The sequence below is a fragment of the Rhinolophus ferrumequinum genome, chromosome 10, assembly GCF_004115265.2.
Source record: "Rhinolophus ferrumequinum isolate MPI-CBG mRhiFer1 chromosome 10, mRhiFer1_v1.p, whole genome shotgun sequence".
Classification (NCBI taxonomy): Eukaryota; Metazoa; Chordata; class Mammalia; order Chiroptera; family Rhinolophidae; genus Rhinolophus; species Rhinolophus ferrumequinum.
In genome coordinates this window covers 9,156,955-9,413,579 of record NC_046293.1, presented here as the reverse complement: position 1 = coordinate 9,413,579, position 256,625 = coordinate 9,156,955, and the positions used below count along the sequence as shown (strand labels likewise).

General features: G+C 53.4%; 12 protein-coding genes and 1 long non-coding RNA gene across 26 annotated transcripts; 9 read left to right on the top strand and 4 right to left on the bottom strand.

Annotated features, from left to right (window-relative positions):
• Positions 1–30,402: 30,402 nt before the first annotated feature.
• Positions 30,403–43,853, bottom strand: MFNG (MFNG O-fucosylpeptide 3-beta-N-acetylglucosaminyltransferase). The gene is made up of 8 exons (XM_033118570.1): positions 43,373–43,853; positions 38,976–39,024; positions 38,520–38,622; positions 37,933–38,086; positions 35,002–35,087; positions 34,595–34,760; positions 32,722–32,807; positions 30,403–31,352 (listed from the first exon to the last, which is right to left on the bottom strand). Exons 1-8 carry the CDS (start codon positions 43,625–43,627, stop codon positions 31,286–31,288), a joined length of 966 nt encoding a protein of 321 aa, XP_032974461.1. The 5' UTR covers positions 43,628–43,853; the 3' UTR covers positions 30,403–31,285.
• Positions 43,854–46,488: 2,635 nt separating this feature from the next.
• On the bottom strand, positions 46,489–92,633 carry CARD10 (caspase recruitment domain family member 10). Of its 5 annotated transcripts, none has more exons than XM_033118280.1 (21): positions 92,553–92,633; positions 71,155–71,397; positions 70,213–70,350; positions 68,403–68,728; positions 64,295–64,486; positions 63,228–63,383; positions 62,507–62,632; positions 61,184–61,375; positions 59,750–59,884; positions 59,262–59,416; positions 58,419–58,447; positions 57,896–58,019; positions 52,587–52,746; positions 52,050–52,161; positions 51,318–51,561; positions 51,067–51,136; positions 49,913–50,015; positions 48,452–48,610; positions 48,252–48,367; positions 47,679–47,791; positions 46,489–47,444 (listed from the first exon to the last, which is right to left on the bottom strand). In XM_033118280.1, exons 1-21 carry the CDS (start codon positions 92,575–92,577, stop codon positions 47,207–47,209), a joined length of 3,156 nt encoding a protein of 1,051 aa, XP_032974171.1. In that variant the 5' UTR covers positions 92,578–92,633; the 3' UTR covers positions 46,489–47,206. The 5 variants fall into 5 exon arrangements, with proteins under 5 accessions (XP_032974171.1, XP_032974169.1, XP_032974172.1 ...); XM_033118278.1 differs by having other exon boundaries at positions 63,228–63,431; positions 92,553–92,632; XM_033118281.1 differs by having other exon boundaries at positions 59,301–59,416; positions 92,553–92,631.
• Positions 92,634–103,301: 10,668 nt separating this feature from the next.
• Positions 103,302–110,784, top strand: CDC42EP1 (CDC42 effector protein 1). 4 transcript variants are annotated; one of them, XM_033118131.1, is made up of 4 exons: positions 103,302–103,435; positions 107,583–108,149; positions 108,258–108,348; positions 109,558–110,784. In XM_033118131.1, the coding sequence occupies exons 2-4, from the start codon at positions 107,886–107,888 to the stop codon at positions 110,187–110,189; spliced, it is 987 nt and encodes a 328-aa protein (XP_032974022.1). In that variant the 5' UTR covers positions 103,302–103,435; positions 107,583–107,885; the 3' UTR covers positions 110,190–110,784. The 4 variants fall into 4 exon arrangements, with proteins under 4 accessions (XP_032974022.1, XP_032974019.1, XP_032974020.1 ...); XM_033118129.1 differs by adding an exon at positions 103,910–104,220 and having other exon boundaries at positions 103,319–103,435; positions 107,583–108,348; XM_033118128.1 differs by having other exon boundaries at positions 107,583–108,348.
• A 430-nt stretch (positions 110,785–111,214) lies between these two features.
• LGALS2 (galectin 2) lies at positions 111,215–115,281 on the bottom strand. The gene is made up of 4 exons (XM_033117814.1): positions 115,139–115,281; positions 112,990–113,072; positions 111,718–111,877; positions 111,215–111,550 (listed from the first exon to the last, which is right to left on the bottom strand). Exons 1-4 carry the CDS (start codon positions 115,142–115,144, stop codon positions 111,404–111,406), a joined length of 396 nt encoding a protein of 131 aa, XP_032973705.1. The 5' UTR covers positions 115,145–115,281; the 3' UTR covers positions 111,215–111,403.
• Positions 115,282–131,856: 16,575 nt separating this feature from the next.
• On the top strand, positions 131,857–151,428 carry GGA1 (golgi associated, gamma adaptin ear containing, ARF binding protein 1). 2 transcript variants are annotated; one of them, XM_033116507.1, is made up of 17 exons: positions 131,857–132,292; positions 135,889–135,973; positions 137,112–137,187; positions 138,444–138,542; positions 139,572–139,695; positions 140,107–140,207; positions 140,873–140,953; positions 142,333–142,473; positions 142,551–142,632; positions 143,727–143,834; positions 144,567–144,719; positions 147,523–147,587; positions 148,082–148,248; positions 148,754–148,947; positions 149,824–149,993; positions 150,210–150,320; positions 150,416–151,428. In XM_033116507.1, exons 1-17 carry the CDS (start codon positions 132,250–132,252, stop codon positions 150,524–150,526), a joined length of 1,911 nt encoding a protein of 636 aa, XP_032972398.1. In that variant the 5' UTR covers positions 131,857–132,249; the 3' UTR covers positions 150,527–151,428. The 2 variants fall into 2 exon arrangements, with proteins under 2 accessions (XP_032972398.1, XP_032972399.1); XM_033116508.1 differs by lacking the exon at positions 137,112–137,187 and having other exon boundaries at positions 132,253–132,292.
• Positions 151,429–153,034: 1,606 nt separating this feature from the next.
• On the top strand, positions 153,035–154,965 carry LOC117028202 (uncharacterized). The gene is made up of 2 exons (XM_033116509.1): positions 153,035–153,226; positions 153,386–154,965. The coding sequence occupies exons 1-2, from the start codon at positions 153,215–153,217 to the stop codon at positions 154,154–154,156; spliced, it is 783 nt and encodes a 260-aa protein (XP_032972400.1). The 5' UTR covers positions 153,035–153,214; the 3' UTR covers positions 154,157–154,965.
• A 2,028-nt stretch (positions 154,966–156,993) lies between these two features.
• SH3BP1 (SH3 domain binding protein 1) lies at positions 156,994–170,103 on the top strand. 5 transcript variants are annotated; one of them, XM_033116502.1, is made up of 18 exons: positions 156,995–157,341; positions 158,499–158,541; positions 158,779–158,883; positions 160,640–160,716; positions 161,023–161,134; positions 161,225–161,301; positions 161,804–161,948; positions 162,500–162,568; positions 162,718–162,820; positions 163,246–163,391; positions 164,105–164,216; positions 164,525–164,606; positions 164,695–164,775; positions 165,284–165,400; positions 166,107–166,204; positions 166,538–166,697; positions 167,720–167,814; positions 169,248–170,102. In XM_033116502.1, exons 1-18 carry the CDS (start codon positions 157,283–157,285, stop codon positions 169,658–169,660), a joined length of 2,094 nt encoding a protein of 697 aa, XP_032972393.1. In that variant the 5' UTR covers positions 156,995–157,282; the 3' UTR covers positions 169,661–170,102. The 5 variants fall into 5 exon arrangements, with proteins under 5 accessions (XP_032972395.1, XP_032972393.1, XP_032972397.1 ...); XM_033116506.1 differs by having other exon boundaries at positions 156,996–157,341; positions 162,718–162,808; positions 167,720–167,822; positions 169,913–170,101; XM_033116503.1 differs by having other exon boundaries at positions 156,996–157,341; positions 162,718–162,808; positions 169,248–169,660.
• A 1,381-nt stretch (positions 170,104–171,484) lies between these two features.
• Positions 171,485–177,470, top strand: PDXP (pyridoxal phosphatase). Its single transcript, XM_033118352.1, has 2 exons — positions 171,485–172,243; positions 176,063–177,470. Exons 1-2 carry the CDS (start codon positions 171,670–171,672, stop codon positions 176,377–176,379), a joined length of 891 nt encoding a protein of 296 aa, XP_032974243.1. The 5' UTR covers positions 171,485–171,669; the 3' UTR covers positions 176,380–177,470.
• A 6,458-nt stretch (positions 177,471–183,928) lies between these two features.
• Positions 183,929–186,390, bottom strand: LOC117028040 (uncharacterized). The gene is made up of 3 exons (XR_004424057.1): positions 186,286–186,390; positions 185,006–185,192; positions 183,929–184,203 (listed from the first exon to the last, which is right to left on the bottom strand). It is a non-coding gene; the product is annotated as an uncharacterized LOC117028040 (long non-coding RNA).
• LGALS1 (galectin 1) lies at positions 185,013–188,261 on the top strand. Its single transcript, XM_033116168.1, has 4 exons — positions 185,013–185,142; positions 186,372–186,451; positions 187,592–187,763; positions 188,062–188,261. The coding sequence occupies exons 1-4, from the start codon at positions 185,134–185,136 to the stop codon at positions 188,206–188,208; spliced, it is 408 nt and encodes a 135-aa protein (XP_032972059.1). The 5' UTR covers positions 185,013–185,133; the 3' UTR covers positions 188,209–188,261.
• Positions 188,262–191,699: 3,438 nt separating this feature from the next.
• NOL12 (nucleolar protein 12) lies at positions 191,700–197,236 on the top strand. The gene is made up of 6 exons (XM_033116216.1): positions 191,700–192,893; positions 194,297–194,402; positions 194,664–194,712; positions 195,242–195,384; positions 196,274–196,371; positions 196,815–197,236. Exons 1-6 carry the CDS (start codon positions 192,703–192,705, stop codon positions 196,978–196,980), a joined length of 753 nt encoding a protein of 250 aa, XP_032972107.1. The 5' UTR covers positions 191,700–192,702; the 3' UTR covers positions 196,981–197,236.
• Positions 197,237–200,512: 3,276 nt separating this feature from the next.
• LOC117028316 (TRIO and F-actin-binding protein) lies at positions 200,513–231,432 on the top strand. Its single transcript, XM_033116711.1, has 14 exons — positions 200,513–200,525; positions 201,808–201,937; positions 206,763–206,809; positions 206,924–207,063; positions 207,895–208,034; positions 209,364–209,559; positions 210,608–210,776; positions 214,376–216,599; positions 220,676–220,790; positions 221,483–222,574; positions 225,248–225,325; positions 227,495–227,632; positions 228,034–228,146; positions 231,174–231,432. The coding sequence occupies exons 1-14, from the start codon at positions 200,513–200,515 to the stop codon at positions 231,430–231,432; spliced, it is 4,854 nt and encodes a 1,617-aa protein (XP_032972602.1).
• A 16-nt stretch (positions 231,433–231,448) lies between these two features.
• TRIOBP (TRIO and F-actin binding protein) lies at positions 231,449–253,539 on the top strand. Of its 2 annotated transcripts, none has more exons than XM_033116214.1 (14): positions 231,449–231,622; positions 236,068–236,124; positions 238,517–238,624; positions 238,745–238,834; positions 239,233–239,342; positions 240,861–241,386; positions 241,970–242,080; positions 247,244–247,391; positions 249,120–249,222; positions 249,769–249,928; positions 250,004–250,114; positions 251,042–251,128; positions 251,917–252,080; positions 252,820–253,539. In XM_033116214.1, the coding sequence occupies exons 1-13, from the start codon at positions 231,449–231,451 to the stop codon at positions 252,076–252,078; spliced, it is 1,947 nt and encodes a 648-aa protein (XP_032972105.1). In that variant the 3' UTR covers positions 252,079–252,080; positions 252,820–253,539. The 2 variants fall into 2 exon arrangements, with proteins under 2 accessions (XP_032972105.1, XP_032972106.1); XM_033116215.1 differs by having other exon boundaries at positions 238,556–238,624; positions 252,820–253,538.
• Positions 253,540–256,625: the final 3,086 nt, after the last annotated feature.

The following is a 256,625-nucleotide window of genomic DNA, read 5'->3' as shown; positions in this document are numbered from 1 at the left end:
TACAGAAGAGAGCATGCAGAGTGAGAGAAACACATGCTAAAAACTGCATGCACCGTTCAAGGGGAATAACAAGATCAACCCTTTGAACTTAGGTGAATTTTTTTTCACTTGGTCTACATGGTGTTTCACGTTGATGCTAAGAAAATTAGGTTAAGTGACTCTTTTAGAGAAACACACACACACACCACACAGGAGAGTGTATGGGGTGTCACATTCCTGTTTTGGACGCAGACTATAAATGAGATTTTCTGCTGTGCCACCCCAATGCCAGAACTGAGGGCTATGGTCCCTGGGGGCAGGAACAAGTGATGACACACAGAACCCAGAAGGAAAAGAAAAAAAATGAAGATTTACCCCCAAAACCTCTGTCCCTTGCCTGCCATGGAACCATCCCAGATGGAATATGAAAACACAGAATATGAAAACTCAGGAAGGTGGGTCCTTTATCTAGGGGTGTTTTGTTTATCTGAGCGCTGTGACAGGTCAGCGTAAGCAGGGTTGAAGGTGAGGGTTAGAGAATGAAAATCCCTCGGCCTCATAAGGATGAGAGGAGTTGGAGCTGGAGAGTTGAGGAAAAGTGGGTGGGAGGCAGGAGTGGAGACTATAGGTCATCAGGAAGGTGAGAGGAAGGGAAGCCCCCAGAGGAGGCCTGGTTGTAAGGGGAGTTTGGAGAGCACACACATTTCGAAGAGGGATTTTTAAATTGTTTTTCTGTGGAGTGTGCAATAGCCCCTCCTCCACTTTAGCCTCTCCGACCACTTTCCCTCCCCCACTCCCTTCAGAAAAGTCTGCACGCTTATTATATTGGTCATCTGTTACTGTGTAACAAATTACCTCAAAACTCAGTGGCTTAGGTCCGATATACATAAATATAAATGTAAATATAATTATATATATATATATATATATATATATATATATATATATATAAAATTTCACAGTTCCTGTGGTCAGAAATTCAGGAGTGGGTGATTCTGGCTTAAAATCTCTCATAAGATTGAGTCAAGGTGTTTGTCTGGGGCTCCACCCATCTGAAGGCTTGACTGGGGCTCGAGGATCTGCTTCCAAGATGGTTCAGTTTTGTGGCTGGCAAGTTAGTTGGTGCTGGCTCGTGGCAGGAGGCCTCAGTTCCTTGTCACATGGACCTCTCAACAGGACTGCTTGAGTGTCCTCAAGGCATGGCAGCTACTTCCCCCAGAGCAAGAACAGGGAGGACACCACAATGTCTCGTGTGACTTATCCTCAGAAGTTATACCCTGTCATTTTTGCAAATTCCTATTGTTTACACAAGTCTACCCTGTTCACTGTAGGAGCAGAAGACACAGGGTGTGAATTCCAGGAGGAAGGTATCATCAGGAGCCATCCTGGGAGCCAGTGGGCTTGAGATGAATTAATTATATTTGGGGGAAGTTGAGGACGTTCTCTGTTCTACATGCAGACTAGCAAAGGTGAAAACAGAACTAGGGGTGTGGATACCAGAGCTGGAGGATCTGAGTCCATAGGATTCTATGATTCTGAGAGTATCTAGTCCTATAGTCCATGAATCAAGGGCAGCTCAAGGCTAATGGAGCATGAAGAATGTACATACATTTCCTAATGAGGAACTTAGACAAGAGTAAAGGGTGGCTGGGAGTGTGGCCCTCATGAGAGGGTGCCTATGAGGGCCAGAGGTTAAGGTCACACTCTGGGGGATATTTTGAAGTGTCCAGTTATGGGAGGAAATCTCGTCAGGGATGCTGAGGTACCCTGCTTGCCTGGCGTAGAGCAGAGATTCTTGAGTGGTGAGGTCAGCCAGTCTGCCTGTCCACCAGACTCAGCAGAGCAGGCCTGGAGTGTGCCCTGGACAGGAAAGGAACGGGAGTCCCCCAGTTGATTCTCCTGGTGTGTCCACTAGAATGTGAGCAACTTCCAAACCCGGCCATGTCTGACCCAGTCTGTGCCCTAGGTGCCCAGCGTCTCGCCAGGCACTACAGGGGTGCTTTTGGAGGGTTCTCGTGAGCTGTCCCACCCAATGGTGCAAGGGTTAGATTGAGTGTCCTCCTCATCCTTCAGAGGCCTGCTCCAACACAGGTGAGGTCTGCAGGCATGTACAGCCCTGTGACAGACCACTACCCCAGCCTTCTGATCCAGGGGTCTCCTGAGACACCCCCAGGAAGAGCTGGAAGAAGATGGGGAAGTCTCACCCGACTTATGCTGCCCACTAGCCAGAGACCGCTAAGCCCCGCACTGAGGAGTGGTGTGCTATTTGGGCCTAAAGGCCCTGAAATGAGGCTCCAGAATTCTGCGGTCCAGGGATCCTGATGGAACCTCAGGCCCGGGCCCTGCAGCTACAGCAGGGGGGTGGCGTGAATCTCAGCTGGCTCAGCGACCATGAGGCCAACCAAGCAGCCTGTGTTATTAACCCATCTATCTGGCTATGCCCAGAGGGATGCTGGGAGTGGGGGCAGACTTGCTTCCACTGCCTGGGTCCAGAACTGGGGCAGCTAGAGGCCCCTGGGAGCTGGAGGTCACTGGCCTCATGGCCAAGCTTGTCACTGCCGACCTCATGACGGCTCCAAGTCTCCAGATGCTACAGGGACCGGAGAGGTGCTGACTGGCCGGTTTCCTTGTGTTCTTTCTCTGCTCAAAAACTTCTAAGCTCTGACTCCACGGGGTAAACCACCAACTCCTTACACCAACATCTGGAGTTCTCTGCAACCTGGCCTCATTCTACCTAGAATCATAATAATAGCTTCAAATGGGGGCGTTTACTCTCTTTCAGGCTCGATGCCAAGTGTTCCCCATGAATTAAATTCTCAGTGAATGATGACAACAATCCTACGAGGACTTAGAGTTGTTATTCCCATTTTATTGACGAGGCTCAGAGATGCTAAGATTGCACAGAGAGAAAGAAGTTGGGGGAGCCATGCTGCAGCTGCAGAATTCTTGGGGGGGTTTTAGGCTGGGAATCCCATCCTTAGTTCCCACATAGCTCGTCATTCCCAGAATCTTCCCTTACCTAATGTTCTCTCAATCTGAAACCCCAGTATCTGAAGGTCCACGTGGGTGGGCCAATAGGTGTATGTTCCCAAAGCTCTGTGGGGAGTGACAGATGTGTGTATCCTCTACCAAGTTACTCAGGCCCAAAACCCAGATGCCACCTTCATGCCACCTGGGCTTCCTGCGAGTCAGACCCATCAACAACACCTGTCAGCTCTGCCTTCAAAATGTACCCTAACCCAGCCCCAACCCTCTCTGTCACTGCCAAAAGGCAAGGGCAGGGTCTGTCCTATGCATCTGTGCTCCGAATCTGGCATGCAGTAGGCACTCGAAAAATATTTGTTGAATAAAATGATCAAGTTCATGCCTGAGGGAAGGAAGGACGGACGGACGGACGGACGGAAGGAAGGAAGGAAAGGGTAGAGAGGGAGGAAGGAAGGGATGAAGGGAGGGAGGGTAACTACCTGAGGAAGGAAAATGTATGGGAGAGCAGAAAGGCAAGTTCTGCCCTGGGAGCCAGGGGTAGGCTGAACAAAAGGAAACCTTCACACCAGAAGAGATGTGGGAGTCACCTGTCAGTCTGACAGGTAGGGAGGGGCAGATAGGCAGTGCCCCTGGAAAGCACAGGTACGGAGACATGAAATGGCCAGGACAGCGCGGCAACTGAGACCCAGGAAGGCAACCCCAGACCCGGCCTCATCCCTCCTTGGACTCCGCAAGGTCCTTCCCAGCGCCAGTCCAGGTGCCCCTTCACCTCCCCTCAGGCGAGGTGGCTACGTGCCCTCCTTACAGGCCCTGGATTTCCCTGGTGGTGTCTCTCTCTCCTTGGCCCACAACCCAGTCCTGAGATAAAAGAGCAACTTCTGCCTTTTCTCACTAAAATCCTTCTGACGTTCTGCCTGTGTATCTTGGAAACCTCTCCTCACGTGTCCTGCTCCCCCCCCACCTCACACTTGGGGTCTGTGGCACTCGGTCTCCACAGCCCCAATATTTCATTCTCAGAACAAGCATCCCAAACACCAGCTGCACCTTGATTTCGCTGGGTCTGGCCAGACCAGTGTCCGGGTTTCCCCCACTTCTGAGGAAGGAATTTTCTGCCAGAGGCTGAGTTCCCTTTTCTCCTCCCCGATGCCTTTCCCAGAGCAGAGGCCAACCATGGCTGCAGAGTCAGCTCCCAGCACCAAGAGGTGGAGGCCTGGAGCAGGGCCTGGAGGTGGGAGAGTCGTCTGAAGCCAGGTGGGCTCGTTTGATGCAAGATGCCCACCACAGCTGCATGCGAACCAGAGGGGAGCGAGGCAGGTGTCAGGGCCGCTGCCCAGTGGGCTGGAGTTCAGGGCAGGGCCCAGATGCCTTGGAGAAGATAACAACTTCCCCCAGCACTTACAGGTAGCTGCCGTGTGCCAGGTTATATACAAATGCCGTTGAAACCTCACAACTTGAGAAGAAGTCATCCATCAGGACTTGTGGTTGCAAGTGACAGAAACCCAACTTGAGCCCAGTTTGAACTGGCTTAAACTCAAAAGAGGAAATATTGGCTCCCATAACAGGGCAGGGTGGGGAAGGTCTGCCTGAAGAAGATGGTAAGGAGGAGGAGGCCGTCTTGAATGCCATCAGCAGCATTCTCTCTTTCTCTCTCTCTCTCTCTGGCTTAGTTCTCTCTGGCCGCTGTCCTCACAGCAGTGGAGCCAGGAGCTCCCACAGACCCCGGCTTACGACCTTACAGATTCATGGCGAGACTGGGAAGAGCTTTTCTTCCACTTCCAATCTGAACATTTCTAGGGAAGGACTCTGATTGGCCCAGCATGGATCACATGCCTATCCCTTAGACCAATCACTGTGGCCAGAGTGATAAGGGCAGATGAATGGCCCAGCCTGAGTCAAGTTACCCCCACCCTGTAGCTGGAAGAAGGCCTGTCAGCAGGATGGGGGAGAGACCCTGGGCAGCCAGAAACAATAGCAGCAGTACAGGTTTTGTTAATTTAGTTCATTTGTTCTTTTTAATAAACATCTTACTTTGGAATAAATTTAGATTTATTAAAAAATGCAAAAATAGCACAGAGTTGCTGTATATCCTTTGCCCAGCTTCCCCTGATGTTAACATCTTATATAACCAAGGTAAATTTGTCAAAATTAAGAAATTAGTACTGGTACATTCTTATTAACTAAACTGCAGACTTCATCCGAATTCACCCATTTTTCACACTTACGTCCTTTTTCTGTTCCAGGATCCCATCCAGGACACCACATGGCATTTAGTCATCATATCTCCTTAGTCTCCTTGGGTCTGTGACAGTCTCTCATTCTTTCCTTCCTTTTCATGACCTTGGCAGTTTTGAAGGCTACTGGTCAGGTATTTTGTAGCATGTCCTGCATTTTGGGTTTATTTGATGTTTTCTAATGATTGGCCTGGGTCGTGGGTGGGGGAGAAGAGCACAGAGGTGTGGTGCCCTTGACATTGCTGCGTATCAGGTGCATGATATCTACATGACTAGTGATGTTAACCTTGACCACTTGGTTAAGGTGAGGCCTTCCCCCACTTAACAGATTGGGAAACTGAGGTTTGGAGAGGCTAAGCTGCTTGTGCTAGAGTGAGCTGTGGGACAGAATGTGAACCAGGCCTGTCTGACTCCCATTATGCCACAGTTCTTTGGATTTTTAGGCAGGGAAACTGAGGCAGGAGCCCACTCTAGGGCTGGGAAGGTGGGAAAGGCTGCACCATAGAATCTGCAAGAAGACGTAGCCCAAGACTTCTTCGTGGGAGGCAAGGTTCTGTCAGGATTCGCCTGAGGGCTTGAAAGCCACAGTTGGCTCAGACCAGGAGGAGAAGGAGACAGGGGGGCACAAAGACCATGGCTCAACCAGGTAGGAAGGATAAAGGAAGGAGGGAAGGAGAAGCATGACTGGGCCAGAACAATCCAGGAAGTCTCCCTGAAATAGAAGGCTGCAGTTATAGGAACAGTCAGGAGGCCGGCTCAGGTGTGAGGTCCATCTCAAGAGACAGGAGAGCAAAGTGTTTAAGACCATGAGCCTTGGAGTTCAACAAGACTGGGTTCAGTTCCTTGTACTACCACATCCTGACCAGGTGGTCTTGGGCAAGTGACTGCTTCCCAAGCTGATTTGGGGCTTGCTAGCCCCCAGGCTTTGCCTGACCTGCTCACCTGCCTGAACTACTCATTCCTGAGCCAGCTCTCAGACCTCCCCAGCCTGGACATATTTGGTGGGACCCAGAGCAAAATTGAAAATGGGAGACCCTTTGTTCAAAAGTGATTAAGAATTTCAAGATGGCAAAGGAGAACATTCAACTAAGTGTGGGGTCCTTCCAGGCGGGGGCCCTGAGTGACTGCACAAGTCACGTGCCCTCAGAGTTGACCCAATCCCCATCCCACAGTGATCACCCTCACCCTGTGACATGATTGTCACATTTTCTCGACAGTTTCTTGGCCATTAATCATAAGCTGCCTACCGATATTGTATCCAGTGGTCGCTTTGCTCTCATGTGGGTTTTCCTTGTCTTGCCCTGGGTAGAAGGTTGGATGAGATGAACTCCACGGTGCTTCCAACAGTTACATTTGATGTTCTTTAATTTTATGGCTCTGATTTTTTTTGCCAGGAAGCTTCTGAGTTCCTGTGTTTCAGATGCTAAGAGGCCAGGGGTCAGGACTTCCCTCGTGTGCTTTCAAAACCTTGACATCCCTGGGCAGTTTTGAGGTTTTTAGATGAAATAAGAAGGGTTGGGAGAATTTCATTCACTTACATTTTGCCAATTTAAAATGTGAAATTAACTGTGATTTTTGCAGTCATTGTGCCATTCTTAAAGGTGCTATGTGCTCCAAAAGCCATGAACCTGTCACCAATGATGGGTTCAAAGGCATTAAGCTTCCCTCAACAGGGTGCTGTTAGCCAGGCTGGAACATTTTTACATTTTGTGCATTACTGCTTGTTTGTTAACTTTGCTCTTTTCCCCCTTATTGTCAAGAGGCAGAATATTACAGCCAGCCTGCCTGCACTCATCTCTTATCTCTGGATGAAAATATGCGCAAGTTGCTTAATATCTCTGGGGCTCAATTTCTTCACCTGCAAAACGGAGACCAAATGAGTTCTAGGTCTGCTGGTTCCTATTGCTGCTTAAAAATTCCAGTGGTGCAAACAACGTAAAACAAAACACACACGACTATTTTAGTGCTCACAATTGTGTGGATCAGGAATTCTGGAAGGGCTCAGCTGAGCACTTCTTGCTTGGGGTTCTCATGCAGGTAGAGTCAGAATGCTCAGCTGGGCTGCGCTGGACAGCCAAGATGGCTCACTTACATGGCTGGCACCTGGTACCTACTGTAGGTTGGTGGCTCTGCGGGAGTTTGTGCATGAAGTACCTACTTCCAACATGGCAGAATCAGGGGAGTTGGGCTTTTTACGTGGTGGCTGGCCTCCCCCAGAATGAGTGTCGCAAGAGAAACCGGCAGAAATTACATGGCATTTTTTTACCTGGCCTTGGAAATCACAAAATATCACTTCTACTGCCTTCTACTGGTGATGAGCGATGCACTAAGTCCAACCCAGATTAAAGTTGAAGAAACATAGATGCCGCCTCTTAACCGGGGGAGTGCCAAAACATTGGCAGCATGTTCTAAAACTGCCACAATATATACCAAGCATTTAGAATAGTGTCTGGCATATAGTAAGCCCTCAGATGTGTTTGCTGTTGTGTTATAGCCCCAAATAATAGAAATGGATTGATAATGCAAAATAGTTTGTTGAAATATTAAATTTGGGATGGAAATATTAACCAAAATTCTATAATTCAGAATAAGGCATAACTATAAATAGTGAACAGGATTTGATTTGCCTGTGGAATGTGCTGGTTTGGAGAAGCATGATTTCACAGAAGGATAAAAGCAAAAATAGAAAGTACAACCCTAAATACCTGAAAATGGAGTTGCGTCATCCCTATGACCAGTGTGGGGTCTCTCATGTCAGGTTGTCCAGTTCTGGCGAGGAGGCTTTGAAGTCTCCACATCTTTTACCCCACAAAACAATCAAGACATCGCTCTGGGAAACCAATGGACTGTTTCTAGAACAGCACAAAATAAAGCTTTCCAGCACAAAATTGATGACTTCCATCACTGAAAGCAGAGAAGAGACCAAAAGCACAGAAGTGTTATTCAAGGTGGCTGGCCTCATAGGAAAACAGGTATAAACCATTCTATTGCCAGGACACTTATAAAACCAGCCACACAGTGTGTGACAAGTCAGAGAAAACAGATTAAGCTATTTTTTTAAATCAAATAACACTAGTGGGAATGGGAGCAGGTGTCCATGAAATTAATGAACAACAACATGCAAGATCAGGAATTATCACACAGGCAACCTTTTATAGAAGCACAAAAACGCTGATGGGCAGGGCATCTCAGCCTTTGGCACATGTACGGGAGGGTGTGGCAGGCAAGCCCCTTATTTCTCTTAGCTGAACCTTGGCTGCATTTGATGAGGTGAGGTGCCCTGCTCTCAGCCAATCTTGAGAATCCTGTTCCTGATTTCCCAGCTTCCCTTGCAGCTAGCAGTAGCCATGTGACCCAGTTCTGACCAATGGGATCTAAGCAGAAAGCAGCTCGTGGGTTTCCAAGAAAGCTTTGTCTTTTCTTTTAAAAGAAGTCAGACACAACTGGCGAGGTCCCACCTTTCTTTTCCCTTCTTCCCACCTGGAATGCTCGCATAATGCTCAGGACAACTGTCGCAGCCATTTTGCCCCTCAAGACTTCTTGTCACATGAGGAAAGCAGCCCTGGGGTGGCAGGCACATACCTTCTCCTCTGTCCCCAAACCTCCCATCTCTCCTCCCCGTTTTCACCCAAACCATCATTGACCTTGCTTTCCAAGTCACTGAGGAAGCAGAAATCATAAGAGGCTCCACCGATGCCCACATTCCTCGAAGGCCAAGACTCCATTATTCCATCCCTCTCCCCTCTTCAAGAATGCTCCTCCTGCCTTTCCCATTTCTCCTGCATCTTCATTTTCATTTTTCTCTCTCCAGGATCATTCCCAGCACTACACGTTTACTACTATTTCCCCATCTTTAAAGATCTGTTGAATTTACATCTCCATTTCTCTCCTTTCTTTTATACCCGAAGACCTGTCTCTATTCACTCACCCCAATTTCTCTCCATCAGGCAATCTTTGCTTCTCCCCACACTCCTTGGCAAAGTTACCAGGCTCTCAGCTCACTTCTGACTTGTCCCATCAGTTACATTAGACACAGCCGACCACCCCCTCCCCTGCTCCTTGAAACCCTCTCCTGCCACCTAAGTGTAAGTTCCATGAGAAACAGATGTTTCTTGTCTTATTCACCAGTCCATCTTCACCACAGTCGAGGAGGTGAGGGAGCATAACACCACTCATTGAATTAGTGAAGAGACTGCTGATTGTCCCCTAATATCTACTCTCCCCTTCTTTTACACAAATAGAAGCTTTGCTGAATACTACATGGCTGCCCAGGTAAAGACTACATTTCCCAGCTTACCACGTAGATAGGTATGGCCATAGGACTACATTCTAGCCAATGAAATGATAGCAGGGATGAGTTGTGCAACTTCCTATTCATTCCCTCATAAGGAAAGGCATGTACCTCTCCTTTGTTTTTCTGACCTTCCCATAGGCTGGAATGGGAATGCAATGGCAGGAGCTGGAGCAGCCATCTTAAACCAGACAGTGGAGCCACCTACTGGTTAAGGAAGGCAGGTAATAAAATAAAAAGCAGCAACCTATCAGTACTGGCCACATTATGCTCATACTGTTAGGAGAGGGGTGGGGAAAGACACGGGAGAGGCAGAAGGGCAGGGGGTGGGGGGGGGCGGGGGAGAGGGAGAGGGAGAGAGAGAGGGAGAGGAAAACTTCTATCTTATTTAAATCACTGTTATTTTGGCTTTTGTTGTAGTAGGCCGACCTATATACTCAGGAGTGCACCTTTATTTATTAAAGCATGTGTAGTGGGATTTTTCCCATCACCTGCAGCCTGACCTGTACATATACAAGGGAAATGTGCACCACAATTCAATTTATTTGGGTCCTGCTCATCATGCAACATTGATGCTGCAGGGGAGGACATTTTTGGTTAAGCTGACGATTATTTTGTGAGCCCTGATGTAGACCAGAAAGGGACACTGAGATCAGGACTGACTCTCGGTCACCATGTGGGCTGCGAGGAAGGGCACAACTACAGCTCTGTGGGTGGAGGCACTCGCTCAGGAATGCGAGCACTCCGTGCTATTCACAGAGAGCAGCTGGCAGGCAACAATGTGCCTCTCGATCTTCATTCAATACTGAGATAAATTGACCAAATTGATGCAATCAAACCAAAGCCACCGAGTGGACGTCTTTGGAGCAGCTGTCAGAAGAGATGGGCCAAACAAAAATCTGCTTTTCCAACCTGAGCCACTCTCGCTGTTGAATAAAGGTGCACATCAACTTTTTTTACATGAGGGACAAGATTAAAAGTCTTTATCTACAACACAGTAACACCGGGGGAAACATTAGCTTTGATTTGTTAAGAAACATGACTTGGCTATGCAGTCAGCAACTTAAATAATCTGATTCTGTCGCCTCAGGGCTATCTTACAATTTTCACAGTTGATGAAAAGATACGAGGGTTTTGTAAGACCAAACCATGGGGCAAATTTCTTGATCCCCAAGAGCCTGACTCTGTCCCAGCACTTGATGATTTTCTCCACTGCTCGGGGGAAGAAATCAATGACACAGCACTGAGCATATTAAAGCCACATCCAAGAGCCACTGCCACCAAGAAGGAATCCTAATCCTCTCCAGTGTGAAATGCAACCAAAGCGGAGTGTGGCTGTTTGTCTTGACAACTCTCCAGTCCTTCCGTGCCATATACATGGCATCTTTTCTTCTGAAGGGTGCTAAAAAGAGGCTTCCGTGAGAAATGTCTTCTTTGTCACCTCAGGGGCCGTGTCCAATCCTTAAAGCCCAGACCAGGCACTTGTCCCCAGCCCAACAACCTGTGGCTGAGTGATGGGTTGTCTGTTTTGGTGAAACCAACAGTAAAAAAAAAAGCGGCTGCCTGGATGGGAACCATGAGCTTCTGGTCAGGCTAGCGTGGGAATGCCTGGCCCATTCATCCGCTCGGCAAGCAATGGCTGTGGGCCTACTATGTGCCAGGAACACAGGGCCCTGGAGAATCAGTGGTGAACATTAAAAAATATAAATAAAAAAGGCAGAGGATTACAAACAAAAGCATCTCTCTCAACTAAATGAAGCCTTTTTTATTGTGGTAAAACAGACATAACAAAATTTACCAGTTTTAAGTGTACAGCTCAGCGGCATTAACATATTCACACTGTTGTGCTGTCATCACCACCACCCATCTCTAGAAACTTTTTCGTCTTCCCGAACTGAAACTCTCTGCCTATGACACACTAACCCCCGACCCAACTCTCCCAGCCCCCGGGAACCTCTATTCTACTTTCTGTCTCTATGAATCTGACTACTCTACTTCATGTAAGTGGAATTATACAGGATTTGTCATTTGGTGTTTGGTTTCTTTCATTTAGCATAATGTCCTCAAGGTTCATCCAGGCGGTAGAATGTATCAGAGTTGTATTCCTTTTATAAGGCTGAGTGACATTCCATGGCATGTACTTCTTGACTGTGCCATTCTATAGTCTAAGAGGTCACAGGTCGGAGCAAGGTTGCTCTAGGGGTTTTCAGTTCTGAGGTTCTTGGGTGAGAGGACTGAGATGCTGGAACTAAGATGTGTGGCACTGTGGACAGGGTCTGAGTGCACTTCCAGGCCACAATGGTGGATGTGGGCTCAGTCAGCTGTGCCTTCCCCAAACTGCTTCGGAGGAAGGCTGGCCGCAGGGGAGGCAGCTGGGGAGGGGCAGCAATTCCTGCTGAGCTGTAGAGCCAAGCTGTGGGAAGGGAGAGGAAAAGGCAGAGAAGGGACAGATGGAGGAAAAGAGGGCAAGGCCTAGGGTCCCACCTGAGAGAAGCCATGTGTCCCAGGCACCCTGCCTAAACTGGCTGCGGGCTGGCTGGGCCTGGCACTGTGTTTGGGAAGAGCTGAGAGAAGAGACTATCATTCATTCATTCAACAAACATCCTTTGAGCACCGTCCCCACTAGGAGCTGGCCGATGGAGATAGGAAGACCCAGCCATGCTGTGTGTCTCTGTTTTCACCAAGTCTGTGCAGCCTGCTGAAGATCTCTCCAAAACAGCCGCTCCCACACAATAATAGCCACCATTCGTGAGGGGTTCACCAGGTGCTGGCTGCATTCTAAGGACTTTACACGGATTAACAATCCTCACAACAACTCCCGTTTTGCAGGGGAAAAGGTAACTGTAGATCAGAGAGGTTAAGTATCTTTCCCAAGATCATACAGCTGGGAAATGGAGAAGCCCGTGCTCATCACCCCAAACGGCCTCTCTAAATGCGAGAGCCCTTTCTGAGGACACCGAAAGCAACACAGGCAAGGTGTCAACATCACACATTCTACAGGATCCAATATTTTCTGGTCCCTCTTGGTGGCTAGGACACCACTGAGGATTTCTCCTTTCAGCCCTCTCTGGCTGTCCCTAGATCCTCCCTCCTTCTGCCCAGATTCCTGCAATGCCCACCCCCACCTCAGCCCTCTGCAGGGACAAAGTCCTCTGTAAAGCAGTGACTGACATACCCAAACCACCCTGGTGTGCACTCCCCACAGAAAGCCTGGCCCTCTGAAAGCAGCCCCACCTCCCTGAGAGCAGGCAGAACGGCTGAGAGCAAATATTTTTCCCCTTTGTCACATAGAGTAATAGACTCTTGAAAAATCACATACTCGGAGGATCACAGCGGAATCTTATAATCTGAGACTCTCCATCAAAGAACCTTAGAACCATCAACTAATAGAATCTCAGAGTCAGTGACTCGAGACTCCCAGAACACTACAATTTCTACATAATGGTCATGGAGCAGCCGGTGTGGGTGGGCTGACACCGGGCAGGCCAGAAGGGGTCAGGGAAGTAAGGAAGCTTTGGGGTACAGAGGACAGGGTGTTGGGGGAGGGAGGCTCAGCCTGTTGACACGCTAGAGGAAGCAGTTGGCAGGTGAGGCCTAGCTCTGTTACTGATGGTTTTTAATTATGTAAATCAGCCCAGGGCCTGGGCCTGGCCCAGGCTTGGCATCCATCAGCTGGCAGCAGAATTAATCAATAAATAACCAGCTGGATGGGGCCTGGGCATGATCACCCAGCCACACCCCTCCACCACCCCAGAGAGGGCCTCCCAAGCTGGCAGGGGTGGAGGGATTACATGAGAGCTGCCGCTCAAGCTGTCAGGGCACTTGCACAGACGCGTACACACACATGCCTGCACATGCGTACACACACATGTATATATGAACCACACATGCAGCTGCAGCTTTGGACTCACTGTGTATGTCCCCAGGTGGAAACACCTGCACACACAGACCCTCCGTCACAGCAGTCCCTGTGCCCGGCACCCATCTCCCCACCCAGAGCCCAGGACATGCCCAGAAATACAGCAGCAGGAGGCAAGTCCCTCATTCCAACCTTACACTTGTCGCCTCTTGGGTGGCACAGAGCTTTGCAGCTCACAGTCATACCACTTTACCTCCATGCAGGGACGAGCCAGGAGTGCAGTTTCCAGGCTCTCGGCCTCACGTGGAAAGGTGCTCACTCGGGTAGTAAATGGCCATCAGCTGTGATTGGATGGCCATCAGCTGTGGCTAGTTGGCCGTCAGCTGTAACCAGTGAGCCATTGGCCACTAATATAACTGCCGTGGCTACGCTAGCAGCAAATGGGGGCTAGCAAGAAGATGGTGGCTGAGCTGGCAAGCGCGGATTTCAGTTAGAAGGGTGGGTTGCAGACAGTGTGGATCCAGCTTCCAGTGAGACTATAGTGCCGCCAGCGAGAATATAGTGGTGTGACTCCCCCATCTATGGCTCCGTGGGTGTTCCTTTTTGGCTTCACCATATCCTGTGTTCTTATGTGGGGAGCGGGAGCTGAGACCCCGCAGGCCGCCCCACACGACACTCCACAAACAGCCTGTGAGGCTGACCCTGCAGGGCTGAGGCCTTTGTTTCACAGATGGGGAAACTGAGGCTCAGAGAGGGGACTTGCCTAGGATTATACCCAGGAGTTCTTCATCTACACCCCCACCCCCACCCAAAGATTCAAAGAGGCTGCAGACACAAGAGAAGTGGCGGGGAGGGGGATTGCTGGGGCCCTGAAGCTACCTGGGCATGCCCTCTACCCGTGAGAGCAGGGTCCTTGGTGGTCTGGCAGAGAGCAGGGCAGGCGGCGCGGCCCAGTGGGAGCCAGGCCCCCAGGGCCCAGGCAGTGGAGCTGGGTGCTGGCCCTCTCTGCTCTCCTAGGGAGCTGTGATGAATTGCTCTCTCCCGCCACTGGCGCATTGACACCCACTCCCCAGCCCTGCCCCATAAATCAGCTTCCTCCGTTCAGCCTTGGCTATTCCTTGATCACTTTCCAATATTGGGGTTGGGGTTTTTCGCCTTCCCTAGTGGCAGGAGGGGGCTGGCAGGGAGAATCGTAAAATTAATGGACAAGTTTCTTCTTACCCTCTCTTCCTTCTCTCTGCCTCCGGCTTTCTGCTGGCCTTTATTTCTGTCTGGTTGGGATCACTAAATACTGAATGAGGAAATGAACCAAGACATGAATAAATTTCTGAGACATGGAGCACTGTGGGTCTCTGTCTCTGGGTCTGGCTGAATGTGCAGCTGGGGTCAGCTCTCAGCATCCCCTTCCCTCAGCCTCAGCCTCAGCCAGAGGCTTCCCAACAGCCACCACCCCAGGAGGCAGGAAGAGGAAGGTGCCCCGTGGATTCAGAGCAGACTATGTGGGCACTAGGGGAGGCCATGAAAGAACCCTGAGAGCCAGGGGCCCCCGGGACTGTCAGCCTTTTGGAGCCACCACCCCTTGGAGTCGCTGATAAAAGCCGTGGTCCAGTGCACGCTGCAAAGGTCCAGTGCGCTCAGCACTGGGAACTCAAAACAGTATGAAGCAGTGGTCAGTGGCTCAGCCTCTGGAGCCAGCCTCCCCACGTCCAAATCCACGCTTGGCCACTTAGTAGCTGTGTGACCCTGGGCAAGCTGCTCTGTGCCTTCATTTCCTTCTGTGGAGAGTGGACCGAGCAATCAGACTTGCATCACAAGTGAGTGGGTACCTACTCTTTAGAAGAGTCATTGGTAAGCACAGTTAAATGCTTTAAAGATCAGTAATTGTTAGCATAATTAAAAGCACTGGTGCACAGACCTTGGTATAGAGCTGAATCCTCTAAAGGGCTTTAAAACCCGGATCACTGCCTGCCCCCCCACCTTGCAGTTCTGCCTCAGTAGGCCTGGTGAGCGACCTGAAGTTGGCATTTCTAACACGTGCTGCCAGCTGCTGCTGAGCCTGCTGGTCCAGCGGCCACACTCCAAGACCCCAGTGCTGCCCAGGCTGGCGCTCCCTCTCCAGCTTAGCTCCCCTACCCACTCTATCACTTGGGAACTGAGGCCCAGAGGGTGAGCAAGTGCCCAAGGCCACACACAGTGAGGGTGCCCCGGCCTGAGGATCTTGGCAGGAAGAAGAGAGCCCTGGAGGTGGAGGTGGCTCCATCACTACCACCTCTGCCCTCCTCACCATCCCCCATGGCTCCAGGAGCAAAGAGGCAGAATTTGCCTTCCCAGCCAAAGGTAATCTTTTAATCTCTTTGGCTTTAATCTTGCAGCCCAGCATGAACCCAAATCCACATGGGGAAGTAAGGAGGTGGGGAATACAGATCTGGTGTCCCGGGGAGCCTAGGAACCTAGGCTGTGACCCCGCACTTCACCACCATCTCCCATCCTATTTCTGCCCTCCTCACCTCTCCTCCAGGTGGGACTTCTACTAGGAGATGAGGCAGAGAGAGGCAGGTGGGGTGAGGCCAGGTGGAGGCATGTGTTAAAAAGACTGCTTTGGGAGGCAAAACTTTCTTAAACAGGACACAAAAACACAATAACCATAAAAGAAAACATGATAAATTCAGTTCCGTTCAAATTAAGAGCTTATGTTCAGCAAGATACCATTAAGAAAAAGAAAAGCCAATCCACAGGTGCAGAAAAGATATTTCAATACATACATCTGACAGAGGACTAATATCCAGCATATATAAAGAAATCCTAGAAATCAATAAGAAAAAAAAGAAACAACACAATTTTTTTTAAGTAGGCAGAAGGTATGAACTAGCACTTCACCAAAGAGAACATCAAAATGGCCTCCGTGCACAGGAAAAGACAGTCAACATCAGCGCCTGTCAGGGATAAGCAGATTGAAATCTATCAGCTACCATTCACACCCACAGAAATGGCCAAGATTTAAAAGACTGACAATATCCAATACTGGAAACATGAGGATCAACTCTCCTATACAGCTAGTGGGAGTGTCAGTAGTTCAACCTGTTTGAAGAACAGTTTGGCCGTTTCTTATAAAGTCAAACATTCTACCCTTTTCTACGACCCAGCCATTCCACCTTAGGCATTTACTCAGAAGTGAAAACATATGTCTGTACAGAAACTTGGCCATGAATGCTCATTGCAGCTTTACTCATGATAGCTCCAGACAGAAAACCACCCAAATGCTATCAGCAGGTGAACGAATAAACAAAGAGGGAGTGGTCTATTACTCAGCAATGAAAAAGAAGCAACTGCTATATACAGGCCAGGAGCTGGGGGACTCTCACAGGCATCAGGCTAAGTCCAAGAAGCCAAAAGCGAGAGAACATGCTGTATAACTCTGTTTGTGTGAAGGGTAAGAACAGGCAAAACTAATGTCTAGTGACAGAGGTCAGGAGAAGGTTGCCTCTTGGCTGGGGGAGGAGAGATAGCCACTGGGAAGGCACAAGAGGGGGCCCTCTCAGGGCCTGACAGATGTGGAGGCGGAGGGGCATGGATTACCTCACTGGGCCTGGTCACCTGGGGCTGGGCCTGCAGGAGAGTGTCAGGAAGTCTTCCCAGATGGGCCACCATCTGCTGGCCGCCCGCATCCTCAAGACTGCAGCCTACCCCTGTCCTGCCCTCCCAACTCCGTGCCTAGTGGTACTATCACTGCTAGCATCACAATTCCTTCTGGAATATACCTGCGGGCACGTAGCCCATGCTCTCTCCCCCTAGCCCCTCCATGGTTGTCCCGCAAAACCTGTTTCCCCAAGGCTGAAACTGCTCCAGGATACTAAGGGGGGAATTAAACCCCAAACTAGCAAGGCCCTGAAGGGCCTGGGTCCTGGCGCTCACTGCTGGAGCTCCTTCCCTCACTCTCTGGCTGTTGGGTCTGAAACAGTCACGGCACCTGGAAAAGACAGGCGTCCCCTTAGGGCGCATGGGACTGTACTGTATATACTCTGTGGCCGAGACCGCAGGCTTCCCTTAAAGTATCCTGTCTCCCATTTACCTTAGTAACAAACACTCATATGGCAAAGGGCCCAGCCAGGATTCCAGTTTTCAGCCTCCTGTGCAGCTAGGAGAGACCAATGAGGGGCGAGTATAAGTTGCTAGGTGGGTGGGGTAAAGGGGGACCATTCGGCTGGTCAGCTCCCACCACCTACCCCTACCCCCAGGAAGTAGCTGTGATTATGGAAATCCAGCAGCTACCTTGGAGCATGAGGTGACCTTGGGGATGGAAGCCCTACCCAAAGGTTGGTGGGACTAAAAGAGAGAAGGAGGCTGGGTCCCTTATGACACCGTTGAGCCCCCCACCCGCCGTGGATGCATACCTCCTGACATCCATTATGTAAAAGAAAGAGAAGCCTCAATCTGCTCTAAGCTACTGTTATCTGTCTGTGCGATGGGAAGCCATCCCTAACTGATACACAGCAGTCTGTAAGGTAGTATTACTGTGCAGCCCCACCTCTGGCAGCCCCATTTTACAGATGCACCCCCAGCCTCCCTGCCTCCCTCTCAGATATCCGGATGCCCGACAGATCAGCATTCAAATCCCAGCTCCCAGCAGCTGTGCACCGGCCTTGGCCTGGCCTGCAGTGGGGCCGCAGCCCAGTGTCAACGGTGCTCCATATGGATCTGCGGCGAGAGCTGTTGACACAAGTGCTGTTGAGACAGCAGAGCGCTGGCCTAGATGGCACGCCTGTTGGAGAGATAAAGGGGGAGCCAGATAATAGTTACAAAGGGCAAACAAATAAGCAAACCGAATGCTAGTTGGGCGGGGTAAAACCGTCTCCTTTAAACTCCTCTGCCTTTGCCACATAAAACTAAGTCACTGGCAAGAAGCTCTCAGGTGGGACTGAGGTTTGTGGTTCTCCTGTAACGGGGGCACCATTAAACCCACTCCATGACCATCCTACAGTGCTGTCCTACAACGCACGACACAGTGGCTGAGAAGTCGACAAGGGCACCAGACGGCCAGGGTTCAAATCGCGCTCCATGAACTGTGTCATACCAGGGCAAATTACTTACCCCCCTTCGTGCCTTAGTTTCTTTATCTGTAAAATGGACGCCTTACCTAGGGTGGCTGTGAGGATTAGGGAGCTGACCTGGGAAGAGCTTGGAGCAATGCCAGGTACTCAGGAGGGGCTGTGAAGGATTAGCTGCCATTGTCCTGTTCGAGGTGAGAACTTCATTTCTTCATTGTCTGTTTGTTAGAGGAAACTGAATTTACTCACCAGTTTTGGCACATTTCATCCGCTGACTTCACACTAACTGCTCTTATTATAATTAACCCTGTGTAGAGTCTCCTGGTGCCCGAAGGAGCAACCCAGAGCTTTTCCTCTCGCTTAGGCTGCTGCAAGTAAAAATAAGTGGTGATTATAAGCGATCCATTTGTCAAGCACAAGGTCAAGAATCCCAATTTGTCCGTGTCATAAGGCAGCACAAGGAAGCTCCCTGCATCCCAGACTATCTCCCCTCTGACACTGAGTGAAATTCCACCCTTAGAGCCAGAGAACCCCTCAAAGGAGAAGCGATGCAGGAGCACGTATCCAGGTCAGCCAGGGGGAAGGACGGGGAGGGTAACGCCATAGGCAAATTTTGGACCTTCTCAGTGTAGCTGAGGATTCCGTAGCTGTTAGCTCAGTCTCACCCACCTACACACACACACACCCCCCATAATCGCTTTACCCCTGCCGTAGGGACTTAAGCTGCTATCTAGGCTAGCCCCATCCCCCTCCCCAGCTGCACCAGCCACCTCTGTCCCAAGGTGGGCGGTGGGGGCGCAGTTCCCAGAGGCTCAGCAAGGAAACCCTGCAGGGCTAGAAGCTGAATCTAACAGATCTAGCAGCCACCAGTGGTAACACACAACCCTCTCCCTGTTACTCAACACACGTTCACTGATACAGTCGTGCAGAGATACACAGTCGGAGACAATACACTAGGCACAGACACACACTGAAGTGTCCTCCCAAGGGCATGACAAATCCAGAGAAACTATAAAGAACTGTCCTGTCATGGAGAAAGCCACAGCTGTGCACGCCCACAAACAAGGGAGACACGTGCAGAGAAGAACATTATACACAGATCAATTTTCCCCTGAGGGTGCTCTACCCCTGTGCCCCTGTTCCTGGCCCTAGCTAGGCATTCTGTCCCCGGAGGCTCTCAGCTCCCCTCCTCCATAGGAGCCACAGGAACCAAACCCCATTAGGATTCCTCTTCCTCCCCCACCCCCTTCCCAGTACTCAGCCTCCTCTCCCCACAGGAGTCTTTTCACTCCCCATCTTTCCTCCATTAACTCCCCTCCTGGCCCTGGAAACTGTGAGAACCCAGGAACGTTTTTTCTGCCATTTTTCTGCAGTCTCCCCAGCCCCCCTCACAGGGGCTGCATACAGTGGGTGGAGGGCCCCCAACCTCCCCCACTCCTTGCCGGGCTCACTCCTCAGTCCATGAAGCTATCGGCGCTTCTAATTTTCCAGCAAGTGCGTGAAAATACAGATTAGAGCAATTAGAGAAAAGTCATCGCAGGGCAGGGCAGGAGCCACAGCCGCACCTAATTACCAGCTCCAGCAAGGCATGGTGAAGCACAGACCCACTCGCACAGATTTCAGATCTGCACAGATTCTAGAGCAGGAAGGGGCAGGGAGAAGGGTAGCCAGGCTCCATATTAGATCCTCTTGTTTTTGTTTAAATCTGCTCCTGCTGTTTGCAGCAGCTTCCATATCCATACTGCCAAGAGAGACAGGCAGGGTGAACATGATTTCAGTCCCATTTTACAGAAGGGGAAACTGAGCCCCCAGGAACGGGGGAAGGACAGCTGCAGAAGGCCCAGTCCACCTGGACTGGTCCTCCTGGCTGAAGAGTGACCCCAGACCCCAGCAGAGGCCCCCACTGGGCTTTGATCCTGTTCTCTGCCCCTCTCCTCTCTGCCTCATTCTCCTCTCAGGGAATGAATCAGCAAAGGGTTGAGGTACAGGGCAGATCCAGGATGAGGCCACAGGCATGCTGTCTGGTGCTTGTGGTGGGCTTGGCATCTGCATGTGGGCAACCTTGCCCTACACCAAATGGCAGGATTGGTGTACCATTTAACTGATGGCTGCTGTCTCCAACGGGTCATGTTTTATTGAACCTGGTAAGGAAATGTGCTGTGTGCTTTTTTGCCCTGGCAGGAGGGAGGGAAGATTTTCTTAGAATCTAAGTGCAGAGGGTCAGTTTTCACGCCCTCTTATCTCATAAAGCCCTTCTAAGCCTGGCCTGGTCTCCCCAGCAGCACCCCAGGTGTCCTAACCTTCTATCCAAGCTCACCTTGCCCTGGCCCTGGCCTGGGCATGAAGCCAGTGATGAAGCAGCAGTGCTCCCTGGTGGTGATGGCCTGCACTGCCCACCGAGACTGCAACCATAGGTCTAGGTAGCAGCACACCTTCAGAACTGCCTGACTAGGCAAAGGAGCATGAAACCCTGAGCAAGAGCTCATCGGGTCCTGGAAAAGTTCCTGTTCCAGCAGCAGGGAGCATAAGAGGCTTCTGGGTGGCAAGTGGACACCGGGCATGGTCAAGTAAGAGGGCAGGGGAGGATGCCCAGTACCCAGCCTGACGCATCAGAGGAGCTCAGGAAATGTGGGTGGATGACGGAAGGAAGGAGTGAATGAATGAAGAAATCAATCCATAATTTCCTGAAAGGTGATGTGAATATCACTAGTAACATACAAGGTAATCTTTAGATAATAGTGATGAACTTGGTTAAGAATCATGTACTTATTTTGATGTGTGTTTGATATATCTGGCCCATCAGATCCATGATATAAAGTTTATTTTTAAAATAAATATCTTTAGGGAAAAAGAAGCTGTGTAAAGAAAAACATTAGGCAAATAACATGTGGGTATCTCAGAACCGAGCATAGAAGGTGTTCAATAAATGCTAGTGTAATAAATGAATGAATGAAGAGATGGTTATGAATGGTCTTTGTAGAGCAGTAGTTTTCAAACGTGGCTGTACATTGGAATCACCTGGGGAACTTTAAAAAAAATATCATTCTGTTCACTGTGTATCTCTAAATCTGGGGTGGCTGAGGAGGAAGCTGGTGTATCCTGGATAGCTCCCAGAGAGGAATGTCACAAGCACCCAATCTGGGCGCCATATAGGAGGAGCCTAGCATCCCTCACATTTGAGATAATGAAACTGCCCTCATTGGAGGAAACAAGCTGTTCCTGGGTGGCCTGGGATTCCTATGCTGAGTGAGCCGTTGGGCTACATGAATTAGAGGGTATCATGCAAGGAAAGCAAAGTGAGCTGACATTTGTGTAAACTAGCTTCTAAATTGACACATAGTATAAAATTAATAAGTATTTACTATGGTTTTAACATACTGATTGTTTTTCATTTATTCACCCTGCACATCTTGCTTTACTTGGCATGTGTCTTTATTATCAGTTAATATAACTATGATGTTACTTTCTGTGAAGGACATAGAGAATGTGCTGTCTTGAGTTTATTTACAAGTTAGTGTTTCATTTATGTGAATGTTCTCCCCTAAAACACAAATCCCCTTCTTGAAATCGGTGACAAGTTCATTGTGAACATGCATATAATGTCATTAAAGTAGTTTGCTTTAACGGGATTCTGATTTGCTCATAACAATTTTTGGTTCCTTTCTTGATTTTTTAGTTGAAAGAGCGAGTGTTTGGTGTGGGCTTTGTAAGGGGAGCTGTCTGCTTCTAAATCCACATATAGTCTAGAACGTGGAGGTTGAGTTAATATTTGATGTGTGAGTTGTTCCATTCTCTCATTAAATAGTATCGATAAAAGAAAAAAAAATTCCAGTCATGATTTTTCATGGCTATACCTCTGGGAAAAAATTGATAAAAATAAATTTTGTATTATTTGGAAAGGTTAGCGTACAAATCAAGATTGAGCCGGATTTTTGGTATCAGTTGAATGATGTTCAAGTAGCACTTTTTTTTTTAACTGTAAATGGATTTTTAAAACATAAAACATGAATAGCACAGGGTCAAAATTAGTTCTGTTGATGGCAAGTTATTCAATATTAATTCCATCTTATGAACAAATGCAATTAAGTGGCAAGTCCCTTAACAGTATTAGGCCAGTGTTTAAATCAGTATTAGGAAATGTCAGATTAGCATCCCCAAGGAAGAAGAAATCTTTGGCACAATGTGGGAAAATATATGTGTTAGTTTTAAAGCAGTGCCTTGCTCTCTTACATGGCTACAGGGAATATAAATTGGTACATCCACTCGCAAGAGCAATTGGACAGTATCTGCTTAAGAGATGGAAGGACCATCTCTTCCATTCACCAATCCTACCGCTACAAATTTATCCTCCAATATACTCACATGTGCACACAATACCATGTGCACAAGAAAATTTGTTGTAACATTGTCTGAATAGCATGTTTGGAAACAACCTGAATATCCATCAGTAGATGACTGGTTAATAAATAATTGTGTAACTATTCTTTGAAATACTACATGGCTGTTAAAAAAGAATCAGAACTCATCAATAAACAAAAAAACAACCCAATTAAAAACTGAGCAAAGGACTTGAATAGACATTTCTCCAAATGGCCAATAAGCACATGAAAAGGTACTCAATGTCACTTGAAATCAAATGCAAATTTGCAAATCAAAACCACAATGAGATGTCTCCCCATACCCATTGAGTATTATTAAAGAAAAAAAAAACAGAACATAACAAGTGTTGGCGAAGACGTGGGGAAATTGGAACCCTTGTGCATTACTGGTGGGCATGTAAAATAGTGCAGCTGCTATGGAAAACGGTATGGCAGTTCTTTAAAAAAATTAAACATAAAATTACCATATGATCTAACAATTCCACTCCTAGGTATATTCCCAAAAGAACTGAAAGCAGGGATACAAACAGATACTTGGTACACTGGTTCATAGCAGCATTATTCACAATAGCCAAAAGATGGAAGCGATCCAAGTATCCATGGGTGGATAAATGAATAAACAAAATGCGACACACACATACAATGGAATAACACGCCGCCCATAACAAGAAATGGACTTCTGACACATGCTACAACATGGATGGACCTTGAAAACATTATGCTTAAACATTATGAAAAAGTTTTGGTGGTGTTTGTACAACATCATGAATGTGATTAATTCCACTAAATGTTATACTTTTTTTAAGTGGTTAAAATGGAAAATGTAACGTAATATACTTTAATATAACGTATTGTATTTAATACAATTTATAACATAATTTTTAAAGGAGAGGGCTTGTGGGGAGTCTAAATCCCCTCTCCTTGAATATGGGCTGGCCTTGGTTACTGGCTTTTAATAAAGTGACACTACCAGACTCTTAGGCCAGGTCCTAAGAGGCCATCCAGCGTGTACCTAGCTCTCCTGGCTAGGAGTTCTGAACCAATATGTAGGAGGTCCAGTGACCCTGCAGTGTCAACCATGGAGACCTCATAGAGACAGAGAATGAGGTCGGACACATGAGAGAGCCTGCAGGTGATCCTAGCCCCGGCCTAGAGCCACCCCAGCTGACACCAAGGGGAAGAGACGAGCTGTCCTGAGAGCCCAGCCCAAATTGCAGATTTGTGAGCAAATGAGTGGTGTTGCTGTTTTAAGCCACTAAGTTTTTAGGGTAGTTTGTTATGCAGCAATGGACAAATGGAACACTAAGCATATTATTTATGTATTGGAATTTATTTCAATTTAATTTAAAAATAATCAGATACAAATAAAACAGCTTTGGACTACATAAACGTCTCTTGCAAACCAACTGGCAAATTGGGTGTTTTCACTCTCATGGTCTGTATCCTGCCTCTCTAAAGTCATTAAAGGTGCAAAGATGCTTTCACCTGAATACTGAATGAAGCTGGGGGGTCAGTGGGCTGGAGAAACAGGAGCATAGGTCCATCTGGAGGGCCTCTTTACCCAGAAGACGAAGATACGAGTGAAAAAAACAAGAGAGGTCAGTAGGGCTACATCGCATGGTTTCAACCCAGCAGGGCCAAATTAAAGACAAACCTGGTCAGTAGGTCCTTGAAATAAAATCCAGAAGGTGGAGGAGTTCTGTGAGGGATTTGTATATCAGGCAAGAGAGGGTTTCAAGAGGCTTAAGAAGGAAGTTATGGGACCTAAGTAAGAGAATTTCAGAGCAGGACCACTAAAGGGCTGAAAGTTTATGAGTCACTTTTAGAAGAATTTAAGAACAAACCCAGTGTGTCCTCCCCCAAAGATCTCCACTGTGGTCATCTTGTGTATTTCCCTCATCACTCTGTCACTCACTGGAACTCCCGCTTATTTGTTTCCCTGTGTGTGTGTGTGCCTTCTTGTATGAGTCAGGGTTGGCTAAGCCCTGTAACAAACACCCCCAAAACCCAGGGGCTCAGCTCAACACAAGTTCTTTTCTGAGTCTTCTAACCGGTCCTTGCAGCTGTCTGGTACACAGACGGCCACCAAAGGAAGAGATAGGGAGGAGACTGTGGGACCTCCTCCAGGCTTCACCCTCCTCTAATCCAGAGTCTCTCCATCCAGCCATTGATGAGGACAGAGAGAGATCATCTCACGTCGGAGGGTTTTCTGAGCCAGGCCTACACATGGAGCGCCTCCATCAGCCAGAACTTCAACACTTGGCCACCCTCACTGCAAGGGAATGTAGTCTATTACAGCTGGGGGCCAGGAGGAAGAGGAAGAGCCACCTCTGCCCTACTCTCCCAGAATAAAATCCCTGGGTGCCAGCCCTCATCTATCTTGTGCACAGTGCTTGGCACCATGCTTGGCACAGATGTGGAGTCTATGAGTGAATGAATGGCGCTCACGCTGGATCCTGGGCACTAGGCTGAGACAGCACTTTCCCGACATATATCCAGGGTGGGGGCAGGAAGAGAGATGTCGCTCCCATTTCTCAGATTAGGAAACTGAGGCTCAGAGCTAAACAGCATTCACAAGGCCACACAGCTAGTCAGTGCCAAGGCCAGGTCTCAAATGCAGGAAGCCCCTGCCACCAAATGTCTGTTCTCTTCACTCCCCTGGCTGCCTCTCCAGTATGCACACTCTCTGACTCGAGTCTCATTATCTTCAGAGCCACCCTCCTTTCTAACAATCAATAAACCATGTTTGACATGCTTCGGGTTCCTTGGGGATGGCAGCTACATCTCACTTATCCCTGTGTGCCCCTTGGCTACCGGCACAGTTTTTGAACACAGTAGGTGCTCAAACCATATTTGGGGGATTAATTTGTTCACACTGGCTCAGGCTTCATGCTTTGCTACTTGCACAGTATGGGGGTCACTTACAACTTATAAAAGAAATGGAGGGAATATTTATTATACATCCTCTCCCTGTGCAGAGTTAGAACTGTCTGTCACAGCAGGACAAGGGCCTACCCTGAAACACGCTCCTGAAGCACAGACGAGGGCTCTATGACATGGGGGCCAAGGCCACAGGTGTCACCGGGCCCTCATCAGGTTAGACCATGAACCCTGGCCACATAGGCACATAGAATGCGCTTGTGCCAGTTAGTCCTCGCAAGGAGAGTAGATACTAGAAGCCGCGGTTGGGGTTCTGTCCATGGTGCTGAAACTCCCCTCAGCCCCCACCTCGTTCTCTAACCTAGCAGCAACTTAGAGCCTCTTGGGGAGCAAGGTAAACATACCAATTGCCTGGCCCCTTCTTTGGAGACTTGGCCTCTGAAGATCTAAGTTGGGGCCCTGGAATATGTTTTTACCAAGCATTATTGATTATTGATTATTGATTATTGGTACTGGCCTGAGGCTGACTCACCTAAGGAGTCAGTTAGTCTTTGTCAAATGCCTGCTATGTGCCCAGCGCTCTGCCAGATACTACAAGGTACAGAGATGCTTTGAGTAGGGTCTCTGCTCTGGGGAGAATTTCCCAAGTCATTCTGGAAGAGGAGATGTAGGGAGGAAAGAAGGGAGAACACTCCCTCTGTTTTGTGGGGACCCTGTGCCAGGTACACACTTCACCTCTATCCTGCAAGATGAGATCAGTAGGCACGTGTAAACAGTAGTAGTCGTAGCCATAACCCTTGTGGCTTTCCTTAGGGTCTCCACACGCTCTCTTCCAGGCAAGATATGATGATTCTACTCCTTCTGACTTCCTCATAGCGCAAGACCAGATCCAACACCACCTCACACACCAACTCTTGATTCCGGCTGCTCCAGAGACTCCCAGATTTTAGTCCTCTCTCCTTGGTCCCCCTGGTTGTGTATCATCACTGATTACATGAGATGCCGTGTACTCAATATTGCCCCGCCTGGGATTTGAGCTCCCTATTGAGGGGAGGGCTTGCACCTGATTCCCCAGTGTAGCCTCTAACACAGGGACCCCCACCCCCACCCCAGGGGGTTAGCAGTACATTCTTATTGATTGGCTGCTGGGGAGATGGTGAGTGGGCAGAGGAATGTGTCTCCTGAATGTGCCCAAGGAAAGTGCTCCTGGGTTACAAAACAGCTGGGACAAGTGCTCAGAACCAAAAGAAATCAGCGTGGGCCTCAGGGAGACCAGGTAACGGGCCAAACGCAAAACAGACAGAGGCCAGCGTCCATCAGACAGGGGCCAGTTTCTGCTCAGGTCTGCCTCTCCTTTCTCTGGGTGTTTGGAGAGAACAGAAAGTGGAGTCAGGGCAGCGGTGTCTGATTGAAACAGATGTTCTCTGAGCCTGAATGTGGGGCTTGGAGGCAGGGAAGGGGAAAGAGAAAGGGAAGGGGGAGGGCCAGAGCCAGCAAAATGGCATATGCACAGGCCCTCTTTATTTAATTTTACTTTTTATGATGGAAATTTTCAAACACACATCAAAGTAAAGGGAATAGCATAAAGAACCTCCACACGTCTATCACCCAGCTTCAACCGCCATCCCCATTTTGTCGTTCTTATTTCATTCTTCCCTTGAGCACCTTTTTAAAGAAAATTCCAGACATTTTATCATTTCACCCATAAATATTTCAGAATGTCTCTCACATGTTAGAACATCCAAAAAACCTCCATATTGTGATCACATTTAATAAAATTAACAATTTCCTAATACCATCTAATACAAAGCCTATGTTCGAATTTCTTCATTTTTCTCAAAAATGTCTTTTTAGGATCCATGTATTTGAACCAGGATCTAAACAAGGTCTATACATTATATTTTGTTGCTGTGACCCTTAAACCTCTTTTAATCTCTACCAGTCCTTTCTCCTTTCCTTATTTCTGCCATTTTACTTGAAGAATCCACGTCCTTTGTCCTCATCGTTCATTTGGTGGCTTGAACTCTCGACTGCCCTCCCCCCCATTTCCAGGAAACTGGTATTCAGATCCAGAAGATGGGTCTGTGTAGGGTCAATTATTTTGATAATTATTTCCAGATGGTGCCGTGTCCTTCCTATTGAATTTATCAGGCGCACCCTACGTCAGATTTTCCCTGTCTGGGTGATATTAAAAATGATCACTGTCGCCAACCTGCTCTCTGCATTATAAAGCTCCCCCTAACCTTGTCCCCAGTGGTTTTAGCACCTTTCACAGAATCTTAAAGCACCGACAGAGCTGGAAGAGATCTCAGAACCCCATTCACTCATTTTTCTACTCATCCCACAAATATTTATTGAGCATCTACTATGTGCCAGGCAGTAAGCGGCAGTGAACAGAACCAACACGATCGTGGAGCCAACAGTGAGATGGGAGGAGACAACAAACAAATACGAGTCAGCAGATGCACCGACGAGAGATGTGTCTCTGCCGGTTAGAGCGATGCAGATCGCTACCATAGAGTGAGGTGACTGACAGTGATGGGTGACCAGGGAGAGCCTCCCGAGGAGAGGACATTGGAGCTCCGACCCAGACCCAGCTATGCAGAGATGGGATTGCACTCCAGGGAGAGGGAAGAGCTGGTGCAGACAGAGAACCTGAGCCCTCAGCAGGGAAAACAAGGGGGCCAGTGTGCCAGGAGCTGTGAGCAGCGGGGGAGGTCAGTGGGAGGCTGCTGAGGCAATGCAGGCAGGACTGCCAATGGCTCAGACTTGAACGGTGAAGTGGAGGCGATGGCTAGTCCAGCATCCCTTCTACCCCCTTTTATAGCTGAGAACATGAGCTCAGAGAGGGCAGGGAGGTAGTGTTTACTGAGCAGCTACCTGCACCAGGAGCTTTCTGTACAGTCTCTTGAGACCACATGGCACACTACATAGAAATCATTGCGCCTGTTTGACAGGTGAGGCCAGTGAGTGGTGAAGCCACCTGCCCAAGGCTGTCGAGCCAGAGGTGGAAATGAGTGTGGAACCCAGGCCTGCTGAGGCTCTCTGACCTTCCAAAGACGCCCACACTGATGAGCACTGCAGGGCCAGGTTGCCTCAAATCTTGGCTCTGGCTCCAATGAGCCCTGTGGCCTAGACTAAGGGCCTTCTCCCTCTCTGTGCCTCAGTTTCCTAATCTATAAAATGGGATTGATATTTGCCCAAGGGGAAGAGCAAGGCCAAGACAGGATGGTCCAACCTTGCCCCCCTACTCTCAGCCCTGCCTGTGGGGTCCACATGAATCACCTTAGCACAGAGTGCAGGCAGCTCCATAGTCTCCCATACGGACACACAAAGGGTTAAACCCAGACTCCTTCCTCCATCCCAATTCTGATCCTTGCTGACTCTGCTCCCCCTCCTTCCCACAGCTATTTTGGGACAATGGAGGCAGCAGATGTCCTATTCCCTCCACCCGACCCTCAGAATCTGGGAACAACCCGCAAATCTGCTGTTGCTTATAAAAGCAGGCCAGCAGTCATCCTTCCATATGCAGGGTGGAGAGGATCGCAGCTCTGAAGCACACCATTCCATCCCCACGGGGCTGCAGGTCCAGGGGCCACCCCTGCTCGGCTCACATCCCACAAACCCAGCCTTAGGTCAGCCCAGAAAGAAAGGAGGCTTTGGAAGAGCCCAAACACTGGCTAGGCACCTGACGGCATGTGACCACAAGCACATGGCCGGGCCCTCCCTGGGCCTCAGGCTTCTCCCTGAGAAACAAGGGCTGAGACTCTGGTGCTCAGAGGCTCCAGACGTCCCAGAGAGAATTGCAGGGACAAGGTCCCTCAAGGACTGGTGGGTGTGCTCCAAGGAAGCCCCCAGCCCTGGACGCTTGCGTCAGAGCTGCCCCATCCCTTAGGATTCCTCCTCCCTCCTCCCCAGCCCGGAGCTGCCCCGCTGTGACCCCAACTTCCCACATCACTGGTATAATGCTGGTGGAGAGACGAGACCTCCCAGCCCTAACCCTCCCCCACCATGCATCACCGGGCCTGAGATTTCCCCACGACCGACCGCTTCATTCATTCATCCAACCCTTTGAGATGTGAGATGCTAAGCGTACTTGGCATTTATGCAGATCCTACCTTGGTTGTCAAATCTCCCCTTTATCCAACACCAGAGGCTGAATCCCTCAGCTCCAAGTCTCCGTCCTGCCTTCCCTGATTCTCTAGCCACCCCGAACCCAGGCCCTGAGAGCAGAGAAAAGGAAGAATAGCTCCCACATACCTGTACCTCATGGCACACACATATTCACACACTATACATTATACACACGCATGTGACAGGGGCACAAATGCATCCATACACCACATGAGTCTCCTGCACAGATACGTGTAGAAGGGTACACGACACACACACACCCACGCACACCCTCATACACCCTGGCACACCATGACTCACACACACTAATTAATAACAGTCACCGTTCACTGAGCCAGGCTTCTTTCTCCATGCCAGGCTCCGGGCTGTGCCCTTTACAAACACTGTATCATTTTACCCAGATATCAACCCATGAAGAAGGTATTCCTTTTCTCATCAATAAAATGGCAAACAGGCCAGAGAGATCAAGTGGATTCCCCAAGGTTAAACAGCCAGCGAGGGCAGAGCAAGGATGTACAGCTCAGTACCCAAATCAACACCACCATCACCACCATGACAGATCAAACACCCTGCCCCAGTCAGGAACACTTTGGTTGGGTAACAAAAAACTGGACCAGGAGAGGCTTAAACAAATAAGGGTTTAATTCTCTTACAGAACCAGATGCAGGAAAGGACAGGTGTAGATAGATGATTGTCTTGACCTTTCCTTCATGGCAGCAAGGTGGCTGCCCCAGATCCAGACATCACACCCTCATTCACAGCAGGGAGACAGTATGGAGCTGCAAACTTTCCCAGAATCCTCTCTATTGGCTTTGCTTAGTTTACACTAACAGACTGAGCTCTGGCTCCTGCCAGAGCTGGGACACATAGTAGATCCTAACAGCAAGGGAGGCTGGGAAAGTGAACAAAACGATCGTCCATGTTGGCTGGGGCCCATTATTAGCCATCATCTGGTCTGGCCAGGCTGATACCCCAACCAAAATCGGGCTCTGTTAGCAAGGAGTGGGGAGCAAGGAACTGGCAACTGGTCAGCAACAACAATATCTGTGTTCTGAGACCTTTCCACCTGGGTCCCTCAGTGGTTGGAGACCCAGTCAAGGGATCCAGGAGTAGGTGGCCCAGTGCTTGACCCCAGGGGGGGTGACTGAGAGACCAGAGGTCGGGGTAGGGGCAGACGCCACCCAGGGGCCTAACCTCTTCCGGGTTAGGACCCCTGAGCTTCAGCCCAGCTTAATGTCCCCCACCCTTTTTCATTTAGCCACTCAGGGCCCATGGGAACCCAACCCCTGGGACCTCTCTGGCCCTCACCTGTCCCTGGGCTGTCCAGCCCACCTCTCAGGGGCCTGGGATGCCTTCACCACCAGCCGCCATCCAATCTTGGGCTTGCCCACCACTCAGAGGTCCTGCCAGGGACTGCCCACCCCAGAGCACTTGCCACAGGCCCTCAGGGCTGCCTTGGGAGGCGAGGAACAACCAGAGGCCGTTGCCAAGCAGTTCAGGGTTCATCGGGCCACCAGCTGTGGGCACCAGGGAGTGTCTGGGTAGAGGAGACAATGTAGGGAGCGAAACCTATGGAGAGACCAGAAATGGACAAGACGGTCAGCCCCACTCCTACCCTCACCCCCATGGGCTCCTAGCGGAGCGCACATCACAAAGATGGTTTGGAGCAGGGTCTGTCCACCTCAGTACGTTGACATTTGGGGCCAGATAATTCTTTGTCGTGGGGGCTGTCCTGTCCATTGTAGGATGTTTAGCAGCATCCCTGGACTCTACCTGCTAGATGCCAGGAGCCTCTCCTCAAGTCGTAACAATCAAAAATGTCTCCAGGCATTTCCAAATGTCCCCAGGGGACAAAATGGCCCCTGATTGGGAACCTCTGGTTTAGAGAGACTTCAAAGGCCTGAGAAACCATGAAGACACCTCAGCTGAGACCAGACCACCGAACCACACCTATCTCAGTCCCCAGTTGGCAGAAACCTGTGGATTCCAGGATCTTCAGGCTTAGAGAGAACTGAACATGAATCCTTAAACCTCTTGGCAGTACAGCACAGTTGGCACACCTCCACTGACGGGGAGCTCATCCCATCAGAAGGCAGCTCCCTGGCCCCAGGGCCCTCGGGATGGTTGTGAGCCTTCTGTCCCCAGACAGACAGCTCTGCAGAACTTCAGAGCCACGAATCCTGGTTCCCTCAATGGTGACATACATCAGATAAATCCAAAGTCCAGACACAAAGCCTTTGGGAGGGAAAGGTCCCCTGCCACCTCCCCAACTGAATTTGACACCACCCTCCTCCTTTCACATTCCAGTCACAGTGGCTTCCTTCACTTCCTTGGGCTGATCTTGTTCCCTCCTGCCACAGGATGTCACAGGCTGTGCTCTAAGCTGCTCTACAGTAATGTAGGGCTGAGCTGAACAGCCCTCATCTCCGAGGCCAGTTTTGGGGGCAGAACCAGAAGCTGCCCAGGTGGCATCTTGCCCCCATTCCAACCCTCTACCCACCAGAAAAAAAAAAAAAAACAAACTCTGAAGAGTATCAAAGAAACAAAGAGCCTACAAAAGATCAAATTAAAATTCCCCATCAGTGCTTGAAGGTCCACCATTAGAGTATCTCCTCGGTCAGGGAAGACATTTCAGTCTTCCAGGGGCTTCTGAAGAATCCCAGATGATCAGGGCTGGGAGAGCCCTTCAGATCCACAACACCCAGCCTCCTTGTGTTACAAAATGGGGCGACTAAGGCCCAGAGAGAGCAAGGCACTTGCCCGAGATCACGCAGCAAGCCAGTGATGGAGCAGGGACTGAAAACCATGCTCTCTGCTCCCAGCTCTGTGCTACCAGCCTCAGGGCCTCTTTCTCTTCCTCTCTCCTGGTCCCCCAACTTTGGCTGCCTGGGCTCAGCCCCCGCTCTTCCCATTCTACAGTTTCAGCCCCCAGACCCACCTGGAGGGGTCCTCTTCAGGAGAGAAGGGACCCTGTAGTTTAATGACGTTGAGCTTCCCCTCAAAGACGCCATAGCTGAGGGTGACCTGGGCAGGGAGAAGCAGAAAAGAGATGGGAGGTTGGGGATGTTCCACTGGGGATCCCACAAAGGGGCAGAATTTGGGGAGAAGCAGGGAAGGCACAGGCATTTTGAGGGCACAGAAAGCATGCCTCTGAGCCTGAAATGCCATTGGCAGTGGGTGCTTTGCTGAGGTGCCCACTTCACTCCCCAAGTTCTTCAAGCTTGTAGAGCACTTTTGGGCCCCAATCCCATTTGTACCCCCAACCGTCCAGCTTACTGGGAGGCTGAAACAATTCCATCATCTACAGATTTGGAAACCGAGGCTCATGAGGGGAAGGCACCTTTCCAGAAAGTTCCGTGCCTGGACGAAACTCACTGTGGGGCCCTGGTAAATCCCTCTCCACTCAAGAACTCAGGTTGCTTCAAAAGCAACGAGGATGCAGGATAATGACCCCAGTCGAGAGGCTGTCGAGCGCAGTGGTTATAGACTGTGGGCTTAGGGGCCACCCAACCAGGGCTCAAATCCCCCTCTGCAATGTGCAATGGTTATGTCCACTCTCTGTGTGCCATGGTTAGTTCCACTGTTTTGGCCTCAGTTTATCTATCTGTAGAATGGGAATAATGTTAGCACTGATCTGATGTGAATGTTGTGAGGAACCAGAGGGTTAAAGAAGATATAAAGCCCCCAGTGTGGTGCCTGACACAGTGCTCTGGAAACCCCATTAGGGCGCCTGGGTTTTGGTTGCCCAAAATCTGATCCCCTTTCCTGGCTTCAGTCTCTGTGGTCCTAATGAGACCAACCCCGCCCCCCAGTTCCAGGTCTAGCCTCTATACTAACTCTAGGTGCTGGTAGGAGACAGCTCATGTGACACAAGCGGGGCCACCTGACCAATGCCTTGGGTCTTGAGTGCGAGCCTTGGGATCTGGCGGAAGGAGGCACCCTCCTTCCATGGATGAGAGAAACTTGGGGCTGCCATTGGGCCAGCACAAGGGGCAAACCTGCCTGAGAATGAGGCAACCATGGGGGAGGGCAGATGAAAGAGGGAAAAGAGTGAGTGTCCACACCCAGCCCGATCTAGCAAGTCAAGCCAAACCCTCAGCTTCTCAGGTCCACGGGCCTATAAGTGTCCGGTTTTGTTTAACCAGTCTGTTGCTTTTCTATCACTTGCAGCCGAAAGGGTTCTGACTCGCACTGTGGGGCCCCAGATGCCAGGGGCCTTCCCCGCCAGGACGATCTACAGGATTGGACACCCAGGAGTTAGAGAGGGGCAGCTCCAAGGCAGTGCCAGTTGGACCTCAGCAGTCATTACCCGCCAGGTGGTGGGGTGATGGGATCCCACCCTTCCCAGAGCCTGACGTTATGCTTGAGTGTCCTCACTGGAGACCTGGTCCTTCCCAGGAACATCTGGGTTAGGAGGCAAAGCAGAGAGCAGTGGACAGGTGAGATTTGATGAATGAAGGGGCTACTGACGGGCAAGTTGGAAAGAGCAGACCTGACCCCTTCGGAGGGATGTGGGGAGGATGGAAGATTAAAGGAAAGAGAGGGACCGGAGGTAGCAGGTGGGGAGCTGGGTTGTCGGAACCTGAAGACAAGTTTCATCTCATCTCTGCAGGTCCTTCCAGCTGGCATCTGGGGACCAGATCAAAGATTTTTAGCATCACAAATGCTAACCCTTCAGGGTTGGAGGTGGAGAGTCACTGTATGCCCTTAAGGGGGTCCTGTGCCACCCTGGGCCTCAGTTTCCCCATCAGTAGGAACTAGCCCAAACCCAAACACCTCCCCCACTGCCTCCTGCCCGGAGGCCAGCTTACCTGCGTCAGGAGCTGAGCAGGCCCCAGCAGCTGCAGGGTCTCCAGGTGGGAGTGGAAGAGGGGACTGGACTGCAGGTGGCCGCCCAGCTTACACTCAATGATGTAACCCACGGTACAGTCATCGGGCAGCCGGATGAGGGCAGATGTATCCACGAAGCGGGAGCCACTGAGGGACAGAGCGCTTCTATGGCCACTGGCCTGGGCCCTCTACACCTCCCAGAAGGCCCTCCACTGGGACCCACTGGCAGGGCAGAGTCTGGCTCTAGCATCTGCCTCCTGCATACCACGTGACCTCCTGCACTCTCTCTCTCAAGCCTTTCCTGCTGCAAAGTCCTCACACACACCCCAGGTACCACCCCCGTCAACACCCCTCACTCTCCCCCACCTACCCAGAGCTCTCTGCTTACCTGGCCCACGGGGCCATCTTCAAAGCCAGTTTGCGGTTGATGCAAAAGCCGGCACCCCCAGTGGCGAACCAGAATTGTACCAGCCTCTGGAAGGAGAGGAGGAGAGAGCCAAGGTGAGGATCGAGTGAGCCTGGGGGTGGGCGTGGGTGGGGGCAACAGCCAGGCCACCCCTCACCCCCAGCCAGCATGGCTCAGTAGCTTTTTATTTCATGTCTCGCTAGTCTTGCTACAGCCTGACATTACTATGCCCATATTATACGTAAGGAAACCGAGGCCCAAAGTCACACAGCTGATTGAGAGTGATGGTGACACCAACTAGACCCCAATCTGGCTGGATTATGGTTACAGAGGACATGTGTCCTATTTGTCCCCCCGCTTTTCCCCAGAGAAATGTTTCTACCTCACCCCACGTGGTTTCAGAGGGGCTAACAAACACAGCACCAGCTCCCCTCGGCCACTAGGTCCCCCAGGAAGGATCACAGGACCATTCTCCTTGACCCAGTGATTGGCTCAGTGACTTAGGCTTAGCCAATCAGAGTCCTCTCCTTAGCTCTCTATGCTAACTGAGGAAGAGATGCTTTTACAGGGTCACCAGGCTCAGAAGCTGTCATCCTAATGTTACCGACACCGGGCCACGTACACCCGCCTCGCCATTCCCAAGTCTTGGGACTGAGAAAGCTTTTCCACAAAAGGAAAAAATAAGGCCTCTCACAGAGTAAAGAGAGAAGAACAAACAGGCCTGTGAGCCCCGGAGGCCAGCAAACCCCTTGACGTCTCAGTCTCAGGAGCCAATAACATCCCTTTGGGACTTAAACCGCTTTCTACCTCTGCCCATCACGGTCTCTTCTCCCTCCTCTGTGAGGACCTGCAAATTCACCTATGAATTTCTCTAAGGCTTGTGAGCAACACTGTACGCTTTCAGCTGTACCATCTCTTGGTCAAACAAGTTCCCTAGGGTTTCCTTCTCCCAGGTACACAGCTGGTGCTTCACTGATGAATGCTATTGGGTTGGGTTACCTCCCATGATGCAGCAGTGAAAAGAACCCTGGCCAGAGAGTCGGGAAGCCTGCCTCCTCCACAGCACGATTGAAAGAATAAGTTTGAGAAAGTCACTGCCCCTCTCTGGGCCTCTGATTTGTCAGCTGTGAGTGCAACATCGGCTCTAAGTCTTCAATCTCATGGTTGTCCTGGCCTGGAGGCAGCCTCTTCCGAAAACCTGTATGAGCTTATTTCTGGAAATGCTGCCCTCTTAGAGAGATGTCAGGGCTCAACAAGGCAGAATGAATGGCTTCTTGAGGACCTGACCCACAGGAGGAGCCCAGTAAATGCTTGTTTAATGAATTAACGAGTGCATGGCTTCCACTGGCGCGTAATTACAGTAACAACAGCAGTGACACTACAGCTGCCTAACCCTGAGCGCTGACTGCCGAGCCCTTTGAGAAGGACTGTGCTGCAGATGAGGGGAATCAGGGGCACAGAAGTGAAGTCACTTGCCTGGGGTCCCAGAGCTGTTGGACCTTGAGTTAGAGCTCTTGCTGTCCCACCCTGGGGCACCTCAGGATCTGAACAGGCCAGGACACTTTGGGGCAGAGTCTTGGCATCCCACTGGTGGGGTGTGTGCCAAGGAGGGCATGTGTGCATGTTGCAGGGCACAGAGCCTGGGTGTGCCCAGCTGCGTGTGGAACATGCACAGGAAAAACACGGCCTGGAGACGAAGGTTGAGCTGAGTCAGGTGCTGGTCACTTGCTAGTGTCCATTTCATGCCAGGTGCCGTTCTAAACATTTGGATAGATGACACTTGATTGCTTCTTGTTTTGCTCACAACCACCCCATGAGTCAGGGGCTATCAGCACTGATTTCACAGATGAGGAAACTGAGGCACAGAGAGGTAAGGTGACTTCCATCAAGGTCACGAAGCCAGGAGATGGCAAGGCTGGCATGTGAACCCAGGGAGTCTGGCTCCAGAGCAGAGCTGTCAACCTCTAAGGTCAGGGGTGAGGTGGTGTTAGAGCCCAGGGGACCCCTCAGCTCACCTGGAATCTATTCACATACACACACCCTGGGGCTCAGGAGGATTTAATTAGTACTGAGAGGCTGATTAGCAGCTGATAATTAAGGTTTTGTATTTCCAGTTCTTGGTTTCCCTCATGAAGCAGATGGTGACCTAGGGAGGAAGACAGTCCCACCGCAGGCCCAGCTCCTGCTGCAGGCACTGTCTCTAGAGAAGGGACCCCCCGACTCGCCTTTTTCCTGGAGCCAAGGAAGCCCTAGAGGCCTGGGCCTCTCCAGTACCGAAAGCCCGGTGGCATCCTGGGGACAGGGGAAACCATGCAACCTACTTATACTAAAAAAGTCTTCTTTGTTTCTCTGAAAGTCAAATTTAACGGGTACCCTAGTTTACGTTTGTTTTCTAAATCTGGCAACTTTCATCAGCGTCTATCCAGGTCTGGAGCTGAATGAAGCTGGTGTTGGGACCCTGTCATGCCAGGTGTCAACTCTTTTGTTGGTGGTTAATGAAGTCTGGACGGAGAGGTGGTGCCTAGGGAAAGGGAGTGTTCTGGGCCTGGACGCAGTGGCAATTTACCACCTGGCCCAGCAGTAGTCAGCATTGGAACAACCTGTGCAACTCCATGACACCAGGTGGCGAGGGGCTCTGCTGACCACTCCTCAATGACCAAGGCCCTACTACGTGACAGTCTCTCTGCCTAACGAGCTTTATCTCCATCTCCCCATTTCACAGAGGAGGAGATTGATGATCAGAGGCAAAGCTACCCTTCCAAACACACAGCGATGAGGCCCAATCTGGAACCCAGACAACCCACCCAAATCCTCCACAACCCCACCCCCAACATGGCCCCGCCCCAAACCTGGCCTGGCCCAGGCTGGCCCTGGCCGGTGGCCAATGCACCAAGGAATCAGGGAGGGACAGACCGTGCGGTTGTGCGGCCGTGGCTCAGAAGCGTGGATAGGCCGGTTCAGGCTGGGCCGGCCTATGTAGACATCAAGGGTCTGGGGGAAGGCTTTCAGCAGCTTCAGCAGCGCCCTTGGGTTCACGTAGTTGTCATCATCCACATGGCAGAACCACCTGTGGGCATGGAAGGGGCCAATGAGCTTGGAGGGGGTTGCCAAGGGCTGCCAGCCAGCCAGACGCCCCTGTGCCCCCTTCATCAGTCAATGAACAGTTACAAGGTGGGGGTGGCTCACATGTAAGCCCCCTGTCCTGTACCAGACTGCATCTTGTGTAAGCTCTTGAGGAAGGTCTGCCCATTGAACAGATGAGGACTAAGACTCAGAAAGGTTAAGACATTTGTCCAGGGTCACACAGCCAGTGAATGGCAGGATTTGAAACCAGACGGTCTGCCCAAAGACAGACCACAGGAGGCCCTACGTGATGGAATTCACAGGAACCAGACAACTTCACTTTTTCAACAAACTTCACTTTTTCGATACAATACCCCATTCAGGAACTGAGCTGAGGCAAAGATCACACCTGCCTCCGGAGACCCAGGTGCACTCACCGCAGCCCACTGGCCAAAAAGGCATCAAACTCAGCAGCCATCTTGCAGGACAGGGCAGGGTGGCTATGCTCCGCAGAGCAGTTGGTGACCACGAGGTGGGGCCCTGGAGAAGTGAGAACTAGTCAGGGCCTGCTGCCCAGCTCCTCCCCCCAGCTCTGCACACTCTGACAATGCAGAACAAGGCCTCAGAGGGCCTGGAGTGGCCCACACACTCCCATTTCACACCTGGGGAAAATGAGGTCAGGGAGGGCTGACCTGCCCAGAACCCAGAGCTGATGGACAGTAAACTGGGCTGGGACCCAGGTAGCCAGGGTCTTGAACGGCACAGTCCCTCTCCATTTACAGGGAAAAGCCTGCTCCCCTCCTGGGCAAAGGGGAAGCCCCACATGCCAAGGGTGGGCAGCCCTGTTTCCTAGGCCAGGCAACAGCCACCCCACGCAGGCCAGGCAGAGTTACCCAGTCTCTCTTGGAGGCCTTCATCCGGGCTGTCAGTAAAGATGAACGTCTGGGAAGGAGAAAGAACAGTGAGAACTGGGCTCGGTCAAGGGCAGACTGGGAGTTAGCCCACAGCCCAGCCCCCGATGAACCCCCGTCCAGGTGACTCCACACACAGCAGACCTCTGTCCCCCTTCAGTGACAGACACAAACCCCTCTCACCGTCGCACACTGCTTTAGGACAGCATGAGTTTCTCAGTGACCCAAGCATACAACACATACCCACACAACCCAGCTTCAGTAGACACACAGCTTCCCAGAACACACCGGCCCATCAGGCTCTCTCACACTCAGCCTCCTTAGAGACCAGCGCCCCCAGGGACCCTACCGTCATACGCTCTCGGCAGAATCACACCCACACACAATCCCACTTGTCTCCTCCACAATCACATAGACACAGCCCTCAACACGTTGTCAGAAAACAGACTCTATGTGGAAAAATCGACATGCTGGGACACTGCACCACTTAGAGAGGCAGTCACAACTTTCACGGCCACACAAACTCCCTGATGCAACTCAGAAATCTTACGTCGTGACCCAATCCGGCTCTTCCAGAAGGGACAGGCAGCCCTCCGGGAGCTTTCACTCTCCTGATCCCTGACAACTTCCCTAAACATTGAGACAGGTGTTGTAATCTGTCCCCCTCACAGATGGCAAAACTGAGGCTAAGTGGACGAGGTGTGTACAGTTGGCAAGTTGGATTCGAACCCACAGGTCTTGGACCTCTCCCCTACTCTTAAACCCCACCGCAGCCAAAACTCACCCCTGGGGGCCTAGCAGTCGCCTTGGACTCAGCAAGCACAAGACTGAGCACTGAGCTCCCCCAGACCCGTACTCCTTTTGGTCTTCCCATCTTGCTGGGACCGAATACATCAGGGTCACCATGCCACCTTTCTTTCTCTCACAACCCCCATCCAGTCTGTCAGCAAATTCTGTCCACCCAACCTTTAAATTACCCAGATGCAATGTCTCCCCACCAGCCTCCATCCCATGGTCCAGCCGACCCTCGTCATCACCTCCAGCCTGCTTTGCTGCAGTCACCTTTTCCCTGGGCTCCCTGCTCCGTCCTGCCCCCAACCCCAAGTCTGTTTTCAACACAGCCCCCAAGGGAGTCAGTAAAACAAATCAGGCCTTTCTCCCCCTGCTCCCTGGTAAACTTTTGCCACCAAACAGCCACCAGATAGTGGAACTCTCTCAGTTTGGAGCATGAGCCAAATGGGCCAGGGAATGTTTGTTGATGGGTCAGAAAGCCCCAATGAATCAGTGGGGGAGGGGGAAAGGAGGGGTCCCACAGCAGGGCCTGGGGGCTGGCTGGGCAGAGCACAAGGGAATGTGAAGCTGGCACTGAGTGGTGGGCAGTTTCCTCTGAGGGAAGGTTGCATTTGATTTGTTTAAAGAGGGGACCCTGACAATGGCTAAAACCTTGCAGGAAAACAAAGGGACAGGCAGCCTGCTGGGGTGAGGGGAGGGGGTAGCCGGGGGCCATCTGCTACAGAAGAGGGGAGATGTGGGGCTGTCAGTGCTCCTCCCACCCCCACCCCCACCCTCGAGGGAACTGTGGGGAAGAGAAAGCCTCCTCTTGGATCACAAAAAACGTGCCTTCCCCAGCCCACCCCCTGTGCCTGGGACAAAGGGCGGCACACGAGCCCCAGCCCTCTGCCACAAAGGCCCACCTGCCACCAGGCCGCCCTTAACCAGCTGGGGTGTACACCCAGCCCTGGAGTTAACCAGCTCAGGCCCGCTCCTGTTGGCAGAGCTCAGAGACTCCAAGACTCTGCTATCCTGTGCAGATGGGGAAACTGAGGGCTAAAAGGGGGAGGGTCTTGGCCAAGGTCACAGAGATAGAGCCAAAGGGTGGAGATGAAGGGCGGCCCAGATGCAGTGAGAGACAGGGTCTCTCCCTGTTTCCCTTCCTCTTCCTCTGTTTGAGCATCCCTCCTTTTTTCAACTCTGCTTTAAACGACAAAACTCGAGACTGCCCCATGCACGGAGGGCACTGGGGTGAGGGCAGGTGTCCAGCTGAGTGAATTCATCTCCTAACTCTATTTAACTGTGCTCAGTTTTCTCTCCTGTAAGATGGGAATATTAATAGTGTCAGCCGGGGAAATTTTTCCCTTACCCCTTTAGTTCTTCTGGCTGGTCGAATAATTCGAATGACATACAGCAGATTAACGGGAGAAAATCAAATTGTAATACTGCGCATAGGGAATTCACATAAGCATGAAAATTCTAAAAGACAGTGAGGCTTCTGGACAAGGAGGGGAGGCAGTCACTTCACAGGTTGATGAGAAAAAGCAAACATTTCGTAAACAAATTCTTGCAGGGCCACCCAGAAATAATGGGACACAAAGGGGAATGGAGCCAACAGATTTTTGCTTGAATTGAATCCTCCCTGTCTGCCACACTTAATTCAAATATGCTAAGGTTCCCTTCCTGAAGCAGGTTTTTCTATTTGAATCTCTTTAGGCAGGGAAAGCAGAAGTACAAAAAAAAATTTTAAAAATAAAAAAAACCTCTTCCTGAGTTTGTTGGGCTTTGTTTTCAGCTTGAAATGCCTGAGTGGCACATTCTTGGGAAACTCTGTGGCACCCCCACAATAGCTACCACTCAGTTATTGTGAGGTTTAAACAGTGATGCATCTGACACATGGCTCCTTAGATGCTGAGCAGCTGGCAGGTACTCTCTCTGGCTGCCTGGTTGGCATCTGGGATTGAGTTTGGGACACAGAGGGGTTGGCCATTTGCCTCTTCTCTGCCGGCCTGGTCCTGCCAGGCCCAGCCACTCAGGTTGGAGGCCCAAGGACCCTTTCATGTAGCCCAGTGACCAAGCAGCTCTGGTATCCCAGGTCTCAATAGAGAAGGCAAGGCTCCAGACAGGAGGTAGGGGCTGGGTCCCCCGGGCTCTTTCCCCTCAGGGCTTTGGGGTAACGCTGGCAAGCACCTCCTCCTCTCTGGCCTCAGTTTCCTCATTCGGGGCAAGAGCACCACCGTGGTGATCAAGACAAGACAGGAAAGGGCCTTGGAACTCATGAGGCCACACTTCCGGGTACACACAGACACAACACCATAAACAGGAAGGTCTGCAGGGAGGGCCAGACTCAGCGGCTTCCCTGAGTAGAACCAGAAGCTCCCCAAGACGAGAAGCTGTGGGGAGGCCCCAGGGAAGCGCCTGGAGTGCTAGGGGCCCAGCGAGGAAAGGGTTAATCCAGGGTGCTAGGACATCAGGGAATGGGGATGGGGGAGGTGCCCTCTCCCCAGGGGGCCCTGGCCTCTTCCAGGCCTCCCCTCCCCACTTCCTAGGTCTCTCAGGAGTCCCCGACCCCTCCTGAAGGCTCGGTCACTTCCTCCCAGTGAGCCAGCTGCCAAAGTGGGACAGCATGTACGCACGTGCGCGAGCATGTGTGTATGTGTCTGTCTGTCTGTCTGCCCCTCTACCTCCCCCAGATATGGTTCCCAATACCCCAAATCACTGATTTTGCTTGAGGAGGTCACTGGCTGTGGAGAGGGGAAGAGCCACAAGGTACTCAGCTTCTCAGAGCTGCCTCTAAGGAAAGACATACGCTATGAGCCCTGTCACCGACATGCCTCTTGTCATAGTATGTCTAACACACACTCTGGCTCCATGCATGTGAGCACACTAACACACACACACACACACACACACACACACAATTCCAGTTACTGGGGGGGGGGGCCTTACCCCAACCTCCTGCCCACCACTTCCTCAGCCACCACCATCACAGCACATATCCGCCCTCCCTCGAAGACCGCCCCACAGGAAATGAGCACAGGAGATGAGGTGCCGCTCCCCTTGGCACACCCTGGGCACCAGAGGCATGGGGGGAGGGGCTGCCAGGAATTCTGAAAGGATGCCCCCCACTCTGTCCCTTTCCCTAACAGGCCCTACCTAGATGGTCCCCTCCTCAGCAGCTCGGCCTCTGTTCTACCAGCCAGGGCAGCAGAACATCTCCCAGGGCCTGGACTGGTGGCAGCCTGGCCTGGGCACATGCCAGCCAGGACCTCTGAAGCCTCTGCCCCCAATGCAGGGCTGAGTCCGGGTGGGCAGGAGGGAAGCCTGCACCGCAATGGCCAGGGAATAAAGGGACCTTCAGAAGGGACCCAGAGGCCTGGGGCAGGAGACCACCCTGGCCCCTGAAAAAGACAGAGCAGTGGACCTGAGGAGCAGGGAGCTCCAGGGCCAGAGAGGGGCACCGCCAGGGCCCGAGGAGCCCCCCAATGCTGGGAGGTGGGCAGGCAGCTTCTCCCTCGAGGCTGCCAGGGACAGCAGCCTGGTAGAAAGGCCTCCGTTAATCCCACAGGCCAGGGGCCACTCCGGGGGCCCAGGTGCCAGTTTGTCACCTGTTCCCTGGTCCTGGAGACCCACGTGTCAAGCAGCAGCTCCAAGCGGGAGTGGTGGAAGGTCCGAGTCGTCTTGACTGCGATGAACACATCCTTCAGCTGCAGCTCAGGAGGCCAAGGGGACGCTGGGCTCAGCCCAGGGCTGTCCTGCACGCGCTTCGGGGACAGCCTCAAGTGGTACCGAAGGGAGAGGAGCCCCATGCATAGAAGCATGAAGAGGACCCCGGCCAGGCCCCGGAGGAGCCGGCACTGCATTGGCCCTGGGACCCCAGACAGCTCAGCCCCCAAATCCCAACTGGACGGGGAGGGGAGACTGGTCAGGCGGGGGGCCCGGCAAAGGCTGAAGCCTGGCAGGCATCCAGGGCAGGCAAGGAGGGGAGAGGTGAGAGTTGGTGCTCTGGCCCCCGAGGCAGAGCCATGGCAGCCCCTCCGCCACCAGCCCTCCACCTGCTCTGGCTGCCCTCCCGCCGCTGGCTCTGGGCGCCTGGCCCCGCCCTTGCCTCCATCGCAGCCCGAGGGGCGGGGCCAGCCCAAAGGAGCCCCAGAGGTGGCGGAAAGAGGCAGCTGAAGAGACAGCCCTGTCCCTGCCAGCAGCTGCAGTGGGGGTGGGCGCAACAACAAACCGTCCATGCCCGGATGGAAGGAAGGGGCCCTCCAGCCTTCCCACTCCCCAGAGACTGTCAGCTTAGCTCATTCAATACCCATTATTTTATGGGTGTCCTGGTATCCAGCCTCCCAACTTCCTTTTGCTCATACTATTCCTCCTCCTGGATGCTCTCCCCATCCCCTGCCATCCTCATCCATATTCCCTCCACCAGGCTTAATTCTATTTGGACTTTAAGGCTCAGCTCAAGGGTTCCCTCCTCCAGGAAGCCTTCTCTGATGCCCCCCACCTCCCAACTTCTGGAACTGTCACAGTAGTTTGCTCACTTCCTTTGGTCTTCACAATAGCAGTGGGATTGTTACTCCAAGTTTATAGCTGAGCACATAAAGCACAGAATGATCTAAAATGATCCAGCAGTTCAACCACAGAGCCACGTGGAACCCAGGTCTCTGGTCCACAGGAGGCCCCCTAAGAGTGCCTGCCCTGCTGTGGTCCACAGTACCCCACCTCACGCAGCAGTCTTTATTGCTGCCTCTCTCCCAGCCAGGACAGTGGACAGAGGGCCTTCTCCAGCCACCACCTCCATCTAGTTTTGCACAAGGTCACTTACATTTCGTCCTTCCTCTGCTAGAACCCCGCACTGGCTCCCATCTCCCTTTTTAAACAATTGCCAAAGATCATAGACCAGCCTACAGGCCCTGTGTGAGCTGGCCCCTCGTTACCTCCAATCCCACTTCCTACTACTTTTCCCTAGCTCCCTCCACTCCAGACCCACTGGGCTTCTGGCCATTCCAGGCACTCGCCCACCTCAGGACCTTTGCACATGCTGTTTCTGCCTGGACCTCTTCCTAGAGACACACATCTCACTCCCTTAGGTCTTTACACAAATGTCATCTTTTCCAGAAGGCCTTCCTCGACCACTTTAAATTGCAATCCCTCCTCCACATCCGCTACTTCCCAGCCCCCTTTTCTTGTCTTTCCCAGGCCCCCTTTTCCGTTGTGTTCTCTCCATAGCACGTTTCACCTTTCAGCATCCTGCATATTTTACTTATCGTCTGTCTTCCTCATGAAAATATCAGGACAGGGATTTTTTTCTTTTTTATTCACTGAATTCCCCCTGTGCCTAGAACACTGCCTGGTAAATAGTAGGAGCTCAGCAAATATTTGTTAAACACAAGAAAGTACCAGATGGCTGGTGAATTGAACTGGGCCTGCTGTGGCCCAACCCTGCATTAGGTGGAGGGACTGTGGAGGGAGAAGAAAGAAAAACTAACCCTTTTGAATCACCCTCCTATGGGCCAGCCTCCTGCCACGCCCATCTTCTCAGAACCACATCACCAGATGAGCCCAGGCTTCACGCCACACAGACCAAGGTTGAAATCCTAATTGCCCCCCCCCCCCCGAGCTGCGTGACTCTGGGCAAGTTACTTTACCTTCATCATTTGTAAAATGTGGATGAAAACAAGGCTTGGTGAGAATTAAAGGATTAGTGGGCTCCTCCACCCCATGGAAAGGTCACCTAACATAGGACCAGACAAAGGCAGCTGAGCCACTAGGTTCCCCCATCTTCACCCAGACTCAGATCCTTGGACCAAGGATGGGGCCAGGCACACAGCAAGGAGGGGAAGAGGTTCATTTACCCAAATGAGCATGACCCGGCCTCCTCACCCAAGGAGCCTTCAGCCATCCACAGAAACCCACCATCCTGCCACAACACGGGGCATGGCATGGCCAAGAAGTGCCAAGAGCTGAGAGAATCAAGCAGGCTTCGTGGAGATGGTATCTGAGCCAGACCTCAAAGGACACTAAAATTTAGGCAGCCCCTACCCCTGACTTCCCAGCCTCAGTGGCCAAACTCAAACCATTTTCTGCCTCTGAGCTTTTGCTCTTGAGGTTTCCTCTACCTACTAACCCACTTCCCCAAAACCTCCCAGAGGCTTGCCCAAGTTCGTTACTGTTACCGAAGACAGTCACAGGAGTACCTAAGACAGCACATAAACATGTAGGTCCAAGAAATGCTTCTTGAAGAAAGGAATCCCAAATCCCAAGCTCAAGTGGTACCTCCTCCAGTAAGTCTGCCTAGATTTCTCCCTCTGGAGGTGACCATCCTCTCTCTGGACGAGCAGTCTCAGGGACCTGTTTGCACACTGAAGGTTTGCTCTTGGTCTGCTGGACTCAGGAGCCAGGCCCCTTAAACCTAAGACCAAACCCTGCTGGCCTTAGTGTCCCCGCCACCCCCAGGGGACACTCTTTTGATGATCACACACAGGCAGAGCTGAGCATGGATGGGGGTGGCCCATCTGTGGGGCCCTCCTCCGGTCATTCAGGGGCAGGTAAGGTGACGCCAGCACAGATGGCGGGCGGCTCTGGTGAGTCAGGAGCGAAATCTGACCCTCCCCATGGGCGAGCGGGGACCTGAAAGGTGGTATCAGCCTGAACTGGGGGTGGGGACAGTGCGGAGAGGAGGGGGGGGGCCCAGGACAGGGAGACAAGCAAGCAAAAGGCCACCAACTTCTATAACAAACTGTTTAATGTTCCATAATGTGCAGCTTCTGAGTGAAAAAGGTCCATTAAAAATCCAGGGGCAGTACATTCTGGTGATGGAGCAGCCAGCCCCCTCCCCACCTGTCCCTCTGAGAGGGGGCAGGGCAGGGAGCGGGCGCTGTGAGAACATGGTCCAAGGTGTGCTCACCGGGCACACACATGTATTAGTGCTCAAGTGTCATGAGGCCGGGGGACATGACATTTACACAGGAGAGAACCACAAACACGTGTATGACTAGTAGACACAGGGGTACAGGTGACAGTGGACCAGGGCAGCCACAATGCCCACGAGTGGAGGAGGTATACACAAGAAATGTGAGCTGGACGGGTGGGAGTCACACAGGGCGGGCTCGAGGCTCCTGTAAGCAGAATAGGCTGAGAGCCTAGGAGACCTCGTGTGCCCACGGGGGAGGGACAGACAGGAGACTGCCCCGTGAGAACTTGGGTGTAAACCTGTACACGAGAGTGAGAACTTAGACGCTCTGGGATGAGCAATGGTGGAGGGACACGGAGACATGGGGGCACACAGGGAAGCCTAGAGCAGCAAGAACGGGACAGGTGGCAGCTCTGCCCGGGGATCTGGGAAGGCTCAGCACAGGGACGATCCGGCTCCACCGCAGACGCCAGGGTCCCCACTGGTGGCTTCTGAAGTGTGTGAGGAAGCCACAGGCATCAGAAGGGGCTCCTCAGGCGTCGCTGCTGCTGCTGCTGCCGCCTCTGCCAGGGCCACGCTCCACCCACACAAGACGGGCCTGCTCCTGCAGGATGCGGCCACGCACCATCTTGGCCAGCTCCTCCGAGTGGCCCCACGTGTTGGCGGGCACCTGCACCCAGGAGCAGGGCAGCCCCCAGAGCACCTGCTCTGAGCCACGGCACTGCCGCAGCAGCTCTGAGTCCCGCCAGCCCGGCCGGCCCAGCAGACCCCTGCCAAGAGAAGAGAGTGGGCAGTGGGCAGAGTGCCAGATAGAGACAGACAGAGACGGAGAGAGAGACAAAGATATGGAGGGTCAGAGAGCACGGACAGATGGAGGGAAACAAAAAGAGACATGGCAAAGAAAGAGACGGAGAAGCGAGAGCCAGACAGAGAGACAGAGAGAGAGAGACATCCACAGAGAGGAGGGGGCTCTGGGGTCCTGCCTACCCCCGCCCCCGCCTCACCTGACTTCCCGGACATTCTTCTCGGTCACCTCCACGTGGATGACGATGGGGTAGATTTCATTCTGGACCAGTTCCCGCACGCCCCTTGCACCCAGCTCCAACAGGCAGTGCTTCTTCTCGGAGGTCAAGATACAGTTTACTCCTGGCCCAGAAGACACTAACCTCCCTGCCCCTTCCCTCCCCCGGGGCCCCATAGCACTGTCCCCATCCAAAGGGACCTTGACAATGAGGGAAGAACCGGAAGGGAAGGCCAGACATCTGGGGAAATAAGTCACTTCACCCCTCTGGACCTCCGCCTCCCCATCTGTAGGATGGAGACTATCCACCCCTCACCCAAATCAGCTCCCAGGGTAGGGGAGAGTCAAAGGAAAAGGAGGCAGATAGGTGAGATGTAGCCGCCAAACACCTCAAGGGTGACCCACATAAGGTCCACTGCCCTAGCCCATCCACTCACAGGTGAGCCAACAGAAGGGAAAGGACTTGCCCAGAGTCACTGTGCAACAGAGCAGCACGGGCCTCCACTCACACTCTGGCCCTTGGGCCCAGAAGGGCAGCCCCCAGACCAGCACCTACCTTCCCGACAGACTCCTGGATGGCTCGGATCCTGCTGCCCAGCCCAGGGGTGACAGGCCGGGCCTTGGGGGCTCCGGGTGCTGAGGGTGCACACTGTTCCTCCCCAGACAGGCTTTCTGCAGAGCAAGGAGGGGCAGGAGGAATGAAGGGCTGCCCCGGGGTGCCACTCTGCCCTCCCCTCTCTCCACGCAAAGGCTCACCCGCTGGGCACACTTGGAAGTCCAGCCGGGAGTTGGGCAGGTCTAGCAGGTTGCGGATAAGCCGGGGCGCCAGGCACTCAGGCAAGAGCACCACCGGCCGCAGGGCGGGCACCAGCAGAGGCTGCACCAGGCTGTAGGGTTTGGGGCTCCGCTCTGGCTCTGTGGCGGGGGGTGGGATGCAGAAGAGATGAGGGTGCAGGCAGGGCCCCAGCTCCTCTTTCCTAGGTGTGGCCACCCCCTGCATACTCAAAACCCCATCATCTCCTCTCCAGCCCCCCATCTTTTTTCCCTTCCTAAGTCCTGCTGGGCACACACACGCTGCCCCCTCCCTCACTGGGACTATTGCAATAGGCTCCCCCACCCATCCTGTGCCTCACCCTCGCCCCCTACAGGCCATTCTCCACTTAGCAGCCAGAGAGAAGGTTTCAAGACTAAAGTGAGATCCCGTAACTCCCCTGCTTTCAATGTGCCAGTAACGTCCCACGACTCTCAGGAAAAAGACCACAGCCCTGCCAGGACCTGGGGAGGCAGCAAGCCACGTGCCCCATCACAGACTCTACTCCTGCCATACACACCTCCCTTCAGCCGCCTCCAATCACCGGGCCTTCTCCTGCCCTGGGGAGGCTGCAGCCCCACCCTGGTACCTCTTGGCCCAATTAACCCTCTCTCCCCCTTCAGAGCCCAGGGCCCACCTTCCCCAGTTCCCAGACGTGCAGAGCCTCTGGCATGCACTCCACAGCACCCAGTTCTCCTCCATCCCAAGGGTCACACTTTGCAATTATGATGTTCACGGGTGACAGGCCTCTGCCTTCCCCCATCCTCAGTAGGCAGTAAGCTCCAAAGGAGTGGGGGACCACTGTGTCCTCTGGACCAGGCACAAAGCATGGCAGAGCTGCCGCTCGATACCCACTTGTTGTACTCAGTGTCCTCCAAACACACCAGGCACAGCTACGCCTCTGTGCATTTTCACGAGCTGTGCCTTCTGCCTGGAACGAACTTCATCCTTGAAGGCTCCCTTCCAGGAAGTCTTCCCTCACCCAGTTCCCTCCTCCTTGCCCTTCAGAACTGCTACTCCCTCATCTGGCTCCCCCAGCCCCTTCTCCCTCCCTGCTCCGGCCCAAAGTCTCAACTACTGGGGTCCTCACGGCACCTGCCACCACACACGTGAGAAGCACAGCTGCACGTGCTCTGCCGGATGAGAACAGGCTCTTGCTCATGCCTGTCCCACACTCATACAGACTCACACACACACACACACACACACGCAGAAACATGCACCTACCCCACCGACCGGCTCCCTCAACCTGTTGGCGCTTCTCCCACCAGGAGGAGCCCTGTCTCTCAGGCCCCGCCCCACTGGAACCCTCACAACAGGTGCTTCCAGGCCAAAAGACACCTAGAGGTGCACACTCCTGAACTCCGTAGGCAGCCCAGGCTGCACCTTCACACCTGTGCACTCACCTGAGCAGGGCTCCAGCAGCAGCTGCTCCTGGGGGTCCCCGGTAGGGCTCCCCCCGTGCTTGGGCTTCACCAGCCGCAGCTGGTCCAGTGCTCGCTTCTTCAGCTGGAGAGGGCAAAGGGAAAGAGGGGCATCTGTGAGCTCAGCTCCATCCCAACCTCAGGGAGGAGGGACAGTAAATGCGATCCCCAGCAGAGGGGGCCTCCGTGCCACTGCTGTCCACATCCCACAAAAATGGCCCTCTATACCAGGCTTTCTCCTGCCCCCACCTGTCCCCCAGACAGGACAGGATAACCATCCCCGTGGGCTGAGGGAAGCAAGCCCTCAGCTGGTCAGAGTCAGTTAGAGCTGGAGGAGCCCTAGGTCTACCCCCCACTTTATAGATGGGCAAACCGAGGCCCAGAGACCAGAGGAAGCTAATCTCACAAAAGAGACAAACTTTGGGATCTCTTCCAGTGAATTAGCAATATGGCCTCGGGGAGAAAGATTACTGAAACCACAAACGACAGCATTCATTATACCAATAGCTGACATGTACCCATAGCTGACATGTATCAAATGCCTACAATGTGACACACAAACTAACTGGGTCCCAGATGTGCGTGAACCATTGAACTTCTATGCCGAGGGGCCAAGCAGGCACAGTAATTCCCCATTTTACAGATGAGAACACAAAGCCTCCAGGGAGCGTCAGGTAGTTGTCCAAGATTGTACGGCTGATAAGTGGCAGAGCTGGCATTCAAATCCAGGCAGTCTGGCTCCAGAGTCCATGCTCTCAACCCCTTCTCTAGTACCTCTGAGCCTCGCTCTGCCCGGGTGTACAGGGGGAGGCTCACCCAGCCCAGCCACCACCCCACCGCCAGGGATTGGAAAAAGGGATGTGACTGTTATTTTGACAAGTGCTTACCATGTGCCAGGTGGGCTCCTGAGCACCGGGCACACTCTATCTCATTTAATCTCACAACTCCCCTGGACGTGAGCCCTGTTGTTCTTCTATGTGCTGGCACATAGTAAATGATCAACCAAGCCCAACCGAAGGAGCAGGGTGGGGGCCTCCCTTCTCTCCGCCCCCAGGCTGCCAGAGAGTGAAGCCTGGCCTCTCCCTTTTGGACCCCACTCTTAGCAGCCCTCTCCCAGCTGGCCCAACCCTACTTACATTACTGCGGGACCCTCGGTGCCGGCTGGAGGGCAGACATTTCTCCTGAACTTCCAGGAGCTGCCGGGCGCTGCGGGGAAGGGGAGTCATGTCATCTGTTTGTAGGGAAACAGGGAGCCTCTCACCTCCTCTCCTCCAGCCCCCCATCCTGTCCCAGAGGATGGGGAAGGGTTGCAGAGGGAGGAAAAGGCCCCCATTCTGGTCCCAGCTCCCACTGCGATCCTCTCCCCAAGTTCCTGGCTCTGCATCACCTCTGATAATTGGGCACTGTGCCCCGGTCCAGGTCCCGCAGCGTGAGGGGGTCAACCCGTGCACAGAACCACTCCTGCCGCCGCTTGTACGCCGGGTCCACCAGCCGCAGGATCTCTTGGGCCTTCACGCACAGGGCATGGGGGTCTGCCCGTTCGGGCAAAGTGAGGTTGGCTCGAATGTAGAAGGGCTCAGTGCCAAGCCCCTTCACCCAGGCATCTAGGGCCTCATGGAAGGACTGGCAAGCTGGGCACGGGGCAGCAGGGAGGACAAGAGGAGGATGAAGTCAGGGATCAGCCTGAGCCGCCAGGACCCCACCTCCCCCTTCTTAAAGTGAGAGGCCGATACACCTGAAACTAGTATAATATTGTGTTAGCTATATTTTAATAAAATTTTTTAAAAATTTATTTAAATTAAAAAAAGAAGTGAGAGTCCGAGGCCCAGAGACAGTGGGTCTTGCCCAAGGCCACCAAGCCCACTAGGGACAGAACCAGGACTCGAACCCGGGTGTCTGGACTCCTGTCCAGTGCTCCTTTCACTATCAGCTGCTTACTTAGGACAGAGGGAGGGCACAAAACAGACAAGCAGCAGGAGGCAGTGACACGGGAAGGAAGGGCACTGCCGAGAGTTAAGAGGCATCTCCCTCTGAGGACTCCGCTGTCCCACTCCACCATGGGCTACATGACCCTCTCTTGGCCCTCGAGGGACTGATAAGTCCCCCAGGCCACACTTACCGTTGGATTCCATCAGGATGGAGAGTGTGGACCCCTGGTTCCAGGGCGAGGTTCTCTGCTGGGCCTCGCCTTCCAGGCCTGCCCCTTCCAGACCAGCAGCCTCTGTCCTTGGCTGGGAGAAAAACCAAGGCATGGAGGGAAAGAAGTGAGCTTCCAAAGGCAGCGCAGCCCTGCCTCTGGAGGAAGACTGAGTGTGGGCCTGACCTTTTCTCATAATTCAGACGGCTCCAACTCAGTGGGCTTCAGGCTCTGCTCCCATCAACAGGACTCCCCACCCATCAGGTTCATCCAGATCCTTCCCGTATTTAAAAGCCAGAACCTGTGAAGGCCCCGTCTGCCCCACCTCCCATCCCTTGCCCAGTCAGATTTCATTTAATGCTGGTGAGGCAGTGCAACCAGCAGCTAAACACTGAGCCCCCTTCTGGCCAATCTCCAGAAACTCCGCCCAGTGACCTAGATCCACCAATCAGAAGGTAGTAACTCCTAACTCCTGCTAAACCACTAACTCCGCCCCCAGCCCAGAGTAGGGGGCCTCACCTCTCTTGGTTCCACCCTGGCAGACCCTGGCCCAGAGAACACTCTCCGAACCCCGGCCCCAGACCAGCTGTCCCTAAGGAATGGCAGGCCATCTGGGCCTCTGTCCTGGGGCTCAGGTCCTCCAGGGGGGCTCCGGCCAGACACTTGGATGGCCAGAGACCTAAGAAGAGAGAAGGCAGATGTGAATTAGAGTTCAGTCAGTATTCTGATTCAGTTCATCATTCTTGGAAAACCACAGCGATTCCCCAAGGATGTCACGACTCCCACCCCCGGCCCATTGCTTCATTGCCTTCCCCCTCTTCTCTTCCTGGCAAATTCTGCTCATCCTATAGGGTTCAGGTCGAAAGCGACCTCTCCCTCCCAGACCTCAGCACAGAGCGAGGTGCTTCCTGCAGAAGCACACCATCTGCACCCTGCATGTTCCCTTTTGTTTCCTCCGTCGGAAAGAACACCCTCAGAGCCAGCCTGCTGTCGTGTGCAGCTCTGGATCCCTAGCACCAAACACAGTATCTGGCACATAGTAGATGACTAATAAAAGCTTGTTACGCTCACAGTCTAGGAGGGAAGGTCACCATTAGAACACAACACAGATCGGGGATGGTCACAGCCAGCAGTGGGTGCACAAAGGGGCGTGACTTCCCGGAGGAAGCAGCAGCTGGGCTACACCATAATGAAGAACAGAAGCACTTCAGTAATAGGCAGAGAGGAGAGGGTGTTCCAGGCTGCAGGACAGGCAGGAGCTGAAGGAGTGGAGTACAGAATACAGGACGTGTGGAAGAATTTAATAACAATACGAATAATAGCAGCCAACACTTACTGGGTACTTAGCCAGACACCATGCTAAGCTGTGCTCTGATTAACTAATTGAACATCACGGGAAACAGTTGCCAGGAAAGGCAAGCTGTAACCAGCCTGCGGAGGGCACAGTATCTGGCCTACCTCTCACGGGCAGTGGGAGCCACTGATGGTTAAGACGACGAGTCACCAAGATCCTCATCATGGCAGGACTCTGCCTATCCCTGGATGAGACCTGGTGAGGCCCTATGGCCAGGCTCAGAGACAACCGACCAGAAGTCTCCTCCCTGACCTCCTGGCCCTGGTACTGGGCAGGGGAGAAGCCAGGGTCAGCAGGTGGGCCCCAGCTGAAGAGGTGGCCTAGGCAGAGTCCAGGTATCCACCCACTTCCCCACCCACCTTGGCAGCTGCAGTACACACAGCCACACTGCCCTGCTGCCAACTTAGGGTGGGCAAGTCTGCAAGGACCTGAACCCAAGCAGCACTCATACAGAGAGGGGAACTTTGGCCCCAGGGAGCCCGTCTTGGCTCCCACCCCCTCAGTCAAAACAGAGAACCAGGCCCGAGGGGCGGGGGCTGGACATGGGTGCTGCCTTCACAGGCTCCTTCAGCCCTGGGACTCTCCTTGGCTGTATCGAGGGGCACGGAAAGGTCTGGAGAGAGCTGGGAGGCCTGAGGCCAGGCCTGGCGACGCTGCCCGATGGCCTTATGGCTGGAGCAACACAGTCCAACGTCAAACCCCAACATTCACTGTGCCCTAGGCTTGAACGAGTGAGCTGGCTGCTTGATTCTCAGTCACCACATCCATACAGCAAGGACAGTGGTGGCACCCATTTCCCACTGGGGGTGTGAAGGTCAGACGAACGTAAAGATAATGCAGGTAGAGGGGAAACCAGAGGACTCCGGGGGCCTTCCAACTGCAGGCCTCTTCCTAAGTGGGAAGGGAAATTCTGTTTTTTAAAGGAATGGAATAGAAAGTATAAGCTGTCTCCCTTCAAGTAAATCCAACTACTGTCTCATGACCCTTTTGTTTCAGGTAGGTAGGTGTACAGGGTTTTTCTCACTGGGGGTTGCAGACGGAAGAGTTTGAGAAATGTGGCATACAGGGTGCCAGCAGGGACTCTGGGGCCCCACGGCCTGGCTCTGAACCTCCAGCCCTCTGCAGCCCCATCTGCGGCTACCTATTTTGTTGTTAAATTCAGTGAGTTAAACACGGGATGCTCTTAGAACAGGACCCAGAAAGAATGAAGTGCTCGGTGAAAATGAGATCTTCCCTGTTATCAGGTGTGATTCAGCACAAGTCACCCCTGCGGGGCCCGCAGCTTCCCCACCTGTTTCAAATACACAGTCACCTCCCCATCACGGATTCCCTAGAGCAAGACCCAGCAAGCAGCCAGCAGCCAGCACCCAGGCCCTCCACCCCCTGCCTGAGCACACCCCTCCCCTCCCTGCAATTCCAGCCTTTGACTCTCCACCCAGGCTTTCAGGCTCCTCTTGCCAACTCCTGCTACCTCCTGAAGACCCAGCTAAGGCATCCCCTCCTTCAGGACACCCTAGCCCACGTCCCGAGGGACCAAGTGACTTCCCTGAGCCTCCACAGCCTGGGGCTACTAACTCTGAGCACTTTTCAGAGTCCACCTGGGGGCTCACTGGGGGCAGGGTTCAGATCGAGGCCCTCTCAGCAGACAAGCAGGCAGGGGACGGAGGGAGGGGGCGCGGGGGCAGAAAGAGGAACATGGTGGGAGATAGGGCTGCCTGCTGCAACCTCCTGGGACTCCTGGGTCTCCAGCAACACAATCTGACTGACCCCCAACTGTGCCTGCGGGCAAGGCAAAGGATGGGATTTCCTGTCCCCACGGAAGGGCTCCTAGTCCCCTTCCCCCAGTATTAGGTCACAGTGGGGAACGGGGCCAGTCCTTCACTCTGTCAACTCTAAGTACTGATGACCCAAGTGGTCTCAATGAGTGTCCCCGCCCCAGGGCACTGTGGGAAGATCTCTAAGCAGTGTACAGAACTGCTTTGTTCTAGGTCAGAGACTAAAGTAGCCGAGCCTTGAGCAAGCCACACAGATTACCTCATTTAATGCTCCCGCCAACCCTATGGGAGACATCTGTTATTCCCCTCATGTTAGAGAAGAACGAAACTGAGGCCCGGGGACGTTATAACTGGACAAGGGTTGCACAGCTGGTGGAGTCAGGCCATGACCTATTCACACCCCTGTGCAAGGACGGAAGGTGCCAGAGTTCTCGAGTCTATGGAACACAGTAAGTGCGGGCAGGGCGGGCCCTGGCCAGGGCCCCAGGCCTGGAGCTCTCCCCAACTGCCCCTCCCGACTCGGCACCTCACTTGCACTCTCGGCTCTTCCTCGCTGTCTCCCAGCTTGTCTGTCATCCATCTTTTGGCCTGCGCCAGCACACCCACTGCCCATCTCCTCTGCCCTGCCCCAAGGCCCAAGGAGCCCCGGAAGGACAGGGGAGATGAGGGCTGAAAATACCCAGCAGGTCGTAAGTGCTGAACACAGGCGTGAGATTGAAAGTAGCCTAGATGGAAGGAAGGTACCGTGGAGTCCCCAATTCCACCACCAAATTCCTGACACTCTGAGCCTCATTTCCCTTATCTGTGTAACAGGGCTCAAAATGCCAGCCTCGAAGGCTACTCTGAGAATTGAGCAACAAGGTCAACAATAGTATCAGCTAACAGCTAACATTACCACTCATGAGGAGCCAGGCACAGTTCTAAGCACCATAGTGGGAATCCTGGAACTCCCACAGCGATCCTAGGGGACAGGCACTATAGTGACCCCATTTTACAGAGTAGGAAACTGACACACAGGGAAACTAAGTGACGTACCCAAGATCCCCCAGTAGTAAGTGACAGAGCTGGGATTTCAGCTGGCTAACAAAGTCTGTGGTTCCCCACCCTGTTGTCACATTGCCCGGGGACACACGCACTGGCACCTCACCTCCCTCACTGCCTGTCCATCCACCTCTTTCTCTCTCCGTCCACCATCCCTGCCCAATGTAACGTGTTCCTCCCCCATCTCCCTCCTCCCCGGGAAGAGTGTGAGCAGCAGAGGTGGCCCCATGATCACGTGGCTCCTGCTCCCTCGGCTGCATCCCGGCACCCCCTGGACAGCAGCCAAGACCCCTGCTGCAGGCCTGAGCTGGAGGAAGGGCCGAGGCAGGCAGGAAGGGAGGTACCTCCACCCCTTCCCCCAGAAGCATGTCCTGCACAGGGAGAAACAATGTCACACTGGGCCCACTGCCGGGGGTGAGGGTGGGGGCAGGGACTGGACACAAGCCTGGCCAAGCTGTTTCCAGGAGGCGGGAGGCCCCTGGTCCTACTCTGCCCTGATTTCTTTTGTGACCTGTCCCCTGTATCCAGCATCCCCACATTTCAGCTCTGACATCAGTGCTTCCTACACCCTTTCCAAAATCCAAGTCTGATCAGGTCACTGTAGACCTCGGCCAGGGCACCTCCTCGCTGTGTGACCTCCGGCAAGTCACTTAACCTCTCTGAGCCTCAGTAAAACTGGGCTCTATAAAACAGGGATATAATGCCTACCTCCCAGGACACATAGAATGCTGTAAGGCAGCCAGTAGCTGTCCTGCATTTAGTAATAGCTAAACCCTCACAGGTTTCCCAGAGTGCACCAGCCAAAGTCCACACTTTTCTAGCCTGACTCACAAAGCCTGCTGTGGCTCCGCCTCCACCCACCCCCCTACCCTCCGGGTGCTCCAGTCAATGCCAAACTCCAAACCCATCTCTAGACAGCCTCTGCTCTCTCCCTCTTCCAGTCACCCAGCTGTCCTCCCTACCTGCTCTCTCTCCATGGCTGAGTTCAGAGGCCACATTCTCAGCACGACCTTCTCTATCACCCCTCCTAAGGTCCACTCGCCCATTGCCCAACACAGAGTTCACTGCCTGCAGCCCACTCTGAGCCAATGGGTTGCATGACTTCTGTCATGGGTGTGTGGCCAGCTCGGCTGCTGGAGCTCCCTCAGTGGCCCCACGCCACACCCACGGCATGAAGCTTTACTGGGTGGGATCTCAGAGCTACCATGTTTCCCCAAAAATAAGCCCTAGCATGATTTTTCAGGATGACATCCCCTGAACATAAGCCCTAATGCATCTTTTGGAGCAAAAATTAATATAAAACCCAGTCTGATTTTCGGGGAAACACAGTAGGGAGGACTGGCAAGCAGAGTGTCAGTGTCTTAACTGACATGAGTCCTAAATCTCAAAACACCAACATGCAGAAGATATCACTATCATCTTTAGCCAATGAAGAAACTGAGGCCCAGAGAGGCAAAGTCACCAGTCACATAGACCTTAACGGTGGTGACAAGATTTGAACCCAAGATCGGCCTGTGTCTAAACACCTTACAATTCTGACAGTTGCACAAAGCAAAGTCTTAGCTGCTGCCTCCCTCCCACCTCGCCCATGCTCACCCTCCTCCAGGAATCTGAGACCCAGCGCCCCCATCTCCACCTACCCCAGGCAGCTTCCATACCTGTTGAGGAGATCCAGGCCGCAGCCTCTGGCCAGGAGGCTGTCCGGCTTTCCCAAGGGCCACACACTGTCAGAGGATGACGAGGAGGAGAGGCCGGGGGACCAGGGCTTAAGCGTTACACTCCCTGGGGAGGAGGAGTGAGGTTCAGGGGTGCTGTACTGAGGGACTGAGAAATGGGGGGTAGGCCCAGAGGCCTGGGGCCTTCACAGATTTGAAGACCCAAGAACACACTGGACCCACTGGGCTCAGAGCTGGGCGGGGGCCTGTCAGGAGGACCCTTCAGTCTCCTGGAAAGGGTGAAGGGTGGGCGAGCTCAGCACGGCCAGGACCAGAACTGGGCTCAGGGTGAACTAACTCCCCCAGCGGCTTTCTGAGCACAGCCTTCCTGCCTAGCCAGGGCACAGGGGCACCTCAGGGAGGGGGACACAGGCCAAGGGCAGAGCAGGCAGCAGTGGGCTCAGGTGAGCTAAAAAGCTACCCTCCACAGGAGCCCTCCCCACAGAGTGCCCCAGAGGGCCCTTACCTGTGATGTCTGACATGCTGCTGAAGGACCTGGGCAGAGAGAGGGCGAGGGGGACAGGAGCTGAGGTTTGGTGGGCATCTGGTCCCCTCCCTCCTCCTGCCCTCATGCCACCAAAGGTCCTGCAGCCCCCAAGCAAATGCAGGCTAGACCCAAGGTAGGGGTCCCAGGCACAGGGCACTCATGTCACCCAGTTCCCCTAAACTCACAGGCAAGAAGTTCACATCCTGACCTCAGTCCCACAGCCTTCCACCCGGCCTGGCCTTTAATGCCACCCCCTCCAGGAAGCCTCCCTCATCTCACCCTCACTTTCTACATTGTCATTCGTGGCTCCTGGGCCTGCCTCCCACACTAGACCATGACCTCTTCATCCCACACCCCACTCGAGGCAGATTCACTCATACAATCAAGCCTGTGACGGAGACATAGACCAGGAGGCAGGACATCCCTGCCCCCAGTCCTGCCACAGTGGAGATGGCTTGTTTTTTCTGGCCCCCATTGGCTGCTGACACCCAAACCTGAGGCCGGCTTTCTTGCCTGAGGTCCCTGACCCCCTGAAACATTCTCCACGTGCCCTAGTCCTCAACCATCCAGACTTCCCCGGGGTTTAAGAACTTTGAGGCTCGACCTCTAGTGACTCTCCCACCAGGAGGCTTGGCTTGGGCTGAGCGTACCCTGCCCTTTAGCCTTGTCTTAACCTCTGACCTCAGTCACGCCTGTGACGCCCAGGGCCTGGGTGTCTAGGGCGTCAGCCATTTCAAGGCAACAAAGGGAGGCGACTGCCTAGAGTTGACTCTGGCATTAGGGATTCTGGGAGGTGGCTGTTTCAGGAAATGGCAGCCCCACCTCTCTGGGCCTCTATGGCTCTCTTCCCAGCCTGTTAACCTCTTAGCAGGTGCAGGGTCCTCCTCACGCTGTCGGCGGAGGATAGAGCCGGCACTGGGTGGGAAAGGCAGGATGGAGAGTCGGTTGATCTCCTTCTCGCTGTCTGTGGCCTTCTCCTGCAATGTCATGACAGGGCCTGGGTCACCCCCACTGCACCTTCCCACAATTCAACACACCTAAGTTTGTGCCCATTCCACAGATGAGAACTGGGCGTACAGCAGAGGAGTGTGCTCTGCAAGATTACAGTGTGTGAGTGGCCCCCCAAGTCGCCCAGGCCCAGCACGGAACTGGCCCTGGGTGAGCTTAAACAAGGCGCTTGGCCTTCACGGGCCTCAATTTCCTCATAGGTGACAGGGACCAGTCAGCAAACTGGAAAGCACGCTCCATGTTAGTAATTATGTAAATGCTATCGGTGTCCCCCCATATTCGGGGTGGGGCAGGTGTCTTACCAAGGTGTGGGGTTCAGGGCCCCCCATGACAGCTGCCTCCCCAGCTGCTTCTGGGCCTCCCAGCGGGGAGGGGAACTCGCTCAGGCTCCAGGTGCTGCTGAGGTTGGAGCACAGGGAATGGGAGGAGGCACAGGCCTGGGAGAGGAAGGGAGAGCAAGGAGGTCAGCAGTTCTGGGCGAGGGCCAGCCTCAGTCCCTGACTGAATGCCTGCTGCGTGCCAGGAACAGGGACACAGCAGGACTGAGGGAGCCGGGTCCCTGCCCTCATGGAGCTCTCAGCCTAGAGGAGGAACACAAACTGTGAATGTGCAGACGGATGAAGGAAAGAGCCCCAAGCTTCCAAGACAGCAGGGAAGGAAGGTACCCAGAGCAGGGAAGGCACTCAAAGGCCCACCCAGCCTGGTGGCATCAGAGGACTTTCCAGAGAAAGTGTGGTTTGAACTGAGAACTAAAGGATAAGTAGGTGCTAAATAGACGAAGTTGGGGAGAATGGTCTAGGCAGTTAGAACAGCATGTGCAAAGTCCCTGAGACAGGACTGTGACACATTCCCGGAAATGAAAGGCTAAAACCCAGAGAACCAGGCTAGAGGGAGGGAGAAGCTCATCTGCAGGGCCTCTGGGGCACGGGAAGGGGCTTTGTCTTAATGTAAGAGCAAAAAACCACTGAGGGTTTTGAAAAGTGAGAAGTCACAGAGTCACACTTCCTTTGTTCTATTCCTCCAGGTATTAAACACCTGGCCAGCTGATTATCTCCAAGCAAAGCCAAGATGGGAAAAGGTAGAGTTCCTAACGGAGATTCAAGAACTAGTATCTAATTTACAAGGGGTCTTGGGGCCCGGCTGGCTGTGTGACCGTGGGCGAGCCCCTGACCCTCTACGCAATGAGGGAATTGAACTACCTGATCTCAGAGGGGTTTTTAGGGCTTATGTTTTGCATTCCAAGATGCTCACTGGCCCTTGGGCAGCCAGGCTTCTCCAAGTATATGAAAAGACAGGCTTCAAACGAGTCTTCGTGCCCCCACAAGCAATCCCAGAAACTCACAGACCCACATGCCTCTGTCCTGTTTCCTAATGCACCAACTCACACCTACCCGAGCTGGAGCTCCCCACCAGACTGGCATCCTGGCCAAGAGTTCTCTCCAAGACCAACATGTTCTTGACCCAGGGTGAAGGCTCCAGCCAGGACCCATGTACCCTACCCAGAATCTGCATCTTCTCAAGCCCAGCTGAGGGTTCCCCCTGGAGCCCCTGTGGTCAGACCCCCCCACTGAAGTTTCCCATCCAGTCCTGCATGTCCTACTCCAAGCTGAGGGCTCCTACCAGTTCCCCCAGGTTGAAGGTTTCCCACCAGGTCCAGCATGTTCCCAGCCCCGGCTAAGAGCTCCTGCCAGGACCCCAGCATGCTCACCAGGACCCCTGTACCCTGCCCCTGTCACCTTGAGGCAGGGGCCTCCCTGGGCCCGCTGCAGCTGTGCCTCCAGCAGGGCCTTGGTGCCCTCCAGGCTGGTGAGCGTGGTCAGCAGGTCGTCCCGCTCGGCCTCCAGACTCCGCACCTGCTTACGGTACTGGTCCTTCTCTATGAGGCTCTGCGAGTACTGTAGCTGGATCCGGTCGCGGCTCTGAATGGCCTGCGGAGAGCGGGAGGGTGAAGGCGCCACACTGACTCAACTGTCCTGGCCTCTGACCACACGGATGGGGGTGTCAGCAGGAAAATCACTTCCTGTGTGCCAGGCCCAGTGCTAAATATCAGCTCATTTAATTTGTACACTAACTCTCCAAGTTAGAGATCCTCATTTTTCTCATCTTATAGATAAGGAAACCAAGGCATCAGGGGCAGGGCTAGGAGTCAAACCCAGGCAGTCCAGTTGCAGAGCCCAGACTCTTACCATTTCCCTAGAACAACTTAAAGCTCTGTGAGACCTACTGTGTGCAGCCAGCTTTAGTCACTGCATCCCGGCTAGTGGAGATGCCTGGATTCAAACCCAGCCCATTGCATCCAAAGCACATTTCCCCACAATGAAGACCAGGGTCCCTGAGAGCTGGGCCCATGGCCCAGACCTGCCACCCACTCCCACAGGGGAAGCTGGAGCCAGAGGCCCAGGGGCCAGGAGCACCCAGGCCAAGTGCAGATCCCTGGACCCACCCAGATCACAAAGTCAGACTGTCCGGAGAGAAAGCTTCTGCCTTTTCACCAAGCCTATCAGAGGATCCTGAGGCCCGTCCTGATGTGTAGGCTTTAACTCCCCTAGTGGGATTCAAAGCTGGTCCAAAGACAAAACAACGCTGCCCTCCCTGCTGCGTGGGAGCCTCACACAGGAAAACTGTGGGCCTAGCAGAGCTGGCCCGCGATCCGTGGCACACCCCGTGGCGTCAGGCATTGAGGGCCATGCTGCTCAGAGCCAGGGAGCCAAAACTTTTGAGAATTTCTTCATCAGCAAATACCTGCAAGCACCTCCCCTGTGTAGGCCTTGTCCTTGATGTGAACAGAGTAAGGGTTCAAAAATGAAGAGCATCAGGACCAACTTTCCTGGTACAGGAGCGCAGGTAAGGCAGGTGTGTTCAGAGGGCAAGGCTGGCACAGCTCAAGCGTTCAAGGTCCCGTGTCTGTGTTTCTCCTGGCCTGCTTACCCCCCACAAGTGGATCAGTGCACTGTCAAACTCTCTTTCCTACAAGTGTAGTCCTGTCTGCTTCTCTTCGTCTGCTGCTGTATGAGAACCAATGGCCGGGCCAGGCCCTGAATGCAGCAGGCTGGGCTCACCTGGTCCCGCTCCTTCTCGATCTCCTCCAGCTGGGCCAGGACGGTGGCCATGCGGTGCTTGTACAGGTCGCAGTCCTTCTGCAGCGTGCGGTGCTTCAGCCGCAGGTCCTCCATCTCTTGCAGGTACTGCGGGCCGGCGGGTGGGCAGAGCAGTGCAGGGTGGAATGTGCCCAGGTCAGACCACAGGGCTGGGGACCAGGGGAAGCTAACCAGCAGGTGCCCAGCAGGTCGAGAGAGCAAGCCCTGAGCCCCAGTAACAAGTGCCCACCCCCTGAGCTGGGCCTGACTTCACCTCACTAGGCCTCAGCTGCCTAATCTGTAAAATGGTACTAACCAATAATGACACCCTCCCAGCCAACCTTGGCCTCCCCATGTTAGCTGCAATAGGCCCTCCTGCTCTGCTGTGCTTCTTCCACAGCCCTCACACCTCCGCTACTTAGTGGCTGACTTAGGTGTACAGCATACGGTTGATCTCCCCTGCTAGAATTTACTCTCCGCAGAGCAGACAATTGTGTTGTTCACTGATGTATCTCAATAAATACTTGAGAATGAAGGGATGTGTAATTCCCAGCACAGTGCCTGGCACACCTGCAGGGAAAGTCGGCTCAAGTAAACTGGTCTGGTGATGCCCGTCCCCCTCCCCCTCCCAGAGGCCTCCCCAGGCTGTTAGCAAGAAGGCAGAGGCAGGGCAGGGTGAGAGATGGCACACGGTGGCCGTTACCTTGTCCCGCAGCTCCTCGGCCCACTGCAGCTCCCCCTGCACAGCGTGCAGCTTCTGGCACAGCTCCTGCTTGCTGTCCTGTGCCTCCCGCCAGTCATGCTCCAGGATGTCCAGGAGGATGCGCTCTGAGCCTGGGGCCCCGGGCCGGCTTGCCTCCTGGGAGCCAGAGTCCAAAGCTGCCTCAGCCTCTGGCCCAGGGCCCACCTTGAGTGTCAGGGGGAAGGGGAACACGCAGCCTTCAGCGCTTGGACCCACCCCACTAGCTCTTCCACCTTGGCCAAGGGCCTTGACCTCTCCGGACCACGGTTTCCCATATGTAGAGTGGGCGTAGCCCCACCAGCCCTGCCCACCCTCCAGGGAGCAGCTGGGGTACAAATGAGATAAGTGGATGAAGGCATGCTCAGACAACTTCAGCCAGGATCTTATTCCTAAACAAGAACCAGGCCCTCTCTCTTGCTCTGGTCCCCACCCATCACCCAGATCGGCAGACGGGTGGCTATTTTCAAGGCCTATTCCCACCCCTCAGACAACGGGTCTTCACAGGTGCTGAGCCTGGCCCAGGCAGGTAGACTATAGGCCCAAGACCCAGACCCCACCACAGCCAGGCGCCCCCAACCCTATAAAATACACCAGAGCCCTGGCTCCCATCCTCCACTTCCTGTGTGCCAGGTGCCCAGCCCACACTGCCACTGACCTGCCTCAGGATACCCAGCAAGCCCCAGGGCCACCCATACTTTAGGGGTCTCAACCTTTCCAGGGTCACAGATGTCTCTACAAATCCAAGGAAAGCTGGGGGCCCTCTCCCCAGAAAAAGGCTCACGTATCAGGTACACAGTTTCAGAGAGTTCAGGACCTCCTGGCACCACCCCCAGACTCCAGACTAAATGCCAGGAGAGCCAAGCGCTAAGGGCCCTCTGCCCAGGGTTAAAGAGGCCAGCCAGGGTTCCCACCAGATCTCAGACCCCGGGTGTAGGTGTAGACTCTTCAATCTCTGGCCTCAGGAGGATGAGTGAGCAGCTGAAGGGTCTGACCCTGCCCCTCCCCCAGCACCACCCCGCCCCATGTACCTGCTGCCGGCCTTCCTGCAGCTCCTGCAGGGATGCTGTCAACCGCTGGTTCTCAGCGCGCAACTCAGACACCAGGTCGGCACTGTCTGGCTCTTTCTCCTTCTCCTCAGCCCCGGGGAGGGGCCCCCTGGCCCTGCGCAGCAGTGTGCACTCTTCCTCCAGCCGGCTCACCTTGAGCTTGAGCTGATCCACCTGGGCACCGAGACATGGGTAAGCCCAGGGAAGGACCGCCATGAAGCCAATGGGGAGAGGTCCTGCTCCTCACTCCTCAGTGCCCCCTGCGTCCCCAGAGGGACCCGAGTAGGAGTCCTCCTGGACTTGTCTATGAAGAACGTACACGCCAGGCAAATACAAAGAGGAAGGAAGGGGACAGCAAGGCCAAGCCACCCTCCCAGGGAACTCTGCTTCAAGGACTTGTGGGCAGAGGTGCTGCATCACAGAGTGCCCCTCCCTCCGGCAGTTCCAACACACAGCACAGGCGATGGGGCCCAGTGCCAGCATGATGGAGGAGACGGAGGGCTGCACCAAGAACATAGGGGAACCAGGGTCTGGGACCTATGCCTCTAACTCAGCATGGCCTTGGGCAAGTCATGGCCCCTCTCTGTACCTCAGTCTCCTCATCTCCAGGGGGAGAAGAGGACGATGGTTTTGAGGGTCTCACCCAGCCCAAGAGCCAGGAGGTTCCCTTCCCACCCAGCGACCCAGCTCAATATACACTCATGGAACAGATGTGAGTCTGCTCCTTCCTCCAAGACATTCCTACCTGGGTCCTCCCTCAGGAAGACGGTGCTGTTGGTTCATCCCCAATAAGAACCCCAAGCCAGGGGTCCAGGTTTCAATTATTACCACTTTTATTACCTCTGTCATCCTGAGCAAGTCGCTTATCTCCTCTGGGCCTCAGTTTCCTCATCAGTAAAATGGGCCCATTCAATTCCCCTGCTTCACCACCTGCCTCCCAAAGTCAATGCAAGAATCAAATAAGACAGAGGGTGGACAGAGACCTTTAAACTGTCAGAGGCTGGCTATAGAGCTGCCAGGAATGTGACAGTGGCTGTCTTCACAGCTTTAAATAAAAGCCCCAGCACCCCAACCTGTCACCCATTCGGTGGGTGCAACCAGAAGCTGGCCAGGGTGGTGGATGGGTGCTCTGTGGTGGCCACCTGGCTGAGAGCAGATATGCATGACCAGTTTGCTGGATTATGAGTGTACTCAGCCAGCGTTATTTTCTAAATTCATGTGGAGTCTGAGGTGGCTAGACAGTGACAAGAGTAGCAGTAGGTGGCAGGCCACAAAATGAAGTCATTGTTGGAAAAAGGGCACAATGACCTCTGGTGCTACCCTCAGGCATGCCAACATCTGGTGTCCTAGGAGTACCCTGGCCTCTCTTGGAAAATGACTTGCAGCCCCACCCCCCTCAGAGCCTTGAATGGCAACGCGGGCGCACACACACGCCTGGAGGCTAGGTCAGGCAATTCCACCATACTCCTCCTCCTCCTCCTCCTCCTCCTCCTCCGCAAAGGACTCAGAAAGAAATTCATGACTCTCACATTCCTTTCCCCTCACAAAACATGCTTTGTGAACTGCCAGAGAAAGACAGCTAGTTACAAGGGCAAGCGTGGTCACACCCTCTCCAGCAAACCACAGCCACACACCACAGCCTCCTGCCTGACCCTTGGCCACTAAGCTCCCCGATGAGCTCAGGGGACAGGGCACCTGGGAGTCTTCACTGAGTGCCAGGAAATACGGATGCATTTAATCCTGGTGTACAAACCCACTTAGCACAAAATTACAGCGTTGGTTCCTTAAGTTTATGTTAGTTAGAAATAACAGCTCATTAAATTCACACCTTATAAAACACAGTATTAAGTCACAGCCACCACACACACCTGTCCATGGGGGAGGGAAGCCCAAGCTGCTAAGGCAGGTGCCATCAGCTGCTCTGTTTATTTCCATCTGCAATGCCTTTGTTAATTTTATGGCAAAAAGCTCCAAAAATTTAGGCAAATTTACAGTAGCTACACTTAAAGAAAAACTTATCTATTAATTGAATTTCACCCCTCACTCTCTACCCTTAAACTGGGATAAAGCAGCCATTCTCTGCCTAGTGGTCATACTATACCCCCAGGTGGTCATACTATGCGTGCCTGCATCTAATCTGGAGATATAGAGGCACTTCTAATTCCTCTTCTTCATCCCTCTACCCCACCCCCAGGAGACCCCAGACAGCTGTACACACACACACACACACACACACACACGACACTCCCCCATGCATATATCTGCCACTTCAGGGGACCCAACTCATAAACGCACCCAACCCAAAGGAGAGACAAGCCAGGCCGGCCACAGCCGTTCCCAACACCCTTGGGCCGGTGGCCATCATGCTGTCCTCTCTGAGTAGCAGCACCTTTTCTTCCAAAATTTCACAGCAAGTCTCATGTCCATTCCAGAAAAAGAGGGAGGACCCCAGCTCTCCCCACCTGCCACCCACCCCAGTCCAGCCGTGCAAAGAGCCAAGTCAGAAATTCTCAATTTTTGGACCCTGGCTAAGTGCTGTAACCAACCTCTCTGTGCCTCAGTTTCCTCATCCATAAGTGGGGACAATAACGGCCCCACCCCTGTCCCAATAGAGTTGCTGGAAAATCCAAGGAGTTGGTGCATGGCATGCAGTGAAGACCGTGCCTGGTGCTGTTTCATTGTTTATATCGTCCTGACCCGTGACCTCCTGCTTCCAGGATGATGAGGAAACTGAGGCTCAGAGAGGGAATCCTTGCCCGTGCCACCCTTCACTCAATCTGCAGCCAGTCTTTGGGCCTCGGACAGCCCCATCTTGCGCCAAACACCAAGCAGGCCCTTAGAGGACAGCCTCCTTGTCACCTCACACCCACGCATTAGCTTCCTACAGCCCCCAGTGTGCCTGGCAGCCTGGGCCCTTCAACCTGTGGCCTCCACACCCCCGATCAGGACTCACTTCCCCAAACATCAACCTGCCGGCATGCACAGCCGCAGGCTTCTGCACACAGTTGCACTCACACCGCAACCTCCCACGGGCACCCGTCACAGCCTGCAACGCCACAGCCTTAGGCGAGCCTCATGGGTCAGGAGATTTCAAATCCCTCGGTCAGAATACCCCATGGAACCTGGCACAGTATTGCAGGAGAGAGCCTACTGTGTGCGATTGGCACTGTTAAATCTTTGACAAGCATTAGCTCGTTGAATCCTTGGAACAACTCCCTAGGGAAGTAAAATATCACTTTTATCCCCATGCTAACTACCACCAAGACACCAAGAAAACGAGACTCAGCTTCCCGGCCTGTAAGAGACGTGGCCTCACTCCCTGCTGGAGAGGACTGGGTGAGATTTCACCTGGACGCAAGCAGGCAGAAAAGCATCATGGGGCGGAGACCAGCGCTGGTGCCAGGCAGACCTGGTTAAAATCCAGGCTGCTCCATTTCCTGGCTTTGTGATGAGCAAGTCCTTTACAATCTAAGCCTCAGGGCCTGGGTTTCAGACCCTGTGCATGGTGCCTTCCTGGGATCATGTGACGTGATGCATGTAACCTGAGTGGCACACAGCATCACTTAATAGTACTAATACTAACAACACGCTAATGGTGATACAGGTTTGGAGCACTAACTCTGTGCCAAGCACTACATGTCTTAAACTCGTGTAATCTCGTAACCCGAGGTTTCTCCACCTCAGCACTTACTGACATTTGGGGCCTGATCATTCTTGGTTGTGGGGGGGGGCTGTCCTGTGCACTGCAGAATGTTTAGCAATATCCCTGGCCCCCTACCCACTAGATGCCAATAGCATACTCCTAGCGGTAACAACCAAAAATGTTTCCAGGCATGGCCAAATGTTTCCGGGGGGCAGAATTTACTCCCAGTTGAGAATCACAATCATAACTCAATGAAATAAGTGCCATCAACACCTCCACAATGCAGATGAGAAAACTGAGACACAGGACTGTGAAAGGACTTGTCCACAGTCCAACAGTTGGCAGATGGTGACTCTGGGACACGAGCTGGCTACATATCACCATCTTTTTTTTTTTTTGCAAAGGTCGCCCCTTCCCCATCTACCTCAACCATCTCCCAGGGCCTACCGCCAGCTGCAGGTCACGGCTGCGCAGCACGGCTGAGTTCTTCTCCTCACTGAGCTGTGCCAGGCGCATGGCGATCATGTAATTCTCGTCCTTGAGCCGAAGCAGCTCCAGGCTACTCGCCTCCCAATCCTCCCGCAGCCGTTGGCAGCGCTCCTGAGCCTGCTGCTGTTCCCGCAGCCGCTGCTCCAGCCCTGCCCGCTCCTCCTCTAGCACCCGGCCTCGAGCCTGCAGCTGTTGCTCCCGCTGCAGCTGGCTCTTTCGAGCCTCCCGCAGCCGCCGCACCTCTGTCATCAGAAACTGGGTCAGGCCCTCAGGCCCCTCCTCATCTGCCAGGGGACAGGGGACAGAAAAGTCAAGTCAGGCAAATAAAATACAGCAAACCACATAGAAAAACCCACACCATAAAAACACTAGAAGGAAATACTGGAATATATTTTTATAATTTGGGGGTAAGGAAGGCCTTCCTCAATAAGGCACGAAATTTGGGAGCTATAAAAGATGGACAAATCCATATAAAAACGTTTAAATTTCTGAATGATGAAAGATGTAACAAATAAAATTAAAAGACAGGCAACAGAGCAGGAGAAAAATGTAACAAAGGATTCAGAGCTACTATATATAAAGAGCTTTTACAAATCAATAAGGAAGGAAAACAACAAAATTAAAAGATGAGTAAAAACTATCAGTAGGTAATTCCCAGAATAAAAATGGCTAACAAACATAGGAAAATATGCTCAAACTCACCAGCAATAATAATAATAATGGCCACTAACATTTGACTTTACTCTTTGGGATGTATACACATATATATATATTCATTCATTTAATCTTCATGACAACACTTAAGACAGGTACTATGATATCCACCTTAAAGACAGAAAAACTGAGGCACAGAAAGGTCAAGTCATTTGCCCAAGGTTTACTAACTAGTAAGCTATGAACTACATCTCTCAATGAACTACAAACTTAAAATAATGTTACCTTTGACATACCAAACTGGCAAAAATATTTTTAAATGATCCCCAGGATGCATGAGGGTACAGCAAAAAGGACACTCATACACTGCTGATGGGATGTATGTTGATTTCACATTTAAAATACACATACTCTTGGAGAAATTTTACTTCTCAGAACCTCTCCTCCTAAGATACACATTTGCACACAGATACACACACAAGTATGTTTCCAGCACCATTTGTAATCTTACAAAACTAGAAACAACCGAGACGTCCATCAACAGGGGGCCAGTTAAATGACTTACGGCACAACCTCACTAATGAACACTAGGCAGTCATTCAAAACAAGTATAACAGATGTGGGAAAATCACTAAAAATCAGTTCTGAGAAAAAGCGAAATACGGAGCAACACACGTAGGATGATCCCGCATGTTGCGTGAGTGTGAGTGTGAGTGTGTGCGCAAATGCAAAGAAAAGGGAGACTTACCAAACTCTTACCAGCAGAGCAGATCTTTCCTTTTTATTCTAAAGTCGCCTGAAGTGTTTGTAATTTTTACATAAGACACTGTAAACTCATGCCTGCCTGACACATATACGTCTGAAAACAATTTTCGGGCGAAAGAGCTCTTTCCCCTTGTAGAGTGTCTTGCTCCAAACTCAGACTAACTGGCTCAGTATGCCAGCCCCACACTCAGTCTGCTGTGGAACCTTGGGCAAACTGCTTCAGACCTCTCTGTGCCTCAGTCTCTCTATCTGGTCAACAGGGATAATGGGAGCGCCTCCCTAACAGGAGTGGGGCAAGGAACATCTGCACTGGTGTCCGAGGTATGGCACCCACTGTGGATCCACTCACCAAGGATCATGGAACAGCGCTGGGCAGGCTCTTGGCCCGTGAGCAGTGTGAAGAGCTCGGGGTAGTAGAACTCCAGAGCTTCCAGAAAGGCCTCATAGCCCCTCTTGCCACGGCAGCGCAAGATGTCCATCAGACGCCCTGTGGAGTGGTGGAAGGGTGTCCAGGGTTCAAGGTGAGGAATTACCCCTGTGCCTAGCCGCTTCCTCCCCCCACTGTGTTCTAGGGCCCAAGTTCCCCAGATAATTAAGCCATTGACACACAGGGACCTGACTCTACACATCAGGGGCAGATCCTGTCTGCCACAGCCAGGACAGCCAGGATCCCCACCATGGCCCCTGTGCTTCAACAGCGCCCCAACCTTCTGCCTACGCCCCTACACACACACACAGATCAAGGCCAGAAAATGCTGCCGGCCTTTTCAATGACACAGAGAAGCCCCCTCTATCCCCAAACGCAATGTAAAATATGTCTCCCATTGGCCAAGCCCGAAGTCCATTAGACCCTCATCCCTTTGCCTCATCCCTGTGGTGGGTCTTGAGCACTTGGGGGAAGATGACTCTCCAAGAAGTGAGTGGTTCACAGAGGGAGGGGGCAAAGAGAACCAAGATTAAACGGCACAGGACGATGCCCAATCCACCAGCTGTGACTGGGAGGTCCTAGGCCTAGCCTGCCCTGGCGACCATATCCAACCTTCTGCTCTAACGTGGGCCCAGGAAGTGGGCGGAAACCCCAAAACAGACAAAACCCAAATGCCGGACCCGCTGGGTCATAATGGTGGTGGGGGAGAAGGCAGGATAGTGGACATACCATCCATCACACTCTACAGATGTGGAGACCAAGGCCCAGGAGACCAGAGCCCCTGGCTTCGCGCTGCGAGGCGCTGTGCGAGGCGACCCAGGGCACCGCCCGCTCAGGCCCGACCCCCAAGGCCCCACCGCTCACCGGTGCGGTTGACGCGGCACGGGAAGCGGTAAGTGCTCAGCACCTCTTCCTCGTCCTGCTCGTCGATGACCCGGCACTGGCGCAGATACGGTGTGAGCTTGGCCGGGTTGAGGGTGCGCGTCAGCCGGTGCCGGACGCCCTCGATCCGCTCCCACAGAGCGTCCTCCTCTGCCTCGGACCCCGAACCGGCCCCAGCCTCCTCTTCTGCCTCGACCCCGCCCGGCATGGCTGCGTCCTCCGGGTCTGCGGGCCAGAGACGCGGGTAGTCAGCGGGGTGCCCCAGGGCTGGGGGCGCCGGCCGATCCCACCACCGGGCGCCACCCGCCCGACCGGCCGCCGGGGGTTCCCAGCGCCCCTTCCCCACGGCCTGTCGGCCCCGCGGTGCGTGGCCACGTCTCACCCGACTTAGCCCGCACGCCGCCGCCGCCTCGGGCTCCAGGCTCCGCGCTCGGGCGGCGGCTCCGCCGGCGCAGGGGAGCGTTGTCCGCGGCGCCCCCGACTCCGCCCCCGTCCCCGCGGCCGCGGGGGCTGCCCGGGCCTCCCCACATCGTCGCCCCGGCCAGGCCCGAGCGTCCGGCCGGTCAGCCCCCCGCACGTCCGCCCGCACGCCCTGCCTCCCCGCCGTCCGGCCGCGCCTCCCTCCCCCTGCTTCCTGTTTCCCGCCGGCTCTCCAAGCCCGAGCTTGGCGGGGTCCGCTCGGCCCGCCCACACCTGCCCGGCCTCGGGGCGGGGCGGGCCGGGACACGCAAGCTCACACTCTCTCCCGCACACTGCGACACACCTTCCCGGGCACACGACGCGGCTCCCCACGCCCACAGCGCACACACCCCACCGCCTCCCGCTCACACCTGGCACGGACCTCAGCACTGCGCACAGGTCACTCAAGCAGGCAGTGTGGCACCAGCACACGCTGACACACCAGAACACAGCATCACAGCCAGAGCTCCCTCAGCACAGTGGTCCTACACGACCTATACATCACACCCACCCTGTGCATATGTATGCCACACACTGGGTCACGATTCTATCTGCTCCATTTCCTAGGAAACGACTCAAGTGTGAGACGAGAGCTCCCATGCTTCAGAGAATTCACCTGGGGTCTCTCTCTCAGAGCTGTCCCGTGTCCAGAACACTTCTATGCCCCTGATCAGCTGTGAGGCCACTGGGGCCCTCTGTGTGGGAGCACTGCCTGGGAGTACTCCATCCAGATCCTAGCCGGCCCTCTGACCTGCTCCTGACCTGGGCAGTGCTTGATCTTTTGGGCCTCAGTATCCCCAGGCAGACTGCCAGCTCTGGCACCTTCCCTCAAGTTTCAGGGGAATCCCTAGTTGGACAGACAAGGTCAGAGGTCATGGCTACCTTCTCCGAGAAGGGAGTCTGCTCACACCTCTGCTAACACCCCACCTACATAAAGTCTCACCGGAGAACATGGGAACTGGGGATTCCCCGCATTTCCCAGAGAATGTTTCTCCAGATGCTGGACCCAGAAATGCTTGGGAGTGGGTCAAAGTCAAATAAGTTTAAGAAACGCTGCATGCATACTCTTCCCTTTCCCCTTACGGAAACTCATGGTCACTTACCATGATAAAGTCTATACCCATATCTGCTAAAACTTGTGATACCATCTCTCTGTGCACTGGAAATGCCAATGGTGCCTGTAGAGGGCGACGGGAGGAGAGGGCAGAGCTGGTACAGGAAAAAGCTGTGAGCTCCCCAAACTCTTTCCATACCATCTGAATTAAATGCTATGTTCACGTGTGTTTTTTATCCCAAACAACAAAAGTTTTCAACCAATAAAGGCTCTGAAAAGCGCTGCAATAAAGAAATTGGTTTGACTTGATCATGGTGTTGTTTTCCACACTTAATTAACCCAAAAGTTGTTACTATTTTTCATTTTTGTTTGGGGGATCACATGTTTATATCGGAGAAGAGGGGGGAAATGCTTTGGAAGTGCAAATTCCTCAATTCACAGAGGAGGAAGCAGAGGCCCAACAGGGCAATGAAATTGCCCAGATTTACCCAGTGAGGCCACAGTGGGATAAGTCCAGAGCCCAGCCCTGTCCCCCTTTATATTCTCCCAAGCTCTATGCCCAGGCGCACGCCAGGCTTCCCTCCCAACGTATCCCTTCCTCTCTGTGGCCCCAGGGGCCCTCAGCCTCTTACACTCCTCCCACCAGCAGCCCTGCACATTGTGAATATTTTTAACTTGGCCAGGAGGACGGGATGCAAGCCTTGGAAAATGAGTTTGTGGTTAATTATTTTCTCATCCAGAGGCCCACGCAGGGCCTGAAGAGAAGACACAGAAAACAAGAGGCTGCAGATAAGTGGACGGAGAAGTGAGGTGGACATTGGGACCAAGCAAGGGGTAGCTGGGTGCCCCTAGGTGCCCAACGTTCCTGGAGAAGCTGCAGTTCCCACAGGCACCACGTTCACATGTCCGTTTACATGCACAGTCATACACATTCCCAGACACACACACACACACCCCCACACACACACACGCCCACAGTGGGCATTGAGCCAGGTGGGAGGCTGGAGGGGATGCACCCGCTTCCCCACACAGCAGAGCCTCCTCACCTGCCTCCGGTCCCTCAGCACCCACAGCACTGAGAGTGGAAATGTGCAATTAAGCATCGCCTCCATTATTATCCTCTCGTGGGTTCTGCTCAATTAATCTCTCTACAGCCACACCAGGAAGACCAGGACTGTGGCAAAGAGACAGGAGCCCTGGGTCCCATCCCAGGCTCACTGCCAGGAGTGCTGTTCCTTGGAGCCTCAATTTCCTTGTCTGCAAAAGCCAGGTGCTGAGTAATCCCAGCCACACCTAGAGAAGGAGACTGTCTACAAGCAGAGAAAGTGCCCTAGGGACCTACATTTGACCTTAATTATGTCTCTTTGGACAAATGCCTTCCCCTCTCAATTTCTACATCTGTAAAAGGGGCATAATAGTCCCCCCGTGTAGGGACTGTCTTTGAATTGCATTTCCTTCATCTGTGAAATGGGCACAGGTACAACAGTCCTCTTCCTGCTTCATAGCAAAACACGTTTCCAGGTTTCAACAGTCCACGTCCCACCTCCTCTGAACCCACCCACAGGGCTCTGGGTGACAGTCCACTCTGGAGCCAGAGGGATTGCTTTAAAAACAGAACAATTTTCTCTCCTGCTTAAAACCCTCCAAAGGGTTCCCACCAAACTGGAATAAAATGCAAGTGCCAGCTGCCCCACCCCTCTTCTCCCACTGCCCCACTCACGCACTGGCCTCCTTCTGTTCCTGGAACTGGTCAGCTTTCCTCCTCAGAGTCTTTGTCCAGCCTATTCCCTGCCTGAAACGCTTGTCCCTCAGTTCCTGGCATGCAAGGCTCCTTCTAGCTCTTCAGGTTTCACATTAAATGTCACCTCCCTGGGGACGGAAGCATCCACACAGGGAGAGCACCTTTGCAGTTCCCATGCACCCGCTCAGACCCCTCAGCAGTGCCTGTCTCCAGCAGATATTGTCCCACTTCTCGCTTCCTTTACCTGTGCCTTGCTGCTTCCACTCCAAGAACAGAAATGTCCTTGGTCAGCAGGAGTGGGCTAGAATGTTCCAGAACAGTGAGGATGAGAATTGGGGTAGGTAGGACAGAAAAGGAGGTGGCAGAAAGGAGCAGGGGACAGAGCAGAAGGCCATGCAGGTCATTGTCAAGGCTTTGATTTTCCCTTTTTTGGTAGTAATACTGTATTATTATAGTCTTTCCCACACCAGCCACAAAGCCCACAGAGGCAGGGATCTACTTTTTCATTCACTCCTTCAAGGATGCCCCTGACCCCTTCTCTTTTCCTCTTTGGCTCTGGTCACATCCCAGGAACTGGAACCTTGATTTCTCTCTCCTGCCAGACTGTAAATGTGGGTGCATGGTGAACCTGGGCTCCCCAACCCTGGCCCACAGGCTGATCGCACCTCGTCTGGCCATCTCTTCACCAAGAGCAGGGCCTGGGTCCCACCAATTGAGATGTAGTAGTGCCCAGCAGAGTAGTGCCCAGCAGGTGTCCAACAGGAGACTGGTGAACAGACCTGGATCAGGGAGAATACCTTTTGATGGGCTGTACAACACCAGAGCCAGACTGTCCAGGGTTCAAATCCCAGTACAACATGTGCTTCGTGATCCTGGGCAAGTTCCTAAATTTCTCACCCGGCCTGAGCACAGGCTAGAGTCTAAAAGCACACACTCGGGGCGATCAGATGGCTTAGTTGGTTAGAGCATGAGCTCTGAACAACAGGGTTGTTGGTTCGAGTCCCACATGGGCCAGTGACCTGCACCCTCCACAACTAGATTGAAGGACGACTTGGAGCTGATGGGCGCTGGAAAAACACACTGTTCCCCAATATTCCCCAATAAAAATTAAAGTAAATAAATAAATAAAAATAAAATTAAAGCACACACTCAATTAACTTCACCCCGTGATGTCTCTTACCCTGCCCGCTGCTCAGTGTCCTCCTAGCGACACTCTAGGTCCCCTCCCTGGGACTTATTCCATGGGGCTGGGGACAGAAGGGGGAGCTGGGGAGTCTGTTGTCACCAATCACAAAAATCTGGGCTGGAAGGGTCTCCGAAACTACCATTTTACGTCAGCCATATAAAAGGAAATCCTGCCATTTGTGACAACATGGATGGACGTTGAGGGCACTATGCTACGTGAAATAAGTCAGACAGAGAAAGACAAATACTGTATAATCTCACTTATGGATGGAATCTAAAAAAAAAAAAAAAAAATGAACTCGGAAACAGAAAACAGATTGGTGGTTGCCAGCGGTGGGGAAAATGGGGAAGGGGGATCAAAAGACACAAACTTCCAGTTACAAGATTCATAAATTCTGGGGATTAATAAGTACAGCACGGTGACTATAGTTAACAATATTGTGTATTTGAAAGTTACTAAGAGAGTAAAGCCTAAAAGTTCTCATCGTAAGAAAAAACAATTTGTACCTACATGCGGTGATGGATATCAACTAAACTTGTGGTGGGCGTCATTTTGCAATATATACATAAATCATTATGTTGTACACCTTAAACTAATACAAAGTTATTAATGTATGTCAATACACCTCAATGAAACTGCAGAAAAAAATACCATCTTTTTACAGAAATTGGAGAAACGGAGGCCTGAGGCTACAGTGGCCTGATGGGGCACTGGGCCCCCCCAAAGCAGAGACAGGAGGGTACCCTGAAGCAGAGAAGGAATGGCCTGCAGAAGCCATCCTACAGAATCACATGATGCTCTGTAGGAACTCTGCAGGGGCCGGAGGAAGGGGGCTGGGGCTCTGTGCCCACCTTCCCTTTCTCCCATGGGTACCCCCAGCAGACTTACTGTGGGGGAGGAGGGTGGAGAGTAGAAATGGTGACTCATGCTCATGCCTGTTGGGGTCAGTTACAGAGAGATTTGTGCCTGTCCTGTCCTTGGGCTCAGCATGAGCTGGGCAGGGGCGTCTCTGGCTGGGGATCCAGGCCGGGCTAGCGTTTGTGGAAGGCTGGGAGAAGATAGAGAAAGGGACCAGAATTGAAGCTGGGCTTCTCTGCCCGGCCTCACTCACTGTGGCTGTGCCACCTGGCCACATCACTTGTCCTCTCTGTGCCTCAGTTTCCCCCTCTGCACTACTCTGTCATCAGAGGGAGTTGCCCATCCTGGCAAGCCACCAACCCACCTCCTGAGAAAAGATGGCAACCCCAAAAGGGACACAAGATACCACCTAGGGTGACTATAGGAGCTTGAGCTGCCCACCAGCTCTCCAAGAAGGGCATCCCAATGGTGGTGGCCACCTGGGAATGCAGTTGGAGCCCAGAATTCCAGAGAAAGGCCTGAGAAATCATCCTGGCTGAGTCAGTAGCAAAGGACGGGCTGGGGGACCTGTCTGCTCTGAGTCACTGGGGCTCCACTGGCTCGCTGGCTTGCTGCCTTCCTCTGCTAAGACAAACCCAGACCACGGTTCAAATCCCAGCCCTGCCCCCTTCAGTGAGATCGTGACCCTGGGTGGGACTGAGAAATGAAGACAATAGCTGTTGTGTGATTAAAGGAATGACTTTATGTAAAGTGCTTGGCACAAAATTAGCCTTTAATGACAATAGCAAACAGTTTTGAGAGCTCATCATATACTATATCCAGGACATATTATGTACAAGCATTTTCCAGAATTAGCTCCTTAAATTTTCTTAACAAACCCCAAGGTAGGTTTTCCTATAATCTCCATTTTTCAGAAGAGAAAACAGCTAGAACACGTGGATCCGTGTGACGGATACCATTGGTGCTGTACTAAGCATGGGGGAGGGGGCCCTGCCCAGCCCTGTGTAAAACCCTCCCACACACCTGCCCTAGGCCAACCACTTTAAGTTAAGTTAAGAGGGAAACCTCAACTCTGCCCAGGGACATCAAAAACTGAAGTTGAGGGAGGGGCGGCCAGATGGCTCCGTTGGTTAGAGCGTGAGCTCTCAACAACAAGGTTGCCGGTTCAATTTCCACATGGGATGCTGGGCTGCACCCCCTGCAACTAAGATTGAAAACGGCGACTGGACTTGGAGCTGAGCTGCGCCCTCCACAACTAGATTGAAGGACAACTACTTGGAGCTGATGGGCCCTGGAGAAACACACTGTCCCCCAATATGCCCCAATAAAATTAAAAAAAAACAAAACTGAAGCTGAGAGAGAGGCAAGAGAGGGAAGGGCAGTCCAGGCTGCAGGAACAGCCAGTGCAAAAAAACCCAAGGGTAGGAAATCTTAGGTTTCCCAAAGGGCCCGTCATTCCTCTCACTTGCTGGAACTTGCACCATTCCCAGCCATCAGCCCTGCTCACCATAGTCCCCATGACTCAGAACCCCACCAGAGGAGGAGATGAGGTGTGTGGGCGGGTCCTGCCACAGGCTGGTGAATAATCGTCCCACTGGCTTCACTCAGGGAACTTCAACCCGGTATTGGGTGCTGAACTCATTGCATCTCACGCAACCCGAGGGGGGCAGGCCCGTTGCTATCCCAGGTACAAGTGAGGAAGCCAAGATCACAGGCAGTGTTACCCTGTCCCAGCCAGGAACCTGGTGACTTAAATTCACTCTTGAGAGAATGAGCAGCCTCCCTCTGCACAAGGAAACCCGGGATCAAATCTCTCATTGTTACTAGGCTTTGGGGAATTTGACCCCGCCCCCTTTCTGGGCCTCATTTTCCCTACCCATACAGTGGGAGTGGCCTAAACGAAATGAACCTGCAGTCTGGCACAGGCTCTGGAGCCAGACTGCCTGCATTCAAACACACCTCTCAGTGCCTCAGTCTCCCTATCTGTAAAATGGGAGGATACTAGTATCTATGGGATAGGGCTGTTGTGAGGATGAAATGAAATCATACACATAAAGTGCCCTGCCCATGGTAGGTGTCCAGTGTAGTGTTGGCTGTTGCAATTCGCCAGGGCTCTATCTGCTGCGAAGACCCGTGACTCTAGCAGATTCTGCCACCCTCCCAGCCTCCTCCCTCCTCACTCATCCTGCCAAGTCCCAGAACACTTGGACCCCACAGGAACCTCAGTACTAGCCCACACCCTTTGTCTGGAATGCTTTGCCCTCCCCTTTTCGTGAAACTGGCTCCTCTATCCCCTTCTGGTCTCTGCTCAGAGATGTCCCCTCCCCAGAGCGGTTACCCTGTCCTCCAACTATTTTTCTGTCTCCACCTCCTATTTTTGTCCTTTGAAGCGCCCATGAAAATCTGTCAACTCTTTGATGTATTTGTTTGCTTCCATCCCCAATAAAATGTAAGCCCCCGAGGGCAAAGATGGTGCCCACCTCCTTCATTGCTGCACCCCGAGAGCTTAGCCCAGTGCCTAGTACATAGATGGCACCCCAGAGATATGGGTAGAACAAATGAACGAATGAATAAGAATGAATGAATTAGGTTTCCAATGCATCTTACACACTCAGTTAGCTCCCAGAGCTCAGAGATGACAGGAGCCCAGGGTCTGGGGCAATAATAATAATTGCCAACATGGCTGAGTGTTTATTGTGAGCTGGGTCATTCTGAGTGCTTTCCATAGATTAATCCCTTTAACAGACCTGGGAAGTAGCCACTATTACGACCCCATTTTACGGAGGAGGAAACTGAGGCTCTGAGTTAAGTGACTTGCCTGAAGACATCGAGCTAGGAAGTAAGAGATCTGGGATTTGAACCTGGACTTGGTCTAGTTTTGGAGTCAGCTTGCCTTTTTGTTTTTTAGTAAACTTTTTATTTTAGAGCTGTTTTAGGTTCACAACAAAATTGAACGGAAAGTACAGAGATTTCCCATCTAACTCCTGCCCCTGAACATGCAGGACATCCCCCATTGTCACCATCTCCCACTATTAACTTGCTTTTAATCACTGCCCAACACTGCAAATAAGAAGTCTTCCTGGAGGAGGTGGGGCAGATTCCTGCATCACAGACAGGGGAGCCCATTAGTGCCTTAGGGAACGGAGTGGACGCAGGTGCAGCTGGCATGACTGGAATAGAGAGGGCCTGGGGGAAGCCCTGGGGAAAAGTTACCAAGTGTTCCAGTTATCTATTGGCGCATATCGATCACCTCAGAACACAGTGGCATAAAACGACTATTAATTTAGCTCTTGAATTTGCACTTGGGCGGCTCGCCTAAGCTCACGTGACATTAGTCAGCAGAGCTCCAAGGGCAGCTTGAGGCTGGACAGCTGGGGTTCCTCAGGCACCTGTCTCTGTCCTTCTGTGGTCTCACTGCGTGGTCTCTACAGCATGGTGTCATCAGGGCAGCCAGCTTCCTACATGCTGGTTTCAAAGGCGCATGTCAAAAGAGAGCCAGAGGAAGCCATCGCACTTATGACCTGGCCTTGGAAGTCAGCCAGTGTCACCTCTGTCATACTCTACTGGTCAGAAGCAGCCACAAGCTCACCCAGGTTGGGGAGAAGAGGATGACAGGGCACAGACTGCACCTCTTGATGGCGGCCTGGCAAAGTTCTGGACGCGCATGTGTGGAGTGGAAAATACTCGTCAGAAATTTTTAGAAAGTTTTTTCTATCACAGCAGGTAACTGAGGCTGGATCAAGGTGTCAACCAGAGAGCATGCTCTGCCTGTGTCCGTCAGATTCAGTCTCCAAGTGCTGGGTGGAGGTGACCTTATGCCTCAAACCTTTTCTTAAAGATTTTTAAATTTTTTGCCGAGGTTTAAAACACAGTAAGGTGCACAGATCTTCCGTGGGAGCTCAATGGATTTTCACTTATGTATACATACACCCAAGTGACTACTACCCAGGTCAAGACACAGAACGCTTCCAGCATCCAGTCAGGACCTCCTCCAGAGGCAGCCGCTCTTCTGTCCTCTATCGCCATAGATTAGTGTCACCTGGTCTTGTTCTTCACATAAATGGAATCATACCGTGTGCACTCTTCCGTCTCTGGAGTCTTCCATTCACCACATGTCAGTGAGATTCTTCCACGGGTCTTTGTAGATTGTCCATTCTCGTTACTGAATAGTATTCCCTTGTGTTCAATGGGCATTTGGGTAGTTCCTGTTTGGGAGCCAGGAACAGTCACGTGCACATCTTCTAATAAATATATATAATACCCCTTTCGGTTGGATTCGTCCCCAAGATTGAGCTTGCTCGGTCATAGGGTCAGCCTACAAAGGTCTGACAATTAAGTTCGCGAACTTGCCACCGTGCACTTACATTGTCAGCACTGTACAAACAGCTCGGGAAGGTTTCATAACCTTGATATATCAGTGTCTCACAGCTGTGTTCGTGTCAACGTGTGGTGGTGTCTTGCTGAGTAGCACTCATTATTGTTGTTGCGTGTTTTTTTGTGCGTCATGAGAATGTCTGAGTTTGAATCAGAGCAACGAACAAACATGAAATTTCTTGTTAAGCTTGGCAAAAGTGGAAGTGAAATTAGGGACATGTTAGTCCAAGTTTATGGGGATAATGCCATGAAGAAAACGGCAGTGTACATGGATTGAACGTTTTTCTGAGGGGAGAGAACACATCACTGATGAAGAGAGGTCCGGGTGGCCAGTAACGAGCAGAACTGATGAAAACATTGCAAAAATTCGTCGAATTGTGCGTCAAAATCATCAGCTGACCGTGAGAAGCATGGCAGACCAAGTAAGCATCAATAGAGAAACAGTTGGAAAATCTTAAGTAAATATCTTGTCATGAGAAAGATATGTGCAAAAATGGTCCCGAAGGAGCTCTTGCATCACGACAATGCACCAGCTCACACTGCACTGTCCGAAAGGGAGTTTATAGCCAGTAAACAAATAACTGTATTGGAACACCCTCCCTACTCCCCTGATCTGGCCCCCAGTGACTTCTTTCTTTACCTGAAGATAAAGGAAACATTGAAAAGAAGACATTTCGATGACATTGGGGACATCAAGGGTAATACGATGACAGCTCTGATGGCCATTCCAGAAAAAGAGTTCCAACATTGCTTTGAAGGGTGGACTAGGCACTGGTGTCAGTGCATAGCTTCCCAAGGGGAGTACTTCGAAGGTGACCATAGTGATATTCATCAATGAGGTATGTAGCACTTTTTCTAGGATGAGTTCGCAAACTTAATTGTCAGTCCTTCATATGTTCAGCCTCAGCAGATCTGACACACAGCCTTGCCAAACATTTGTACCATCTTACACTCCCACTGGCGGGTGGTGAGTGTGAGTTCTACATCCTCAGCAGCACTTGATGTGGTCAGTGTAATTTTAGCCAGTCTCCTGGAAGTGAAGTGGAAACCATTGTTTTGAATGAAATCTCACTAAGAGCCACCATTTCTAAGATCAAAGGAGAGCTGAAATAAAAGCAAATACGATGTACTATGCGGAGCCCACAAGAGCACCTTGGTATGGTTTTATTTGGTTTTGTTTTATTTTATATGTTTGTATCTTTATGGAGGTGATTTCATATTGTTAAAAGTAATAACATACAGCATGTATGAGCCCCTCTTGAAAAACAACCTTATAATGACAAGCAGCCAACTAAGAAACGACTCTAAATAAATGAACTCAGAAATGGAGAAGCTGTGGGAAAAGGACCGAGGTGAGCATCAAATCCATTTCAACAGAGAATTAAAGCTAAGCGAGTGAAGATGTTACGGTGAAAAAAAACATGATTTAAATGTCATAAACTCCAACAAAGCAAAAATAATATAAACAATAGTAACTGGAAAGTAGATTGGAGGGGAAGTAGGGGAACATGTAAAACAGCTGATTCATCTTTTACTTCAAAGACTCAATTCATGCTGATTAAATTGGAGGTAGTGGTTTTTTTTAAATTACTCCAAATATTCCAAGTGAAAGATAAGATTGTCAGACTAGATAAAAATAACAAACCCAACTATAAGCTACTTACAAGTGACATGATTTAAATTTAAGAACACAGAAGGGTTGAAAACGAAAGGATAGAGAGAGAGATACCATACAAACAACACCCAAAAAACTCTACTGTAGCTCTCTCAATGTTACCAAGCAGATTTTAAGAAGGAAGATTCTAGAAATAAAAGGGACATTTCAAGCAGGAAGATGTCATAATCCCAAATCTGTATGCACCCAATAGAAGGTTTTCAAAATACAAGCAAAACTTAATGGAAATAACAGAAGGAACACACAAATTTATAGTCATGGTAGGAGATTTTAACACACATCTCTGAATAAATTTATGTGAATTTAGCAAAGTCACTAGAGATGGGATCAATATACAAAATCAACTATATTTCTATTCACTGGCCACAAACATGAAACAACATTTTAAAACTAAAACCATTAAACTCCTAGAAGATAACATAGGAGAAAATCTAGATGACCTTGGGTTTGGTGATGACTTTTTAGATACAATACCAAAAGCACAATCCATGAAAGAAATAATTGATAACCTGGACACTTCATTAAAATTTAAAACTTGTGCTCTGCAAAAGATAATGTCAGGAAAATGAGCAGACAACCCAAAGACTGGGAGAAAATATTCCAAAAGATATACCCAATAAAGGACTGTTATCCAAAATATACAAAAGTTTAAAACTCAATGATAAGAAAATGAACAACCTGTCTAAAAAAAGGAGCAAAAGATCTGAACAGATACCTCCAAATACGATGTGCAGATGGCAAATAAACATATAAAAAGATGCTCAACATCATATGTCATTAGAGAATTGCAAATTCAAACAACTCATAGTACCTTTTAAAGAATGGCCAAAATCCAAAACACCGACAACACCAAATCCTGGCGAGGGTGTGGAGCAACAGGAATGCTCATCCATTAATGGTGGGAATGAAAAATGGTGCAGACACTTTGGAAGACAATTCGGCAGTTTCTTACAAAAGTAAGCATACCTTTGCCGGCACGGTGTAAGCATACCTTTGCCGGCACGGTGGCTCAGGTGGTTAGAGCTCCATGCTCCTAACTCCAAAGGCTGCCAGTTCGATTCCCACATGGGCCAGTGGGCTCTCAACCACAAGGTTGCCAGTTCAATTCCTTGAGTCCCGCAAGGGATGGTGGGCTCCGCCCCCTGCAACTAAGATTGAACACGGCACCTTGAGCTGAGCTGCCGCCTAGATGGCTCAGTTGTTGGTTGGAGTGCATCCTCAACCACAAGGTTGCCGGTTCGACTCCCTCAAGGGATGGTGGGCTGAGCCCCCTGCAACTAGCACGGCAACTGGACCTGGAGCTGAGCTGCGCCCTCCACAACTAAGATTGAAAGGATAACAACATGACTTGGGAAAAAAAAAGTCCTGGAAGTACACACTGTTCCCCAATAAAGTCATGTTCTCCTTCCCCAATAAAATCTATAAAAAAAAAAAATAGTAAGCATATCTTACCATATGATCCAGCAATCACACTCTTTAGTATTTACCCATATGAGTTGAAAACTTAAGTCCACACAAAACCCTGCACAGGGATGTTTACAGCAGCTTTATTCATAATGGCCAAAACACAGGACCACCAAGAAGTCCTTCAGTAAGTGAATGCATAAATAAACTATGGTGCATCCAGACAATGGAATGTTATTCAGCACCCAAAAAAATGAGCTATCAAGCCATGAAAGACATGGAAGAACCTTAAATGCGTATTGCGAAGTGAAAGAAGCCAATCTGAAAAGGCTACATACTGTATGATTCCAACAATATGACATTCTGGAAAAGGCAAAACTATGGAGACATAAAAGGATCAATGGGATTGGAAGAAGTAGGGATAAATAGGTAGAGCACAGAGGATCGTTAGAGCAGCGAGACTATTCTGTATGGTACCATAATGGCAGATACATGTCATTATACAGTTATCCAAATCCATGGAATGTACACCACCAAGAGTGAACCCTAATGTAAACTATGGACTTGGGGTGATTACGTGTCAATGTAGTTTCATTGATTGAAACAACGGGATGTTGACAGTGGGGGAAGCTGGGTACGTGTGGAAGCAGGACATACAGGGGAACTTTTGTACTTTCCACTCCATTTTGTTGTGAACCTAAAACTGCACACACACACACACACAAAATCTATTTAAAAAAAACGAAACCATCTATAAGAGTATCAAGTAAATTAAAAGGTGTGCAAGTCCTCTAACTGAAAACTACAAAATATTATTGTATAGTAGTCATTGGGAAAATGCAAATAAAACCCACAATGAGATCCCATTTCACACCCACTAGGATGGTTATAATCAACGTGACAAACAATAAGTGTTGGCCAGGATGTGGACAAATTAGAACTCTCTCACATTGCTGGTGGGAAAGGAAAATGGTACAGCAGCTTTGGAAAACAGTTTAGCAGTTTTTCAAGAAGTTAAATATAAAGTTACCACATGACCCAGCAATTTCACTCCTAAGTATAAAATAACCAAGAGAATTGAAAATATATGCCCACACAAAAACTTACACATGATGTTCATAGCAGCATTATTCATAAAAGCCCCAAAGTGGAAACAACCCAAATGTCCATCAACGGATACATGGATGAACAAAACGTGTATATCCACACAATGAAATATTATTCAGCTATAAAAAGAAATGGAGTTTTTATACATGCTACAACATGGGTGAAAACTGAAAACATTACGCTAAGTGGAAGAAGCCAGACACAAAAGGACATATACTGTATGCTTTCATTTATCTGGAAAGTCCAGCATACATAAATCCATAGAGACAGAAAGTAGATTGGTGGTTGCCAGGGGCTGGAGGGAGTGGGGAGTAGGGAAAGACAGCTAGCTAATGGGTATGGGGTTTCTTTTTGGGATGATAAAAATATTCTGGAATTAGTGGTGATGATTGTACAATTTTGTAAATATACTAAAAAACCACTACACTTTTAAAGGGGTGAATTTTATCGTATATGAATTATATCTTAATTTTAAATTTTTATAACATTATCGTGTGAAATTAAGTAAGATCTAAATAAATTGAGGAATATATCATTTTCATGGACTAGAAGACAATATTATAAGCATATCAAGTCTTCTCTAATTACGCTACAGATTCAACGCACTCCCATTCAAAATCCCAAAAGGTTTTTCCCTGAAATTAATAAGCTGATCCTAAAATGTATATGGAGATGTAAAGGAAAAGCCATCTATATAAAATACAAAAATAAAGAACAAAACTAGAGAACTTACTGTACCCGATATCAAGAACTATTGTAAGTACTGGAATTTAAACAGCGTGGTGTTGGTACAAGAATAGAAAAACAGACTAATGGAATAGAATAGAGTCCAGAAACAAACCCACACCTCATCTGTGACAAAGTGACACTGCAGTGCAGTGGGAGAAGGACGATCTTTTATGTAAATGGTGCTGGGTGAACTGGATAGACTATTGGGGGGGATTAATGTTTCTTGACCCCTGTCATAGCTTCCTGTGCTGCAGTAAAAAAAAATAATAATTAACACAAACTTGTGGCTTAAAACAATAGAACTTCATACCTTTACAGTTCTGGAGGCCAAAAGTCCCAAATCAGTATCACTGGGCCAAAATCAAGGTGTTAGCAAGGCCAAGCTCCCTCTGGAGGCCCTATAGGAGAATCCGTTGCTTGCTTCTTCCAGTTTCTGGAGCTGCCGGCATTCCTTGGTTGTATCAATCTAATTGCCAAGGCCAGCACCTTCAAATCTCTTTATCTCTCTGTTCCATCTTCATATGGCTTCCGTGTGAGGATCGGGGTGGGGGTGGGAGAGTGTGTATGTGAGTGTAAAATCTCCTTCTGCCTCCCTTTTATAAGGATACATGTGATTCTATTTAGGACCCAACTAGAAAATCCAGGATAATCTCCCCATCTCAATATCCTTAAATTAATCACATCTACAAATACTTCACCACATAAGGTAACATTCACAGGCTCCAGGAATTAGGATATGCCCATCTTTTCAGAGCCCGTTTTTCAGCCTACCACAACCCCTACCTCTCACCATAAACAGAAATAAATTGCAGACCCAGCTGTGAAAGGTTAAAACAATAAAGCCTTACAACAGGGGTGTCAAAACTGCGGCCTGCGGGCCAATTGCGGTCCGCAATCCATTGTTAATTGGCCCACAGAAAATTCCAAAAATATGTTTAGTTTACTTAAATAAACCAGGTGAGGCAATACGTACTTCACCTCGAGTGAGTGGCCCGGCTGTTTGTGTATTTGACCGGATATGGCCCTTGGTAAAAAACGTTGAAAAAAGTTTGGACACCCCTGCCTTAGAAGAAAGCACCAAAGAATGTCTTCATGACCTTGGAACAGACAAAGTTTTCTTAAACCAAAAACAAAAGTACTAACCACTAATTAAAAAAGATACATTGGACTATATTAAAATTAAGAACTATGCTCAACAACAACACAAAAGTACATTTAGAAAAATTCAAAGACAACCCACAAAGTGGGAGAGGATATCTGCAACATATACGCAAAAACCTACTTGGAATGTATAAAGAACTATAAATCAACATGAAAAAAGCAGACACCCCGATAGAAAAATGAGCAAAAGACTTACAGATAAACGAGAATACCCAAAATGGCCAATAAACATGTGAAAATGTGCTCAGCTGCATAAGTAATCAGGGAAATGCAAATTAAAATCACAATGCAACAGCACTATACACCTGCCAGAATGGCTAACGTGAAAAAAGCAGGCAACACCCCATGTGGGTGAGATGTAGAGTAATAAGAGTTTACAGGTGGGAATGTCAATTGTTACCATCACTTTGGAAGATGTTTTGGCAGCTTCTGCTGAAACAGAACATACACAGACCTTTGACCCAGCAAGTCTATTTCTATGGAATATGCCCAATAGAAATGTGTACACGTCTTCACCAAAAGATACATACTACACTAGAACGTTCATAGCAACACTCTTTGTAATAGGCAAAACCTGGAAACAACCCAAATGTCCATTAATAGTAGAATGGATAAAATAAAGTCTGGTATACTCAGACACTGGAGTACTACACAGCAATGCGAATAAATGCTATGTATGAATCAGTACAGGCAACATCATGATTGGATCCCACAGACGTAATGTTGAGTGAAAGAAGCTGCACAGAGAAGAGGACATGATTCCATAGAGAACAGAAACAGATCCAAATCAAAGTGGTTCCCTTTGTGGGGAGTCAGAAGGGGGCACAAGGGGCTCCTGAGGGGCTGGTTGGGTTCTATATCTTTGTCTGAATGCTAGCTACATGCTGTGTTCACTCTGTATGCACTTAGGATTTTTGTGTGTATATACAGAGGGTGCCCAAAAAATGTATACACATTTTAAGAAAGAAAAAAACTATTAAATGTAATACTCAATATGTACTGATAACAAAAGATGAATACAAGTCACGTTTGATTTCTGCAGTTACAAAAGGAGCTCCAAGTGGTTACCATCAGCTTCCAGACACTTCTGATTACGGCGAACTCCTGCTTGAGCATAGATAACATCTCTTAAAATGTGTATACATTTTTTGGGCACCTCCGGTATGTTTCAATAGAAAATTGTACTCCCCAAAGTAAGTTATATGTAATCATACGGATTCAATGCAAAAACGTCATTAAGTGACAAAAGCAAGTGCAGAAATGTACATTGCATGCCACCTTCTGTTTTTTTAAAAATGAGGGTATTAGTGGTGATTATACATGTATAGATGTGTATTTGTATACATCATCCCTAGAAGAAGGTGGGAGAAATTGCCATCAGTTTATGGCCTTACAGAGAGTAACTGGAGGCCCGCCTAAAGTCCTTACCCAGTAAGTATATTTTTTTAATTACCAGATAGTTCACACATATGAAAACGTTTAACAGAAAAACAATAAACACCTAAACAATTCAAAAAAGACCAACGTTTGAAAGGACTCAGAAGCTGCGAGGTCCACGGGGCTGAGCGAAAGGCTGAGCTCTGGGTTCTTCGAGTTTCTCTTGGAGCCTGAGAACTGGAAGGGGGCCCCCTGGCGGGCTCGTGTACACCCCGCCCCCTTCACACAGCGAGAAACAGACCCCGAGAAGTCGCGCTGCCCACGGGTGTCTGCAGGTCCCGCCCCATCGCCCTGCGTGTGTTTGGTTTTTGCTGGCGGATTCAGAGTCAGAAGGGAGTGGAAGGTTGTGTGACCTTGGCATGTCACAGTCTCTCTGAGCGGGGTTTCCTCGTCTCAGAAAAATGGGGGTAATAACCCCACTTCATGCGGAGGCCATGAGGAGCACCGCTCCGAGATGGACGCACGGTGGCGCTCGTTCCCCGCAGGTCGTGGGGAAGGGAGGGAGCTACTTCTGCACACAGGTACACACACTTCGGAGCCCTGGGAATGGAAGCGTGAACCGGGATGAACCTGGAGTCCCTGCTCAAGGTGGCAGGACTGGACGGTCTGGGAGGCCCAGAAGGACTGGGAAGGCGAAATGCTCTCCATCTGGGATTAGAGTTTGGGATTAGAATTTAGGATCTTGTGGTGTGTTGACTGGTGGCCCAGAAAAGATAGGTCCACCTGGAACCTGTAAATCTGACCTTCTTTGGAAAAAGTCTTTGCAGATGTAATTAAAATACGGATCTTGAGATAACCCATCCTGGATTAGCCCTGGTGGGCCCTAAATCCAATGACAAGTGTCCTTGTCACCGACACTGAGAAGGCCATGTGGAAACAGGCAAACTGGAGTGATGCAGCCACAGCCGAGGAACACCTGGTGCCACCAGAAGCTGGAAGAGACAAGGAAGGATCTTCCCCTACAGCCTCAAGACTGTGTGCAGCCCTGCTGACATCTTGATGGCAGACTTCTGGCCTCCAGAACGGTGAGAGTATAAATTTCTGTTGTTTTAAACCACCCAGTTTGTGGCAATTCGTTACAGCAGCCACAGGAAACTAACACAGATGTTTAAATTCTCTTCCTGCTGCTCAGCCTGCTGACTCCCACCCCCAGTAACCTACAGGATGGCACCCAAGGCCCCCCAATTCCTGACCCCTCTATTTCCACCCCAACCCCAAATTTCACCATACCCACTGCTTTTCCAAACACAGACTCTTCCACACCTCTAAACTTTTGCTTTTGGTGGCCCTCTGTCTGGGTTGCCCTCTGCTCATGCACGCCCTGGACAACTCCTATACACCCGTGAAGGCCCTTCTTAAACAACCTCTTCTAAGTATAGTATTAGCATATTCTGAATCAATGGCTGCCAGCACGCCTGGACTCCTTCGTTCACCTCAGCCACTGTGCCTACTCAGTCACCATCTCATCACTGTCAGTTCAGCTAAGTGTCCCCCCACTAGTCCTCATCTCCTGGCTTCTCCATGCCCCAGTTCAGGCCTCACCATCTCACTAGGACCCCATGCCATCTCTTCACTGGTCTCCCTGCCCCAGTTTTGCCACTTGGTGTTCAGACCTCTCATGTCACTCCTGCTCACAAGCCTTCCATAGCTCCCTGCGCCCTGAGGAGAAAGTCCAAAAGGAGTGACAGTATTTCAAATGCCCCTTCCCACCTCTCACTGCACCCCACCGAGATCCAACACCCCCATGTGCTGCACATTCTGGGCCTTTGCGTAGGCAGTGCCCTTCACCTGGATGCCCTCTCCCTGTCTGCCAGGCAGCCCCCCTGCAGCTCCCACCATTGAAGTGACAACAGCTAAACCGTCACCAGGCTGATCACACACCAGGTGCTGTTCTAAGTGCTTCACACGTGTTAACCCTTTGAATTAAGACTCCCAGGAGAAAGGTACCGTGCCTGTGTCCAGTTCACAGGTGGGAAAATCAGGCCTAGAAGGGAGAAGAGCCCTTCAGAAGTGGCACAAGGATCTGAACGCCGCCTGCATTGTCATTCCTCCTGGTAGGGAGGGGCCTCAGAACTGTGGAACTCAACAGTTGACACCTCCCCTTTTCCGTGCTGCAACCCCAAATTAATCGATCTCTTCTCCATGGATTCTGAATTTTATAATCATGATTACATAGTGGTCTCCCCCCCAGGAAGCTCCTGGAAAACTTCACTCTACTTCTCTAGGTCTACGGCGACTGACACATGTAAGGGGTTCAATAAACTAGAATGAATGAGTGAATGGTTTCCAGAACTGTCAGGTCCTGGGGATTTCTAATCCTCCTCAAAGAAAATAATGAATTATGCAAATTTTCTGGAGCCAGACCTTTTGCCTTCTCCCTCCACTCTCCCCCTTCGTAGCCCCTCCCCCAGGTTTCTGTGAGGGCGCTGGGCTCTCCAGAAAATGCCCCAGGCTCTCTAGTGTCCCGTTTCCTGATTTCAGACGAAACTGGGGCTTAAAGCTGGTGAATCACTAGCAGCCACCAGCCAGGGCGTGTTAGGGTGTCAGGCTGGAAGGGAGAAGCCAGCTCCTCATTGAACTCCCTTAGTCCTGCCACCCCCAACTTTACCATCACTGTGTGACCTTCCCAGCCTCTGGAGTCTCTGTGACACGAGCTGGAAAAGGGCCTAGCGGTGGATACAGGTGAGTTTGAGCAACTCCTAGACTGTCCTCCCTCCCCACCCCCAACCCCTCCACTCCCATGTCCCAAAGAACCTGCAATCAGAACAGTTCCCAAATCCTGGTCTCAGCAACTCATTGACGACACCAAGGGAGGTGCCGCGTCCCCATTTTAGAGACAGGGAAACCAGCTCAGGGAGCAGAAACTACAGGAGACCACCCGTAGGAAGTAAGTTGGACACAGGAAATTGAATCTGCTTTCTGCCTCCCAAGAGGGTTTAAAGCACGACCGGCCATTGGCCATTTCTTGATTCAAGAGTCACAACCTTAAGGACAAAGAGTGATAAGTATGAATTTCCAGCTCCTACTCCAAGCCGCTGGCGGCATCTTATCAAGTGTCCCAGGGGCTAGAGGCAGGTGAGAAAATTACAAGCCCATGGTTAAGGGCCCCACGTCCAGGTTCAAATACCAAGTTGACTCCTGACAGGTCACGGGGTTATTGAGACCTTGGGCAAGTTTCTTAGCTTCTGTAGAACTGTTTCCCCATCAGTAAGATGAGAGAAATTCTAAGTACCTACACATCATAAGATTGTTGTAAGAATCCTAGGGGTTAACACAGAAAGAGCTTAGAGCAGGCAGCACGTGCTCAATAAAGAAGAGCTTTTTAGAAGGGTATTTTGAAGGAATTGTTTCCCAAGGAGGAAGCATTTGGAGTGAATCCTTGTTGTCATCAGAGAGGAATGTTCCCCACACCTGTCTCTCGAAGGCTCAGGCCTGGAGCTTCCTTATAAGTCCTGAGGCCTGTCCCACCCAGACCTGCCAGGACAGAGAGTGGGGGTGGGAAGCTGATATTTTTAACAAGCGTCCGGGGGGTCCCTTGGATGAGGCAAGTCTGGGAATCCCAGGAGCCGAGTATCAAGTCTTTTTTGGAAGACTCTTCTGGTAACATACCTTCCACCCACCTGTCAGCATGTCCTTGGGGGAAAACCAACTTTTTTCCCCCCCAATTACTAATAATACTTGTTCACTGGAGTAAGTACTCACGAGTGCCAGGTGCTTTGCTAAATTAATTCCATCCACCAACAACCCTCGTAAGCAGGTCCTGTCTTTAGCCCCATTTTATAGGTGGAAACAGGCCAGGGAAGGTAATAACTTGCCCAAGGTCACATAGCTGGAACTTGGCAGAGCCAGGATTCGATTCACCACTACAGGATGGTCTGTGCAAGCAGCCCCAGTCTTGGGGAAGTACTCAGATGCTCCAGCCTGGAGCAGGCCTCTCAGGAGCTGGAAAGCCTGAAGTCTGGGCAGTTTTGCAAAGCTAGAGGCCAGAGCCCCTGTCCCAGTCCCCAGGCCCTTTCTCTCCCCATGTCCACACAGCCACACCGAATCATGGTGGTTCCTTTACCTGACTCCCCTCTGCCTCTTGGCTCAGGGCAAAAGAGGGCACTCCAGAGCCATGCAGGCTTTGAGGACAAATGATCTCATCCCTAACCCCCATCCCCATTCCTCCACTCTCACAAATCTCTCACTCCCTCACCTGCGCCTTTCTCCAGCACCATCATGTCGCTAGCAGTTCTCTGGAAATGCCATGCCTTTGACCGTGTTTCCTGAGGCTGGAACATCTTCACCGATTTTAGGCTTCCATGTTGAAAGGGTGGCCTCCTCCAGGAAGCCCTCCCTGACTGCTTCCCCTGTATTAGCTGGCTCCTCACTACCACTGCCCTCTAGGGGATGACTGTCTTAAGCACTGACGATATTGTATCTTAAGGGTCTGTCTCCAGATACTCTGAGCAGAGTAGTGTGGGTATGGAGAGGAGACAAAAGACAGGTATCACCTCCTTCTGTGTTAGGTAGAGCAAGAGAGGGCGGGTCTCCCTCTTCCTGGCCTCTTCCAGCTGGCCTTGACCCTCAGGCCTTTGGGTCAATATTTGTTGGGCAACTGGACAGATTGGCCAGGGCTGCCTGGAGAGGGAGGAGGAAAGGGCTGTTTGCTTACCCAGGGACACCTTTGGCCAGTGCCACCCCTCGAGCTGCACCCCACCCCGCCCCGCCCCACCCAGCTGGGGCTTTGAACTTGGAGAACTTCTCTGAGGTGTGAAGTGACATCTTGGTCTGAGTGAGGCATGGAGTCCGTGAGAGGCTGAGGCCAAAGGAAAACAATGCAGAAACAAAGCTGCAAAAGTTAGATGCTGGCCTACCACCCCTCCCCAGAGATGAGACTGAGGCTGCCAGAGCCTGGTCAAGCTAGAACTGAAGCTCTGGCCCCAGTGGGGCAGGATGGGGTCTGGCCTCCTCCTTCCCAGCTCCCTCAGCCCCTCCCCCATCAAAGCAGGGCAGGGTGCCCAGACTTGGGGGGGGCTGGGCCCTGGAGCCATGGATGCTTCCTGCGGACATTCGACATTCGACTCCCACATTCCTGGCCATTCCAAAGACTCCTCACTCCTCCTCCCTTCTTGCCCTCACCACCGTAGGAGGAGGGCAGTGGCCTGGGTCTGAGCTAGCTGCTTGGGGCCTGTAGGGATATGTGGAGGCCTCTCTGGGAAGGATTGAGGTCTAGACTAGAGGGGCTGCTGGGAGAGCTGTCCAAGTCACCGCCCCAGGGGTCCTTGTGAGTCTCATAAACAGGAAGTCCCCCCCCACCCTGCAGACAGGCCCCTGTGTGTGCAGATGCTGAGCTCTGGAGGCCCTGCGGCCCTTGACCTCTCCGGCTGCTTCCTGTTAGCTGGGCCAGAGGAGAGAGGGGGAGACAGGAATGGCCTGAGATGGGGGAGAGGCCTAAGAGAGTATAAGTGCAGAGAGGCCGAAAGGAGAAAGGCCAGCATAAGCCTGGCACATAGTAGGCAGTCAATAAATCATCTGGCCTGAGATTGGGTAAGGAGAGGGGCTGCTCTGGGAGAGCAGCACAGTTCAGGGAAAGAGGCTGGATGTTCCCACCCTGCAGTCACTGAAGACTAGCACATAGTAGGTGCTCAGTAAATATTTGAGACCTATGTTTAAGAAAGGTGAGGAGGGAATGTTCTTGGGAGAGCAACACTATTGGGGAGCAGGGAGAATGGGACTCCCCTGGTCTGGCTGCTCCCTGCGGGTGGACAGCTCCCAAGCCTCAGCATCCCATTGTCCCTGTCTGGCCCCCACCCCGCCCCATGGCCGGCTGGGCCAGGCCACTGTCTCAAGGCCCTTTATTTTTAAAATCCCTGCGGTGTTCCCACCCCAAACCGAAGGAGCAGTGCCAGCCACAGATCCGCCTTCGGCCTGGGCTCAAGGCCCAGAGGCGGTGGGGGTGGGGCATCCGGCCACCCGGCAGCTGCCGAAGCAATTCTGGGAGGGCTACTAAGCCGGCCAGCCTTCCTGAGCAGCGTAAGGAGGCCCCTGGGGTACCGCTGCACTGGCCAAAGGTGTAGCAACCGAATTCTGTATGTTAAATCCAGTGGCATATTCTTTTGTAAAGCGAATCTTTGTCTCCCCACCTTCCATCAGATATGTTCACAGCACCTAGTGTGTATAAATACGGAGGCAAGGACCTGACATTGTGAGGGTGACAGGTGGGTCCTACAGAGGATACAGACAGTGAAGTTGTGGGGCAGTTCTGGAAAGAGCACCCAGCTGGCTCCATTCCTTCCTGGCTGTGTGGCCTTGGGCAAGTCATTTGGCTTCTCTGAGCCTCAGGCTCCTCCCTATAAGATGGGACAATAATAGCTATTGTGGAAGGCTGTCGTCCATCTCCAGACACTGCAATGAATAAGGCAGTCATGGTCCCTCCCTCATGGAGCTTAAAGTCTTGGGGGCAGACGGTTCTGCCATATAAACAAAGTCAAGGCAGTTGGTGTGGAAGGGAGGGTGCTGGGGGGTTAATTTAGGTGGGTGGGCTGGTAGGCTTCTGAGGAAGTGGCACTTGAGCTGAGAAGGAGGCAGCCTTTCACTCATGTGGGGGTGAAATGTGCTGGGCAGAAGGAATAGCAGTGCAAAGGCCCTGAGGCAGGAGGTGGCAGGGTGACCTGAGATAACAGGTATAGAAGGGCTTTGTAAACTCTGAAGCACTGTGCACCTGGAAGATAGTGTTATTATTGTTCTTGTCACTATGCCAACCAACCCTGGGGCAGAGGCAGGGATGGTGGGCAGACTCATGCCACAGTTGAGAGCTGCTCCTGCATCCCTTCCCCTTCACATACTTCACCTAGAGAATACCAGGCTGGCTGGCCAGCCAATGTGTGTAGGCCTTTGAACTACAAAGGGTGTTCACTCCGGACCAACTCGTTTTCTCCTTTGATCCTCCCAACAGCGATGAGGTAGGGCAGACTGGGCTTATGTTATTGTATCCATTTGATGGATGGGGAAACTGAGGCAGGATGAGCATGGGAGGTAGTGGTAGCTTGCTGAGATCACCTAGTTCATTAATGGGAAAGTTGAGCCATGTGCCCAGTTCCCAGGCTAATCCATTCACTCTGCCATGGCCCTTTGGTTCCCCTGCTTTGATCCCCAAAAAACATTTCCCAGCATCTGTCCCAGCACCCACAAACCAGCACACAGACTCCACCAGAAGGTACCAGCCACCCCCCAGGCTCCAACCAGAAGAATGTGGCCTGACCCTCCCCATGGACACTCTGGCCAGCAGGCCTTGGCAAAAGAGAGGCCGGCTGAGTCAACAAGAGGCTGGCAGGGGCTCAAGCTGCCCACAGAGGTGGAGTCAGAGACCTAGAGGGGCCTACCCCCTCCCCACCTCTCTCTCTCCATGAGCCCCTTCCTTCTGCTTGTCTGGGCACCAGTCAGCCCCGTTAACCCCTGCAAGTCTGACAGGGGAATGGCCTAGTGAGCATCAATTGGTCAATCACCCTGTGGAAAGATGCTGTGAGACCTCAGATGGGTCACTTCACCTCTCTGGTCTGGTTTCCTCACATCCTCTACTTACCCATGGGGATGTGCTCAGAGTTTTTGTGTCTCCTCTCTGTGAGCTGGAGAGCAAATTCCTGAGTCCAAAGGCAATAACTGTGCCCTGTTGCCAGGTGCCAAGTAGGTGCTTAGTGAGTACTTGCTGTGATATGACATTTAAGTTCATGAAACAGTTAAGAGAAGTACAAGGAGCCTGAGCATCTATAATAACTATGACACACCCCCAGCCTGGGTTTGTGGCGCTCCTTCCCAAGCCATCTTCTTTGATCACAGGCCTCATCATTCCCATTTTACAGATGAGAAAACTGAGGCACAGGGAGACTAAGGAACTTGCCTACGATCCATAGCTGGGACTAGTGGGAACTAGCTCTTCTGACTCCTAGAGAGATATTTCGAAAGGGAGAACAGACGGGGGCATCTGTGTGCAGCCCTGGCAGGTGGAAGGAGGAGCAGTGAGCAGAGGTTATGAGGAGTTGATTTCTGCTCCATTTCAGGGAGAAAATCTTGACTGGCAGGGCTGTCCTCTTGAAGTGAGCTCCCCATTACCAAGAGGAGTAAATAGAGGCAACACTCATCAGTCAGGGATGCTTCTAAGCAATTCCAGCCTCAGGAGGATGTGTGTGCAACACGTGAGGTCCTTCCCACATCCTGAGACTGAGATCACGGCCCCTTCGTGGTCTCCGATCCTTAGCCCTCGAGGCAGCAAGACACGATGGATGCCACAGACCTGGGCTGGAATCCAGGGGGACCACTTCCAAGCTGTGAGAAGCTGAGGAAGTCACTTTACCGCCTTAGCCTTGGTTTCTTCTTCTGCATGATAGTGTTGGGAGGATTCCTAGAGCAAACGCAAGCAAAGCACCTAGGTGAGAGCTCCAGCTCTTATCGGGCACTTAGGAGGTGCCGAATATTAAACATGAGGCCCCCTCACTTCCGATAAGCATCCTCTTATCATCAGTCCAAAAAAGGGAGGAGGAAACCAGGAGCTAAGGAGTCGTGGGGGTGGAGTGTCAGTGCATGAACCAGGACTCAGCCAGGAGCACCGGGGTCGATTCCCAGCTCTTCCAGGAACGGGCAGGTGCCACAAGCAAGCTGCTTTCCCTCCTCCGTTTCTGCGTCCACAAAGGAGTCATGCACGTGAAAACCCTTCATCAGCCGAAGTGGGTAGCTTTTGTGAGAAGAATACAGACCCGCATGTCCAGGAATGAACCCCTAGTCAGGGGGAGGAAGGAGCCCCCACCCCACCCAGGCAGGGCCACGTGAAGCCCCAAGGGCCCCGTTGGCTGAGGAGGCCACGCTGGAGATGGTCAGGGCAAAACAGGGCTGGCCTCCAGCCCACAGGCCTATCTCTCGACCCAGGCTGGACAACAGAGAATAGACCATTGTTTCTGCTCGTCAAACACTTTTCCTGCCCCCTCACCCCCCACCCCTCCTCTCTCCACACACTGCCCCTCACATACACACACATTGAGAACAAAAGTCTCCTGGAGGACCCTCCCCACTGCCCTTCCATCCAGGCTCCTGGACGCCAGGCCCAGCTCTGGACAACCTAGCCCCATCACCCCTGGGATGACAGGGTCACCTGGCCCTGACCCTTCTGCTGTCCCTCCCCACCCCCTGCAGCTACAGGGGCCTCAGACCCCCACACCCCCTCCATCTATCCATCTGACTGTCCTCCTTAGGGTGGAGCTGAAGGAACTGACCCCACATCCTTCCTCAGCCCCCCTCTGACTTCTTGTCCTGTTCTCCAGGAGAAAGGGAGCCTGGAGGGGTGGGGGCCCTTCTTCTCCACCCCCATTTCCCTGTGGAGCAGTGAGAGATCCAGAGTTGAGTCGGCCTGGAAGGCTCCGGCTGAGAAAACTCTTCCACAAGCCTGCCGGCCCTTTTCCCAGAGCCAGGAATTCCAGAGGCGTTTCCGGCCCTGACAGCTGCCTGCCTCTGGAGCCCTGCTCTCCCAGTGGGCCTCGAGGCCACGCCCTCCAAAATACCCTGGGGATTAACTCCCATCCTGACCTTACCGCTCCGAAGAACCCACTCACACCCAGGCAGCACCTCCAGCAACAGCAGGGCAGGACAGCCAGCAACTAATCTGCCATCACCCAGCCCCCAAGCCACCCGCCAGCCCCAGGCAGGGACCTGACTGCCAGCATCTCATTCGTCACTCTGGCTGACTCCCCATGGTGCCCATACTTGTGCCAGACACACACACATCGTGTACCCAGCCTGGCTCTCACACCTTCTGGTTTGCACAGTCTATGTAAAGCCTCATCCCACCTCCTTCAGGTAGCCTTCCTGGAAGCCATGCCAAGTCTATGCTCCGTCTGAGCCTTAACTATCTGTGAGCCTGTCTGTTTCTTCCTGTTAGTCTGGGAGCTGGCACACAGTAGGCACTCAACAGACGTTCACCCCCACTGAAGGCAGCTATGGGGTGTCTGGGAGCTGAGGACGCCCAGCCCCGCTGCAGTCTCGCTGTGCAAGTCCTACCCTCTCGGGGTCTCAGTGTCCCCAGATGCCCTCTGAGGCCCTGAAACTCCCCACCAAGGGTTGGCTCTCGGGGCTCTGGGGCATGAGGAAGGAACTAGAGGATTGAGGTTCCTTCCAGGAGGGTCTCTATCCCCTGGCTCCCTCACAGCACATTCCTCTTCCAAAGGCAGCGGGGGTGGGCGGTAGGGGAATCTTGGGCCATACTGCTGCCTGGCCTCTGCTAATGAAATGGGAACCCCCAAGGATCCCAAGGCCCCGGGTCTGTGACACCTAAGGGCAGCCATCACAGGGGGCAAGGCAGTGGCCCAGGCTGGCCCATGTCACAGAGGGCCCTCCCACGCCCTTCCTCCCTTAGCACTGTGTTCCAGGCCTCTCTCCCCTCTGGTGGGCCCCTCCCAGCTCATCTACACTCCTGAGGCCTGCTTTCTCCTCTGCTCTACCTATGCGCAATCTTACCCCAAGACACGAGGCCCACCTCAAATGCCACCTCCTCCAGTAAGCCACCCTGGACTTCCTCAGGCAGTCCTCTGCCTCCCGGCCCCTTCTACTACTGTTTTGGTCCTTTATCCTGATCAATATCCTGGCCTTTGTCTTCCCCTCCAGGCTATGACTCCAGAGAGCAGGGACGGCATTTCTTTCTCACCGCTGCCACCTCACAAGGTTCCCGGCCTAGCCCAGGCACTTAGTTCACGTGAAATCACCTCCTTACTTAAGATGCAATCACCTCCTGGGGAAAGGAAAATGATAACAATAATAATAATAATAGCTACCCTTCCTTGGTCATGGGTCAGGCAGTGAACTTCATAGCTCATCACAGATGATGCAAATGAGGCGACGCAGTGGTTTGTCCAAGGTCACTCTGCTAGTAAGAGGCGAAGCTGGGGTTTGAGCACGGGTTTGTCTGACTAGAAATGCATGCTGGGTCATAGAAGTGGGAGCATGGGCGGTAGCCCCCTTGGCCCTTTGCCTGTCTCCCCTAGCTGGGGAATTTGTCCATAGCACAAACCTCTTAGAAAACCCACCACTGCCCCTTCCGCCTGCAATGCCCAAGTGTGTCTGAGCCCCTGCCAGGAGTCCAGCCTATGAAGTGTGTCCCTGGAGTGGATCCCAGGTGGAGGGCACCTGCCTTTATGGTGGTTGCAGTACCGTTGGGGGTCACGGATCCCCCTCCTATGCTGCCATGACCATTCATTCCCCAAACGTGCCAGGAGCACAGATATCACTGTCTTGTTGAAGATCTCACAGGGGCAACAGATGCCAATATGGAGGATGGACCAAGTGCAGGGGAGAGGCCCGCTCTGAAGGAGGACCTCCGGGAGGAGGTGACATTTCAAAGCAGACTTCCAGGATGTTTTGCCCAAGGGAGTCCCACTGAGGAAGGTGAGCGAGGTTTCAGCATGTGAGAAAGATGACGTACTCAAAGACCCACATTAGTCAGCAGAGGCCAGGTATGAGTCGACATGAGCGTCACAGGATGGACAGGAAATGACCGGGTGAATTGTGGAGGGACAAGTGGGTGGGAGATGGGTGCGGGTGTGGGCAGTGGATCAAGGGGTGCTGCATGGAGCGGGAGGGTGGATATATAGGTAGGTCAATGGATGGGGTGGAAGGGTGCATGGGTATGTCGGGTGGATGGGTGGGAGGGAGGGAGAGGGATGAATGGACGGCGGTATAGGTAGTGGGTCGACTGAGGGGTGGGTAAGAGGTTAGGTGACTGGATGGGTGGGTGAGGATGTGGGTGGGTGGATGGGTGGGGAGTGGGTAGAGGGATAGACTGACAATTACATCTGTGTGTAGATGGACCAGTGGACACTCAAGAGATAGAGGACTGGGCAGAACAATCAATGGGTCAGTGAGCAGATGTATAAACTGCCCAAGAGCCCAGCCAGACTTTGGGATGGAAATGGTGCCTGTGCCCTAGGGAGGGGCTGAGCTGGGGGCTGGTAGCCAGCTTACTCAGCTCAAGGCTCCCACTCCAAACTTCACTGGAGCCTGGTGGGCAGCCATTGGCATTTCTGAGTCCCCATGGGGGTAGTGCCCCTCTCTAGCTGTGCCCTGCCCCCTCTGCCCTAGCTCCATCGAGGAAGACTCCCTGCCCAGAAACCTCCTCCTTCCCACAATAAGCCCCATGCCTCAGCCCACCCAACCTGCAGGGGTGAGTTGAGGGAGAAGCTGAGCTCTGTGATTATATGGCCCACGGGGCCTGGTTCCTCTAGGACAGGCAAGAAGATGGGGGTTCCTGAGCTCCAGGCAGCCAGTCCCACCTGGCAGCCCTCAGGCCCCAGCTGGCAGGCATTTGTTCTGCATTCTGCACGGTGATTACAGTTCTGCCAGAGTTAACCCCTGCGCTACTGCACACAGCCTCTCGACAGGGAACGGGACCACAGGTAATTGAGGGAGAAGAAAACCAAGGGAAATGGGGACTGCCCATCCCGGCATCCTTCACAGGGATGCCTAGACCCCTCCTTTTCTCCCATTTTCCAGAGGGAAAAACTGAGTTCGATACTTAAATCAGGAGTGAGCCAGGAACAGGAATGCAGCCTACATGGAGAGGTACTCCTATCTGGAGAGACTTTGAATAAGTAGAGAGAGCTCTTCTCGGCATCTATTTACTCATCTGTGAAATGGGGCAAAGAATTCCTGATTCACAGGTTTCCTAACAGGGAGCTAGTGGAGACAAAGTGCCTAGCACATTGTAAGAAGGTCCCTTGCTCACCCCTGGCCTAGAGCTAAAGAAGATGAAGCAAGTATGTGGCAGATCGTAACCATTTCCAGTAAGACCACTTTCTTAGCCATCTCTCTGTGGCTCACAACAAGTAGTAAATATCCACAAGTAGCAAATATCCATACTGGAATTATACCCATTTTATAGACAAGCAACTTGAGGGTCAGAGAGGCCAAGCAGCTTGCCCTCAGTCACACAATGGCTGGGAAGCCAATGGCCAGGATTTGGGTTCAGGGCCTCTAATATCACACCAACTGCTTTCTTTGCCAGCTGCTCTGAGGACCCTCTGACTAGAGTGATGTGTAATTTATTGTCTAACCAGGTCACCTATGAAAGTGAAAGGTAGTGCTATTAATAATTATGCTGGGACAGTAGGTGTCATCTGAGACTGTCCTGGGCAAAGTGGGAAGTATGGACATCCTGCCACAGGGGGCGGCTTTAAGCAAGTCCCTTCACTTCTCTGCAAAAGGAACATGATGGCAGGCAGTATTGTCCCTACAGGGCTCTCATGAGGATTAAATGTGATAATGCGTTAAGAGGCTGTAAGGCTGGTTATTACTACTGGTTCTTACTACTGCCATGAGGAGCTCCTGCCTCCATCACTGTCTTTCCAGTCCATTCTGCGCTCACCCAAGAGCTTCTAAATGCACACCTGATCACACTGCCTACTGGCTTCCCATACCTGCTTCGGGGAGGCTGGACACCTGGCCCGAGTTTAAGCACTCAATAACTGGCCCAGTTCTCTCCCAGCCCTTGATTGTGCCCCCGACCCACTGGTGCCTGCCTCTCAGGGGCAGCTCCCTTCCTCACCCATGCTCTTTAGAGCCTCTGAGACTGTCCCCAATTCTCCCTGGGACAAAGCCTGACGCCGGGAAAAGAGCTCTGATGCACTGCAGTCTCAGCCCTACTGCTGTGACATTTGAGCAAGTGCTGGAATGCTTTGTGCCTCAGTTTCTCCATTTTTCCAGCTGTGCAAATCACCCCCTTCCTTGTTGGCCAGCATAAGGATTCAGAGAGCCAATGAAAAAGCCGCAGCACTCTGAACAAAACCTAGTCTCCCCCATCTGTGTGTAAACAGGGCTCTTCATCTGCCAGGTCAGGGCTCAGGCCGTTTTCTCCAGCCACACTTGTCTCCTCAGGCCAGATCCATAGCTCCAAGCCTTTGCTGGTGCTGTCTCCTACCAGGTGTGTGTCGTGGCTATGTGTCCTTTACAAACCTTGGTGAGCCCCTGCCCCCCTGCAAGCTATGTTAGGGGTCTTTCGGTTTTCAGAACAGTCCTCAGGACTTCCTTCCTGTCCTCTGGGAGCTCGGAGTCCGGAGTCCGAGGGGAGTATCAGAGAACAAAACAACATGAAGCAAGAATCGGAGATCTCTCTCCTCTCCTTGAGGATGACACGGGGTCCGGTCGTGTCCTGTGCACAGCTGGATCCCTGACCCTCAAGGGTAGGGTTGAGGGGTGCCCAATAAAGCTTTCTGAATCTATTTATCTGAGGTGTGATCTCATTTACCTGTTCAGCAAGCCTCCTAGGTGCTGACGGAGCAGAGAGCACTTAATAACATAACATCTGATGCCTGCTTTTATCATTCCATTTTACAGGTAGGGAGATTAAGGCACAGCAAAGGGAAATAGTGGCCAGGGCAGACTAAGAAGCCAGGCTGTTGGGTTCCAGGGTCCCATATTCTTGACCACCACACCACACCACTCTGCCAGTCTGGCTCAAGTCTGTGTCCTGGCACCCGTGGGGCCTGTATAGGATTGAAAGAAATGGAGGTTTGGGAGAAAGGGAGTAGGCACCCCAGTTGGTAGAACTCAAGATCTAAGCGAGTCTCTCAGGCATTCAAGGTCTCCGAGGTCAGGCTTCCCGGTTCCCCAAACTCCCCCAGGTAGCGCCTGGGATGCCCAGGAGCGAGTTAGCAAGTCAGGGCGCCCCAAGGCCACGCGGAGAGCCGGTGGGGGAGGACTTTGGCTGCAGGCGACCCAAGTCGCTTAGCCCCGGCAACCCGCACATTCCCGTGCTCCTCCTGCCCGGGACCGCTGGCCTGGCGCCCCCGCCGCTCCCCCTCCAGCCCTAGCCGCCGCTCGGGGCGGTGTGCTGGGTGCCCGAGAGGGGGCCGGCGCCCCGCCCGCGGCCGGGAGGGGGAAGGCGGGAGGAGGGCGCGCGCCCACACCCCGCCCCCGCCCCGGAGCCAGCCCGCGGAGCCCGCGGCCAGGGCGGCGCAGACCGGCCCAGCGACTCGCCCCGGCTGCGCGCCGGGACGCGCTCCCGCCGCCGCCACTGCTACCGCGTTCGCCCTCGCCCTTGTCCCCGGGGCTCGCGGAGAGAAGGTAACAGCGAGCTGGCCCGCGGGTCCCCAGCCTCGGGTGGTCGTGGACGTGGCGGGGGTATGCGGCGCCCGCAGAGACTCTGCACGCTCCTAGGCTCTCCGGGCTGGGGCGGGGGAGGGGACGGCCTGCCGAAGGCGCCCCGGTGCCAACAGGAAGGCCTGGAGCGCTGGGCGCGGAGTGGCGCCGGAACGCTCCAAGTTTTCGGGTGGTTTTTCCGTGTTCCCGGCCGGCGGAGCGGGGCAGAGAATTGGAGGGAAGGAGCGGTAAACCGGGTGGCGGGAGGAGGGGGCGAGCGAGGTCCGTCTAAGCTCCTTCCTGCCCTGCGAAGGGAAGGGAAGGAACCGGGAGGGGGCGATGTGTAGGAATGTCGGGCCCCTTGACGAAGCCGGCGCAGAGAGCGGGAAGTGGGGGGGTGGGGTCCCGCTGGGGACATGGACCAGGCACCCAGCCCCCTCCCCAGCCGCCGCATTCCAGGCCGGAGCAGCAGATGAGGTCATCTCGTCCGGTTCCCCTCGGGCCAAGGCAGCCGGCTGTCCCCTTCCCTCGCGGAGCGACTTTTCCACATTCGAACCTCCTGCCCCCCAGAAGGAATATTTTATGGCTAAAGCCTTTCCCGGACTTCCAATCCCAACTGCCTTCGAGTTGTTCTATCCTTGCCCCAACCACTCAAGACTCGCGAAGTCTGAAGCCCATTTTCTAGACCGGGAAACTGAGGTTCAGAGAGGCGAAGGAACTGACCTGGAGGCCACCGCGGCACGAAACGCGGCGCGGGCGCTATAACCCAGGTCTGTGGGAGATTTGGCCGGTAGCGCTCTGCCTCGCCCACTGAAGGGCTGACTTGGCTGTGACTTAGCATGGTGGGGCTAGAAGCTTCTCTCCCCGTTCCTCCTACCTCCCTTATGGCCCATGCACGCTCCTCCTCACCCGTTCCTAGTTTGTCTGTCTCTCCACCTGAAGCGGCTGCCCTTTGAGGAGCATGAGAAGCCAGCCCCCAAGGAGTTCACCCCTATTCCAGGGGCCAGAGTCACCCTAACCAATAGGTCCCCGCTGTCCATAGGTAGGAGTGGTGTTACCCAGGGTACCCTTGCGGGGAGGGGGCTGTGTGCACGCGAATGGCCTCCAGGATAAGAGGTGGCGCCGCTCGCGGGACACCTCGGCCTTGCGGGTGACCCCCCAGGTGAGCGCCGGGGTGCGGACGCCCCCCGCCTGCGCCTCTGCCCTCCCACCTGCGGTCAGACTGGTTCCTGGCTTACCTCCAACCACATGTGCCTCCACAGCGGCCCCTGTTGGCCTCTCCCAATACAGGGTCCCTGCCTGGGGCCTCAAACCCTGTCTTTGCGGTCATTACCACCATTGAGTAAGCTCCCACCCACCTTGTGCCCAGGCCTGACTATTCTCTATGGAGTAAATATAAAGACTCCTGGGACACCGAGGCTGCACAGTAACCACTCTTACCCAGGTCACAGGCACACTGAATCTGCAGAGCTGAGTTTCTCCTTCCTCCCAGGCCTGTCCTTCCCTGGCTCCCCGGCTGGCTGTGGCCTTTTCCCACAACTCTCCCCTATGCCCCTAGAGCCTTCACCCACCACCACCGACCACCAGCACTTACTCCTGATGTTAGCAGAATCCTGGGATGTTCCCAGCCACTCCCTTTTTCCACTCTGTGATCTAGGGCAAGATAATTCCCATTCTGTGCCTTTTTTTCATCTGTGAAATGGGTGCTGTGAGCATTAGCAGGTAGTATTCCAGGCCTAGTGAGGGGAGCTAGGCCTTGTACCAGGACAAACCGAGCCCTGCTTACTCCAGCAATACCCTGTGGTCTGCATCAAGTGCCAAATAGCTGCCACCACGCATCCCCAGAATGAGAGATGTTAGTATAAGGATGTTGGATTTGCACCTAGAGCTACCCTGCTCCAGCAACTGGAGGTTTAACTACAGCACTTTCCACTCTTACAACTCTCCTGGGAGGGGACCAGCTTTTGATGCTGTTCTGATTTTCCACGTGGGAAAAAGCTGTCCGCAGTAACAGTGTCCTGCCTTCGGCCCCACAACATGGCATTGTCTCTACTGCAGTGGGCAGGTGGAAACCCCTTGGAGGTGCCCAGAGGATTTGGGAGGTGGGACCATCACAAGATTGGGGTAGAAGCTGGTCTCCCAAGTTGCAGTGGCCCTGGGAGGAGAGGAGAGACTTGCTTCAAGAAGCCTGGGAGTTGGGGGGCTAGGAGAGAGGTGGATGTGGTCACATGGCAGACACAGTGACCCCTCCATATGACATTTCAGAATGACCCATCCCGCCCCCCAGTTCCTTCCCACAGAGATTCATCCTTCATCTGCAAAGCAGGGAGGCTTGGCCTATGGCATGTACCTGCTGTGTGACCTTGGCCAAGTCCTTTCCCTCTGAACCTTGGCTCTCCCTGTGAAATGGGCTAAACCCTGCAGCTCCGTGGGGCTGTTGGAGAGTCGGATGACATCATATAATGGTTGGCCAACTGCAGAGCGCCTCATAACTACAACAAACATTCCACGAGGACTTCTTGGTGCCACTGGTGCCAGGGAGAGGGATGATTCAGAATACCCCACCCCCCAGGGGGAGGAGTTAGGATTGGGGGAGGATCAGATGTTGGAAAGGGAAGAGAATGCAGTCGGAAAACAAAGCAAGCTTTGTTTTATTGGCTTCTTTGTTTTTATCTTGTTATTTAACCTATTTTGAATTTCAAATAATAGTCAAAGGGCAAGTATTGAGATTTTTATGTTTGGAGGTGGCAGCAAAGTTCTTGTTTAGGATTATTATCAGCTTTTATCGGCTGAGGTTCCAGGCCTGTGGAGGTAAGTGACTTGCCCAAGGTCACATGGTGAGGACATTGAATCCCCTACCTACCCTCCCTCGGAAGGTGGCAAGGGGCAATCCTTTGGCATGAAGGTTATCCTGTGGCATGAAGATATCCTGATTAAACTAGTATTAATTTGGCACTTGCCATGTGCAGAGCCCAAGCTGGGGCTGGGAAGGAGGAAGGCAGGAAAATCCAGGCAGCTGCCCCACCCTCAGAGGGCTCTGCCAGTCTGGGGAGACAAGATTGGGCTCCAGGAGTAAGTTAAAAGCTTTGTGAGTCAGAAGCTCTGAGTTCAAGTCTCAACTAGTTCTTTTGATATGACCTTGAGCAAGCTTGGTTATTCTCTGGGCCACGGGAAAACTGGTGGTCGGACCATAGGCCCATAGGTGTCCTTGAGCCTTCGGCACTTTCGATGATTCTAGAAGGGATAGGGTCAGACCAAGAGTCACGTAGAGAAGATGGGCGTTGTGGGGAGTTTACCAGGGGTGAGAGTGGGCAAGGAATCGCTTTCGGCACCAGCTGAGCTTTTTCCTGAAGTTGTTCCCTGATGATAAAGCTCCTACGTCACTGTGACCGACTATGATAAAGAATATGCTCAGGCATAAGGAGGCATCTGGAAAAAGCCACTTTTGACGACAGGATCCTTTTTCCAGGAAGCACCTTGAAGGCGGAGGGTTCTCAGGAACCTCTGCTAGGCTGTTTACACAGCTCTTCAAAGCCTTTGCGAGGCACCGCCTCCTGGTCATGGAATCGAGACAATTTAACCCATAGAAAAGGGAAGTGACTTGCTCAACCTGCCAACAGGAGGCAGTGTAGCTTGGGGCTCAAGGGATCGGGGAGGCCCTTCACCATTTCCTTTTGTGGAGGCTCAGGCAAGTCACTTCACTTCTTTGTGCCTCAGTTTCTCCCCTCTAATATAGTGCCTTCTTCATGGCTGTTGTATGGGTTAAATGAGTGATGAACGTAAGTCATTGGCACTTAGTAGGTGTTTCAGAAATGGGCCCTGTATGACCATACACACATCTGAAGATGTAATACACACACATCTTCAGTGTACAGCTTGATGAATTTTTTTTTGTGCCAATCAAAACGCACTCAAAGGCAACGGCAATTTTGATTTCTATCACTGTTTAGTTTTGCCTGTTCTTAAGTTTCCTATACATGGAAACACAGTGTGTCCTCCTTTGTGTGTCTGCTCGGCGTTTTGTCCGTGATCCCCACCCTGTTGTTGGCTGTCATTGTGTGTTCTTTTTAGCTGTTAGTATTTGGACCCAGGATTCCCCAGGCCTACCGTCACTTTTCTCTCTGTCTTTCAGGTCTCCACCTGAAAGTGAGGGGCTGTCCACATTTGAGGCACATCTTGTGCCTTCTCTGTTCTTGGACAGACCATCTATAGCTGCTTCCACCAGTCCAGGAGCCAGGCCGTAGGGAGAGACAAGCCATGGACCGCTCACAGCCTCAGTATTTGGGGGCAGCACTTTAGGAGAACAGAGGGGCAGCCTCTGTCCACCGCCTTACACTGGGAAGGAGGGGGCTGAGAAGTGGACCCTGATCCCAGCCCACCACCCACCCTAGGCCCTAAGTGGGCATGCACCAGCAGCTGTGAACAGCTAGAGCTGATGCCCGGCCCCCAGGGGGCCAGAGGAGCCCCCGCCATGAACCTGGGCAAGCTCTCGCCCGTGGGCTGGGTATCCAGCTCACACGGGAAGAGGCGGCTGACTGCAGACATGATCAGCCCCCCACTTGGAGACTTCCGCCACACTATGCACGTTGGCCGCGGTGGGGATGTCTTCGGTGACACGTCCTTTCTCAGCAACCACCATGGCAGCTCCGGGGGCACCCACCGCTCGCCCCGCAGCTTCCTGGCCAAGAAGCTACAGCAGGTGCGCAGAGTGGGGATGCCGTCCCGGAGGATAGCTTCCCCACAGGCTCCCTCGCCTGCTCCACCCGCCGTCTCCCCCATCATCAAGAATGCCATCTCCCTGCCCCAGCTCAACCAGGCCACCTACGACAGCCTCGTGGTGAGCAAGTTCAGCTTCGACAGCAGCCCTGCTGGATCCACGGACGGCCACTCCAGCTATGGTGAGCGCCTGGGTTATTTGCCCATTTTTCAGATGCTGAGGCCCAGAGGGTTCGATGGCTTAGCCAAGCCTCCAAGTGAGCTCTTTTCCCCCACAGTACCCTGTTTCCCCGAAAATGAGACCTAGCCGGACAATCATCTCTAAGGGGTCTTTTGGAGCAAAAATTAAATATAAGACCCGGTCTTATTTTACTGGAATATAAGACCGAGTCTTTATAATATAATTAATGTGATGTGATATGATATGATATAATACCAGGTATTATATTAATTTTTGCTCCAAAAGACACATTAGAGCTGATTGTCTGGCTAGGTCTTATTTTAAGGGAAACACGGTAGTTTGGTCTCACCATGGAGGTCAGGCCCAAACCCTAGACCGTGGATGGGGAGGGGTCAAGGAATGGGAACCAATTTACTCCCAAAAATACACTGACAAATTTGGAAAATCACTCACATGGACAGAGGCCAGAGGCCCTTCCTGCCTTGGTGGGACAGGCAGGTGCCGCCTGGCCTCTGCTGGACAGCTCACCTGGGGACAGGGCTCCTGCTGCCACCTGGTGGCCATCCACTTCCCTGCAGCCTTGCCCCCACCACCAGCGGCTGCCTCTAGTGCTCCCCCTGCAGGTCACTGCCCAGAACCCCAGGGAGGGCTGGTCCTCGGTAATCCCACTATGTCTCAGGCCTGGTAGCTAGCTCCGGAGCCAGGGGCTGAACCTTTGGAGAGCACCTGCCTGTCTTTTGAGTCTGTGACTTCTGTGCAGTCAGACCCTAGCTGCTGGTTCCTTCCCTGTGATCAGCCCGCAGGCTGTGGATTCACGTTTAGCCATCGGCCACTGTCATGGCAGGAGACCAGGGGCCACAGCCAAGTTCACAGTTGGGACTGAAAGTCAGGAGATTTAAGCTCAGGAGTGGCTCCACCTCATCAGACTGTGGCCCTAGGCAAGCCCTTCCCCTCCTCCCAAACTGAGCCTCACTTTCTTCATCTGCAAAATGGGAATGAGGATTATGTCATTTTCAGTTTCCAGGATTGACAGGAGGTCCACACAAGAGGCCATGGGGTTCACTATATTGGAGAGATGGAAGAAACTGAGGCCAGATGTGGGAGTGACTTGCTAGAGGCCACATAGCAAGCTGGGGTTGGTCTTGGCTCTCCCCTCCTCAATTCCTGGTTAAGGACCCAGCTCTAACCCCACTCCCCATTTCTCTTCTAGGCCTGGACTCCGGGTTCTGCACCATCTCCCGCTTGCCTCGCCCAGAAAAGCCTCGTGACCGAGACCGTGACAGTTCCTTCCCCTCTGAGCCTGAGCTTCGCCGCTCTGACTCCCTCTTGTCCTTCCGCCTGGACCTCGACCTTGGGCCCTCTCTCCTCAGCGAGCTGCTGGGGGTCATGAGCCTCTCAGAAGCCTCTGCAGCTGAGACCCCAGCCCCAGCCTCTGCTGCAACCCCGCCAGCCCCTGCCACAAACCCTCCGTCCTCTGCCACAAACCCTCCATCCTCTGCCTCAAGCCCTCCACCCCGTGGACACTACCCCAATGGGGTAACCACTGGCTTGAGCCCAATGGCTGAGGCGAGGGTCAGCCCGGTGGGAGAGTGTCCCCGCCCACCTGCTGACATGGCCTCTGGCAGGCACTGGGGAGCAGGCTGGGGCACCCGCCACTACACCGAGGTGGATGCTCGGCGGGAGCTGATGGAGGTGCTACCCCAGGCTCGGGCCTCTTGGGAGAGCCTGGACGAAGAGTGGGGGGCACCCCAGGCCGGCAGCAGGGCCCCCGTGCCCCGCATGGTGCAAGCAAACACCTTTGAGTTTGCCGATGCTGAGGAGGATGACGAGGTCAAGGTGTGAGTGGCTGAGCATGGGCTCAGGACCCGGCCCAGCCTCAGGCCACCGCCCACAAAGAGCCCAGATGCAGAGCCAGCTCCTCATCTGACGGCTGGGTCCTGCCAATAACAGATGGGAAAACCTGAGTTGCCCCCAAACCCTTCCAGTCCTCTGCAGGATAGCCATGGGAGGGAGGCTAGGCTTCTTCTGGGACCTGGATGTTCCTGAGGGCCCTGCCAGGCTGACCTGCCTCCCCGCACTGCCACTCTGGACCCAACAGCCATTTCTTCAGCCCTACCCCCACTGGCTGCAGGGACCAGCCTCACAGTGCTGCCTTTGTGCTGGGGAAGGTGACCTTCCTGGGTGGGGGGTAGGAAGCTTACCACACAGGGCCTTTGTTTCCTCCCAAAGGGACCGCCTGCCCCAGCTCATCCTGGAGCTGCCCCCAGCAGGGTTCCGCTGCACCCCAGCCCTTGCTAAGGCTGCTTCCCCAACATTCCCACCCCAACCCCCTCTTGTTCCAGAAGCCTCAGAGAAAAATCAGGTGTGACCCTCCCAACTTCCTGTGCACCCCAGATCTGCCTCTGGGTCCTGATTAAAAAAGGCTTTTTTGATAAAAGGTGTCTTGCAAGATGATTGGGGACCTGGGAGAACAGCGTCAGCTCCACCTGCTTAAATATCCTCAGCATTGGGTTTGGAAGCCAAGGACCCCCCCTCTGGGCCCCCAGTGAGGGGATGGGCCTAGGTAATGAGTAGCCAGACTGGAATGAATGTTCCTGTGATAAGAGGCCCAGGTGGGAGCCCTTATCTGCAGTTCCGGGAATAGCCCCTGGCCCAGGTGGCTGGAGCCAGTGCCTGCCCCATAATCCCACAGGGCAGCTTGGCACTTGCCCTGGTAATAACAGGGAATAGGTAGGCAGGAGTGGGTGCTTAGAGGTGTTCGGGAGCATGTCCCAACCCCCACTTGGCAGTCCTGTGCCTCAGTTTCCTCTATCATGAGGATGCTGAGAGCATTGAAATGCATAGAAAACACCAACCACAATTTGCCATAGAAAGACTAGATAAAGATGGATTCTTTAGTTTGTTCTTAGCCTTGGAGGAGGAAAATGGGGTCAGAGGGGCAGGAAGTGCAGGTGGGGAGCCAAGACCCAAGGGCTGCCAATCCTGTGTGACTGAGAAGAAGCTCAGGACCGGGAGTCAGCGCCAGGAGTCTGTCATTCCAGTGAGGTGCTGCCTGCTCAGTCAAGCTTGAAGGAGGAGATGTTGAACCCACCCTGCACGCTCAGGTAGCTCAGGTGGTTGTGGCCCAGCCTGTTCGGAAAGGTCAACTGGTGCCCATCCGGCAACTTCACCTTAAATTCATCTTTCTCAAAGGTCATGGTGAACTGCAGTGGAAAGGAGGGTGTCAGAGAGGCAGGAGGCACCCTGGAAATGGACCAAGGCTGTGCCTGGTGGCTCAAACCGTACCAGCACGTGTCTAGCCCAGGGTTCCCTACCATCTGGGCTCTCCCTTTGACATTGTCCTCAGGCCCCTTTCCCCCTTTGACCTCACCTTGACCTCTGACCCTGGGCTAAAGCACAGGTGATCTTCCCGTTTCTCCTGTCCCCATTTGTTGTCATCCAGTGAGTTGCAGACAATGGTGGATTCACCAAAGCGTGGGTTGAAATGCAGGTCCAGTTTATCTGTCGCTTGGCCCAGATTAATCGAGAAACTGCAGAGGAAGGGGTAACAGGTGAGGATTAGGGGCCAGCCCTAGGTAAAACACCTTGGGTCACAGGGTCTTGGTTGATCACAAGCTGGAACAATCACCAAAGAAAGGTTGTGTTCATTGAGGTCTGTGCCTTAAAACAAGGTGAGACTTGACACTGGAATATCATATTCCATTGGGAGCACAGACTAAGGCTCTCGACAGGAGAGGAACTGATAGTGAGAGTTTCAGGAATTTCAGAGTTTCAGGGAGTGCCTGTCCTGGAGGAAAGAATTGCTGTCTGTAGCTATCTGAAGACATATTAAATTTGGCCATAAACAGTTGTCAACCTAAGGTGGGGAGCTCCCTAGAGAAAGGCAAACCGGGTTGTGTGACTTCTTGGTAGGATCACTACAGGGAGCCTGGATTAGGCCTTAAGGGTCCCTGAGAATGGGACATTCTGGGTCACAGGGTGCCTTCAGGAGGTCTCAGACCAGAGATGTCTGCAACCTGGAGGGACCCAAGTAGGAGAAAGGGGTGACTTTTCTTTTGGCTCCTATCCCATGCATCTGCCTGTCTCCTTCCCAACCAAAAGGTGATGGAGATCAGTCCCAAGGAATGCTGAAATTGTTCTACACACATGAGAGCCCAGTGCTGAGCTGTAACCCCGCCAGGTAGATACTAATGAAGAGGATGCAAACGAGGCTATTTGGCGCCCCCTGGTGTCCGCCTCTGGTTTAACGTGTGTGAAAGGGTGGCCCCCAGCCGCTCAGCGGGGTAAAGAGGGTGGTGTCCTGGGGGTTGGGCTTTCAATAGAGGCACCTGACCCACAGGAGTGGGCAGAGTTCCAGGGGCTACGCCACTTACCCCTTCAGTGTCTGTTGGGCCAAAGAATAGAGCATATAGCGTCAGCTGTGAAGTTCATAGGGTCCCCACACCTAGGCTCAGACATGAAGGCAGGTTCTAAGAGGAGAGGATCCGGCAGGGGTATGGGAGTGAGCAAGGATGTAAAAAAAGCCCACTTGGCCTGAGATCACTCTCACCTCTGAGCATCTCATTGGGCTGCCCTCCCTGCCCCCACCTTCCTGGACTGTTCCGGGTCTGTGGACAGTCCCCCCACCTGCCCCTTTGCTCACCCATCAGCATCATCAGCGATCTTGCCCTTGATCTTCAGGGTTGTCCCCAACTTCATGTTCATGTTCATAATCTCAAATATCCCCTGCACCAACAGAGAACCAGTCCACACACAAAAATCAATTCCCCTCATTTCCAGATGCTTTTCATCAGTATCATCCCATCTTAACCTGGCCCACCTGAGGCAGCTGAGCTGCAAAGGGAAAGAGCCAGAGTGCTCTGATCAAAGCTTCCCAGAGACTCCCTCTTGCCCATTGTGCTTTGTTCTCATCCATCCCAGCCTGATTAGAAGAACAGCTGGGTCTGGAGATGTAGGGCCCCGCTGAGGGTACTTAGTTTTGCCCATCTATGAAATGGGTAGAGTGGTCCCTTCTGACCTCACAGTTCTCAAACATGTTCAAGTGATGAAAGCACACTGGCCTTAAGCAGAATCCCCCAAACAAGGATCTGTTTAGTTCCCGCACAAATTTGGAGTCAATTTCCTAACAGAAAATGACTATATCAAAGGCATGCAGGTCTTAGTCCATCCAAAACTAAGAATCTATAAAACTCCAGAAGTCACATGTCTGAAATGTCCATCAAAGCCCCTCTCCAAATCTCACTTTCCTCACCGATACAATAGGCTGATTTGATTTCTTCATTTAAAACCAGTTGCTGAGTGTCTTGTGTGTGACAGATGCTGTGGAAGGCCCTGAGGTTACCTTCAAGCTGGTTGGGAATATTTGTGATCATGTTTGCCATGCATAGAGCTTGGCTAAGGCAAAGCGAGGCCGGCCATTATTATGATTACTTCGTTATCCAGGGTTGGGATGCAGCTGGACAAACAGGGGTACCTGTGGGAGTGTGCAGGCCAGGCATCCTGGTCCCCGCTCAACAAAGTCTGAGGCCCAGACAGAGACAAGGCAAAGCTGGGGTGGGGTGGGGCAAGTGTCAGTGGCCCAGGTCTAGTGCCAGCTCTGTTCCTAACTGACTGAGTGACCTGGGGCCAGCTGTGCCGCATTCTGGTCCTCGGTTGCCCGATCTGTAATATAAGAGACTTGGACTAGGTGGTCTCTGGAGAAGGAGCAAACAAAGGGGGTGGGTGGGGTGACCAGGAGAAGGAGAAAGTGAGGAAAGTGTCTGGGCCCCAAAGGTCCTCCCTGAGAGGCAGAGGGTGGGGAGAGCTTCATCCCTTCCACACGTGACCCCCTCCAGTCACACTCAAACCCTGCATCCCATCTGTGTTGGTTTGAATAGTGTCTCCCAAAAAATCAGGTCCACCTGGAACCTGTAAAGGTGACCTATTTGGAAATAGGGTCTTTGCAGATGTAATTAGTTAAGATGAGGCCGTATGGGTTTAGGGTGGGCCGTGAATCTGCTATGACTCGCGTCCTTATAAGAAAGGGGTACAGAGACACAGACACACAGGGGAGAAAGCTATGACATTGAGTACGGAGACAGACACTCAGTGCAGCAGCTACAAGCCAAGGAACGCCTCAAGTTGCCAGCCACCAGCAAGAGCTGGAAGAGACAAGAAAGGATCCTCCCTAGAGTCTTCAGAGAGAACATGGCCCTGGCCCTGCTGACACCTTGATTTCAGACCTCTAGCATCTAAAACTGTAAGAAGATAAATTTATTATGGCAGCCACAGGAAACTAATACACCATCTAATTAATCCTCAAAAGAGGCCATCTGTGACTCAGTTCCCCAAATGCAGGAGAGTTCGGCTCAGAGAGGGGCAGTGACTCAGCCAAGGCCACACAGCAAGCTATAGCAAGAGCTAGGTTTGGAATCAAAGAATCAGGGACCTCCAAGAGCATCCACTCAATGTCCTGCAATGTACAGATTGTGACCTTGGGCAATTTAATCCCCGAGCCTCAGTTTCTTCATCTTTATAAAGCTCAATGGATGTTAGCAGTTATTATTGCTGCTATTAATATTACTGATGGGAAAACTGAGGCTAGAGAGTGGAAGAGACAGTCTCAGCAAGGTGGTGGAGGAAGCAGAGAACCTCAGTGCTGAAGGGCTGCGGAGATGATCTGTCCAACTTCCTTACTATACAGATGGGGAAACTGAGGCCTGGAGAGGGGCAGTGACGCTTTTCCCCTAGCAACCCCACCCCAACCCCATTCAGACAAAGATGTGGATGAATACTGGAGCCAGCATCCTCACCGACATGGTGGCAGCTCCCGGAGGCAGTTCTCGGTCACTCCCTGGAGGCCTGCGCTCAGGACCTCATCTCATGGGCTTGCTTATATCCTAGAATATTACACATTAACTCCCCCAAGGCCATAAATGGGGACTTTGGTCCCTTCTTCCCAGGTGTCTCTCCTCCCACATCGCCCAGTACCCAGAACAAACAAGCAGAAGACTCCTCATGGGGCCCACGCCACCCAGCCCAAAGCATCCTCCTGGCCTGGGTCCAGCCCGGCCTCCCGCCTCCTCCAGGATCCTGAGGGAGCTGCCCCAGAGCAGAGCCGGACTGGGCGCCAGGAGACGGGCACAGATGGGCACAAATGCTCCACGAGCTTGGCAGGCCACCCAGCGTCCCTGAGCCTACTTCCTCTTCCTGAAACAGGCAGACTTGTTTGGTAAAACACCTCTAAGGTTCTTGTTTGTTTTCTATGATGTCGAGATTCACTTTGAGAGTCTTTTGGTTTATTTTCTCCCCTTACCCCATGATTTTTCTGATCATACATGTACATTTGAAAAGCAATATATGGTGGATTCAAAGAAAACATCTAGAAATATCTACAACCAACTAACTGTTAAAAATGGAGAAGCGAGTGAGAGGGCTGAGGGGAGGGATTACTGGGGATTTAAATGTGTTTCTCTACTTCTACTACTTGTGGAATTGACATGTTTACCACAGGCAATTAGAGCTATTACTTAAGAAGAAAAACCATCACTCATAACCCCAACACCAGAACGAAACTTTATTGGCACATTTCTTTCCATTGGTGGTTTTCTATGGATTTATATGCTAGACACCCCTCTGTTATGCAACTGTTGATCCTTCTTTGTTCGGTAAACATTAAAGCCCACAAATCTATATTTCTGAGCTATATTTTAATGGCAGGTGAAATATTCCACTTTTCAATGTCTAAATGTATTTAACCAATTTCCTTCTGCTAAACTCTTAACATTAATTCTAAATGTTTGCTATTAAAAATACTGCTGCATTAAATCAATTTGCACATAAAGATTGGCTGCATCATGACAACTTATTTAGGGCAGATTCCCAGAAGTAGAATTTTTCTAGAGCCCTGGTTTGGCAAGCCAGCGCAGTTTCCATTAGAGCTGGCAGTGGCCTCTTTGGGTGGGGAGCTGGGAAGTTGGCCCAGCTGAGGGCTCTCCATGCCAGGAGCCTACGTGGCTCGCTGCCTGGTGCTCACATAAGACACCACCTGCCCACCCCAAGAGGAGAGTGATTTCCTCATTTTATCCACAAGGAAATTCATTCCTTCTCAGCCTTTCTCCCAGGGCCATGGCAAAGCCCAAGCAAGATAAGGAGTTTTAAAGTGCTGTATACACGGAAACTCTCTAATCAACAGAAACTACACCTTGTAAAGGTGGTATTTTTCTGATTATAGTAGTAATTCTAGCTCACTGTGGAAGGTTTTGGAAAGTGCAAAAAGTAAAGAGAACTTAAAAGTTTACTTGTTTTAGAAAAGTGTTTAAAGATAAGGGATACATTTCTGAATTGTGTACTTTTCTGCATGTATGTTTTACATCAATGAAAGGTTTTTAGAAGAAAGAGAGAGAGAGAGAGAGAGAGAGAGAGAGAGAGAGAGAGAGAGAGAGAGAGAGAGAGAGAGGAAGGAAGGAAGAAAGAAAAGAATCATCTACCCTTGCATCTCCAACCTTATTCTCCTAATAATGCCTACCTTCTGAACTTTACAAAGCATTTTCTCCAGCCTTCACCATAATAAACTCAAGAAATCCTCAAGGTGATCTTTATTATTAACCCATTTTAATAGGTTCCCAGGATGTATACAACTAGTAAGTAGCAGAGCTTGCCTTGACTACCAACCCATTGCTCAGATGACTGTCAAGGCACGTAACACGGCCGTCACTTAGTGAAGAGAATATCTGATCTCCAGGAGTATGACCTTAAACCTTTGGGGTAGTGGCAGCCTCTGAGATGACCCCCAATGATCACCATCACCTGGTATTCACACCCTTGTATAAATGGCTCCCCTTGAGTGTGGCTGGCCCCAGTGACTTTATTCTAATTAACAGAATACTAGAATATGGCAAAAGTGATGGGATGTCACCTCCAAGGTTAGGTTACAAAAAGACTGATAGCAAAAATAAAGATCACAAAAAGACTGTGGGCGCTCTCTCTCTCTCTCTCTCTCTCTCTCTCTCTCTCTCTCTCTCTCTCTCTCTCTCTCGTAGTCCTATGGAGAGGTCCTTGTGCCAAGAAACTGATGTCTTCAGCCAATTGCCAAGGAAGACCTGAGGCCTGCCAACAGCCATGTGAGTGAACTTGGCAGTGGATTTGCCCCCACTTAAGCCTTGGGATGGCTGGTGTAGCCAACATCATGTTTACAGCCGTATGGAGACCCTGAGCCAGAAGGCACCCAGCCAAATCTTATCTGGATTCCTAATCCACAGAAACTCTGAGAAACATGTTTCTTATTTTAAGTCCCTAAGTTTTTGTTAATTTGTTACACAGCAACAGAACTAATACACTGTACCAAGCAGTTGTTATCGAAAGCTTGGTGGGATAAAGAATATTCATGAAGGTCTCTTGACTACAGAATTGGTAGTCTGTTCATGTCCCTAAACATTCTACTATATTGATCTTTTTAAAGAACCAGCTACTGGTTTTGTTTCCTTCCTTACTGTCTTCCTTTATGATCATTTCCTTTTTCTTTTAGTGTTTCTTTTATTTCTCAAGTTGAATGTTTAATTCATTGATTTTTCATCTTTTCTTTTTACAAATAAAAGCACTTAAGGCTGTAAATTTTCCTCTGACTACCACTCTGGCCACTTCTCATACGTTTTGGGATGTTCTGCTCAGTATTCCAAGTGTTACCTTTGAATCCAGCTAGATGATCAGGTAGGTTCCTCAGCATTTAGTAAGTGCTTTATAAGTATTTATTGACTGACTGACTGAACAGCAAAAATAATAATATTAACAGTCATTGGGGAAGAGGTGGAAAGTGAAACATCAATAATAATACAGGATTGGCTAAGTTAATGATGCTATGAAAATATAAATGAACTATTATGCAGCCATCAAAAATAACATTTTTGGGTGACCCTTTATGACCAGGGTTCCTTAATCATGTACAGTGTTAAGTGGATAACGCAGCTACCGAAGCAGGTTCCCAGGACTTCATGACGGGCCCTTAGTGATCTGCCCTTAGTGACTGCACATGAGGCCACCAGGCTGTGCTAAGAGGCCCTAAGAGCAGCCATAACAAAGCTGCTAGTGTATACACCTCTGGGGTGCCAAGAAGGACATCAGCGAGCTGGCCACACGGGGACTCCCTCATGTCACACAAGCACATATGAGTTTATTCAAATGCACGGGATTGAGGGCCTCCATAGAAGTATAAAATACAGCCAGGCCTTAAAGAGACGAAGTCTGGCAGGGGAGACAAGCTTGGGCACCAGAAAGAACTAGAAAATAATTCCTCACACTGCAATGGAAGGTTTCAGAAAGTCCCAGGCCCCTGGGGGCAGGAGGGAGTCCAATGTCATTTGGAGGATGGTATAGGACTGGAATATTATTTCTACCAGTTCCTAGCTGGTAGTGACCTCACGCCTAGTTACTTCTCTCAGTCAGTCTCCTCCTGAGACTAAGTGTTGTGAGGATTGAAGGCGACAAAGCCTGGCATTTCATTAATAGTTAACAGATAATATTTATTCTGTTATCAGGAGCCCCATGCCCCACCTGTGTTGGCTGTGAGGGAGGCAACTCACCCCGCTTGGAACCACATCTAAGCCCACAGGCCTGTGAGAATGTTCTCCTCACAATCTCCCGGGGCCCCATTAGTACTTTCCTATGCCTGAGGTACTTCTGCCTTCATGGGCCCCTTCCTTCATTAAAAAAAAAAAATTATATATTATATATACACATACAGGTCTGACAATTAAGTTCGCGAACTAGTTGCAACAATGTTGCTAACCGTTTTTGATATCAGAGGTATTATTCATTATGAATCTGTACCAACTGGACAAACAGGTCACCAACTTTACTACTTGGAAGTACTGAAAAGGCTGCGTGAAAAAGTCAGACCACCTGAACTTTTCACCAACAGTTCATGGCTCTTGCATCGCGACAATGCACCAGCTCACATGGCACTGCCTGTGAGGGAGTTTTTAGCCAGGAAACAAATAACTGTATTGGAACACCCTCCCTACTCACCTGCTCTGGCCCCCCAGTGACTTCTTTCTTTACCAAAGATAAAGGAAATATCGAAAGGAAGACTTTTCCCCCACCCCGACTAGGGAATATTGGGGAACAGTGTGCCCCCTCCAGGGCCCATCGGCTCCAAGTTGTTGTCCTTCAATCTAGTGGTGAACGGCGCAGCTCAGCTCCAAGTCCAGTCGCCATTTTCAATCTTTAGTTGCAGGGGGCACAGCCCACCATCCCGTGCAGGTAACCAGTAACCTTGTTGTTAAGAGTTCGTGCTCTAACCAACTGAGCCATCCGGCCACCCCTCCGGCAGGCAGCTCGGCGGCAGCTTGTTGTCTTCAATCTAGTTGTGGAGGGCGCAGCTCACAGGCCTATGTGGGAATCGAACCGGAAACCCTGTTGTTCAGAGCTCATGCTCTAACCGAGCCATCTGGCCACCCTGAAAGGAAGACATTTTGATGACATTCAGGACATCAAGAGTAATATGATGACAGCTCTGATGGCCATTCCAGAAAAAGAGTTCCAAAATTGCTTTGAAGGGTGGACTAGGCGCTGACGTCGGTGCATAGCTTCCCAAGGGGAGTATTTCAAAGGTGACCATAGTGATAGTCAGCAATGAGGTATGTAGCACTTTTTCTAGGATGCATTCGCGAACTGAATTGTCAGACTTCGGATGTAAACACACACACACATATATAATTATATTTTATGACTGCTTAGAGTGAATATATCATTGTTATATATTAAAACATTGTCTTCTACCTAAAAGTTCATTTCCTTCTTCTGATTTGACGAGACGATAAAACATATCAGTGGCCCCTAAAGTGTCCTTGGGCCCGAGGCACTGTGCCCAGGGCGCCTAATGGAGAAGTCTGCCATGGCTTCCGGGGCCTGTTAGCCACCGGCCTCCTGCTGTTGGGGAACTTTGGTCCCGAGATTTCTGAGATCCCTGCCTATCTCCTCTCATGTGCTTCGCCTCCCAAAGAACAAACAGATCGGCACAGATGTCATCTCCATCCCAGCTTTCCTCCCTGCTCACCCCTCCCAACGTCGTCTTTGTCTTCGTCTTGGGGAGCCGACAGAGGGAGCAGGGAGGTCAGGGACTGTGGCAGGGGAAGCACTGAGTTCTTAGCATGAAATGGGTGAGTGTCAAGTCCTAGCTCTGTCACCTACAAGCTGAGCAGCCATGGCAAGTCAATTCGAGCCTCAGTTTCTTCAGCTGTGAAAGGGAGCAAACAGAACCTTCTTCCCCAGGGGGATTGTGAGAATTTTTAAAATTTGTTTTAATTTAAAAAGTAAACATACGTAGCACATGGGGCACATAATAGATGCTAAAAAAATAAATAAATAAACAACTGTCTTCCTTGTATCCTTCCTTTGGGAGAGAATTTTTAAATGGGTAAAGGTTTCACCTGAGATGATGAAGGTAGGTGTCCAGGTGGGCAGCGGGACAAAGACACTGGGGATCAATTTGCAATGAGCAGCAGGCAGGATAAGCATCCAACAGCCTGCACTCTGGCTGGTGAGCACATTCCTTCTCCTCCCCCTGGAGGATAAGTCTCCTTGGGAAGCCAGTGTCCATCTTCTCAGAGCTGGGGGAGCCTCGGACCAGATCATGGGGGGATGGTGCGGAAAAAAATGCTAGTGACAGCTAGATGTATCATCTCAAGGGGGCCAGATGCTTACACCAGCAAGTTAGGGGCCCCGTCTCTCCTGGATGGAGCTGGGGCTCATGATCTGTGCTTTCCAGGCTCCGTGCAGATCACAACCCTTCCTGTTCCCACAGTCTTTCTTCAGATGTGTTAGTCTCAGGCACAGGGAGGCCTTTCTATAGCTGTGTGACCTTGGGCAAGTCATGTAACCTCTCTGGGCTTTAGTTTGTCCATACATAAAATGGAAATTGTAACTGTCACTCTGGGCAGGGTAGATGTGAGCCTTAAGAACGTATATGAAGCACTAAACACAGTGCCGACCCATGTTCAATACTGAATAAATGTTCGCTGTGATTAAAGAGTATTATTAAGCCTGCCTGGATGTTCAGGCTGCCTGAGTGCATGTCCAGCCCAGCCCTGCTTCTCCAACTCTGTCCAGCTGACTGTCGGTCCTTCTAGAGATTTCCACAGAGCCCTTACCTCACCCAGCCCAAGGCTCTTCCTTGTTTAACCTGATTGCCAGGTTCGGTGGCCCCACTCTGAACCCCAGCTTTTGGCTGCTTTCCTGGCTGGTGTATCTCCAGGACCACTTAGGTCCCCTGGAGCTTGGGTCATCCTCACCTCACCTGGTGGGGGGGTGGGAGGGATGTTGAGGGTGAAAGGAATTTGGAGAAGTAGGAGGAGGGGATGGGCCACAGCCACTTGGCGGCTTCCACAATCCTTCCACCCCCCGACTGGGGTCTTTGTAAAATGGAAATGACAACACCCCACTTTCCTGCTCTAAACCCTCCAGTGGCTTGTTCTAGAACAAAATTTCTTAGAACAAAATCCAAACTCCCCTCCTAGCAGACAAGGCCCACCTGCTCTGGTCCTATCCACCTTGCAGCCTTATCTCACCCTACATGCCCCCTGGCCAAGCTGACCTTGGTGAATGTCCCTTGCATTCACCAAGCTCATTCCGGTTTCAAGCCTGTGTCATTGTTGTTCTCTCCACCTACAACCCTTCCCCAGGTCTTGGCTGGACCTTATCATGTTGGTCTTAACTCAAAAGTGGGTGGATGGATGGATGGATAGATGGAAGGGTGGATGGATGCGTGGGACGGTGAAAAGGTAACTGGGTGGTTGGGTGAGGAGATGGATAGATGGGTGGGTGGTTGGATGGTGGATCAGCATCAGGAAGCCCTCAACACAGAGCCCAGAAGGGTGGGTATTTTCAGGGGCTCCGGTCTAGTGACACAGAGCCCCATTGCTTCCTCCCCACTCCCCTCCAACAGACGATTATCAAGCCGTTTGGACCAGGGAGGCTCCTTCTTAGCGTCACACGTACCTGCATACACTTGGTGCTGGGTCGATATATAGAAGAGACGCAAAGATTGCCCATCTGCCCTGAGGATGGTATAGTCCTGCCCTTGGGTTTGCCAACAGCTGTGAATTGGGGGTTGTAACCCAGATGTTGTTTCCACCCCCATGGATCGGCCCCTTCAGCTGTGACCAGGCCATCAAGGTCCCCTTGTCCACAGGAAGATTGTGTCGCCCAGGCCTGGGAGTTGGAACCAGGCTCAGGGCTGGGGTCTCTTCTCCTGAGGAAGAGTACTCCAGGACCACCAAGTAACAGAAAGCTTGCTTTATTTGTTTAATTTCTAGAGAGACATTATCTATGGAAAATTTTCCTCTTGCCACTTGTAAGAAGCAGGATACGGAACATAATAGTCTCTTCTGGGCTTGACATACAGAATCTAGCACATAGTAGATGCTCAGCTATTGTTATTCTGTAGCTAATAGCTAGTGGCTGGCATTTGCTGAACGTTCCCCAAGCATTGGGCCACTTTGAGGCCCCTCACCTCTGGACACCTGACAGCTCCAACCCTCTGTCTCCCCAGGTACAGTAGAAGGGGCTCAGCATGACCTTCTAGCTCAATATCTGGTGATCTCTGGGTCTTGGTTACTCCCTCTGCCACCTTTTCCTGTCCACACCACCCACTTCACTGACTGGGGGTTCCACTGGTCTGCTCACAGACTCATGAGCCCTTCTCCCCTGAAGAATTCTAGAGACCCCCAGCCTCTCTCTCCCCATTCTTCACATCCTAGGTCCTCAGCCCAACCCACAGGAGTTGATTTGCAACATCAGTTCACCAGTCTGTCTGTTTCCTGGCAAGCAGCTGACACCTGTTTGGTTTCACAACCCTCATACATGGCTGGTGGGGATGTAAAATTGTGCAGCCATTATGGAAAACAGTTTGACAGTTCCTCAAAGAGCTAAACTTAGAATGATCTATATGACCCAGCACTTTCACTCCTAGGTAGAATCGAAAGGAATTGAAAATAGGGACTTGGACAAATACTTGTACATCAACGTTCATAGCAACGTTATTCACAATAGACAGAAAATAGAAAAAGCTGAGTGTCTGTCAATAGATGAATGCATACACAAAATGTGGTATATACACACCATGGAATATTATTTGGCCCTAAAAAGGAATGACGTGCTGATACATGCTATTACATAGATGATCCTTGAAAACGTGCTCACTGAAAGAAGGAAGACACAAAAAGTCACACATTGTATGATTCCACTTTTAGGAAATGTACAATACGATTCCTACATGGACCAGTGAAAAACAACTGCTTGAGCTTGGAGCCGAGCCGCCGGTGGGCGGCCAGTTTGCCAAGTGGTTAGAGCGCAGTGCTCATAACACCAAGATCGCTGGTTTGATTCCCACATGGGCTAGTGAGCTGTGTCCTCCACAACTAGGTTGAAAATGAATTGACCTGGAGCTGAGCTGCGCCCCCTACAACTGGATGGAAAAACAATGATTTGATATGGAGCTGATGGGTCCTGGAAAAACACACTGTTTCCCAATATTCCCCAATAAAAAATAAAAAAAGAAGCAAAATTCGTTGCTATGAACATTGATGTACAAGTATTTGTCCAAGTCCCTATTTTCAATTCCTTTCAAGTCTACCTAGGAGTGAAAGTGCTGGGTCATATAGATCATTCTAACTTTAGCTCTTTGAGGATCTGTCAAACTGTTTTCCATAATGGCTGCACAATTTTACATCCCCACCAGCCATGTATGAGGGTTGAGAAACCAAACAGGTGTCAGAAAGAAAGAAAGAAATCTACAAGAGATAAATTCATAGAGACAGAAAGTAAACTAAAGGTTACCAGGGGCTCGGGGAGCTATTGTTTTATGAGTAGAGAGGTTCTGTTTGCAATGATGAAAAACTTCTGGAAATAGATGGTGGTGGTTGCATAACATTGTGAATGTAATTAATGCCACTAAATTTTGCACTTAAAATGGAAAATTTTATGTTATATATATTTTGCTACAATGTTTTAAAATTAATAATGTAATATACATATTCCCAATTACTATGTACAGGTGTGAAAGTTGGACAGTGGAAAAGGCTAATAGGAAAAAAATTGATCCATTTGAAATGTGATGTTGGAGGAGAGCTCTATGAATACCCTGGACCACCAGGAAGATGAACAAGGTGTCCTCGTGCAAATTCAGCCTGAAACATCACTGGAGACAAAAAAATGACAAAACTGAAGCTGTCCTACTTCGGGCACATCATGAGAAGGTAGGCTTCTTTGGAAAAGACAATAATGCTATAAAAAACGGAAGGCAGCAGGAAAAAAGAAAGACCAAATATGAGATGGATTAACTCCATAAAAAAAGCCATAGGCGTGAGTCCACAGGAGCTGAGCAGGGCTGCTGCTGAGGACAGGCCATGTGGACATCACTCATTCATAGGGTCTCCAGGAGTCGAAGCTGACTCATTGGCACATAATACACATATACCGAAAACACTGAATTGTACACTTTAAGTGGGCGAATCCTATGGTATGTGAATTATATCTCAATAGAGCTATTTTGAAAACCAGAGCTTCCCTGGATTCATCATGGCAACTTATTTCACTTATTTTCCTTTTAAGCCCACATCTGGAGTTTGGCTCCACCCAGCGGGTGCAGCAAACAGCAAACGTGGTTTTAAGAGGTTGTGGAAGGAGTAACCTCTCTACAGGAGAGATAGAAAGCATTTGCCTCCTCCTGCTGGCCATTGAGAGAACAATCTAATTCAGTAAGAAAAACAGCTTGTCAATTGCTAAGCATCTACCTCAGAAAAATGAAAAATTAAGACACGCGTGTGATTAAAAAAAACACTTTACAAAGATCAAAAGGCTTTTATAGGGAACAAGTCTCCCTCCTGCCCCAATCCCCAAGCCACCCAGAGGTGAACATCCTTCTCACGCTTCCTTCCAGAGACATCCTATGTGCCACGCAGATGAGGGCGTGCCATACACACAGTTTCGTCCCTTGGTTTCATTCTCATAACAATATATCTCGGAGATTTTTCCACATCAGTAAAACACTTTTTTCTTTCTAAAGCCTGGATTCGACTAATCTGAGAGCCAACGCATGGGAAGTTGGGTTGGACATACATTGAGTTTGAGTTTAGTGAGTTATAGTTATAAAGTTCATAGTCATATCTATGAATAGTTAGGTGGTCCCAATGTAAGAAGTGGTTTCTAGAAATACTTCTATCATCCATACCCCCTCTGCTGATTCACTTGGTGTCCTGACCTAAGGGTGCAAGGACAGAGGTCACATCCCTATTGTCAGCAAGATGTCTGTCCTAGGCACCCAACATGGGAAGAACCTGACCAGTGGAGGAGATCCAAGATCTGCATTGTATGGAGACAGAAGTTAGTCGATGTAAAACTCTCGCAACTCTCATATATGTAAAATGACAAGTGGAGAGTTCAGTTCCCACGGACACCTAGTTACAAGGTAATTCCGTGCCATTGGGAAGACAATCAATAATACAGAAAATGAAACTATAAATGCACCAAGACTAGCTTCTTTTGTTGGGAGTCATGTTCAATAGAATTGACCAGAATGCCTCAGGTATAGGACACAGACCTGGAGCAGTACTACAAACAACCAGCATACCTGTGTGTGACATTGAATGTTTTATAGATCATGACACAGGGTGTTATGTCTCAGCATAAAACACATTTTGTTCTAACAAAATCAGCAGCTCCTGATGAAACTGCACAGAAAATCTGGCTTTCCCAAATTTGACAATGTTAAAAAGTTACGATTTACATGGCATTACCAATAACAGATACGAAGCTGAGAAAAACTTTTCTAAAATGAAACACAATGTTTTTGATCAAACATGCTAGAAGTTTGACTTTTCTTTCTCCTTATAGAAATATAATAAAATCACTGCTTCATATATGAAAAGTATGCAGCCCAAAATTGTAGGGAAAAAAATGTATCATAGTGGCATGTCAGGTAGTTAAGTAAAAATTTCTTATTATTTTGATCTTATAATTATGGTATTTATCAGCTTTGGAAAGTTTGTAATTTATAGGAATTTATTTTCTCACTCTAACTAAACAACTAATTTTGCATGCGTAATTTTATATTCTTTTTTTTTAAGAGCTCTCCAAATTTTTGCAAACTTCAGGCTCCAGAATACTTGAGTTCACGCGGTCCTGACATAAAATGCATTTCTTACATTAGATATCTGTCCAAAAATATCGAAAAGCTCTGGACTAGATAAATGATCTCATAGATTTCTTCCAGCTCCGGAATTCTCTTAACTGTGGGAAACACGCCCTGTCCCCTTCCTCCCAGCAGCTGCAACTCTGACAGAAAGACAAAGAAGTCCTTTCTGGGAGTTTATCCAAGTCTTTCCTGCTATACTTGGAGTCCTACTCCCTTGCAAAGGCAGGAAAAGACAAAGTGCCAGTGTGCAGAGTTCCCAGGGGAGAGGTTAAGACAAATGCCCCGAAGGTATAAGCTTTGGGGGAAAGGAGTAGAACCAAAGCCCCAAATGTAGGGAATAGAATTGAAGGCCTCTCCCAATATAACAATAATAGTCACCATTTGGAGCTTTATTTATCATTTACTGAGAGCCCACTGTATGCTAGGTGTTTTACATGTTATCTCTAAGGCTCCACCAACTGAGACTCAAAAGGTGAAATGAGATGCCCAAAGTCACATAGCTCTGCTCTCTCCAGCCCTGCATACCTTTCCCTCCAGCCCTGTCATACTTTCCGGGTGTCCCAACGATCTTACCTACCGCATACTGTCCCTTCATCTTGGGGGAGGAAATTGTTCCTCCTTCTTTAGTTCCCTACTCAAGGGCAGCTCTTCTCTCTCACCCCTCCCTTCACCTCCAGGACGATTGGTCCCTCCTTGGCAGCACTGAAAATATACCCATACAGGACTTGTCACAACGCCTCAGGCTCACAGCTCCCTGGTGCTTTGTTTTCGCGGCACCACCCCATCTGAAATTACATTGTTCACTTATGTGTGTATTAATTTACTAGACTATAAATTCCACGAAGGCGGTGCCTTGACTTATTCACCCCTGTATTCCCTGACACAGTACTTGGCACAGGGTGGGCGCTCACTAATTGTTTTCTTGTGTAACCTCCGCCTCAAAGCTTTGCTACAAGCGCCAAGTCCCAGAGCACCTGAATGAATGGTCCATCATCCAATTAACTAGAGCAATATTTGCATATTGCCTTCCTATTGGTCTAATTCCGGGGTCTCTAGTTTCCTTCCAGCCAGTGGGGTGCGGGTCATAGTGTCAGCCTCTGTGGCCACACCCCCTGTAAACCAGCTATACCTACCCTCTGGAAAAGGGTGGGAGGCGGGAAGGGCTTGCCCAGACTCTTCACTCCCCAGCCCCATATTCCTCCACTCCCCACACTCGGGTTGGCGCGCAATTCAGTCACTGGCAAGTGTGACCCACCTGGTATACCTGAGCACCAGAGCTGGGAGATGCCGATATTAGAAGAGATGGGGCAGTGGGAGGCGGGGGTCCAAGGTCCCACTGCACTGTAGAGATCGCCCACACAACACAATCAGACCTTGGGGCTAGTGTGTCTCCTAGCCGTGCCCATCTCAGATCCAAGGACCTTGAGGAACCAGAGCTGGCTTGAGCAGGCGGCTCGGGGAGCAGGGGGCACACTGAGCATAGGGTAAAGCTAACTTTGGACTGCGAATTCCTGGGCCATACCTCCAGAGAGTCCAAGCTGAATATGAGGTTGTCCAGGAGCCTGAATTCTAAATTAGCTCCTCAGTGGATTTTGACATAGGTAGTCACCTTAGAGAAAACCAGCAAAGTAGACCCAGCGCAACCTTGGAAATCAAGCAGATCTTGGTCCTGGTTCCCCATTAACTTGTGGCCTCAGTCAACATTTTCTTTAACCTCTCCAGACCTCAGTTTCCTCCTCTGTAAAAAAAGGGAGACTAATCCCTACTTCGGAGGGGTGATATATTATGGCACATCAAAGGTGTGTAAAAGTCATGGCACACAGCAGGTGAGTCAATAACTGGTAGCAAATCATCTTTATCATGGAATCTGAGCAAAGGTGGTGAAACAAACTGTCACAAGGGAGATTCTCACCCCCCAATAACCCCCTCCTCCCCCCCACACACAGCAAAGCCCAATGAACGAGTTAATTTTTCCAGTGGCCTCAATCCTCTCCCTCCACACACAAGAAACTACCCAGTCTCCCTTGAACCAAGCCTTATTTTTGCTGTCCCATTGTTTCAGGCAATCCAGATTTTCTGGGAAAACCTTAATTGCAAACAACCGGTTAGATCATCGTCTGTAATATAGGCATTTGTATTTGTTCTGAATTTACCTTTCCTTCCACCTAAAAGGTCATTCTTTTCAATAACAATAATTCATTAAATGTACAGAGAAATAAAGCTAAATTTTAATACTTTATGAACCTTTTCATTTATGTAAATTCATAAATCAGGGCAATAATCTTCCTTACATGGACGGTGTGGCCTAGTTCTGATTCGGAAATATGAGCACTCTCCTTGCTTCTGCACACTCACATAAGGAGTGAATACATACATTCCATGTACTCTACCATCTTTCTGATGTCTGCTTTCTCCTCAGTCAGCAAGTGGCACCTGAAATCGTGTTTCCTGGGGCCAAGTATGGACTTTGGGTGCAGAGACTCGAGCTTGAGTTCAAATTCTGGCTCTGGTCTTCTTAGCTGACCTCAGGACCTTTGCACTTGCTGTTCTCTCTGCCCGGACACACTTCTTACAGCTGGCTCCTTCTCAGCTTAAATGTCAACTCCTCCAAAAGGTATGCCCCGGGGCACTCCACACATGGCCTCCACTCCCCTCACACCAGCCCATTTGGGTACCCTTGTAATTACCTTGGTGTGTTTTGTTTGCTTTTATGCTTTCTTGTCCTTTAAAGGCAAGGACTTGGTCTTAAATGGGCTCTTGTGATGGAGGCTCTATGAGGGCATTGGCCAACCACATCCTCACACAGGGCCTCAGAATCTGTAAAACAGAAAATAATACCCTATTCTGAGGTCCGTGTGAGGGTTAGGAGACAGTGACAGCCATGGCCCTTTGTGCCCTCACCCCCAAGGGTCTCCCTGGAAGGGAGACGTGAGCCAGGATCTGGCTGCGGTCACAGGGGACGGAGTTGAGGCCACATCTCAGCCTGTTCCCTGGACCTTCTACAACTCCCCCAAGAAAGGATTGGGTGCCCTCACACATGGATCTCCTCCAAGTTCTTTCCCCATTTCCTCTTATTCCTGCCCTACCCATCGTCACCAGCATGTCCACTGTTGGAGGGCTTTTTCTGAGAAGGGTCTGAGGCATTAAGCCATTGGAGGTCAGCACCGGTTAGGTGATTACAGCTGCTTCAAGGACGACTCAGCTTTACTTGCTGCTTCCCTCCCCGGCATTTCCAAGTCACTCAGAGCAACACGTTTGCAAATGATGGAGATGGGAACAGGGGCCACAGGCCAAATTACTGCATTTCCTGTTTCCTGTGTTGGTCCTCCTTTCATTTACCATCCTCAAGTTCCTCCTTCTTTCTACACCTTCTCCCCTGACCCCCAGTCTGGGCTAGGCCCTACCTGCATAGCCACAGCTCCTGAGTCTCCTTCACCAATCCCTACTCTCCAGGATTTCCTGAGGCACAGCCTAGAGCCTAGGTTAAGAGCACAACTTGGAGTGCACGTGCGTGCAAACGCACACACACACTCACTGTGCACTGTTGGGTGCATTCCTGCACCCCTCTATCCATAAAACTTACGAATAATAGTTTCTACTTATTCATTTATTCAATGCATGTTTATTGAATACCTACTACATGCCAGCTACTCTTTCAGGCCTTGGGGATCCATCAGTGAACCAAATAGATGAAATGCCTTGTCCTCATGGAGCTTACATTCTGGTGGGGGAGAGAGACAAAAAACAAACAAACAAACAAAAACACAATGAAGAAAGGTGGAGAAAAGTTCAGCAGAGAAAGTGGGTAGGGAGCATGTGCTGGGGTCTTCACTTTGCATACACCCTGTCATTGAAGTCTCACAACCATGTTTCATTCAGAAAAGAAACCTAAAAAAGGAGCCACCATGCGATTTAGAAAGCAGAGAAGGCAGAATTTGAACCCAGGTCAAATCTACACTATTTTTAAAAAGTGACTCCTAACAACATGTATATACCCCTAAATCAACGCAATAAATGAGGTTGTGTTTTATGTATGATAATTCATTTCATTAATAAAAGAAACAAGCAAAAAGAGCTCTAGGTTCATACCATGCTACAGCTTTTATTGAAAAATGCAATAAACATACATATCACTTTCCTGCGTAACTTCAGTGGCCCGCTGGGGAGAATTTAGGAAAGGGTCTCAGTCCGCTGAATGGTTGTTTAAGGGAAATAGTGATCCAACACAACCTTCTCATCTCCAGATGAGGTCACTGCGGTTCTACAAGGTGAGTCGAGGTCGTTCGCAAGTCCACAGCCCAGCAGAACCGGATTCGCCAGATTTCCTAGTCTCGGTCACTCTTTAACCCTCCCGGCGGACAGGGTGCCTTGAGAGGGCGCCACGGGCCGGTTTCCCGGAGGGCCGCCAGGGGACAACGGACTACAACCGACCCAAGTGAGCCAGGCACCGGATTCCCCCTGGGCGTGACGTCACCAGGCGTCCCGGGCCGCGGGTAGGAAAGGCAGATTACGAGGATCTCCGCTGGAGGGAGAAACGGCAGGAGAAAAGTCACCGAGGTTGTGAAGTTTGTCATTCTGCCCTCCCTGATTTCAGTCTGGTCCAGTATCTTCTGCCCACTGTTGCCGCCTGGACCTCTCTAAAACAAAAGCCTGACTTTGTCACCACCGGTGAAACTCCTTAACGACACCTCCATCATAGCTTACAGAATAAAAGCTAAACACAGGACTTGTGTGATCTTACCCCAGCCTAATTCCTGACAACATCCTTTGGAGCCATGTTGAAATAGTTTCAATTCCCAGAACTCATCATGTTTTTTTCTCCCCTGTGAACCCTGAAACGTTTGGTCCCCTCTACCTGGGATATCTTTGCGCACCAGGTTTACCTGGAGAAATCCGACTGCCTTTCAGCTATTTATTACCCCATCCCCCAAGCCCCAGTTTGGGGTAGGGGCCCCTCCTGTGTTGCCACTACCCGTGGGCTTCCCCCATCACATTATGTAATAAATGTCTGGCCGTGCCTTTCCAGCGCGGGTCACAGAGGAAAACAAATGCAAAGTGCATTAAATAAATGATTGCAAAAGGAATGCAGGAGATAATACAGGATTCAGGCTCTACCACGTGTGACCTCAGGCAAACTAATTATCTAGCTCATGGGTTTGTTGTGAGAAGTAAATGTATTTAATGTCCAAGAAATGCTAAAAACAATGCATGGACCGCTGCAAGCAATCAACAAACTTGGACTACTTGTCATTTTTAAGGCGGTTAACATTGCCCTTTTAAGGGACCCGCCCACTTTGGCATCTAAGAGGAAGTACATCCTCAGGGCTCCGGAAGTGACCTCAGAGCCCCTCAGAAATATGGCCACGGAACGTTCTTCCGGAAGCGGTCACAGGCGTCTCCGTGACGCAGAACGAGTTAGAGCGTCCCGTGGGGTTTCCATGGTGCCGTCTTCAGCCCCCAGTTCCTCCGCTGCCTCTCTCGCTTGAGCGCCGTGAACGAAAACGCAGGCGGCAGGTCCCGCCCGCGACGTAGACGTCGCTTGGGTGAGGGGTTGGGCGAGCAGGTGACGCTCTAGGTGAGCTCGTTCGCATCTCTATGGTGCCGAGCGCTTGTGTGCGCCGCTCCCGCGCGTCGGGGCGGACGTTGCCCCTTTAATCGGCAGAGGGCGGTGCTGAAGAGGTCCCGCGAGAGCGGCGGGGAGCGGGGGGCGGTGCCGAGGCTGGGGGCCCGTGGCTGATGGAGCACGAGATGGAGCCGGAGACTCTGGAGGCGCGAATCAGTGAGTGTCCGGGAGGGGCGCGGGCCGGACCGGAACCGGAACCGGGGGCACGAGGCGGGCCCCTTCCCGGCGGGGGCGGAGTACGGGGCGCCCCCTCCTCACGCCCCGCCCCCGGCTCGGGAGGGGCGGTGCCCCAAGCCGCTTTCTCCGACCCTGGGGTAAAGGAAGACCCCACTAGCGGTGCAGCCCACCCATCCGATCCCTGGGCGGCGACCACCAGCGGGGAGTGAGCTGTCCTGGACTCTGCGCCCATAACCCCCGAAGGGAGAGATCAGCCTTCAGACCCCTTCAGGCCCAGATTTCTCCACCCAGGAGCGGACCCCCAAATCATTCACTTGGGCTCCGGGAGGGAGCAAGCAAGTGCAGGGCTGCATGTCAGACGGAAAGAGGGACCCTGCTCCCCTTGGGCTCCGAATTCTCCACTCTCTAGCTCTGCATGTTGTGATTACCTTCTATCCCTTCCTTGAGCCTGCAATTGCTCTCAGATATCTGCTCGTTTTCCTGCCCAGGAAGGGAGGGCCCCGACCCATCTGATCCCCCAAGCTTTGGCCACACAGTTAGAAACCCTCAAGCTCTACAGGCTTGGACGGGCCCATCTCAGACTCCAGAAGTACTTTCAAGTTCTCTGTCACTACCCTCAGCCCAGCCCCTCCGACTCTGCACCTCCAACCAAGACTCCTTTCCCAGCCCCCTGCACCCCCTTCTCTGAGTCCTCAGACACAGCTTCCGACTCCTCAGGCTTCCCAGTCCTCACATTTCCACTCTACACCTGAGTTCCCTACTGTACGTTGCTGACATCTTTAACTCTCACATCCCCACTCTTGGACTGTGCCCCAGAAAGCTGTGGCTTGCTTCTCCCTCGGCTAGAGTTGGACCGATGTCTGTGCCAGGATCTCAGGGAGGCCTGTGCGTCTGCCTTCAGCTCAGCCCCTTGGCCCAGGGAACACCCCTGAGCTCCACAGGGTGATTTGGGGTCATGACCAGCCCCCTTTTAAGCTAGTCTTGAGTGGAGTTGAACCCTGGGGTTGGCCTCAGAACCACGCCATCTCCAGGGATGTTTCAGAGTCAGCCTGGCCAGGGGAGCGGGAAGGGGTGGAAAGGAGCCACTCAGCTGCCATTGAGACTGTTCTGGAACACCACAAGTGTCCAGATCGCAGCAGCAACTTGGGAGGATGGGCCCTGGCTGACAGATTTGAGAGGCTGAAGGTCTTGAGCTCTGGGTGATACAAAACAGTGTCAGGTTTAGCAACAATGGGGATTTTCTGACAGGCTAAGTCTAATCTGAGAAACAGAGAGGAATCAGTCCACCTGGCTTTGGCAGTAGGCTGGACCCTAATAGATTGGGACTGACATTGTTTTCTCTTTGTGCCATAGCAAAATTGGAAGCTCCTCCCTTGAGGTGGTTAGAGCTAGAGTAGCTTCTGATGGGGAAATGATGACGTTGTCAGCACTGGGGAGTGACGGTAGAGTCATGCCCTGTTGTGAAACACCTCCGTCTCTCCCTGGAGGTTTTCTCCCCTGCTGCCTAACAGGGAAAGTGCCCCCCCACCCCCACCACGCCCCACAGAGGTAAGAGACCTGGGGGTTGGGGCCAGGGCCAGAGAAGTTGGTCAGATCTCCTTGGACCCAGAGGCCCCCCAAGACAGATACAGGAGAGAAACGCTGATATCTCATGACTCCACTGCTTCCTCACTGGCTTCTGACTCAGGAACTGTCTCCAGAACCTCTCTGTCCCCACTCAGACTCACATGTCTTTGACACTTGAAGGGACTTCCTGTTTTAGAGTCCCCCAGCCGAGTGTCATTGAGAGGCTAATGTCCAGTCCCATTCTCCCTTTCTGACTTCAGCCTGGTGTTCCCCAGCCTCTTGCCATGCTGGAGGGCCAGGAGGCAGAGCAGACAGCCACCCTTAATCCTGGGGGCGGGGTGCCCCTTCCTGTTATCCCTGGGTGGTCAGCAGGGCTTCATTTCTCTGAGGGACTGGAGGGCTCCGCAAGGCTCCTGGAACAGAGACTTGTACCCAGAGAGAAAACGCTTCATTCAGATCTCTGCTCAGCTGTACCAGACGCACACACACTCTTTCTATACCTTCTCCCTACTCTTTTTTCCTTTTAGCACTTCACACCAGCATACAGTATTCTGTGTGTGTTTGCTTATCTGAGTGGTCAGTGTTTCTCTTGCTGGGCTGTGAGCTTTAGTAGGGCAGGGATTTTGTCTTGTTCACTGCTATGGCCCTAGCACTCAGAATATTTATCAAGTAAATGTGGATCCAATGAATGGCTGCCAGGCACTGGGCTCCAAGGGCTCCAAGCCTCCCGCCACAGTATAATGGGCAGCCACCACATGCTGGGTCTCCAGCTTCCTCCTGTCCACAGATCCTTCTCTGTCCCACCTCCGGGGCTTGTTCCCTCCCCACCCCCAGCTCAGTGCTCAGGCTTGGGCAAAACTGGCTGGGACAAGGTAAAGCTTGGAGACAGGCTCTGGGGAGATGGTGAAGATCCAGCCCTGGCTGCCCCCACAGCCTTACCCTGCGTAAAGTATTTCATCATCCCAAATCAGTCCATATTTTACTCCAACTTTACAGATGGGGACAAAGGTTCGGGAAAGTTCTGTGATCTACTTAATTGTTGTTTAACCAATGTTTTAGGTGAGGGAGGTGACTGGCCTGATTTACTCCTCCTCCTTGCCATCCCTGCCTGACCACAGCTGAGCCCTCATTTGTTCACTTATCGGGGGAGACGGGCATGCACACAAGTGGCTGGGATGCAGCGCAGTAGCAGGCTTGGGCCCATGATGAAGGTCAGGTCTGGGATACAGAAGGGAAAGCTGACCCAGCAGTGCCAACCTGGGCAGGAGGTTAGGGAAGACTTCCTGGAGGAGGCGACACCTGAGCTGCGCTTCTCACCAAGGCCCTTCATGCTTTGGCCTGTGCTCACTTATGCCCGTTTCTCCTCCTCAGACAGCCCTTGAGCTGTTCAAAGGCACGCAGACCCAATCTGCTTAACTCCCTCCAGCCCCTGCTCATATTGCCTCTTCCAGGCAGCCTCCCCTGATACCAGGCTCAACTGAGTCCCCTCCTCCAGTCCCCGTGGCTCCTTCGCCTGCCTCTGCCTCACTGTATTGAGAACCTAGCTTCCCGTGGCCCACTTCCCAGCTAGGCAGCCCCTTGAGGGAGGAGCTATGGTTTTATTTTCCCTACCTCTGGATTTCGTCTGAGCATAAATTCTAGGAGAATTATGGGGACACTGTTTCCAGGAGCGGGGTCAGGGGAGGTGTGGTGGGACATGGCCGGCATACAGCGATAAGGGTGGAGCAGCAAGGAGTAGGGGAGTGACCCCTGAGCACAGTATCTGAAAGGGGGGCCTTTTGGGGAGAAACTGAGGAGAAGCCAGTAGACAGGAACTCATCTGTGCACTGACTTGACTGGCACAGCAGCTCTCGGATCTCAATACTGACATAACAGGAAGTCCAGGGGAGGCCTTTTTGTGTGCTCAGTCATACACCCTGCCCCCCACTGACCAAGTCCTGCTGGGAGTAGGCAGTGGGAGAGGCAGGGATTCCTTTGACAGGCCACACTGGCCCTCTCTCCTCCTACAGACAGAGCCACGAACCCCCTGAACAAGGAGCTGAACTGGGCCAGCATCAATGGCTTCTGCGAGCAGCTCAACGAGGACTTCGAGGGGTAGGTGGCCTCTCCCTCTTTTGCTCGTACTTGACAGGATCCACTGCCATACACAGTGCAGACCCTGGCCTCAGAAGGAGACACGGGTGGGTTGAGACCCAGTTTCCATTCTTAATATGCTCACAAGTGAATGATGGTGGGCACTTTGTGCTGAGTGCTGCTTGTGTGAGCCACCTTCTGAGGTGGGCCTCGATGGACCCATTTTACAGGTGAAGAAACTGAGGCTTGGGACTCAGCCGTTGTCCTAAGATCTTGCAGAGAAAAAATGGTAGTCCTGGGGTTTGTTACAGTACACGTCTTTGGCTCCACACAGACTTGGACTAGCCTGTCAAGGGACTGGGGTAGACGTGTTGGCAGACTCCCTGCATGGTGCTGAAGTTTGGGGTACTCAGCTCAATATGCTTCCCCTCCACTGCACCTCCCCGGTACAGCATTCCACTCAGGGAGGCCATGCAGGCAGCGTGATGTATGTGCTCTGGAGTCTGGCTGCTTGGGTGCAACTCCCATCCCCTCTGTTAGCTGAGTCACCTTGGGCAGGTAATTGAACCCTCTAAGCCTCCATTCCTTCAACTATAAAGTGGGATATTAGTGCTGCCTACCTTAGAGGGCTCTTACGAGTGTGGCAGGAAAATGCACGTGGGGCACCTCGCACGTCGTCATAAGCACTCAGTACACGTTAGCTCTTACTGTTACTCGTGACAGGTCTTTCATGATCTGCTAGACAATATCACCACCTCCACCAGGAAGCAGCTCTCATTTCCCCCAGTAGAATGTCCTGTGCCGCCTTGAGTTCCCAGGGAGCTATGTCTGCCCATCTGTCCTGGTACATTGTCATGTTCTGCTCCCAGACTGGGCCCTTGAAGGTCATCTATCTGTACTTGCCTCTATGGCAAGCCAAGGACACAAGCCAAGTTCTCAGTAAAGCTAGCCAAGGGGCTGAGCTCATGGCTTTTGAAGGTCTCCGGCCTGCACTCCCTGCCTGGCCCTGCCCTGTCTGTGATCCAGAGAGAGAGCTGGGCCTTTGCATCTACCCTGCAGAAGCCACTGAGGGCTGCAGTCCCAGCAGGGTAGTGAGGCAGCCCTCCCCTTGACTGCCTGGGCTGTATGGCTATTCTGGCTATCTGTTCCTCTCACCTAGGCCTCCACTTGCCACCCGGCTATTGGCCCACAAGATCCAGTCCCCACAGGAATGGGAGGCGATCCAAGCCCTGACGGTGAGGAGAAGGGGAAAGTGGGTGCCAGCCATCCCCAAACCACATGATAGCACCAGGGAAGCCAAGACTGAGGTTTATGGGGTCCCATTGGGCTCTTTAGAGCCCAAGGGTGTTGTGCCCAAATGGCCGAGAATGGGAGTCTGGGCTAGCCCCTGAAGGTCCTGCGGCAACCAGTGGGCTGGTTTCCCATCCCAGACCCTGCATAGGTGGGGAGGGAAGCCCCCAGGGCCATCTGGCCGAGGGATTCCCCACCTCAGTGGTGCATCAGATGTCCAGGAGGCTGGTTAAACATGAGTCAGAGCCCCACCCCACACCTCCTGAATCAGAATTCCTGCAGTCCCTCCAGGAATCTGCATGTTTACAAAGCTCCCAGGTGCGTTGCGGAGCCAGCCCAGCCCATCAGTGGTCTCCAGACACAGGGCAGCCCTGTCTTTCCCATGGCGGGTGCGAGGGGTGATGCCTGGGCTTGGGCCAGAGGTTTCCAAGCTGTGCCAGTAGCAGAAGAATGAGGGGGTGCACTGTCTGTGGCCCCCAAGCATGGGCTACATAGCTACAACCATATAGCAAAGCTGATTAGGTGGTGGTAGGTAAGCAGTTTTCCTTTTTTTTTAAATTTGTATTGGGTAATATTGGGGAACAGTGTGTTTCTCCAGGGCCCATCAGCTCCAAGTCATTGATTGTCCTTCAGTCTAGTTGTGGAGGGCACAGGTCAGCTCCAAGTCTAGTTACCGCCTTCAATCTTAGTTGCAGGGGGCGTAGCCCACCATCCCATGTGGGACTCGAACTGGCAATCTTGTTGTTGAGAGCTCGTGCTCTAACCAACTGAGCCATCCAGCCACCCCCAATTTTCCTTGTAATAGTTATGTATTTCTCTTAACACGTTAGGTTTTTTGTTTTTTTGTTTTCTCAAATACACCCTAGTCCTATGATTTCACAGATAGGCCAAGGTAAATGGTGCCTATTTAAGTTTCAAAAAACAATTAAAGGAATATAGCGTAATTGACAAGTGGTATTCAGAAGAGGCCGAGCTGCGAAGGCGGTACAGCGGTGCTGCACGTGGGGCTTTGCCCCGCCGCACCCCCTGGGGTGGTGATCAGTCTCTGGGGCATCTGCACCTCAGAATCCTCCTGTCTTCATGAGTCACTTTCTCCCTTATAAATGCCCTTCTCTGGGCTTCTGGGCCCTGGCTGAGGTGTGGGAGGGAGGCTGCCTCCTCTGATCCTCCCTGGGGATCCCGGCACCCCACCTCCCCCCAGGTGCTGGAAACATGCATGAAGAACTGCGGCAGGCGGTTCCACGACGAGGTGGGCAAGTTCCGCTTTCTCAACGAGCTCATCAAGGTCGTCTCTCCCAAGGTGGGTGCTCCCAGGCCCGAGCTCAAACCTGCACTGGCAGACGGGTGATGGACTGCCTCATTCTGGGGCCTCCCACTGGGGTTCCTGCTTCTACTGCTGCCTCAGCCCCCATTAGAACTTTGACCTGGCACAAACGCAGACCCTTTCTCAAGGTCGCCTTCACACAGCTGAGTCCGGGGCAGCTGGTTTCTAGGAAGAGTGCTTCCGCTGAGCTGTGGCAGCGCACTCTGGAGTTGCTCAGAACTTGGGGAGTGCACACAGCTGCCCCAGCAGGCACTGTTCTGGCTCTGAGATCTCTCCCTGCATGCCCCACCTGGGTCTCTGGGTCTGTAGTGGAGGGTCTCCCTGTCCCCACTTCACGAGAGTGGCCCCCTTGACACCTTGGATGCTGAGGCCTCCAACCTGAGTGACGGAGCCTGCTGGTTGCAGATGGGCCACCCCCCTGGTTTTGCCCGAGGAGCCCTCCCATAGGGCATGTTTGGTGCTCCTTGGTTGAAGCCCTACCCCCTTCATCCTTCCTCAGACCCACTGACCAGAGCAGCTGAATGACCCAGCTGGCCCCCCATTCTCCTCCCAGAAGGTGATTGGTGTGAGAGCCAATTTTCCCAGCCTAGCTTGCTGCTGGGAGGCTGGGTGGGGCCCAAGGCCGAGAAGTTCCACAGCTGCCCCTTCCCTGGTCAGCCCACAGCCTGGTGGCTCCTCCCTTCCTGAGGTCAGAGTTAAACCTTACGTGAGCTGGTCAGGAGTGGGTCCAGGGCTGTGCCTTAGCTGTGTCTGCTCTACGTCCTCACCCCGGTAGCACTGCTGTCATTCCTGTCTTACCAATGGGGAAACTGAGGCACACAGGGCCGGCACAGCTAGTGATGACAGAGCTAGCAGGTGAGCTCTGTCTGTGCCAGGCTGGCTGGGTGGGATGTGAGGGCCCTGTAGGCCAAGTTCCGAGGGAGTTTTGGGGAGACAGCCAAGTTGGGGCTGCAGCGAGTGGGGCCAGGCAATGTCAAAGGCCTCTCCTCCCCTCGCTCTTTGAAGTACCTGGGCTCTCGGACATCAGAGAAGGTGAAGAACAAGGTCTTGGAGCTCCTGTACAGCTGGACGGTCAGCCTTCCTGAGGAAGTGAAGATCGCAGAGGCCTACCAGATGCTCAAGAAGCAGGGTGAGGCCGCAGAGCACGGGGTCGGCCGGCGCCGCCTCCCTCCTCCCAGAGCTGAGTTCAGGGGCTTCTGGCAGCGAGGGCATGGCTCTGCCCTTTAACTTCTTAGGAACAGGGAGGCCTTTTTGTGTCCCTGTCTGAGGCCAGCTTGGGTGGAGAGAAGATGGGTTTGGGTCACGCTTCCCCTCAAAGCTGCCACCATGGAGTGGCCTCAAAATATGGGTGCCTACACTCTCTCCCAGGCAATTTGACACGATACGTCAGGAGCAGGCCCTGGCCCACCAAAGTCCAGAGCCAGCACGCTGGGGAGAGACTGCCCTGCAGCTTCCATTCTCCGCTTACCTGGCCATGTCCCCATCTCACCCGCTGGGCCTGGGCCCTGTTCACAGCCTTCCCACCACCCATCTACTCTAGGGATTGTGAAGTCGGACCCCAAGCTTCCAGATGATGCCATCTTTCCCCTTCCTCCTCCACGACCCAAGAATGTGATCTTTGAAGACGAGGAGAAATCCAAGGTGAGGCTCCAAGGAGGAGTAGATGAGGCCTCCAGAGCCCGCTTAGGGGTCCGTGAATGCCAGCCCCTGGTCTTCCTGCTCTTGGAGCAGAGGCTCAGGATTGTCACGGCCACTGTCCTGGGTGACAGGCACCATTGGTTGAGCTCTTACTGCGTGCTTCCCATACAGTGCCCCTGTGTTTAATAAACACGAGTGCCTGGTGCCCCTTGGAGATAGATAGGTTGACCAGGAGTTTGCATATCTTTGCATCTTTGACCCTTTCAACAATAACTTCATGAGCTTTTTGTTAAAGAACCATGTGCTCATGAACAAGAAATGAAACAGCACAGATGAAGGTAAGATAAAAAGTAATAAAAGCTTCTCTACCCAGTCGAGTCCCAAAGGGTAAGCACTAAGTTTTTTGTATATCCTTCCAGAAAGGTTCTCTAACGATAGTAATAGAATGTTTTGTACTATTTGTTGAGAACTTGTTTCTGCCGGTCGCTGTGGGGAGCACTTACGTACAGTGTCTCAGTTGTCCTGTGGCCACCCCATTAGGTGTCAGTAGATGCTCACCATTTTATGGACTAGTTAGGAAACTTACATCCCGCAGCCAGGAAGTGGGAGTGAGACATGAGTCCAGGCCCAGGTCCTGCCAGCACGGTCATGCCCCTCTGTCTCCGTAGATGCTGGCCCGCCTGCTGAAGAGCTCCCACCCCGAGGACCTCCGAGCGGCCAACAAACTCATCAAGGAGATGGTGCAAGAGGTGATGGCTGAGCCCAGAGCGCAGGGAGGAGGCGGGATAGGGTTGTGTGTGTGCATGTGAGGAACCCCGCAGTGACCCAGCTGAAGGGCTGTCACCGCAGTGAAAGAGCAGACTGACTGTGGGCAACCCCAGTGGGCTGAGCCAGGACCGCCGTGTAGAGGGAAGAATTGCCCACAGCTGAGCTCATCCGCCCTGGATGCGCTCTGGGAGGCTCACTACCTCTTCCATAAAAATTAGGGATATATTAGGCTTTACTGTATTTGAAGTGTGTGTGTGTGTGTGTGGAGAGAATAATATATATTTGATTTATAAATAAATACAGATGCTCCTTGACTTACGATGAGATTACATCCCAATAAACCCATCATAAGTTGAAGATATTTTACATCAAAAATTCATTTAATACATCTAACCTACTGAACATTAGAACTTACCAAGCCTACCATAAAAATGCTCAGAACACTTACATTAGCATGCAGTTGGGCAAAATCATCCAACACAAAGCCTATTTTATTAAAAAAGGTTGACTACCTCTTGTAATTCATTATGCATATCACTTCTGCACCACTGTAAAGTCAAAAAACCATAAGTTGAACCATCATAAGTCAGGGACCGGTGTATATATAGGTCATGGGTGAATGCTGAAACTTTTTTTTACTGACAAAGGTGAGTCATCAAAAAAATTTGCAGCCTAGAGACCCAGAGGGCAGAAGTTCTAGGTTGTCTCTTAAAGGCGGTCTGCATGCTCTGAGAGCCAAGAGAAAGTCCAGGGTGGCCCCTCGCCAGGAGGGTAGTATATCGGACTGCACAGCACAAGTCCACCTGTCATCCCTCAAGGGAGGAACCTGCATAGTAAGAGTGGCCACGGTAGCAGAGGCGGCACCTCCTGCAGCTGCCTTTCAAGGCCATAAGCTCCCCACTATTCGCCAGGCACTGGCAGACACTGAGGGGGTCACTGCACTAGTTTCTAGGTTGCGCCTGGTGACCACTAAGATCCCCTTTCAGGGGACAAATACAAGAAAGGCGAGTCGTATAGAACCACAGGTCTAGGTCTGGACCCTGGTCCTCCAGAATCACTGGCGAGTGTGTTAGAAACCCAGGTTCCTGGGCCATCCCTGGAGATTCTGGCTGAAGGCCCAGGAAATTCTGATGGGCCCATGTAGAAGCCTGGGCCCAGGGGGTGTTGGTTGGAGGAAAAGAAGCGAACAGGGTTGGCTGAGGGCTTCTTGGACCAGAGTGCCCTATCCTGGGCATAAATTGGGCGCTTAGCAGCATCTGACCTCACATCCAGCCACAGGCACTGTCCAGAGTGGTGTGAGCCTGGCTTGGGGCTGGACCTGACCCGGCCTCCCGGGGGCCATTTGCCAATGCCTCCCCAGGACCAGAAGCGGATGGAGAAAATCTCGAAGAGGGTGAGTGCCATCGAGGAGGTGAACAACAATGTGAAGCTGCTGACAGAAATGGTGATGAGCCACAGCCAGGGAGGCGCTGCGGCCCACAGCAGCGAGGACCTCATGAAGGTGCGCCTTTCTCCGCCCTGTCCCGGTCCCCTCCAGGACCCCTGCCAGCCCTGACCCGCCTACCCTACTGCCCCCAGGAACTGTACCAGCGCTGTGAGCGAATGCGGCCCACACTTTTCCGACTGGCCAGTGACACAGAGGACAATGACGAGGCCTTAGGTGAGCCCCTGGCAGAGCTGGCCCCATCCCTGCACCTCCTCCCCTCCTACTCTTCCACCCTGCTGAGTGTGTGCAGTTGGAAGGAGCCACCACCAGGGGGCCCCATTCTCCAGCACTGACCTTGGGTTTCTCCAAGTTGAAAGTGGAGAATGGGAGCTGTCCTGGCTGAGAGACCCTCTGGGCCAAGCCTCTTCGCATATACCTCGTTTACTGCCTACAAGCTACATAGGAGGGGAAATTGTTCCCATTTTACAGCTGGGGCTAAGGGAGGGGAGTGACTTGTCCAGATCATAGAGCAAAACAGTGGCAACACCTGGGTGGAGCAGGGCTCTCTCTCTGCAGATGCTGCCTCCCTGGTAAGGGCTACAAACAGTGGATCCCACAGGCCTGAGCAATTCCAGAGCTGGGCCCTGTGGCTACTGCTAGGGCCATAGAGCGGGTTCTCGTCCTGTCTTGTATACACATTAGCAGGGTCTCGGGGGCAGCGGTCTGGGTACCATCTTAGCCTCTCATTCAGCAGGAGCTCACTGAGCGCCTCCCACGGCCCAGGGACCTGGTCCCTGCCCAAGAGGTTCGCTGCCCAGGCCCCCAAGGAGGTGATATTGACAAGGGCCAAGTATGTGGCAGGCACTGTTCTAGGCCCTCAGGCAGATGACAGTGATCAAAATTGACAAAAGCCCTAACCTCCTGGAGCTTGTAGCCTAATGAGAGGAGACAGATAATAATCCCAGGGGTGAGCGGTGGCCGTTTGTCAGGTGGTGCTAAGTGACAGAAAAACAAGCAATCACATAGTACGGGGATTAGATTAGGGACGGCCTCTCTGAAGTGACTTTTGGGTGAAGACCTGAAGGCAGGAAGGGATCTGGCCATGCAGAGATCTGGGGGTATCCAGACAGCAGAGCCTGTGTGGAGGCTGGAAGCCGAAGCACGCCACTGTGTTCAGGGGCTGGCCCGGGGCAGTTTGGAGGAGACAGTGGACGAGGAGGGCACAGAGGGCTTCAGTCTGAGTAGGTGAGATGGATTCGGGGTGCTCATATCCCCCCGGAGGCCCTCACATGCCTTCACGTTGGCCTCTCCCCTCCTGCCCATTCCAGCGGAGATCCTGCAGGCCAACGACAACCTCACTCAGGTGATCAACCTGTACAAGCAGCTGGTGCGGGGAGAGGAGGTGAATGGTGAGGCCGCTGCTGGCTCCATCCCCGGTGAGGAGGTGGCAGGAGCTGGGGCTGGGGGCCTCAGGCTGGAGGGACACGGAGAATCCAGGGTGATGTGCTGGTCCCAGAGCTGGTAGCCGTGACTGCCAGGGGAACCCTGGCCCCTTAAGATGGGGAAGGCCCCCAGGGAGAGAGCTGGGGGCGAAGTCTGCCAAGCCTGCAGCTGTGGGGGGAGGAAGTCTGGCTGTGGGACGGAGCGGGAGGGAGCGGAGAGTTTGGCAAGGACAAACAGAAGAAAGAAGACCTTTCAGTTGACAAATCAGGCACCTGTTGTGCGGGGCTAATTGACACCCCCCAGGCTAAATTAGCTTAATTATCAGAAAGCAGGAGGGAGGGTTTGACACATAAACACTCGGCTCAGCTTCAATAAGGGTAAAATGACAGCTCTGGGGACTGCAGAGAGGTTAGAATTGGCGCTCTTGGGGAGGAGTGGGGGTGGGGAACTGCACAGAAGCAGCAGAGTTTCAGCGGGGCCTAGAAGGATGGGAGGCAGTTCGCCAAGTAGAGAGAAGAAGGAAACCCATTCCAGACAGAAGGAACACCACGTGCTAAGGAAGACCTGGTGGGCAGATTTGGGGGCAAGAGCCGTGTGGCCAAGGAGGGGGGAGCGGGAGGGTTGTGAAGTACGGGGGACAGTTTGCTGCCCTTCAACCCCCCATGGACTCTGAGAGCCTGAGTGTCCTCCCCCAGGACTTGCCTGACTCTCCTTTTCCACCCCAGGGAGCACCTCGGCCCTGTTGGACCTCTCAGGCCTGGATCTCCCTCCTGCGGGCACCACCTACCCAGCCATGCCCACCTGCCCTGGTGACCAGGCCAGCCCTGAGCAATCCAGCACCTCCGTATCCCTGCTTGATGATGAGCTCATGTCTCTGGGTGAGGAAGGGGCCAGGCCCAGAGGGGGCGGCGCAGCTGCGGGGCGTGATGCCCACCACACATGCAGCTTACAGAGCATGGTCAGGTCGGCGTGTCACTCCTCCCTCGGGGCTGTGCAGCCTGCGGGGTGGGCTTGAGGCCCGTTCCCCGCTGAGGAAGCTGAGGCTCAGGGAATCAAGGAACTTGTGCAAGATCACATCGTCAAAGGGTGAGGTTGGCCCGGCCCTAAACCTGATAAGCCAGCAACACCCAGGCTCCAAGGGAAAACGATTTCCCTGCAGCAGGTTAGAGCCTAGATGCTGCCCAGGCAAAAGTTCAGCCGTTTCCCCACCCACTGAGAGGAAGAGGAGGAGAACTCTGCTCTGCGTGCAGCTTACCCAGAAGCTCCGGGGAAGCTGATACCAGAGCATGAGGCACTCTGTGACCCAAGCTGGTCCTGGGCCAGGCCTGTGTCACTACAGGGCGGGGTCAGGGCTCCAGAGCCTGACAGGGAACCAGGCTCACCCCTGAGGAAGGAGCAGAGGGCGCCAGCCAGCCACACAGTTTTGGGGTTTCCAACTTTGAACGCTTAGAAGCAGGAAGGCCTTAATAGCAACCTCCCCATAATGGCCCTGAAGTTATAAAAATAGATGGTTGGGCTCTGTCAGAGAAATATGTGGGGAAACCAAGAGTCAGACTGTTCTTCTGAGGTAAAAACCAAACCCAAGGGACTCCAAGGTGTTCCGGGGTCCCAGGTGGGCCAGCCCTGCATTTAAGGATCCTGCCTTCACCACCGCTGCTGCTGTGCGGTTCTGTCGTAGCCCACCCACCCTCCCTCCCCCACCACAGGAGATGGGTGCTGTCAACATCCCCGTTTTACAGATGCGAAAGCAAGGCTTGGACAGGCTGGGTGACTTGCCCAAAGAGGGCGCCAGGGTTTGGACAAGGCACTCTGATTCTGAAGCCTCCCTCTGAGTCTCTCTGCTGCTCTGACTCAGCTCCCCAACCAGAAAAGGGAAATGAGTGAGACGTGGGAAGAGGGGAACAGTGGACCAGGTCGAGTTCCCCTCGGCAGGCCCGTCAGTGGGCATCCTACCTAGGAGGGTCTGTCCGCAGGGTGTCCATGGGCCACTTACAAGTCCCACCCACCTGCCCCCTCATTTAGGGCCCCTGAGCCTGTTTTACAGAGAGGTAAAGGAGAGCGGTGACAGGAAAGCACACACAGGCTCATCTTCCCCCACAGAGCCAGGACCAGGCAGGTGGCAGCTACTTGACTGGGCAGCTGGGGTGTGTGGCCCCGCCTCCCAGCAAGTGACTGGCAAAGCCACCTCCTCATGAGAAGCGAGGTGTGCTTGCATTTCCTGTCCCCGAGTTGCTTCAGCAAAGCCCTGAGCCTCCAGTTACCTCTGGTTTCTTCTCAAAGGCAATGAAAATGTGGAAACAGGAACCAGAAGTGCCAGGGCAGCACCTACCCTGCTCTGTGGAGTGGAAGAAGCCTTGGGACCACAAAGGGGACTTGTCGGGGTGGGGGGGCTTGTCCTAACCGGTTCTCCGTGGCAGGAAAAGTGAGGGGTGTGGGGCAGAGTAGGCAGTGAGGACTTCCTGTCTGTCAGGTTCTGGTCTTGTTCAAGCACTTCATCTGATTCGTCTAATTCATACCTACAGTAGTCCTCTGATGTACATGCTGCTGTTATCTCCGTTTTCCAGCTGAGGCACAGGGAGGTTGTCACCAGCTCAGGGTGATGTAGCTAAGTTGCAGGACTGTATTCAAACTCCAGCAATTAGGCCATGCTTTGTCCAAGTCCGGACTCTGCCACTTGGCAGCTGTGTGATCTTGGGCAGGTTACTTAACCCCTCTGTGCATCTATTTCTTCCCTAAAAGAGGGATGAGAACTCCACATCTACTTTTTAAGGTTGTTTGAGGATTAAGTGGGACCCAAGTCTGAGGTGCCTGACACATTAGGGGGTGTAAGAAATGGTAGCAGTTACCACTCTGCTGTCCCTGGTCTCAGAACTGTGTCCAGAGGAGAAGACCCAATAATCACAGCCACCTCTGCCTTACTTTGCCTGTCAGGGAGCACTCCAGGCTGGACATCACTTATTCAGGATTTGGGAGAGACAGGATAAGTTGTCTTATCTAGGTAAAGTCTGGGCTGAACTTGGCTAGGTGTGTGTTTCAGGGCAGGCAGAGGTCAGACTGGTTGGTGATCTGCCGCCTTCTCCCGACCAGCAGGCTGATGAGCAGGGCCTTCCTAGTGTAAAGGCCTGTAGCTCTCCCTGGCACCAGTCAGCCAGCCTTGTTGGCACGTGCCAGGGCAGATGGGGCCTTCAGAGTCCAACCTTGCATTGTGCACATGGGGCCACTGCAGCCCAGCCAGCACCTCGCCTATGACTACTCTGCTTCTGGGGCAGGCCTGGGCCCCAGGCCCCGGGCCCCGTTCACTGCACCACAGTGCTCAGAGGGCGTCCCTCCAGTCGGTCCCCCAGACACACCCCACCCCACCCCCAGCAGCTGCCAGCTGAGGAACGAAGTTGAAAGTCCTGTCTATAGCTGAGTTGACTTCTGAGTAGCAAGAGAGGAAGCATGTGTGGGCCTGGGGAATGGGCTGTCGGAATCTTTGCTTTCTACTTCTGCTCTGCAACTGGTTCCCCCTGAAACAGCTGAAGTGGGTTTTTTTTTCCCCTTTGAGCTGAGCCTCTCGGAGGAGGGGAGGTGGGGGGAGGGTAGGAGCCTGGGAACCCCAACCCAGCACACACAGTCTCCCAGCTCTATTGCCTCTGCTCAGGGATCCAGCTTCTTTACCTCTGCCTTACTTTCCTGCAGGCCTAAGTGACCCCACACCCCCTTCAGGGCCTAGCTTGGACAGTGCTGGATGGAACAGCTTCCAGGTAGGAGGGGCCAGGAACTAGCCTAACCTGTCCTGGAGGCAGGGCAACTGGGACAGGCACCCTGAGGAGCCAATGAGAGGAGAGATGGGCAGGGCCATGGGGTAGGGGCTGGCCCAAGGGGCTGAGGCACCCATCCCAGCGTGGAGGGAGACTAGCAGTCCTTCTTTCCTTACTCCCCGCCAGTCTCCCAGCCAGTCCCAGCCTTGGGCCTCCCTTGGGTTCCTTGTTCCTTTTCTCTTAAGGGGGACTTTTGAGGTCCCTGGAATGTGATGGTTTTTAGACTAGGACCCCAGACCAGGCCCCACCCACTGATGGCCCTGTTGTGAGAGGGGTTGGGCCCAGCAGGAACGTGGTCCCCATCCCTGCTGCTTCTTCCCTCAGATGTCACCTGCAGGGAGGGGAAGGGGCCTCCTTTTCAGCACCTTTTCAGCTCAGGACAAAGGACATCTTTTCAGCACCACCCCACCTACCTGCATCCTTTGTATGCCCAACAGTCATCTGATGGCACAGAAGCCCCAGCCTCTACTCCGGCCCCCAGCTTGGATAGTCGGCCCCCAACGCAGACGTCCCTACCTGGGAGCAGTGGTCTGGATGACCTGGACCTGCTGGGAAAGACCCTCCTGCAGCAGTCACTGCCTCCAGAGTCCCAGCAAGTGCGGTGGTGAGGGCACACCCTGGCTGGCATGGGGGAGCTCTTGCTGTCCCCACACCTAGCAGCGGCTCCTGGGCTTTCCCTGGCCCAGCCCCCGGCCCAGCTCCGTCAGGCAGTGGCCCAGTGCTCCTTTGTTCCTCTGAGCAGTGGCTGCGGAGCCACTGCGCTAAGCACTGCGCTGGGCTCAAAGGACACAGCAGTGACCAAGGGAGGTGCAGGGCCTGTCCGACAGGGCGTGGAGTTTAGGAGAGAAAGGGGATCTGTGCCTCCCTCAGACGCCCTCCCCGAGGCATCCCAGCACCTGGGAAAGACGGAAGGCCAGCCGTGAGGAAGACACTGAGCCTGAGTGGGCGGGGGGTGGGGTGGGAGATGGGGTGGAGAGCAAGAGTGGCCTGTTTACAAAGTGAAGAAACCAAGGCCAAGAGGCAGGAAGGTGTCAGGAACGGTCAGGAGCCCAGCCTTTCCTGTGCCCCTGATCCCTTGGCCACCTCTCAATGCACCGTCCCCCAATAAGGGAGAAGCAGCAGCCAGCCCCCCGGCTCACGCTCCGGGACCTGCAGAATAAAAGCAGCTGCAGCTCGCCCAGCTCCAGTGCCGGCGGCCTCCTCCACACTGTGTCCCCTGAGCCCCCGGGGCCTCCGCAGCAGCCCACGCAGACAGAGCTCTCGCTGGCCAACGTTACTGTGCCCCTGGAGTCCATCAAACCCAGTGAGTGGGGTGAGGGCACGGGCGGGGACGGCTCGGTCGGCTCCGCTTGCTGTCCGGCACCACCCACCTCTCCATCGCGCTCGGAGCTCTTTCTGGGGGAGCAGGTGGGGAAACGGGCCTCTTCCAGTCCTGCCACTGCCTGGCTCAGCAGCTAGCTCTGGGCACGACCTTTCCCCTTCCCAGCTCTCAGTTTCCTCATCTGTGGTCGCAAAACTGCTGTATAAACTCCAGGGTTACACAGGCAAGAGGACTTCCTATGATGGTCCCTGGCCCATCCCTCCCCAGGAAGGCCGGGCCAGGACACAGAGGTTTGGGGTCTCCCCAAGATCACAGAACTGAACCAGGTCTAGGTCTGGGCTTCCCCCACCCAGGAGCAATAGAGGGGCCACTGGCAGCACTAGAACCCTGCACAGACAGATGAAGACGAGCTCACTGTGACCGAGGGCGTCACACCCTCAGTGCCCCCAGGAAGTAGGTAATGGTACTCCTATCTTACCAGTAAGGAAGACCCTGAGCTCAGAGCAGCGGAGTGACTGGACCAGGGTCACACAGTGAGAGCAGGACCCCAGCTCACCCACAGTCCTTCACTCCGGCATCCAGGAATCAGCCACATGGCATTGGGGGGGCCCCGACTGGGCTCAGTTCCAGGCTAGATGTCTTGCTTGTGCCATCACTCCAGAAGTTGATATGTCCCGTCTGGGTGCATCTGTACCCCTGACTACACTGCACCCAGGGTCGAGGCAAGGACCTAAGTATGGATTTGTTCGTTCTTTCCCAGCCGAGCAGCGAGAGCCTGATGTGAGCCAGGTGGGGGGAGCTGGTGAGATGTGCTTAGCCTGGCACCCCCCGTCACCCTCTCCCTTTCTCCCCTGCCAGGCAGCATCTTGCCGGTAACCGTGTACGACCAGCATGGCTTCCGGGTCCTCTTCCACTTCGCCCGAGACCCACTTCCCGGGCGCTCGGACGTGCTGGTGGTGGTGGTGTCTATGCTGAGTACCGCCCCCGAGCCCATCCGCAACATCGTCTTCCAGTCAGCTGTCCCCAAGGTGACATGGGCGTACCTCCCTTTTCTCAGGGCCGGGTGGGGGGCCAGCTGGGAGCAGGGTCTCTCTCTCTTTCTGGGGAGTCAGGGTAGAAGGGAACCCAAGAACAGCCCCAGGCCCCCCAGAGGACAATCCGGTGGGCAGGCTGGGCCTGGTTCCTCAGGACGTGGGGACGAGAAGCCAGGACCAGCTGTGCCCATCCTGCCCTCCTGTCCGCAGGTCATGAAAGTGAAGCTGCAGCCACCGTCAGGCACAGAGCTGCCAGCATTCAGCCCCATCGTCCACCCCTCAGCTATCACCCAAGTCCTGCTCCTCGCCAACCCCCAGAAGGTGAGGGGCCCAGCTGTGACGGGGCACCGCTGTGGGGGGCAGGGGCAGCCTCTTCTCCACCTCTGACCCTTCTGCCTTCACCGTCTCTGCCCCAGGAGAAGGTTCGTCTCCGCTACAAGCTCCTCTTCACCATGGGCGACCAGACCTACAACGAGATGGGGGATGTGGACCAGTTCCCCCCACCTGAGACCTGGGGGAGCCTCTAGAACAGACAGGGGAAGGGGCGAGGAGGAGGGGGCAACGGGAGTGGCCCCCGGCTAGCCTGTGTGGGAGGCTGTGGTGGCCTGAAACACCCTTTGTCCCCATGGCCATAGCCCCTGTGCCTGGTGCTTCTCCCCTCACCCCTGCCGCCCCCTCCTTTCACCCCTCCCCTGCTGAGCCAAACCCAGTGGAAGGCTGGGCCTGGGTTTGCACTGCTGGGGACCTTCACCACAGGTGGGAGCCTGGAGCAGGGAAGTCCTGCATGGCCCTGGAAGGACTTGGGGTCGTTGGGAGAAGCATGGCTGGAGGGCAAGGGCCAGGACCTCAGGCCTAGCCCCAGCCCCAGCCTGGGGTGGGGTCATCCCCGCCTGTCTCTTATGCCTTATGGGAAGGCCCAGCCATAACTTGGGGGCCATGCTGGAGCCGGGGACTGGCTCAGGCCTCCTTCATAGGAACTGGGTGACTGAGGGGGTGACGCCTGCACCCCCAGCTGTTTGCACTCTCTGGTGTGTGGTTTGACTCTCAGCTTTTCTTCCTGAGTTGTCCTGTGGTCACCAGCTCAGGGGGCCCAGTTGGGGGAGCCCCACCCATCCCCAATTCCTCCTGGGGGTCTCCCTCCACCTGCCTGGCCCCTTTGCTGTCAGGCCTCCTGAGGGGCTGTGGGGGCTGTGTGACTGCTAGACCAAGGGTCATGCCAGAGACGGGTGGCCCCAACTGGGGGCCCAGGGCTTCTGGCCACGGGAGGTCCTGCACTGGAGTTCTCAGTGTCTCCTTCATTCATTGGCCTCTGCTGGGGCCTCCTGTGGGCATCTCACCTCTGTCCATCCACCTGTCCACGGGCAGAAGCGGGTCAGTGTGTGAGTGAGAGCAGGAGTATTTATGGAAATAAAACGTCCTTTTTCCTGGACCAGCTGCTCTCGTGGCCCTTCTGAGGTGGAGGGAGACAGGAGGGGTCCAGGAGTGGGAGGTCCCGGGGCTGCTCTGCAGACCTCTCTCTGCCTCTGTCTTTGGATGTCAGGCCGTGGCTCTCTCCCCGCTCACCCCTGAGCCCTGCACAGGAAGAGGCCCTGCTTGGGGGCCTGTGGCTGGTGCTGAGTCACCAGAGAGGGCTCAGGGCTGTGGCGGGCCCAAAGCCATCCCAGCTGGAAGTGAGTGGCCGCTCAAGGCCTGCCAGGAGCCCCAGCTGCTGCAGACCCTGAAGGGGAGGCCCCTGGCGCCTCACAACTTCCGCTTTCTGTGCTGAGCCCTCAAAACACAACTAGGATGCAGCACTGTCCTGAGGCCCATGCCTCAGCTTCGCCTTTCCCCAGAGGCTGCTCCCAGGAGGCAGCTAGTTTCTGGAGAAGCCAGGGGACCCTGCACTGGGCCCCTTGCCTCTCCCAGCTGCAGCACACTTCCCCCTGGCTCTAGGAGTGTTTTCTCCTAACTGGGAGGCTGGGGTCCAGGCCTGGGGCGTGGCTTAGAGGCCGGAGCTGAGAGAGCCAACCAGTGCTACGCTGAGCAGAGCGAGGGGGGTCAGTCCAGGGAATTGTGTGGTGGTGTGGAGCCAGCCCTGCAAGCTGCTCTGCAGGAGAGGGTTCCTGCGCAGATACGTGGGGAAGGCTGCCCGCCATTTCTCCCTAGCAGATGATGGGAAATCTTGCACTTAAGAAATCAGTTTCACTTTGTCTAACCTAGTGTTCCCCAGTCTGAACCTGGCCACGACCCCCTTTTCATAGGTCCTATTGAGATGAGCTAGAGAACAGCCCAGCACACCTGAGTCCCCAGCTTCCCTTCAGCAAATTGAGGGTGACTTCTGTGCCAGGAGACACTGAAGTGCAGGAGGAGAGCTTCTCCCCATTGGCCACGCTGCTGAGGGGACAGGAGCGGGAGCAAGGCCTGGGAGCTGGCACTTCCAGCTCTGCACCTACTGGAGTCTCGTGGCATCCCCTGAACACTGCCCTCCTGTTCCCTCCCCCCGGGCAGAATTCCTGAACACTTGTGATGTCTGGGAAAGACAATCTGTAATTGGAAGTTTCTTCCTTCTAAGTGAAACAAAACCCCTATTCCCTGTAAGGTCCCCCCGGGGCCCCAGAAGTATGTGGAGCACAATCATACTGACCAATGAAGAGCTGCAGGTAGGTGTGGGAGTGTGCGACTGCCAGCTGGGAGTCAGGGCTGCTTCCAGTGGGGTCCTAGTTGAGAGCAGGGTGCTTCCTTCTCTGGCATTTAGGGTCCTTGTTTGAAAAGGTGGGAGGTGGGAGGAACCCTGTGAGCTATAAGGGCCCTCTGAGGCCTTCTGAAGAGTCTGGGCCAAAGGGTCCCCCCAGCCTGTCAGCTCGGAGTGACCCAGAGGTTACATGGGCAGGGAAATCCCTTCAGTCTTTCAGACCTCCCGTCTTCCGAGTTCCTAGCCTGTCCTTCCACCTGGCCAGTCTGCAGGTGCTTCTTGAGCACCCCTTGTGCCAGGCATGGCCCACAGCCTGGCATGGAACCTGTAAGCCAGGAGCTCAGCAGGACATGCTGAGAGCTGGGAGGGAGGGGGCCTGAGGTACCCAGCGAGCCAGGCATCTGTGGGGCTGGGTGGGGGTCTGATCAGGAGGGGACCCTTGGCCTCTGCTCCCTGGAGGAGTCATTCCCCAAATACAGTGTCGATCAGACGGGTCTGGGGCCCTGCGCAGGAGACCTGGAGCACCTGGAATCCACAGGCTGGGATGGGGGGCAGGGTAAGAAGTGTTCTCTGCCTCTTGAAGGGTGACCCCCACACACACACCCCACCCACCCCAGGAGCTGTGGGACTTCCCAGACCTTGAAGCCACACTTCCACTTCTTTTTGTGCGGCTAGAAGCAGCAGCTTTATTTTGTTTTATTTTTATTTTTTTTAGCAACCGCAGCACACTGCCCATCCGTCCAAGGCAGCCAAGAGAAACAGGCCACTGCTCGCCCGGGGAGCCTGTCCTTGCAGTTCTCTTGCTGCCCCTGTCACCAGTCTCTGTGGACCTGGCCAGGGAACAGGCACAGCCAGGCAGGTAACAGGAGCCAGCCCCAGGCCTGGCATTTTGCTAGAGCTGCATGCAGCCTCTCCCTTAATCATCGAAACTGCCCCGTGGAAATGGGACACTGAGGCTGAGAGAGCACAGAAAGGGCACTTAACTGCCATGTACTTTAGTGAGGTTGGTATAGGCCCCATTTTAGGGCCCAAGTCCGAGCAGCATTCCTGTGAGGTGTCCTCTGAGGGCACGTTGCCCCGTCTCCCCAGCCTATACCCCACCCCACCCCCACCCCCAGCCCTCTGTCAGCGGCCGTCCTCTGGGGCCATCAGCATTGTGCTACAGTCCTTGTGTCTCAGCCCCACGCCAGGGTCTCCCAGGAGGTCCTTCTGGCTTGACGAGCGCTCCTTTGAGAGCCCCCGAAATCACACCACATGCCTCACTGCCCTGGGAGGAAGCCTCTACTCAGAGGGCAGCACCCACACGGCCACAAACAAGCAATGTGTCCGCGTGTCTAAAATGGATGTTGTTGCTCAGTCCTGTGGCCCCACGGCTGACCCCTGCTACCTCCGCCTCACGGCCCAGCCACTGGCCACCTTGCCCACATCCTGCTCCAGCTTCAGCACACACTTTACAACTGTCACAAGTTTTCACAGCCTGTCCTGAGGCCTCTGAGCCCCTCAAAGCAGCCACAGGGATTAAGATGGGGGCAGGGACCAGCATTTCTGGGTCTTCAGGTTATGCCATCTGGCACAGGAGGAGAGGTAGGGGCTTTGGAGCCTGTCAGATCTGCTTTCTAACTTCTACCACTTAGCCAGCTAGGACCCTTGGGCCAAGAGCCTCAGTCTACTCACCTGTAGAATGGGGACAACGATGCCAACCTCACTGGAGAATGTTCTAAAGCATGACAATAGTACGTGCCATTGTCCCAGGGCGGCAGGACACATTTAGGTGCAACTGAAGCAGGAATGGGGGTAAGGAGCCCTTCCATTCCTGACTTTGCAGGCTGAATAATAAGAAACGGCCAGGCACTGTTGTAGGCATTTTACGCGTCCTTTCAATCCTCACAACAGCGAGACGCTATTATCATTAGTCCCATTTTACCGATGAGGACACAGGTTCAGAAAGGTGAACTACCTCACCCAAGGTCACCCAGCTAGCTGGCTCCATCCACACCGTTAAGCTCTGTTCCTGCTGTCTTTGGGGTTGGGAATAAATGTCCATTGAGATAATGTCTTCACTTGCGATTCCGGTCAGCTATGGTTTTTGAGCTTCTGTGACAAGGTCACATTGCTAGGCCCGGGAGGATGCTAGGCATGAGCCAGACAGGACCCAGGCCATCCTGGAGAGGCGACCCAGCAAGGTCAACAAGCCTTCGCAGTGCAGTGTGAAAAGGTCTTGCGATTGGAGCAGGGATTGGCTGGTGACCGCTGAGGTCCCCCTTCTGCATATGCCGTTCTAACATCCACTGCCATTTCAACAGCCACTGACTGAGACAGATTGAGTCCAAAAGTCTCTGATTACAATGTCCTTTGAAGGAACAACCTATGACCCAACCTTTGGGGCTTCCAACCTGTTACGATTCCACAGTCACATGTGCTCGAGCTTCAATATACCCTAAAATATATCCCGCACCCAGCCCAGAGGCACAGCAGCCCCACCCAGGCAGGACAGGGAAGAGCCTGTGACTTTCCTGCAGAGGCTCTTGGGTCTGGCTGGAGGGGACTCTGGAGCTCAGGTGGCCTGATTCTACGGCTGGGGTTGTTTGCACAGCAGCTGTTGCTGCAGCGCATGTGGACTGACCCCGCCTGAGGCTGGAGCTGGGGCTCAAGCCTGGACAAGCTTAGAAGGAACAGAGGTAGAAGCCAGGCCTTACCCTGAGGGACCTTCAGAACAGCTGGGGAAGTGGACAAGCCCAGACCCAGCATGGTCTGGGCTGCAGGCGGGACTGAAACAGGGTGGGGACACCATGGAGCCTGGACATTTCCCAGACAGCAGGATGGTAGGAACCTGGTGTCAAGCTGCCAGCTTGGGAGTCTTCAGTTTCCTAATTCTGCACACCGTAGGTTGTGCCCATTGCAGAGATGGGAAAGTGAGCCACCACGAAGTTCTGGAGTCTGGCCAGTGAGGAGAGTGGAGAGGAGAGCACTAGAACCCCATTGAGTTCTACCCCAGCCCCACATTTGAAGAAGCCAGGTCTACAGTGGACTTTGGTGCCTCCCTCCTTGGAGGCATTCTTCAAGTCCTGCCCCCCTTTCTAGAATCCCCACCAGGGGCCTTCCACTTGGGGGAAGGGAGTTGGGCAAGGGAACCTCCTTGCCTGGGACCTCCTCATCCTGGCCTGAGCTTTTGATCCAGGAGCCTCCCGATTTCTGGCCAGGACTCCACTCAGGTGGGAGCCTCTGGCTCAAGCATCAACAGCTGGGGGGGTTCCCTTCTCCACCCCTTCCCACCCCTCTGGGGCCTACCTGGCTCTCCCTTTGGAAGCCAGAGACCAGCCAGTGCTGAGACCCGTGCTGGGTGCTGGAACACTGAGATGCCTGAGGCTGAGGTCCTGCCCTCAGGAAGTGCCCAGTCTGCCCACCCACACATGTAGGTGCTCAAATAATGCTCAAACTGTACTGAAACTCCAACAAATCAAAGTGCGGTGTGTGTGGCAGGATTTCACCCCACACTTCTCCCTCTCCCCCCACTCCTGGGGCTCCTCATACCGAAGGTGCAGGGGCTCAGAGCAAGGAGAGCCAACTGTTTCCCAAAGGCTCTCTCATCTTGTATTAGCTAGCAGTTACGGAGCACCTACTGTATGCCCAGCGCTGGTGTAGGTGGACGGCCTAAGCGATTCCTACTGAGTGTGGAGGACAGCAGCACCCACATCACTGCACCCACAAGAAGGAAGGGCAGGGACTGAGGAAGTTTGGCACAAGGGTCTTTACAGATGGAGGAAACTGACAGTGCTGGGGCTGGGGGAGAGCAGAGTGTCAGGGAACTGCTCTGGGAGTGTTCCCTGTGGCTGGAGGGTGGCAGACACCCTTCCCGACCTTAAAGGGGCAACAGGAGCTGGAGCATGGCTGCTGCAGGAGTAGGCAGGGGTATCCACTCTTTGGGTGGAGCAGTGCCAGGACAGCTGGCCCATCGGGCCATTAGAGACAGCAAGTCCAGAGTTCCAGGGACTTGTCCAAGGGCACACAGAAGTAGGGTGGCCCCAGGAAGCCAAAGCCCCCAGCCAATCATCCAGCAGGGGAACAGGCCAGGAGGTCCTTTGAGGAGGGGGTCCAGAGCAGCCTTTGGCAGGCCCAGACGGGCCTGTCTTGGCCTCTGCCTCCTAAGCATGGAACCCTCTTTTCCTTTGAGAAGGGTGTAAAGGTTATTTATAATCAGGGCTGGCAGGTCGGTGGGTGGGGCAGGAACCCGGGGCAGGCGCAGTGGCAGGAGCGGGCTTACCTGCTTCCCGCCACCGGGACTGGGCGGGGCGGACGGGGAGGCGCTGCGCACACAACCTGTGGACAGCCCGGCGGCCGGCCGACAGACTTTCGCGGGGACGGGCCAAGGGCCGTGGGGGTCCCGGAAGACTGGGAGAGCGAGAACTCAAACTTGGATAGAGGAGTGACCTGGGGGCCGGGGGCGGAGCCGCGAGCGGGGAGGCGGGAGCGAACGGGAGCGCGCTGGCCCAGGAAGCGGAGAGCGCCGCCCACCCATCCGGGGCGAGAGCGCTGCAGGCAGAGGCAGGCTGGGCCGGGGGCTGCCGGCCCTCGACCCCTACCGTGATCCTGCAGCCTCCAGTCCTCCCCCAAGATGATGAAGAGGCAGCTGCATCGCATGCGGCAGCTGGCCCAGACGGGCAGCTTGGGACGGTGAGTGCCCACCCCATCCCTTCCAGCCGCAGGCTCACCCCCACATGACCCGAGGGAAGGTGGAGGGGTCGGGGAGGCTGAGGGCAGCTGGACAGCTACCCTCTGACTAGCCTGAGCCCTGCGGCTCGTCCTCCCCTTTGAATGCCACCCCCACCTCCCAGCCAGAGCTGGAGGGAAAGGCGCTGGCTTTGGGGGGAAGAGGAACCCTCACCCCTGATCGAAGCGGGGTGCAGGGAGGATCAAGGATGCTGAGTCTTCTCTGAGTCCGTGAGCCTCTGAGTGAACGCTCCTCCCTAGCCTCATTTGTTCCCTCTGTACAATGGGGACAGTTAACCATCTCTGGTTGTCTGGGGGGAGGGGCGGTCAGGGCCCCAGACCTTGGGGGAGGGAAGGAGACTGGGTCCTGGCGAGGTGGGAGGAGGGGCCTGCCCCTCTCCTGCTGTGTGCCCCTCCTCCACCCGCCCGGAGGCCTTCTGCTTCTCTGTCCTGCTTCTCCTTTCCCAGCCTCAGGTGGACACCTCCCTAGGCCTCCCTGTACCCATACTCAGAGCTGGTGGAGGGGAGCACGGAAGTTTGGGGAGGTCCCTGGGCCTGTCTTCTCTCCTCTTCCCCCTACATTGGGAGTTTCCCAGGGGATGGGCCCCGGGTACAGAGACCTGGTTCTAGTCTCACACTGGCACAGATGCTTGTGTGGGCCTGGGCAATCAGGCCACAGTGTCTCCATGTGTCCCCAGGCAGGGGCCCAGGGCCTGCCCCCATTAAGTGCAGAGTCTTATGTGACTGACAGCCCCAGAGTCTGAGCTCAAACACTTCCCGTTCTTGGGGCCAGCCCAGGCCTCCTCTCCCCAGGGTCAGCAGCAGACAGGCTGGGTCCTAGGGTGCCTCCCCCAGTCCTTCTTCGGTTTTGTCCGCCCTCTCTCAGAAGTCCTCTTACAGAACACAGCCCTGGGTGGAGGAGGAAAAAGCCATGTATCCTATTGCCACCCCCATGGAATGTGCTCCGACTGGGATGAGGCAGGCAGGCGGGCCACCCAGGGCGGGCCCCAACTGGGAGGGGCATTGGAAGCAACTAGGGTCCAGGTGCCCTGTTGGGGGGGCAGGAGTTTTCCTAACCTGGACCAGCTCAACAGAAGCTCTCTCCCCCCACCCCCCCACAGCACCCCGGAGACTGCTGAGTTCCTGGGTGAGGACCTGCAGCAGGTACATGCCTGGGCGGGCCAGCCACGGTGGCAAGGCAGGCCTGTGCAGGCTGTCAGCAGAGGGCCGGGTGGGGATGCCAACTGGGGGCCTGGCTTGAGTCATTCCCCAAGCTATTGGCCATGGAGTCCCCAGGAAGAGGGAAGAGAAAGGTGGTTCCTGCTGTGGGGAAGAAAGAATAGGGTAGTGGGGTGTGGGGGACAACAACCCGGAATCCATAACCCCCTTGCTCCCTCCCAGGTGGAGCAGCGGCTGGAGCCAGCCAAGCGAGCAGCCCACAATGTCCACAAGCGACTGCAGGCCTGTCTGCAGGGCCAGAGTGGGGCAGATATGGACAAGCGGGTGGTGAGTGGGGGTTCCAAGGAGGAGGGGTCCTGGGTAGGACACCTCTGTCCAATGGGGGAGTGAGGTCAGGACTGGAGTTTCCCTGCCAGTCTGAGCCACTGGCCCCAAGGGAGTGAAGACTTCTCTGTCCCAAGCCCCCCTCCTTCAGCACCCCACTCATAAGTCCCTATGTCTTCCCTATCACCGTTTTTCTTTTAACCATGTTTTTTTTTAAAGATTTTATTGGGGAAGGGGTATAGGACTTTATTGGGGAACTGTGTATTTCCAGGACTTTTTATTGGGGAACAGTTGTGTGTTTTTCCCAGGACTCATCAGCTCCATCCAAGTCAAGTTGTTGTCCTTTCAATCTTGGTTGTGGAGGGCGCAGCTCAGCTCCAGGTCCAGTCGCCCGTTGTTAGTTCAGGGGGCGCAGTCTACCATCCCTTAGCAGGAGTCGAACCGGCAACCTTGTGGTTGAGAGGACGTGCTCCAACCAAATGAGCCATCCGGGAACTAAGGGCATTTCAGCTCAAGGTGCTGTGTTCAGTCTTAGTTGCAGGTGGCGCAGCCCACCATTCCTTGCAGGAGTCGAACCGGCAACCTTGTGGTTGAGAGCCCGCGCTCCAACCAACTGAGCCATCTGGCCACCCAGGAGCTGAGCAGCAGCTCATTGACTTCATTCTAATTGCAGAGGGTGCAGCTCGCTGGCCCACGTGGGAATCGAACCGGCAGCCCCGTTGCCCAGAGCTCGTGCTCTAACCAACTGAGCCACCCGTCCACCCCCCATCACCTTCTTGACCCTGCCCCTCCCGCCAACACATACACACACCAATCTCCTGAGCCAAGGCCAGGCCTCTGACTGCACCTGAACTTCTCTGTCCAGTCAAGTCTTAGACCTGAGCAGGCCCTCTCCACTGGGGCAGTCTGTGAGGACTTCCTGAAGGAAGTGGCACTGGAACTGGATTTTGAGTGATAGTGATACTCACTGGTATTAATCAACAGCCAGTATTTATGGGCTGATTACTGCTCGTCTGTTGCTAAGATGTGTCAATGCATTGCTTCATTCAATGCTGACAACCACCCTAGGAGGAGATTCCCTTTATTAGCGCTTATACAGATGAGGAAATGGAGACTTAAAGAGGTAAAGTGACTCACTTAATGTCACACAGCTAGTAAGTTGCATAACTGAGATTTGAACCCTGGTCTCTGAACAAAGCTGGTGTTCTCCAAAAATAGGTAGGAATAGGTCAGGCATATTTTGGTATCAGTCAACAATTCAATGTGGCCAGAGCTCTGGCGGGGCGGGGCAGCAATAGGAGCTGTGGAGGGTTTGAGCCAGGCTCCGCAGTGGCTGGGTCAGCCACATGTGCCCTGGGGCAGGGGACAGCCAGTCCTATTCCAGCTCTTCCATTCCCTCTCCAACTGTGTGACCTCAGTGAGCCCTCTGCTCTTAGTTTTCCAGTCTGTGATGGGACTTGGTCATTTATTCTAACCCAATCAAGTGGCTTCTGGGAGGAAGAAAGGGGACCCCAGAGGGGTGGAAGTTCTGTACATGGTCCCAGGGAGAAGTCACTCCCACCATGCCTTGTCATCATTCTGCTTCCACTCTTACTCGTGACTGTGGCCCTCCTGGGTCCCCTCGTCCCCTGTCCACGCCCAGTGCCTTGGTGAGGTTCTGCCCCCAAGGGCACACCATGGGCTAGGGCAGGGTGAAGGGAGGCCCAGTGGGCAAAGCATAGGCACTCAAGCTCACAGCCGGCCCTGCCCCTCCCTGCAGAAGAAGCTTCCCCTCATGGCTCTGTCCACCACAATGGCTGAGAGCTTCAAGGAGCTGGACCCTGATTCCAGCATGGGGTGAGCATGGACAGGGGCCTCAGCCTCCACCTGGAGATGCCAAGGAGGGATCTGGGCTGGGAAAGGGGTCCAGGGCAGGGAGGGCAGCCACAGTAGAAGGGTGACCAAGCTGGAGAGAGGGTCTGGGCTGGGGACAGTGTCCAGATCAGCAAGGGCAGCCAGGCCTGGGAGAGTGTTGGCTCAGCGAAGATGAAGTAGAGACACAAGGGGCAGGAGGTGATGGGGAGGGAGGATGCTCCACCTGTTGTTTCCAGATTGGGGTGCGGGGCCGCGGGAGCCTGGACCCACTGGGTGACGTGTCCACAGGAAGGCCTTGGAGATGAGCTGTGCCATTCAGAACCAGCTGGCCCGCATCCTGGCCGAGTTTGAGATGACCCTGGAGAGGGATGTCCTGCAGCCACTCAGCAGGCTGAGTGAGGTGACCCTACGCCCTGCCCCCAGCTTCCCCAGCCTCTAGCTCCCACCTCCCCAGCTCACTGATTTTCTCCCTCCCCACACCTGCCCCCAGGAGGAGCTGCCAGCCATACTCAAGCACAAGAAAAGCCTGCAGAAGCTGGTGTCAGACTGGAACACCCTCAAAAGCAGGTGGGAGCCACAGGCCTGGGTGGGTCCATGCCTAGGTCAGCCCACAGAGGTGGCCACAGAGCCTCAAGGTGCTTCCCACACTAGGACGACACTGCACAGCCCACTGGGGACAGAGTGTGTACTTATGCATATGTCTGGTTCTTAGGAACACATATAGTGGTACATGCGAGGGTGCCTCTGTGCGTGTGTGTGCACATGCTTGTGCCAACTGGGGGTGACCCCAAAGCCTGGGATAGCCGTAAACAAACAACCCTCCAAAATCACCGGATGGCAGGAGGGCCCCTACTCTCTACCCTGGAACTGGGGTGGGGTGGGGGGGCTGTGACCACCAAGGCTACCACTAGGTGGCGCCCATGAGCACTCACCCCCGCCCCTCCCCGTGGAGCTCTGGGATTTTCCTCTATAAATCCCAGAATGCTGTGTGCATCAGGCATATGGAGGGGACGCTTGGCCTGGACAGGCAATGGGGACAGTGACCACCCCACCTTGGGATCGTCCCCAGGCTCAGCCAGGCAGCTAAGAACTCGGGCAGCGGTCAGGGCCTGGGCGGTGGACCAGGTAGTTACAGCCACACCACTACGGCCAACAAGGTGGAGACGCTGAAGGAAGAGGAGGAGGAGCTGAAGAAGAAGGTGGAGCTGTGCAAGGTGAGGGCGCATGTGGGGATCCCTGGATGTGTGGGGGTGGCAGGAGTGAGCACTGTCCTCGTTTCACACATGAGGAAACTGAAGCTCGTTGAGGTGACGGGGCTTGCCCACGGCCATATGAGTAGGAAGCAGCAGAGCTGAGATTTGAAACCACGCAGTCAGGCTCCAAGGTCTGTGTACTTAGCCATCACCTTGTAGCCTCTTCTGTGTACACCATGCACATAACACCTGGGAGGCAGAGACTTGCTCTGCTCACTGGGGTCTTGGTGTATTTGTAAGCGAGTGAATGAATGAATCATGAATGAATGAATGGTATATAACACAAGGCACTGTGCTAAGAGTATGTAGACGTGGAAGGAAGGACTAGAAGCTGTAAAGGCCCCTCGAGAGTTTGAGAGGTTTCCTGTGAGCTGTCCCCAAATGCAAATCTTGGCAGAGAGCTGGCTGGGATCCTGCACATACAGCTTGGGCATGTCACTAACCGCTCTGAGCCTCAGCTTCCCCTCTGCCTCAACCTGACTGGTGTAAGCCCTTCTCTCCCTGTCCCCAAGGACGAGTACTTGGCTGACCTGTACCACTTTGCCACCAAGGAGGACACATATGCCAACTACTTTATCCATGTGAGTCCAAGATTGGGCTCTAACCAGCCAGGGGTGGACACCAGAGCCAGGGACCCCCTGCAACATGGTGGGAAGGAGGGGTCTGCTCTGTGGACCCCATGCAAGGTTCAGCTTCCCCCACGCCCCCGGGGGTGCCCCTGTCCCCACAGCTTATGGAGATTCAGGCCGACTACCATCGCAAATCTCTGAGCTCGCTGGACACGGCCCTGGCTGAGCTGAGGGACAACCACAGCCAAACAGGTGGGGACACAGGTGGGCCCCAACCCCAGACCCCTGACCCCCGCTGTGCTCAGGGAATGTTAAGAAGCTTGCACTCCATCATGAAAAGCAATCAGGAGCCATAGATGAGTTCTGAGCAGGGGTGGGCTCAATTAGATTTGTGACGGGGAGATGGTCCTGGCCGCTGTGAGGACGATGGAATGAGGTGGGTAGGACTGGAGCCAGGAGACCTGTTAGGAGGCAGAAGGGAAGTGACGGTGGCTTGGACTGGGGTGGAAGCAGTAGAGGTGAGCAGATTCGAGAGACGTGTTAGATGATTTCAGGATGTGTGGCATGGATGGTCGGGTGGGAGGTGGTACCATTGGCCAAAGCTGTAGTCCCTTGAGGATGTCTGGGGGTGCCCCTGGCTGACCACGGGTGGGAGGACCCTGGGCCGCTGATCTGTCTCGTCCCTGCAGACCCCTCCCCCTCGATGACGGCCGCCCCCTTCTCCAGGGTGTATGGGGTGTCTCTGGGAGCTCACCTGCAAGAGCTGGGCCGGGACATTGCCCTGCCCGTGGAGGCCTGCGTCCTGATGCTGCTTTCTGAGGGTGTAAAGGAAGAGGTAGGACCCACTGGGGCCGGTGGGGGGGCGCATCTGGGCCCGCAGTTTTTCCCAAACCTCCTCCATGCTGCCTGTGCTGTGCCTGTAATCCCACCATTAGAGCACAGGTCCCGGGAGAAGGCATGGCCTCGTGTTGCTGAAGGGACACCACCTCCCACGTAGTGATTCTCCCGTGGGCTGGGCGCCTTTGTGCTAATAAGCCTTTGCGTTGAGGAAGTTAATTATCCCAGTAACCTTGGAGGGAGCCGTCAGTGGCTCCATTTTACGGGGGGAAACAGAGGTCAGGAGGTAGACGTGCCCAGTGGCATATGAGAAGGTGGCAGTGAAGCCAGGGACTCAGGTTCCGTCACCACCTCACGCTGCCCTCCAGCCATACCTTGCTCGTCCCTCGGCTGCTTTCCTGAGGACAGACCCTTAGTAGGCGGAACTCAAAGATAGACTGAGGCTTCTTGACAGGCCTGCGAGGCCTCCTTTCTCTCCTCTATGTGTAACCAGACACCTTTCTCCCAGCCCCTCGCACTGCCCCCTTGGCTCAGAATCCTAGACCTTGAGAGTTGAGATGATGCATAGACACTGGTGTCTACTCAGCCTGTCAGGCCAGGGGGCAGAGGCCCAGTAAGGTCCAGCTGCCTCCCCCAGGCCATGAGCGAGCCAGGGCCTCCTGCTCTGCTCACCCCTCCGTGACCGGCCCCCCCCTCCCTCTCGCACCCCAGGGCCTCTTCCGTCTGGCCGCAGGGGCCTCAGTGCTGAAACGCCTCAAGCAGACGATGGCCTCGGACCCCCGCAGCCTGCAGGAGTTCTGCTCCGACCCCCACGCCGTGGCAGGTGCCTGCTCCAAGGAGTCCTGGGTGGAGGGCGTCCCCCAAATCTCTGCTACAGCTGCCTGAGATGATCCCGTGACAGTTTGGTTTGAGGCTTGATAAACTGCTGAGGAGACATAGGGGTCCTTAAAGTGTTATGATGTATGGTTTTCTGGGAACAAGATCACTAGCCTTTACCATTTTCTCTAAAAGGTCCAAGGCCCAAAACAATGAACAAGGGCCAGAGGCTCCTAACAGATGGAGAGAGCTGGGTACTGGGGTAGAAGTGGGGATTTGGGGGTTGCATCTGAGCCCCCACCACCACCACTGCAGGTGCCCTCAAGTCCTATCTGCGGGAACTGCCGGAGCCCCTAATGACCTTTGACCTCTATGACGATTGGATGAGGGCAGCCAGGTGAGGCTTAGGATGGGGGGTGTTGGGGAAGCCCAGGATGCAGAGGTGCCCCCCTGGGCTGGCTCACCAGTTCTGTTCCCCTCCCCAGCCTGAAGGAGCCGGGAGCCCGGCTAGAGGCCCTCCAAGAGGTGTGCAGCCGCCTGCCCCAAGAGAACTTCAGTAACCTCAGGTGAGCCCCAAGCCAGCCCCTGGGACTCCAAAAGTCTGGCTCTACTGGGCCTGGATTTGAGTCCTGCCTCCTTTTCCTAAGCAATATTTCTGAGAACACAGCTTAGATGTACCAGTCATATTTTTTAATACTACACATTGAACTAAACATATACCTTGAACCTTTGAAGCCACACCACCTGGCTTCATATTCCACCTCTGCCACTGTGTGGCCCTGGGCAGGTGACTTGACCTCTCTGTGCCTAGGCTAGAAAACACAAGAGTCTAACAGTCCCTACTCCATAAGGTGGCTGGGAGATTCTCAACTTAGCTCAGTACCTGACACCTAGGTGGCACTCAGTAGGTCAGCTAATTTAACTATTAAAATTTTTTAAATCAGCCTGTGTGGTGTCTTGGCCGCACTTTGGAAACCTCAGGCTGGGAAAGTCTCAGGTCTCGGGGGCATCGGGGGGTGTTTGTGGGTGTTCAATGCCCCACCCGTGACCCAAGCCCACCTCCTGTCTCCCGAGGTACCTCATGAAGTTCCTGGCACGGCTCGCTGAGGATCAGGAGGTGAACAAAATGACACCCAGTAACATCGCCATCGTCCTGGGGCCCAACCTGCTGTGGCCCCCTGAGAAAGAAGGGTGAGGGGCCGAGGCTGGGGGGAAGGTAGCAGTCCCCACCCCAACCATCTGCTGTGTGTTTTTGCCCCGGGCCTTGGAGTGGGTTGAGCGGCTCCTATTCTCGTGGCTGCTGTGAGGGGCAACGGGAAGGGATCATGCACCCCTCAAGGCTTTGGAGATAGGCATTCTGGGTAATGGGGTGCTCGGGAGGCTGGAGCCCGAGATCTGGTTCTAGCCCCACCCCACCTTCCAAAGATGGGTCTTAGGAAGTCACTCTCGACCTCCATTTCCTCATCTGTAAATTAGAGAGAAATGATACAAACTCTGGAGATTTTTGCTTTGGGAATTAAATGAGATATTGAATGGAGAAATGTTTCACAAACTGTGAACTGCTGTCATATGCAAGCGGTCATTATTATTCACCTGGCCATGACCTGGCAAAAGATTTCCTTCATTTGCTGAGTGCAGCTATTTAGTAGAGGCTGCCCAGATTCGAGAATTGTGCGGAAAGTTGCCATGACACTGGTGATACCTGTGGTGGGTGAAGGAAGGGAAGAATTTGGTGTGCGAGCGACATGTTTGCCGTCCACAGTGGTCTGTGAGCTTTAGAGAACAGGGACTCGACATGACTGATCCTTGTGTTCCCAGTGGCCAGCACAGGGCCAGAGAGTTGCAATCACTAAGACGTTGCTCAATGATGACTCACTTGCCCTCCCTTTTGTACCAGGGACCAGGCCCAGCTGGATGCAGCGTCAGTGTCGTCCATCCAGGTGGTGGGCGTGGTGGAGGCTCTGATACAAAACGCAGACACCCTCTTCCCTGGAGGTGAAGCTCCTTCCTGTGTACATGTGCCACTTGGTGGACCCTCTGCCCGACTCAGTGCCCTTCAGACCAGCTTCAGTCCCTGGGAGCCCCACAAACTCACCACACAGCCTGGAGGAAATTGCTTCTCCACTCTGAGCCTCAGTGTCTCATCTGTGAAATGGGGATGATCCTGCCTGCCTGCCTGGTGGGATTGTTGGGAGGCTCCCATGGGAGTGGGCACGTGAATATGGGCCAGACGTTGTCAGGGGAGAGGGAAAGTGGTCCTGGCACTGGCTGAGCGGTGGAGGCTGGCGGCGGCTCTGAAAGCTAAGACCTGCTCTCTTCTATCTGCAGAAATCAACTTCAATGTGTCAGGCCTGTTCTCAGGCCCTGCCCCCCAGGACAAGGTCAGCAACAAGCCGGCCTCTGAGGATCTTCCAACTATTGCTGTGCCCACCCCGGTCGCCGCCCCAGCTCCGGCCCCCACCCCAACCTCAGTGGCTACCAAGGAAAGGTAAGGACTGACGGATATGAATGGCTTCTGTCCTGGCTCCAAGGTGCCCAGCCCAAGGCAGCGTCTCTCAGGGCTTCCAATAGCGTTTCAGGAAATGTAATTACTGTGTTTCCATCCCAAATGCCGGGTTTGCCAGTTTGGAGTAGGTGAGGTGGAGACCCAGAGGTGCTATTCCTCTCAGCCTCTGATGTATTTCCTCATTCGTAGTATGGCTGTTTCCTGAGCACGTGCTGTGTGCCAGGCACTGTTTCAGGTGCTGGGGATTTAGGAATCTAGGGCACTGATGGTTTTAGAATTTGTAAATACCTTCCAGTCTTCTCTTTGATACTTTAAATCTGGAAAGGCTGCATGGTACCATGTTGCCTCCACACCAAGCAGGTATTGTTCAGTAGTCACAGACTGCTGGGGCCCCAACCATGAATTTCCTCAGAAGAGCAAGACAGACGAATGCTATCCTTAGCGCTTGTGTTGCTGGGGGTGGAATCAACAAGTACAGCCACCGATAAACGCACAATATAATGTCAGGCAGTGGTGCGTGCCAGAAAGGAGAATAGAGCAGGGTAGGGGATCTGAGTGGTGAACTGCTTTAGCCGTGGGGTCAGAAAAGTGTCCCCGAGGAGGAGCCAACTAAGCAGAGACCTGGGAGGATCTAGGAATGAGTCATGGCCTCCCCTCTACTTCTCATCCACTCTGGCTTCTAGTGGCTCGAGCATCCCATCAAGATCATGTGGAGGCTGAGAGCTGAGGCAGAGGGGAGGCCCTGCTTTCTACCTGCCATCCTGGCCCCATGGGGGACCATGGACACTATCGCAGTGTCACACCACAGCCAGGGGCTCATTGGATGCAAATCCTGGCCAATGCCAGAAGTGTCTTCCCAGGGGTTTCTAGTCTGGGGACAGATGCCAGGCCCAGCTACAGGTGAAGAACCCAAACTCTGCCTGTTGGCCTGGAGTCTCCCCAAGATTCCAGGAGATTTCTGGGAGATGCCCAAAGCTGACCCTGACCCTCTCCTTCCCTCACAGGACAGAGCCTGAGGCACCCCTCAGACCAGCTTCCCCCAAGGTCAGTAGGATCTCCCCGGAGGCAGCTGCCCCAACGGAGGACATGGCTCGGAGGAGTGAGTTGGTCGTGGGAAGAGAAGGGAGATAGAGGGAGGGCGGGGACGGGGGTGGGCAATCCAGACCGTCCCCTGTTTCTAGGCAGCCAGGGGAGGCCAGGAATTCAGGTTTGCTGCCTGACACTCTGGGTGCAGATCCAGCTCTATGACCTTGGGCAGGTGACTTCGCCTGTTCATGTCTCAACTTCTTCCTCTGTGTAATAGAACAATAACTGCACCTGCCGTGTCAGGATATTTGGACAATTAAATGGTGCTGCCTTGCTCATACAGTAAATGCTTGATAAAGATTGGCCATCAAGCGTGGGGAACAGTGGAGTCCAGTCCCTCAAGAAGCCCAGAGGTCACAGAGTGAAGGAGTATGGAGTCTTCACAGGACAGTGAGGGAGGGGAGGTGGCGGTGCTGGTGGTGGGGGGTGACCGAGGGCCTCCTCCTGAGCCCTGTGGTACACGTGCCTGGTGACTTGGCCAAAAGCCAGGCAGGTGAGGAAGCTGAGGGTTCAGGTGGGAAGTCTGCCAGGGTGACTAGGACACTTGGGAGGCCCCGCTCAGCCCAAGAGGCTCTAGAGTTTTCCACCTGGGTATACAGTGTAGAGCCAGGAGTAGAAGGAGCAGCTGCAAGAGCCTCCGGACCAGCAGGAGCTGGTGGGTTGCCCAGGCAGCTTCATGCAGGAGGGTGCGTCTAGCCACCTTTCCGGTATGGGGGGGCAAGTGGGATATTTGCGCACTGGAGCACAAGTTGAAGGACTGTCACAGCATCACCTGAGCTGGTCCTCACATCAGCCCTTGGAGGTTGAGGCGCTCATCCCATCTTACCATGAGGAAACAGGGCCCAGGAGAGCAAGTGATTTGCCCAAATCCCCTAGTGGGCGGAGGCAGAGCTAGGATCAGAGTCCAGACCTCCTGACCCCACCCAGCCCTTCAACTGCCTCTCGAGGTCAGAGCTGTGCAGTGGGATCTCTGAGCTGGGGCGGGGTAGTTCTGCTGGGCTTCGAGAGGCACGGAGCCAGACGCAAGTGTCGGAACAGGCAGCATTTCTTTATTCGATAAGCATTTCTTTATTCGATAAGCACCTACTCCATGCTCAGCTCTGTGCTAGTCAACCACACATAAGATGGCCTCACTGAGTTTACGTTCTAGTGGGGAAAACAAGTAGTGATCAAGCCAAATGACAACTGGCAAGATCATTTCAGAGAGCAACAGGTCCTGTGAAGAACACACAAGTGGAAAATGTGACAGTCACGGGTCTGGGTCAGGGAGTACTCTAGCTGAGCGTGGGAAGGAACATGGAGAGAAGCCTGAGTGATGAAGAGCCAGCCATGGAAACTGCTCCTGGCAGAAGGAAAAGCAGATGCAAAGGGCCTGAGGTGGGGTCAAGCTTGGTGGATTTGCCACAGACCGTATGGACACCCAACTGCCCTTTCCTTTCTCTACAGCCAAGCGCCCAGCACCAGCGCGGCCCAACGTGCCACCCCCCCAGGTCTCCAGCACCCGCTCCTCCCCTCCAGCCCCACCCCTGCCCTCTGGCTCTAGCAGCCCTGTGACCCCCCGGGCTCTGCCCCGCCGTCTGGTTGGCAGCAGCCTCCGAGCCCCCACAGTGCCACCCCCATTGCCCCCCGTTCCCCCCCAGCCTGCCCGGCGCCAGAGCCGGCGTTCACCAGCCTCCCCCAGCCAGGCCTCCCCCGGTCCAGCCTCCCCTAGCCCAGTCTCCCTGAGTATGCCTGCACAGGTGGACCTGGGGACGGCCACAGAGGAGGGAGGGGGTCCTGAGGCTGCAGGCAGGGCATCCACTCCCCCAGCTATGCCTCCTCAGCCCCGGCCCAGGAGCCTTGCCTCAGAGACTGACTGAGCTGGTGGCTCCTCCCTTACAGCCCTCAGCGTCCCCTCCCTCCCACCTTGTCCTCCCAGGACACAGCCCTCACCCCTCCCAAGTGATGGGGTCCTCCAGCCTTTGCCTACAAGTGCCTTGGTGCCTGCTGGGTCAGCCCCCACGGCAAGGAGGACTCAGGATAGTCCTCCACTTCCAGTCCTTTTCCCCTTTGGATCCACCCTGCGCTTGGGGGGCCCTCAGCCTACCCCCCACTCTCTAGCTTGGTCCCAGGGGAGCTGCCAGAAGGAAGGTGAGCTTGCCTGCTCCTATAGGACCGATTTTTCTCTTGCCAACGTATTTTTTGTAAGGCTGGCAAATAAATTATTTTGGACAAAACTGGAACAGCTGCCCAAAAGATAGCTTTATTTTCTGTACTCGAAATAAAGAATCCACTTTCACAAAGGGGGGAAAATTACCTATTCTTTGCCTCCTTTCCTTTCTCCTGCCTGAAATCACAACAACCGAAGTTTTCAGCACTTACTCTAGGCGACACACTGCGTTTTTCTGTGCATGATTTCTATTTAATCCTCTCTCAAGGAAGTAAATCCCATCACCTCTTACAGGTGAGGAGACTGAGGCTGAGAACACGACCTGCCAAGGTCACAGCAAGTGAAGGATGGACCTGGGATTAGGACCCAGGTCTGAATGATTCCACAGCCTAGGCCTGTCCCTCACATCCTGTGCAATTTACTTAATAACAGCTTCCACCACACAAGTATTGTTCTGATGATTAAATAAGACACTCTTATAACGTGCAAAGCACCACCCTTGCACACAAAAGTGCACCCAAGAAGTGATGGCTGCAGTTGATGCTGGTTCTCTCAGCCCTACATCTGAGTTGCTCCTGAGGACAGGCAGAACTGACGATTAGAATCACGTATCATGGCACTGGGAGCCCATATTAGCCCTGTTAGGGGCCAGTCACTAACCCAGACTGGTATGTGTATATATGTGCGTTCCAAGCCTTAGAGGCTGGGTGACAAGATGTGGTTCCTGTGGGTCAGACAGGTCTTCATAGCCTGCTCAGATGTTGGCAGACAACCTCAGAATTGTGACACATCCCTCTTCAAGCGGGGACGTAGGCAGCCCTGTCACCCCATCACTGCCCTGGGCAACTGGCCACTGCTGCTCTGGCTCCTTCCCTCCCTAGGGTGCTTGGTGATGCTCTCCATCCCAGCCTCAGTAGAAATCTTGGGTAATTAAAAACAAACCAAAAAATGCCAGGTCACACTCAAAACAAATCAGAATCTCGGGTCCTACCATGCATTGGTATTTTAAAAAAGCATTTGTCAACATCAAACTTTACATTCATTTAAGATGTATGTATCTTATTGTATGTAAATTGTACCTAAAAATAAGAAGTGCTCCAGGGGGTCTACATACAGTATAGCCAGCGTGGAGAACCACTGATCTAGGCCAAGGGCCTCCGCGCTCGACACCAAGTCCCTTTCTCCCCCTCATACCAACACGCTCCTCAGGACTTCACTGAGAATTGGAGTGTCCATGATTCAGAGGGCAATGAGATTTGACCCAAAGACGACATCTCCTTTAGCATCTGTTTTTCTCCTAGCAACCACCTCTACTAACCTTCTGATTGGCTGGGGCCGTAGGACTGCTATTCGCGCCACATTTTCTACTCGTAACTCGTTATTGGTCAAGAAAGAAGCCAGTCGCGATTAAAACTCGGCGGCAACTGGCCCAGCAGAGTCGGGAGGCGGGAAGAAGGGCCACCTTAAGTATCATTGGTCCCCTTCCCTCTGTGGTGGCCGCGACTCTGCCCTTTTCTTCAAACTCCGTTTGTTCGCGTCCTCGCTGCTTTCCGAGACTCTCGCCCCCATTGGCGATACCCCTCCTTGCCGTGACCCCGCCCCCTGGCCCTTCCGGCTCACCGATTGGCAGGTGCGGGGCACAGGCTGGCCGCGGGCTAGCGCGCCGCGCCTGCGGAGGGCGAGCGGCGCGGAGCAGAGTGCAGGAAGCCAGCCGGCTGCATGGCGCGCTGCGAGCGGCTGCGCGGCCCGGCCCTGCGCGAGGTGCTGGGCCGGGCGCAGGGGGTCCTCTTCGACTGCGACGGGGTGCTGTGGAACGGCGAGCACGCGGTGCCTGGCGCCTCGGAGCTGGTGGAGCGGCTGGCGCGGGCGGGGAAGGCGGCGCTGTTCGTGAGCAACAACAGTCGGCGCGCGCGGCCGGAGCTGGCCGTTCGCTTCGCACGCCTCGGCTTCGGGGGGCTGCGCGCGGAGCAGCTCTTCAGCTCCGCGCTGTGCGCCGCGCGCTTGCTGCGCCAGCGGCTGCCCGGGCTGCCGGACGCGCCGGGCGCCGTATTCGTGCTGGGCGGCGAGGGGCTGTGCGCTGAGCTGCGCGCCGCGGGGCTACCCCTGGCGGGGGACCCCGGCGAGGACCCGGGCGCGGTCCCGTGCGTGCGCGCTGTGCTCGTGGGCTACGACGAGCACTTCTCCTTCGCCAAACTGAGCGAGGCGTGCGCGCACTTGCGCGACCCCGACTGCCTGCTCGTGGCCACCGACCGCGACCCGTGGCACCCGCTCAGCGATGGCAGCCGGACCCCCGGTGAGCACGGGGCTGGCGGGGAAACCGAGGTGGGGGGAGCGACCGACGCTTTCACCTCCATGCATGGGGGTGAGGGAAGAGGTATCTCCAAATGACAGGTGGGGGGAACAGAAGGGTTGCGAGGGCGGCCGCCACCCAGCAAGAGCTAGGGTGCTTTCGTGATAATAAAGTCTTGCAATTCTTGCAGCCGCCACACTGTGAGGGGCAGCAGTGGGGTCCTTGTTTGACAGATGAGTAAACTGAGGCCCACTGTGGCTTCGGGATTGCAGGTGGAATCCAGGTCCGCCGACTCCCAGCCCTAACTTTCCTGAACCATCCTCAAGGACTCTGTCATTTTGTCTCACCCACCATCGGGGTGAGGTCGCAGATTTGGGAACAAAGTCTGGAAGGATTGTCCCCCTGTTGGAGGGTTGAAACACCATTTCCAGCAGCAGGTTGTAGGCAGGTGTGGGGGAGTAGAGTAGGTGGTTGGATTTTGACCCAGCTCTGTAATCTTGTTACATTACATAACCTCAGAGCATCTCTGTCCTGGCTGTAAAATGGAAATGCTAACCATGCCAGTTTTCTCCTAGAGAAGAGTAGTAAATCTGGGCACATAGGTGCTCAGATGATGTAATTTGTAGCCAGAGCCCTGACATGTTGCAGCACCTTGGTGTCTGTCCTTATTTAGTTTCCAAATGACTCTGTAAATGGCGATTATTGTCCCATTTCTCAGTTAAAGAAACTGAGGCTAAGAGAGGGGAAGTGAGCTGCCCAACAGATTAGGGACCTGAGCTTGGCCCTTGTGGCTACCCTAACCCCCACCTCCTCCATTCAAGGCACTCTTCACTGCTGTCATTTGGGCATTCAGACCTGCAGAGGAGGCAGGAGCAGGCGGTGGCTCTACATCTTGAAGGGTTCAAGTTAGACAGGAGCAGATGATAGCAGAGGCTGACAGGAGTGAGTGTGGACAGGTCAGTGCCCCAGGCAGTAAAGGGCAGGGAAACTCTCCATCACTCTGCTGGTCACTGACCCAGACAGTCATTCATACCAAATTCTGGTGGGACAGGATGGTATTGATTGAGGAGTAAACACAGTATTATGCTGGGATGGCAGGGAGGGCCTAGAGCTTGAGGGGATTTGGGAGGGCTTTCTTGGAGGAGGCATCTTGCAGCACAGGGCGCTAGGGGAACTGGCAGAACCAATTCCAAGCTGGGAATCTATAGTTCTAGGCTTGTCCTAGCTTTGTTGCAGACCTACTTGCTGCATGACCACTTCAGCCTCAGTTTCCCCATAAATGTAAGGTGAGGGCTCTGGTCAGGGCTCCCAGCTGCAGCAGCTCCTGCCTGCCTGCCCTAGACTACGTTACAAAAACTGAGTTCCTCCCTGGAGTCTTCAAAGCTCAGGTTAAGGCTGTGGGTTAAGAGGCCCCCGGGGCTCAGGAAGGGGCGTGCGGAAGAGCCCTGCCCACGCCTGTCCCTCCCGTCTCAGCACCCACTGGGCTGTGCCTGCTGGTCCAGCTGGTCATTCCCACAGCCTAGAGGGGGAGGCAGAGGCTTAACAAATGCAGCGTTACTGGCGTGCTTGTGCACTGAATGATGCAGCTTTGACACAGTGGTATACAAATATTAATAAAGGTCCCTGTTATGCATAAAATCTGAAATAATGCAAACCTCTCACCCCAATTTCCTCTCCTCCTGCGGGTCTCCTAAATTGTGTGTTTACCTTGTAACCACAGGGCAGCCACTTGAGCTGGCAAACAGAAATGCCTCCTGTCTAAGGAATACGTCACCACCAAAACATGTGACAGTCTTGGATTATAGGATGTGGAGAGAAGGGGATTGTGGTGGTCTGAGGGTGAAGTCATGCTCATAGACTCCCCTGCTAGGAAGCTTGCCGCCCCCAGCGTAGGATCTTAGTTGAGTTCACTGCTCTCTCCCACGTCCTAGCACCGTGCCTGGCGTGTAGTTGGGCCTCAGTAAATATTAGCTGAGTGGATGAAATGGGACGTGGTGGGGGCCAGGGGTGATGAGCTCTGTCCTGATAGGAAAAGAAGGAGCTGACGTCTGAGACCTTGAGTCAAGAGAAAAACTGGGGAGACTCAGTTAAGTCGTTCCCATCCTGGAAGGAATCTCTCACCAAGTGGGCAAATGGCTTTTCTTCCCCACCCAGTTCTTAGGAAAACAAGCGGGTGAGTTCTAAGTCAGATGTCAGGGAGAACCTCCCAGTGGGGTTGCTGTGGGCAGCTCTGCCCTGGTCCTGTGACACAGAAGTCCTTCCTCCTCTGAGACCACTTGACCCTTCTGAGTCTTTGGCTTCCTATGCTGTGAGGAGGGAAACAAGGCCAGAGCACTTGGGGTCAGACCAGTGGTGTAACTGACAAATGTGTATGATTTGGGGAGCCATGGTTTATGCCATTTGCCAATCAGTGTCCGTGGTGTAAATACTCCCACCCTAGCGAATTTTCAAGCTACCAACCTGAAGTTACTGAACATGAAGTTAGGAAGATGTGTGTACACCATTAGGTAGTATTTCCATCAATACAGACATAGGAGTAAATCATCTCAAGAACATAGATAACGGTAAAATCATTAGGACGTGATGAGCTTTGAGAATGCCTTATCTTTGTTTTAAACGTAATTCATTTGATTGTAAGTTTACATAAGTGGACTGAAATAGCGACTTTGTTTAACCACCAGCTCCCAGAATTCCTGAAAATGAAACATTCAGCCCTCCCAAACCAGTACAAGCTGCCCCGGCACACGACTGGGTCAGACCCACCTGAATGCATATCCGTTATCTACCTTATTAAGCTGTGCAACTGTGCACAAGTTACTTAACGTCACTGAGTGTCAGCTTTCTCCTCTGTAAAAAACATGGGCTTCCATGGGCACCCAGCACAGCGCTGGCACTTTAGAATGTGCTCAGTAAATTGTGATTATATCATCATCATCATCGTTTGTTCAGGGACATTAGTGTGAAGGCAGAACATTCTGGCACAAAGATGTGCCTGTGGGACTGTACAGTGAACTCATTGTGCGCGACAGGATGGTACTGGGCCAGGAGTCAGAACTGTCCTTTTCTGAACAGTCCACCAATTGTTCAACTTTTGGGCGCGGTTCACAATTTGGCGTATTATAGTTACTGTGGCCACGGACATCTTCAAGCATGTAGCTTTTTGTCTCCAGTCTGAATTCTCTCCTTGTGACCACGGTCCCGGCGGAGGCTGACTGGGTCAGAGGTGCGAACATTTCTGTGCCCTGCTCTGTTCCAAGAGGGCTCTGCCAGTTTCTGATTGCAGGAGCGCACATTCTTGTGGCAAAAACCACATCTGTTGTCTGGGAAGTGCTTTTCCGTTTCCAAAGCACTTGCCCCGGTGATGCCCACAGCGCCTCTTTGAAGGTAGACGTTACTTGGATCCTCCTTTTCCAGCCAGTCCAAGGAAACTCAGAGAGGTGGAGTAGCGTGCCTGAAGGCACACAGCTGCCAGGATAAAATAGTGAACCTCAGGCAGGACTGACTGAGCCCGGCCCAGTGACATGCAGGAGCTCCTTCAGTCCTTCCAATACCCCTATGAGAGAAGTGCCATATTAGGGATGGGGACACTGAGGCACCAAAAGGTTAAACAGCCTGCCCGAGAAAGCTGGAGATGGAGTCTGAATGCAGGCATCGTGTTGCAGAGTCTGGACTCGTGACCACTACAGTAAGACTTGAAAACAAGCCTTTTGACTCACTTCCGTGCCTAATTGTACCCCCCTGCCAAGCTGCTTCCCTGAGAATTCCAATTTCGGGGCCTTCCCTGCTGCCCCCCGCACTGACCGAGTGTCCATCTCCCTGCAGGCACTGGGAGCCTAGCTGCTGCAGTGGAGACCGCCTCGGGACGCCAGGCCCTAGTGGTGGGCAAGCCCAGCCCCTACATGTTCGAGTGCATCACAGAGCACTTCAACGTGGACCCCGCCCGTATGATCATGGTGGGCGACCGCCTGGAGACCGACATTCTCTTCGGCCACCGCTGTGGCATGACCACCGTGCTCACGCTCACAGGCGTCTCCCGCCTGGAGGAGGCCCAGGCCTACCTGGCAGCCGGCCAGCACGACCTCGTGCCCCATTACTACGTGGAGAGCGTGGCGGACTTAATGGAAGGGCTGGAGGACTGAGCCCACCTGACCTGCTACCACAGCCCCACCTCTGCCCCGCCCTGAGCCCATAGACGCAGGTGACGGCCGAGAGCTACATTAAGCACCACCGGCTCTCCGGCTCCAGTTTCTACATCATGGTGGGTCTGGGACCCAGGGAAGGTTTTAGGACCCTCGCACTCCCTCCCAGCGGTGGCTGGGTACTCTTTGCTGTCCCAGAAGCTGGCCCCTTTCTGCCACTGGTTTGCCCTGGCCTGACCCAACCAGGTGGCCTTATTTCCTGCCCTGTGACCTCCCCTTGTTGAAATCGGGGCCCTGATGCCCACTGAAGATTTGCCCCAACCCTGACCACTTAACTCTCTCACCCCTCCCTGGGGCCTCTAGCGTTCTACCTACTCCCCAGGTCCTGGCCTTGGGTTCCTGTTGACCAATCAGAGGTCTAGGTAACCGCGAACGTTATTGTCCTGAGCCCTGAATGGACCAATCAGAAGGCTAAGTCATAGTGATTTGTTGATGTTGGGTCCTCAGTAGACCAATTGGGAGCCTAAGTAACAATGACCCTTTGATGTCCTGGAGCCTGAGTGGACCAATCATAAAGCTAAATGACAATGACCCTTTCCATTTCTTAGATCCTGGGTAAACCAGTCAGGACAGCAGGTAATAATGACCCACTGATCTCTCAGATCCTGAAAAGAGGAATCCAGTAGTCTGACACACAGTGGCTTCTTGACTGTCTGCGTCTGACTGAACCAACCAGGGGTCCAGATTTTTGTTGATAAGTAAGGGTCCACATGCTAAAGGCACCCCTTCACAAAGATTGCTATCCAGGGGACCACTCAGTGGATCTGGGGGGCTTCTATAGCTGAGAACCCCGCCCTACCCTGACCATGGTACCAGTCCAGTGTTGGTGACCACAGCTCGGAATGAGGGCATTTGCCTTCCTCCCTGTGCTGTCAGTGTTTGCTGTGCCACTTCTCCCCCGTACCTGTCCCAGCTATTTATTTATTATCGTGTGCCAGTGATGGTGGGGGTGGGGGCTGGGCCTTCCCCACCACCTCCGCCCCAGTTGTAACCAGTCCTCCCGTACTTAATAAAGTGCAAGTGGGAGTGTCTGTGTGGGTTCAAGTCTGTCCAAGGCAGGGCTGGAGGAGGGGTTCCTGGCTGAGACTGGTCTCTCCAGAACTGGCCCACTGCAACTCCCGCGTGACCCACTGCAACTCCCATGTGACGTGATCTAGCCACTCCAGAGTTTTCTCTGTGCAGTAGTACCTTAACTCAGCAGCACATCGTCTCCTGCTGAGTCTGTGTAACAGTTTGTTTCAGTCCCTCAGAAAACCCAGCACGCTTGCATCACATCCCATTTTACTGCTGTACTTGGGGAATCAGGATCGGAAATGAGATGTTGATTTACACAAGGGCGCATGCACATCTAGAAAGTGCGATCACCTAAGGCAGGATTTGAATTCGTGTTGATGGACTCCAGGAGGCTCTTAGTAGAGACTGAAGGGAGACACGGGTCCTCGCCCTCTGGGAGCTCAGGTGGGATGCTGCGGCATGCCCCCTTCAGGCTTCTTTCTCACCTGGGATGCTGCTGTGACTGTCTGCTCTGCTGGCCCCCAGCAAGCGCCTGAGCTACTCCAGGCCAGGCGCTCATCGCTGTCTCCAGAGTGCTTCGTGCAGAGCAGGCGCTCCCCTGTGAGCAGGCTGCTGAGCGGCCCAGAACAGCTACAGAAGCTGAAGGGGGAGATACCATGACTTGCAGTCCTGCCCCTCAGTCAGCTTGAGCTTGCCTAAGTCCCTTTCTGCTCAGCCTGCTTCCTCATTCGTAAAGTGAGGGGTGGGACTTGGAGGTCTGGGGAGTTCTCCAGTGTGATTCTTTTTGGGAAGAGGGAGTGCTTGACAGTCTGGAAGCCAGAGCAAATGTGCACTCGTGGAGACTTCTGGCTGTGACAGAAATAGCTCACCCTGGCTATGGCACGAGGGAGTTTACGGCTGCCGCTGTGAGGTGGTGCAGCACTGTCCAGGTGTATCCTCCCCGCTGTGCTGCCTCCCAGACAGCGGGTGCCTCTCACCCGACCCATGTTCCAGGCAGATTCCTTGGCCTCACTTGGGTCCCATGCCCACCTCCTCCCTCTCAGAACCTGTGCCCTAGGGGATAGAGCACCACTATTGGCCAGCCTAAGTCATGTGCCCCCCAGAGGAGGGCAGTGCTGGCCTCCTTGGCCCCACTCCGCCTAGCAGCCACGCCCTACCTCCTTGCTGACAGGAATCCTGATTTCCTTCAGGTGAGCACATGGTGGCATGTGACTTAGAAGGGGGTGGCATCCCAGCCCCAGGTAATGAATCTTGATTGTTTACAACTTGAGCCTAAGCCAATCATGGTTTCTTGATTCCCCTAGCCAGTGATTAGTTTAGCCATGGACTTGTGATACACTTCTGACCAGTAAGATGGGAGGTCTGGGAGATCCTGGAAATGTTTGCCTCACTTTTAAAGAAGGACATGGAGGAGGGACTCACTCTTCTGGGCTTTGAGAAGCTGTCGCAGCATTCTGTGAACATGAGGCGTGACCCAATGTATTTCTCTTGCTACTTGACTCTGCTTCAGGTGACAGAGCAAAAAGATGGGAAGAACTTGCTGGAGTTGTTTCCCCCAAACTTTTAATTTAGAAGTTTCAAACAGAAAATGTGCGAGAATGGCTCAATGAACATCCTTCACCTGGATTCCCAGTTGTTGATATTTCAGGAGACTGATAACCCCAATCCACAAAATGAAACAACTCCTTCACGCTATATCCCCTGGTTTCAGTAGTTTCCTGGCTTTGCCTTCCCTCCATGTTCACTACTTTCTTGTTGACCAGAGGCCTTAGAGATACTTTCTGTTGTCCCTGAATAACTTTTCCCTTTAGGGATAGCTTTGAGACTAGTGGCCGAAGTTCAGACTCACTGAAATCTGAGCTTGGTATAGTGTCAAGGTCTCACCCAGCACTCTCTTGATTTCATTTTAGCTGTTACAGATAAACATAACCAAGGGACTATATATTTCTTTTTTTGCATTTCCTTACACATCAGGTAAACCAGCTCCCCGAGAACTGGCGCCATCTCTAAAGTCTGTTGATAACTTTTATCTTTTTTTTTTAAATTGGGGAATATTGGGGAACAGTGTATTTTTCCAGGACCCTTCAGCTCCAAGTCAAGTCGTTTTCAATCTAGTTGTGGAGGGCGTAGCTCACTGGCCCATGTGGAAATCGAACTGGCGACCTTGATGTTATGAGCACTGCGCTCTAACCACTGAGCCAACCGGTCGCCCAATTTTTACCTTTAATAACAGTACAGCACAGCTGCTGCTGCACACCAGGGGTGAATCCGTGGCACCCAGGCATCAGAGGTTTCTTGTGCCCGCCCTTTCTTCCTTCCCCTTCCCAAACCACATGTTTCCGTGAGTCAGGGATTCTAGCAAATCCCACTTCTCTGACGCCAACTAAAAGGGAAAACTGTTTCTCCTCTACCCACAGAATACTTCGACACCAGATGTGTGGGTTTTCTACATCAAGCAATTCTCCAGCTTTCTGCAGATGCTAACTGGGTGTCCCACAAGTGAATTCAATCCTGGTACTACCTGGAGTGAGTGCAGAACCCATGTGCAAATGAACACCCATGGACCCTTCTCCTAGGCTCCCCGTTGTTATTTGCCCAATTTGTTCAATTGCTCTTTATATATATTTACACTTTTAACTGATTCATTCAAAAGTACGTTGCAGACATTACGACAGTTGACCCCAAAACCTTTAGCTTGTCTCACCAAAGAGCAAGAACTGTCTACACAGTCATAACTCATGATCATACAATAACCCAGATTTTTGATGATTTCATTGGGCCACCGGATTAACCTGCCATGGAAACCTCCTAGCTCCAGGCTTGTTATGTGAACATTTTCCTTCATTTTAAAGCAATGTCCATTAAATTTTTCTGTTACTTGAAGCCAAAAACTCTTGATACGCAGGCCCCCCAGGCACATCATAGAAAACATTAAAAATCACTCACATCCCACGTTAAATGTATGTTACCGAACTAAAGGGGGTTCATTGGCCTGCGTGCATCAGGGCCAAACGAGACATGAAAAGGCACTTTCCACAAAGAAAGGAAAGGTTCATTTAGGGAAATGGTGCCAAACCCGGAGACACAGGGGAGCTAGCACTCAAAGATCTGGCTCTCCAATGGCATGTAGGTTACAGATTCTATAGGGCAAAATTACAAGACCGCGTGGGTTAAGGGTTCAGGATCATGGTGGGAGGTGAAGTAAGGGTAATGAATCATTTCTAAAGATCTTACTGAGGTTTCTTCTAGGGTCCCTCTGTTCTGTCTCATGGGAAAGTAGCCAGGGGGTCATTCCACCTTATGGCTCGAGCTGAAACCTGACTTAGGTCAAGATGTTATCTTTAGTCAGCCAGAGCTCCCAACCCTTCACCATTAGTCAGGTCCACTATTGTCTTCTGCCACCTTCGAGGTTGCTGATTATCTAGGGGAAAGGCTGGGTCTCTGAGGGGCTTAGAGAGGGAGAGAGGGATATGATTTCTAGAGCTAGGATTTAAAACTGAATTTAACCAAAGTCATAAGGACCCTCCATTTCATATGTGGAGGGTTTTGGTTTTTGTTTCTCTTGCTATATATATTTTTCGAAGTATTTTTATACTTTTGTTTTACACTTTATTTGGCTATGGGGAATCTAATTTAGGAGTAACCAACCTTTAGGAAGACTTGGGCCCATTTTTGAAGAAAATTCAACCTACAAAATTGTTTCCAAATGTAATACAATTTTTATGACTACCACCTTTTAAGTCTGAGCACATTTATTAATTCCAGCTTTGTACTTTTAGTACTTTGGAGCCAATACTTTTTTTTACTTCAGTTCTCAAATATTTTCTGAGCTCTTAAAAAGGCCTTTGCTTCCTGTGAGTCTATAATTATGACCAAAAAAAAATGTTTGAAAAAAAAAAAAACCTGAAAAAGACTCCTGCCTGAGCCCTGGGGCTCTAAGGAATGACAGGGCCTAGAACCCAGCCAGATCTCATAGGAGAAGAGGGGAAGTTCCCCAAAGGCGAGTTGGGGCCTGTGATCAGAGGACAGATACCAGGTGGGAAGACAAAAGTGACAGACCTCCACAGTGTTTGGGGAGGTGGCTGTCTAGGTGGGAGAATAGCACAAAGGCAGGGAGACAAGAATGGATGAGCAAGGTCAGTGGGGGGCGGCTCCTGCACAAACCAGTTGGAAAAGTGCCTAAAGTGGGAGGGAGTGGGGGAGGATTCCCCTTGCCCTGCCACCAGTCCTTCCTACCTTCATGGAGCAGGATCCAAAAAAGGTCATTATTTGAAGTCCAGGTATCTCAAGTCCTTCGTGTTCTTTCCTTGGCTCAACAGATGAAAGGGCTTCAGCCCTAGCTTCCTGCGTGACCTTGGTCAAGTGGCCACCCTCCCTAGGTGGTTGCTACATCATCAAATGAGGGAGCAGTTCAGGTGTGGTATTTGGGGGTCTCTCCCTGCTCTGACTTCTAGGACTCCTGGCTCTGACCACTGCCAGCTGCAGGAGGCACAGCCTTCACCACGGGGGAACGGCAAGGCAGGGTAGGCTGGGAAGGGCCTCCCTGGCCTGGATCCCCCTTGGGGCGAGCTGAGCTCATCTCTCATGCAGCAGCCAAGGTCCAGCCTGTAAGATGGTCTGTACGATGGAGGAATTCCAGAGAGCCCACTGCCTATGCTAAAGGACAGTGATGGGGGAAGGAGAGCCCCCGGCAAGGGGGCCTTGGCCTTGGGGGAGGGTGCGGGAGAGAGAACTAATGAGCCCTTCACACATCACTAATCCTCCAACCAGCCAGCAAATGGGTAAAAACTGGGTAACGTTCCCACTTTCCAGGCATGACAACAGGTTCAAAGACTTCAAAAACTTGGCTGCATTCACAGCCAGGCAGCCCCCAAACCAGGACTTGCCTCTCTTCTCCCGATTCTAACATCAGTTTCATTTCAGGGCCCAGAGCGGCTTCCCTGTGCCGTTCAGCCCAGTTGGCAGACAAGAAGAGGTGAGGTGAAGATGAAATGAGATAGTGTATGAAAGCGAGGCACCGGGCACAGGGCCTGGCAGATAAGTGGGCGCCACCACACAATGCACCTTGTCCCTGTCCCTCCCCCAGGAAAACCACCATCCCTCTTATCACGGATACTGGAATCTGAGAGACTCCCCGCCCCAGCCTAGGCAGGAGGGACTGATGGAGATGAGGTGGGGGTGGAGGGACCTCCCAGAGGTATTGACCCCAGGAAGGTAAACAGCCTGAGAAAAGATGCAAAAACCTTCTAAGACTATTAAAAAAAAAAAAATCATCTATTTAGTACAACACACCAGAACTCCACCCCCTGCTAACCTTGTACAGGACAACAGGGTTTTACCTCCCCAACTTACAGATGGGGAGACTGAGGCAAGAAAGGAGAAGGGACTTGTCAGGATGCCTTGGGGAGGGCATGGTAGATCTCCAGATTCCCAAAAGGGCCTTTCTGGGGGCCTGTTCACCACGTTACACCGGCTCTCTGCCATCCCTCAGCTGGCCAGATGCTGAAGAAGAGTAAACAACCCCTCACCCTGCAGCAAACACTCCCTGGTGCTGGGCGTGTCTTCCGTGTAGCGGGGAAAACAGAGGAGCAGCTCTTGGGGTGCTGGGAGCCCAACTACTGGGCTGGAACAGCCAGCCAGGCCCACCTGATGGCAGCCAGGCAGGACTGTGCCTGAAGTACTTCTGTCCTTGGTTTAGAACACCTCCTGAAATGCACAATTCCTTGATCAGGCAGAGAGAGGGTGCCTGTGGCCCTGGGAAGGGAAGCACAGAGGAAAGGCAGCGGAGCGGGGCCCTACCCACTCCTCCGTAGATTGAGGTTTGAGGAAGGCCCTGGAGGAAAAAGTGAAGCTGCTGTGGTTGGTTTCTGAGGCTGCAGGCTTGGTCTGGCAGGAGGGGTACGGGATTCATAGGGGGTGGGGCCCAGCCTTCTCTCTAGGCCTGCCTCACAGTCCCATGCACTCCCCACGCCTCCGGTGCCAGGGTGGGCTTCAGTCATCTGGAGGAAGGTGGCCTGTGCCGGGGGCGGGGGTAAGGGGTGGACAGTGGCAGCTGGACTGGGAGGCATCGGAGGGCAGGGCAGGTTTGCTGGCTTAGCCTCCAGATGTGAGTCACTCCTGGTTCACATCCTCCTCCCTCTTTGGTTCCGGCAATTTCAGAAGGGCGACAGTGATGTGTTAAGCCTCCTGCCTTGCCCAGTGCTCCCCATGCCCCTCTCTCCACCTGGCTCGTGAGTGTGAGGTGAGCACACCTCCACACACACACACACACACACACACACACACACCCTGTTGTTACAGTAATCGTCCCTGGAGCCCAAATCTGGCCTCAATACTCACCCTCCCTATAACTTTCTGTGGCTCCCCAGCGCCCTCAGATGAAACAATGTCCAAGCCCCTTCAATGAAACCCATCCTGATCCAGGTACTGTTGGCCTCCCCGCCTCATGCCCCATCTTTCCCCAACATACCCGAAACTCCATCCATGCTCATATGCTTGCTGTTCCCCAGATCTGCCCAAGCTGGAATGCCAGCCCGCCTTCTTCACCCATCCTTCAAGACCCACCTTCACCATGATGCTTTGCTCACGACTTCCCTTAGAGCCAATATCGTACTATTTCTTCATTAAGTTCATAGCCAGATTCTGCCCTAACAGCGGGCTGCTTGACAGCAGGAACTGTGAGTTCCATCTTTGAATCCTCTCAGACCAGCTCAGGGCCAGGCACACAGCAGGTGCTCAGTAAAGTATCTGCTAAAGAGATGGAGAAAGGAAGGGCTGTGCCTGACCTCGGAGGGAGAATATGAGGAGAGTGGACGGGGATGCACAGAGCCAGGACCCTAACCCCTCATGGCCTGGCTCAGCCTGGGCCCCCTCCCAGGCCTCATCCTCTTCAGACAGGCCATAGGCTGTCAAGTAGGAGCTCTTAAGGGATTCCCCAGCAGGCCCCTCAGGAGGGCCCAGGCCTGAGCCCTAAACCCTGGCGGCAGCCTCAGACCTGGCACCCTGCCCAGCCTTTCTTTAGCGCTAGCGAGGAGCACACGCGGCAGCAGCCACAATCCCTGCTTCCGGGGGAGGCCCGGGTGGGGCCAGGGCTTTGTGGTTGATGGGTCCTGCGCCCTCTGCAGATGCCCACAGAGGGAGTCACACCCTGGTCCCTTCCAGGGCGCAACCTCAGGAACCCCAGATCTAATTCTCTCAAGTACCATGCATTCCCTCATTGGTCTTCTCTGGGTACCCCCTGAGCTCAGTCTGCTGGCTCTTGGCCCTTTTCCTCCAACTCCAGGGCCTAGCTCATTCTCAAACTATTTTCCATTGGCTTCCCCCAATCCCTGCCACAGCACAATTTTTGGTATGGGGAGGGTAGGGAAGAAACAGAATGGGAGGCGGAGTCTGGACTCTGGGGGAGTGGTTAAGAAGGAATGGGGGGGATCACAATTCTGATTGGTCAGTTCTGCTCCAGAACTGGCTTCAAAATTCCATTGACTCCACCTCCAGTGGCCCCTATCCTTGTCCTGGCTTACAATTGGCTGATCTTTCTGGGGGCGGGACTCACCGGTGGTCTGGTCCATTTAAAAGGATGGGAGCGGCCCAGGGCCCCATCTTTCGGGTGGAGTCTTCAGACAGCTGGTGCGTCAGTTCCCAGGACCATCAGTTCCCAGGACCATCGTCTTGTCCTCAGCCATGGCTTGTGTGAGTGTGGAGACCCCGCCCCAGGTCCCGGATGGCGTCAAGGCAGACAGCTGGGGAGAGTGAGGGCAGATGAAGATCGGGGTTTTGGTCCCCACGGTGTGGCCTTGAGCAAGTGCCTTCTCTTTTCTGGGCTTCAGTGGCCATGTCTCTAAGATGGGGTGGGCACCATGGTCCCCCAAGGCCTTCTTCAGCTTAAGAATTTTCTAGATTCCTCCAGGGTCTGGTAGTACAGTTATTCCTGCCATGGTCTGACATTCTGCAGCTCTCGAGGTAGGAGTAGGAAGGGTGTGGCCAACTGGGCGGCAGCACTTTGATGAAACCCAGGGCATTGCCCCTGCCCCCCCTACTCTAAAGAGCCTCCTTTTCCCCCTCATGCCCCCCCGCAGCTGTCCCCAGTCACCGGGCAGCAGCTGTCCCCAGTCACCAGGCCAGGGCAGTCACCCTTTGCACTAGAGAGCTCTGAAATGTCACCAGGATCTGAGACAGGCTGCCCAGGAAGGGGCCTGCCTGGGGTAGCGGCTGGAGAGTGGTTCTGTCCAGGCTGGTCAGGTGGGAGTTGGGGGAATTCCCCACCACCCACTCGGCCAAGCTGGGAGGGGGTGGTGCTAAGGGAGAAAGAAGAAGGCAAGAATCTTCCTCAGGCCCCCAGGGAAAGGGTTCAAGTTTCTGGCGCAAGGAATCACTCACAACCAGTTAAGCTGTGAGCTCAATCGTGTTAACCCCCAGCCAGCCAGGCTGCAGATTCCGGCCAAGGCCCTTCTGTAGAGGCGCCTGGCTGTGCTCCTTGGGGGTTTCCTCTCCAGCCCCTGCCTCTCTCTACTTGAAGGGGATAGTGGGGATCTGTCAGCCCTAGGCCCCTTCCTCTTCAGCAGAGGGGTAGACCCCTCCATTCACCTTCCTTTGCCACTAAATCCCTCACGCACCGTCTATTACATGAGGTTCTCTCCAGCTATTACATGGAGCAATGGAGCATAGTTCCCCACCTCCCAGGCCGCTCTGAATCCAAAATCTCCAAGCTGAACCGCAAAAACTTCTAGATTTTGGCTTCTAGAACCCCAGTCTTGTTACAGACAGGAAACTGACTGTAACCGGCTGGAGTAGGGATTTGCCCGGGACCACACAGAAAGAAAGGCTAGAACTTACACCCGGGTTCCCCAGGCTTCCAGTTGGCCTGAGGATCCACCGGGACGCGTTGGCTAACCCAGCTGGGCGGGGTCTTGTCTGCGCAGGGTCTGGTCGCCAGCAACCTGAATCTCAAACCTGGGGAGTGCCTCAGAGTGCGGGGCGAGGTGGCCCCCGACGCCAAAAGGTGAGGGAGCGAAGACGCGGGTGGTGGGCGGTAGGGGCTGGGGTTCTGAGCCCAAGGGTCGCGTCCCGAGTCGGGTAGGGGCGTGGCCGGCCAGGCCCCGCTCCTCCCCACCCTCCGGCGGAGGGGGGAAGGGGTTAATTCAGGCGGCCTCAGAGGCTGCGTTTTCTGGGTGAGTCACTTCCTCCGCGGGATCTGGATGCCCCAACCATTGTCGCCCCCTCCCCTCCCTGCTGGAGCCTCTTAAACTAAACCAGCTGCGGCCTCATCATAGACCTTGGCGGGACCTGAGGCCGTGGTGGGGGCAGGGCAGAGAGAGGGAATGAGAAGGGTATCACCCCCGCAGCTCTCCCTCTGAGGTCCCTCTTTCCTGCATGCTCAACCTTTCATTCCTTCAGTCCTTCCTTCACTCATTCACTCATTCATTCAGCTAGCTGGTCAATTTTCTCAGCAGCCGTGTGACCTTGAACTAGTCAACCAACCACATTGAACCTCAGTTTATTAATCAGTAAACCAAAACAAGGGGGACAGTGGTTGTATGGAGGAAGTGAGATGCTGGGTCTCTCAGAGCCCACGAGATGATCAGCTGACATTATCAAAAGGCTGCACACCTCCCATGCACTATTCTTTCATTCTTACCAAACCCTCAGGGACAAGGATTGCTATTACCTCCACTCAGCAAATGTTCGGTCTATCAAATGTTCATTCTCCCCACAGTTATTGAGTACCTACTGTGTGTCATTCATCATGCTGGGCACCAGTGGTACAGAGATACACAACACAGATGGGACACTTGTCCTCCCAGAGGTCACCATCTGGAGGGAGTCTCCGACTTTGACCAAAGGGGCTGGGACACAAACTAACATCTACAAGAGTCTTGGCTATCAGCACAGCATGACCCATAAAGATCCTTCTTGTACAGTTCCCACTGTGCAGATGAGGAAGCTGAGGCCCAGAGAGGGGCAGGTACTTGCTCAAGGTCACACAGCAAGGAGGTGGTAGGGCCAGAGCTAGAATGCAGGTTTCTTTTCTCCTGGCTCAATGAGTTCTCCCAGCTAGATGCACTGATGGTGTACTGAGTAGCACAGACTGGTTAGTCCGAGGGCGCTGCAGCTGGCCTCAATCCCACCTGTTACCCACTAGCTTCGTGCTGAACCTGGGCAAAGACAGCAACAACGTGTGCCTGCACTTCAACCCTCGCTTCGATATACATGGGGATACGAACACAATTGTGTGTAACAGCAAGGATGACGGGGTCTGGGGGACGGAACTGCGGGAGCCTGCCTTTCCCTTCCAGCCTGGAAGTGTCACGGAGGTGGGCTGGGGATGGGACTGGAGCAGGGCACTGGGTGGGCTGGGGCAGAGCTGGGTTTAGTGGCTAGTAATCTAGGTCCCACCCTGCCCTTTCTCCCCTCCCCCCTTCATCTGCTGTGTTATCTCCCTCTCCCAGCCTCAGTGGCTTCACCCATGAAGGGGGACTGTTGTCAGTCAGGGCTACAGGACGAAAGGCTCTGGGAGGGCCCCTGGCCTGTAGGCCATGGCATTGGCCGCACTGAGGCTTCTGCTTGGGGGTCCACGCTGCTCACTGCCCTTCGCACCCCCCCTCCTCCCAGGTGTGCATCTCCTTCGACCAGGCAGACCTGAGCATCAAGCTGCCAGATGGATACACATTCAAGTTCCCCAACCGCCTCAATCTGGAGGCCATCAACTACCTGGCAGCAGAGGGTGACTTCAAGATCAAGTGTGTGGCCTTTGAGTGAAACCAGCCCACCCGTGGCCCCCAATAAAGGCAGCTGCCTCTGTTCCCGTTGAACCAGCCTCATGTGTGGTGTGTGTGTGTGTGCGCGTGTGTGTGTATGTAAGTAAGTGGGTGGGTTCCACCAACTCCCCCAGGTTCTGCCCCTTCCTTCACTTCTGTGCACTTTCTTGATGCACACCTAAGTGCCGGTGACATCTTCCCCAGGGTCCCCTGGGTCCTCTAGGCCAAGCAGAGAGCTCAGTACACAGAGGGGGCTTAGTGACTACTAAATAAGACCCAGTTGCTGTCCTCAAACAGCTCCCAATCCAGTGGACCCCAGCATACAGTAGGTGCCCAAAAGATGGTGCATAAATGAAACCAGGGGAAAAGAGGCAAGGACAGACTGAATCATGTCATGGTATCTGGGGCCCCTCTCATTTGTTTTCACGAAGTAGAAAAAGCTAGTTCAGATGATGGTGCAGGGCTACCAGCTGTGTGGCCTTGTATGTATTAACGGACCTCTCTGAGCCTTGGTTATTCATTTATATGAAGGGACTAGTAGCACATAGCCTGTTGTGAGGGTTAAGTGAGATATGTGAAAAAGGTCAAATTTAGTGTGTGGCACATGGTAAAGGCTCAGTGAGTAGTGGTTTCCCATCTCTGCTGTACTACCTCTTGAGATGTTAGTGTACCCCTGCTTGAAGGGGAGGAAACAGGCTCTGAGTGACAATATGACTCCCTGGTCTATCTGTATCAGGTCCAGCTGAAGCTTGAGTTGGGAGCCTGGCAAATCTCTAAAACAGCCAGCAACCACCCTGAGACCCTGGGTTGGTCTCTTCTATCCCTACCTTTCACTTCCTCATCTATAAAATGGGGGTCATATTTGCACCTGGGCTCTTTTGGGTGGGTGGGTCCCCTAGGGGGCACATTTCTATAAGAGGGCCAAGGAGGATGGAGCGCACATGCTGGGGGCACCTATGAGCCACACCCAATCTCCAGGCTCTCCTGGATCACCCAAGTGGCCACCCAAAGAAACAGCTTTGGAAATCTGGCTGTGGACAGGCGCCCTCTGCTGAACATTGGAGAAAGTGTCCCCTCAACTAACTGTCTCGTCCTCAAGAGTTCACCCACATTGATTCTCCCTAAGCTGGCTGAACGCCCACAGTACACCAGGACTGGCGCTACCACAGTCCAGAGGAAAGCCCTGGAGAAGATAAGGAGAGAGACCCCTGGGTGAGGAGGAAGGAAACTGGGTTTGGAATTAGACCTATGTTTAAACCCCAGCTTCAACACTGTGCCCTCGAACCAGTTACTCAACCTCTCTGAACTTCAGTTTCCTCCTTGATCAAATTTCATTAATACTAGTGTCTACCCTGTGGGGTTGTTGCAAGGTTTAGCTGAGATAATGTAGAGGAATGCATGGGGCCTGGCACATAGAAAGAGCTCTGTAAAGTTGGTTTCCTTCACCGCTTTTAAGACTCACTGTGTCTCAAGAGCCTATGAAACTGGGTCCAGAGAAATTCAGTAGAGGTCTTCCCTGAGGCCACCCAGGCTCAGCACTTGCTCTTCTTGCCTGTATGACCTTGGGCAAGTGACTGCACCTCTAAGCCTCAGTAAAATGGGGCTCATACCTCAAAAGAGAGAATCGTGTAAAGAGCTAAATGTATAGCAAAATCCCTCGTTCATCATCTTCATCATTTCTATTAAGAGAATGTGCTGCCTCTTGCTGTGCCCAGCACACAGTAGGTGCTCAAGAAACAGAAAATTTTCAAAAATAATGCCAAAGTGGGTGTTTTAGATCGTGAGCTGCAGCAAAGGGCTCTCAAGCTTTTGGCATCTGGGTGGCATTGCCAATACCTTGTCTCCTTTCCTGGGGCAAGGAAAGGAGACAAATTTCCTGGGAAGAGTTTGGAGCAAGAGTGCCTGCCCGAGGTGGCGGACTTCACCCTGCACTGGGAGCTTTTGCCGGTGAGGCCTCTGAGCCCCAGCTCAGGCTGTAGGCTGCAAAGGCCAACTGCACCGAGCTCCCCATACGGGCTCCTGCACAAGCAGCTGGCTCTTTACTTGGTCTGTCTCTGCACCAGACTGGAACCTCTGGAGGGCAGACCCACTCCACATCCAGGGCAGTGGTCAGGGAATGGCTGTGTATACCACTTCCTAACTGGGTGACTTTGGTCAAGTCATTTCCCCTCTCTGAACCTCTGTTTCCTCACCTGTATCATAGGGATGAAAGCAGCACCAACTTCACAGGGTTTGTGAGGACTGAGATAATCCACTTGAGGCCCTGAGAACATACCTCAACACAGTGGGAGATTGAGTGAATGAACTATGGAGAGGGAAGAAGCCCAGGAAATTTTATGATTTATCACGTTCAGCAATGGACCCATCACTTTCCATCTACAGCCAATCTGGGTGTGTGTGTGGGCACGTGGAGCCTGGGAAACAGCAGATGGCAGCCCAAAGACCCAGTGCCTGGGACTCACAGGCCTTGCTGCAGGAGGTGGCTCGCTGGGCATCTTTGGGGGGGCATCACTGTAGCCAGGGCCGGGCTTCTACCCAGAGGGAGGGTACCAAGGTGGGGGCATCAGGGCTCGGTCAGTGGGGGGCAGTGCATTGAAGCCCCACCATTCAGTCAAACCCCTGTTGTGCCCTGGATTTGAGGATAACTTCCTCTCAGCACCAACACGGAATCCCCCAGGCAGAGGACCTTCATGGAATGGGTTCAACATTCATGGAGAAATGCACCTGTGTGTCTGGCTCCTTCCAAAACTTATGGTCAGATCCTGCATTTTGTCCTTCAAAGGGGCCATGCTAGCTTCTCAGGGAGTGAGCCCTCTGGCTGGTGGTCCAGGATTCTGGGCCACGAGGCCAGTGAACTGGGTTCAAGTCCCAGCTTTGCCACAGAATAGCAGTGTAACCCTGGACAAGTCACTTCCCCTGAGATAATACTCTGTGTAGTTCCCTTCTCTTCTCTGTGTGCCTGGCACTCAGCAAGCACTCAATACATGTGTATTTACTTGCTCTCTGGGATCCAGTCACTTGTCAAAGGAGAGAGTTGGGTCCTAAGAGTCTTATTCTTCTGGTATTCCCATTTATCGGCCAGTTCTGGGGTCACCTCCTCTGGGAAGCCCTCCATTGTAGGAGCCAACCCTGAGCTCCTGCAGCCTCCTGTACTTGTAGCGGCAGACGTATCATCCTCAGACTGTAATAATCACTAACCTTGCTGGACCATCCAGCACAAATGAATTGAGAATGGGTCGCTAACCTAAGAATAAAAAGACCTTTCAAAGTAAGAGGCAAACAAATGTTTGAGATCAATAAGAACAGCTATTTGGGAATCATTAATTCAGGCAGAGGCCCAAATAATATTCCAATTAAGAGACAAAGGCAAGGGGTATTTATGAGAATAGGAAAGGGAACAATTACATCAGTAGAAGGAAGGCATTTCTATTGGTGCAGATAACATAACATACAGGTGTTAATTCTAAACAATGTTTTTAATTTTCAGTCCAGTAGTCATCAGTCCAGTAGTCATAACTGCTTTGTTATCTTTGCAAATAGTTCCTTAGGAAACAAGGTTGCTTAGGCCCAGTCCAAAGGTTATTTTGCCCAGTTTTAACATTCCAAAGATTTGAAGATTGAGGAGTTAAGATGTGTAAGGCAGTTACTCTGGGATGGCAGCTCTGACTCCATTTTAAAGTGGCTCCATTTACATTATTGTTTACAGGGAGATTCAAGTACACAATGCCAGTTGCTAAAATTCCCCTTCAGGTGTTGTTTTACAGAATGCCTTCACATTCCTGCCCTCATTTTCAGTAGAGGATGAGTTATTACACCCCTAGGGAGAGAAGAGAGGGGAGATGGCTTGTGTAGCAAACACGTGTGGTATGTATTATGTTACACACACATTACATAACTCACTTAACTCTTCACAATCACGTTCTCCAAGTTTGGTTTGTGGACCGGCCACAACAAGTGTTAGAAATGCAAATTCTGGGGCTCACTCCAGATCTGCTAAATCAGAAACTGTAGTGGGGGCCAAGTGATCTGGGTTTCAGCAAGACCACCAGGGGATTCTGGTGCACACCAAAGTTTGAAAACCACTGCCTTACAATAACCCTACAAATCCCCATTTTACAAACAGGGTAATTCAGTCATAGCATTGGCAATTGGTCCAGTATCACACAGCTGTATTTGGGATACTAAGATTCTAATCCAGGTAGTTTGTTTCCAGAAACGTGCTCTTGCAGACCACCACCAAGCTGACATTACACTCAAAAGAAGGATCGGCTATTTTTGGCCATTCACTAATAACTCCCGCATTGAGCACCTACTGTGTGCCAGCCATTGTGCTAGGCGCTAGGACCTCGGGGCCTCGCTCTCACCGTTGCTACGTAGTCGTAGCTAGTCGAAAAGGAGTGGGGCTGAGAGTCGCCGGGCAGGTATCTGCCAATGACATCCAGAAGGGAGTGGTGGGGAGACGGGCTGGAGCGGTCCCTTTAAAAGATGGAGCCTGATGAGCGGAACTGCGGGGCACTGTTGCGAGGTGCGCCCGGAAGGCCGAAAACGCTACACCGGAAGTGTCTTAGGGGAGCAGGAGACGCGCCACTTAGGCCTCATCGTTATGGGCCGCAAGAAGAAGAAGAAGCGAGATGGCGACAACCGGCGGCCGCGGCTCGTCCTCAGCTTCGACGAGGAGAAGCGGCGGTGAGTGCTACGGCTGCACCAGATCCCCTTCGGCCCGCAAGGCCGAGGCGAGGTCCCGGCCGCGCACGCTCAGGCAGAGGTCCCTTCCGGCCCCGCCCCCTCGGCGTGGCCTCACCTTCCCGTGGATATTTCCCCCCGCGGAATGGAAGCTGCCGCTCTCGGCCCCTAGCCTGTGAAATGGAATCGCCCGCCCCGCCCTTCCGTGGCTGTTCTCGGTGCCCCAGCGCGCCCAGCTGCTGCTGTGTGTGTGCTCTGCCAGATTGGCAGGGGAGCTTGGGTCTCTGAGCTGGTTTCGCCCTCCTTAGCCCAGCCCAGCCCAGCCCAGCCGCCCCGCACGCGGTACTCTCATCTGTTTATGAATGATGAGTGAATGCAATGAGTGGCTTAAGTTCGTTTATTCACTCACCAGACGTTTGTTTACTCCTTCGTTGTGTGTGCCAGACGTAGGGATCCCTGAGCTGAACGCCTAAGCCCCAGCCTCCGGCCTATCAAGTGCTCCCTACTCAGGGCCACCTCCGCATATGGTAGTGGGGCAGAGAAAAACCTAGTATTGGGCCCCAGAACAGATGGGAACGGTGCAGTCAGCACTACAGAGCCGAGAAAGGGCTGAGATCAGATAGAGGGAGGGAAATGCTGGGGCAGCCACAGCCCCTCCAGATAGATCCAGGCGGCAGATGTCCAGCGGAAAATGTGGAGGTCTGGGTGCGGGTGACCTGGAAAGCCCTGCCAGAAGTGGTTTACTTCACTGGGGAATGGAATTTGGTGGCATAGAAGGGGCGCCCACCTGTTCTAGATTCAAAGGCCCGCAACCTGTGCCTGTCACCTGGCCCGGTTGTTTGAAGCTGAGAGCCCTGGAGGGTGGTAGGTGGAAAGAAGCATATTTCCTTCTTTTTCGTAATCTCCCAGTCTCTGTGATCTTGGACAAGCAACCTTTCTCCTTTCCCTTCCCTTTCCTTCTTCTTTTCCCTTCCTTTCCCCCCCCCTTTCCTTTCTTTCCTCTCTGTGCCTCAGTGACCCCATCAGTAAAACAGGGTTGATACCTACCGTGTTTCCCCAAAAATAAGACCTAGCCAGACGATCAGCTCTAATGTGTCTTTTGGAGCAAAAATTAATATAAGACCCAGTATTATATTTATGTTATATTATATTATACCATACTGGGTCTTATAGTAAAATAAGACTAGGTCTTATATTAATTTTTGCTCCAAGAGAAGACACAGTAGAGGTGATCATTCGGCTAGGTCTTATTTTCAGGGAAACATGGAATTACCCAGGTTGTGAGGATTACAAATTTTGTAAATTTTTGGCATGTATAGTGAGTGCAAAATTAGCTGTTTTTCTCTCTTTGGAGCAAGGCTTTCTTTCCTAGTATCTCCTGATTCTCCCTCGCTTCTTTCCTGTAGGGAGTTCCTGACAGGCTTCCACAAGAGGAAGGTGGAGCGGAAGAAGGCAGCCATTGAGGAGATCAAACAGCGGCTCAAGGAGGAGCAGAAGAAGCTCCGGGAGGAGGTGCAGAGCGGGAGGGCAGGAGAGTCTGTCTCCCCGGGGACTTGAGTGGCCTGAATAGGGGCATTGGCAGGGATGAGGAGAGTTGTGAGCAGGCCTGGGGAACAGTTCATACAGGTAGAGACGCCGTGGGCCCAGGTCTAGGGCAGGTTTAGGGTGAAATCTTCTGGTCTTTCACTCACTCACCCTGGAGGTGAGCAGTACCCTGCCTGAGGTGGGGCTGAGAGGCCATACTCTTTGTGTTCTCTAACCTTTTGGTTTCAGCGCCACCAAGAATACTTGAAGATGCTGGCAGAGAGAGAGGAGGCGCTGGGTAAGTCCCATCCTTGTCCTGACCTGGAGGATAGCCAGTGGGCTTGGGTTTCTTTATCCCCTAGTGGGTGGGAGGGGAGGGGTGTGAGGGCTGCACAGAAGCTGACGTCCTTAGCTCTAGGGGTCTGGGTGGTGATCTGGGGGCCAGGGTGGTCCTCAGGTACCTCTAAATGTGAGTGGATCAGAGACCAGGAGGAGACCCAAACCTCTTGGTAAACCAATCCTGAGAAGACAGTCCGGTTTGGAGACCTGGAGGGACTGGGGGTAGCGGGGAAGGGGCGGAGCAGCTCCTGGTGTCTCACTGGGCTTGCCCTAGGTAGGGACCAGGTGGTCTGAGGTCTCCTTGGAAGCTGAAAGGAAGAGTTGGATCATTTACAACTTTTGCTGGCAAGCAGGCTCTGGAGCCGGTGACTGCCTGGATGCTCTCCCATACAGTAGAGGGGGCCGTTACATTCCAGGATTGGGAGGGGCTGGAGCCTGGTTACTTGGTCCTGGGGGCTGAGGCCTGGTTCTGTGTCCATCCTGCACAGAGGAGGCAGACGAACTGGACCGGCTGGTGACAGCAAAGACAGAGTCAGTGCAGTATGACCACCCCAATCACACTGTCACCGTGACTACCATCAGTGACCTGGACCTCTCGGGGGCCCGGCTGCTCGGACTGCCTCCGCCTGAGGTGGGTGTCACTCCCAGCCTGGGGAAGAAGGGACACAGGCAGACTGGCTTATCGGGTTGTTAAGTGCTGGTCCGTGTCATGGACATTCCAGTGCAAGGGGCTTCAGAGGCCAGTTCCATCGCCGAGCGGCTGTGGGAGCTTGGGCAAGTCTCTTTGCTTTGCCTCTTCCCTTCATCAGTAAACAGTGTTCACTGATGGTAGCACCTGCCTTGTCAGATGGCTGTGAGATTAAATGAACCCACAGGAATCACTTACAATAGCTGTTTATTGTAATCACTCCCATTGCATAAGCAGCAATAACACAAGGCACGTCTGTGTGCACTGACAGTGAGTTTTCAACCTATTAGGTTGGTGCAAAAGTAATTGTGGTTTTTTGCAATTATTTTTAACCTTTTAAATGTCAATTACTTTTGGACCAGCCTACTATTAGCAGGTTTTTACCAGCATTTAAAAAAAAGAAAAAGAAAAGTAAAGAAATAGAGCAGACTGTCACTGAAAATATTGGAAAGCATCCCAGTAAGTTGTTTCAGTTAAAGTTGTATCTGTCTGGGTTGTCTAGGAATTTCTATACATGTATATAAAGTGTTACAAGGTAAACCACATTTCTATCATGGGTGGTTACAGTGTCCTTCAGTCCTGGAGCAACTGCTCCTTGTATTTTGTACTCATTCTTCTGAAAGGTCTGATGCAAAGAAGGCTTGTCCGCATTTTACAGTTCTGTCAACTGTGCTTGTTGAGTGTCCATTGGAAGCTGAGGCAGCGGAGGACTCTGAAGCAGCTCTCCCCTGCGGAATCCCGGTTCCAGGGCACATACGGCCTTCTCTGAGCCCTGGCCCAGGCCTCCGCATCCACTGCTCTCTGTGACAGTCCTTGTTCTGTGCTTCTTTAGCAGGGGGCCAGGCACGGGTCTGAGGAAGAGCTGTCATCCATGGAGAAGCCGACCAGAGCCTTACCCAGGAAGTCCAGAGACCCCCTGCTATCGCAGCGGTGAGCCCTGGCCTCTCCTCCCCTACAGGGAGGACTCTGCTCTGCAGGGCTGGCATTGGTGACCCAGCCTGCAGAGCCACTGCCCTCTGGCTTGGTGTGGGGCAGGTGTGGGGCCCGGAGCAGCCTTCTGCTTTGCCTGTCAAGTGGTCCTCAGCCCCTCCTTACGGTCCCCACCTCCACCCCCCAAAAACAGCCGACCCTCGGTGCCTTTTGTGCCTTGCGTAAGAGCCTTTCTGTCTCTGAGTTGAGGAGCTTGGCAGGCCCTCTGGGGTCAGAGCAGGCTGCCTCTGGAGTGGACTTGTTACTGTCAGTATTCACAGCCTGTCCTGACTTCCCCTTCATGAGCTGGGCCATCAGTCACCCCCAGGCCAACCTTTCACTTATGCCCTGTTCCCCAGGGTAAACTGAGGCCCTAGCCTCACCAACCTCCCACCCTCCCACAGGATCTCCTCTCTCACAGCATCGCTGCATGCGCACAATCGCAAAAAGGTCAAGAGGAAACATCCCCGACGGGCGCAGGTCTCTACCAAGAAGCCCCTGAGTGCCACTCGTACCAGCAAGACCCAGCGCCGCCGGCTGACTGGCAGAGCTGGGCACAGTGGAGAGTGAGCTCGAGAACCAGACCAGGCCCCAGCCTAGGCTGCAAGCCTGTCCTGTCTCTGCTTGGCTGTCCCCATAACCCAGCCTGCACCGAGGTGGGAGACCAGGTTGGGAGACCAGCACCTCTCCGGCCTGGGCCTTGGACCCCAGAAAGAGCAGGCAGCTGAGAGAACTGGCCTTTCTCAGGAAGAACTTTCAGGACCAAATTTGGAGCATTTTCCCAAATGTATACCCCACTAGGCCTTCATCAGATTTGTGAAACTAAGTGCAAAGTGGTTGGTTTGCTTTGGCCCTGATGCCACGTGCCAAGGGCAGGCTTTTGGGGTGGTAGGGGAGTGGGTCCGTCCTCACCCTCCAGCAGTTTTCCCTGTGGGTATGAAAAGGCAGCAACGGGTCTGGGCCCCCTAACCAGGGGTGCAGACCAGTGTAACCACTGGTAGAATCCAGAGCCCACTGGTGTTTTGAAAAGCGGGCAGCTGGGGCAGGTGGGTGAGCAGTGCCAGGCTCTGCCCTTTACTGACGTGGGGCCTGTCCCTTCTCCTTAGCCCCCTTCATCTCCTCAGCGAAAATTGAAATGGTGGAAATGGATGAGTCCTGGAGCATCCTCACCCTCAAAATGGGGCAGTTTCCCAGGCTGCCTGCAGCTCCCAGAAGCAAGGAGTGATTAATCCTTTTTAAAGAAGACGCAGCTCATCTAAAAGTGGGGCCTTTTCCGAGCAGACCCCTCAGGAGGCCTGCTGGTGATCTGCAAGGCTGCCATTTCTTCATACTCCTTCCAGATCTTTAGGTGTGGCTTCAGGGCTGATGAAAACCAGCCTTGTCCCTTCCTTGTCCCAGCTTATGAGTGACCCATCTCACACACCCTGCAGTTCCCTGACCAAGCAGGGCCGTTGGCAGAATCCGGGTCCACCGGTGGCAGGTAGATGTGGTACCAGCAAGGAAAACCAGAGCACTGTTCTGGGCACTGGCAGACCCCCCACCCCTTGCCACTTACTGGTTCTTGTGGTTCTGGGCCGAAGCACAGGGATTGCCTGTTGTACCCTGGTTAGGGGCGCCGTGTTGGGCCCTAACACTAGGACGGAAGGGGATGTAAGATGTGCTTTCATCCTGGGCAAAGCTCATGGACTAGCGAGAGGGATGGTCAAGGTGACAGGAGAATGCTATGATGGGAGCACAGCTTTAGGGTCTTGGAACGTGGGAGACTCCTGGAGGAGGGAGCTGAAGTGTGCGGGGCAGGCCTTTCCCTCACTGACCCCATGGAGGACCTGCCCGGAGCAGTCCCGCCCCATCCTTGGGCAGGCTCAGGAACAGTGGCTCTGTTAGGCTGCGCCTGGGGGTGGACGCGCGGTCTCCCACGTCACCATCAAACCCAGCATCTGGTGATAGCTGACAATGACTAGTGCGGGTTTGAAGGCCACACCTGGACACGGGAATGCGAAGCTCAGGGCTTCTGGCCAGGAGGCCCCGTGACTTGGCTTCTCAGCTCCTCCCACCTTTTTTCCCTGCTGCTTTCTGGTTGTCCTCCCCTGTGCTTGGAGTGAGGTGACTCACCCCATTGGGCTGCCTCCATGAAGGGCAGAGCGTGGGTTACCAGGCTCTCCAGGTGTTCTGGCAGTCAACCTAGGAGAGCTGCGTGGAAGCAGGAACAGAGCTGGGCCCGGGAGATCAGTGCACAGGGCTTGGGTTTGAATCCTGGCTCTGCCACTTGCTCATTCTGTGAGCTCCTCACTATATTGACTTCTCTGTGTGTTCCCCATATGTAAGATGGCATATGACAGCTATCTCCTGGGACTACCCACAGCAGAAATGAGACGTGTGTGAAACACTTCCTGTGGCACCTGCCATTCCCCCGTGTGCCTTTAGTGTACCTGGCTGCTGCTGACCACTGAGTCATCTGACCTGGGTCTCCTCCCAGCCCCAGTCACATGGGGTCATTTACAGTTGACATCTACAGTTTGTAATGTTTACTGGTATGAAGTTCTCATCTGCTGTTTCAGTTCTTGAAGCAAACCCAGGAAATTGAGTCACGGTGGTTTTGCCAGTCCTAGGATCAGGAGTGGTGAATCAGGACCCTCTGGAGAACTGGTTTTCTAGGAGCCCCCGCTCCATGCTCCATACCTGGATTCTTGACTCCTGCTCCCCATCTTGTGGGCCCTCTGGGTTGAGGCCTCTAGGAGCTTTATCAAGGCTTGAGTGTCTAAAGGGGTCAGTAAAAGCAAGCCTGGCCACTTTGGGTCACTTTGCAGGGTCCCCAGGGGCTGAAGCCTGCCCTGATGACCCTTTTAGCGCCTCATGACTTCCTGCCCCCACTCCACTGGGCCACAGCCCCTGTGTCTCTTCTCTTGCCTGCGCGGGGCACGTGATTTTCCGACAAGCCCATGGACTGAGAGGGCTGGGATGACTTTTTCCACTTGACTGAGAAGAAACAGGCTCCGTGGGGTAGAGTGGGACTACAGCTGTCAGTAATAGTTCTGCTTCCCCAGATCTCTGAAGAGGGGTGTCCCAGCCACAGGGGAGGGCATGAACAGAGGGGGAGATGAGCAGGCACAGACTTCAGGGAGTAGAAAGGGGGATGTGAGGCTAGGACTAAATGGTGGCAAGTGGTGACTCTTCCCTGGCTGCCGCTATGACACCTTTAGCCCTGAGCCAACCTACAGAGGGGTGCAACCAGGCAGCTCCAGCTGGGGAGAGCACTCGGGACGACCCACCAGCCTGCCCCTGTCTTCCCCTTGCTCCCACATTCTTTCCAGTCTTACTGCTTCTGTCCTCTCAGCCGGAGACGCTCCTCCCCAGGACCTGCAGACTCACTGCCTCGTCTTCTCCAGGTCTTTGTTCACCTGTCGCCATCTCAGTGTGGCCTTCTCTGAACACCTTATTTGAAATGTAATGCCTTACCTACACCAGCCACTTTCAACCCCTGCTTAATTTTTCTTCTTAGCACCCATCACCAGCCAACATATTCTACAGATTGTTTATCTAGTTTACGGTCTGTTTGTCTCCACTAGAACGTAAGTGCTACTATGAAAGCAGGAAATTCGATTTTTTGTTTACTGATGTATCCTCAGCATGCACGACTGGTAAAGTAGGGACTCCATAGTATTTAATGAATTAAATTGTTGGCAGGGCCACTCTGAGTTGGCTCCAGGTTTTACTGATTGGTGGGGTCTGTAGAGGGCTGGGGCCATATCCTGAGCTTCAAACTCAAACCCAGTGTCCACTCCAGGCTCCGAGAGGTCAAGTAACTTGCTCAAGTTCATACAGCCAGGAAGTGCTAGAGCCAGATGTTGAACATGAGTCTCACTACTTGTTTTGCTTACAGTAATTGGGACCAAGCAGAAAGCTCATTATTGTTATGCAGCTATATTTTTGCTTGTTCCATCCTGGGCCAAGATGACCTGTTCAGAGGTGGTCTCTCCCACTGGTCGGTGGGCTCCTCATCTCAGAAGGAGCCACATTTTATTCATATTACCATCTCCCCAGCACCCAGCTGAGGCATGGCATATTCCAGGTACATGTGGATATCTTGAGTGAATTACTGAAGATGCTCTGTGAATGTGAGTGGAGTCAGACACACCAAGGGTTTTAGTCTTGCTTCTGCCACTTACTAGCTGTGTGAAACTGGCAAGTTAGTTCATTTCTCTGATCCTCAGTTGCTTGAAATGAAGATCTTGGTACTTAATCCTCCAGGTCACTATGTCCTCATGAATGTAAAGCTTTTGGAATAGGATCTGGCACTAGTGCAGAATATATGTTAGCTTAAAGAGGGGGCCAGACTTTTAAAACAGGGAGAGCTGTGAATTCTGTAAGCACCGCATCAGTGGACGTGTTGCAAATGGACGTTGAAAACCGGGCATTTCATTTCATCCTCACAGGTAGTAGTATGGTGGTACCCCCATTTTACTGATGAGAAAACTGAGGCACAGAGAGGTTAAGTCCCTAGACCAAGGTCTAGGCGAAAGCCAGTTTAGGGGACTGTAGCAGGAATGAACCAACGGGAAGGAGATCAGAAGGAGCCAGAGTCGCCAGTGCAATCCTTGTCAAGGTCCCCCTAGGGACCCGGACCGACTCCTCAGGCTTAAACGTGCGTTAAGTCCCGCGTTCCGAGGCTTGTAGGCACCGCCCGCCTCCGCCCCGCCCCTTGTTCTCGGATTGTCCAATCCCATAGTCTTCATGTAAATGAAGCACCTAGAGCGAGCCTATGAAAAAGTGGCAGGGGCGTGGTCTTTGTTCACCCCCTGAACGAATCAGGGCAACATTCTGATTCATTGTTAAAATAAAGAGGCTGTGACCTCGGCACCCCACCTCAGCACCCCCTGTGCGTGGAAACCCGAGCCGAGGTTGGTTCTGCATAGCGGAAAGGGTGGTGGAGGGTAGAGGTGGGGGGGGAGCATAGGGAGGAAAAGGTGGAGGGGTAAGGGATACGGGGAGGGACTGGTTGACTGGCTGGATGGAGAGAGGTCCAGGGGTCCATTCTCTGGGTGGGGCATCCGCCGTGTCCGGTGAAGGTTTTTCATTGTTATATCCACACCTAAAGTGCGTTTCAGAGAAGGGTTCTGCCAATCAGTTGGGAGTGGGGAGGAGGACGAGGGAGCAGTGAGGGGCAAGTGGAGTAGAGCCATCCTGAGTGGTGGTCTCCTTTCGAGGCGTTGCTTCTTTTTGTGGCCGGACTGGGAAAGAACCGCCCTGGCTGGGCGGGACAGATGCGTGCCCGCTCTACCACTGGGAGCAGGGAGCGACGCGGGAAGATGACTGCCCAGAGAAGATCAGAGACCCCGGGGCCACCGAGGGGCCAGTGGATGCCCCCTCCTCACACACCGTGCCCTTCCGCTTCCCCAGGTCTGAAGGTGGAGCAGCCAGGAGCCTTCGCCCTGGATGCCCCAGGGGAGGACATGAAAGTCCCCAGCTCTCCGGTGAGATTGGCAGCAAAAGCCCGACCCTCTGGAACGCTGCGGAGGAAGCTGTCCAGGTGAGGACAGTTCTGGGCAGTGACCTGGGGGCTCCGTAAGAGGCATGCGTGTTTGTGGATATGGATTCCTCTCATCCCCATCCCCTCCTGGGGCTCTGTGTGCGTTAGGAGGGCATCTTCAAGTCACTCTTCTGTCAGGGCTTTCTTGTGCCCCCAGACGTGGCATTGGAGCCCTCAGTGGCACGGAAGGGACAGCACTATGCTCGAGTCAGAACACCAGGGTTTCTCTTTGGCGGAGCTCTGCCACAAACTTGTGTGACTTTAGGTTGTTCGCTTTCGTCCATGACTTTGTCCTCAACTCTGAAAATACCTGGCCAGCCTTTTGCCTCACTCCTAGTGTTTCCAAGGGACTGTGTGAGTTGGCAGTGTGATTCCAGTGCCCCTCACTACCACCTCCGGGGTGGGGTGGGGGGGTGGGCACAGACCTGGCTTTGAATCCAGTTCAGCCACTGGGAACTTCAGCAAGTTACGGAACCTCGGGGAGCCTTCGTTGCCTCATCTGAAATTGGCGCTCATTTTATCCACAATGCAGGGTAACTGTAAGGCAGGGGCGTTCCAACTTTGGGGTACACTGGAATCCCCTAGGAGACTTTTATAAAATTTCACACCCCCAGGCCTCACCTCCAGATAGATTCTGACTGGGCAGATCTGGGGAGGGAACTGGGAATATGCATGTTACGAGCAGCACGGCTGAGTCTAATGCAGGGTCCTCGGAACACACTTGGAGCAACAATGCAGTAATGACTAGAAATCACATGTGAAATGCTTGGCAGAGTGCCTGGTGCTTAGTAGGTGCTTAATGAGTATTTGTTGAATGAATAAATAAACAAATGAATGAATGGATGGATAACATTATTTCCTTGGCCCTTGCCAGTCCAGGGGCAAACTGGGGCTGGGGTCCGGGTGGGCTGCCAGCTAGCCACCTGGTCCTTGCCTCACCCCCATTCCCAGGGGCCACCATCGGATCACAGGAGCTGCCCTGGCCTGACTCAGCCAATATGGAGGGGGCAGCTGAGAATGGCCCCTGTGAACACTTCGAGGTCAATGGGCTGGCCCAGAGCTGCTGTCAGAACTGCTTGCACCCTGAGGGGGCCCACAGAGCAAGGCACCAGGTGGGCCGGCTTTCCCGAGTGGTCAGCATGGTTTGGGGTGGGGGAGTCTGTGATGGGCTGGGGTCTGGCGGGACCGCTCACTTGCAATGGAACCCAGACACTGGCCTTCCTCTTGGGCAGAGCCTCAGTTTTCCCAGCTGTACAAAGGGGTGGTGGGACCGCATTAATGTTTCCTAAATGCCAGTCATTCTCCTGCTTTTATGATTTCTTTGCCGTCACCTCATGTAATCTATTACTTACTTTATTATTCTTTAACTTTATTATTCTTTAACCCTTTTTTCACTTATACTAAAACAGAACTTTACATCACCACCACAAATAGAAAACCAGGATCGTATCCTTTATGTAGAAGGTTAAAAAGAGAGAAAGAAAAGGAGAAAAACCAGAAATATCATTAAATTCTAACTTGAGAGTATTATTGGCTGATGGCTCTGAGCCTGAGTCCTGCTGTCTGTCTCTCTGTTAAAAAGGGAAATTGGCAGGTGTTAGAAAAGCGTTAAAAATACCCTAGCACCCACCGAAGACTTTCCCCTTGAAGGTATTGAAGGAGTGAAAGGGAAAGGGAGGCATTTTCTCACTTTGAGATCGATGTCCTGATACGCGTAAACCATACACGTGAACCCAGAGTGCAGGTGCACACGCTATGAGAAGCAGGGGACGTGTGAATCTCCATGGGCGCTTCCAGCCGTGCCTCATTATGGCTCTGTCATTCCTAGAGGGTCCTGAGGCCTAAGGCTCCTCTGGAGCCTGGCAGCCAGTGCCATGCAGGGGGTTAGTCTCCAAGAGGTGGCCATTGAAGGCAAGTCACTGTTCAGCTTTGGAGCCAGGCAGGCCAGAGCTCCAGTGCTAGGTTTGCCATTTCCCTGCTGTGTGACCTTGGATCATTTACCCTCTCTAGCTTCCCTCTCTCTTTTTTTTAAACATTGGAGAGGACATTTCTATCAGAGTCACAGCTCCATTTATTTACTTATTTATTTTAATTAATCAATTAATTAATTAATTTTTTTAAGGAGGGCGCCGCTCACAGTGGCCCATGCAGGGATCAAACCTGCAACCTTGGTGCTATTAGCACCACGCTATAACCAACTGAGCTAAACTGGCCACCCCTCTGGCTTCCTTCTTTTGAAACATAAAGTGGGGCAAGAAGGCCTTCTCACTCAGGGCATCTGGCACTGCTTAGCCCAAGTCACATGTAATTAATTCAATACACGTTAGTTTCCTCTTTTCCTTCTTCCTGACCAGAAAAGCAAACCGGGGAGATTCCTTTCTACTTGTCTTGATACCTGCAGTAACAGCTCCCCTACCCTCACCCCCAAGTTCAGGGAACAGATGCCTGAAAGCCCTATGGGTCCATGTCCCATACAAATGACCTCTCCCAATGGATGGGGAGATGACAAGTGAGGAACAGGACGAGAAATTTGGATTCACACAGGTCTGAGATCTAGTCTCAGTTCTACCACTTCCCAGCCAAGACCTCGGGCCAGCTCACGTGTTCACACGTATTGAATAGGTGCTAAAAATGTGCAGGCATCATGCTATGTGTTGGGGAAACAGTCCCTGGTCCGTGGGGCTTGTACTCTAGCAAGATAAATGAAGACTAAGAAATTAATCATGCTCATAATTATGGTTGTGATAAATGTTGTAAGGAACAGCAAGTGGCAGGAGGGTAAATAATAGGTTTCTCCAAAGAAATGACATTTCAGCTGTTTGGTGAAGCTTGGTAATTGGCCAGTGAAGTAGGGGAAGAACAGAGGAAAGGGATGGTAGGTGCAAAGGCCCTGAGGCAGAGAGGAGGAGGCATATTGGAGGATGGAGAGAGGCCAGGAAGGGGGAGGGGCAGAGGAACCCCAGGACAAGGATGGAGAATGGGTGGGAGCTGGTCTCTCCAGGCCTTGGTTGGGGCCTTGTGGACAGGCTGACTTGGGACTTTTTTCCTGAGAGGCATGGGAGTCACTGAAGATTTTTAAACAGGGGAGTGATGTGATCAGATTTGCATTTTCCAAAGTCACTCTGACTGCAGGGCAGAGAATGGAGTGCAGGGAGTGAGAGTGCATCAGGGTGACCAGTGAGGAAAAGGTACAATTACTCATGCCAGAGATGGCGGAGACTTTGAGATGGAGAGACATGGGCCCATTTCAGAACTAATTGAACCGGGAGAATCTAAAGGATTTAATACCTGAGGAACAAGGAGGAGGTGGAACATGGCTGACGTCTAAGTTATTTCCTGAGGCAGGTACTTCGGATAGGAGATCCCTCTCGAGTTGTTTGGAGTGGTGAGTGAGAGGTGCCTGAGGGCCACACTGGAGATTAGGGAATAACTGAAATATGGAGCTTAGGAGCCAGACTCTGCTGGAGATAGAGGCTGTCAAGTCATCAGGATCTGGTGCTAATGACCGTCTTGCTCATCGCTGAGCAGTTTCAAGCATGTGGAGTCACAAAATCTGTGTGTTACAGAAGCCTCCCCCAGCCTGAATGGGCCTGTTCCGTTCCCAGCTGGATCCCTAGTTACACCTGGGCACAACCTCTGTCCTGAGGGCCTAAAGGTATCTCCTGGGGGTGGACATCTTTACCTACCCTGGAGTATGCAGGAATGGCCTAGGTCCCAGGGCAGGCCCCTCCCCAAAGCTTGCTCCAGCTTCCCCGGGATCTTGTCTCTGCTCTACTCTCAGCTGAGTCTCCCACAGACTGGGGGTGGGAAAGGGATTATCCCTGGAAATCACTTGGCCTTGACTAGGTACTGGCCAAGTTCTGGATGGAGGGCCTAGGTGAGAGGATCCTGCAGTGTGCCAGGCATCATACATCCCTTCTTAATGTATTTATTCTTGAGTGTATTTAATATTCTATCGATTTAACACTAACAAAATTCTATTTAATGTTTTTACATTATCTATTATACAGTGGGTGCCAAAAAAATGCATACACATGACTTGTATTCAACTTTTGTTATTGGTATATATTGAATATGACAATTTTAATACAGTTTTTTCCTTTCTTAAAATGTGTCTACATTTTTTTGGCTCCCTCAGTATTTAAGATGTGTAGAGCAGGCACTGTTCTAAGCCCTTTACAAATTTTGCCTCATTTAATTCTCGCAACACCGCTAGGAGGTGGGTCCTCTTATCGGTCCAGTTTTGTAGATGAGAAACCCAGGCTCAGAGAGGGGAAGCCACTGCTCTGAGGTCACCCAGCTGGGAAGTGGAGGTGCCAGGATTGGGCCTGATGTCTGTCTGAGGCCAGAGCCTATGCTGACCCGCCAGACAGAAATCAGAGCCAGGGACTGGCTGCTGGGCCCGCTCATGCTGGTGGTGGGTAGTGATGGGGGCTGGAGGTAACAGCAGGGAGGAGGTGCCATGACAGGTGACAGGCTGGGGGTCCTGCTAGGCCCAGCTGGCCTGGGACCCCTTGGCAATGCCCCGTGAACTGCTCCTTCCTCATTCAAGCGGTGAGGTCCCCAGGGCGGCTAAGGCGCCAGGCCGGGCTGTGGATCTGACACCTCCTGCTGCGAGCTCTGATCAGAATCTGGCTCCAGGGCAGGGGGCGAAACTGAACCCAGACGGGCTTCTCTGGCTTGGATGGTGTGGCAAACACCCCCGCCCCACTCCTTGGCCCTGCCCAGGTCCTACTAGTGGCCGCCTTCCTGGAACCCAGAGAGTCTGTGCCCACCCTGGGGCTGTGGCCAGGCTGTGGCCTCGGCCCTGAGCGCTGGGCTCTAGGGTCCCCAGGGAGCCCATTCCCAGGCCCCCGCCCAGCCAGCTCTCAGGTGAGCTGTGGAGATCAGGTTCCTGTGGTTTCATGTCCTGCATTGTTCTTGGCTGGGCCCCGGCTTATGAAACAGTAATGAGGGGCCCCTGCTCCCGCAGCCGGCCCCTCTAAGGTTTCTGCTGCCTGGGCTGCCGCAGCCACGGCCCAGAGTCGGGGCCTGGGAGGGCGGCAGCATGGGGGCCTGAGCCGGAGCCCCCCGGGGACGAGGGTGCTGACAGCCGCCAGCCGCCACCGCCGGAGCCCGCCGCCCAGGTAACCCGAGAGGAGGCAGGGTGCAGGGTGCTGTGGCCGCTGTGTCCCACCAGTAGGGGAGGGCCTTGCCAGCCCGGGGGGTGGGGAGGATTGGGGGGGCCTTCCCGGAGGTGAGCAGCCGTTCCCCCTGGGTGAGCCCAGCACCAGCCTTCACAGGTGTGGCCTTGCTAAGGGCGGAGGGAGAGAGCAGCAGCGGGCAGTCGGCTCAGGGCCCCCGCCCCTACCCCGAGGGCCTTGACCCTGCAGCCGTGGAGCCCCCTGCCTCTCCTCTAATGGGCACATCTCTCAGCTCCTCCAAGACCTTCTTTTCCCATCTTCTCCTCTCTCAGACTACATCTTCCTCCCCCATTCTCCAAGCCGTCTTCATCCTTTCTCCTCACCCTCCTTCCTCATCCCGTCGTCTAGCTACAGAAGACCCTTCTGGCTCCTTTTGTGTACTTAATATCCTCAAGCACACACACCTACATATGTGCCAACACACACATATAAACACACTTACATGCATTTATGCAAACATATGCACTAGTGTACGCCTGGACTTGAATACACATGCATGCACGCGTGCACACTTGCACTCACACAGGCCTTTATATGCACACATACCTGCATACACATGTGCATGCACACGCCCTGTACCTCTGCCAGCCCCCAGCTTGGGTCCCCAGGGGCGCTTCCAGCCTGATGGACAGCTCTCCTGGAGAAGTCTGAGATCCCAGGAGGAGATGCCTGGAGACTCTCTTCCACACCGCCTGGTGGGGGGAGGGGCCGTGAAGGGGGAGGGGAGCCCCCACGTGGGCCATGAGGTGCCTCCTCTTTCCAACTCTGTCCCAGGAGCCCGGGAGCCCTCCAGGTGCTGAGGTGCCCTACTGCGACCTGCCCCGCCGCCCGCCTGCCGCTGAGGACCCGCTCAGTGCCTCGACCTCCGGCTGCCAGTCTGTGGTGGGCCTGGGCCTTGGAGCAGGGCCTGAGAGGTGGGTAGAGCCCCAGGGCCTGGGGAGGGGCTCCCCGGGATAGCCCTCCTCCACCCCACCCCATCCCCCTTCACAACGGCACCATCTCTCTGTGATGGCTATTAGCGTGGGTCACATGGTCAGTCCACACGGCCAGGCACACGCAGGCCGTGGGCATGTTCCTTGGGCCCTAGCTCAGCTTTGCTCCAGGGTATGGAGCAGCCATGCACCCACCCTGCCGTGGGCATGGCCCACAGCCCGCTCACATTTCCAGGTTCCCTTTGCACAGCTTTAAAAAATTAAACAGGTTTATCACCCCCCTACCTACCTGACTGTGCACTGCTCCAGGCTCTGGGGTTCCCTCCATTCCAGTCCTGAGCTGAACTGAAGTCCTTTGGGGCCAAGGTGCTTTGGGAGGGCACGGGTGAGGGTCTCAAAACCTGGCATCCAGCTTCAGCTCCATCCCTGTTCGGCTATAGGACCATGCGCACGTTATTTCCTCTTTTTGTGTCTCAGTTTCCCCGTTTAAAAAATAAGAAGAATTGAATCAAATCAGCATTGCTTTGGGAACATGTGTTCCTCCAGGTAGACATTATTTTTTTAAAAAACCAAACGCTCTGCCATCAAATATGTTTCAGGAAGTCTGGGATAAACTAAGTCGGTTATCTTTCTTGCAGGACTTGTCAAAGCCTTTAGTCTGAAGCCACACACTGTGCTTTTGAATGGGGGAAGTAGAAGTATATAGTATGTCTCAAACTTATTTGACCACAGACCCCTTTTTCGGGGGTCATCACCTATTTTCATCTTGTAGACCAGTCTGTGGGTCGCTCTTTGGGGATACTGCCAGCTCTGAGCCTACTTGGCCCGGTGGCTACCCCAACTGGCTTATCCTAAGCAGGGCTTTCTCTGAACTCCCTCCCTTGGCATACAGACCGGTGGCCCTGTCAGTGCCCCTGCAGCTCTGCTACCTCTCAGAGGCCCCGATTAGCCCAGCACAATTCTGTCTTCTTAGTCTTACTGAGCTTGCTCCAGTGACAGAGGGTTGGGGTTGGGGCCACAGCCCTGGTTCACAGCGCAGCTCTGCCCTTTCCTAGCTCTGCCACCTTGGCCAGTCCCTTGGCCTTTCTGAGCCTCAGTTTCTTTATCTGTAAAACGGGAATCATTTCACTTCAAAGAGATGCTGTTGTAGCTAAACAAGGCAACCCATGTAAAGAGCCCAGCACAGAGAGCCCTCGGTGCCAGCGCCGTCTTCCACTCTAATGTGAGGTGTGTGTGTACCTGCGTGGGGCTATTTCTCCTTAATTCCCATTACTTTGGGGGAAAAAGTGATGGGTCTGTCTCCTGTCCCAGGGGCCCAGCGGCAGGCCTTCCCGCAGAGGGCCCCACAGCTGCCCCCAGGAGCAGGAGCGGAGCCCCGGAGGCAGTGCCCTATTTGGAGGGCCTGGCCTCCTCCCTGTGTGGCATCTTCGACGAGAGCCCTGACTCTGGCACCAGCTGCAGCCCTGACTGTGACACCGCTGATGATACCAGCAACTCGTCCTCTGTGGTGAGCTGGGGGCGGGAGGCTGAGGGCAAGTGCAGATCACCCCTTCTTGCCAGCCCCGGGGTTCCACCCAAACCTCCAGAGGAAGGCTGAGCCTCTTGCACCAGGGAACTGGGCAAGAGGGCCTCTGGAGACTTAGCGGGCAGCTGGGGCTACCCAGACCACCCACCTGGAAGGGGTAGGTGTCTCTGCAGGGTTGGCCAAGGGGGACTGAGGGTCTGGTTGTGGGAAGATGGAGACAGGAGTTTCAGTGGGTGGGGAGTTCCACGCGAGTCACCAACAGGCTCAGGTCACAGGTCACAGGGCCAGGATGTTGGGTGTGTTGTCCAGAGCAAGGGTGGGAGTGGCACTGGCTCCTGTCCTGGTCACACACCACTGAGCCCCATGACCAGAGGACATAGAGAGGGAAAGGAGCAGGCTCGGGGGGGCTGGCCAGGGCTGGGGCCGTTTAGCCTGGAGAAGAGGAGACCCAGGGGAACTTACTGGGCTTTCAGCCCTTAAAGGGCCATCACGGGATAGAAGAGACAGACTACCCATGAGACCCCCAGGGGGAAGTGACTAGATGGCAGGCATGGGCTCAGGAAGGTTCACCCCCCCGCCCGAGGTAGAGACTTTTATGACCCTGTTCTGGGGCAAGAAAACTGAGGCTCAGAGAAGGGAAGCAACGAAGCCACATTCTGGTAAGCGGTGGGGCTAGTCTTTGAATCCACTTCCTTCTGGACCCTGAGATTTCGCTGGGATTGGAAAATACTATGCCAAGGCCCTCCTACCACGTAGAGTCCAACTGCCCTGGGTTCAAGTCCCCTCCCATATAAACCACTTCCCAGCTTTGCGACTTTGGGCAAGTTCTTAACTGCAACGGACCGGCCGACCTCACAGGGTTGATTGAAGATGAGCTGGGTTACCCTTGCAGAGAGCCCAGCACAGTGCTGGCTATACAGTAGGTGCTCCTTCAGTGTCAGTTCCTTTGCCTTCCTTCTCTCCATCTCACACTGAAAGCATAGGCCCAGGGGTTTCTCCAAGCACACTTTCTCCTCGCCTTCCCTGGCAGGACGGGGACATTGTCGAGAGGCGGGAGGAGGCCTCTAGCTGGGACGAGCTCACCGTGATGATCCCTCGCAAGCTGCAAGAAGGGCCAAGAGCTGACAGTGCCCGAAAGGCTCCATCTCTCCTCGCCCGGTCTCCTGTGGGAGGAGACGCCGCAGGCCAGAGAAAGGAGGGTGAGTGTTTTTGCCAGGCCAGGTTAGTCCCTGTGACCATGGATGTGATGACAGCCAGGGACGTGGGGCCTGGACAGCCATCTCACTGGCCATCTAGGCCCTTGGGCCTGTCTTCCTTTGGTGGGTTAGGGTCTTCGGGTTGCAAGTGACAGAAACTGAAACTGGCTAAGTAAAAAGTCTAGGAGGTAATGACTTCAGGCATGGCTGGATCCAGGTGTCCAAACAGCATCAAAAATCTGGTCTTTGTTCTGTTTTCTTCAGTAGTGGCTTCATTCTCAGTCAGACCCTCCCCCATAGTGGCATGATGAGTGGCAGCAGTGCCAGGCTGTATCCTACTTGCTTATTAACCCCACAGACAGAGGACACACAATCTTCCCAGCAGATGTAGCTAAAGCCTTAGGAAGGGTTCTCCCTGGGACCCAGCATGGGTCATATGCCCAACCTGGTGATTAGTGATGGGCTCAGCCCCCTGTGCAAAGCTCACGGCCTGAGAGTGGGAAAGAGGAGACGGCCCAAAGGAAATCAGGGTGGTGCTGCTCCCAGAGAAAGGGAAAAGGCTGCTGGGCAGGCCCGGCTCACAGACGCACATGACACTGGTTAGCATCTCACTGGTATGTGAGCCCAGTGTGCTGGGCCCAGAGCTTGGGCCCCCCATCACTCCTACCCTGTGTGGCCCCCGATCGGTGACTTCAGCATCATCAGGATTTGGGCCAAGCACCCATGTCCTCACCCTGGCTTCCCACGGCTCCTCTAGCACTCAATCAGCAAACGTGCCAGCACTACCTGGGCATAAAACCTGGTGCTGGACTCCGTGGGTGTTCAGGAGGAGTTAGTCCCTGCCCCAGATGGGTCTGCAAGCAGGCAATGGGAGATGACGAACCGCAGCCCAGGACAGAGGAAGAACAGAAACACGTGCTATGCTGGGAGCAAAGAGTTGGGTCTGGCACAGGGGACAAAGCGCTTCTTTCCAGCCAGGAAGGGACTCAGAGGCGTGCCTCGTGCACGTGGTACAGCCCGGGCTTGGAGGCGGAAGTAGGGACTAACCTGGTATGTACAGCCTAAGTGTAGATGGGGGCCGTGTAGCCGGGCCTCAAGAGTCTAGCCAAGGAGTTTGCACTTTCTTCTCTAAGTAGTAGGGAGTCACGGGGGGGTTTTGAGGAGGAGAGTGATGTGATTGGACCTATGCCTGAGGAAGTTCACCAGGGCAAAGGTATGAAGGATGAATTGGAGTGGGGTGAGGCTGAGGGATGAGCCAGTAAAGGGAGACTATTGCCGCCACTGTAGTGATAACTGGTTCAGGCACGAATCACCGGCTGATGCTAATTCTTGGGTGAAAGGTTGTCGGGGAACAGGATATTCACACGGTCTCAAAGTATCACCCCTCAGATTACACATCGATTACCCAGGGAAAAGGCACCCTTAGGATGGGAAGATCTGGCAGACACCACCTACCCAAGTGGCCACTCAGCATCCTAGCGTGGGGCAAAGCGGCATCAGGTGCCCCCATGTGATGCACAGGCGAACACATGGCATCCTTTCTGAGTCTTCTTGTTAAAAATGTACCGCCTGCATCTAGTCCCAATGAAACATCACACAAATCCAAACTGAGGGACTTTCTGCAAAATAACCGGCAGGATTCTTCATGAAAGACAAAAAGGCCTGGAGGGCTGTTCTCGAGTAAAAGAGGCTACAGGGGGAGCAAAATGCCATGTGGGGTGCTGGATTGGATCCAGGATGGGAAGTTACAACGATGAAAGACGTTATGGGGACAGCTGGGGCGATTTGAATATGGACCTACGTTAGAGAGCAGGATCGTATCCACGCTGTATTTCCTGAGTGTGGTCATGGAAGGAGACTGTCCTTGCCCTTAGGAGTTGCATTAGGAGGGGGTTGAGGTGAAGTGTCATCAGCTAACTCTCAGACAGTTCAATAAGTAGATAAATGATAGGTAGATATAGAGAGATAGACAGACAGAGACAGGTAGATGCTAGTTAGGTAGGTGGGTAGGTACATGGATGTGGATGAAGAAAGCATGAGACAAACTGTTATCAGCTGGTGACTCTGGGTGAGAGATCCCTGCATGGGTGCTGGATGCACCACTCCTGTAACCCTCGTCGAGCTCGTTGTCCAGGTGAGAGATGGAGAAACCTGACTTAGGGCCGTGGTTGTGGGTGAGAAGGGGACAGAGAAGAGAAGAGGTTTAGGAGGTGGACTGATGGGATTAGGGACGTGAGAATCCATAGTCCCAGCACCCCGTCTGGGTGTCTGTGATGGCGGTACCTTTCGAGGATAGCGGAGAACTGGGGAGGGGGTGTACGCCCTCTTGGCCGTGCTGGATCCAAGAGCCCCGGGGAGGAGGTGTAGAGATGGGTGTTCAGCAAAGGGTCAAGGCCCTCCTCACTGGCCACTCTGCTCTCCTTTGCTGAGGCCTCTTCCTCGGCTCGATCTTCAAATATGGGTGCTCGTCCTGGTGCCCTTCTGTTCTCTCCCTGAACACTCAGCTACTTGACTTCCAGTACTATCTGGAAAAGTCACCATCCCCTCGGTCCACACCTCTGGCCTGATTTCTCCCCTGAACTCGAGTTCATTGTAGAACGAACCTTTCCCCTGGGGTGTATAGCACCTCAAACTCAACACAGCACTCTATTTTAGTCATTCAATAACTATGAAGCACCTACTGTGTGCCAGGCCCTGTCCCGGTGCTGGTGAACCAGAGTGAAGAAGACAGACGAGACCCACCCTGTGGAGCTGGCACCCCGGTGGAGGCAGGGCAGACAGGAAACAAAAGAAAAGCCAGACCAGAGAGCGGAAACTGATTTTTGGACAATTAAGACAGGAAGCTGTGAGAATGAGTGGCCAGGTGGACAGGGAGGGCCTCTCTGGGAGTCAACACTGGCTGAGACCTGAGTTTAGAAGCAGAAAGAACAGCCAGTGCAGAAGCTCTAAGGTGTCAAGAAGCAGAGGAAGGTGGGGTGATGGGAGCACGTGGAGAGGAGGTGGTGTGGGACCACTAGCAACCTGACCCTTCCTCCAGACCTGTTTCTCCTGCAGTCTCTCCTCTGTGCCCACCAGCCCACGGCTCAGGCATTCAATCTTGTGTTATCCCGATTCCTCTCTTTCTTCATCCTTTGTATCCAGTTATCAGGTCGTGGTTAGCACTGCCTCCAAAACACATCCCTAATCTGTCCCCTTATTGACATCTGTACCACTCCTCCCTGGCCAAGTGCCATCGCCACTGGCTGGCATTATTGCCAGAGCCCCCTGAAGGTCTCCCCCTTCAGCCCATTCCCCCCACGGCAGTTGGAGCCATCTTTAAAAACACTAATCATATCTTGTCACCATCCCCCCGCCCTGCCCTGCCCCATCCGGCTCTGGGGAAGAGGGTATGGGAATAAGTAATCATACATGGGGACTAGACACCTCCCCAGTGTGAATGGTGTGATTGGTAGACCACGAGATTTTGTAGTAAATACCTGCTTTCTTGCCCTTCAACACATGGGCAGTGGGGTTGAGGGGAAGCTTCGCTTTGTGACCTGCATTCAGAGCAACTCCCTGTTTGCAAAGCACGCTCTCCTGGAACCTGCTTCTTCTCTCTTTAGATACTGGTGGTGGGAGTCGAAGCGCTGGACAGCACTGGGCGAAGCTCCGGGGAGAAAGTGGCCACTTCTTGGAGCGGCACCGGTCGTCACTAACGCAGGCTTCCTCTGGGTTATCACAGAGTGGACCTCGAAGTACCACCCCTCAGGCTTCCTCTGTCCATCGCTCTGCGCAAAGAGACGTCGCCCACACTGCTTCCACACAGCCCGATCCCCCCCGAGCCTCCTCTCCCCCCCAAAGTGCTCAACGGGACAACCCGAGAACCTTGTCCAACCAACAGGACACCCCCAGGACCTCTTCCACACAGCGGAACACCCCCAGAGCGTCCTCTCCCTCAAGAATCGCTCAACGGGATAACCCCAGAACCTCATCCACCCAACGAAGCAATCCTCGCGTTTCCTCTGCCCCGAGAGCTGCCCAGCAGGACAACTCCAGATCCTCTTCTACTCAACAGGACAACCCTCAGACTTCTTTTCCTACGTGTACTCCCCAGCGGGAAAATTCTAGAACATCCTGTGCCCAACGGGACAACCCCAGAGCCTCCTCTCCCAACCGAACCATCCAGCGGGAAAACTCTAGAACGTCCTGTGCCCAACGGGACAACCCCAGAGCCTCCTCTCCCAACCGAACCATCCAGCGGGAAAACTCTAGAACGTCCTGTGCCCAACGGGACAACCCCAGAGCCTCCTCTCCCAACCGAACCATCCAGCGGGAAAACTCTAGAACGTCCTGTGCCCAACGGGACAACCCCAGAGCCTCCTCTCCCAACCGAACCATCCAGCGGGAAAATTCCAGAACTTCTTGTACTCAGCAGAACACCCCCAGAACTTCTTCCACACAACGGGACAACCCACAGTCCTCTTCCTGTCGGCGGGATAACCCCGGAACCTCCTCCCCTCAGCGCTGCACCCAACAGAATAATCCCGGACCACCAACTCCCCATCGCTCCACTCAACGGAACAATCCCAGGAGTTCTTCTCCCCATCGTACTAACAAAGACATTCCCTGGGCCGACTTTCCCCTCCGGCCCACCCAGAGTGATGGCCCCCGAACCTCTTCTCCATCTCGCTCCAAGCAAAGTGAGGTTCCCTGGGCATCCATCTCCCTCCGGCCAACTCAGGCTGACAGGCCTCAGACCTCGTCTCCCACTAGAGCAGCTCAGCACACCCCGCCCCAGCCATCCTCTGGCCCTGCCCAGCACAACGCTCCATCCCGGGCCGCTGCCGCCTCCCACAACCCGGGCCAACATAGTGCCTCCCGGACTTCCTCGCCTTTACACCCAGCTACCCGTGGGACAGCCCAGACCTCTTTTGATTCCTTCCAGTCTCCATGTGCTGTGTGCATTGGGTACCGGGACGCGCCCCGAGCCTCTTCACCGCCTCGCTATTTGCAACATGACCCCTTCCCCTTCTTCCCAGACCCTCGTGCCTCTGAGAGTGATTCACCCCACCATGACCCCCCCTATATCCCCCCCGCTGTGTGCATTGGACACCGGGATGCCCCCCGGGCCTCCTCACCCCCTCGCCACACCCAGTTTGACCCCTTTCCCTTCCTCCCAGACACATCAGATGCTGAGGCTCAGTCCCCTCAGCATGACCCTCCTCAGTTCCCCCCACCTGTGTGTATCGGGTACCGTGATGCCCCCCGGGCCTCCTCGCCACCACGCCAGGCCCCGGAGCCCGCCCTCTTGTTCCAGGACCTCCCGCGGGCCAGCACTGAGAGCCTTGTCCCCTCCACAGAGTCTCTGCATGAGCCCCCACACATCCCCACCCCGGTGTGCATTGGGCACCGAGATGCACCCTCATTCTCATCCCCACCACGCCAGGCCCCCGAGCCTTCCCTCTTCTTTCAGGACCCCCCTGGGACTAGTATGGAGAGCCTGGCCCCCTCCACCGACTCTCTGCATGGCTCCCCGATGCTGCCCCCCCAAGTGTGCATCGGGCACCGAGATGCACCGCGAGCCTCGTCCCCACCCCGCCACCCACCCAGTGACCTAGCGTTCCTGGCATCCTCACCTCCGCCAGGCAGCTCAGGGGGCTCTCGGGGCTCAGCACCCCCCGGGGAGACCAGGCACAACTTGGAGAGGGAGGAATACACCGTGCTGGCCGACCTGCCCCCGCCCAGGAGGCTGGCGCAGAGGGAGCCAGGTCCCCAGGGCAGCAACGGGGGCCGCACCCGCAGCCCTGGCCGTGCAGAGGTGGAGCGCCTCTTCGGGCAAGAGCGCAGGTGAGCCCAAGGTGGGGTCAGCCAGGTGGGCTGGGGAGGAGGCTCGGCAGCAGGACAGGTGGAAGGTTCACAGGCCTAGGTTGCCAGATGGAAAGGGTTCAGACCCCCGCCCTGCCACTCACTGGCTGTGTGACCTTGGGCAAGTCACTTCATCAGCCTGTTTTCCCATGTTAAGAATCCTTTTTTGACGATTAAGTGATACTGTGCGTAGTCTAGTGGTTAAGAGCAAAGACCGGGGTCAAGCAGGCTGGAGTCAAATCCTGGGTCAAACCTACTCCCCAAAATATGTGACCTTGTATAGTGATTTAACCTACCTGACCCTCAGTTTTCCCATCTGTAAAATTAGAACATTAGTACATTAATTGAAATGAGGTTAAACTCTCAAACCCTTTATTTGATCCAGAGTCACAGGTTCATTTTTTGTTTTCCTCCTTACGTGAGGGACAAGAAACCCCATGATTTTTGTCTGCCTTAACAAAAAAAAACCTCATGGGTACCTGTGCCCCTCAGAAAACAGAGATGTCAATGTAAAACATGTGGCCAGAGCCATTATTTTAAATAAGAGAACTCAGAATCCTCAGAATCACAGACTTTTTAGAGGTTGAGTGTTACTTTCCTGGAACACGGCGACGCCGCCTGAAGTCCAGGTAGCTTGCGAGTCTCCTTGGTGGAGGAGCCACCCACACAGGCAGTTTACCACCCAGCAGAGAACTGCTTTTCCACAGCTGCGGGGAGAGGAACATTCCCCCTGATCTAGCTGAGATTTCTTTCTCCAGCAGTTCCAGCCTCAGAGTTTTCAGGATCAGGGCTGGAATTCCGTAGATAGGGTCAAGAGAACACAAAAACAGCTGGTCTGGAAGTCTGAAAACTCAGTGTACAATGAATTATGGTGTATTTACCAAGACCGAGTTGTACAACCATCACCGCAACCTAATTTTAGAACATTTCCATCACCCCGAAGAGCGGGTTATATTTTACATCCAGAATTCCTCTCTTTGTTGTCCCTTAGGCAACGTTTTCTCTTAGATTTGAATCTGCGTGAGAAGCCTTATCTCTTAGTCTTCGGGTGTCCTTTTCCAGTAAGCTTAATCCATTTACTATCCAGGGGACAACCTTTATGGTCTCCAGCATTAGTGTAATTTTTTCTTAGGCCTTTTTTAAAAAGAAAAACACACACACACACACACACACACACACTAATTTTTTTAGAGCAGTTTTAGGTTCACTGCAAAGTTGAGTAGAAAGTACAGAGGTTTCCCAGACACCCCCTGTGCCCCAAGGCACAGCCTCCCCTCACTGTCAGCGTCCCTCACCAGAGTGGTCCATTTGTTACAAACCATGAACCTGCAGACACCTCATTATCACCCAAAGTGCATAGCTTACATTAGGGTTCACTCTTGGTGTACATTCTGTGGGTTTGGACAAATGTATAATGACATGTATTCACCGTTGTGGTATACAGAATAGTTTCACTGCCTTAAACCCCCCTTTGTTTGCCTATTTATGATTACTATTTTTCTGTCCGATGTTAATTTGCATACTTTGACTTCATCTGGTAACTCAGTTGGGGACACTAAAGTCTTTAAACCAAAGTTAAATTTTCATTCTTTTTTTTTCTTACTGGGATAACTTTTAGAGAGAGAAAGTTTTATAATAGAAGGCCAGAATATGTTTATACTTTTATTAATCATTTAATTGTTTTTACACAGATACTGTTATTCATTTTATTTTCTCTCTTTGAAGTAGATTATTTATCTTTTTAAGCTTTATTGAAGTATTATTGATATATAAAATTGCATATGTTTAATGTACATATTTTGGTGAAATAGATTATTTACCTTTTAACCAAGGTTTTATAACTCTACTGAGTAATTAAATTTTCTCCTGTTGTATGACACTTATTCCAAGTAGAAAACTATTCATCCTCTGAATATGAAATTTTAAAACCTATTTAAGTATCTGGAAGGGACAGACTGAAATTTCTGAGTGGCTATGGAGCCGTGCTTTCGTTTTCTCCCTTTTATTCATTCAACATGTGTTTATTGAGCATCTACTCTGTCCAAGCATTATTCTAACTGAACCTGGAAATTTTTCCTTAAAGGGGCATCACATTAAAGCATTAGGAATTTTGGCTTGATATCTTCATTTTTTCCACCTAGATGCCTTTAGACTCTCTTAGAATCATATAAGCACGTCATAGTCTCTTGAATTTAAACAGAGCCTTCATGGAATTTGCTAGATTTGACAGCTTTGTCATTTAATATTCTCTGGAGGTGGAAGAGCCCATTCAAGCTTCCAAAGGAAACACGTTTCCTTTGTCACCCTCGGTGCAGCCTCACCAAGAACAGGTGGCCCGAGGACCCTATTGCTTCAGCATTAGAAAGGCTGGGTCTCTGTTGGCAGCTAAGAATCTTTCTGAGTCCTTCACTCCTATCTCTCAGTTCCACATAGGGGGACACTTCTCAGGAGGAATTGAGCAAGCTAGAGTTTATATGCAGAATGCACTCACCTGAGAGAGAACACACATGTGACCGCACCAAGTACTCCCCACCTGGTCACGTTTGAGGCTTTTGCTGCACAGAGGCTCCTACACCCCAGTTCTGGGGGAAATCACTCTAAGGCCTCAGATCTCACAGAGCAAGAAACCTCTCACTTCAAATGAGATTGAAAATTGAACCTGACCAAGCAGCCCTCAAACTTAGAAAGATTCACTCCAGACAGGGAGCTTTGGTTCCCGTGAGTCAACGGCTAAAAACTGCTAAAAACAAAACCCTCCAGTTACTTTATGGGTCTGATTCTAATGATATTGGCAAAAGCCGTAAGACAACGATAGACCCCAAGCCCATCATGTGTTTATTCTTCAAAACCTCTGTAGAGTTTCAGCATGGTTCCCAAGCTGAGCACGGTCCCCTCTCAGACCTAAGTAGAGGTTCCTCTTACTTCCTCCTTTCCTGTCTCAGTCCAGGCTCAGCCCCGGGTTCTCTTTTTCAGGCTTCTCCCAGTTTGGTTCAGACACAGATCCATTTGTCAATTCGATGGAGCCAGACTCTCAAACCCTGTTGGACTAGATAGCCAGTGGAGTGGTCAGGTCTTTTGTTTTGACCCCTTACCTACGAGAGGGGACAAATGGGCCCAGATTCTGTTTGGTGTTTCTATGTTTCAACACAGATGTCAGGTTAAATATTAAAAACCATGGCTACCAATGATTAAGCAAGACAATTAAGTGGAACTAGGGACTTTTACAGCTCAGAAGTTATCTTTGTCAGACCTGGCAACAATGCCTGAAGTCCAGGTGTCTTAGAAATGACATTTGCATGGACAGTTTATGTTGGCCTTCCTGGAACTGTGCAGGAAGAGAGAACATGTCTTCTTTCTGATCTTGCTAGCCGCTCTGTTACCAATAGCTAGGATGGCCTGGAGTTTTCAAGGCCAAGTATAAGAATTCTGTTAGTCCTGAGGGGGAAAAAGTGGGTCCGGGAAGTCCACAACTTACATATGGACAGGAAGAGGGCAGAAAGAACGGAACATGGGGGCATGTAACATTCTGCGTCTCCCATCCCCACTTCATGGGTTGTGTGACCTGAAATGAGATGGGACAAGTGCTTGGCACGTGGAACACAGGAAGTGCTCAATAAATGTTTGCCATTATGATCATGTGTGCACGGTGCCTGGCAACAAGTAGGTGCTCAATAAATCTTAATTCCCGCAAAGATCAGTCTAACCTTTGTCTGGGGTTGAGAGGTGGGCTGCTGGCTGGATGGCAGTCAGAAACAGGAAGTGCTGAGTGAGACCGGAGGCAGTCAAGGCCAAGGCTGAGCCCCCACCTTTGCTCCCCCCTTTTCTCATTGAATCTTTCCAACATCCCCATGAGGCAGGTAGAGCAGTGTCGACCATCGCCATTTTCCAGAAGGGAATACCGAAGTCCTGAGAGCCTTAGCCCTCACTTAGGGCCCTTGAGCTATGGGTCCTTGGATCTCCCACATCTCCTCCCATGGGGGGTGGGAGTAGAGGAGGTGGGGTGCTGGGAGTGGGACAGTCCCAAGGGCCCTCAGAGGGGCGGCTGCATTTGCTCATAGGAAGTCCGAGGCACCGGGGGCCTTCCAGGCCCGGGACGAGGGGCGGTCGCAGCGGCCTGGTCAAGGTCAGAGCCAACTTCTCCGAAGACAGTCCAGCCCTGCCCTCAGCAGGGAGGTGAGCACTGCCAGCCTGCCCTGGGTCCCTGTACCCCAAGGGGTGAGCCACTGCTTTTCCCCTCCCCAGGTGCCAGGCAGGGGTCCTGGGAAGGGAGGTCCTTTATGAAAGGGTCAGAGTCCCAATCATGGGCGTCCAGCTTCCCCCTCTCCCAAAGAGCCAGCACCACTTGGAAAAATTGAGAAGGACCCCAAGTTAGTTCTTTGAAGATGGCCCTTCCGTGCTCTTCCCTTCTTTCATTAGGTAGCTGCCACCTTGAGTTTTCAGGGAAAGCCTCGCACGCATCAGTCTGGCTCTAAGGGCTGTCTCTTCCAGGGTGGGGATTTGTATTTTTAAAGAAACTCTTAGACGGCAAGGCCCAACCCAGTGCTATATAGGTAGTATTGGTGGTGGAAAATCCGGTACCTGATAGCCCAGGTTGGAATCAATATCTTGGGGGAGGGGAAAGCGGGAAAGTGAGCAGCTCTATGCAGATCTCTTTCTGGAACTGAGGAAACTGGGTTAGAGGGAAGAGCTGACACCCCCAGGGAGGGAATCCAGAGACTGTAGGTATTTTTGACCTGTTTTAATCCAGGCTGCTGTGAGGACACAGCTTGTCTCTCTGAGGCCTGGCTAGCACCCCCGTTTCCTGTGCTCTTAGAGGCCGCCCAGTCAGGGTCCACGAGCCTCACCCACCCCCACCTCATCCTCAGGTAACCACGCCCCTTGCGAAGCAGGCAGAAGCGACGCGGAGGAGCCGAGCAGAGCTCCCTCATCCCAGGAGCCCCGAGAGGCAACCTGAAAGGGACCGGCGGCTCCGGGGGTCCTCACCGCCCCCAAGGACATCAGCCAGGACCTCTGAGAGGGAGCGGCGGACAGAAAGACCTCCGGAGAGTGGCCAGGCAGTCCCAAGACAGCCTCTGGGGGGGTGGCAGAGTCAGGAGGAGCCGCCAGGATCCCGGGGCCCTCACAGACACCTGGAGAGAGGCTGGAGCAGCCAGGAAGAGGGCCCAGGCGTGGGGAGCTGGCAAGGACTTGGGGAGCCTAGCCGGGGGGCTGCCAGAGCCCCAGAGGGAACATGGAGGGGCCCTCCCCGGGAGTCTGAGGAGAGCTGGGGGCAGCTGGGTGGCCCCCCCTGCCATAGGGGGCAGTCAGAGGCCTGGGAGGAGCCCCCCAGTAATGGGTTGCAGGAGCCCCCTGACAGGCCAGCTCAGAGGGGCTGGGGCAGTCCTCACCAGCCTAAGAGCCCCCCAGAGACCTTCAGGGAAGGGCCAGCAGAGTTCTCAAAATCCTGGAGGCCTGAGACACCCACTGTTACGGGCCGGGGAACTGAAGGCACATGCCCACACCTGCATGGTCCTGAGAGGCGACCTGAGCTTGACTGGCGGGACCTGGTGAGCCTTCTGGGGATGACCAGAGAGGGGGCCTGGGCCCGCACGGAGGAGCCAACACTCATATCCCACCTTCCGAGGCTGGATTGGGAAGGCCTCCTGGAGTTCCTGCAGGCCCAGCTGCCCCGAAAGGCCCCAGCTGCAGGGCCAGAGCTAGGTTCCGTAGGCACAAAGGATGGCGAGCAACACAGCCAGCCTGAAGGCTGGGCGGAAGCCACCCTAGTCAATGGACACAGCCCTGGGCAGTGGCCCCAGAGCTTGGCCCAGCCATCCAGCCCTGCCTGCGTCTCCACCCAGTGGCCAAAGACCAAAGTGACAAGTGGACCAGAGACCTCAGTTATGGCTGGTCTGGAGGAGCCAGGCCAGCTGGGGAGCAGGAGCCCTGCGGGTGGCCCCAGCTCACCAGCGTGGGAGGTAAGTCAGTCTCACTTCTGAGGGGCAGCACCCCAGACAAGTGTCCCTAGCAAGGCCTGCTCTCAGCTGCTGCACACCCTCCCGAGCTCAGCCCTAATCCGACCTTCTAACCGAAACCTGTGCCAACCACCACACTAGCCAGCAGTGAGAATGACCAACGCTTCTGTGAGCTTTTACTTATGTGCTGAGCCCTGGTCTGAATGGTTTATGGTTATTTTCCTCATTTAATTTCCATAGCAACCTGATGAGGCACTGTGAATTTACAAATAAGGAAACTGAGACAGAGATTATGCCACTCGCCCAAGATTACACAGCTAGTAAGGGTGGGGGCAGAGGTGGCCCCCAGGTCTGCTCAGTGCAGAGCACCCTGAGGCCTCAAACAAACGCTCCCGCCAGGCCTTCTCCCCTCCTGCCCCCACAACACCTGGTATGTATTGCCTCTGGTGGCTCCTACCTGACCCTGGCTGGGACGGCAGCCAGTGTGGTCATGTCCCCTCCCCCTGCTGGACCCCAAATTCCTCAGCGTACAGGACAGCCTCACTTACCTGGCTCTGATCCCTACACTTCCTTTCAGGCACAGAGAAGAGGTTGCATAAATGCTCCTTGGTTTGAGTTGGCTACTGAGACAGGCTGCTTACATGAAGACGCATGTGCAAAGTAGGCCCAAAGCCGGGCACATAGTAGGCGCCTGCCAAGTCCCTTCCCTGCCCCGTTGGCCCGGGGTAGGGTAACAGAGTCAGCGGCACTCTGGTGCTGCCCGGAGCATTTGTCTGAAGGTGGTGGGTGGGGAGGGACCTGGAGGCCAGAGCCCTGCAGGCCGCCTCAGCTCCCCGGGAACGCAGCACGTGGCTTTGGACAGCCAGCCTCTCTTGGCCCCGTCTTCCCCTGTAAAATAGGACCAACTGCTCCCCTGCCAGGCACCACTGCAGTTCTGGTGAGGCTCCTGCTCGTTCCTCTAACCCTCTGCTCTTTGATGTCCAGTCCAGCAGCGCCTCCCCCATGGATGACGGGAGGCTTTGCTGTATGCCCTGGGCTGGATGCTTTACATGTTCTGCCATATACGAGGCTCAGACCCATTAGGCATTTGCCAGCGCTCACACCTGTGTAAGTGTGAGACATGAGATCACCGTGTTGGCTCCAAAGCCCAAGCTTTTTACCACCATGTTGTGAGACCTCAGAGCCCACGGCAGGATTAGGGAGCCCCCTCCCCTGTATTTCCCTGTGGCTTTTATCCATTTGCCCTCTAATCCACTCCATGCAGGGATAAGCCAGCTTGGTCCTGTCCTAAGGACAAAGGGGAGGGTTTGGGGTCTCCACACAAGAAGTTGCTGACAGGCTTGTTGGGGAGGCAGGTGGACCACAGGCAGCTCAGGGAAGGTGAGATGCTACGTGCCAGTGGATGCTGGGATGCTGTAGGCTGGCCCGATCAAAGGGAAGAAGGAGGATAGAGAGATTCTTCAGCTAGAGTTATTCCATGGTGAGGCTCAGGGGTCCCTTGGAGGTTAGGAGATGGCGATTGGGGCAGGACGGGAACATCACATGCTGAAGGACATTTCACAGGTGACATCAGAAGCAGTCACTGGTTCATGCTGGGCTGCAGCTGCTCACTCTCTATGAAAAGCGTTGGCATGGCATTCAAGGCCTTCCCTCCATCCCAGTTTTGCCCTCTAGTTATGCTGAGCTGGCTGCAGAGCTCTGCGAGCACATGTCCCTACTTCTGCGCATGCTGTTACCATCGCCCAGAATGTTCTTCCCTTCCCTCTTCACTCACCAAATGCCTGTTCATTGTTCAAGCCTTAGATCAGGTGTCCTGCTCTGAGATGCCTTTCTGGATACTCACCACCACCCCACCACCCCTGGTTGGTGATGTCTCCCTTCTGGGTTTGGTGGTTCTGCTCCCTTCTGCCTGGTCACACTCAGTGGTCATTTCCCCATGAGAAACATGAGCTCCGTGAGGGCAGGAAGCGTGCCTACTTTATCTCTGTACCTCGGCCCCTGGCCCAGGGCCTAACACAAATTTGGAGCTCAGCTCAGTGGATGGTTGATCAGTAAATACATGGATGCTTAAGTGTATGTAAGAAACCGCTGGAAGATGGGTGCGTCACTGGGTAGGTGATGGATGAATGATGGATAGGTGATATATGCTGGAGAAATAATAGATAGATGCTGGATGGATGACAGATGAATGGATGGATCGGTAGATGGGTGATGACTAGAACAGATGATGGATGTTGGATGGATGGATGTTGCTTAGATGATAAATAGGGTGATGGACGGATGGATAAATGTTAGGCAGAATATGGATGAAAGGATGTTGTTTGGATGGGTAAATGTTGTGGAGTAGGATGATGGATGGTGAATGAACGTTGGATGGGAAGATGGCTAATAGATGAATGGAGGTTGGATGGATTGAGGAAGGATATGGATGTGGCCTGGATGGACAGATGATGAATAAATAGAGGATGGAGGTATAAATGAGATCACGGATGTTGGATCGACGAGTGAGTAGATAATGTAGGATGGATGTTGGATAGTTGGATGGATACATGGATCTATTGATGTTGGATGCTAGGTGGATGTTGGCTGGATAGACGATGAGTGGATAAGAAGGTGGACAGATGGATGGAAACTGGGGAATAACCTGGACTAAGCTGTGTTCTTTCTTATCTCCAGTTCCAACCAGAGGCGCCTGAGGGATCAAAACCAAGAGGAGGCCAAGACTCCCTGAGCGACCAGAAGCGGGCAGACTCGGTAGTTGGGTCTTGGGTGTGGGCACATGGGGAGGGAAAAGGAAGGGAAATCAGATTGGAGGTCGGCTGAGGTGCTCAGATGAGCTCTGGGGACATCCAGGCAAAGGTGGTCTCTGCCATGGGATCATCTGTGTGCATGGGGGGGCCTTGAGAAGAGGGCTCTGGTGGAGCTAGGTAGCAGAGCCACCTTCTGGGTAGCTGGATAATCCTGGGTTCAGAGCCCATGGCTCTGCTTTTAACTTGCTAGAATGCCCTGAAAAGGTAAGCTAGAATGTCTTCCCTGGGCAAATGGCAGTTTGGCCCTGATGGTCTCTGAAGGCAAGGTCCTTGTGGTTCTGGAGGGCTGGCCAGGCTGGCCAGGGTAGAGCTTCCAGGAACTGGAGCCAAAGAAGTGTTGAAGAGGGCCGAGGAGATGCCACAGCAGGGCCTGGAGGGTCTCCTGGGTCCTGGGGCAGAAAGATGTGTGCAGGGCGTGGGACCAACTGAGGCTGCTCTGAGGCCTGGCTGCAGCTGGAGCACATTGCTCTGCACGCCCCCCACCCCACCCCCGCCTGTGACCTGCCAAACAGACTGTTCTCATCGCCCTCAGCCTCCAGAGAGGTGAGGTCAGAGCTACGGGCTTGGGGCAGCCAGAGGCGGGGAGAAGGAGACAGGCTGTTTGGGGCTATGCTTTCCTCATCCTGCTGTTCTGCTGTTCCCCGTGCTGCCTCCTGCGAAGCTGGGTGTGACGGGGAGTCTTTCTGGCAGCCTGGAGCCCCCAACTCTGGCCCTTCCGCTAGTCAGAGCTGGGAGGATTTTGCCCTCACTGTGCAGATGTGTAAACAAGGGGCAGGGGTGTTGTCCCAGGTCACACAGCCAGTGGGTGGCTGGACTCAAACTAGAACCGGGGCTTGGGACCTCTACCCAGCATTCTCTGCTCCCCCCACGCCGCTTCCTGGCCTTGCCCCAACCCCTGCATGGCCTCGCACAGCAGCAGCAGCAGCGTTCTAAGTGCTTGGTGGGCCAGTTTTCCCGTCTGTGAAATGGGAGGGGACAGGGGACTGATCACTAAAGGCACTTCCAGCTCTCACAGGGGCTCTGGCAACTTTGCTCTTCCTCTTTCTGGGTTATTTCTTCACACTTCCTGGAACCAGAGTTTCATGAACAAAGAGGAAATAGCAATATAGGGGTCCCCTCTAGTCTCTGCAAAATAGGCCCGCCCAGCAACATGGAAAACCTCTCGATCTATCTCCAGGCGGCCTGGACTGGACAGAACTGATAACTGCCTCATTCATTCATTCATTCATTCATTCATTCATTCATTCATTCGCATACACTTAGTGAGCACCTTCTGCACGCCTGGGTGTGGGCAGAGGTGAATTGGAGTGCCAGTATGGAGCTCACAGTTTATTGGGCAGGGCTGTGATGGGGTACGTGGTGGCAGGGTGGGGCAGTCCTTCCCCAAAGCCCTCCTGGACCTGTGCCTTGAGGCTTCATGTTCCGCCTCCAGTGAAATCTCTGGATTCCAGAGAGTTGGGACACCTGTGCTCTATCCTACCTCTACCTGCTATGTGACTTTGGGCAAATACCTCTGCTTTGCTGGAGCCTGTTTCCTTCAAAGGGGGTGCATTTGGGGGCTCTGCAGGGGGTGAGGGGAGGTGGCTGTAGGAATCTGTGATTCATTCCTTTCACAAAAGTGGAGAATAGGCAAGTGGGGGACTTGGGACTGGGGGGTCCTTGTGTGACCCCTTGGCTCCATATGGTTGTTGTCATGAGAAAGAGGGATCCAGAATTCCCATATCTTTAGATATTTCAAGAGAAGCTGGAAATATGTAGCTATATGTTAAATCTCTTGATTATTTAACATTGGAATCTAATGCAAAATAATCTGAAAACCCTATGCGGGCTGAACATACATCTGTACCCTGTACTCCCCTCCTACTGGCTACCTGGGGTTTGACTTTGGGGTGGTGAAGTGCACCTCCCCATGGGGGCTGAGCTCCAGGAGCCCTGTCAAGCAAACACCAGGTAGTGTGAACAAGGTAACAAATCTCCGCAGCTCTGGGAGAAGAAAGATGGGAACCCTGAGCCTTTGAGGTGGGCATGGCAGAATGGGCAGGAAGGCTGTAGTCAGGGACTCCCCCATCCCACCAAAGGGACCTGGGGGCCAACATTGGACCCTGTTTGACAGGCAGACAAGAGGCCAGCAGAGGGCAAGGCTGGGAGCCTGCTCAAGGGCCGACTGGTGACCTCATGGCGGATGCCCGGGGACCGTCCCACGCTGTTCAATCCGTACCTGCTGTCTCTGGGGGTCCTCAGGTGGCAAAGGGTAGGCCGGCTCCTGTGGGGTGGGGGGCAAGGGTGGGGAGAGGGGGAGGAGCGGGAGGAGGTTGGTGTTAGTCAAAGAAGAGAGAGAGGGGACGGAGAGGGAGGGTTTGGGGTCCCCCACATGAAAAAGGAGATAAAGCAGAGTACCGAGTGCCCCCTGGTCTCTGCCAGTGAGTGGGATTTCCCACTTCCAGGGTGAGGGCCTGAAAGCTCCCAGTCTGGCCAAGGGGAGCCAGGTTGGGGGAAGGAGAGGAAGGAGGGCCTGCGAGGGGCTCTGGGATTGCAAAGTGTGTCTCAGTCCTGGGCCTGAGCCAGTTTCACAAACATCTGGCATTACGTAACCCATCCCCTGCCCAGAGAGGGCTGTAAACACTCAGGCCTCTGGTTCGGGGTTTCCTTAAGGGTGAGGAGGGGAGCAGCTGTGACTTGCTCCCTCCTGCCCTGTTCACTGCCGGAGAGAAGGGCCCTGGCCATCTCCAGGAGCCACTGGCTGGCTCTTGGGGTCTCTTCTCTCGGTGAGAGGCTGACGTTCATCATCTTGCTGGCTCTGGGTCCAGCACTAGGCCAAGTACATTAGAGACAGTGTACCCATTTTACAGTTGACGGGAGTAAGGCTCAGGGGGGTGAGTTGACATGCTTGAGGTCAAAAGGCTAGGGTTTAGAGAGGCCAGCCTCTTGCTGATTTTCCTCATTCCTAGATGAGAGAATGGCTGCAGCCAAACTCACTGAGCCTCAGTTGCCACATCTGTCGAATGGGGCAAAAGCTTATGGAGACACTCAGGGCTGCAGGGAAGGCTCAGGGAGATCAGGATGCACAGAGGTGTGATGGCGGGGGCAGGCACGTCTAAACCCTAACTTTCCCATCCACTTCATAATTTTGTGTCTGCTGCCTGCAGGGGTTCAAGCAAGAGGTAATCGGAAAAACACAGTTCTCTGGGCAGGGTGGTACCTTCAAGCCATGGGCGGGAATTACCTTATCAGGCTAACAAAAGGGCACCAACACACAGCAGGTCTGGCAGGAGGGGCAGGTTAAGTCCCTGGCAGAGAGAGAGGGAGAAAAATGGGGAAAGGCCTCCAGGATAACGATGCTGTTGATGATAACCAGCAATTATTGTGCACCTACAGTGTGCTCAGCCGTGTTCAGTGCATGGTATGCCTGATTGCTTTAATCCTCACCACCAAGCATGCCAGGTATGGTCCATATTGTGACAGATCAAGAAATGAAGCTCAAAGAGGATAAATCACTAGTTCTAGGTCACACAAGGGGCAGAGCTGAGATTCGAACCCCACTCTGGCTGACCTCATGTCCCCCCTCCATCTCTTTGCATGTGGATCTTCCTGAACCCTCCCTGCAGCCCAGAGTCTGTCCAGATTTTCCCCATTAGACAGATGTGGCAACTGAGGCTTGGCAAGTTTGCAGCCATTCTCTCACCTGGGAATGAGGAGAATCAGGAGCGGAGGGATGGAACTGCCAGTGGAGCCTCCAGACAGTTACTTAGAGCATCTCTTGAGTGGGATAGTGAAATTAGTCCAAGGTCAAGAGCCGGGAAGCCTGGGCTTGAGTTCTGTCTCTGTACTAACTTGTGTGGCTTAGGGCCATTGTCGCCTTCTCTGAGCCTCACATTATTATTCTCGATACAGTAATGGTGTGAGACTGAATAACCCCAAAGTTTGGTGGCTCTGTTTCATAACTCATTCCTGGGTCCCCGAGCCTATGCCATCTCTGTCCTACCCGGGCAAGTTGTGGTAAGGGAGTCATTCCTTTATTTGTACATTCATTCAGTTGACCAGTGTTTACTAAGGACCTACTGTGAGCTGAAGTCCTGGGCTGGCCTCTGAGATATAGACAACACCCCATCCCTGCCCACAAGGAGCTCACAGTTGGGTGAGGACACTGACCTGTAACTGGTTAGAACACACTGTGGGCATCACGTTAGTGGGGGACTGTACAGATGCAGGGAGATCTCCAGGCAAGGAGATTATAACTGTGCTGAGGGCACTTTGGCTTCCTTTGGTCTGAGACTTGAAGGGTGAGGAGGAATTTTCCAGGCAAACAAACATTTGGAAGTGGAGGGGAGAGGGAGTGTGTGTGTGTGTGTGTGTGTGTGTGTGTGCTGGGGTGGAGGAGGGGAACACACAGGACAGGAAGGGAAATATTCCAGACACGGCAGAGAACAACATGTGTGGGCCCATCCGAGGTACAAAGGACCTGGCTCATTCTGGGAATTCCCTGTAGTCCAGTGTTGTGAACCCTAGCATGTAAAATGTGTATGTATAATGACAAAGGACAGCAGGCAGGGGCCAGATTGTGATGGATGCTGGAACTGCCTGGAACAACAACGTAGAGCTGGTCTGTTAGCACTGAGGGCCTTTGAACAAGGAATAGTCTGATCACTGGATTGAGGGTACCAGAACTGGAGTCCCAGAGGCCAGGAAACCAGTAAGGAGACTGTCAGGTGCCCAGGTCACTGGGCCAAGGCATTGGTGGCAGGTGAGGTCTGCTGTTTGTTTACTCACGCTCCCAAGGACCAAATGCCTGAGTGAGGTACCTGGGTAGAGTAGAAAAACTCAGCATGGGGGTGCCAAAGACCCGTGCAGAGCAAGGCGGGCCTATCCTTGGCCTCATTCCTCAGGGTGGAGGGGAGACTCCCAGTGGGAAATACTGGGAAAGAACTTCAGCTCCCTGGGCCTCCATTTCTTTATCTGCGGAATGGGGATAGTAATTATAATCATGACAGCAATAATTTTTGACGCCCCCAAACTGAGATGGCAGAATAATTGAAATGGCAATTATCCCAAGCTCCCCTGACCCCCTACTGAAGGATAGCTAACTAGAGATAAAGGGGTTGTTTTGGTGCTTTACTTAAATTAACGCTTAATACAGCAACCCCATGAGACAGTAATATTATCCCATTTAACAGAGGGTGAAGTTGAGGCACAGAGAAGTTAAGCACCTTGCAGGGTTTGAATCACAATGCCACACAAGCTACGACATGCATTTAGCAGCAAAATTCCACCAAGGTCCCTCCACTACTGCAGGGCTCAGATGAGCTCCTGCAGGCAAAAGGCCTCTGAAAAACTGCCAAGTGCTCTGGGACGGTGAGAAACGGATGTACACCCACATCCAAGAACCCAAAACAAGGTTCGTAAGCCCAGAAAGACCTGCTTGTAAGGATTTGGGGAAGACCCTACGATTCCACAGTCCGCTTTGTGTGAAGATTACCTACTAGGAATGGCTTCTCTTCTTACTGCGTGACCTTGAGCAAGTCAGTTCGCCTCTGAGTCTCCGTTTGCTCATTAGTAAAATGGGGACCAGGACACCTTCCTGTCAGGTCTATGGTGAGGACCAAAGTCTACTACACAGGTAACAGGCAGCGCTTGGCGAATGGGACCCGCTGAATTGTTGGTACTGGGTGCTTTGCCCACGTCCCCATCAAACCCAGGCGCCGAGTCCTAGTGGAACCATCGCTGTGTCCGGCGGCTCAGGGCTGGGGCAGGGAGCTGTAGAGGGGGCGACGTGGGGGCCACACCCGGTACCCCAGCTCGGTGGCCGGACGGAGTCACCTGCACGCGAGGCCGTTCCTTCCGCCCAGCGCGCCCGCGGCCGAAGCCGGCCCCGCCCTCCCTTCCTCCCGCCTCTATCGGCTCGCTTGGCCCGCCCTCGCGCGCCCGTCCCATCGCCTCAGGCCCCGCCTCCGGGCCCGTCCCGCGCTCCTATTGGCCAGCCCGCCGCCCCCGCCGCTGTTTGTCCGAGCTTTCCCGCCGCTCATTGGCCCCCCCAGGTCCTCCCAGGAAGTTTGAAAAAAAAAAAAGTTTTATGGGCGGATGGAAGGGGCCGGGGCAGCGCCGGGGAAGGGAAGGGCCGGAGGAGTGGCGGCCGGCAGCCGAGAGGGGCGGCGGTGGCGGGATTCCCGCGCCCCTGAGCCCGACCCGAGAGCCCTTTCCACCTTTCTACCTTCTGCTCTCGCCGCCCCGGGTCGCCGCCATGACGGTGAGTGACACCCTCCCGCCCTGGGGAGCCCCTCCGCGCCCCAGGTGGGGGTGAGAGCGACGGCCCGAGCCCAGCCGCTCCCCTCCTGGGCAGCTCCCTCCTCACTTCCCGGAGCCGAGAGGTCTCGGCCGGAAGACTGGGCGACCCCAGCGGCAGGGCCGGCCTTCCTACCTCACCTTCCCCCAGCCTCCTCCTCACCTTTCCGGGCCAGGAGCCCGGGCGACCCTGAGGACATGGGATCGCCCCGTCCCGGGCAGCCCCTCCTCATCTTTGCGGGACCAGTCACGGACGGATTCAGGGTGGCCCTTTACTACCTCCTCTCCAGCCTCCTTGGTGAAGACCTGATCTGATTACCCCAAGCTGCGAGATCTGTAGGGTCTCCCCGGGCTCCGGATCGTGGGAGGAGCGGAGATGGGCCTGGACTGGGTCTGGGGTCTTGCCCGGGGTTGGAGAGAGATACCCTCTGGCTCAGATGGGTCGCGCTTACCCGGGCCTGGGAAGACTGCCCACCTGCGTGGGCGCTGGCTGGAGGTTAGGTGGGTGAGAAGAGGCCGCCGCGTCTCACTCTGTCTGGGAGCCTATCCCGGGATTTCGGAAGCGGCGGGATACCATGTTCTCCCAGGCTTGCCCCTTCGCAGCGGTGCAGTGGCCTTGGGTGGGACAATGCCGCGAGTGGGGGGTCGGATACAAGATGAACAGGGTTGTGTCTTTTGGGGGTGAGCCCTACCCTAGCTCCATCAATACCTGTGCCTTAATTATATTGAGCCTCACCGCTGAGTTCACAATTATCCCCATTTCACAGTCAGATAAACTGAGGCTTGGGGAGAGACTTTGGTGAGTTGCCCCAAGTTACCCTGAGTGTAAGGGAAGGAGTAGCCCCTTTCCAGGTCAGTGAGGCCCTGTGATATTCTGGAAGGGAAGGGCAAGGTTGCTTTTGGTTTCTGATTAGCGCCTTAGGGAGGCTGCGACAGTTGGTGGGGAGAGGGGAGTTGAGCAGGGTGTGTAAGTGCATGGGTCTGGCCCCTTTCTTCAACTGAGTAGAGTGGGCTGGGCTCTGGTGGGGGGGGTGGTGTTGGTTGGCAAGAAGGGCCCCTGCCCCTGTGAGTATGATGACCTGGCCACTGCGTGGACTTCCTCAGCCTCCGCACATCCTGCCACCACCCTGCTGGCCCTTCCTGTCCTCAGCAGCCTCCCCTGCCCAGTCAGAGAGCAGGGAGGATTGTGGGGAGGAGGAGCTGAGCCAGTGTCCTGCCTGCCCCCCAAGCCAGGGGGAGGGTGGTCACAATGGCCACTGGGTGCCTGCTAGGCCCTGAACTAGGTGCTTTCACTTTTATCAGAGTTGGTCTTCTGAGGTTGATGACAAACCCCCATCTAACAGATGAGGACACTGAGGTGTAGAGAGGTGAAGTAACGAATACCAGGTGACACAGCTGGGCTCTGGCTGAGCCCGAATTGGTATCCAGGGCTGTCCCAGTTTTCTCTCTGGGGCGAGATAAGAAATGTACACAGTTGCCTCTGAGGAAGCACATGCTCAGCCAGGGGAAGGCTGCTGAAAGTAGCGTGTGGGGTGCTAGGAGGAGGGACAGCATGTCCCTGCTGGTGGGAGAAGCCTTCCTGTGATTGTGGGACTTTGTCAGATGGAGATGGACGGGGGGAGGGAACAGTGTGAATAAAGGCTGGTGGTCACGTTTGGGGAATGGCAAAAACATAGAAAAGGGGCTTGGGAGAAAAGCAGCCAGCCAAAGGCCAGGAAAAGCAGCTTGGGGTTTGGTCGGGGTACTGGGAAGCCATGAAGGCTTTTGGACAGAGAGGAGGCTGAGGATCACCACTGACAGTCTTTGCTGGTTTCAGCCTCGCCATCTGCAGACACCTGAGCCTGCTCCAGGCCGGTGTCCTTCCTCATACATTCCTCACACCCTTTCCCTCTGTCCCGGCCCCATCTCCCTGACCTCAGGGATCTGTATGGATCAAGTGGCAGTGGGCAAATGCTTAGAGGCTTTGGGAAGCTGGGCCCAGTCAGGATCCGCTCCACCTCCTGTCGCGGGAGCCCAGGACAGCCTTGCCCCAGTGCCTCCTTCCCCAGCCACTGCCTGGCATCAAATTATATACCTGTTCACTTGTTTATTGTCTGTCTCTCTCCTGACTCTCACCAGGACAGGGGCCACATCTCTCGTTCACAGCTGACTTCCTGTTCTAGAACAGTGCCTGGGTCCCCTGCCAGAGTGTGCTTAGAGGATGACGAGTCAAAAGTCCAGGTGGACCGGAGGCAGTGCAGACCCTGTAGCCAAAGAGAGGACGGGCTATGAGAGCCCATCGGTGCTTGTGAAGGGAGAAAGGAGACAGGGGGCTTCCTACAGATGTAGGGAAGGTGTTTGGGGCCTGAGAAGCCCTGTGTGGAGGTGCAGTGTCTGGGATTTAGGTTATCAGACCTTTGGACCCTTGGGGCGGGGGTGGGGGGGTCCCAGGTGACTGTAGGACCTCTCCTGCCGGCAGTTTAAAAACTCCCATTGGCAGCCTCCTCTTCCCAAGGTGCCTGATGGTGTGTGATATGTTTGTACCAGTTTCCAGAGGGTCTCTAGGCTTTTCCATGAGTGACACATTCAGTCCTCCTAAAACTTGGGGGAGGGCAGGACTCCCCCCCATCTTTACCACATTACACAGCTGGGCTCAGGGAGAGGATGTGACTTAGGAAGGTCACTGTGACTCCACTTCCTAGGCAGCCCTTGGGGTCCCAGCCTGCCCTTCCCGCCGAAAGCCCTTTCTCAGCCTGTGGAAGCCAATGGCTGATCTTCTGGCCCTGGCCCAGTCCTATTGGCTGGGTCATCTGCCCCTCCTTCTGAGGTGTTCTCTGTGAATCTTGCCAGAAAGCCTAGCTCCTCAGGGCCGGGGGATGAGGATGGGGCAGCCTCCAAAGCCCAGAAATTTAGAGCAGGGGTAGAGGAAGGTGGATATTTATTTAGCAGGTTTTCCCAAGGCTCTGGCCACAGCATGCCTGGCCCTGGGGCCACGGAGGTCCCAGTCTGAATGCAGGTGGACCAGGTCACTTGGTGGTCTCCCAGTCTTCAGTCTTAGCCTGGGCAGCCCCCTGCACACCTGGGGAGCAGGGCGGAGAAGAATGGAAGGCAGAGAGGGTGAACATTGCCCCAGGGCTTCTCAGGTCTGAGCAGAGCCTGTGTCCCTTCCCTCAGACAAGTATGCAGGGAAGGGCTGTAATGCAGGGTAGCGCTGCTGGCCTGCTGCAATCCAGGGGTCCTGGTCCCACGGCCATGGCTGGGGATGGCTCTGGATGTCCAGGCTGCTGGCCCAAGCTCACCTCAGACCACTTCCTCCACCTAAGGAAGAGGAGAGTGGGGCTCCCTGGGAGAAAGGCGGGTCAGGGGAGGTGGCCAGGTCAGGTGGCTCTGGTTTCCAGGTTTCCAGCTGCCGTCGTCGCTGCCCACCCCACTGAGCCATGCCACCCGCTCCCTCACGCAACCAGACACCTTGGCCTGATGAGGCTGCGATGTGGGTGCTGATAGGTGGGCTCAGAGCCATGGCAACAGGTGGACACCTCCTCCCTGCCCACCAACCTGGCCCGCCCTGCGCTCCTTCCTGCTAGTGGGCAGGAGCTGAGACTGCAGAGGGTCTGGAACTTAGACGGGAGAGCGGTCTTCCCAGCGGGCGGGGCGGGGCCGGTAGCTGGCGCTCCCCGGATGGACCCGGCCAGAGGAAATGCCGGGATGAGCAACTTCTTCATCTAGGCCTAGGTGGGGGTACCTAGCCCGTAGACCCCTGTGGAACATGCTGCAGCTGGGAGTCCCCAGACCCCGGGGCCGTGCCCCTTTGGGCAGCACCTGGCAGGTAGGGTTTGCCAAGACTCGCCTTTCCAGAGGTCTAGTGGGGACCAGAGGATCTCGGACCTATGCCTGGTGCCATCTTCCAGGGTCTCCAGGAGACAGAAGAAGGCAGGGCTGGTTGGACCACAGGAGGGACAGTGGGTTGGGGGTGGGAGGGAGCAGTAAGGCGTTTTCTGGTGAGCGACCTGGGCCTTGTCAGTAAGAGGACCTGGATGGTTCGCTCGCTCTGCTGGTCCGGCCTGTTCTCTGAGCTCTCTAAGGGTCTCTTTACAGGCAGTGTTCTCTTGGGCCTCCTCTCTCCCACTCTCGGGTGACAAAGTAGGCTGGTGGCAGGAGAGCTTGGACAGCTCTGATGGATGCGCCACTTGCCGGGCCCATCCTCTTGGCTCTCAGAGATTGCTGGATGTTGGGGAAAGGGGTCCAGGCCGCCTCAGGGGCTGGGGAGCCTGCCTGGACTTGGGGCATTACCTGGGCCCTCAGCCCTCTCTCCTGGCTTCCCAGGCCTTCAGTCTTACAGGACTCAGGCCAGGGTGGCACAGCACCCCTCCTCCCCAGCCCCAGTGGGTTCTCCGCTAGGCCTGACTCACGTGCCTCCTCATCTCCCCATAGCCCGATCTGCTCAACTTCAAGAAGGGATGGATGTCAATCCTGGACGTGCCCGGAGAGGTAGGAGGGCGGAAGCGGAGGGGAGGGGTCTGGCTTGCTGCGGGGCCCTGGAGCGTCCTTGAGGGCAGCCCAAGAGGCTGAGCTGCTTTCCTGGCCTGTGCGGCCTCCCAGAGACCCTGGCCTCAGTGTGGAGGGGTCCAGGGTGGAGGCCAGAATAGGAATCCTGAGGTCGGAGTGTTTCTTGTCCAGTCAGAGAGAGCGCCTTGGGCTGTGGGTGGGAGGGCAGAGGCCTCCTGGAGCAATTTGCAGTGTTGGAGTCACCAGGGAGGGGGGCCTTCTAGCCCCTCAGGCTCTGCACCCCATCCCTTTCTCTCACCAAGAGCCCCTTGGCCCTCCCACCTCTTGACAACCCTGCTGGGTGTCCAAGGTTCTGGGGTAGAAGAGCTCACAGAGATTATCTGGCCTGAGACACTCACAGAGTCCCAACAACTTGGTCATGCAGCAGCCTCTAACCCTGGAGGTGAGACTTAGAGACATCTTGAAGTCTCACCAACCTGGGGCCCCATTGGTCGAGTCACAGCTTCCTCTGACCTCAGGGGCGTAATGGATAATGATGATTCTTTCTAGGGAGGATAACAGTCACAGAGCTCGAGTCTTTGAAGGTTCCCACGTAGCCCCCGGTGCCTGCTAGGGCCCCGGTAATAACCCTTTAGTGTGTCTGTCCTTAGAACCAGAAGGGACAGTGGCCTTTTACAGGTTCTACCCTTTCGGCTGCTAGGCTGGAGCAGGAGCTGGCTTCCTGCCCGTCCAGCCTGGGAGCGGACGGCTCCCCGCCCCTGCCCTGCATGCGCTCGCGGCTCTGGTCTGCATGCAGCCCGCATGCCGGGAGGGCTTGGAGCCAAAGGGAATCGCATTGTGTTTCCGACCCACATGCTTTTTTCCCTCCAGCCCACAGCCTTCCGTACCCGCTGCCTGCTCGCCATTCCTCTGGTGGCTGCACTCCAGGCTCACACAAGGCCTGGCACGTTGCCAGTGACCCCTGCTGCCCTCCCACCCAGGGTCTGTGGAGGGCAGAGGTTATGGGCCCCACCCAGAACTGGCCGTTACTCATTCTTTTTCACGGGGTGTTGGAATGTCCAAGCTGAAAGGGCCCTGGGAGTTCAGCCAGCCCGGTCCCTTGGTGCACAGACAGAAGACAGGCCCGCAGGACTTCCTTCTCTTCAGGACCTAGCAGCACCTGGGCAGACCCAGGCCTAGAACCTGGGTCACCTGAGGCCCACAAAAGCTCCATCTTGTTCCCATGTCATACAGTCATAGACTAGGCCTGGAGGGGCCAAAGGAATCATTTGATGTAGAACCCCCGCTCTGCTTTACAGAGGGACAGTTGAGGTCCTGAGTGGCACCTCAGGTCACTCAGTAAGGGCAGGGTGGTGCTCAGAGGGCCGCCCTCTTGGAACAGTCCCAACAATTAGTGGCTGAGCATACACCAAGTGCCATGCGAGACATACCAGGGAGGATTAGGAACTTCTAACCTCTCGATAAGGCTTAGAAGACTGAAGCTCAGAGAGGTCGAGGAGCTTAACTAAAGACACAGCTAACAAGGGTAGAAGAGTTGTCACCTGGGTCATTTGGATGCTAAAACCCTATTTCTTGGTGGAGGCAGTGTGGAAAGAAGTAGAAAGTGTCATCCTGGTACATCCTTGAAAACTTAACCATCTTCTTGAGGATAAAAACTAAATGCTTGAAATAACAAACAGTGTCGAAAGGGCTTGGTGGTGCGTGGGAGGCCAGAAGATGGCGGGGACTGGGTGCCAGGCCCTGACCCTGGCGATGGGTGCACTCGGACTGGCATTCCAGTGAATGGCCGGAAGCCAGAGGAGGGCTAAGCTTGTCACATTTAATATCAGGCTATTCTGATACCTCCACCCTTTTCCTATGCGTCCTGCCAGCCTAACGCTGGCTGGAGCAGAGAGAGGCACTATGGAAAGGTGCCCAAATCATAAATGTACAGATAATGCATCTCACAGGCTGAACACATATGTAACCAGCACCCAGATCGAGAAACAGAACACGACTAGTGCTCAGACGCCGCCCCTGGGCCACCCTCCAGCCTCGCTCTCCAGGAGACCTGTCCTTGGCTACTGAGGAGACCCAGAGGGGCGTGTGGAAAATAACTTGGGAAGTTCTGGGCCCTGGCTTGCTGGGCGGCTGGCCTGACACCGGTCACGACACCTTCGCCCACATCACAGATGCTGCCTGCCCCTGGGGCTCAGACAGGGCCAGGCTTCAAATGAGGATTTTCTGACTGCGCTGTCCCCTGTCGTCCCCCACCCCTGCCCTTCCGCAGGGCAGAGGAAGGAGGCTCCTACTGCGAGCAGAATGGTTGACCTGGCAGCGCCCAGGGTCCCCGCAGAGTAGCGCACGTATACTCTTTCATTTGTCCTCCTTGCAGCCCCGCTCCCCACCGCTCACCACCGTCTCTCCTTCACAGTGGAAGAAACACTGGTTTGTGCTGACCGATTCAAGCCTCAAATATTACAGGGACTCCACTGCTGAGGAGGTGAGACAGCAAGATGGGAGGGCTCTATCCCCCCATCAGGTGCAGGGGACCCTGGAGGGGATTGGGGGACTTGGGCAGGCTCACCAGAGTGCATGGACCATCGTGACTTTCCTGCTGCAGGCAGATGAGCTGGATGGTGAGATTGACCTGCGCTCCTGCACAGACGTCACCGAGTATGCAGTGCAGCGCAACTACGGCTTTCAGATCCACGTGAGGCTGCATGCGGCTGGGGGGCGGCATGGCTGGAGGGCTCCCCGGAGGTGGTGTTGGTGTGGAGCGCAGCTCTCCATCAGAGATTGGCTCTTGTCACTCGTTCATCCAGAGACCCTGTCCTCAGAGCCAGTCAGAATCTCTGCTGCCAACACTTAGCATATCTGGGGAGATCCCAGGTATCATTGGCAGGGCAGTTGGAATGTTGGGGAGATCTTAGAGCCAGCGAGGCTCTCCCAAGGCTAGTGGGGAGGAGATTTTGCACCCTCTGCTCCCCTCCAGGCTCAAGACCTTAGATCCCCTCTTAGGAGGGAAGGGTTGCCCTCCCTGGGGTCCGTAGTGGGGAGGGAGCCATGGGCCTGGCCACGTGGCGACCTCCCTCTGGGGTGGACTTGCAGACCAAGGATGCTGTGTATACCTTGTCGGCAATGACTTCGGGCATCCGGAGGAACTGGATCGAGGCTCTGAGGAAGACCGTGCGTCCCACCTCAGCCCCAGACGTCACCAAGTACGTGCTGGGCTGAACTGGGGCCTTGGGGAGGCACTTACCCTGCATTCCTGAGTGGGGTTCCGGCACTCACCTGGGAGCCCTGTGGCTTTACCTTCTGGGCCTCAGTTTCTCTGTCAACAAAATGGGGAGAGGGTAGTGAGCATGCTTGGCAGTCCTCTAGAAATGTATTAAGAGCTTTGGGGTTTGACTGCCATCCCTCTATATGCCCCACATCCTGAAGGGGTGGGGAGAGGCCTCAGCTCTTTGGAGAAGGTGCCGGTGAGTCAAAGGTCCCTCCTAGGTGGCTGATTATCTGTGCTGTGGGAGCGATGTCTCATCCCGTGTTAGGGAGAGGGGATGGCTCGGCAGTCTGCGTAGGGAGCTTACTCCTCCTGAGGTCACTGTGGGTGGAGTGGCAGGAGGGCTGAGTTACCTGGTGGTAAAGCCCCCCTCCCCCACAGTATAAACCCCAGATGCCCATGGGGGGCTGGGACTTGTGGCTGCAGGGCAGCAGGAATGGAAACAGTCTTGTGGGGCACTGAGCACGTGAATCTCCGTCTGGCCACAGCCTGGCTGTTCGGCCTGAGGCCAGTCCCTTTCTTGTCGGCATCTGTCGGGTGGAGTGTCGTGACGATGTACAGCGTCCCTTTGTGAACTGGAGCACAATGCAGCCGGACTATTACTTAGTATATAGGCTCGGCTGCTGTAACAAAGAAGCTCCAAACACAGTGCTTAAACAGGGAGAGGTCTGTTTCTCTCTCCAGAATGGTCCAGAGGTATGTAGTCCAGACCTGGTGGGGAGCTCTGAGGCCCTCGACTTATAGATTTGCCTCTGGTTCAAGGAATTGTTTAGATTCTCCTGGAGTCCCAGAGAGTAACCAGGCCAGGTCACACCCAGTCCTTTAAAGGGTGCCACTTCTTACTCCCACTGGGCAGAATGGAGACACATGGCCACACATAGCTGCAGGGGATGCTGGGAAGTATAGTTTTGGGCTGGGCCACCATACATCCAGCTATTTTTATGGAAGAAGAGAAGCACTGCCACAGTTGTTCTGTCCCCACAATTTGCGCCCTGTGTACCCAGAAATCAGGGTTCACCTCCTCGGCAGCGACCATGGACATCTCCCCTATTCCACTGTGAGCCTCTTGAACTCAGGACCTTGTCTCAAACCATACTTTTTATAATAATGCTTTGATCATCATCCTTTGTCATGGGCTTCCTGGTCGCTTTACATATATTCGCCCACCTCGTCCTTATATCCATCCTGTGAGAAATACCGTTTTCCCGTATTACGGATGAGTGATTGAGGCTCAGAGGGAAGCCAGCTATCCTGGTCCCTCCGCTGATAAGTGGTAGAGTTGAGATGGTTCCCAGAGTGTGTTAATGATGAGGTTCTAGTTCTCACCTCTGGGTTGGGCGGTTTCCTCCCCTGGGTTTCGTTCCCAGGCCCTGGCACACGGGTGGCACTCCAGAGGTGCTTATTTTGGGACTGAGTGGGCAAGATCCTGCCTGATGTGGCTCTGCTGGTACCCCAGGCTCTCAGACTGCAATAAGGAGAACACTCTGCACAGCTACGGCACCCCGAAGGGCTCCCTGAAGGCGGGGGAGCAGCGAATGGGCTCCGAGGTCATCGGCCGGGGCGGCCCTCGGAAGGCAGACGGACAGCGGCTGTCCCTGGACTACGTGGAGCTCTCCCCGCTGACTCAAGGGTCCCCACAGCGGGCCCGCACCCCGGCTCGCACTCTTGACCGTCCGGCCAAGCAGGAGGAGCTGGAGCGGGACCTGGCCCAGCGCTCTGAGGAGCGACGCAAATGGTTCGAGGCCGTGGACAGCAGGGCCACGGAGGCACCAGCTGGTGAGGGGCCGCGCCGGGCTCTGGGCGCCCCCCTGACGGAGGACCAGCAGAGTCGGCTCAGCGAGGAGATTGAGAAGAAGTGGCAGGAGCTGGAGAAGCTGCCCCTGCGGGAGAACAAACGGGTGCCTCTCACCGCCCTGCTCAATCAAAGCCGCGGGGAGCGCCCGGGGCCCCCAAGTGACAACCATGAGGCCCTGGAGAAGGAGGTAGGCATCACAGCCGGCTTCTGGGAACCCCCTCACCCACCAACACCCTCCTATCCCTGCAGTCCTGCTGTAGCATTTTTCTTGCACAGCCATAGGGGAGCTCACCCCTGATCCACTGTCTGACACCTCAGACTGCTGAACTGGAATCTGCTTTCCCAAACCTTGTTTTCTTCTTAGTTCTATCCTCAGCAACCGCAGAGAAGGGAAGAGGCAAGGGAAGGGCGAGACCATTTACTGAGCGTCTAGTCCTGGCCCCTCTGTGATCCTCAGCTGTCTCGTGGTCCCACAGGGTAGACCTCATCACAGTTTTACTGATGGGAGGCTCAAAGGCCTTTCCCCTGCCACCTACATAGTGTAAATATATGTCACCGCAGTGTCCTGTTCCCAGCCCTCTCTAGTTTGCTCTGGGCCAAAGCTCTTCTGGGTCATTGACCCTGCCATCCAGGAAACAGCTGGAACGAGGCCCTTTCCTGTACATCCCCACCAGGGTGCTTCCCCTTCTCAAACCCAAAGCTCCTCATGCTTCCCGCCACCTTCCTCCCCTCTTTCAGGCCCCTACTGACCTCGCCTCCTCCCTTTACAGGTCCAGTCTCTTCGTTCCCAGCTGGAGGCGTGGCGTGTCCAAGGGGAAGCTCCTCAGGGTACACCCCAGTCCCAGGACGATGGTCATATCCCCCCAGGCTACATCTCGCAGGTGAGGCTGAGGAGCTGTGTTGTGGGGGATGGGGACAGCTTTCTGGTTGCCATGTTTTCAGAAAACAGCTAATATTTTGGGAACCCTTTGGGTGAACCAGAACCATGTGAGGCCTTTGACATGCATCATCTCATTGAATGTCCTGAGTGGGTGGACATGAGCACTGTGCCCATTTTACAGACAAGACCACTGAACTCCGAGGTTATGTAACTTGCCCAAGGTCAACCGACCCGTAGATGTCAGAGGGAATTTGAGTTCGGGTCTGGCTGACTGCCCTAAGGTGACACTTTGCATTTGGATCCCTTTCCCCACACCACCCTGGGGAAGTGGGGAGTGGGAGCCCCCAATGGGCAGGCCCCCCGGGGGGTGCTCCGTAAACAGGAAATCTTGCCTGTGCCTGCCAGGCCGAGGTCTTTACAAGGTGGCCTGTGGGATCTGGGAGCCTGGTCTGTGTAGGACGCATGGTCTGTGTGGGACAGCATTTCTCACTGGGTCTGAGTTTGTTCCCTGGGGACATTGGGCCATGTCTAGAGACACTTTTGATTGTCACCACTGAAACAGCTAGCTCTCCAGAAAATATACGTGTGTATACACACTTACACACTTACATATGCTATAAATATAAATATATACACACATATATAAGATAAATAATATGTTACATATGTAGTTATAAATTTTACTGATACAAAGAATGTTTAGTACACAACTTACAAATAAAAACTACATAATACTTTTTATTGTGAATTCTATATAGCAAATTGAAATTTCTCAGACTACTTCCACTGGTTTTTCCGAATGCTTGTATCCACAGCTAACTGACAAACGAGTGTCGTTCTAATGTGAATGTTGGTTGACATTTTTGTTTATGTTAATGAGTAAGACGAGAAGACATGTCGAAACTTTACTTGGTTAATGTTATGAGCAATTTCTTTGCTGAACTGGATAATAGTCTTCTATTGAGAATATTTTCTGAAGAGTATTTCCTCAGGTTTTTGTTCTATTTACAATGTGAATATCATAGATACAGCACACTTTTCATTTTAATCTGCATTATTAGCATTTTCTCATCACTGGCTTAAGTCTAAACAATCAACAAAACAATAAATCAAGTCCTAATTTGTAATGTTTGCCAATGTCCGTGGTGGAAATACTCCCACGTGGCCGAAGGACCTGAGCACGGAGTTGGGAAGACATGTACACACCATTATAGAGCGTTTCCACCAGGCAAATACAGAAGACATAAATAACCTGGACAGCATAGATGATAATAAAATGCAGTGAACTAATTGAGAAGTGATGAATTTTGAGTATCAGCTTTGTTTTTAATGTAATTAATTATAAGTTTATATAATTTTTCACAACGGCTGTGCCTAACAACTACGTCACAGAATTCCTAAACGTTTTGACAGTCAGCTGCCTCTAGTCAACACACCATTACCTGAAGCAGAAAAGGATGCTGGGATCCCAAACTCTGAGTAGGGGGGCCTTCTAGAATTTCCCAGGGGGCAGATTGCCGTGCAGCGCTCTCGGGAGGGCTTCCTGAGGGCAGGCACAGAGCCGAGCACTGGGCTGGGCTGGGCTGGGGGCACGGGCTGGGCCGGGAGGTGGAAGGCCGACGGGGGCCTGTCCTGGAGACCTCCACTGCCAAGCCAAGGATTTGGGATCTCGTCCTGAACACCTGAGGCGGTTTGGGGTCTACCAGTGACATCGGGAAGGTGATGTTGGAGTGAAGGGGGGCTTGGGAGGGGACAAGGCCAGTGTCAGGAGCTAGGATGATAATTGAAGGAGAAAGGGATGTAGGAGCATGGGGAGGGAGGAGAGCTCAGGACTAGGTGACTGGGTTCAAAGAAGGCAGAGGGGAGCCCCCAGGGACCCTAAGGCTGGGGCTGCTGTCAAGGTCAGGGGGCCCATCTGAGGCTGAGTAGTTGATGGAACATTCAGCTGAAGGGAGACCAGGGCCTAGGGGGGTTGGCCTGATGTGGAGGGCTAGCTCGGGGGGCTCACCTGACATGGGGACGGGGGACAGGGCAGGGGCCAGTGTTGTGAAAGGCTCCCTTGAGGCCCGAGGAAGGGGCAGGGGGGCATCTCCAGGCAGGGGGGGCTCCAACACCAGGGCTTGAGGCAGCTGAGACCACCTCAGAGACCTCCACCCAGGGGGCTTCCAGCTGTGCTCTGTGGAGCCCTCAGATGCCCAGAGGCTGCCTTTCGGGCTTGGTCCATTCACATCCACCTGTAATCAGAGCAGCTCCGTCATCGTCCATTTTACTATTAAAACCTGCATTAGATTTCCTTTGGAAAAGTTTCTGTCACTAAAATGAAGTTTGAAAAGCACTTCTCTGACTTCTCAGCTTACAGATGGGGAAACAGGCCCAGAGAGGAGGTGAAAACTTCGAGCTGGATGGAGGCAGACCTGTGCCTGCAATCCAGGCTTCCTGGTCCCCAGGCACCCCCTTGAGCATGCCGGGGGCTGTCAGCATTTGTCCTGCTAGGTAGAGATGAGCAGGGGGAGCAGGCGGAATTGGGGTGGGAGCTGAGAAGGGAATAAAGGGGAAACAGAGCTCAGAATACGGGAGTGGAGGAGTGGCCCAAGATGCGGAGGGTGCCAGAGAAGAGGAGCTGAGCCATCTGTGCCCCCTTCAGGCACTGGAGGAGGCAGCTGGAGATTCAGTGGACCCTGGAGAGGTGACGGCTGGGGAGGCATCCCCCAGCGTGGGATCGCAGGCCGAGTGGGTGCTTCTCTTTCAGCTGGTGGGGTTTGCCACCATAAGACAGTAGCTGGGGGGACTGGGGCTCCACCTACTGCGTCTGTAGTGCCTCTCTAGCAAAGGGGACCCTTCCAGCCTATTGCAGTGAGGGCCACGGACATTTCTGTATCCATTTTGATCCATGTCAGAGGTAGCACTTGACACTTCAAGCCCTCAGGAAGGTAGATTAGAAAGCAGCACCTGACCTTCTAGGAGCCCCTCCTTATGGGCTGGTCCCACCTCCTGGCATCAGCCTCCCCGGCTCTGCCTACCTGATCTGGCCCTTTAAGAACAGGTCCCCACGTCCCATATTTCTTTGATCTCTGCAGGTGGGTGCTGGCTTACCTTAGGGACCCCTGTGAGTTGGTTTTATGGAGCCTGTTTTACAGATGAGGAGACTGAGGCTCAGAGAGAGGAAGGGGCTTGTTCAAGTTTACTCCATTGTATAGCCAGGATTAGGGCCCAGTCTGGGGGACCCCAAAGCCATGTTCTATTGTTCTATTGTCCTAATTGGGGGGATACACAGGACAGGCTCAGAGACCCAGGTAGGCCCCTGCTCACCACTTAGAACACCAGGATCCAGGAGGCCTGGCTCTAGCCCCCAAACTGGCGCTCACAGCCCCCAGGTGTGGCTGCTGGAGGGGTGAGGGTCGTCCGCTCCACTGTGAGGTGCCCTGTGGCATGGGACTTTGTGCCTCTGTGCCTCGGTTCCTTCCCTGGCTCTTCTCCTTCCCTTTTAATGATCTTAAATATTTTTAAATTATATAACAAATAGGTTTACATTTTCAAAGATAATTCAAACAAAAGGTTAGACATAAACACATGAAGTCTCCTTTCCCTGCCTGCTTCCCGCCAGGGGTCACCTAGGTTAGCATCTGAGCACATCTGTGTAGTTTCTGTTTATCGTCTCACAGTTTTGGAGGGTAGAAGTCTAGCATGGGTCTTGCCAGGCTAAAATCCAGGCCCTGCAGGACTGCGTCCCCTTCTGTAGGCTCCGGGTAGGCTGCGGTCCTGCACCTTTTCCAGCGCCTGGTGGCTGTGCACGTTCTGTGGCTCAGGGCCCCTTCCTTCATCTTCAAAGTCTGCAAAGGGGTCAAGTCCTGCGTTCACGTCACTCTGACCTCCTTCCACAGTCACTTCTCCCTCTCTGCTCTCCTGCCTCCTCTAACACATCTAAGGACCCCGTGCCTACATTGGGCTCCCACATAATCTAGGATCGTCTCCCTGTTTTAAGGTCATCAGATTAGCAAGCTCAGTTCCCTTCTGCCGTGTAAGGTAACATTCACAGGTTCTGGGGAGTAGGACGCTGACATCTTTAGGTGCCAGAGCTCCGCCTCCCGACAGTGTCCTTCCCTACCTTCCCTCCTTTCCTATGTTTTTACACCTGGACATCTGTCTCCATGCGTTTTGTTTCTGTGCGTGGGATCACCCCATGCATATTGTCAGAAACCAGCTTTCATCACCTAACTTTCCGGACAGCTTTCCCCAACAGTCCACGTGGGTGGCTCTGTCTTTTAACAGCTGTCTGGGTCCTTTGTAAGGATTGATCCCATCATTTATTTAAAGGTTCCCTGTTAGGCATTTAGATTGTTTCCAGTTTTCCTGTTACCAACCTTGCCATAGGGAATACCCTTGTCTAAGAGCCTTTGTACTCATGTGACTTTCTGTGAGATCGTTTCTAGGAGTGGACCTGCTAAGTCAAGGGATGGGGTCATTAAAAATGCATTGATGCCACCAAACTGCCCGCCACGCATCCCATCACAGCAACTCTCCCAGCAGTGGGTATTATCAGTCTTTTAAATACTGGCCTGTCTGATCCATCGGCCCTGTTCTGTGCTAAGTTACCAATCTTAGCTCACTTTCTCAGCACCTGCCACATGTCAGGCCCGGCCCGGACCCCGGGACTCTAAGCTGGATCAGATCTTCCCTGTCTTTGGGGTACTTATGGCCTGGCAGAAGCAGAGCCTTTGGAGACAGGAGAGAGACAAAGCTAGGAGGACATTTAAACTGGGCTGCAGGCCAAGTGAATTACCCAGGAAGAGAACGGTGCAAAAGAATGTTCCAGGAATAGCATGAGCCAAAGCTCAGCGATGTGAGCATGTGGTGAATTGTTTTTTATAACTATGGGGGGCCAGGCATGAGGCTACAATGGTCAGACAGGAACCGGGACTTGACCCTGCAGGATGGGGGCCCTCAGCAGGATTTGGAGTAGAAGAGTGACAGGGTGGTTTGTGGGTGGGGGTGTGGAGGGCAGGATGGGCGCAGGTGCAGGCTGGTGGTGCCGGGCTCCAGGGAGAGGTGGTGAGGCCTGGATCAAGGTTGGCCTGCCCCTGAGGCTTCTCACCTCAGGCTGGAGAAGGGCCACTGTCCCAGGCAATGGGGGCAGCCCCGTGACACCCTGGCCTCCCGCCCACAGGAGGCGTGCGAGCGCAGCCTGGCAGAGATGGAGTCTTCGCACCAGCAGGTAATGGAGGAGCTGCAGCGGCACCACGAGCGGGAGCTGCAGAGGCTGCAACAGGAGAAGGAGTGGCTCCTGGCCGAGGAGACAGCAGCCACGGCCTCAGGTGAGGACCTTGGGCAGGAGGGGCTGGGCCTTGGGGCTGGGCCTACGCGCTTCCAGGCTGAGGCTCCTCCTCAATGAACTGCGGAGGCCTTTAAATAAGAGGTGGGAGTCTCAGTGCCAAACTGGAGTAAGGGATCAGGAGGGATTGGAAGCCCCCAGAACTGGCCTCTGACCCTACTTGAAAAGGGGAAACTGAGTCAACAATAAGCCATACACCCTGTGGGTTGTGACTGCTCTCCCTCGGGGCCCGCATTCCCTGGGGGGGCCCCCCCCAGGCCACACGCACACTACGAGCTCCCACTCCATGCCTAGGCCCGTGCCGTGTGCTGGGGAAGAGACGGGTCCGCCTCAGACCCTGTTCTCATAGAGGGCCACCTCCCTGGACACCGGCCAGACCCTGGGGAGAGTGGGGAATGGCGTGAGCGTTTGCCAAGCTCCAGTACCCCTGTGAGCACCCTAGTCCTTGCAGCGCCTGAGGAAGTGACCCATTTCACAGATGAGGAAACGAGTTCAGAGAGGTGAGTGACTTGTCCCAGATGGCACAGTTTGGAGGTGGCAGAAGCTGGAGTTGAAGCCCACAGCACTCTCACTCTAAAGCCATGGTCTGAATCCCACCTTCTTCTCTCCCAAGCCAGAAACAGGAATGTCCAACTGCCTGACCGAGAGGCTGGGCAACTCCCTCCGTCTCTCTGCCCACTGCACACCTGCTGTGTGTGCCTGGCACATCCTGGGTACCTCCAGGGGGGTGGGGAATAATGGAAATGATGAAAGAGTCGCATGATCCAGAGCTTACCACCTGCCAAGTGCGTCACACACTCAAGTCCATGCCCCTCATCCGAGACCCTGGGGCCAGTGCGTTTTGCATTTTTGGGAGCTAAGCCAGTACCTGTATTAGATTTCCACCCACCACAGCAGGGTCTGGACTTTACCCTGAAATCTAGCACTAAGGTGTTTGCAGTGAAATTTGTCAAGGTCATATTTAAATGGGATAATGACCTCAAATAGCCGTGTGTCCATTCAGGTCAGGGTTGTCACCAAAAGAGTTATGAAAAACTTCCAGTGTTCAGAGCTTTTGCATTTTGGAATTATAGATAAGATGATGGATGAAGACTTGTTTAATCCTCACAACAACCCCATGTGAGTGTGAAAAGAGACTCGGTCCTTGGGAGCTCACAGTCTGAAAAATAAACCAACGGGAGCTCGTGTGTGTGCTATGCATTGTTCTAAATGCTCTCCACACATCTTCCAGTAACTCAGGAGAGAAGGTGCTGTTATCCCTGCTGTCCAGATAAAAGACCTGAGGCACAGAGGGTTTAAGTCCCCTGAGCAAAGTCACCTAGATTTGTAGTGATTGCTAAGCCTGCACTCTTGGCTACTCGGCTGAGCGAGGCAGATGGACCGTTGAAAGGACCCGCCAGGCTCTGCAGGAACGGTGCGTTGGGTGGGGTCTCACCCAGCCATCACTAAATAGAGGGACCAGTGGTCCAACACTCTGGTGTCTCCCCAGCAAGGACCATCAGACAGATTGTTGTCTTCCCTTGCTAGACAGGCTCAGAGAGGTCGAGCAACTCACCCAAAGCCACTCAGTTCGTGACACAGCCTGGCCCGCTGCTCTTTGCATACCACTCCCTGCTCCTGCCTCCACGGTACACGTGGATGCTTGGAGGAGGCGGAGTTTGGTAAGCTGTCCCCTCTGCAACCTCCCTCCGCTTTCCTGCCCTGCTTCCAGCCATTGAAGCCATGAAGAAGGCCTACCAGGAGGAGCTGAGCCGGGAGCTGAGCAAGACACGGAGTTTCCAGCAGGGCCCAGATGGCGTCCGGAAGCAGCACCAGTAAGATGGCACCTGGGTCCTGGGCTCTGGGGGCTGGGCCTCCCTCTGAGCCAGGGGCCAAGCTGCCCACCCTGGTGGTTATGAGTCAAGGACCTGTGCTGAGGCCCCTTGGAAAAGGACACTTCAGTTTGCCCCTACCTGAGACTCCAGCGGGGCCGCAGCCAGACCTCCATGCCATCCACATATACAGTTTTTCAAGCCCCTTTTTGTCTAGCTGGTCTCAGCCTCCACTCTCTTCCCCTCATTAGTGTCCCCTAGAGCTGAACGGCAGTATTACCCTCAGCCATTCAGGGTCCCTCCCTGCCACAGAGCACAGTTCTGGAACGTTGGGGCTATGGAAGCTTTAGAGATAGGCTCTTCCAACCCACCCCTAATGTAGGAGGCACCTGCAGCCCAGAGAGGCTGTTACAGGTTCACAGCTTTACAGCGGGCTAAAGGCACAAGTAGGGTGGGAACGCAGGAGTCCTGAGCTGCTGAGTCTGCCATGACCTGACTCCGAGTTTGGCGGAGAGCAAGCGAGCTCATGCCACCCTCTGCCCTGGGTAGGTCAGATGTGGAGGCGCTGAAGCGAGAGCTGCAGGTGCTATCGGAGCAGTACTCACAGAAGTGCCTGGAGATCGGGGCCCTGACGCGGCAGGCCGAGGAGCGCGAGCACACGCTGCGGCGCTGCCAGCAGGAGGGCCAGGAACTACTGCGCCACAACCAGGTGGGGCTAGCCCCTGGGGTGGTGGGCATGGGTGGTCCCAGCAGCCCTGCACTGACCATCCCAAACCGCCCCCAGGAGTTGCATGCCCGCTTGTCCGACGAGATTGACCGGCTGCGTGGCTTCATCGCCTCGCAAGGAACGGGCAACAGCTGTGGGCGCAGCGAACGGAGCTCCTGTGAGCTGGAGGTGAGTGACGTGCCAGGCAGCCCAGCCAGTCCTAGTGGCCTGAGCATGGGGCGAGAACCCGATAGGCTGGGTCTGCCCTGCAGTATGACTCTGAGGGCCTGGGCCCCAGTGAGGAGATGCCAGCACAGCCAGGAAGGGCACCTGCCGTGTGCCCAGCGCTACTACAGCCAGAGTCCAGCGCCTCCATCCCAGTCCTCCACCGGCCTGCTGTACAACCAGGACAAGTCGCCTCACCTTTCTGAGCCCCAGCGCTTATCTGTAAACTGGAGCTAGCACCCTTCTTACTGGGAGACGGTGGAGTGAGAAAATATTTTATTATGTAAACATTTATATGTGGCTCTACTCCATGCCTGGAACTTCTGGAAGCCCTTTGCATTTTAACCTACTGAATCCTCCTTACAGTCCTAGGAGGTACATGCTGTTACTATCCTGATTTTACAGATGAGGAAACTGAGACACAGAGAGGTCAAGTACCTTGCCCAAGGATGCACAGCTAGTTGGCTATGGGAGGTGGGATTTGTACCTGGCATTCTGGCCTCAGAGTCTAAGCTTTTAAGCCTCCCCAGTCTGGCTGAACCTGTCTCCTTGGTCAAGTCAAGATAGCAACGCTTGGCCTTCAGTGTTTGGGGAGTTTTTAATGAGGTAGTCCAAAGGGAGTCCCAGCCTCTCTGGTTCAGAGTAGGGCCACATTATGGCCTCCTTTTGTCTTCTTTGCCTTCAAATTGAGAGCCTGGTGCTATGATTTGGACATGGGTGAAAGAGCAAGGAGAAATCAGAGAGGGCTTCCTGGAGGAGTCTGTCCCTGGGAGCTGCACGTTGGGCGCTGCATTCTAGGGGCCTGAGGCAGGGAGAAGCCAGTCTGCAGGTGCAGTGGGCTGGATAGCTCTGGCTTCTGGTCCTGGATCAGCCTGGCACCCATGACCCTAGGTGCTGCTGCGAGTGAAGGAGAACGAACTTCAGTACCTGAAGAAGGAGGTGCAGTGCCTCCGGGACGAGCTCCAGATGATGCAGAAGGTAGGTCCCAGCCAGGTGAAGCGAGGTATGTGTGGGTGGGGAACCTCTGGTTCCATCTGGATGCCCCATCCTGTGAGCACCTGCTCTGTGCCAGGTACTCCTCGTGCCTCTCCCGCGGAGGTGTCATCATCCCCATTTACAGACAGAATTGAGGCTAAGAAAGGGTACGTGACTTGCTCAAGGCCACACTTGCTTTTATTTATTCAGCATATATTCATTGAGCATCTGCTACATGCCAGGCACCTGGGAGACAGCTGTGAACAAAAGGGGCCCAAATCCCTTCACACGTGGCACGTGCGTCACACGTGGAACGTGCGTTCCAGTGTGGAGTAAGCCGCGTTGCTAGCAGTTGGGAAGGCCGGGATCTGTAAGTCTGGCTTGCCTGGTGCCATGTCCCTGTGTCTGGCACCCTCTGTGTGTTTGTGACTCTGGGAGCATGTGTGAGCCACTCATGGAAAAGGCCCAGGCACTGGACCAGGCTGACGTGGGTCTCATCGCAGCCACTTGCTGCCACGTGATCTTGGACAAAAGCTTCACCTCCCTGAGCCTCAGCTCTCATCTCGAGCAGGATGCAAAGGCAGCTGAAACCTGTGTCCCTGGTTGTTGCTGGGAAGGGTTTGCCTAGGGCTGGGGACCGCCTAGGAGGGCCACCAGGAGGGACGAGGCCATGAGAGCTGTGGAGGGGTCTGGCTGCTTTGTGCCAGCAGGGCGCATGGTGGGCATGTGCCAGGTGGGCAGGGCCAGGTAGGGAGGGCTTCGTGCCCCCATAAACCCTCCCTGCCCCCTAGGACAAGCGCTTCGCTTCAGGAAAGTACCAGGACGTGTATGTGGAGCTGAACCACATCAAGACGCGGTCAGAGCGGGAGATCGAGCAGCTGAAGGAGCACCTGCGTCTTGCCATGGCTGCCCTGCAGGAGAAGGAGGCGATGCGCAACAGTGTGGCCGAGTAGAGGTGGGTGCCACCGGGCCGGCACCACCAGGCAGACAGGAGTGAGGCCAGACGGGGCACCCGGCCTGAAGGTGTGAGCTCAAGGCTCACCCACACCCGACACGCTGTGCCACCAGGCCCAGGGCACTTCCTTTTCCTGGCCTCTGTTTCTTTCTCTGTAAATGAGAACAGTGAAACCAGCAACATGGGGCTGTTGTGGGGATCAGGCAGACTCAGCCAGGGGCTGCTGTATAAGCTTGAGCGTGTTTCTGCAGAGTGGGGAAGTCACTGGGGATCTGATTATTGCCATGTGCCCCCATGTGACAGCGGCGCCTCTTAACACTGTGCCACAGCCGCAGCCTGATGAGTCCACACCTCTGCTCAGGGCTGACAGGGCCCCTGGCTGATCTGCCTAGGCTTGGGTGGCAAATCCTGTGTGCCCGCCCCACTTCAGACTCTGCGGCAGGCACTCATCACTAATCCTGGCATTCCCTCCACCGAGCTTCGCACTCTGACACCACTCATCAAGGACAGCTTCCTCTTTCTGACAAGTCCTGTGGACTTCCTAGTGGCCACTCTGTGGGCCAGACTCTTTGGGGAGGAGCCCGGAGGAGGAGATGTAGAGGAGATCTGGTCCAGCCTTTGGGGCCGAGAGGTGTTGGAAGGACCTACGGGCTCCCCATGCCCGGCCAAAGCCACGCTGGGGCTCAGGGCCAGGGCTGGGGCTTCCCTCGCCCTCAGCTGCCCTTCTCTTGTCTTCCAGGTCCTTATGGTCCAACCCCGCTGCAGACCCCTGAGCCCAAGGGGACCAGTTGCCCTCCTTCCCTGCTGGATGGAAGTCAGAAGCCAAGCTTTCTTCTCACCCTCTGTGGGCCACACGTGCAGTCACCACCACACACGCACAGACGCACACACTACACACGCACAGGTGCACACACACACACACACACACACACACACACTGCGTATCTGAGCGCGCCCCTCGCACTGGGTCTTACCTTGCACCTTCTTCAGGATTTTATATGTGAAGAGATTTTTATATAGACTTTTTTCTTTTTTTTTTCCCCAAAACCCTTTGTACTTTTTAAAAAGCAATTCCTGGTGGCCATGTGCCTCCAATACTGGCTCCCCCTCTGTCTCCAGCCTCCTGCTTGGGCTTCTGGACTCATGGCCCTGTCCCCGGGTCTAGAAGCAACCATGGCGGCGTTGACTCTGGTGGGAGAGGCAAGGAGCCAGCTACCCTCCTCCTATCCTACCCCCCACTAACTACTTCCTGCCCTGGGGGGACCCATACCCTGGGACTCTGGACTGAGGGACAGATGGACAGAGGGAGCCAGCCGCTATCCCCATGGCCCCACCTCCTCCGCTGAGGGGGTCCTGGGCGTGGAGGCGCTGGGGCCGCCCCATGAAGGCATTTCTCTCCTGGTCCATCAGCCTTCTTAACTTAATAAAATGTTGCAGCAGCTCTGGTGTCCTGCAAGGCTGGGGCAGGGCGCGTTATGGAAGTTGGGGTTTCTTAATCCCCTGCCCCCCACCCTAGCACTCCACCCTTCCTAGAGGGTGGCTTGTGGGCTTCTGAGGGTGGAGCTGAGAATCTCCTTCCTCTAGCAGGCTCCACGTGGGGTTTGCATACAAGCACTACCACCAGGGAGCTTGTTAGAAACACCAGGCCCCACCCGACCTACTGACCGAGAGTCTATACTTTAACATGTTCCCCAGGGATTCACATGCACCTCAAAGTCTGAGAGCCCCTAGAGCAGGTACTGGGCCCAGGCCTTGGAAAGAGGATGAGCTGAGACTGCCCCTGACTGACCTTGGGCAAGCTATGTCCCCTCTCTGAGCCTTGATTTGCTTCTCCATCAAATGGGTGCCTTTCCACCCCGGTCCTATATTGAGGCTATGCCCAAGGTCCTCTACAGCCCTGTGCGGGGTTGGGGTAGGGGCAGTGGATGTGGGGCCTCGTCACTGCTGGCTGGCGGTGCTGGTCGTGGCCACGTGTGGGGCTGCGAAGAGGCCCTGTTTCTGAGTAGCCCTAGACCCAGTCCAGGTGTCTGATTTGCAAGGTTGTGGCTGATGAAGACAGAAGGACAACTTGAGCCAGCCTCGTCCCCATGGCTGTACCCGTCAATTCTTGGGCACCTCAGGTTGGGCGCATAGAGGTGAACAAGAACTGGCCCTGTCCCCACTGAGGCCACTAAAACAGGCCATATGGAGTTGGGTCCCAAAAGGCTATGGGAACCCAGAAGAGACCTTGACCCAGCCTACAGGTCAAAGAGGGCTTTTGGAGGTGGCTTTGAAATACGACTTTTCTAGATGGAAAAATCAGGAAGGGTATTCCAAGTGAGGGAACAGCATGAGCAAATGCCCTGTGAACATCCCTGGTGTTTTCAGGGAAAGACTCACAGGGGGTGTGGGGAAATGGACCCCATTCCCTTGCCAGCGATGGGTTTCGGGGTGAGCACGTGGTGCAGTTCTGGCCGCTGAGATGCCGTGGGAAGTCTGGGTGGCAGTGGAGGGCTGCAGGGAAGGTCTTCCTTGTTCTTCCTAAGAGTCACGAGGAAGGGAGGCCTTTGGACATTGTTGGGTGAAGTCCCTGAGTTGCCACCATCTTGCTTTATCAATATGTTACAAGTGGCCAAGCAGAAAGGATCAGGACCCTGAGCCATCAAGGCACCCAGCTTTGGTGCTGCCCTGCGTCAGGACTCTTGTCTCCTGAGATAAGGAGCACCCCTGAGCCACGCGGAGATGGCATGGCAGCCCCAGTAGCCAGACAGTTGAGTCCAGAGCCCTGCCCATAGTCACTGCTCTCTTGCCTCCATGACTGCCTCAGCCAACTCGGGGCTCCCATCTTGCACCTGGGCTGTGGCAATACCCCCCTCACTGGCTCCCTCCCACCCCACCCCCTCCTCTGGGCTGCCTGGACAAGCTAAAAAATCAGGCCAAAATCCGAAAAGGTGCTCCACTGAGATACCACTCCCCACCTACTAGAATAGCTCAAGTTAAAAGGACTGACGATACCAAGTGTCTGTGAGGATGTGGGGAACGGGTTCTCACGCACTGCTGGTGGGAGTGCCCTTTGTGTCACCACTATGGGCGACGCGTTATCGGGCTGTTTGTCAGGTTCTTAGAAAGTTAAACACGTCTACCCTGTGACCAGTTTCCACTCCTGCCTGCACACCCAGCAGCAGTGAGTGCTTAGAGCCACAACATGACTAGAACAATAATATTCACAGCAGCCCAAATCGGAAAACAACGGACATGTCCATTAACAGCAGAATGAATAAATGGTGGTATGTTCATAAATTAGCAGACATACTATACATGGCCATGAAAAAGAATTACTGCTGCACTCGGCATGACGAATCTTCCAGATAATGACATTGAGTGACATAAGCCAGCCATAAAAGGGCACATGCTGTCCAATTCCATTTATGTGAAGTTCAAGAACAGGCAAAACTGGCACGATGGTGATGGTTATCAGGAGCGTGAGTACCTCTGGCTGGGGTGGGGCTGACTGATTGCAGTGGGCACAGGGAACTTGCTGGGTGCCAGGAATGGTCTGTATCTTGATCTGGGTAGTGACCACATGGTCTGTACACATGCAAAAATGTACCGTGCTGCACACGTTATGTTTGTGTATTTGATTGTGAATCATGTCTTAATTTTTAAAAAGCTAGGGTTCCAGTGGGTGCCCAGGCAAGCCACCAGGGGAAAGCCCCAGTAACCTGTCACACGGGGAATTTAGCCAAAACCACGTGGCGTGGCTGCCAGGTCTCAGGCAGGCAGGCATGTGCTGTGCAAAGAGCATGGGCTGGGCTATCAGACAACCCTGCCTGGATTCAAGCCCCAATTACTGCCTCCAGCTGGCTACGTGAAACTCACTGAGTCACATTCCTTCCTGGGCTTTATTTCCCCATCGGTTAAATGCGGACAATAATGTCTACCACAGAGGGCTGTTCAGGTGTTACATTACCAACTGTTTCAATATCTTGCTGTGTAACCAACTACCACAAACTTAATAGCGTGGAACAAACAGGTGTGTATTTTTAAATTATCATGCATGGTCCCGTGCATTGACTGGGCTCAAATGGGCAGTTTTCTTGGTGTCTTTTTTGCAGTTGCTGTCAAATGGTGGCTGGGCTGGAGTCATCTGAAGGCTCAGTTGGGTTGGATGTCAGATGGCTTCTTCACTCCTGTCCGGTGCCTCAGCTGGGATGGCTACGACAGGGGCCCCCTGGACATCTCTCCCTTTCTCCATGCAGCACTTCATGTGGCGTAGCTTGGGCTTCCTCACAGCATGGCAGTCTCAGGGTAGTCTGTGGTCTGCTTATATGGCAGTTGAGCTCCCAGAGAAAGAGTTTTAAGAGACCCTGCTGGAATTACATGCTGCTTATGACTTAGGCTTGGAAGTGCTGTGGCATCCCTTCTAAAACATGAGTCACAAACAGGTCACAGTGCCAGCCCAGATTCCAGGGGAGGGGACCACAGTAGGGCATGAATGCTGGGGGTGGTTCTTCTCCGAGCTCCTGCTTCTCCAGCTCTCTTCAGCTCCTCCTCCTGGAGGAGGAC

What these genes read in the sequence shown, in the direction of transcription:
- PDXP (XM_033118352.1), top strand. Translation starts at nt 171,670, where the DNA reads ATGGCGCGCTGCGAGCGGCTGCGCGGCCCGGCCCTGCGCGAGGTGCTG. An exon ending in CGATGGCAGCCGGACCCCCG is followed by an intron (nt 172,244 to 176,062) that starts GTGAGCACGGGG and finishes ATCTCCCTGCAG; the next exon opens with GCACTGGGAGCCTAGCTGCT.
- SH3BP1 (XM_033116502.1), top strand. Translation starts at nt 157,283, where the DNA reads ATGATGAAGAGGCAGCTGCATCGCATGCGGCAGCTGGCCCAGACGGGC. An exon ending in CAGACGGGCAGCTTGGGACG is followed by an intron (nt 157,342 to 158,498) that starts GTGAGTGCCCAC and finishes ACCCCCCCACAG; the next exon opens with CACCCCGGAGACTGCTGAGT. An exon ending in TGGCCCCCTGAGAAAGAAGG is followed by an intron (nt 165,401 to 166,106) that starts GTGAGGGGCCGA and finishes CTTTTGTACCAG; the next exon opens with GGACCAGGCCCAGCTGGATG.
- LGALS1 (XM_033116168.1), top strand. An exon ending in GTGGCCCCCGACGCCAAAAG is followed by an intron (nt 186,452 to 187,591) that starts GTGAGGGAGCGA and finishes GTTACCCACTAG; the next exon opens with CTTCGTGCTGAACCTGGGCA. An exon ending in AGCCTGGAAGTGTCACGGAG is followed by an intron (nt 187,764 to 188,061) that starts GTGGGCTGGGGA and finishes CCCTCCTCCCAG; the next exon opens with GTGTGCATCTCCTTCGACCA.
- NOL12 (XM_033116216.1), top strand. Translation starts at nt 192,703, where the DNA reads ATGAGCGGAACTGCGGGGCACTGTTGCGAGGTGCGCCCGGAAGGCCGA. An exon ending in AGAGAGAGAGGAGGCGCTGG is followed by an intron (nt 194,713 to 195,241) that starts GTAAGTCCCATC and finishes CATCCTGCACAG; the next exon opens with AGGAGGCAGACGAACTGGAC. An exon ending in GACCCCCTGCTATCGCAGCG is followed by an intron (nt 196,372 to 196,814) that starts GTGAGCCCTGGC and finishes ACCCTCCCACAG; the next exon opens with GATCTCCTCTCTCACAGCAT.
- TRIOBP (XM_033116214.1), top strand. Translation starts at nt 231,449, where the DNA reads ATGGGCGGATGGAAGGGGCCGGGGCAGCGCCGGGGAAGGGAAGGGCCG. An exon ending in GGGACTCCACTGCTGAGGAG is followed by an intron (nt 238,625 to 238,744) that starts GTGAGACAGCAA and finishes TTCCTGCTGCAG; the next exon opens with GCAGATGAGCTGGATGGTGA. An exon ending in AGCTCCAGATGATGCAGAAG is followed by an intron (nt 251,129 to 251,916) that starts GTAGGTCCCAGC and finishes CCTGCCCCCTAG; the next exon opens with GACAAGCGCTTCGCTTCAGG.
- CDC42EP1 (XM_033118128.1), top strand. Translation starts at nt 107,886, where the DNA reads ATGCCCGGCCCCCAGGGGGCCAGAGGAGCCCCCGCCATGAACCTGGGC. An exon ending in GGACGGCCACTCCAGCTATG is followed by an intron (nt 108,349 to 109,557) that starts GTGAGCGCCTGG and finishes TTTCTCTTCTAG; the next exon opens with GCCTGGACTCCGGGTTCTGC.
- CARD10 (XM_033118278.1), bottom strand. Translation starts at nt 92,577, where the DNA reads ATGATGGTGCTGGAGAAAGGCGCAG. An exon ending in GCGCTGTTCCATGATCCTTG is followed by an intron (nt 68,729 to 70,212) that starts GTGAGTGGATCC and finishes GTCCCCTGGCAG; the next exon opens with ATGAGGAGGGGCCTGAGGGC. An exon ending in ACAGTGCCCAATTATCAGAG is followed by an intron (nt 51,137 to 51,317) that starts GTGATGCAGAGC and finishes CCTTCCCCGCAG; the next exon opens with CGCCCGGCAGCTCCTGGAAG.
- GGA1 (XM_033116507.1), top strand. Translation starts at nt 132,250, where the DNA reads ATGGAGCACGAGATGGAGCCGGAGACTCTGGAGGCGCGAATCA. An exon ending in GACTCTGGAGGCGCGAATCA is followed by an intron (nt 132,293 to 135,888) that starts GTGAGTGTCCGG and finishes CTCCTCCTACAG; the next exon opens with ACAGAGCCACGAACCCCCTG. An exon ending in TCCAGTCAGCTGTCCCCAAG is followed by an intron (nt 149,994 to 150,209) that starts GTGACATGGGCG and finishes TCCTGTCCGCAG; the next exon opens with GTCATGAAAGTGAAGCTGCA.
- LGALS2 (XM_033117814.1), bottom strand. An exon ending in ATCGCTGATGATGCTGATGG is followed by an intron (nt 111,878 to 112,989) that starts GTGAGCAAAGGG and finishes CTTCCTCTGCAG; the next exon opens with TTTCTCGATTAATCTGGGCC. An exon ending in GCCCAGGGTCAGAGGTCAAG is followed by an intron (nt 111,551 to 111,717) that starts GTGAGGTCAAAG and finishes TTTCCACTGCAG; the next exon opens with TTCACCATGACCTTTGAGAA.
- LOC117028316 (XM_033116711.1), top strand. An exon ending in CCCGCCCAGCCAGCTCTCAG is followed by an intron (nt 206,810 to 206,923) that starts GTGAGCTGTGGA and finishes GGCCCCTCTAAG; the next exon opens with GTTTCTGCTGCCTGGGCTGC. An exon ending in ACCAGAAGCGGGCAGACTCG is followed by an intron (nt 225,326 to 227,494) that starts GTAGTTGGGTCT and finishes CCTGTTTGACAG; the next exon opens with GCAGACAAGAGGCCAGCAGA.
- MFNG (XM_033118570.1), bottom strand. Translation starts at nt 43,627, where the DNA reads ATGCAGTGCCGGCTCCTCCGGGGCCTGGCCGGGGTCCTCTTCATGCTT. An exon ending in TCTCCAGGACCAGGGAACAG is followed by an intron (nt 39,025 to 43,372) that starts GTGACAAACTGG and finishes TCTCCTTCCCAG; the next exon opens with ACGTTCATCTTTACTGACAG. An exon ending in CCTGAAGAGGACCCCTCCAG is followed by an intron (nt 31,353 to 32,721) that starts GTGGGTCTGGGG and finishes GTCTCTCCATAG; the next exon opens with GTTTCGCTCCCTACATTGTC.